At 39.5% G+C, this 240,367-nt stretch overlaps 4 protein-coding genes across 9 annotated transcripts in view; 3 read left to right on the plus strand and 1 right to left on the minus strand.

Annotated features, from left to right (window-relative positions):
* Positions 1–59,103: 59,103 nt before the first annotated feature.
* On the plus strand, positions 59,104–208,708 carry LOC124874967 (zinc finger MIZ domain-containing protein 1-like). 6 transcript variants are annotated; one of them, XM_047376685.1, is made up of 24 exons: positions 59,107–59,298; positions 98,056–98,156; positions 149,836–149,960; positions 156,437–156,556; positions 163,346–163,459; positions 168,665–168,770; positions 193,070–193,205; positions 193,399–193,513; positions 193,591–193,808; positions 195,525–195,726; positions 196,420–196,695; positions 196,780–196,962; positions 197,041–197,118; positions 197,209–197,377; positions 197,475–197,616; positions 198,038–198,248; positions 198,370–198,475; positions 198,570–198,730; positions 198,823–198,890; positions 200,926–200,994; positions 201,081–201,325; positions 201,407–201,570; positions 203,058–203,324; positions 204,725–208,708. In XM_047376685.1, the coding sequence occupies exons 4-24, from the start codon at positions 156,488–156,490 to the stop codon at positions 204,830–204,832; spliced, it is 3,207 nt and encodes a 1,068-aa protein (XP_047232641.1). In that variant the 5' UTR covers positions 59,107–59,298; positions 98,056–98,156; positions 149,836–149,960; positions 156,437–156,487; the 3' UTR covers positions 204,833–208,708. The 6 variants fall into 6 exon arrangements, with proteins under 6 accessions (XP_047232638.1, XP_047232639.1, XP_047232640.1 ...); XM_047376682.1 differs by having other exon boundaries at positions 59,104–59,298; positions 201,081–201,570; XM_047376683.1 differs by lacking the exon at positions 149,836–149,960 and having other exon boundaries at positions 59,104–59,298; positions 201,081–201,570.
* Positions 208,709–209,993: 1,285 nt separating this feature from the next.
* Positions 209,994–211,890, plus strand: LOC124875696. The gene is made up of 2 exons (XM_047378008.1): positions 209,994–210,243; positions 210,706–211,890. The coding sequence occupies exons 1-2, from the start codon at positions 210,159–210,161 to the stop codon at positions 211,719–211,721; spliced, it is 1,101 nt and encodes a 366-aa protein (XP_047233964.1). The 5' UTR covers positions 209,994–210,158; the 3' UTR covers positions 211,722–211,890.
* Positions 211,891–212,472: 582 nt separating this feature from the next.
* On the plus strand, positions 212,473–216,833 carry ppifb (peptidylprolyl isomerase Fb). The gene is made up of 6 exons (XM_047378009.1): positions 212,473–212,758; positions 212,872–212,902; positions 213,170–213,258; positions 213,335–213,431; positions 215,523–215,598; positions 216,351–216,833. The coding sequence occupies exons 1-6, from the start codon at positions 212,606–212,608 to the stop codon at positions 216,490–216,492; spliced, it is 588 nt and encodes a 195-aa protein (XP_047233965.1). The 5' UTR covers positions 212,473–212,605; the 3' UTR covers positions 216,493–216,833.
* Positions 216,834–220,888: 4,055 nt separating this feature from the next.
* LOC124874915 (zinc finger CCHC domain-containing protein 24-like) overlaps positions 220,889–240,367 on the minus strand; it is a 24,218-nt gene continuing 4,739 nt past the window's right edge. Inside the window, exons 3-4 of the mRNA XM_047376548.1 lie at positions 225,339–225,503; positions 220,889–221,804 (exon numbers count right to left, since the gene is read on the minus strand). Coding sequence (XP_047232504.1) covers positions 221,691–221,804; positions 225,339–225,503 — 279 coding nt within the window. The 3' untranslated portion in view covers positions 220,889–221,690. The remainder of the gene's footprint in view (positions 221,805–225,338; positions 225,504–240,367) is intronic.

Consider the following 240,367-nt stretch of genomic DNA (forward strand, 5'->3'; position numbering starts at 1 on the left):
GATGTTACATTCAACTGTTATCATAAACACTATTAATTTGATTTAAAAAAAAAACACCTTTCACATGAAAACTAATAAAAGCAAATCCCAATCAGGCCAACAAAGAAGAAGGTATCTCTTTTGTGCAACAAGGATAAGGGACTGATGCAGATTATCACGCTTAAATACACTCCATGCATATATACACTTTCACTCAACTGTGGTCCTGCTCTCTTTCCTTCTCTCTGATGGTGCAGCATGCAAATGTTTTGCCGTCAACTCAACCTGGTGGAGAATGACAGAAACATTTGATGCAGCGCCGCTTTTTAGTGAAGTCCCCGCAGAAAGCTATTTTCAAAGGATGTTATGCATGCATTTCTCAGACAGATTGCTGCAGGAGACAGGAGCTCAGGAGGTGGGGTGGTGGGGAGGGGAGGAGAGGGGAAGAGGAAACACGACTGGAATGAAACACAAACCTTACTCTGCTGAGTGAAGCCAACCAACCGCAGGGAAAGCCACAAAAAAAGATGCATTCATCTCACATGTCTGTAGAGGGAAAATAACGTGCCATAAATGCTTTTTAAAATCAGTATGCATGCTTCAAAATGTCATTTTAAAACCAAAAGAGTTTCATTCTAATTACCGTATTTAATGTAGGTGTTTGGTACCTACATGGAAACAAAAAAATCATGCTACACCTCATTTATTACAAACATTATACACAATAAACTGAAAGCCACTGGAAATTTATATTTTTGACAATATGCATAATAAATATGTTACTTTTTACCTTAAGTGTCTGGCGGTGCCAGATTGAGATCTTCATAAGACATTGTTAAGATCAGAAGCTTAAAGCTAAGCTTTAAGCATGTGAAATATTGGAATAAAAACACATACTAAATAGAAACCTGAATAGTGTGTTTACTTTGCGCCTGGTGGTCGAGCATTGGCTCATGGGGCTTGGCTCCCCGAAAAATCTACAGAAAGCCGCTCTATCTGGGACCACCACCTGGAGAGAGGAACATCAAGATCGGGTGCCACACAAGTTAGGTGGCAGGCGAAGGCAAGAGCCTTTTTTGCAAGGCACAGAATGTCTATGATGAACACCATGTTCGAGCACAAGGTGGTTCATAAGTGTACCTGTTACCAGGCCACCTTGGGCCAAAGGTCGATTATCGATTAGACCTGCGACATTACGTCTTGGACACTCGGGTGAAGAGAGCGACAGACCTGTCAACCAATCACCATCCGGTGGATCCGCTGTCAGCCCAGGCAAACTGCCCCAGCAAATCCAAACGAGTGGTGAGGGTGAGCTGGTAGAATTTCTCTAAACCAAAATATTAGATCATCACCAAGACCAACCCTCGAAGACAAAAATTTAAGACCCCTGGTCTAGATTGTCTAAAGGGAGCTGAAAGGCTATTGAAGATGGATCTTTGGCTTTCAACATCATTGTTTAAGCTAAATTCGTCTTTCATCTTTTAATTTCTCATAAAGATCTGTGTCTTGGTTTCAGTCATATTTAAAAGATTGTGAACCATATGTCATCATCAACAATACTAAATCCTCTTTTCACAAAATTTAAAAATGGAATTCCTCATTGAACCATATTGGGTCCCAATCTTTATTGCTTGTATATTTATAGCCTGCCTGAAGTCAGATTAGAAATGTATGCTGGCAACACCAGTCTGTTTGAGTCTATTCATGGTAGATTATAGTTCTGTTTAGATATTTATGTTACTTCACTGGGTCTGGGTTTTTTAGCCTCCCACCTACAGTTGTTCCCCATTCTCCCTGTCACCAGCTACTCCACAATTCACCTGATTAGTTCTTCTAGTTCATTGGTTGTTTCCCACACCACCTCTGTATATATACTCTCTGGATTTCTTGCTCGCCAGTGGATCGTCAAGTTGACTACCTACTCTATGCCTGTAACCTTGATGACACTGTTCCCCTGCCTGCTCAATGCCAGTCACTTCACCTATGTTACATGTTGTGCCTTTATCTTTAAACGTGTCATCAAATTTGAATATTAGGTGAAGATAACCTGTGTAAATATAAAATTTAGTTTTCAAATAGTGATTTGCTTTAATAAGGGAAAACAGCTATCCAAACCATCCTGGCCTTACCAACTGCCATCAAGTGCGTGAATACTGGCAATCAGTCTTGACATGTCTGTGGAGGAATTATGGCCCACTCTTCCTTGCATAATTGTTTAAATTCAGGCACATTGGAGGTTTAAGAACATGAATGTACTGTATCACTATTTGCAAACACTTAATTCTCTCTCGGTGCTTCTATGTTTAGCTGTGTCTCTCTCCCGCAAAGAGACAATTTGTTCGTCTCCTTCTTGTCCTCTTATCACCCAGCTGTTTGTGACAAATGACTGCTCTCCCCTGCCACCACATCTTTGCTCAGAGCCATGATGAGGATTGCTGTAGAGTCAACAAGTATGTGGAACTGGCTGAGTTTCCATCCATAGATAACTGAATTTGACTGCATTTTATAATTATTTGAATTAAATTAGATTATATCTACATGAATCTGAATCTAATTAAATAATTATACTGCAATGGAATGAACTGGAGTGATCTGAAATGGATATGGACTGAACTAGATTTCTGGTTTTGAAAATGAGTTGAGATTACATTTGCTGGGAATTGGTGCTATATTGATAAACTGAATTGAACTGAGCTGAATGACTAGGGTGACCATAGATTGTTGGCACCCAGTGTCTTATCGATACTTTAGCTGTCTTGCTACTCTCCAGACTGGGTTGTTTTTGCCTCTTGTCTTTGAAATAATCTGCTCAACTACAGGATACCACCTCTCCAGCTAGGCCGCATTCAGTACCTCCAACGTTATTGACCTGACATATTGATGTGAAGAGGCCTGAGTGTTAAGGAGCATCTGTCCTCTGCATATTGACAGAGGTAGTCGTGCAAAAGATGTCCAAAAAAAGACAAGCAGGATACGTTTACCCTCAGTGTGAGTAATTACAACATGTGGCGCTGGTTCACCAGTCATCATGTTCAAATCAACTGCTAAAGCCGTCATACTGAGCCTCATCAGTGTGTTATGATGACCTGAACTGAATGAAAACATTGACTGTTACCCTGGTTGTAGTCACAAATGACATATTTTCCACGTTGCTGACATTCAAAGGCTGATGCTGAGAATGAACCACCCCCACCCCATCTGACAAACATTACTACACACAAGCAGACTAACACCAATCCCCTCCCTCCTTCCCTGCCCCCATCCTCTTGAGGATTTGGAAGGGATTATATCAAAGCAATTCTATTGTTTGAGTGGAAGTAATGAAGTAGTACACACTTCATTCTAGTAGTTCATTTGTGTATTTAACCTTAATTACCTGTTAACTGTTACCTGAAATGTGAAAAACTGCAAAAAATGTTTAATCAAAATGCAACTTGTAACAAAATAGTATTGATAATTGTACATACTTTCCTTGAACATTGGCCCATCCCTCCTGACAGAGCTGGTGTAACTCAGTAAGGTTTGTAGAACATCTTGTTTAGACACAGCCCTGTCCACAAATTTCCTACAGGACTGAGATCATGGCTTTGTGATATGCCCTTCAAAACATTGACTTTGTTGTCCTTCAGCCAGGTTGTAACTAATTTGGGGGTATGCTTAGGATCATTGCCCATGTGAATGAATTGTGTATAACCTGCAACTTCCTGTGTGATGTCTTAAAATGCTTTAATATTTCCACATAATGTTCTTACCTCATGATGCAATCTATTTTGTGAATTGCACCAGTCCCTCCTTGAGCAAAACACCCCTACAACCTGGTGCTGGCACTTCTATACTTATCAGTTGGGATTTTGTTGTCAGTCTTGCAAACTTCTCCAATTTTAATAAATGTAACTATGGTCATTATTTCCAAAACTTCAGTTTTAAATTCATTAGAACAAAAATTAGGGTCTTGGTCATTTAGTGCAAATCCAAACTGTAATCTGACTTGATCTGGATGTTACTTTTGGAGTAACTTTCTCCTTTGCTGAGGGGCCTATCACCCCATGTCGGTATAGGACTTGCTTTTCACTGTGAAAAATGAGACTCTTACCAGTGTTAGTCAGCACCTTTACTATGACTTTTGCTTTTGGTCTTCAGTTGATACACATATGTCACATAAAAACATTTTCATATCTGAGATATAAAACCTGTTTCCTCCCATCACCATTTGTGCCTGCACATAATTAGTTATACATGGCACCTTCAGACATCTGGAAATTGTACCTACGGATGAACCAGACTTGTGAATGTCTAGAATTTTCCTTCTGAAATGTTGGCTAAATTATCTTCACATTCCCATGGTATCAGATGTTGTGACTATGAATCTGAAAATATTATTTAATATTTAATATTAATAATTTAATATTTTATCAAATAATACAGGTCCTTCTCAAAATATTAGCATATTGTGATAAAGTTCATTATTTTCCATAATGTCATGATGAAAATTTAACATTCATAAATTTTAGATTCATTGCACACTAACTGAAATATTTCAGGTCTTTTATTGTCTTAATACGGATGATTTTGGCATACAGCTCATGAAAACCCAAAATTCCTATCTCACAAAATTAGCATATTTCATCCGACCAATAAAAGAAAAGTGTTTTTAATACAAAAAACGTCAACCTTCAAATAATCATGTACAGTTATGCACTCAATACTTGGTCGGGAATCCTTTGGCAGAAATGACTGCTTCAATGCGGCGTGGCATGGAGGCAATCAGCCTGTGGCACTGCTGAGGTCTTATGGAGGCCCAGGATGCTTCAATAGCGGCCTTTAGCTCATCCAGAGTGTTGGGTCTTGAGTCTCTCAACGTTCTCTTCACAATATCCCACAGATTCTCTATGGGGTTCAGGTCAGGAGAGTTGGCAGGCCAATTGAGCACAGTGATACCATGGTCAGTAAACCATTTACCAGTGGTTTTGGCACTGTGAGCAGGTGCCAGGTCGTGCTGAAAAATGAAATCTTCATCTCCATAAAGCTTTTCAGCAGATGGAAGCATGAAGTGCTCCAAAATCTCCTGATAGCTAGCTGCATTGACCCTGCCCTTGATAAAACACAGTGGACCAACACCAGCAGCTGACACGGCACCCCAGACCATCACTGACTGTGGGTACTTGACAGTGGACTTCTGGCATTTTGGCATTTCCTTCTCCCCAGTCTTCCTCCAGACTCTGGCACCTTGATTTCAGAATGACATGCAGAATTTGCTTTTATCCGAAAAAAGTACTTTGGACCACTGAGCAACAGTCCAGTGCTGCTTCTCTGTAGCCCAGGTCAGGCGCTTCTGCCGCTGTTTCTGGTTCAAAAGTGGCTTGACCTGGGGAATGCGGCACCTGTAGCCCATTTCCTGCACACGCCTGTGCACGGTGGCTCTGGATGTTTCTACTCCAGACTCAGTCCACTGCTTCCGCAGGTCCCCCAAGGTCTGGAATCGGCCCTTCTCCACAATCTTCCTCAGGGTCCGGTCACCTCTTCTCGTTGTGCAGTGTTTTCTGCCACATTTTTTCCTTCCCACAGACTTCCCACTGAGGTGCCTTGATACAGCACTCTGGGAACAGCCTATTCGTTCAGAAATTTCTTTCTGTGTCTTACCCTCTTGCTTGAGGCTGTCAATAGTGTCCTTCTGGACAGCAGTCAGGTCGGCAGTCTTACCCATCATTGGGGTTTTGAGTGATGAACCAAGCTGGGAGTTTTAAAGGCCTCAGGAATCTTTTGCAGGTGTTTAGAGTTAACTCGTTGATTCAGATGATTAGGTTCATAGCTCGTTTAGAGACCCTTTTAATGATATGCTAATTTTGTGAGATAGGAATTTTGGGTTTTCATGAGCTGTATGCCAAAATCATCCGTATTAAGACAATAAAAGACCTGAAATATTTCAGTTAGTGTGCAATGAATCTAAAATATATGAATGTTAAATTTTCATCATGACATTATGGAAAATAATGAACTTTATCACAATATGCTAATATTTTGAGAAGGACCTGTATTTCGGTCTGTTAAGGGTTGTCTTGTGAATACCAGCCTAGTAAGACGGTGGTATTAGGACAAAATCAAAAGGGTGAGCCAAGCTCTGACATTATTGAACAGCAAAACTCTGCACACACATGGAATGGATTCACACAATTTCTTAAAATACAAGAATTTATTAACAAAAATAAGTCAACTCAAAGTCAAACCTATTTCAATCAACAAACTCTTTACTATGTTAAAACAATCCAACTAACTACCAAGCAGAATTAAAGAATAAGGAAGACTAATGGGCTATGTACAATATAAACAAGTTGATTAAAGATGATTGAAAATCATGACCGAAAGAGTGATGCAACATTACCATGCAATGTTTATGTTTGAGAACCAAGGATTATCTTGAAGAATCTGGAAATGAAGTTAAGTTAGTCTTGGAACCAACTTAGGCAATAATCGGCAAACATTTAGACAACCCTTCACAATGCAAGATCAGATAAAATTTAATTTTAATAAAATAATGTTTTAAAGAATGATCTGCTGAATAAAACCAACCTTCTGGATGACTAATTCTCAATGGTGTCTCATTAGCTGCCTTTATTTATTAAAATAATATTTAAATAAATATTATTATGGGAATATTTTGGAAAAGAGACAAATCTTTCTGGAGAAATGGGGCTTAATGGTGTTTACTTAGTTATTAAATTTAGTAAAATAATGTTAGGGAAATATTATTTACTTTATTGAAAAATAACAATCTTTCTGGGTAAATATTCTTTAGCAACAAGCACGTGTCCTTACCTGTTAGCAGTTGAAGCTAACAAAAGAAGCTGATAGCTTAGCATCAGAATCAAACACACAACTTTAAAAATACCGTCAATAAAAGAGTTCAAATGCATAAGCGCGGATGGCGCGTTTTGGCTGATCTTCTGTGTTTAAAATCATCCCTTCAAGCAAAGTTTGTCCTAACTTTAAAAAGACACAAACAGAGAACACAAAACTGAGCAGGTGTGCTGCAGATAGCCTGCTAGCACCAAGATAGCTGAGTTCAACACAAACAAAACCAAACTTCATAAAATGACAAACTCTCTATTTCTCTGCCCAAACCCTAACCTAGGTTAATGCAATTTATCTTGAAAGTTCCAGGAAAGTTTGTACTGGCCTTTCACGTTGTAACCATGGCTGTGGGTCCCAACACAGACAAGGAAGCATGTGTTTGAGATGTTGCCATAAAATATGTCCACAGGTAAGGCAAGGTAAGGCTTGTTTATTTGTATAGCACATTTCAGCAATAAGTCAATTCAAAGTGCCTTACATGAAAAAAAAAAAAATACATTGCATTGAAAAAAAAAACTTTTTGTAAGTACATTTCAGTGGCATTATAAAGGAAAGTAAAGAAAAGTTGGACTACTGACTGAAATTAATGAATGCACTGAATGCTTTTAGGCCCATATTTTCTTAACATAAAATCAAATGATTCTCCCCGGGGAGGAGGCAACTCTCTAGAACTGTTCTGACCCATTATGCGTCTTGGTGACGGGGGGATATTTCTTTTTAAAACTGATCCACACCTGGACCAAGTCAGAGACTTCCTGGTGCTCTGTACCTTTCTCCTAACTTCTTCTAGGAGGTGTGCCTCCATTTCACTCAAATTTTGTAAATTTAAGTTTCAAAAACTTACAAAGTCATAAGATCAACTGGACTTTCATGAATTATTTCAAGGTGTAACAATCTTACTGTATGTAAACCGCTGAATATTTTTGGAATTCAGCAAATGCAAATAATTTTGTTATTCTTAACTGACCTACAACAGGAAAAGTTCAGTCTGATTTACTGTTAACAAGGCACAAAACTAGTTATGTTCCTTTTTTATACAGTGTACATAGAAATCTGATTTCAATAGTATATAATAATAATTGTACAACGACACAAATGAGAACACACTCTGTACTGCTTTAGACAGAGCCCTTTTATATTTAGGTCAGCACCCTCTAGTTCATTTTATATCCTCCTTCTTCTACTGTGGCGAAGCTGCCCAGCAGGCAGGTGTCATTAGAGCAGTTTGTTTGCAAGGTAAGCAGCTATAAGAAGTGACAGCAGTAGAATTACTAATGCACTTGGGCTGTCATTTCTCCCTCGAAAACCCCCTACAGGGAGGGCCTGATTAAATTGATATTCAACCTTCTGCATGTTGTGGGCTCATGCTTCATTAGCATTGGGGTTTAGATTACACAGAGTGAGGGCTGGCATTAGTGTTGTAGGAAGCAGTTAGACACTGCACTGTAACTAATTTTCCAATTATAATGGTTGCCTACAATGTAGCATATTAATGATTCAAAGCACATTATTAACAGAGCATGTGCGTTTTAGAATCAAGAGGGAATGTGTGAGAAAAAGAGGTTGCATTTCACACAGCTGTGGTTCACAGAAGGTGTCATTACACATTAAACGGGATCCAAACAAAAGGAAGCCTTGAGCTGCGATACATGGACAAAAATAGCATCCTGTCAGACTCGACTCCATTATTATTCTACATAGGTGAAAGGAAGGTCAAAGTTAAGGTCTGTAATCAGATCAGAACAGTGGGTCAGCACAGGTACATTTTGTCTGTCTCTGTTTTTATAGACTGCACTGGAGGTTTGATTACTTACAGGTGTAGTTGGTAAGTGAAATAGCTGCTGAATTAGAGGTTAACATCCTAGAAAAAACAGCCACAAGCATTGATAATCACATTAATCTGCCCAAAGAGAAAAATCTAGCTTCAGCTAGCTCTTTTTCAAATTGTTTGTTTATTCGGTATGAGGACATAACGATTTAATGATTGCTGTTTAACAAGCAACAGAAGCCAGGTCTAATTGTTAATGGAACTAAAATACTTTTACAAAGCAGTGTTGGTAAAAGGTTAAAACAGCTGCGTTTATTCTGGTGTTGCTAACTACAGGTGCATTTCAATAAATTAGGATAACATTGAAAAGTGTGTTTATTTCAGTAATTCAATTCAAAGAGTAGAACTCACATGTTATGTGGATTCATTAGACACAGAGTGATGTGTTTTAAAAGTTTGTTTTTGTTAATTTTGATGATTATGATTTACGGCTTATGAAGATAGAAAATTTTGTTTCTCAGGAAAATTTAATTTAAGAACAATAAAAAAGATTTGTAATACAGAAATGTCAACCTGAGTACGTCCATGAATTATACAATATTAGCACTCAATACTTGGTTGGGGCTCCTTTTGCATGAATAACGGCATCATGGCTGCAGGGCATGCTGTGTGTGAGCTTTTTCTTGACAGTATCTCATTAAAGCAAGTATTTTTGGCACTGAGGGCATGTGCCAAATTCTGTAGAAAAATATTATCAACATCTCCATAAAGCTTTTCAGCAGTGGTGAGCAGGTCGTGCTACAGAATGTCATGATAGATGGCTGTGATGACTTTGGACTTGATAAAACAGAAACAGATGTCATGGCTCCCAACATTATCACTGACTGAAAACTTCACTCTGGATCTCAAGCAACTATATTCCTGCACTTCTCCACTCTTCCCTCTGAGCAACAATTCAGTTCTTTTTCTCAATAATCCAGGTAAGATGTTTCTAAATGCAGTCCTGAGGAGCTGCTAACAGCAAGAAATGTGGCTGTTTGTAGCCCATATCCTGAAATTCTCTGTATGTGGCCACTCTTGAAGCACTGATTTTTGCAATCCAGGTCTCTTGAATCTCCTCCAATCTCCTCTTGAATAGGCTTTGCTTCACAACAGTCTCATGGCTATGTTTATCTCTGTTGCTTGTGGAACCTTTTCTACCAAGTTTTTCCGAATACTCAATTTTCCATTGCCATGCTTAGGTACAGTACATCACTCTGTAAACCAACCCCCAATATATTATTGACATACAGAGAGTGAATGAATAGCCAATGAAGTATAATATTCTATTGAATCCAAGCAATCCTTTGCAATTGTGATTTTTTATACACTAGTATTGCAATTTAATATATTGCGCAGCTCAGGTAGTAGGTTTCAGGTCTCATGTCTTACTTCTTTCACTGGGCAAGCTATTAAATACTGTTACACTTCCCGCTGTCCTCCTTATTTATAATTAATTTGTATGAAAGCATGTTTAAAACTGATACAATTTGAATTGGCTTTGCTCAGATTATCTTTACTTTGTTTCTCTATGTTCTGTTGTTATTTCCCTAATAGACTCGTCCTTTCCACATTTACTTAAACTCTGAACCATTCTCAAAAATCCCTCCAGCATTAGCTGTGTGTGAGCACCTGAGAACTGTGCTGAAGACTGCAGTTAGCACTGGGCAAATATTTAAAGTCACTGCTAAAGACATCATCAGCACTGCAAATAAATGAATTGAATTCTGCCTTGGCCTCACCCTCCTCCTTACCTAAATGGATATTCGATCCCTGGGGAACACCTAGTGCTTTGCAATCTGTGCCGACTTCCTGGTGGCGCTTCCCCATCTCTCTAAGAAGCGAGCACTGACTTTGAAGTCTGTGAAGCTGATGATAAATATGCTAATGTGTCTGGGGGTGACTCGACGTAGCAGATATTGCTGCGAGGGGAAAGTACCACCCATCGTTTAATATATGGAGAGAAGGATTGAGAAGCAGGGAGGAGGAGCCGTTACCTCACTGTAAGCCTTATCAAACATTAACAATAGGAGAGAAAGAGTAATTTAAATGTTGTTTGTCTGAACTTCATCTCTGGATCTGAAACTGTCAAAAGTGAAAATGTCAAGCTTGTTTTAAGCAACAGTTTGGTCAACTATTTTAATACAGTGTTAAACTAAACAAGGCATCTAAAGTGGCATAATATAAAGCAAGAAATACTGGTAGTTTCACAAAAGCAAAACACAATAGCCTTAGAGGCTGTTTGAGGGAGCTTTACTAAAAAGCTCTAAAAGGTTAAGTAATACAACCACAAACGTCAGAGCATTTTAGTGGGATTGTATATGTATATACCAACAAAAGTAAAGCATATTTGTGAAGTGGAAGTGAAGTGACACATGGTTTCCAAAAGGTTTTTCCAAAAATGTGTTTTAAAGCTGTGGCATGCCGTTGTTTTAAGTCCCTTTTATTCTGATATCTCAAAATAAAAGGTGCAACATATTGCATTCAGAAATGGAACAGAGTGCACTTGTATGTAATTTTACAAAGCTAGAATCCTAGAAGTTTGTTACGCAACAGAGCTCAGACTCATGAAGGTCAAGGAACACATCAGACAGGTCAGTCTAAAGTTGTGGAGAAGTTTAAAGTAGGGTTAGAGTATAAATCAATATTCCAATCTTTGAATATCTCACAGAACCCCGTTAAAACCATCATTTGATGAGTAAGGCACAAATGCAACCCTACCTGAGCAAGCAGAACATGAATATTCAGAGAAGCAGCCAAGAGGCATATTGTAACTCTGGAGGTCAGCAGATATCCATAGCTCAGGTGGGGGAATCAACAGAATAACTATTGGTTCTGCACTCTGCAAATTTGGTCTTTATTAATGAGAGGCAAGAAAAAAGCCTTTGCTGATAAAACGCCTTAAGATGTCTCATTTGCAGTTTGTTACAAACCACATAGGAGACCCAGTAAACATATAGTAGAAGGTGCTCTGTTCAGATTCTTCAGTAAATTGAGCTTTTTTTGGTTGAACATGAATATCACCAAATATGATGGAAAACTAACACTGCAAATTATGCTAATCACACCATTCCCTTTAAGAAACATGATGGTGGCAGCATCATGCTGTAAGGATGTTTTTGTTTAGCAGGGACAGGGAATCTAATCAAGGCTGATGGGGCTAAATACAAGACAATCCTGGAAGAAAATCTGTTATCTGAAACACACTTGAGACTGGGGCTGAGGATCACCTTCCAGCAGAACTACAACCGTAAACATACAGCCAGAGTAGAGTGGAATGTTTTTAATCAAAGTATATATTTGTTACAATGGCCCAGGCAAAGTCCAACCCTAATTCTAATTATGAATCATGAAAAAGTTTAAAAATCGATGTTCACAGATTTTCTCAATCCAAGCTTGAGCTGTTTAGCAAAGAAAAATGGGGAAAAAAATGTCAGTCTCTAGATGTGCAAAGCTGTCAGAGACATACCCCAAAAGATTCACAGCTGTAATTACAGTGACAGGTAATTCACTGGCTCAAGGCACAAAATGTGTCACACTTTTAAAATTTGTATTTCTAAAAAAAATGCCCCACATGTATCATTTTCTGTACACATCGTAATTATAAACTATGGTATGTGGGTCTATCACACCGAATCACATTAAAATACATTACAGTTTCTGATTGTAGTGAGTAGGAAAAATGTAGGAAAATGTTGAAGGAGTGTGAATATTTCTGCAAGGACCTGTAAAATAAAGTAATAAAACACACAACTGTCTCTTTTATGCAGCATTTGGAGTTTTAAAACTATCTTTTGAACCACCGAATGCCAGGAAGAAGCATCGTCACCAAAGTTATGTAAGTGTGTGTCATCAGCTCTCAGACCGCCATAAATAATGCCAAAGTTTTCATGAACCAAACTGAAAAATATGCATATTTTAAAACAAAAACTTTCACTACAACCTAAAGCTCAAAAAAGAACAAGTCCCACTTAATGGAATTCTTCAGTTTCTACATGTTTTGCCTCTGGGCCTTTTTTGCTATTCTGCGTCCTCCTACCTCTGTTTACCACCCTGAATGAGACCTTCCGCTCAGCAAATAGATGCAAACTGTCTGCTCGCGTCTGTGACGCAGAGTGTGCCAAGCTGCTGTCTCTCAGTCAGAACGTAGATTTGATACCCTCAAGGTGACAGCAGCAGATCTGTTGCAGGTGTCAGCAGCAACATCAGGACTGTCAGAGAGCATTTCCACACATGGCTTAGACATCTGAGCGGCTCAGCCAAAAAAATGAATTAACACTCATCAAACAAGGCACTTTTTATCATCTCATATCTCTACTTGGCTTTTATTATTAATGCCACAATGGCAGCTTCCACTTCAACTGTCACTGTCGATGTGATTGTGAGCTCCAGCAGCCATGGCTGTCGTTGTCCAAAGCACCACCCAGCCCCCTTTTAAAAGAGGCATTGTAAGTCAGATGTTCAGAATGCATGGAGCATTGTCTGCCTGGATGTTCGATGGGCTGGCAGCAAAAGGTGACATCTGGTGACTAATGTGCTCAGATGTGAACGCTGCTCCCTCACTTCTCTGGGCAGCAGCTGCTCTGCAAAGGCACAAATGAGACAGGGGGAGCAAGAGAGAGACAGCCAGGGAGGGATTTGGGGTGGAGGGGTGTTGCTGCGCCGAGATGGGGGGTAGGGCTGCAGGTTTGAAGAGCATGTTCATAGATGTGAGACTGTGCGCGTGTCCACCACGCCAGCCGTCTGACTCTAAAAGGGGTGTGTTTCATGGGGGTTGGATATGTCATGGGAAAATCAATGACTTTCCGTCTGATTTTCGAGGACATGAAACACGACAGCCTCCCCCGTCGCTCCCCCACCACCCTCTTTTCCACATTTGCCTCCCCACAAAGAGACCACACAGATCAGAAAAAAGGTTGTTTTGATCTGCCGTGTGTCTCCAACAAACAAGTGCCTTTCAGTTGCCATACAAAAATTTTGTGCATCATAAACCTTACGGCAAACAGAATCAAACTGGTGGCAGAGCCTACATAGCCAGTGCACCCAGAAAGTCAATTGTTTTCTTTCAGGTGTGCTTTTCTTGGTGACAGGCCATGTGGAAAATTTTGGTTTCATGTGTACAGGGTTTTTAGTATCCATCTGTCTGCTTGCTGTTGCCAACCTAAATTAATTAATGTGAATGAAAAAAAAAAAAAAAAATTCTCAGCACTTTTGTAACAAATAATATACAGCCCCTACAAAAGTATTGCTACCCCTTGAACGTTTTGATTCTGTTATACCACAAACAATACTTTTGCACATCTAATGAAGGGCATTTTTTACCTTTTTTTCACAAAACAGGTCAAGCTTAGTTAGATTGGATGGAAAACGTCTTTGAACATCACTTTTAAGCCTTGATACTAATTCTGAATTGGAATTAGCTATTGACTTTAACTAGGCCGTTTTAACCCATGAATATGCTTTGATCTAAAATAATTCCATTGTAGTTCTGGCTGTATGTCCTGTTCTCAGCTCAGTTAATTTACCCGTCAACATTGACCAGCATTGCTGTCCTTGCTTTAGAAAAGCATCCCACAGCATAATACTGCAAATACTATGTATTAGAATAAACTACAAAACAATTTCTCAAACTTAGGTGAGCTTTTATTTACATAATGTCTTTTACAGTAGGCTCTCAAGGCCACATTTCATAAAACAACACAATGGTCTGTGTCAGAGATTTTAATTCAAAGGATCTTGAACTATCATCTGAGCTTGGACCTAAAAAGGTCACTTTGGACACATCACATGTGTGAACTGTTTCGGTCACAGAGAACAGAGATGCATCAGTAGGTTAATCATGTATATATTTACTATTCAAAGAAATCTAATGTGCTGTGAGCCATCCATCAATTCATTTTCTGTACCCATTTAGTCCTCGCCAAGTCATGGCCGGCTGGTGGCAGTCAATGCGCTGTAAGTGGGCTATACTCTGAAAAAGTCACCACACAACGATCCACACACACACACACACACACACACACATATATATAAACACATTTTTGTCATTCATTTAAAAATATATAAATAAAAGGTAGGATGCAGGAGGTTGCAGGTAAGGTTAATGGTTCTGGAGAAGATGATGCTGTCTGTTATTACACTAGTAGAGGGTAGAAAGATGTGATTTTTATCCTTCTTACCTGGTGCAATAATTCTGAACCTTTTTGTTACAATGCGGGAAATGTAGGAAAGCAGTTAGGGCAAATCTTTCCAGATGATTAGAGCAGCGTAAGATAGATTCACTTTATCTCAAACAAAAACAACATACGTACAACTTAAAATAATAGAATTTAATAGAATTTAACTTAAATATAAAAATTAAGGGAGGTAATTGGCGAAATAAATTAAAATATTTTATGGTGTTTTCATTTTTATGACTCCTTAAACTGTGGTGGAGGTGGTCCTTTGGCTGCCTTTAGTTGTAGAAGAATTTTTAGATAAATATTTACATGAATAAACTAACAGGTAGAAGTACTAAACACAACAAAAGATAGTTGATTTTTTTTATCAATTAGAAACTTCTCTGACTGGCTGTGGAGAGGAGATACTTTCAAGATCTCCTGGATAAATAGATGCAGATGACAATAAACCAGGAAAATAACTTTAACTTAATTGTCATAATAACTGAACTGGAGACTCTTGAGCAAGCAACAATTACTCAGGCAGGAGGCTCTCGGTGAAAAAGCACAATGAAGTGCTTTAACTCAGTGATGTGGTGCAGGAATCTGGTTTCTCCAGGTCAAGGCACCGAGTAAGAGAAGTTGGTGAGTACGGATGGTGGGAGCAGTTGTGATAATAGGACTGTTGCTTACTGTTGGGTGTAGGCTGTCCGGAGGTGGTGAGTAACGTCACGAAAACTGAGGTTGAGGAGAGGTGGTTGTGTGCAATGTTGGGGGGTGAACAGGCAGGAGGAAAAAGGAGCGGTGACTGGAACCAGGGCTGGAGCTGGTGGACAAATGCGGGGTCTCTCTGAAGGAGAAAAACAGAAGCTGGTAAACACTCAGGGTGGAAACCGAGAAACTGTGAATGCGTCTCGTCTCGTCTCGTCGTCTTCCGCTTATCCGGGACCAGGTCGCAGGGACAGCAGACTCAGCAGAGACACCCAGACGTCCCTCTCTCCAGACACCTCCTCCAGCTCCTCCAGGGGGAGCCCAAGGCGTTCCCAGGCCAGCCGAGAGACACAGTCCCTCCAGCGTGTCCTGGGCCGTCCCCTGGGCCTCCTCCCGGTGGGACGTGCCTGGAACACCTCCCGAGGAAGGCGTCCAGGAGGCATCCGGTATAGATGCCCGAGCCACCTCAACTGGCACCTCTCGATGTGGAGGAGCAGCGGCTCTACTCCGAGCCCCTCCCGGATGGCCGAGCTCCTCACCCTATCTCTAAGGGAGTGCCTGGCCACCCTACGGAGGAAGCTCATTTCAGCAGCTTGTATCCGGGATCTGGTTCTTTCGGTCTTGACCCAACGTTCATGGCCATAGGTGAGGGTAGGAACGTAGACCGACCGGTAAATTGAGAGCTTTGCTTTTCGGCTCAGCTCTCTCTTCACCACAACGGACCGGCACAGTGCCCCCATTAATGTGGCAGCCGCACCGATCCGTCTGTCGATCTCCCGCTCCATTCTTCCCTCACTCATGAACAAGACCCCGAGATACTTAAACTCGCCCACTTGAGGCAGGAACTCCCCTCCAACCTGAAGAGGACAAGCCACTCTTTTCCGGTCGAGTACCATGGCCTCGGACTTGGAGGAGCTGATCCTCATCCCAGCCGCTTCACACTCGGCTGCGAACCGCCACAGCGCATGCTGTAGTTCTTGGCTAGAGGGGGCCAGCAGGACCACGTCATCCGCAAAAAGAAGAGACGAAATCCACTGGTCCCCAAACCAGACCCCCTCCGGCCCCTGGCTGCGTCTAGAAATCCTGTCCATAAAAGTTATGAACAGGACCGGTGACAAAGGGCAGCCTTGCCGGAGTCCAACATGCACCGGGAACAGGTCCAACTTAGTGCCGGCAATGCGGACCAAACTCCTGCTCCGCTCGTACAGAGACCGGATGGCCCCTAATAAAGGGCCCCCGATTCCATATTCCTAGAGCACCCCCCACAGGGCATCATGAGGGACACAGTAGAATGCCTTCTCCAGGTCCACAAAACACATGTGAACCGGTTGGGCAAACTCCCATGAACCCTCGAGCACCCTGTAGAGGGTATAGAGCTGGTCCAGTGTTCCATGGCCGGGACGAAAACCACACTGCTCCTTCTGAAGCCGAGGTTCGACTATCGGCCGGATTCTCCTCTCCAATACCCTAGCGTAGGCCTTACCAAGGAGGCTGAGGAGTGTGATCCCCCTGTAGTTGGAACACAGTCTGCCAGTCCAGAGGCACTGTCCCCGACCGCCACGCAATGTTGAAGAGGCGTGTCAACCATGACAGCCCAACAACATCCAGAGACTTGAGGTACTCAGGGCGGATCTCATCCACCCCCGAAGCCTTGCCACCGCGGAGCTTTTTAACCACCTCGGTGACTTCAGCCTGGGTGATGAAAGAGTCCAACCCCGAGTCCCCAGCCTCTGTTTCCACCACGGAATGCGTGATGGCAGGATTGAGGAGATCCTCGAAGTACTCCTTCCACTGCTCGATAATGTCCTCAGTCGAGGTCAGCAGTCTCCCACCCCCACTATAAACAGTATTGGCGAAGCACTGCTTCCCCCTCCTGAGGTGCCGGACGGTTTGCCAGAATCGCTTCGAGGCCAACCTGTAGTCCTTCTCCATGGCCTCACTGAACTCCTCCCAGGCCCGAGTTTTTGCCTCTGCCACATCCCGGGCCGCAGCACGCTTGGCCTCACGGTACCCGTCAGCCGCCTCAGGAGTCCCACAAGCCAACCACAGCCGATAGGACTCCTTCTTCAGCTTAACAGCATCCCTTACTGCCGGTGTCCACCACCGGGTTCTTGGATTGCCGCCGCGACAGGCACCGCAGACCTTACGGCCGCAGCTACGGGCAGCAGCATCGACAATAGATGCGGAGAACATGGTCCACTCGGACTCTATGTCTCCAACATCCCCCGGGATCTGGTCGAAGCTCTCCCGGAGGTGGGAGTTGAATACATCCCTGGCCGAGGGCTCAGCCAGGCATTCCCAGCAGACCCTCACTATGCGCTTGGGCCTGCCAAGTGTGTCCGGCTTTCTCCTCCTCCAGCGGATCCAACTTACCACCAGGTGGTGATCAGTGGACAGCTCAGCCCCTCTCTTTACCCGAGTGTCCAAAACATGTGGCCGAAGATCTGATGATACGACAACAAAGTCGATCATCGAACCTCCTGCCTATGGTGTCCTGGTGCCAAGTGCACTGATGGACACCCTTATGTTTGAACATGGTGTTCGTTATGGACAATCCGTGAATAGCACAGAAGACCAATAACAAAACACCACTCGGATTCAGATCGGGGAGGCCATTCCTCCCGATCACGCCTCTCCAGGTGTCACTGTCGTTCCCCACGTGGGCGCTGAAGTCCCCCAGCAGAATAATGGAGTCCCCGGGAGGGGCACTATCCAACACCCCCCAACAGGGACACCAAGAAGGCCGGGTACTCTGCACTACCACTCAGCCCGTAGGCTGAAATGATAGTCAGAGACCTCTCCCCAACCTGAAGGCGCAGGGATACGACCCTCTCATCCACTGGGGTAAACCCCAACATGAGACGGCTGAACTGGGGGGCAACAAGCAAACCCACACCAGCCCGCCATCTCTCCCCGTGGGACACTCCAGAGTAGAATAGAGTCCAACCCCTCTCAAGGAGATGGGTTCCAGAGCCCACGCTGTGCGTGGAGGCGAGCCCGACTATTTCTAGTTGATATCTCTCGACCTCCCGCACAAGCTCAGGCTCCTTCCCCCTCAGCGAGGTGACATTCCACATCCCTAGAGCCAGCCTAAGCATCCGGGGATTGGGCCACTGAGGTCTCCACCTTTGTCTGCCACCCAATCCTCTTTGCACCGGTCCCTCACGGTTCCCCCTGCAGTTGGTGGGCCCACTGGGGGATGGCCTCGCGTCTCTCGTTCGGGCTTGGCCCGGCCGGGTCCCGCAAGGAGCAACCCGGCCACCAGGTGCTCTCCGACGAGTCCCGACCCCAGGCCTGGCTCCAGTGTGGGACCCCGGCTCCGCCGTACCGGGTGACGTCACGTGCCTCGATATTTTGGTCCTCATGAGGGATTCTTGAACCACTCTTTGTCTGACCCATCACCTAGAGCCTGTTTGCCATGGGAGACCCTACCAGGGGCATTTAGGCCCCAGACAACATAGCCTCTAAGATCATTTGAGCACTCAAACCCCTCCACCACGTTAAGGTGGTGGTTCAAGGAGGGGAAACTGTGAATGTGTTCTTTTAGATTCTGGGGTTAGGTTCTTGGCAAGACCAGAGGAAAATAAGTCCTTCTCCTCGGTGGCTTGAGGCCGACAGGCTGTGAACAGTTTTCGGAGGATGAAGTGCTTAGTTTCTTCTCTTCCAGGAAACGCCACTATGGTTGGAGAGTTTTAACGTTCAAGGGTGGACAGGCAGGTTGACGGGTGGTTCTCAGGTGACTCCTGAGAAGCTGGGCTTGGAGAGAGGAGGCTCAGGGCTGAGGTGTCGAGGCTGGAGTTCCCAAACTCCGCTGAACATGACACGAGTGAAAACGGAGACTAGAAAGATTCCACAACTTCCTTCAGCGAAGGGTGACCTGCAAGGCAGGGGGAGAAAAACAAGGAGATCAGAAAAACTGCTTGGAAGTAAGACTGCAGAGAAGCAGAGGTCTAGCTGTTACCACGCCAAGTGAGAAAACGAGCTGACGCCTCCCTTTGGGTTTCCACTCCATAAGTGGCCCAGCTGGTTGCTCTCAGATGAGCAACACCTGTGCAGAAGCACCTGTCAGTCACACCCTGCACGGAGAGAACACAACACACAAACACAGCGCGCATGCAGCCTGCACACAGCCTGTACACAAACCACCGTGGATATGACACAGGTGAGTTAACAATCTGACACCTTCTCCAGAGTCTCTGGCAGTATGTGAACGCTCTCTTGATCAGCCTTAAAACATTGACGTTCAATTTGACTACATTTATTTGGTGGAGAAAAACTCCCAAATTAAGAAGTAATCATTTTTACTAGAATCATTGGTAGTAATCCCTTTAAAGTCAACGTAACTGAAGTACGTTTTTAAAATTCATACTTAACATTTCACCACCCAACACTTCAGGTTGGTTTGGCATGAAAGGATATATGCATTCAAATGCATCTTATGGCCACTCTCAAGTAGAGTGCAGGAACTGTGATGGTGTGGGCCTGTTTCTGTCCCGAAGACCCTTGGAACCTTTTTATAGTGCATAGCATCATGAAATACCAGTAGATTTTTTATAAAAACCTAGTGGACTGCACCAGACAACCAAAAAAGGGTCTTTTGCAGGAGCTTGATCCATGGAGAAGACTACAGTACAGTCCTAGTAGAAAAAAGTATTTTTTAAACAATTATTTCTTAACATGGGGACAATTCCAATTGTCATTGAAAACAAAATACTGAAATTATATGAGTTTCTTTTTCTCCCAGAATTTCAGTGTTTTATTATGCTACTACATTTAAAGATGTGATAGTAAGAGTAACGTTTTTACTTGTCTTCATCCCTGGTACTGAAAAATTTGTCCGCGCCTTTGAGTATCTGTGGTTATTGAAGTGCATGTGACTAATGAAAACATTATACACAGCTGTTCAAGACCCTGTCTTTTATGTATCTGTGTGTATACCCTTACCCCAGAGGTCATGTCAGTGTAGAAGTCCTTACAACCCCTAAGGTCCTTCTAAAATAAGAGAGAGGCCCCTGGCTCTGCTTAAGCAATGAGCAGGGTTAAGACACGGAAGAGGGAATGAGACATGGCAGAGCGTGAAAACAAGAGAAAAAATTTATAAAAAAACAATAAAACTTTTTTTTATATCTTGACACAATCAGCTAATCACCACTTAGGGTAGTTATTGTGGTACATTTCAATAGTTTCTATCCAATTATCAGACCAAACGGATTTGTACCCTTTCTTTCCAGCAAGGAGATAACACAAAACTGGTGTGGCTCAAAACCCGCCAACATGTGGTCATTTGTGGCAGTCATATGGAGGCAACACTCCTTAAAAGACACTTGAGCCTCACTTAAAAGGCGCCATTGGCTGCTTTCAATTAAGGAGGCGATGGGCTTGCTTTAAGTTCAATGACCAAGAAGTGCATATGCATTCCACAAAGAATGTTAATGAAACACATTCCTCCCAGTCTCTCATGGAAACCAGTAAGGATTTAGGGATAAGAAGGTGGGGGGAAAGGGGAGAAATTAGACACAATTGTAATAAAATGAGCTCTGTATTGAGCCAAAGCAATTCAATAATTAACAGTCACTGTGTGTAATCAGTATATGAGTCGTACTAATGTAGGTGCCTGTAGGTGAGTGACATGGATGAATGCTATGGAATGTTAGGGAATGATGAGGATGCTGAAATCAATTAATAATTAGGTCGAAAGATAGTGCGCAGATTACTCAGTGACATCTGTTGAGAGTTTGGACATGTTCAGACACCTTAGTGTAACAAAAATAAAGTCATATTACAAGATGTTAGGTGTGCTGATTAAAACATGGCAGTGCTTTAAGTTTATATATGACAACAGATCCACTGAACTTACCTCGCAGGTGTGGGCCATGCGTCCAAACTCTCAACAGATGTCACTGAGTAAATGGATTATAAAAAGGAGCACATAGTTTATCAAACCCTGCAGATGGATTGCAGAAACTGAGAACACAGTTTAGTAAAACGTGAGCACGGATTTCCACCGGCTTTGTGCTTTTTTTTACCTACTGACACTTGCCGGCCTCCGTAGAATAGTTTAATTGGTGTTTGTTGAAAATTTTGCCCAGGTTGTTTTGCTGTGTCAATACTGCGATCCCGCTCATGTGGCTGGCATCCACATGGAGCTGGAAGGGATAGTCGAGGTGCTGGTATGCCAGGCCAGGAACACAGCAAAGGAGCTGTTAAACCTGCTGAATTGCCTGTTGGCAGAGAGGAGACCATTTATATTTAGTATGTTTGGACAACAAACTGGTTAACAGGCCTTCTAAGGAGGTAAGGTTTTTACAAAAACTGCTGTTGTAACCAACCAGACAAAGGAAGCGCATGAGGTCTTTTTTGGTAACTGGGAATGGAAACTGCTGAACCGCTTCTACTTTGGCTGCAACAGGACCCACCTGACCCTGCCCAACTACATGGCCCTTGTAGGTAATGGTTGTCTTCACAAACTCACACTTAGCGAGATTGACCGAGAGCCTCACCCTTGCAACTGAGTAAACAGTTCCCAGACGTCCTCCACATTTTGTTCCCAGGTGTCAGAATAAACCACAGTATCATCTAAACAAACAGTACAAACCTGCATGTCACCAAAAATGTGATTAATTAAACATTGAAACGTAGCGGGAGCATTTTGAAATCCAAATGGCATGACTGTGTACGAGAATAAACCTGGAGACGTTACAAAGGCGGCTATTTGTTGTGCACGTTTTGTCAATGGGACTTGCCAGTAGCCTTTAAGTAGGACAAACTTACTGACAAACTTAGCTGACCCAACCTGATCTACACAGTCATCCATTCTGGGAAAAGAAAAGTCTGGTCTAGTGACACAATTTACTTTTCTAAAATTACAACAAAAACTAAATGTATTGTCCGACTTGGGAACTAAATTACAGGGGGATGCCCAACTCGAAGAACAAGGCTCTGTAATGCCATTGTCCAACATGTATTTTAACTCTGCATCAAGGTATTTGCACTTTTCAATGTTTACTTTGTAAAAACGTTGTTTAATTGGTTTGGTCTGTCCAACATCAGTGTTACGTTCTAACAAATTTGTGCCTCCAGGAGTATACAATAATAAGCAGGGAAAACTGTGAATCCACCCTGCTATTTGTTAAGACAAGGTTCAGGCAGGTGTAATAACATCCAAAACATCCATTTCACACAACGGCTCGGAGTTTTTAAGAAGGCCATGCTTATTGGTGCTGTCCAGGGTGCTAGTTTCACCTCCAGTATTAGGTCCTAAATCAACAACATTAGTCCAACAGGCCGCACAAGTCTGGTCAGGACAAGACAAGACTGTATAATAGACTCACGAGTGTAGTAAGGCTTTAACAGATTTATGTGGCACAACTGCATTTTTGCCTACGCCCAGGTGTCAAAATGAGGCAGTTCTGATCAGAGGTTTATTTTAAAACCTGAGAACATGTGAACTTTGCCTGAAATTGAGACATTATAACAGGACCCAGGGCTAAGATCTGATCCCCTGGCAAAAACGAACTTTCCTCAGCACGATGCTCAAAGACTTCATTTTTTTGAACATTTTCTGTCTGCGTATACCTTGTTTTGCTGGGCTGTGCGATGGAGTGCTCAAATGGTTGATTGCCAGACCTGTTTACAACGGCGGATGTGATGATTTACAGAAGTGACTGCAATGTCCTTTTCATCAGCAGGAAACAGAGGGGGCTTGTAACCTAGAGAGATTTCAAAAGGTGAAAATCCAGTAGCAGAGGAGATGTGAGCATTGTGAGCGTATTCCACCCAAGGTAAATATTTGTTCCAATCTGAAGGGTTAACAGATGTAAGGCATCTGAGGGTTGATTCGAGTTCCTGGTTCATGCGTTCGGTCTGAACATTGGATTGTGGGTGGTAACCTGACGTGAGAGATACGTTGGCATCCAGTGCTGTACAAAACTGTTTCCATACTTGTGAAGTGAACTGTAGGCCACGATCTGAGAGGATTTCTTGAGGAATGCCGTGCAGACGTAAGACATGCTTGACCAGCAGCTGGGCCATCTGCAGTGCAAAGGGAAGTTTCCTGAGAGGAACAAGGTGACAAGATTTGGAGAAACGGTCTACAATGGTTAAGATGATTGCCATACCTTGAGAACTAGGGAGACCGTTGACAAAATCCAACACGATGTGGGACCAACGTCTTTTTGGGATGCTGAGGGGTTGGACCAACCCTGCTAGGGGTTGGTTAGTAGATTTGTTACGTGCACAAACAGAACAGGCTTTGACTCCTTCACATCTTTATGTACAGATGGCCACCAAAACCTCCGAGAGATGAGGGCTATGGTTCGACTGGTGCCTGGATGAGCTGAAAATTTTGATGTATGAATGAGTTTAGAACGGACTGCTGAAGGGACATAAGTGCGGTTAGGTGGACCAGTTCCGGGGTCAGGTTCCGATTGTTGGGCTTGGGTGACAATGCTCTCAATCTCCCCAGTTAGGGAACCCACAATGCAACTGGGGTTAAGTATGGTGGTTGGTTGTTTACCAGAGTCATCTGGTGAGCACTTGCAAGACAGGGCATCAGGCTTCACATTTTTATCTCCAGGTCTGTATAAAATAGAAAGGTTAAACCAGGAGAAGAACATAGACCAGCGAGCCTGACGGGAGTTTAAACGTTTGGCTGATTTGATATAAGCAAGATTTTTGTGGTCGATCCATACCAGCACCAGGTGAACTGCACCCTCCAGCCAGTGGCCCGGCTTAATGGCTAGGAGTTCACGGTCTCCCACATCGTAGTTTCGCTCATGGGTGAAGTTTGCCATCCGAATCAGAGCACTGTGACAATATGGCCCCTACGCCCATGTCTGAGGCGTCCACCCCTAAGATGAACTGTTTTGTGGTATCTGGGTGAACCAGAAAGGGTGCCTGGGAAAAACTTTCCTTAAGATGGGAAAAAGCTGTGTCGGCTTCTGGGCTCCACTTGAATTGTTGTTTGGTAGATGTAAGGGTAGTTAGGGGAGCTGCGACCAGGCTGAAGATTCGTATAAAACGTCAGTAGAAGTTTGCAAATCCAAGAAAACACTGAAGCTATTTGCAAGAATCTGGAGCGGGCCATTCGAGTACTGCCTTGATCTTTTCTGGATCGGAGTGAACCTGCCCACCCTCTAATATGAAGCCCAGGAAAGTGACTGATGGCTTGTGGAACTCACATTTCTCTGCTTTAATGAAAAGTCTGTTCTCAAAGAGGCGTTGGAGGACTTGACATTGATGTTCAGTGATGTCTTTGGAGTAAATTAGGATATCATCAAGATACACAAAACAAAGAGGTTTAAAAAATCTCTTAACACGTCGTTAACCAAGGCTTGGAAAACTCCTGGAGCATTGCTGAGACCAAAAGGCATTACCAGGTACTCGACATGGCCAAGTGGGGTCTTAAAAGCTGCCTTCCATTCATCTCCTTGGCGTCTCCGGATCAGATGGTAGGCGTTGCGGAGATCTAGTTTAGTGAATATTGTGGCGTCTTGGACTGGTTCAAATGCAGAAGATAACAAAGGAAGAGGATATTTATTTTTCACAGTGATCTGATTAAGTCCTTTGTAGTCTATACAGGGACGAAGTGAACTATCCTTCTTACCTACAAAGAAGAAATCAGCCCCTAACGGAGAGGAAGACTGGTGGATGATTCCAGCAGCTAGTGACTCTGAGATGTATTTTTCCATGGTTTGTCTTTCTGGGCGTGAAATATTGTATAGGCGACCAGACGGAGGTGCTGCCCCAGGAAGAAGGTCTATTGCGCAGTCATAAGGACGATGGGGTGGAAGCGATGTGGCTCTTGATTTACTGAATACCTGTCTTAAATCCAGGTATTCCTCGGGAACTTGTGACAGATCTGATGGCTCAGTCTCCACTGAATCGACCAGGGTGGAAACAAATCAGCAGACCATTTTTCTTTTAAAATTTAACTAGCTGAACCTTTTTAGCACAGTTAAGAATATACAGAAATGCTTTTTTCTGCAGTCTATTCTGGCTTGTCCTACAGTATGTATTTGGTGTAATGCGCGGATAATGATGAGGCCACTTGCATTAGGTTTCCCTGCACTCATTTTACTAATGACAGACGAAGTGTGTTTTCATTACAGACAATCAGAAAGCCTCCTAACCACTGCAAATGAGGCACTTTGCCAATCAATGAATAATGTCATTGGTTTAAACGGGCTTAACATCAACAGTGACAATTACATTGTTGTACACCAGGATTAATGAACTGTTTTGATTATGTTCTTTCTATTCCACTGACCTTTTCTGCTTACTACAGTTGGACCCTAATGGCCTGCACTTTAATGCATCAATCTTATGGTTGTTTGTTTAGGTACAAATCATATTTCTGTTTACCAGAAGCACATAATGTTGTATTGATTGGTACACTATTACAATTTATACAGGCATCAATAATGAGAAGTACTCTGCTCTCTTCTTCAGATTGCTCTAAAGCTGCTGTAAACGGCCATGATATTTAAATCCATCCATCCATCCACCCATCCATCCATCCATCCATCCATCTATCCATCCATCTATCCATCCATTGCAATTAGTCTTCTGACTGCTTCAGTCAGCCATAAACCACCTTTAAACAACCATTTTATTGAAAATTCCTTTCTTCCTCCTCACACAGAAGAGGAAATAGGCCGGCCAGATCTTTGTTTGCCAACTGGGATTTTTTTCCCATGTGTCATAGTAAATGTAATTGCAATGCCACACTTCAAGGGCTTCATGAGGGTGGAGGGGTGGTCTACCACAAGAGAGAGGGCTGTAGTCAAAATACCAATTAATGAAGGCCAAAGAAATATGACCTAAAGCACTTCATGGTTTGTACCTGCCTATGGCTGTGGCTTACCACCGAAATTGTATCCCATCAGAACATGGTTGTGGGTCAGTGCCCAGTGTCAGTGTTGGAAGATTACACTTCTCTCTTACTGGATTGTGGATCATGCCCTTGGGGACATATCTGTGATTTTATCATCTAGCTGGTTCATGATTATGAATTCTTAGAAAACATAAAACAGCTCCTGAAATCTAAACTGGTTGTACTATAGTGCACCTACATAAAGAAGATGCTTTCAGCTTCCCCATACTGCCCAGTTCTCTGGTTTCTCTGCCTCTTGTGGTGGTCAGATCATAATATTCCCACTGTTCCTTTGTGGACCTTAGGTTGATTCTCATAGCCTAGTGCTAAAATATCTGACCACAAATCTGAGCCCTGAGAAATGGCAAATTCAAACCTTGGGGATCATGCAGTGTAAAAATGTTGTCATTAATTACCAAAGTTAGTTACCAAAACTCACTCTGGCCCGTTTGGAGATAGGTTGCCATTTTATGAGTGACCTGCTGTACTGTGCTTAAATCTAAATGGACTGGACATGACCTGTTCATGCTATGTCCCCTATTGGCCTTCATTCCTCTGAATGGAAACTTCATCAAATCAATCAGAGATGAACTCTAATTTCAGAGCTGCCTTTTTGCAAGTCACTTCAAGTGGCCTTGCAGGACCAAAGATTTAGTCAAAACAACCCTCCACATACGTACAGGTTTGTTATTTCAAAACAAGAGGAGTCTATGTCATTGCTAGGCTTGAATTTGATTTGAAAGCCTGACAGCACATGTGTTTTCTTTGGTGAGACTGAGTGAAGATTTTTATTAAGTTTTAAATTATTGTATTTCGATTAATTTAGAAATCCTGAAGGTTCTGATATAGTCTATGTTTGACCAAAAATCTTAAATACTGATTGATGATTGTGTCAACCTTTAATGTGCTTGCTGGGTTTTATTTGACAAAGTGTTTGATATAACACAATGATGACTGAATGTGAAAGTTACATCAGTCATGATGTAATTATGGCTAAAATGATATTTTTAAAACATATGTCAAGCTTTGAAGAGTCTCTCTGATGCCTAAATGAAATATTTTAAACATAGGTAGATAGTGTAACCTCCACCTGTCCCTGCCCATGCATCGTTTCCCTTCCAATCCACAATTATGTACCTCTTTGAGTTTGTTTAACACATAAAAAAATAAAATCCATAAGAGTTTGTGGTTACAAAATGTGAAAGGTTCAAAAAGTAACACCTTCTACATAGATATTATGTAAAGAAAGACTTGTCCAACATTATGTCACCTTTTGGTTTGCAGACTTCAAGCCTGAGATGAGTCATTTGGCACCATCTGTGTTGGCAGATGGAGGACTAATAGAATGAAAGAACACTATGCACTTCTTATTGTGACAGTCCATATCCCATAAAGCAGAATTTAAATGTAGATATTATAGAAGGAAATTAATATTTTAAAATCCAACATTGTAACTGACTTTCTTTTCAAGCTAACCTTGACTGGCTATTCAGAGAAGTACAGTGTTTGGAGATTGACCTAAGAAGAATCTTGTTTATTTTTGACCTACAATCTGCAAAACATTTAAGATCAGCTCTTGTCATTAAATGTCATAAATATTTTTTTCAAATGCAAAACCATTCAAACCAACTATAGGGTCTGCACACCTCCAGACTAACTTAACACTAATTGGGAGTAATCTCCATGAAACAAAGGGGATAATAAAAAGGCAAAAGAGCTTTTTGTTTCTGACTGCTGGCTCTCATTTGACATAAAATCAGAGGGTTCTCAGGACCTTTTCTTCTAAAATCTTAAACTGGCTGGTAATCAAAACATAGTTACTTGTGTTAAATGTAGAGACTGAAAATAAAATAGAAGATCATGAAAGAATTTTCACACTATAAAAAAAAAAAAAAATTTTTTAATTTGTTTCCAAAATGTTTTAATGATGATTCCCTATACATAAATGTTATCTTGTTTCTCTAAATATGTGTAAATCTCTCAATTGTTGCATATAATCGTAGGTCAGTATGAGATTGTAACAGTTTGATAACTCTGAGTAAAAATACCAAGATTAAACAATATGATGGTATTAACACAAAGCTTTTAAACAAAAATGATTTCAACAGTTTATTTCAAAGGTGTTTTTAATTGAAATGAAATGCTTAAAGAGCAAATATGGATATGGGTAGGAAAAACATACAATATGGGAACATCAACTTTTATATTTAAATGACATAATGTTGTCATACCAATACTTTCATTTTTGAAGAATTGGTATTTGACCTAAAGAAATTGAATCTTATTATATTTTCCAGAATATTCAACTCCCTCATTAACTCTACTGCTAAGGACAAAGATAAAATTTAAATTGAATGTACTGATCTAGTGTTTTACCTGTCCAGGGTGTACCCCGCCTCTCGCCCATAGACAGCTGGAGATAGGCACCAGCAACCCACTATGGGAGAAGCGGGTAGAGAAAATGGATGGTTGGTTGGATGGATGGATGGATGGATGGATGGATCGATCTAGTGTTTTCCATGTTTTTAAATCACTGAAAGTACATTAATTGCATGACTATTTAAAGGTGTAATTTTTCATTGGAAGTTGAGACCTATATCAGGTAGGAGAAAAACAGGATGTTAAACACTAGCGAAGTGTGATAAATTATAAAAAGATGTAACTACTTTACTTGTTATTTCTGAAACCTAAAATCATACCTGAAATTTCTTCTCTCGTCTGTCCTCATCCAAGCACAAGTTCGGTAAGGATTTTCACCATCTCTAGGCTTTAGTTTCCAAGTTTAAACATGCTGTATCTGTCTGTGCACACTTAGTAGCAGAAAAATTGTTTAGATTTTATAGTTTAAAAATCTGCATTTTAACAACACAGTTTAACCTACTAAATCTTACTTTTAGGCATTTCTTTAAGTGCATGTGACATTCTACCAAGAATACGCCATCCATTTATGTGTTTAAGCATACAAAATGCTTTTAAAAATGAATGCACATTTAGACCGGCTGCTCTTTCTTTTTGTTGAGCATCAACACAAAAACGGGGAATATGCCAGACAGGCTAAAACGTCAGATAACACCCTACAGACAATGCGTGTACTGGCGTTTCTATAAAGAGATGTCAATTGTGAGGAAAAAACAGCAGGTCTTAAACCATTGTTACACTGGTTAATTTTTTCCAGCGTCTAACACATTAATGAATAAAACATTCACTTAGTGCCTAATATCTTCCAGCCACTAACTGAGATAATGACAAAGAGATGATCAGCTTAAATTCACATTATGCGTCAAAGTCCAGAATGTTATACATGATCGATGTAAGAATGATGCATTGACAGCAACATAAATGATTACACATCAACAAAGGCACATCTGAAATGGGAGTTACTATGAGGAATGTCTGTAAGAATGGGCCTTCTCATGGCAGGCCTTGATTAAATGATTCACATAGTTAGTGTGTGGGATGAGCCCTACTGCGGTCTTTACCCTTCTTTCCACCTCTTCCTCCTCATATCTCAGTCTTCTCTCTTCATGAAGCACTGCCGCTGATATAACAGGTCAGAGCTGGACTGCAGCCCAGAGGGGAAACCTCTCAATGTGAGGAACCTGCACCTTTTCTGCACAAAGGAAGCAGATATAATAATTTAAGCAGAACGGAATATGGCATTTTAACCCCCGTTTCCCTTTTTCTCTTTTAGGGGCAATCGGCTACAACCAATTTAACACATGTGTACGACACACTTTCAGACGTTAACAAAGAGCGAGGAGATGTGGCACGGCTCTACACAGCTTTTGGTTTCCTCCGCTTGCAGTCGGGAGACAAATTGCCGCGGCGCATTAGCACTACAGTGAAGGATGAAAGTGCACCGAGCAAGGCAAACAAGCATCCCATTACAACCGCCACTTAGCAACAAACACATCTATTACTGTGGGCTGAGCAAAGCTGGAGGTGAGCCTGTAAACACCTCCAACGAGCCGTTATCCGGGGCAATGAGATTCAGGAAGCCTTTAAACATGCTGGGAATTTCAACAAGAGGGAGAAACAAAAGAAAACTTATGGGAAATCTGCCCTTGCTTTGGATTCAAGGGCCCAAGAAAGTGTTTATACACCAGAAGAAAAGGTTTCTTGATCCTGGTGAGAGTAGAAGTAGTCATTTTTCCTGTAGACATGACATCAGGTCCACAGAGGAGGGCTGCTAAACTCATTGGTTCCACTTTATCATTTTGATTAATATAGATCTAAACACACAGACCTGTTACTACTGGTTCTTCTGCTTTTCTCTTTGTGTGACTCTGGAATCTTGGTTATTTCTAATTTCCTTCTTTCCACCCAGGGTTGCACCTTCCAGGCTTTTGAGTCACATATCAATTCTAAGACAAAAAAAAAATATCACATAATTTCCTCTTTTCTTACTAACACTAATTATTGTGGTGCAAAATTCTGGCTGCTGTTGTCATGGTAATTGCCTTTTGGGTTTTATGGTGGCACTTGAGCTAAAGTGAGAGAAATGAGAGGAAGTTAGACAGAGAGCTGGAGGTGGGGACAAGAGATTGCACTACGATTCATTGTGTGCCAGGAACATTTCGCGTTTTATCTTGTTCTGCGCTGGCAGTTTACCTTGACTCAAAATGATCTGACCAACTTTGCTGCTTTCCATGTCAGTGCCAGAGAATGAATTTGATGTGGTCAAGCGGGGATAAATGTTTTTTAGGGTTCGGGCCGAGTTGCCAAGAGGTTCACAGAGCTGAGAGCCAAGCCCCCCCGTGCCATTTATCTGCCGCACTTAAACGGACACTCCGAATTCAAGAAGGGGTCAGGGGAAATATAGGAGAAAGCATATGTCAAGCCATACCTGTTAGAGGAGAAAAGTAGTGGGATCATGGAAAGCCTTTTATTATTTCACAAACACAGGTCTGTGTAAAAATACAAAAATAAAAAACAGGAAAGACTCATAGATTGATCATCATTATGGAACAGCAAAAAGTTCATATGACAGTTGACACTGATATAACTCTGAAATTCTCCAGGATCTATGTGAGTATTCACTTGGATTGTCTCACGACCTTTACAAAGTATTCAGCCTGCTTGACCTCAAGCATGACTGGATTTCTGCTGCTCACTTTTGTTATTTACACATTTGCATGTATTATTATTTTTATTATGTCTGTTTTATGCTCTATGGTAGTTCAGACATGTTTTTCTAATGCATCACATAAACATAATAAATATGGAAATATCATGAGCTATTTCATTTATAGTAAATGAAATAATGTATTGTAAACACCAAAATTATTCAACCCCTGGCGGATTTAGGTTTAAGGCAATTACCAACATGTTTCTTCTGACCGGCGGTAATAATAACATTTAGGAGGGGCCCAACCAGAGTCCCAGTTTGAATCTGATCCACAATCTGTGGAGGAAGCAAAGTATTAGGGAGATGGCAAGTAGGCCTTCCAACCTCAAAGACTTGAAGAACCTCACCAAAGATTAACTGTCAAAGTACCAGTGGAAAGATGCATTAAGCTTGTCAGCAGTAATAAGAATGGTTTGATTGATCAAATGTTAATAAAGATTTCTAATATGCCTTTTTTAATAAAATGCAAAATAAATCTTTTTTTTTTTACACACAAGTAAAAATCTGAAAAAGGTAGCGTTTGGTTTTACCCTCTTTAATCTGATATCTCTAAATTAAAATAACTGCAACCTTTTACCTTCAGAAGTCACATGAGGAGAAAATAGTGTGTAATTTATTTACAGTATAATTACAAAATGAAACGTTCTTGCCTACAGACAAAAAACTTTGGAAACACAGCATGAAACACCATGAAACACAGTGGTGGCTGTATCATGGTGTGGGGATGCTTTTCTTCAGCTGGGTCCGGGAAGCTGCTTAAAGTTCATGGAAAGATGGATCGAACTAAATATAGAAGACATTAGGTTTACCTTTCAGGACAAGGACCATAAACATGCAGCCAGAGCTACCACCCTTATACATCACCCCAATAATGAAACATGGTGGTGGCAGAATCATGCTGTGGATATGTTTTTGGGGTTTCTTTTGCTTTAGGGATGGGGAACCTGGTTCGGGTTGTTCAGGACATTAGGACAATCTTAAAGAAAAACAATTGTTAGAGGCTGCGAAGGACTTGAAACTGGAGCAGAGGTTCAGCTTCCTGTACAATTATGGTAAACATACAGCCAGAGCTACAATTAATTGGTTTGATCAAAGCATATTCACTTGTTAGAATGGCCTAGTCAAAGTCCAGATCCAAATACAACTGAGACTCTGTGGCTAGACTTAAAAATAATCAATGGGTACAGATTCTCAGTTGTATTTGGGTTAGATTAGTTGATCAAGCCATGCAATGAGCTCTGGGTAATGTCCACCTGCAATGATCTAGTATTCAGACCCAAATACAACTGAGAATCTGTGGCAAGACATGGAGATTGATGTTCACAGATGCTCTCCATTCTGACTGCTGGTAGAATCATAGCTCCAAACGACTTGCAGCTATAAAAGGAAAAGGTCCTTCTAAATACAAATGCACACCAAACTCAACACCAAAGATTTTTACTTAAAAATATTTTTAAGGCCATGTCCACAATTTAAAGCCTGTCCACAATTATGCACTACTTTGATCTGATCTATCATATAAAATCCAAGTAAAATACTTTGAAGCTGTTGCAACTTGACAAAATGTGGAAAGGTTGAGGGCATGTAAACACTTTTGCCAAACAGTGCAGTAGAATTGACATCATTCAGATGCAATTTTTTTTTAAGAGTCTGTTGGTCAGCAACCTTTATGATCCAAAGAGGCATTTTGCTTTTGTTCTAAATGAAATGAGTGGTTCAAAGTCGCAAAATCTGCTTAACCTCTGGAAAAAAGGGTAACTCAACAGTTTAAATATAGAGAACCATATATTTTTTGTTGTACTGTAAACAAGAAATAACTATTCTTATTTTATTTTGTACCTGGTGCCTATCTCCAGCGCTCTATTGGCGGGGGTGGGGCATACCTTGGACTGGTCACCAGTCCATCACAGGGCAACATACTAGACAGACAACCTTGCACACCTTGGCAATTTAGTAAGACCAATTAGCTTGACAGACATATTTTTAGACTGTGGGAGTAAGCCGGAGTACCTGGAGACGCATGCACTGGGAGAACATGCAAACTTCACGCAGAAAGACAGAGGACCTTCTTCCTGCATGCATGTAATGGTATTAACAACTGCACCACCATGCAGCCTTAGAAATGTTCCTTAAAAAACATTTTTACTTCTGTGCATTTACTTACAGAAGTTAAAGTCTGAACATTCTAATTTCTGTATTAAATGTTGAGTTACTTTCATTAAGTGTAATAAGAATAGTCTAAACTTTGCTTTTCAATCTATTTTGTACACTAGAGAACTACTCTATAATAATGTGCAGACATTCAGCCCATTTATACGATCTTATGGCTTGCGCAATCTCTCCAGAATCCATGCAATCTTCTCATGGAAGATGCAGTGATGCAATTATTGTTTTTTTTATTTACTGTAGCCTAATAAGGATCTTCCTCCCTCATTTCTTTGACCTGGTGTGGTGGCTGAAAAAATAAATGACACTGCATTTAATTACTGTCCCCATTTATAGTGCATCAAATACATATATACCTTGTAACCTACATGGGAGTAAAATAATTTAAGTGACATGTTTAAAGTGCTACAACACATTTATTTCTGCAGACATGATGTTGCTGTAAAACGTTTTAGAGTTGCAGCCAAGTAAGTTATTTTGTCTTATCGTATAACCCACTCATAAAGAGAAAAGGTTTCTGCCTTTTTGTGTTTACTTTACTGATTATTCATGAAATGTGGTTCAGATTTTCCTCCAAGTGATAGCTGCAAATAAGCACAGAAAAATAAACATACAACAATCTATTGTAGTTTTCTGAGTTCTGACTAATCACTCAAACTGCTTCCGTTTATCAGGTAAACAGGATGTCTTGATTAATTGGGGTGATGCGAGTAATGCCACAACTCAACTCAGATCAGGTCGGAATTGTAATTTTTTTTCTTATCTTGCAGTTGTTGATTAGCTTGTGTTTTTTCATGGCTTTGTATTTTACATCACCCAACCTCTCATAAGTTTTGGATTAGAGGCAGAGTACATCCAGGGCAGGCTGAAATGCAAATGGGCCTTGCACGCACACACGCACACACACACACACACACACACAAACACACACACACACACACACACACACACACACACACACACACACACACACACACACACACACACACACACACACACACACACACACACACACACACACACACACAATTTCCTAGACTCATACACAGTATAAGAAGGAATTGAAGTAAATGGAAAAGTAGGGGATGTGCTTTTAGCATTTTCTTAAGTCTGTACAAGCACAGAAAAAATTGGAATTAGATTGGAAAATAGCTGTTTTTTCCAGAAGTTTCTTCAGTGTTTCATTTTTAAAAGTAAACACATTTGATTTGTAAATACAAGCAGCTAAAAAAGTGTAGTACTAATTTCATACTAATTATACATAATAGGTGTATGGAAACCAAAAGCAGATGATTTTTCTCAAGATCACGTGCTATTATTATTTATTTGCATGCTGCTTCCTACACTGTGTAGGACGCAGTTTTATATTCTGTGTTTTATTGCTGTTAACAAATTCATTGTACAGAATGCATCAGTTTACTTATACTCTAATTTATTGGCCCTCCTCTAGTCTAAGAAGTCTAAGAAGACTGCAGCTTGCAGATATATTCAGTTTTTGCTTTCTTATCACACTTGTATATTTCAAATTATCAAACAAATATTATACTGAGATGGAGGAGGAGTCTTTTCGGCTGCTCCATTGTTCAGAGGTTGCCACAGCAAGTCAGTGCAACTTAAACACAGACCTGCATAGTTTTTACACAGGATCCGTTTCCTGGTCCCCCATATTAAAGGCACGGGCAAGGCAAATTTATTTACATAGCACATTACCGTAGAGACAATTCAAAGTGCTTCACATGAAGGAATAAATAAATAAAATAAAATAAGAAATAAATATAAAAAAACATAATAGGCAAAGTACATTACAGTGACATAAAGGTAATTAAAAAATAAAGAGAACAAAATGATGGATAAGAAAATGAAAGGAAAGTTGGACTGACACTTTATGTTTAGATGGCAGAGTCAAAGGCCACTCTAAACAAATACGTTTTTAATCTTGATTAGAAGCAACTTAGGGTTTCAGCTCTTTTACAGTTTTCTGGTAGTAGTCATACCTGCTGGTGTTTTGAGTTCTTGAGTTTGTGTTTTTGTTAAATTGCCTGGTCTAGTCTTTTGTTTTGTCACTTTGCACCCCTAACCCACACCTGTTCTGTGTTTTCCCCTGATTGTCTTGTCACATTTGTCATTAGTTCCCCGTGTTGTTCAGTTATGTATTTAAGCCTGTTCGTTTCCTTTGTTCCCCGCTGCCCGGCTGGTTCCTTATGTTATGTGTATGTGCGATCTCGTGTGTTGGCTACCTTGTCTATGTCCTGCCATGAATAATAAAGTGTCGTCTTACCTTCAAACGTCGAGCTTCAGGAGTTCTTCCCCGTATATTGGTCCAAGAAAAACCTACATTATGACAGTAGTTTATTCCAGATTTGTGGAGCATAAGAAATAAAAGCTGCTACCTTGCTACACCATGAGGAGACCAAAATATGTTGCTAAGAAACCAAAGTACAAACAAAGTTTAGCTTTCATGTGGCGTTTACATTTTATATGGGAAACATTTTATCCAAACCATACCAGCCCCATGTGAAAATATAACTGGTGTCTAAATCTAATAAGTGGTTCTATCACTCTTGGCAGCAACAGATGTCATCAAGCATTTACAATAACTGACGAACATAAACAGCTTTAACTAGGCCACTCCAAATGCATGATTTTGTTGGTTTTTTTTTATATTCAGATGTGGACTTGCTGGTGTGCATTGGATCGCTGTCTAAGTCCGCTTCAGGTTGGTGTCATGACTGAAGGCCAATCATTCTCTTTCTGGGTATCTGGTAGAGAGCAGAATTCATTGTTTCATCAGTAATGCCAGGTTGTCTAGGTCCACACCATTACACTACCATCACCATGTTTAAATTACAGTACGATATTCTTTTCTGAAACACTGTGGTAATTTTACACCAGATGGACTTGAAGCTGAAGTCTTGCCAGTCCCTAGATTAATTGTCAAGATGTGTTTTGGTCAATTTGAGACAGGCCTTTGTGGTTTGATCAGCAGAGGTTTTGACCTTGGAAATCTCCTATTGATGCAATGGCCCAGTTTTTTTCTAAGTGTTAAGAATTGGTTTGCTGCCCCAAGCCTGAATTATAAACCATCCCTGTTTGCTGGGGTCCAAAAGCCTTACAAATTCATTTGCAGCCCTTTACAGAGAGATGGAGATCATTGACTTTGTTTCTCATGATTTTTTAGAATTTCCTTAGATCGGAGCATGTTGTGTTGCATTTCAAGATCTTTTAGCCTACTTTAAGTGGTCAGTTCTTGATTCTACAGGCCAGGCAGTAATTAGAACTGGGTGCAGCTTTCAAAATTCAACCAAACATTGTGACTAATAACAGTTGATTAATGATTTCTTAAGGGGGCTACTTAAAGTTTATTTTCATATAGGTCTAAGATGGTTTGGAAAGGCTTCAGCAATAATCCATATAATAATAGTTGTTATGATCTTGATCTAAGCAGAAGCTGATTGATGGATGGTAATTTTAAGACATCATTAGAAAATTGTTCATTTGTGGGCATTATCAGAATCACTACAATCACAGCTGTTGCTTTTTTGAGAATTTGAATCATTTAAAGGCATTTTTAACCTCGTGAATGCTTTGAAAGTATGTTAGAAATAGAGACCAAGAGAAGTATCAGCACTCAAAGCTGTCTGAGCTTTCTCTCTCTCTCTGTGCTTTTCCGATTAATTCAAAGCTTCCCATTGCCCGGGAAATGACAACACAGTGGAGGAGACAGCCTGAAGTCACACTTTGATGGACACAGTGGTCTATTTCTGCCATTGACTATAGTGGTTAAAATGCGACCTCGCGGTCGTTTTGGCGGGGCCTTATCAGTGCCGGCCAAATGCGGCGAGTCTGATGTAAGGACTAAGAAGATGATTTGTGGACAATCTATTACAGTAGTAGTGTTAAAGCTGTGTGACTGCTGAGCAGATTGAGGGAAATGGGTATAGTTGGGTGGCGGGAGGGACTCATTTAATTTGATTGGCATTAAACTAAAAACAAAGCGGATGAATCTTGTTCAATAGGCGATTATACTCCCTCTCCCGAGATGGAGCTCATTTTTAGTAGAGTGTTGTGCGATTGGAAAAAAAGATTCACGGGCAAAACCAAAGATAAATGTCAGCTTAAACTTTATATGGGGTAGTGTTATCTTTTATCCTACCTGACTCAGAAAATCCACTGGTTGCAACCTTTAGAAGCACAGGGATCCTCAGTAACCACCTAACTCCTTGAGTCAGTGGCAGAAAATCCATATCCTCTTAAAAAGGAGGAGCCACATCTGATTATAGATATATAAAATCCATCTTGTTTTTGAACCTTTGTTGGAAGCAGATCAATAGAAAAGCCTCTCATTGAACCAGTTTTGGTGACAGGAAAATCTGTGAAAAGAGAATGCAGGGCTAGTCACAAAACAAAAGATAAGGATAAAACAGAGCACAGAATACACATACACAATTATTTATATGTTACGGTAATAATATAGGTTATATGGCACAAATGTGAATGTAATGTCAAGTGGTTTTTGTGATTCCCTTTCTTATAAGCATTAGAAAAAATTTTGGTGAGTTCGATTTCTACTTGTAATTCTGAATTTTGCATCTGAGTTCTTAAGATCAAAATTGTACATTTAGTTACAATCAGAATTTTATATACAACTTCAACAATTAAAAGAAAGTTTAGGTGCACAAGTTATTGTGGATTGTTTCTATTCCATTGAAGAAACTCCACACAGAAAGCAGAGATTCAAAGTTGAAACTATTTAACTGTGAGGCTACGAGCATCACTTAGCAGCACTGTGAAGAACGTCTTTATACAAATTTGTGGTAGATATGAAGTAGTTATTTCTATTTTTTTTATTTCATCTTTATTTATACAAATAAATCTAATTGAAAGAAGAGGTCTCATTTGGAAGAGCAACCTGTTTTAAATTTACATGAAAAACTACACCATGTTAAAACATACCAAAGTCATTATAATTCATCTAACCATTTAACTGAAATTCCAATAAAATACATAGCAGAAAAACATTAAGAACCATGCAGTGATGCTTTTTCTATTGTCCTTCAAATATGTTTAAAAAACCATTTAGTTCAATTAACATGGACTGCATTATGGTCCTATTGTAGTTTGTTCCAAGTAGAAGAAGAAAATGCCTTTTCCCCAAGTTCGGTACCAACTAAATCCTGAAATAGCAACTCATCCACCAAACCAGGATACCACCTCCACTGTTCTTCACAAAAAGAATCAGGCTGTCTGATTTGTCCACTTTATTGTTTATTATCTAGGTGAAAGTGTTCAGATTGTGTTATATACTCAGTCATACTCAATAAAATAGAATATGGGTTCTGATGAGGCACGTTTGTCACATTAAATGGAACCTTTGAAAATAAAAACCTTTAAGCAGGAATTAAACATGGTTTTCTTAAACCCTACATTTCTGTATAGGTCTGATGTAATGCAACTTTAATAATATCCTGATGTGTTGAATATGACTGTATGAACACAGATCTTCTGTTGTGGTGGGCACGGCTAGGTGTGTGTGTGTGTGTGTGTGTGTGTGTGTGTGTGTGTGTGTGTTTGTGTTTTGCTGTTGGTAAGTGCTGGAGTTCTGGAGGAGGTGACCGGTGTTCCCCATCTTCGCTGATAAGCTTTGGTGTATTTAAACAAGAGGCAGTCAGCATCTCACCGCTGGACGTTGTACTGCTTCGTGAAGCTCATTTTGTCTTGGACTGTTAAAGTACCTGAGCTTCTCAAATGCCACGTTGTTATTGTTCTACTGGACTAACCTTGCTGGCTGCCGTCAAATGCTTCCTGCCTCACACCGATCCCACAGAACCTGTCCACCCTCCATCGCTCTCAAGCAATCCAGCTCCGGCACCGTACTACCACACACTGTTGCACACTCCTGGTTTGGTGCCTTCGTACTCACCACGCTGTGCACTCATTCCAGTCAGTCTGAATCCCTCTTCTCCTGGCAGAGAACTCACCCAGCCTAGTGAGGAATTACTTATTAATTATTTCGTTCCTAGTTACCACACCTACTCAATGTACGCTTCGTCTTTACAGCCTACCCCCGCCATGCACCAGTACACCCAGTATACCTGTATTCAATAAAACTCATTACAAACTTTCCTGTTTCTCCTGAGCATTTCCTGCATGTGGGTCAAGTCAGTTTACAAAACTATGACATCTTCAACCTTACAGATTTGTAATCATTTGGGGTATTTCTTGGTTGTTTTTCCAAATGTATCCTTCTGTTTCTTTGTATGTTGTTTTTTTTTTAACTTCATAAATGTCTTATTGGTAAATTGGATGCTCAAATGTGACATTTCACGCTACTGATGTGTTTTCTCCACAGGACTGAAATTAGTGTGGACTCTTTCAGATTTCCACAAGCTGAAAATTAAACAGTTTCAAACACATGCATACACCCCAACACATATTTGTTTAGGTGCCCCTTAGCTTTTTGTAGCCCTTAACAAATTCCTTGCATAATTATGGTAGAATGTTTGGCCACTTTGCTTGGCAGACTGAATAGAATTGCTTGGCTTCCCACCATAGACCTAGCTTTAATGAGACTTTCTCTAGAAGCATCATGTTGGCCTGCTGATCCATTTCTTAACCAGTATTGATGAGTTGTCGAAACACCCTATCATGGCAGGTTTCTGTTCAATGCCCCTGACATGGTGCTGCCACCACCATGCTGGACAGCTAGTGGTGTTTCTTGGCTTAAAAGCGTCACCTTGGCTCCTTGAAATTCTTCTTGTCATTGTGGCCAAACAGCTCATCCTTGTCCACGTTTTCTCCAAAGACATTTTGCTTCTTCATGTGGGCACCTGAAAATTTCATCCGAGCATGAAGACCTACTTCTTTCTTGATCAGCACCCTCTCAGCCCATGCTGATTTTAAACTCACTACATTGAAGACACAGACACTGGGGTTCCTGTAGCTTTTAGTTCATGATTATCTGAGCATCCTAACCAGTTTCCTTTCTTCTAAGGGTCACCATTTGGGTCATGTGGTTGAAACATTGAAACATGGTTTACTGCAGAAATAAATCAGATAAAAAGTGTTTTTCTTGTGTAGAACTCCATGTCAAATGTAAATGTACTAGCTTTATTTTGTAGACCTGACTAAAATCTAATTCTGTATCCTGTCCATTCCAAGAATAAAAATGTTTTCACATCTGTTCACTATTCCCTCTTGCTATTCCCTCTTACCTGTGTATCATATCAAAGTGTAAAATTATTATTACAAGACTGGGCAGACTGGACTGGCTAATGTGCTCTCTTCAGAAGACAGGAGGACATCTCTGACCAAAGTTTCAAACAGTTTCTTTAAACTCTATGTTTAGCAATGTTTTTATGGCTGTTTTGGTTGCTTAAAAAACTTGAGCTTGTTGAAGAAATATATTTTATTGATGCTTGGTTCTCAGCTGGAGGGCAGTGTGGTGCAGGTCTATGAGTTCCCTGCAGCTTAGTTTTAAAGACAGAAAGCAGCCTATGGCCCTTTTCACTCTGTGTAGGACTTCTAAATTCCATCTGAACATATAATTATCACCTCTTTCACCTCGTTAAAACTCTAACTTATGTTTGCTACTGTCACACAATGAAGTTTGTTTTACCAGTGTTTAATTTTGTAGAGCTTCTTTGTCTTCTCGGATATTAATTTGCTGCAGAACAGCAATGCATTTTCCATAATTACAACATGAAAAAGGTAACAATCAATCATGTTCTCTACTGTATTTCATTATTTTCCCAGCCCCTTAATCTGAGTGAATGTGTGAGTGGGGAAAAGTGTTGGGGTGTCTGGTTGTTTTTTTTTTTACATGTAAGGTGCCATGTTTATTAAGCCTGTTACCCAGCAACCCCTGTCAAACAGACCTGTGGATCAGGGTAGCTGTGAAGAAGCAGTAGCAGAAGTAGATGCTGCCATGTGGAGGTGTTTGTAAATGTGTGTCTGCATTTTTCTGCATTTGCAATCGAGCCCTGCACCTTTCTTTTGTTAACTGACTGATAATGAATTCACCTTTTTATCAAGGAAGATGTTTGGGCCAGGGCATAGTTCGCCAAGATGTGTTTTCTATTTCATTGTTTGTTGGTTATAATTTAACATTTTTATTTTTTGAAGAATAAATCAATCTGGGTTTTTAACTGAAAGCACAGAACAGATTTGTGATGTTTATCATTTTTGTTGATTGCAATTATTAGGATTTTATGTGACAGACCAACACATAGGAGTGCATAAAAGTTTTACTTAAAACCATAGTAGTTTGTGTATGTCTTTATCACCTTTGCACATCTAAAAACTGTAATTTTTGCACATTTAAAATAGCTTAATCCCTGTCAGATTGGAAGGAGGGCATCTCTGAACATCAATTTTGCCACAGATTCTCAATTGGATATTAGTCTGGAGTTTGACTCGGCCATTCCAACAGATTGATATTGTTTTATCTAAGTCATTCCATTGGAGCTCTGGCTGTATGTTTCGGGTTGTTGTCCTCTTGGAAGGTGAACCTGAAAGTCTTTTCTGACTCTAACAGGCTTTTGGTTTTTTACAAGATTGCCATGTATTTGGTTCTGCTCATCTTCTTATCAACACTGCTAGAGAAAGGCATCCCCACAGCGTAATACTGCCACCATTCTGTTTCTCTGTGGGAATTATATGTTCTGGGTGAAATCTGGTGTTTTGCAGGTAGGCCAAAAAGTTTAAATTGGGTCTCGTTTGACCAGAGCACCTTCTATCCCATGTTTGCTGTGTTTCCTACATGCCACTCTTCCATGAAGACTAGTTTCATGGAGTACATAACTAATAGTTGTCCTGTCAATAGATTCTCCTACCTTGACTGTGAATCACCAAACCTCCTCCAGATTTTCCATGAGCCTCTTTGATGCTTCCCTGATTAGAGCTCTCCCTACCCAACCAATTTACAGCTATGTCTTTGTAAGCCCCACATCGTTTCTGTTTTGAGGTGATGGGTTGAAAAATTATCTGTGAGATGTTAAAAGCTTACAATATAATTTTATGACCCAATCCTGCTTTAAACCTCTCCAGGTTAAATCGCTGACCTTTCTGGTGTGTTTGTGATGCTGTTTACTCACAAATTATCTGGTAAAGTGTTCTATAGTTGTGTATCTGGCTTTGTTTTCTTTATTACGTCCTGTTTAATTTCCTGTCTCAGTTCAGACAACTTCCTTAGATTCTCACCTGCAATCAACCTCTGCCACACCCACCTGTGTCTCATTTGTCTTCCTTTGTTTGTCAATTTATACCTCAGCCTGGACAGCTTCTCCTTGCCAGTTTCTCTTTGTCCCTTCTGTCATACCCTTCAGCCCTAATCCTAATTCTGTTTTCCAGTAATTTTGACCCAGCTTGTATTTTGTACCTTACCCTTCCTCTGTTTTGAAAACCTCTGCTTGGGTAGGATTTTTGTGTACTGACCCTGGAGTGTATTAAAGGGTTACAGATTGTATGTCACTGTGTTGGATCTTGTATTTGAGTCCTCTATGCCTGTGCCTTATGACACTAATGTTCCTAAGAAACCTCTGACACTTCCACAGAAAAGCTGTGTAAATTCTGAGACTAAACTACACACAGGGGAACTCTTTTACTAATAAGTTCACATCTGGAAGCACTTGGTTGTGGATAGATTTTAATTAATGGCATTATAGTGAAAAGAGCTCAATTAAAAAAAAATTTCCTTTTTAAGAGCTGCATCTAAGTATAAATACTGTTTGTTCTCGTACTTGTATTCGTACTTGTCGTCTTCCGCTTATCCAGGACCGGGTCGCGGGGGCAGCAGACTCAACAGAGACGCCCAGACGTCCCTCTCTCCAGACACCTCCTCCAGTTCCTCCAGGGGGAGCCCAAGGCGTTCCCAGGCCAGCCGAGAGACATAGTCCCTCCAGCGTGTCCTGGGCCGTCCCCTGGGCCTCCTCCCAGTGGGACGTGCCTGGAACACCTCCCGAGAAAGGCGTCCAGGAGGCATCCGGTATAGATGCCCGAGCCACCTCAACTGGCTCCTCTCGATGTGGAGGAGCAGCGGCTCTACTCCGAGCCCCTCCCGGATGGCCGAGCTCCTCATCCTATCTCTAAGGGAGTGCCCGGCCACCCTACGGAGGAAGCTCATTTCAGCCGCTTGTATCCGGGCGGGATCTCGTTCTTTCGGTCATGACCCAAAGTTCATGGCCATAGGTGAGGGTAGGAACGTAGACCGACCAGTAAATTGAGAGCTTTGCTTTTTGGCTCAGCTCTCTCTTCACCACAACGGACCGGCACAGCGCCCCCATTACTGTGGCAGCCGCACCGATCCGTCTGTCGATCTCCCGCTCCATTCTTCCCTCACTCGTGAACAAGACCCCGAGATACTTAAACTCCTCCACTTGAGGCAGGAACTCCCCTCCAACCTGAAGAGGACAAGCCACCCTATTCCGGTCGAGTACCATGGCCTCGGACTTGGAGGAGCTGATCCTCATCCCAGCCGCTTCACACTCGGCTGCGAACCGCCACAGTGCATGCTGTAGGTCTTGGCTAGAGGGGGCCAGCAGGACCACGTCATCTGCAAAAAGAAGAGACGAAATCCACTGGTCCCCAAACCCGACCCCCTCCGGCCCTTGGCTGCGTCTAGAAATCCTGTCCATAAAAGTTATGAACAGGACCGGTGACAAAGGGCAGCCCTGCCGGAGTCCAACATGAAGAATCCCTCATGAAGAACAAAATATCGAGGCACGTGACGTCGCCCGGTACGGCGGAGCCGGGGTCCCACCCTGAAGCCAGGCCTGGGGTCGGGACTCGTCGGAGAGCGCCTGGTGGCCGGGTTGCTCCTCGCGGGATCCGGCCGGGCCAAGCCCGAACGAGAGACGCGAGGCCATCCCCCAGTGGGCCCACCAACTGCAGGGGGAACCGTGAGGGACCGGTGCAAAGAGGATTGGGTGGCAGACAAAGGTGGAGACCTCAGTGGCCCAATCCCCGGATGCTTAGGCTGGCTCTAGGGATGTGGAATGTCACCTCGCTGAGGGGGAAGGAGCCTGAGCTTGTGCGGGAGGTCGAGAGATATCAACTAGAAATAGTCGGGCTCGCCTCCACGCACAGCGTGGGCTCTGGAACCCATCTCCTTGAGAGGGGTTGGACTCTCTTCTACTCTGGAGTGGCCCATGGGGAGAGGTGGCGGGCTGGTGTGGGTTTGATTGTTGCCCCCCAGCACAGCCGTCTCGTGTTGGGGTTTACCCCAGTGGATGAGAGGGTCGTATCCCTGCGCCTTCGGGTTGGGGAGAGGTCTCTGACTATCATTTCAGCCTACGGGCCGAGTGGCAGTGCAGAGTACCCGGCCTTCTTGGCATCCCTGTCGGGGGTGCTGGATAGTGCCCCTCCCGGGGACTCCATTATTCTGCTGGGGGACTTCAACGCCCACGTGGGGAACGACAGTGACACCTGGAGAGGCGTGATCGGGAGGAATGGCCTCCCCGATCTGAATCCGAGTGGTGTTTTGTTATTGGACTTCTGTGCTAGTCACGGATTGTCCATAACGAACACCATGTTCAAACATAAGGGTGTCCATCAGTGCACTTGGCACCAGGACACCATAGGCAGGAGGTCGATGATCGACTTTGTTGTCGTATCATCAGATCTTCGGCCACATGTTTTGGACACTCGGGTAAAGAGAGGGGCTGAGCTGTCCACTAATCACCACCTGGTGGTGAGTTGGATGCGCTGGAGGAGGAGAAAGCCGGACACACTTGGCAGGCCCAAGCGCATAGTGAGGGTCTGCTGGGAATGCCTGGCTGAGCCCTCGGCCAGGGATGTATTCAACTCCCACCTCCGGGAGAGCTTCGACCAGATCCCGGGGGATGTTGGAGACATAGAGTCTGAGTGGACCATGTTCTCCACATCTATTGTCGATGCTGCTGCCCGTAGCTGCGGCCGTAAGGTCTGCGGTGCCTGTCGCGGCGGCAATCCCAGAACCCGGTGGTGGACACCGGCAGTAAGGGATGCTGTTAAGCTGAAGAAGGAGTCCTATCGGTTGTGGTTGGCTTGTGGGTCTCCTGAGGCGTCTGACGGGTACCGTGAGGCCAAGCATGCTGCGGCCCGGGCTGTGGCAGAGGCAAAAACTCGGGCCTGGGAGGAGTTTGGTGAGGCCATGGAGAAGGACTACCGGTTGGCCTCGAAGCGATTCTGGCAAACCGTCCGTCGCCTCAGGAGGGGGAAGCAGTGCTTCGCCAACACTGTTTATAGTGGGGGCGGGAGACTGCTGACCTCGACTTAGGACATTATCGGGCGGTGGAAGGAGTACTTCGAGGATCTCCTCAATCCTGCCATCACGCATTCCATGGTGGAAACAGAGGCTGGGGACTCGGGGTTGGACTCTTTCATCACCCAGGCTGAAGTCACCGAGGCGGTTAAAAAGCTCCGTGGTGGCAAGGCTTCGGGGGTGGATGAGATCCGCCCTGAGTACCTCAAGTCTCTGGATGTTGTAAGGCTGTCATGGTTGACACGTCTCTTCAACATTGCGTGGCGGTCGGGGACAGTGCCTCTGGACTGGCAGACTGGGGTGGTGGTCCCCCTTCATAAGAAGGGGGACCGGAGGGTGTGTTCCAGCTACAGGGGGATCACACTCCTCAGCCTCCCTGGTAAGGCCTACGCCAGGGTATTGGAGAGGAGAGTCCGACCGATAGTCGAACCTCGGCTTCAGGAGGAGCAGTGTGGTTTTCGTCCCGGCCGTGGAACACTGGACCAGCTCTATACCCTCTACAGGGTGCTCGAGGGTTCATGGGAGTTTGTCCAACCGGTTCACATGTGTTTTGTGGACCTGGAGAAGGCATTCGACTGTGTCCCTCGTGATGCCCTGTGGGGGGTGCTCCAGGAGTATGGAATCGGGGGACCTTTACTAGGGGCCATCCGGTCCCTGTACGAGCGGAGCAGGAGTTTGGTCCGCATTGCCGGCACTAAGTCGGACCTGTTCCCAATACTGTTTGTTTATTTATTTATTTATTTTTTGTATTTCCATCCTTTATAAAATAAATACTTAAAAAGAGGTGAAAGACTTTGCATCTCAATTTTTCTGGTGTCTGTCTCCTACATTCCAATGGATGGAGCTCATTTTTAAACATTGACCAGCAGAATCAGGAAAAAAATGTTAAGCCTTTTAGTTTCCATCTCATATTAAAGCAAAAACATTATTATAAAAAAACAAGGTTCTATTAATGCTTATCAGAACAATAATAAAGAGGCTAGGCAAAAATGGTATCAATGTTAAAGTTCTAAGGACAGAACTAATGCTGCCCAATAAGGAATATGTGTATATTCTGAAAAGATCAGAGGAGACAACAGCAGCTCTTAGTGTCACCTCCTTGAGAGGAAAAAAGAACAAAACTGCAGGAGCACCTTTCTGCACTTAGCTATTTGCACTGCCAGTAACTCTGCACCATTTTAGAAGACACACATTTTCTCTGAACACTGTGATGTTGAATTGAAGCAACAAGAAATGTTTCAGTAAAAGGGGCGCAGCCTTTGCTTTTCTCTCTTAATGGAAAAGCTTTTCTCTGCTTTTAAATAAAGTTCTTCCAAACCTGACGAAGATCTGCAACAGGTTCATAAGTTCACACCCACTCTGTGGAGGGCTTTAAGAATCTGTAGAAAGTAACTGAGGGTAAACAACCCAAATGAATACTAGAAAATTATTAAACTAAAACATAGGCAGGAAGATGCTCCCTTTACAGATCATTGTGCATCTCAGTAAATTAGAATATCATCATAAAGTTGATTGTTTTAAAAAGTGAAACTGATGTCAAGCATTTATTTCTGTTTATTTTTCTGTTTGTGGCTTAGACCTATTGAAAACTCTAAAATCACTTTCTGAGAAGCTTAAACTATTACATGAAACCATTCAAATAGGGATTTTTTTATTTAGAAATGATATGTTATGGCATACATGATCATGGTGAAGACAGGTAACCCTGTAGCTGTCCAGCAAGCAGTCACAGACACCTTCCACATAAAGAGTCTAAAGAAGCAGTTCACAACAAGCTTTATTGAAATATAGCAATGGAAAACTTTATAGAAGGAAGATGAGATAAATTCCATTCAAGAGTTTGAGAGAAGATGTGGACTACAGTCGGCATCAGTGCTTCAAGATCCACCACACACAGACATATCCGGGAACTGCTCTACAGCTGTTGTAATTCTTGTGTTAGGCAACACCTGAACCACATACTATCTTTACATATTTCATATTTAATTTGAAAACCAAGGTCCCAGAGTCTGGAGGAAGAGTGTAGAGGCACAGAATCCAAGTTCCTTGATATCCAGGATCTAATTTTAACAGTCATTTATGAATTGGGGAACCTTGTCATCTGCTGGTGTTCCTCCACTATGTTTTATCAAGTCCAATATCAGTACAACATCTACCAGAATTGTAGAGCACTGTATGGCTCTCTCTGCTGACAAGCTTTATTGAGATGCTGATTTCATTGCCCAGCAGGAATCGGCACCTGCCTCCCCTGCTAAAAGTACCAACTTGTCTTGCTGGCAAACTAGCCGTACTTAAACCCCAAAGATATTCTATGTCGAATTGTCAAGAGGAAGATAAGATGCCAGAGCCAACAATGAAGATGAGCTAAAAGTCAGTATTAAAGCAACCTGGCCTTTTTTTTTTAACAGAAAACATCAGAGCCACAAGCTGATCACTTCCATGCCACGTGCTTTGATGCAGTAATTCTGGCTAAAGGAGCACCAACCAAGCAACGAGTTTATATACCCCACAGGACATGTCCAGACTTTTCTGTAGGTCAACACTTTTATATTAAAAAGTAATTTTTTATTGCTTTTATGCCATCTTATGGCATTTCTCCTGGGAAAAGAAATTGGGGGTTCTCTTGTTAGTAAGCCAAATCAACTTACTAACGATATTCTAATTTACTGAGATATAACTGTAAATATGGGTTATGCTTTTGCTTCGAAATGTCTGATCTATGCGACCTCAGATCAATTTCCAGGAAACTGACAAAGAAAGTTATCATAACTGGAAATAACTAAGCTCCCTTAATGGAAAAATATCAGTAGAGATCCAACCTGACCTTAAGAAATAGTTGACATATACTAGTGGAGTAGCTGAAACCCATTCTCAATGATAAGGAGAGCATCTTACTTAAATGTCAAACCACAGGACAGACTGGCTCTGATATTGTTGGGGAACTGTCAAACTGCTTTGTTTTCTTTTTTTCTTAAACAAAACAATATTACCATGCTTTATAAGGTATAACGTATAAATAATGGCTCACATTTAACTAGAAATGCATTTCACCTGTATACTTGATTTTGTGAAAACAGTCTGCTTTGATTATAATTGATTTTTTCACTTGGCATTGTGCTTATAGGAGAATAATGAGGCTTGAAACAGCAACAGTTAAGGCCCTGTCAGGTTATATATAAATGGACAAGTCTCCATAGCCCTGAAATACACCTAACCATTTTCCTCTTAGGGGAACATAGAGATGCCAAGGTGAAAATGGTTGTACTGAGTGATTTTACTAAGTGGAGCCCCCGCTGTGACCTCAGTCTGCCACACAGGGAAAATTAGACCATAATTCCCCATTTAGAGTATAAATATACCATAGAATCTGCTAAATCATGAAAAAACATGGGACTTTATCATAAAAAACAACATAAAGGCTCGTTAAGGCTATCACCTGGCAAACTGACAATCAGACAATGCATTGTGCAGAAAATCCATCCATTTATCATCTTTACTTGCTTGTTCCTGCTGGGGGTGGCAGAGGGGGCAGGTTCTTATCTACTTTGAACAACAAACATGCACGGTACAACCTAGACAGATTGTCAACCATTCACAGATGCAGAAAATTAGTTAATATTTATTTAACATTTATATAAGGAAAAGCATTATTGAGCTCATATGTGATTTTTTTTTTTACCTCTACCTTATAGCCCCAGACTCCAGCACCACACTGAGCTCCTAAAAACTAATAGCCTTGTGGTTCAGGCATGAAATTCCTTTGCAGATATGCAAAGGAAGTATTTTCCAAGTTGTCATCCTGTTTACAGCTACAAATAGGATAAAACAAAACTGCATAATTACACATGTAGTTTTTATTTTGGAGTTTTGGGTTTGGGAAAGGGGGTAGGGGTTTAAGCTAGATTAGGGGTTCTAGTTTTTTCCGGAAGCTTTCACACCCCTTCAACTACTATTAATTTTGTTTTTTACATTTCGCAGCATTACATGAACACACTTCAATAAATCTTATTGGGATTTTAATGAGACCAGGATGGAGTATAACATAACTGTGATGTGATAGAAATTAGATACATGGTTTATAAATTTTCCAAATCATAAATCTAAAAAATCTGACTTTTGTGGAAAAATAGCAAGAAGAAAATCAATGAAAGAAAGTTATAAGACATCTAGTATTGCCACAAGCCATATAGGAGACACAGCAAACATGTGGAAAAAGGTGATCTATTCAGATGAGAACAAAATAAAATTTTATGTCCTACATACGTTATATGTTGTGAAAAAGTAACACCACATATCACCTTGTCATCATCCTCACCATGAAACATGATGGTGGCAGCATCATACTGTGGGAATGCTGTTCTATAGCAAGAACAAGGAAGCTAATTTTTTGAAGATGGATTGAGGTAAATCAGTAATGAACCCTTATGGCCTTCAACATATGTGGAGAAGGCCCCAAGTGGTCCCAAAATTTATAAAATAATAAATACACAACAACAAAAAGAAAAGTTATGATTATGTTAAATGATAAGCTATGTCACTAACTTCTGTGTTCTTTTTGTCTCTCTGCTCTGTTCTTTCAGACCCCTAGTCGGTCGAGGCAGATGGCTGCTCACACTGAGCCTGGTTCTGCTGGAGGTTTCTTCCTGTTAAAGAGGAGTTTTCCTCTCCACTGTCGCTACATGCTCATCCAGGAGGAATGACTGCTGCAAGTCACTGACTCGATGCAGTCTGCTGGGTTTCCTTAGATAGAACACTTTTTAACAAATTTAAATAATAAACTGAATCTGACTGCACTGTTTGATAGTTAGGATTAATTGGAATGTATGTACACAACTTGAAATCTGCATGATTTGATTGATTTGACTTTGTAAAGTGCCTTGAGATGACGTGTTGTGAATTGGCGCTGTATAAATACAACTGAATTGAATTGAATTGAACTAATTATGTAAAACAAAACAGATCAGAGTTTATGGGAAGCTAAATACAGGGCAACTGATATGAACTGAAAAATATCTGAGACTAGGACAGAGATTTGCTGAACGGCAACCATAAAGGTACAACCAGAGATGCAATGGAATGATTTAGATCAGAGCATATCCATGTGTAAATAACCAAGTCAAAGTCCCAACCTAAATCCCATAGAGGATCTTGGGCAAAACTTAATTGTTAATTAAATTAATTGTCACAGTTGCAGTCCATACAATCTGACTGAACCTGAGCTAGTTTACAAAGAAGAGTAGGCAAAAAGGTTAGACTCTTAATGTCCAAAGTTTAGAGCACAAATTCTACAAAGTATTTACTTAGGGAGGTTAAATATAAAGCATGCCATAATTTATTTTTTTTATTTTTAAAACCATGCACCATTTTCTTTCTATGAACAATTCTGCACTGTTTCTTGTTGGTCTGCCACAAAGACTTGGAATGTTTGTGTTTTTCGTGGCTGAAGAATACAGCAGTTCTACTCAAACTGCAGCAAAGTTAGTTCCGACAGGAAGTTAGAAAACAGTCGCGTAAAACTCACAGGGTATATACTGGTGGTTATCATCTGTTTATAGATTTTCGCCCTGTGGCAAAAAAACGTTTTGGCTGTGAATAGAATAGAATAGAATAGAATAGAATAGAATAGAACAGAATAGAATGCACTTTATTGTCCCCGTAGGGGAAATTTGTCATGGTGTTGTGCTAATATTGTCAATTCATAGACATAGTCATAAAGGTTCCTCCAGCAATTATTAATGTATTACTATTGTTAATGGGGTGGACTTTCTGTGGCAAATGTCCTGTCTATGGTACCATTAAGTAAATTTCCTGCAACAGCCGCTAATATTTTGGTAGCATCGAATAAAAAAAATTACCTTCTTAAGCACCCCAAAATGTAGATATTGAAATGCACAGGCTACAGGAGCCACCCTCCAGGATTGATATTGTTTGCATTGCAGTGAAATAAACACTACTTATTCCTGTAATGTTTGATAAGCATGAGACTGTAGGGCAGGGCAGGCAACAATCACAGACACCAAGAAATAGTTTGAGAAGTTTATTTATAAATGTGTATAGCAGGATGATTCTTCCAGGAAAAGGGCAGCAATCCAGGTCAACACTAGTCGTATAGGTAAGTGGTTAATGGCTGAGATATGAGATGACTGAGAGAGATGACTGAGAGAGATGACTGAGATTGATTTTGTAAAGAAGAAGAAAAGCAAGTTACTTACTGGCAGGGTTGGAGATGGTTTTCCAGGAGAATATGAGCAGGGGATCGGCAGGTGGGTTTTGATGGTGATTGTTTTTTTCTCCTATTTCCACGTTGGAGTTAAGGAGTGATAAATGTTGGAGGGTGGACAGACTGGTAAATTAGGGATGGAAAATCTAGGGAACTTGTTCGAGGAGGGCGGCAGAGGAGTTGTGAGGAGATTCATAGAGGGAGTCCTGAGGAGAGTTCACTATACAGACACAGAGAACGAAGAAGCAGACCATTGGAATTCAGCAATAGAACAACAAGACAACGGAACTTTCTATGAAAGAGACAGCAAAGAAGCTCGAAAAGCATTAGGACACCTGACGTAGAGAGCCTGCTTACCAATCATGTGAACAAAACAATCTGATATCTGTCTCAGGGAACCTGCTCCTCTTTAAGCTCCTCCTGATTGGCCTTGATGAGCTCCAGCTGGGGGACACACCTGCCAGTCACTCCCTGTAATGAGAGAAGGTAGAAGAGACAGACACACACGCCAACCTACACACAGCTCAGTGGATGTGAAAGTTAAAATGTTTTGTAGACACTTTAGATTAAAGCTAAAGTTAGTGACAAAAAAGAATTTCATTGTTTTTAACAGGAAACTACATGTTTATAGGGATTTATGTAGCGACAATTTTTTAATTTTTCTTTGCATTCTTTGCAACAAATCTGCCCACAGCTCCTCTTGAAAAGTCATCTTCCTGCAGCTTACCATAAGTCAGCTATTTTAATTTCATAAAGAAGTCAATTTAGTCAATTGGAAGAAAAATGTAGATGGAGAGAAACATATATTTTATTTTAAATCATTGAACTAAAGTGCTGCGAAAAAGTAACCGCTGCTATCAAGCATTTGTAATAAATGTCAACAAGTGTTTTACATCACTGCAAAATATATTTTGGTCCACTTTCCTTTGCCGAGTTCCTTGAATTTCTGCCACATTGGAGGGTTTTCCAGCAAGGATGACCTGCTTGAGGTTGTGCCACAGAATCTAAATTGGATTTAAGTCCGTACTTTGATAAGGTCATACATTTATTTTTTGTGCCTTTCAATGTTGAACTTCCGGGTTTGTTTTGGATCATTTTCCTGCTGCATAACCCAAGTGTGCTTCAGCTTAAGGTCACAAAATGATGGAAGGAAGTAATCCTTCGAAATTTTCTGCCTGAGAAGAGATGTTGTGATTCCATCAATTAGTCATCCAGAAGTTGATGAAGTTAAGCTGCTCCAACCATCAGACCACCACCACTATGTTTGACTGTATGCACACCTTTCAAAAAACGACACATTTTAATTTTGTTTCGACAGTCCATTGAATATTTTCTCATAGGTCTTGGGCATTATCAGGACGTTTTGGGGGAGTTTGTGAGATGGTGTGAGACTAGCTTTTTCCTTCTTATTGGTTAGCAGTGGTTTTAGCCTTTAAAAATCAATGCTTTTTTTCTCAGTTTCTTTTTTATAGTTGAAACTTGAACACTGGCCTTCACCTGATCTGTAGGCACCTTAGATTTTGTTCTAATTTTTGTGACTTCCTGGATGTGTTGAGATGCACTGTTGGAGAAATTTTGGCAGCCCAGCCAGTCCTAGAAAAGTTTCCTGCCAATGTGAACTGTGATCAGTTTGTCGATAATGTGGTTTACTGGGGTCCCAAACAAATAGAATTGTGCAGATTAATAGATGTCAGTGATTTTCTTTTTTTATCTGTTATTAAACTTCTTTAGATCAAGGCATTATTCTTTAGATTAAGGCAGTTCATGCATTTTGAGATCTTAATGCCTACTTCAAGTTGTCAGACAGCGTCTATTTAAGTGAATTATTGATTCTAAATGTCAGGCAGTAATCAGTTCTGGATGTAACTTGTAAAACTGTATAAAAAATGTGGTTAGGCCCATATTGTTTATAGCTTTTTTCCACTTTATAAATGAACGCATCCTTTAAAAACTGCAATTTGAATTTACTAAAGTGCCTGATATTATTTATTTAAGTGTGGTTAAAAAAAAAGCAAAACAAATAGCAAAAATATCTTTAAGAGGGCAAATGCATTTCGAAGGACTAAGTTTATTGGTGTAATTCAGTTCCAAACTAAGAATTGTTGTCAGTCTCGTAATAACACTCAATATTAATGATTAAAAATTAAGGATTCATCAAATTAGAAATGTTTGTTGAATTTCTATGCGTTGGGAACTTTTCAGTTGAACTATATACTTTCAAGCCAGTGTTTTAAATATTTTCATGTCTTGCAAACTAAAAATCGAACGCTCCCACTTTTTGAAGAAGTGTAAAAACTGCTGCCAGTGCTCCACTTGCTGCATGTCAGTGTTGCAGAGCTCATGTTTTTCCTCCCAGCACAGAGCAGTAAAGGAAACATGTTGTCAACCCCCTTGCCTTTTTCTCTCCCTCCTTGTCTCTGCTGCTCCTTCATTGCCCATGGCCTGAGGGAACTGTTGGCTTTCTGAATGCCCCCCCTCCTCCCTTTGTAAGCTCACATTGATTGGCTCCTTGCTACTACCTCCCTACGATGCCCCACGTACACCCATACCCTCCCACCAAGGCAGAACAGCATGGGGTGTCACCAGCCAGCATTATGCTGGTGCTGCTAAAAAAAAAAAAAAGAGAAAGAAAAAGTCTGGAGCCAAATTCTAACACGAGCAAAGGAAATTGTCAGGTGCTTCACCACAGCTTGTCTAAGTATATCTCCTCTCTTCCTGTCTGTCTCTCCTGCAGTAATGAGAATCAATGGGATTCAACACATTTCCCTCATGTCTTTGTCAGATCTGTTTGCAGAGCCTTGTCCTCTGCCTCATAATTGCCCTGCTGTTTCCTTCCATCCTCTTATTTTACAGAGCAGTCTGCAGTGCAGTCACACAATCCCCCACAACCTTCAATAAAACGAGTTTAGGGATGTGCACAGTCTGAAAAGACTCAGTAAAATTAAATTACAGAATCATCTCTTCAGCCAGTTATTCTGAAGTTGAGCAGAAGAAAGAAATATGCTAACAGAGTTCTTGAGAACTGGCATAATCATACCCTTGGGAGTGTGTGACTGCAAAATAACAGATATCACTGAGCAGCGTGAGTGTCCACAGCAGGGCAAAAAGTGTGCACTAAGAACACTTTTGGACTGGAGGACAGCCAGAGGTTGGTTGGATTTGTGGAGGATGTGGGCTTGTCCCTGGAGTCCGGTGGTTATTCATTCATAAACCAGCTGAGAACTGTAAATAAAAGGTTTAGATATCTGCCTGAGATTTACCAGATTACATTGTAATGTTTTTATTTAAACAGCAGCAAGGTGACCAATTATTCATGCATTTTTTATCTATGTAGGTAAAACCAGGCAGGAGGTTTGGAGAGGAATATATCAGGCAACTAAAAATTTAGTAAGGTCATTTAGAGTTGAACATAGGTTTTTATTATATGGTACAATTTTTACTTTTCTTTTCTTGTCAGTGCAAAACATTTCCACAATTCTCAACATTTCAAAACCTTTATACTGATGTGGGATTGTTCCCACTTATGAAACTATTTTATTATTATTATTTTATCATAATATTTCCCTTTTTATTAAGTAGTAATTTCCATTGCATGGTTGTTTTTTGCCTTCTGACAACATGAAATAGATAGATAGATAGATAGATAGATAGATAGATAGATAGATAGATAGATAGATAGATAGATAGATAGATAGATAGATAGATAGATAGATAGATAGATAGATAGATAGATAGATAGATAGATAGATAGATAGATAGATAGATAGATAGATAGATAGATAGATAGATAGATAGATAGATAGATAGATAGATAGATAGATAGATAGATAGATAGATAGATAGATAGATAGATAGATAGATAGATAGATAGATAGATAGATAGATAGATAGATAGATAGATAGATAGATAGATAGATAGATAGATAGATAGATAGATAGATAGATAGATACTGATTTCTTTTATTTGAGTTTCCTCAAACCAGTTGTCAGGAGTGAAGTTCCTGTCTTTATTTCGATCTGTGGGAGAGCAATTCTTAATTGCAGAAAGATTATGTCTGTGATAGTCAGTTTTAATCTGCTATTGTTTAGAAGTTCAGGTTAAAATATAGTTCACTTTTCCAGGCTCTAAAAGAGTGTGGGTTTACTGTATTTACTGTGTTTCCTAAAGGTATTCACACCTCTTGAACGTTTTCACATTTTATCACATTGCAACTACAGACTTTATTCTATTTCATGGGAATTTATGTGAAATACCAACACAATTTAAAATATAATTGTGAAATAAAAAAATAATGTCATAGTTTTTTTTAATTGTTTACAAATAAAAATCTGAAAAGTGTGGCAAGCCTTTGTATTTGACCCCCCAGTCAACACTTTAAAAATCACCTCCGATTAGTAGCACAAGTGTAAAAACTGAAAAATGATGCCCCTTTTTTTGTTGCAAAACAGTTTAAGCTCGTTAGATTGGATTAAGAGCATAATATCTGAATCTCAGTCTTAAGTCTTTTGCAGCACTTAACTGGTTTTCTGGCTTCTCCTGTTTTTAAACTTTGTATAGATGTATCATTACCTTCCATTTCACATTTACGTGCTACTTTGTGTTGGTCTATCTATCTATAAGTTCAGAATATGAACACTGTAGTTCCTATTAGGGTATAAGTGACTTTAAAATGACTGAGATTTATTTGCATTTACATTTGCATTTTACACACTTTTCAGACTGATTTATTATTTTATAACAGGGGTGGGGAACTGAAAACAGAGGAAAGGTTTCTCTACTTTTGTTCAGCACTTTGATTCAGCTTTTGTGCACCAGGGTGATCTAAATATAATTAGTTTGCTAAATGCACTATAATTAAACAGCATCAATACTGATCAAGATGTAACTTGTTTTTGTCTTGGGTCCCAATAGCCAATTTGTTTTACATAGATAGAGCAGTTTTTTGTGCAGACTCTTTCTGTTTATGGCTCACCTTGTAACAATCACCTATTTAACCAGAGTGAGTTTTATTACAATTAACAGCTCAATAAAATTTTATGGGGGCTTTAGGCTCCCAGATAGCAAACCATGTGCAACAAATCAATTACCAAATTTTTTTCCAATCTCAGTGAGCAGGAAACGGACACCTTAGCTAATTCATGGATGTATGCTGGTAATCAATGCTTCCTGTCACCTTTTAGCAGGACAAATGGCACCTATTGTCCAGGCCCATTCCCTCCCTCTAACTTTAGACAGCTGGGGTGGAAACACAGGTCAGAAAGACAGAGCGGTGCGGGGTGGTTAGGGGATGTTCATCGAGGGCTTCTGATACAGGAGCTTTTGATCACATCCCAACTTTTCGGAGAGTCAGTCACAACAAGCAGGGTGGTGTGTTCCTGACTTTTGACATGGCTGCTCACAAGCAGGCCACCATGGACAGCAGCAGGTCACGGAGTGAGCTGCTAAGTTTGTGTGTGTGTGTGTGTGTGTGTGTGTGTAAGGGAGTCTGGATGGATGCTGCTTGGCCCCAGTCATTGCTCCTTGACGTCAGTGCTCAGCCCAGCCTGCTTCTGTTCCTGCTGCTGCCGCTGATGCCTCTGCTGCTGCTTCTCTCAAATATGTCTTTGTTATTCAGAGCTTTTCATCAGAGTGGGGTGACCTGCAAAACATGGAGGCTGGAGTACAGACGGATTGCACTCACAAATGTTTATTGCTGTTTCTTACATCCTAAAATCTTGCAATTTAATTTATACAAGAGTGATGCACACACATAACATAATTAGATGTTATTATATGCATAAAACATTGCTACTATAAGACAATTATTGCATTATTACAATGTGAAACTATCTATAGATTTACTGTCGTTCCAGTCCACAGTGCAATGAGATTATTTGTAACAATCAATAAATAAGATGAAGCAAACTGACAGAGGAATATTAGGCAGCTAACATAGCAGCACAAAGGCAGATGGGGCCTGAGTGTGCAATAGGGAGGAGGTCAAAATGTTAATTTATTAAACGAACTCAATAGTAACTTGTAGATATAGCTAATGAAAAAAGTAATTTTCACTTTCTTGTAATTAAAAAAATATATATAAAAAAAGGATTTTCATACAGAAATGTTACGGTCTAGACAATCAAGGGGAAGACTGCTGACTTGACAGTTGTCTGGCAGACAGTCACTGTCAAGTCAGCCACCTAAAGTTACCTAAAGTTACTGCACAGCTAATCTGGATAACTACAGTCTTGAAGGTATTGCAGTCAGTGCTTTAGGAACCACCACACACACACTATCAAGGAAATAATCTACAACTGTCACATACCTGTTAAGCCACTCCTGAACTCGAGGCAACATCAGAAGCAAAACATATAACTCTGATGGCTTTTCCTTCCACTAAACTTTCCATTAATATTCTTGCATGCAACACTCTGTCCTTGTTCTCCTCAGCCCCGGTAAGACGCTTCTGATCTTGTCAGTGCTTGACAAGTGACTTAACGCATGGAATGTGGTAGTTATAACTCATGTCCTAGATACATTTGCGTGTGGTGGCTCTTGAAACAGTGATTTCAGCTGCAGTCCCTAAAACTCTATAATGAGCTTTTTTGTCACAATCCTCTTCATGCTATGCTGAATTCTGGGTGTTTAATAGTTTCTTCTTTTAATGTGTAGTACTAAAATAAATGAACTTTTTAATGATATTCTAATTTATAAGATACACCCTTATAAAGCCAAAGGTTATGTGTTTATTTAGTCAAACATGTGCATAGTAAAACATTTACATCGGTTTAACATTCAGTAAATAAAACTATGCTTGCTCCAAAGATCCAGCAGATACAGGAACCAACTGGCTGCCGCTGGAGCTGCGCGACAGTCCGGCTCCGCTCTCCTCTGCTCCGCTCCGGGTCCCTCCCGTTTCCCCACACGGCCCTCCGCGGGTAAAAACAAGAAATCCGCCACACGTTTTGTCAGCAGCCACCGAGCTCCGGGTCCCTTCGGTAATAGAATAGCCGATGTAATTTGACACTTCAACTTACTGCGCTCTCTCCGAGTCTATTCAGTTACTCAGTCCCATTCTCAGCAGCCGTGTGTGTATGAGAGAGAGAGAGTGAGGAAGGGAAGATATCTAAAACAGATAATAAGAGACGAGAATTATTACCGAGGACTTTCTGCGCCCGATCACACCCCGGTGAGTGGCTGCAAACTTAACGCTTTGCGATGGGAGGGTTATTTTATTGCTTTTAACGTTTGTGTGTGTTTCCACTTTGGCTCAGATTGTTTCTGCAACAATAGTGTGACCGCTTGAACTGGCTCTGAGGAGAGCGTCGGAGTCTGTTAGAATGAACCGCTGCCTTCTTTTTATTAGCTGTTATTACTATTTACTACCAGGCTATCTTCGGCTGGGAGGCAGGTTGTGCATTTGGGTAAAGGAACAGATGCCCGCGTTGATCTCCGTAAACGCTCCGGAGGTTACATTGTTGCAGTATGGACACATTTTGCTCTGTGTGCGCTCTTGTGAGTCAGATCTTTTATGTTTCTGTGTTTTATTTGTATTTTGTTACGTTTAAGCTTCTGGCGTGCACAAAGCACATGGCTGCGGGTATGCAAGCCGCAGAGTAACGGTGGACACGGTCACTGCAGTGCAGATCGCTCAGTGGATGTCATGTTTGTATGAGCGCCTCTGAACTTTGATAACAGAAACACGTGTGATCTGGTAAATACAAAGCAGATTTCGGTTGTCTTTGCTGGTGGATCATGATGGGATTTTGCTTTTTTGCAAGTTAAAAAGAATCTGTAAAAAATATCCTAATGTTTGAATTTGGAGCCAGTTGGGATTGAGTAGGGGAGCCCTCTCTCAACACAGACATAAATAGTCTACACATCTCTTAAAATTCTAGTTTTTCTTATATAACTAAAAGCAGGACCAAGATAAATAATTTCAAAACTTTTAATGTGACATATATAATTAACTGTTCAACTGAAAAGCAAACAAATCTGTTAAGTTATAGAAGTAACAAATAATACTAACAGAAGCTGCTATAACCTGGTTACATATTTGTCCAAACAACTAATACTTTGTTAAAGCAACCTCTGATTTAATTTCAGAAGTTGTCTTGAATACATCCGTTATATCAACTATATTTAAAAAACCTGAAATAAAGTCCAGCTTTCCTAGAAGGATTTTGTTAACATTTAATGAAAGAGTCTGAAAAAAATTGTACAAAGAATCAGGAAATGTGACATTACTTAAACTAAACGTTTTCCATTATCGATAAATAGACAAGGTGGAAACTGTTCTGGGAGGTTGCCAAGAGCCTGAAAGTAATACCGAAGGAGCTGCAATAATATCCAACAAGTGGTGGTTGTGTTCTACAGGTGAGAGGCCTCATGTTTTTCTTCCAAACACAACATCCAGGCCTGGCTTAAATCTCTAAAGTCCTTATAAAAAATATTTTATGGTCTAATAAAACCAAGCTTGAACTTTGGCCATGATTCTAAGAGATGTGTTTGGCATAAGATATAACATAGCACACCACCAAATGCTGTATTTACCCACTGTGAAATATGGTGGTGGCAGCATCATGGTCTGGGGTTACTTTTCATCAGATGAAACTGCGTTTTCTTTTGTCAAGGTAGATGAAATTACAGCAGTTCTAAGTACCAGCAAGGTGTGACCCAAAACTGTCAAGTGTCTGCTAAAAAGGTGAAGATGAAGTGATATTTTACTTTTCATCACCACATTAAACCCCAGCATACTTTAGTATTAACAAAAGACGGGCCGTGAACACGAGCTGTTCTCACAATCTGATTAATTTGGAGAACCTTTGGAAAGTATGGTAGGCAAATTTTGCCAAATTAAGATGCAGGAGGCTGACATACTACCACTAAAGAAGACTAAATGGTGAACATCTTAATTAAAGGTGGTTCAACAAAGTATTGGTTTACATGTGTGCACGCTTATGACTCAAGGTTGTTGCAACTTTTTATTACATTATATTTATTTTACGCAGACTTTTTATATCCGTCCAGGAAGCTAAGGAAAATAGACAGTGCTCTCTGCTCCACTTCCTAACCATTGTCAGTGACAGAGAGGGAGTGATTGTGTGTTTTTGTCATGCCGCTTACACTTTAGTCTTGCAAAGTCCCACTTTTGGGAGTTGTTAGCAAGCAGTAACACAGCCCGTGTGTGGTGTTTCTCTTCTTTTATTAAGCTCTACTGGAGAGTTATTTCTACTGTTTGTCATTAAGCTTTTTAAAAAAAATCATTCTTCTGGAATGTAGAGGTGTATCTGGGTTGATAGTCTCAATTTATTTGCTGAATTGTTAGTTTCTCAAACATGCTTTAATAATCATTCAATCGCCGAGTGAAAGTGCTGGTTAAAATCAGTTAAAAAATTCAGTTTCCCAAAAAATGTGAATGTTACGTCAGACCAATAAAAACAAGTATGTTTAATACAGAAATGTGATGGTACACTTATGTTATGGACTGCACAATCATGGTGAAGACTGCTCACTTCACAGTTCTGCAGTGACACTCCAAAAGGAGACTAAGCCACAAAAATTCAATGCTAAAGACACTGGCTGTTCACAGAGATCTAAGCATATTAACAGATAGTTAAGTGAAAGGAAAAAAGGAAAAGAAAATAAGAATATAACAGAACATTATTAAAAAACTATTTTTACTACAGAAATGTCAGCCTACTGAAAAGTATCTATGTACTTAACAGTATATGCTCTCAAAAAATGGCTTGGGGTTGCTTTTGCATGAATTACTTCATCAGTGTAACATGGAGGTGATCCGCCTGTGGCTCTGCTGATGTCTGCATTGTTGGCTCTGATGTCTCATTTTTCTCTGGACCCCATTGTCTATGGGGTTTAGTTCAGGTGAGTTTACTGGCCAATCAAGCCCAGTGATACTATGTTCATTTACCCAGGTATTAATACTTTTGCCAGTGTAGCCAAGTCTTGCTGGAAAAAGAAATCATCAACTCCATAAATCTTGTCAGCTGAGAGAAGTATGAAGTGCTCTAATATTTCCTGGTAGACGACTGGTAGACAGACTTTAGATTTGGTAAAACATCAACAGCAGCAACAGCATCAGATGGCATGCCTCCACAAATTATCACTGACTGTGAAAACATTACCCTGGAATTCAAGCAACTTGAATTATGTGAAAGGCCACCTTCTTTAGCATAGACCTTTCATTGGTTACCCTCATTGTGGAGTCTCTCCTTGTCTCTGATTCAGGAGTGGGTTGAAGCTGTGCTTTTCCCTGTTGCTTGTGGGCCTTTCTCTCTTCACACTTTTTCCTTCCACTCAATTTTCTGTTAAAATGCTTAGGAACAGAGCTGTGTGAACAGCCAGCTTCTTTTGCAATGACCTTTTGGTGGCTTACCCCCCTTGTCAAACATGTCAATGGCTGTATGCTGTACAGCAGTCAGTCCCATGATTGTGTATGCCATAACATAACATGCATTCAAAATCCAAACTTTGGGCTTTTCATTGGCAACAATCCATAGTTGTCAAAATATACCTTAATAAATGGTTGAAGTATATCACTTTATGTGTAATGGAGATTGTTTTTAAATGCATCTCTCTTAGGAATTATTTTATGTATGAGCAGTGAAATTTCTTGAATTTGTAGCTCTTTATTAATGTAGCCTTATTTAAGCTATAAATACAACAGAGAACTGATTACACATTTTATGACTGTTTTTAACTGATATTTGACAACCAACTGAGTTCTTGACACACATTTTAAAATGGATACCACATGGTTCTAACTTGCTAGTGAAAAACCCATTAAAATCGAGGCTATTACCTAGCTTTTTATTAAGTGTCTGGTAATGTTGTGTAATGTCCATATCAGCTAAATTTCACAGTGAATTGTTTGGGAGTAACAAGTAATGTGACTACCAACCCTGGTCTCATACTTTCTGATCCTGTAGCATCCCTAGTTTGTTCTGCAAACCTTTAAAGAAGTCTTATAAAACATCTGTAGGAATACAAGATATGTCAGTTGCTTAGATTCCTTTCAGTCATTGATTGCTCTGTTTATTTGAGATGTGAAGTTGCTCATGCACCTGGTGGTTTGATCCCTTCTTCTCAGTCTGCACGCAACACTTAAGAGCAATGAAGAGATAAAATGCTGATCGAGGAAACTTAAACTACCAAGTGGTTTCATGAAATTTGAAGGAAGGGGAGTTTATCATATTTTTCCCAGTCCCAACCCCTCCTACCCAGTCACCCCCACCTCCATGGGGCCCCCAGGTTGCACTCTTGAATAACCACAGGGCAGACCCCACCAGGCTGACCTTCTTCTATTCAAGTCGAGGATGTTGAAACACCAGCCGTCAAACAAAAGACACATTGAAACGGAGATCTGCAACCCAGCACGTGTGTCTGGGCCTGCTGAAGTAGACCATTTATTAACTCCCTGTTTCCCACTGACCACTGAAAAGCATCAGCACATGAACGGAGTTGAACAAAACTGCAAAAAGAAGCACAAAATAGACAGATTAGAGAAGAAATTTCAAATTAAAGAAAAAAGATTCAAGTCTATAGTAAATTTGGTTTCAAATTTTATATGTTGTAGACACTAGGAAAAAAAAAAGTATTCTCCCTCCATCTGGATGGGATAGAGACTGTTGATTGACAATAGCAACACTTGGCTGAGCAGGATGGAGGTTTCTCCACTCTCCACCCCACCTGTCGGGTTGAGAGTAAAGACGGAAGCTGGAAATGGCTGCACCACATGGGAAATTATTCAGCTCTCAGATCAGAGGACACACAAGAGGCCTCATTACCTCCACAAGCACTGCTGGCCAGGCTGCAAGGAAACCCAGAGCTCTAGTGTGTGTGAACTAGCAACTCAAGATCTTACCTATCTGATGCTCTTTTTTTTGTGTGTGAAAATCTTCTAGAAACAGCTTACGAATCATTTCTGTTTGGTTAAATCCAAACAGAGCTGTTTGATCTGCAGTATAAGAACAAAGAATTAGGACCTGTCCCAATGGTTTTTAACAAAAGCAAAACTGTTTGCCTAAGTAGCTGGTAAACATGGCTGCAAGTTTGCTGCATCCTATCATAATGTTATTGATTGGGTTTGGGAATACCAGCTCCTGTATACAGATAGCTCTCCAAAAGCGCTATGTAGAAGGAAGAGAGGTGACCTGCCTGCTCATCTTTGGCGGTCAGAGGCTGTGGGAGGTTTGTGTAGGTTTCGCTCAAGGTCCTACTCAGTGTTGTCTTTGCTCAGTGGAATAAATTCTTGGAATGAATCACCCACAGAAAAGTGTTTTACTGTGTCGTTCTGGTGCTTAAATTGTGAGTGTTACCCTTGTGTCAACTTGCATTTAGTTCCTAATAATCATGTGTTTGTGCTGAATTTAGATGCATGCAAAACTATTCTCTATTAAATCAGCTTTCTAATCTTTGTGCTTTAAAACTTCTTATAAATCCATACATTTCTGCATAAATGTTTGCACTCTATCAGGTTTTTGTAAAGCGTTTTTTTTAGCCACAACTAAACTAAAGTGAGTACATGTGATTGAAATTCTCATGGACTCTTTTTGGCTGGTTCACTCTTTCACAGTAAGTCTTGTGAGACTCTCCGCAGTATAAGCTTTATGGTGAGTGCGACCAACTTGTGACCCCTTATAAATGGGTACCGCTTTCCCAAACGTTGACCGTGAGTTTCAGGTTTAACTGAGAAGTGTCTTGTGTGAGCGACCAATGTGTTACAGGAAGATAAATGTGAATAAATGCAGCTGCAATGAGCAGCCCTTTCTGTGTTTTGTATTTTTTATCTTCTTCTCGAACGTTTTTTTTTAAATTAAAATCTGAAAATAGGGGCATGCATTTGTACTCTACAATGTTTAATCTGCTACACCTGAATACAATCCAGTGCAACCAATTGCCTTAGGAAGTTTGTGAAAGTCTAATAGGTTCGTCAGTGAACTTCAATGACCAAATAGCATCGTAACGACCAAAAAGAACACTCCAGACAGGTCAGGGAGAAAGTTGTTTAGAAGGATGCAGCAGTCTGGTTATAAATAATAATATTTGTCATAAGCCATCTCGATGGTGAAACATGTTGGCGGCAGCATCATGTTTTGGGGAGTCTTTTCTTTGGCAGAAAGCTGGATGGAGCTAAATACAGGATTATCCTGGAAGAAAACCTGATAGAGGCGGCAAAAGACTTGAGACTGGGGCAGAGGTTCACCTTCCAGCAGGACGACCCTTAACATACAGCGAGAGCTACAATGGAAAGGTTTAGATCAAAGCATATTCATGTGTTAGAATGGCCCAGTCAAAGCCCACACCTAAATCTAATTAGAAATATGAGGTAAGATTTGAAAGTTGCTGTTCACAGATGCCCCATATCCATTTTGAGACTTGCAGCTGTAATTGCAGCAAAATGTGTTTCTGTCACGTAAAATCCCAATACAGTGTATTGACGTTTTTGGTAAAATATAAGTAATTTCCAGGCCTATGTAAGGCACAGCACCCTGGTTAAGAGATTCTGATTATAGCTAACATATAGGATTTAAAGTACTGAAGATTTTGCCAGCTTTAGCTTTAAAATTCTATCAAGAAAACTTTCTTGCAATGTGTTTTTCCAATAGAGCACTGTAGCACTATTTCAGTACTGGATCAAAATTTTCCTTCCAGCTTTCAAAATTGGCTGTTCATCATTACACCTCGTATTCCTCCTCTACATGCCAACTCTGAATTCCTCATGTGTGTGTTAGTGATGATTTGTGACACTCCACGTCCATGACACACGGCTGCAGGAACGTAGGATGAGCAGATATCCGCCGAGAAGAAATTATAACTTTTTGGGGCGGTGGAGGAGAATGGTCATACTGTACCTGTCAACGTCAATGTTGACTGTTAATATGAAACGTCTATTTTCAAAACACAGCTAAGGGAAAGAGAATCTGTATGGCTTGCTCGCTTGCGTGCAGGATGGAGATACAGAGCTGAATGAGGGGATGGGAGAGGTGCCGGGAGTGACGCCAGACCACACATCATTTAATCATGTTAGAGTGTGCAACCACTCGGTGCATATTTTTGGTTGCATTGGTGATCGGAGTTGTTATTGCACAAACTACTTGTACAGGGAGAGAGGAAAGGAGGGGATTGACAGCAAAAGCTGATTATTTTCATCATTATGGCCAAAATATGGCGATGCAAGTTATGGTAGATACTTGTTGCTAAAAACAGATCCTGCTAAACATTTAGGGCCACTCAGATACTCAGCCTGTGGATGAATGAACGTGTATCAGCACTGGATATTACTTTGCTCTTTTGGCCTAATCCCTCTGTTGACTTGCGTGCTAAGTACCGAATGTGTTTTTTCTTTGCTCTTTTTAGGAAGCCCCTCTCAGCATAATCTCACTTAATCTAATATACCCCCTTTATAATAGACTGGGAATTCATAGAAAAAGCTTTAGTGTAGATCCATACCAAACAAGACGATGTTGCCGCTCGACTCCCTATCCCCTCTGGCAAAGCCCTTGTGAAAATGCAAGTGACCTCTGCGGCCCTTGTTAGTCCGAACAATGGACCTGAGTCCTCTCACAGCTGCAGCCATGCTGGAGGGCAGGTTTTCTCAAACGTAAACACACACCTTCTGATTAATAGCTTTAGAAACACTATTTCTGGTGTCATGTGCTAGCATGTGGTGTAAATTAGGTTCAAGATTCTTTGGATTGACCATTATTTGTGATAGATACTGTGGAGATAAAAGTCTAAACAGCCCTAAAAAAATGAAAGGATTTGATGATGTTAAAAAAATGAGACCAAGATAAATTATTTCAGAACTTTCTCCAATTTCAATGTGAAGTATAACCTGTACAACCTGAAAAACAAAACGGAAATCTTTTAGGGACAAAGAAAATATAAAAAGCCTGATTAATTTGTTATAAATGTGTATATCCTAATATAAACACTGTATGTGGCTGCATTTAGAATTAGCCAACTCAATCAAACTCATGTTAAATAAAAGTGAAGTTCAGCTGCTCAGGCTTCACAACTAAGGCAATGGTCTGCAGAAGACGAAAGCTTCGAAAGCATCAGAGGGAACTCGGTGTCAAACGCTATCAGTCTGGGAAACACCATGCCTACAGAAAACCATAGTGGAGGAGGCATCATGCTTTGGGGCTGCTCTTCTTGGAACTGGGGTCTTAGGTGGAGGGAATAATGAAAAAGTCTAAATACCAGTCAGTGTTGGTATAAAAACCTCAGCCTTCTGCTACAAAAATGAAGATTAAGAGGAACTTAATTATGATTCTACCCAAAAAGTTCTGTGATCAAAGCATAGATTTAACTTTGTACTTACTAATGGAAAGACGTTATTTTTTTTAATCTTTGTTAATTGAGTTGTAGAGGTTATAGATAATAATAAAAGTAGAAAAAGTGCAAAATGATTTGTCTTGGTTTATTTTTTTTACCCCCCCCCCCAAAGAAAATTGGCACAAAACATTAAAACCCAAGATTTGCTCTGAGATTTTTCAGAAGATTATCAGTATATACATCAACCATTAAGTTATCTGTTTAAATGCCAAGATATTTATAAAGCGTTACCATCTCCAGATAGCTTCCATCTATTGTAGTAACAGCAAGATTAGTAATTAATGAGCAGAAACCGTATATTCAGTACCTGTTTTAACTTGACCAAAGAACTATGACAAAGGTCAAATGCAGACTGGAAAGAATGTATTGCTTCTTTTAAACATAATGCCACTTTGTAAATAATTATGTAAAACAATTAACTATAGCTGAATCTATCAAGATTACTTATTTAAATTTAAGAAGATTGGATCCCAAGATTAAACTTTAAGGAACACCCATCTTAACCTCTAAAACTGAAAAGTTTTAATTATCTATAGACACAAACTGGGTTTTCCCAGTTTAGTTCACAGCCAGTAAAGCCTATATGTTGCAGACTAATAGGAGGTTGTTACTTTTCTTGTTTTTATTTGCCAATTATTTGCCAACTTTTTCAGGTCTTAGACACATGATTGCTCAAAGCAAGCTGACGCTCTGATGTAGTGTTTTCTTTTCAAAGCGAATGAGAAAAAACTTTGTTTGAACGACTTCATATCTACATTGAAAAGCAATTAAATATAGCGAATATCTTGTTTACATGTTTGTTTCTTGTCAGCAGGATTTCAGAATTTAAAAGGGAGTTAGATTTAGAGTGCAACATTGTGGGGGAAAAAAGGACACAAATCCAATCTTTGAGCTGTAATCCACGACGGATATAATTGGAGCTTTCAAGGCCCCCCAGCAGTCGCTGGCTCATGCATGTTGAATGTGACATGCTGTGAAAAACATACACAGATGATGACACAGAGCATTGCTGCAGTGTTAAGTGCAAATGAAAGGTTCTGAATAATAAATAACATCCGGCATCTCCGTAGTCCCATCTTTTATAAATTAAACAAGGTCCAACCGTGAAGGGTTGTCAGATTTGGCAGCATGTGATAGTGTTGCATATTTGCCTCCTAAATTGCAGCACAGGCTGTGAAACCAGCTGCTAATCTCAGAATTTGAAATCTTTAGAGTTTTAATCCTGCTAACAGAAAATGGGTCCAACGAAAAGGCTCCTGAAAGCTTGAACCAATAATTTGTGGAGTCTTGTGGGTCTTCTGGAATGTTTCGTTAACTTTTCAGGGCAGAAGGATCCACACATCTGAGTAACGATGGGGATTCTGAACAAGTGTTAGAGTTACATTCAACAGAGCCTGTGGGGGTCCATATTTCATTGTTTTCTGACAGGGAAAATTAACTGGGATTTACTAACTCACAGGGAATCTCTTTCACCCATTCTTTGGTGCTTTCAAAGAAAAGGTCTGAGGGTAATCTCTTTCCCAAGAACCCTTCCCCCAACCACCCTCTCATCCCCATTCCCAAATATCCCCAAATATAAACTGCCAGATGCTTGGAAGTTGGCATTTGAGATGTTAAATGCAGGTTGATAAAATTCCTGGTGGCTTGCTCTGTTATGCAATCATCTGGTGATACATAAGAGGCCCTTTTGTGGCAGATGTCAGATCTCTAGCTTTTCTAAAGCTTTGACAGGCCAATACTGATTCCCGCTGAATCTAATTTCTCTTTAATAGCTGTAATTAACAACATTTAAGAATATTTTGTCAAGTCTTCCTGTTATATCAGCAGATGTAACGTCACACCTGGTATGTAAGACAGGAGTTGGTGTAAAACTGGGTTATACTATTATTTATGGAGTTCCCCTTTATGCTGTCTTTCTCATCTTATATTAGCGATTAGCACTATGTCAGCAGTTAGCATCAATAACTGGGAATTTTATTCACCATGTGCTTAATGTAGAGAAATTACATTGTTAGTTTCACTCTGAGGTTTCTAAAAGGCTGCTAACATTTTCAAATTTAGCACGTTCCATGGCAAAGGTCAAAATCTCAGAGATGATAACAGCAAACTTGTTTTAAGATGTTCAGCCTTCCTATTATCTGCTGAAATTCTGGCACTCCCTTTAAGTAGCAGTATTTATTAATAGCCAACATGTCTTCATGGTATGTATGATTTCCCATCTGAACACCTTACTAAATACAAAATAGCTGACTTAGTCTTCTAGCTGCTGTAACAACTTCTACACTGAAGAGTGTTACTGTCAGCCCTACCTGTTCGCATTTAAATATGCTTTCACGACCTGGAAAAAATCTGATTTTTGTATTGCCAACTTTCAGATATCTCATTGCATCTCTCTTTTTATCTGTTTACTTTTGGAATCAAATAGGTCCTGAGATCTTCCACGTAGGGTACTTTCACTAGGGTACTTTTTAAATAAATAACTATGACTGCACTGCTCAATGGTTAGGATTAATTGGAATGTCTGTACCTGACTGTGGTGAAGTGCCTTGAGACATGTGTTGTGAATTGGCGCTATATAAATAAAACTGAATTGAATTGAATTAAATTCACTAAAGGGGTTACCTTAGTACATGAGCACTTGGTTTTTTAGGAGAGCTACGTATGAGATTGTTCAGGAGAGGTACGTAATAACATTCAGAACCCACAATGCTAAAACATTTTGTAAACACTAAAGAAATTTTAGGTTTTAAATGAGGAAGGAACTACAGAGTAACAGACCGGCAGAGCAGTTCAAGCTCGCCTCAGTGGTGTCCAGTCCCAGTCCTCTATGGTCAGTGCCCTACCTGTTTTAGATGTTTGCCTGAGTCCACACACCTGGACTGAATAAACTGGTCATTACCAGAAATCCATATTATGCTCAGGGTGTACTTAAGCCCAAATTAGCTGTGTCGTAGGAGAGACATATCTAAAACACACCTGATATGCAGGTAAGGAATTATGGTTTTCCTTGGCCTGAGAGCCTGCCCATTCTGTGGTAGATTAAAGCTGAAAAGTATAACTGGGTGCTTTGTTCAAAAAGGGCAATGCTAACCATTATGCTCACATTGGCTGTCAATTGCAAAAGACTTTTTAAACCTTTTGGTTCTTGACTCCGAGCTGTCTGAACTAGACTGGCTGTTTAAAAAAGAGAAAATTTGTTTCAGTTCAAAAGAAATAGCAGGTTTAGACTGACCCAAGCTAAGACAATTAGTTGGAAGCTGAGAGCGTTGGTGTAATAATAGTGGTTGTAATGTGTCAAACATCAAGAATAAATTGGAAATCATGCTCATTTTTCAGCCAGACACTGGATATCTGTCAGATGTGCTACATTAATGCAAACACTCTTATTATAGCTGACCGGAGTGTAAACCGAATGAGCCTTCATCCTGACAAGCATGTCTGAGTTAGATTGTATCAGTGTTATTGATCGGCCACACGGGATCAAGGGAGATTTTAAGGCATAACAAGTAGAACAGTTTTCAGCTGCAGACATCAGTCTTCTTCCCCTATCATTTATGATGGCTGTTTTTAAAGCTACTATGAAATTACAGACTAGATCATTGAGCTTAATAGGTACACTCTGAGAATACAGACACAATACTCACATTTTATTGTATTTATTTTTCAGAATTTGCCCAGTTTTGACACAAAATTCACCCTTTATATTTATTGGCCCTTCATATTTTTATTTAGTAAAGAAGTGTTGAAAGCCTTCAAGTAAGTTGTTGTTATGGAGACTTGGTGACCCGAAGATTCCACTCATTGCTGCAGTTTGCTGACCTTTATGGAAGAGTGACAAGAAGGAAATCATTGTTGAAAGAAAGCCATAAGATGTCCTGTTTAAAGTTTGCCCTAAGCCATGTGGGGTGGACAGCAAATATGTGGAAGGTAAAGTTAATATTTTCTCATCACTCAGATAATGCTGTGTAGTCTAACCGACAGTCACAAATATTGTATTTCTTTTTAATTTTCTACCACAAAAAACAGTGAATGTCTCTCATCTTAGGAGCTTTGAACAGCTATTGATCATTTGTAAACTGTTTAGTGGAATATTTCTTTTTTTGTCACTTCTCAGTAGAGGACTACCTACATTAACAGTTTGACCAGATTTTGTCTCTTTCTTGACCATATTGTACTGCTTTCCCCACTACATGAAGAAAGGGAAAAATAATATTTACTGATGATACTGTGCAGACGGCTGTGACACCCCACCCACAATCCGCGTGTCAGCTTACATCGTACCTTCATGCTAACACAGTGTCTGTGTGCGGTCGGTTAGCCAGGTGCAGGGCATGCACCGCAGACTGAGGCCGGTATATGAACATGACAGCTGTGGGCATTGAAAGAAGGCCTTGCTGTCAGGACTGGAAAGCATGGAATACATTACCCCAGAATATCGGTGCAATTATACATCTTCTGTTCTACTTCTCTTTCCTCTTAATAAGTGCAATAAATCTTCTTTCACTAATCTGGCCTTATACGCTCACCTATTGAGTTTTTATTAGGAATACTTTTTTTACACATTGGACTTCTTTAGATTTCCTTGTGTCATATTTTAATGTAGATGAGTGATGTATGTTAGTGTAGAGAAAAGCTTAGCTAAAGTTGGGTAAGATTTCATTCTTTCTATAGTGGGGGTGTAATGAAATATTGTGATATTAAAACTCCATAAAAGGGGGGGTTCTTGTAGGGCTTATTAATTTCTCTGTAAATTCAGTGCAATATGACATTGGTCTACTACAGATAAGGAGCCTATCAAAAATCAGATCCTCACTTAAAAAAAATCCAAAATACCCCTTTAAGTTCACTTCTACTACATGGATTGAGTGTATTTAATAAGATTTCATTGTGTGCACATTTATGAATCTATACAACTCGCACTGTAGCTTCTAAAAAAAACGTGGCCTGTAGTTATGTATGCCATTGTCACAAGGTTGACTTTGAATAACTCTTCTATAAACATGTTGTATCTGTTTCCATGTATTGCCATGTCCTTTTTTTATATTGGCGCGCCGTCCCGTCCTCTTCAGCGACTTCAGGAAATAAACAGAATCCCCGCTGAGGAGACAAAAGATTCTATATTCCACAATAATGGTAATCACAGATATAATAACTGCAACGTCTTCTGATGATGAATGCTAATTAATTGGCCAGCGCTGTCTGGTGTAAACAGACAGTGAAGCACATATGCAGACGGGCTTCACACAACTATTTATAGTTGCAGATTGCATAAGCTTGTTTGTAACAACAGGGTGTTCTCGCTTTGTCGGTATCACACAGAGAAATGCTGCGACTGACCAGATTAGCGTTGCATGACACACATATATTGCAGGCCCCGCTCCCTCTTGGCAAGCAGTGTGTGTGTGTGTGTGTGGCCCAACGGGTCCCACAGCTTAGAAAATGTTGATGGTAGACGCTATTTTTGACCATCTGCTCTAAAAGGAGGGCATGTTTGAGTCACAGACGCTGTGGAGCTGGCATGGGAAAGGAGGGAGAGAGAGAGAGATGGCTCACCCGAGGGCACAGCATCCTTCGTGTCACCATGCATGTGCATAGTGTGTTCCTGGTTTAATACTAATGTGTTTTACATTAACATAAAGGAAGACAGAGGTGGTTACTGTTGGAGATTGAGTCTTTATGTCTTGATCTGCATAACTTAAGGGGCAAACAAAGTTAAAGATAAAGTTTCAGATGTAATCTTAAAATTGATTTGCTTCATACATCTCTTTCTTGGACATCTGTGTGTGAGGGTTATATGTGACGTCGGAATGCAAAACAAAATCTGGGTTGACCACTGGTTTGTGCGGAAGTTGTTTCCCTCTTTAAGGAGAAGTGCAACACCTCCTGTACATTATCAAACAATTGTTCATCTCATCTGGTTCAATTTTGTATTTTAACATTTTAACTGGAACATATTGCTTTAACAGCTGTTGTGCATGTAACTAATCTGAATGATTTCTTTTCTTAGTCCAATGTAAGGCAGGTTTTTTCTGTTCAGTGGTGATGTTTTTAATATGCACAACATAGGTCTTTACATAGGGTGGCACGGCTTTTGGAGTGGCTTTAGCACTCCATAAAAGTCATGATAAGTGGGTGTTTGTGTTTTTGGTTCTCATCTGTTTTTGCATTTGGATTATTATTTGTCAATGAATGACATACAATAGTGTGTAAAAACAGAGAAATTTGTTCTTTGTCTCAGAGCCTCAAAAACAAAATGACATTATTTTGTTTATGCAGCTGGTTCTTGATGCATAGTCTGGGCAGAGCATGTTTTTGTGTGATGTCCATGAAATATTAAATGGGTTTGTTTCAGTGTAAGGGATCTATGAAGACTTTGCAGGGTTTCTGCACTTTAGTTCTAATGAAATGTTCTGGCTCTTGCTACCTCTAGAAGAACAATTTTACCTGTTCTTGTGGATTATATGTACAGACCTCAAGGTCTCGCCCCATCAGTTACTGTCTTTGTGTTAGATGTCTTAGTTCTTTCTTCTGTTCTGGTATATGTGTATTTGGTTTAGACTCTTACTCTGGAGTTCTTTTTCATTAGTTAGTAGATCATATTGTATTCTGGTTCAGCTCCCTCTATGTTCATTATGTGTTTTTTAGCTTATCACCTTCCCCGAGTTTCCTAGATCTGCTTCTTCCCCAGCTGCCCCACATTCCCCTAATTAGCCACACCTAGTTCTCATGCCACTCATCAACATTTCCCAGTAGCTTAACCCTATATGTTTTCTTACCTCGCCGCCATATTGTCTGTTCATCATTGACCGGTGACTTTTTAAGTTTTCCATAGCATCTTATACCAACAGTGGTCCCCCTTCATTAGAAGGGTGACCAGAAGGTGTGTTCCAACTACAAGGGGATCACACTCCTCAGCCTCCCTGGTAAGGCGTACGCCAGGGTATTGGAGAGGAGAGTCCGGCCGATAGTCGAACTTCGGCTTCAGGAGGAACAGTGTGGTTTTTGTCCCGTCTGTGGAACACTGGACCAGCTCTATACCCTCTACAGGGTACTCGAGGGCTCATGGGAGTTTGCCCAACCGGTCCACGTGTGTTTTGTGGACCTGGTGAAGGCATTCTACTGTGTCCCTTGTGGTGCCCTGTGGGGAATGCTCCAGGAGTATGTAATTGGGGACCCTTTATTAGGGGCCATCCGGTCTCTGTACAAGCGGAGCAGGAGTTTGGTCCGCATTGCCGGCACTAAGTCGGGCCTGTTCCCGGTGCATGATGTAGACTCTGGCAAGGCTGCCCTTTGTCACCGGTCCTGTTCATAACTTTTATGGACAGGATTTCTAGGTGCAGCCAAGGGCCGGAGGGGGTCTGGTTTGGGGACCAGTGGATTTCGACTCTTCTTTTTACTGATGACGTGGTCTTGCTGGCCCCCTCTAGCCAAGACCTACAGCATACGCTGGGGGGGTTCGCAGCCGGGTGTGAAGCGGCTGGGATGAAGATCAGCTCCTCCAAGTCCGAGGCCATGGTTCTCGACCGGAAAAGGGTGGCTTGTCCTCTTCAGGTTGGAGGGGAGTTCCTGCCTCAAGTAGAGGAGTTTAAGTATTTTGGCGTCTTGTTCATGAGTGAGGGAAGAATGGAGCGGGAGATCGACAGACGGATCGGTGCGGCTGCCGCAGTAATGGAGGCACTGTGCCGGTTCGTTATGGTGAAGAGAGAGCTGAGCCGAAAAATGAAGCTCTCGATTTACCGGTTGGTCCACGTTCCTATGGCCATGAACTTTGGGTCATGACCGAAAGAACGAGATCCCGGATACAAGCGGCTGAAATGAGCTTCCTCCGTAGGGTGGCCGGGCACTCCCTTAGAGATAGGGTGAGGAGCTTGGCCATCCGGGAGGGGCTCGGGGTAGAGCCGCTGCTTCTCCACATCGAGAGGAGCCAGTTGAGGTGGCTCGGGCATCTATATCGGAAGTCTCCTGGACGCCTTCCTCGGGAGGTGTTCCAGGCACGTCCCACTGGGAGGAGGCCCAGGGGACAGCCCAGAACACGCTGGACATGCTGAACACGTCTCTGGGCTGGCCTGGGAACACCTTGGGCTCCCCTCTGAGGAGCTGGAGGAGGTGTCTGGGGAGAGGGACGTCTGGGCGTCTCTGCTGAGTCTGCTGCTCCCACGACCCGGTCCCGGATAAAACAGAAGATGACGACATCGACGAACTGGAAACAGTTCTGGCGAATGGTTCGCTGCAGATGTCTACACTACCCTGGTCATCTGCAAAACCAAAGTAACATCACCATCTCTTTTAGGATGAAACAAACGTTGGGTTTCTATAGTCAGAACATATGGACATATGAAGACGTTGCTTATACTATTTTTGCCTCAAAAGTTGCATATCCACTTAAAGGAGGCAATTAACTAATTTCCTTTTGCGGTAATGTGTTTACTCTGAGAGCTACTTTGTGCTGACAGAGCTAGAAAAACATCAAGTAACTACCACAATCTGGCAGACGACAAGCCTGAAAGCTACGAAGGGGATAACATTACACCGTGCAGGCTGAGTTGGACTACAATTTCTCTAAAGCACAACTTTTTGAAATATGGAGGATAATTTTGTTATTTTTGGCTACACTGCAAAAACCTATGGGATACAACAGGGACCTTACTGCTTAAGATAATTTGTCATTTTTCTCATTATCTTGTGACATGTCAATATATACTGTAGCAGTAACGAGTTATTTTTCTCAATAACAAAGTGTCTTTTCTCTGGCTAAGAATGTCATATATTTAGGTATTCTACTTTAAAGTTTGTATTTTTTATGACAACTAGACATAATTTTAAAATCACAATATCAAAGACACAGATACAGACAGTCATGTTGGTGTCTGATTCAAGCTTAAAATGTCACATCAAAGAGAATCCAGAACAGTCTTTCATGCATAACTTATCTAACTGGTACTGATCTTCTCCTGTTGAAGTTACGGTGATACTGAACAATGAAATCATTTGGTGTAACAAAAGCCACTCATTTTTACTTCCAAAGCATCTTTGTAAAAACAAAAACAAAAAAAGTTAGCTGGGCCCACTCTCGCAGGCTATCTAAAATGACTTTATGGACCCAGGGGTGTTGTGATCCCATCAACAAGGATCAGAGTTCAGACTTACTGATGTCAGTGACTATAAAATACAGTCTTTTAAAAAGTGTTATAAGATGTTTTATATCATTGAGAGGAAACACTGCAGGTAGGACACAGCAAGAGAAAAGATTCTGTCTGTATAATACTACACAAGAATCCATTTTTAGACAACTGTAAGACATATTACATTTCCTGTAATTGTTTTAGAACCTTTATAACTTCAGTGCAGTTACTGCAACAACACTGTGTACTTTTATTGTTTTTCTATTTTGGCACCAGATAATGTCAAGGACCAAGTTGAAAAAGTAAATTACTGGAGACTGCGTATTCTGCTTCATCTTTGTGTGCTCTTCCTCTAAGAAGAGGGAGGTGGAGAGGATCATGTGAGCTGTAATTATATTTATGTTGGGACCCATTCAATCTGTCACAGTAAATTTTGTCTGACTTGTCATATTGTACATCATTACAGTGAATTAAATGCTGGTTATGTTCTCAAAAGGGTCAAGCAGGTTAACACTCGGTGAAATATTTTTGACAAGCTGGTTGTACATGACGTCAGGTCTTGAAGTGTTTTTTTTGGGTGTTTTCAATAGGAAAAGTGAAAGAAAGCCTTTCACAAGCTGTCCTCCGCTTTTTGTTTTCTTAATTTTTAGGGGGGATCAATGATTGGAATGAGCAGTTTTGTCAAGTGGCTTCTTTCAAAGTGAGAAAAAGGAAAAAAGCAGCTTCGTTCAACTCAATCATCTTGTCAGTGCAAGAGCAGAAGACTGATGAAAGACTAATCACTCCTGTCTGCTTGTCGTGTCATCGACATCCAAATTCACATGGTAATGGCCTGCAGACTTGCTTGTGGCAGCATTTCCGAGACGATATTATTCATAAATATCTTTAATGATTAGTTCAGTCGCGTATTCATTAGTGAGTGGTATGAATCGTTACTCTCAAATCACTAAAAAGATTATTTCAGAATGAATGGACTTGCAACAACAGCATTGCTAAGGTTTCATTTTACTCTTCGCCCATGATGTTCAGCAGTTAAATGAACTCATGGCGACTTGTTGTCGTAAGTGCCTCCCTGAGTGCGTAGACTGCACCCAAGCCTCACATGTCTAGGCTTTATTTGTCTAGGAAATCGACTGTTTGGCGAAGCCCTGAATGTTGCATCCCTTGATTTGTTTGTGAATTACATTTACCCAAATACAGCCTGAGAGATTTGCCTAATGTCCTCTGCAAGTCACTGATGCTGCTGTCTGTACCTGCAGAGCATACAGGTGCATCTCAGTAACTCCGCATATCATAATATGTTGATAGCTTATTTTCACAACTTCCTCTAACAGGTGAAACTCATATAAGAGTGATATATTTCAAGCATTTATTTCTGTTTAATAACTGTGGCTCATACCAATGAAAGCCAAAATTTTGTTTCTTAGAAAATTTGAATATGACATTAGATCGATAAAAAATAGAGGTGATTGTGCCGTCTCTGTTGCTGCCCCCCAAAACTGTGGTATAATCTACAGATCCATGTAAGAGCTGATCATAGTCTAAAAACTTTAAGGGCACTGTTAAAGAACCACATCTAGGGGCGCGGCGCTGATGGTGTAGGGTTTAAGCGCACGACCATGTACGGAGGCTACAGTCCTCGAAGTGGCCGTCCCGGGTTCGAGTCCTGGACCCGGCGACATTTGCCAAAAGTCTCTACCCCTCTTTCCTGTCTGCCGACTGTCAAAAAATAAATAAAAATAAAGGCCACTAGTGCCAAAAAATATTTTTAAAAGACCCACATCTACTACTACTCTGGCTTTTTTAATTAAACAAAGCTTGACATTACAACTTTTTACAAATGCATTCTTTATTGTTACAAGTCGTTTGTATTTTCTTAACCACTCATATATCTTTGTTGCTACATGTTTTATAAAGTTGACATTGGCATGTCTGACCTACACAGTCATGTACAAGAGTTCTGACTTGTGATAAAGAGTTCCCTTATGCAAGCATGTCAATGGAAAGTTTAGTGGAAGGAAAACTTGTGGTGCACTGACAACAGGGATACCCACAGGCTTGGAGGATTATAACTGCATGGGTAAAACGTGGCCATTTCTTTATAAACAAATGCTTTTTTCATTGGGCTTATGTTACATTCTAATTTTATGTAAAATTGAATTTGAATTTTTGTTAGCTGAAATGCCCTTATCAACATTAACACAAACAACCCTTGAAATGTATCACTCTGTATGTACCTTTTCAATAACATTTAGATTTATAGAGCTGCATCTGTAATATTCAGCCTCAATTGTATTATATCGATGCTCTAATTTGCTACATTTTATGGATATATAGGCAGAAAGTATAAATTATTTGTGTCATCACTTTTGCTGCTGATGGGAGGTGTTATGCGTAATAAACAGCCAAGACGAGGGAAAAATGAATGAGCAATATACTTCAGAGATATAGTTCATGATGAATGCAGGGTGATGCTCACCGATTCTCTTTGGGATGATTGTCAACCATCCATTCCCATAACGTCACTGTCCAGTCGCTGAGAGTGGATTTTTATTCATCTCCACTGTTTGCATTGTCATGTTAATTTATCCTACAACTCTCATCACAGTGTGAAATTATAAAGCGAATGAGCCCTGAAAAGCCAAGAAGTCGAGGCCTACATCAGCCAAGGAGGAAATTGAAAAGGAGAAGCCTACACTTTGCTGAACTCCCAAAGCTTCTGTTTTAATATTTAGCTCCTGTCAGTTAAAATCAAAAAAGTTCCTCACTTTCCCCTAAAGCTCACAGAAAGAGAGTGGGGAAGCTGCTTCACGGGTGAAAGCCCTTGTGCATGAATATTTAATGGTTGCGTTTTAACCAGAGTTATAAAATCCAAGAGGATGTGGCTGAACAGAAAGAGCATGCAAAGGAGGCTGCCTATGTTTCTTCTGTCTGAGTAGGGTGCCTGAATGTCATGTTACTCTTTTCATGGCAACACGACGAATCAAAAATGTGGTTGTTGTCGGGCTAATTTATAGCCCTGGCCACACTTATTAACTCGTTGCAGCCTGTTTTTGCAGGGCAAGCATCTCCAGATTAAGAAATCTGGGAACTAAATTGAAAATGGTTCATTCTGACACTTCCTCAGTGCACTCATGGAAGTGGATTTGATACACTTAATCCATCTGTCCAAGTTGTCCATGTTCAGGGGTAACTTTTGTTCAATACCCATCTCATTTACGCTAACAGACCTGGAGCCTCACAAAAGAAAAAAAGTGGATCTCTGTGTCTATTAAAAATGCTGCCTCTTCTTCCAGTCTTGTCATACATTTTTAAAATTCTGTTTAGCCCTCCGCTGAGCCAGACCCGTAGCAGACAGACACCGAGCTGATTGTTAACTTTGATAAAGCTCCGAGTTTGTGTGCAGCAGCAGGGCTGTTTTGTATGTAAGCTTCAATTTCACAGAGGTAATCATTTGTCATCCCATATTGAATCAACTTAAATGGACTCATAAATCGCAATCACTTAACTCAGCTCCACCATTATGTTTAATCTTGCATTTTGGAGAAAGGTCAGCAGGCGTGTGGATCAGGTTCCGGCTCAACATATAATTCAACTACCCTTTTTATGGCTCTTTTTCTTTTAAAGCTCCGGAAAAGTCAGCGGCAACGCAAAATAGTTGTATGGGGCTTATTGGCAGCAGCACAGGATACACAGCAGCTACTGTTTGTTTTCTGTCCTTGGATATCCTTAATGCAGTGTTTTGAGGTGTGCGTGTGTGTGAGTATAGTTGGCAGCCTGCAGATAAGCTACAGCCCTTATGAGAAACACAATAAAAGGCTTTCCCCTCCTGAAAGGTCCAAAGTGCAGTCGTTCACTCTGTGCAGCAACAGTGGAGTGATTGTGCAAATGGAGCTGTGAGTGGCGCTGGCAAGACTGGCAAACCGGCTTATCGGTGAGGCGGTGGGACTGTGGTGTTGGGGGGGCAATAAGTGGTTATAGTGTGTGTTTCTGTTTATCTCTTTTTATTGAGTGCCACCAACCTTTGGGTTCATGCATTTGTGCATGGCGCTGTGTGTGTCTGCTGTAAGTGACCATGGTGTAATGAAATCGCGGTGCACAAAAAAACCCAACATAAATCATTTTTGTCTTTTATTAAAGGGTTTCTGCAAGTTTCAGTAAGTTACATTTTTAAAACCATTTTAAGACTCTTGTGATTGAAATATAAGACCGGCGTAAAAGTAACTTATGTAGTCAAAACCATATATATGCAATATCAGACGTTATGACAAAATCTTTTGATTTTAATTGCTTAACGCAACAAACAGCCAGTTAAGGAGCAGAATATTTCCAAGGCTTCAGAGGAAAGAAGGAATGCCCGGACCTTGCAGTTTTGTCAAAGCATTAAACACCTGAATACCTCAGCTTAAACCTCAATAAAAGTACCAAATGACTGCTACTCGTTTGTTTCTTAATAAAATATAATAAATGAAAAAAAATTATAAATGAATGTATTATTTACATTTAGTATGTAACTTATTCTAATTTGAGACCTGTTATGGAATATCTGGATACATTTTAGATTTTATAAAGCCTTTAATTGAGATTTATAAATGTAAGACTTTTATGATTTTTTAAGATCCTACAGATACCCTGCATACCTATAAGGTATCCTCAGAGTGATCTTAAAAACTATAAGCTATAAAATGTCAGAACCTTTTTCATGTTGCTTTTTTAAGACTTGAGTAACTTGCAGATGGTGAAAGGTCGGCAGAACAGTGGAATATTCCTTTTGCTTCCTTTACCTGGAATAGTACTGAGCAGATGTTAAATGGCTTTAACCAGGGAGGTTTTCTGGATAAGCCCGGTGATGACTATCAAACTGTCAATATTTACATGACTTTGCCTATCTTGGTAATACATTTACTAATGTCTCCGTTTTTCGGTGTTAACGCAGCCTGGGAAGCACCAAAACGATCCTTGCTCCTGTCTCATGCAAATACGACAGGGATTTTTTTTTTTTTATGAAGCAGTTTGTTTGTTGGTAGCAGATTTCCTCCCCCCTCGTCTCAGAGCTGTTTGAGGTGTTGGAAGAATGTGTTGTGTGCTCAGATGGTTTACTCACTTGCAAGATAATCTGTAGTGCTTTCACTGCATTTCCTTTGGGACACAACACTTGGAAAAAAAGGAAGTCTCAAGGTGCCTGTGTTAGAGCTTTAGATGTGACTCTGAGTTGGTAAATATTTAGAGAGCAAACATTTTGATACCAGCAGGGATTATAGTTGGGGGGAAACATGTTTTTCTTAGAATGGAAATGTCAGCATATTTCACGGCATAAGGCTATAGTTTTAATTTGAATTAAAAAAAAAAATATATATATATATATATATATATATATATACATACAGCATTTGAAAACGTACAAATCCCACTGAGGACATAAGATTGTGTTTCCAAGTACAGCACATCCAAATTCTGCCCAATGAAAATTATTCTTTTATTTCTTTGAAAGCATCCAATTTATCAGCAGGGATTGTAGCCGCCCACAAACAACTAATGTATTTGTTCTGCTTCTTCACCTTGTTGGCTTTGCACGGGAAAAGGTGCACAAGGTGGATGTTAAACATATCAAGTGCTATCTGCCTCATTTACTTGGCTGTTGAATATTCATGGGCCTTTCTGCCCGTGTCAGCTTTGCAGACAACCAACGGCAGCCTCCAAAGACATCAAACAGGCATAAACCTTTGACATGCAACTGCCTCCATCCATTCCAGAGCTCTCCACATGACATATTTATCTGTTTTCCAAACAAGGTGGTGATTTTTGCTGAAGCTGACAATCACTTCCTGTTCTAATTTGTGTGGCGTGCAGGAGGGCCTTCACTGGAAAGGAGAGTAGCCACAACTCCTGTGTGCTGCATTCATGCCCATTTACTCTCTGTAACACCTCCAGGGACACGCTCTGACTTCTGTGCGGATCTTGCTCTGCTCTTTACTCCCGTTCATGAGTTTCTCACCGCTCCAAGGAGACCGCACCGAATTCCTTGTGCATTACAAGAGCTTTTGGAGACCCCCACCACCACCATCACCACTACTACTCTTCCCCACACACACACACACCAAAACCCCAGTTGCAGCTTGGTCTTGTCTAGACGCCGTGACTGTTGTTTGGCAGCTCCGCCGAACTGCGGTGAGTGGGGTCAGGCTGTTTAAGCAAGGCAGCAGAGGCTGCGGTGGTTGTCTCATTAAATATATGTTTCCTGTTAACATGAAAAGCTCTTGCTCTTTGTTGTTCCTTGCCTTAGATGAAAGGCACCCTCTACAGGCTGCGCATTGCCAGAAGTCAGCTTGCTGACATGTTTAGTACTGTAAATTAGTCATTTGCATGATGTTGCAATGAATTTGGAGCACCGTTGGAGGTATCTTTAAGGTTCTTTACATGGATAAAAAACAATAACCTACACCCTGCATTAAATTCTTGCCTAAGCCTGCTCGGTTATACAACCAGGCATTATTCTATAGGATATAAATAACCTTTCTTGGAGCAGGTTTTATTAGAAAAGCAATTAATGTTTTGCTTGTTTCTGCTAATGTCAAATTTAATGTACAGAAAAACCATCATAGGTTTTTACCTGGCCAGCTCCTAGAGCAAAACACTTCTTAATTTAGCCAAATCCATTAAACTGCTCCAAAATACTGGGAAATATTCAGTGTTCTTTTTTAGAAAGCAACATAGACTCCGGTGGTGGATCAAACTCCAGCACTTGGATCTGGGGAGTGTGGAGGTTTTGTCGATGCTTTTTGGTTTTTGGTGCATTTCTTTCAATACTCCCGTGAGCTAAGCATGCACTAGTTTCAAGGTATGCCAAAGTTTTAAAGACCTGTGGTTTCAAAAGAATATTGAAACACCTCATTTTTTCCTTTTAAATTTTCAAGAACACCCCAGAAACAACAGTGTGGTGTAAAGTGTGGAGTACATGACATTTACAAACATATGTGATGTATCCTTTGTTCAATAGTAGAGATAACCTATGGCACACAATAAATGCATTCACTTATATTTTGAAATATATTGGTATTTATTGATGTTTTAATGGAACCAACAGTGGAAAGAAATCAGTCCCAGCCGTACTGTCAGTTTTGTGGGTTTAGAAATTATTATTTGTCAGTTAGATTATCACGATAAATCTTAATTTTTTTCATAATAAGTTGTTTTGAGACGACGATAAACGATACGATAACTGCCCATGCCTAACTTAAAAAAAACAAAAAAACATTTGTTTATTGTTATGATGATGTGGATTGTTTTTCTCTCGATCAAACCTATTTTATACCCATTCGTCTTAAACTATTGCTTATCAGTATATCTTGCTTTGTAGTTTGCTTTGAAGTATTTTCATTAATTGTGAAGAAAAATACTCTTAAAAATGTTCAAATCGAAGCCATAATTATTTTAGTCTTTTACTATTTTTGGACAATTTTATTCTCTATTTCCATTGACTAAGTTTCTGATCCCTACTTGGGCAACTCAACTCTTTTAAATATGACAAATAATGAGCCCTGATTAAACTAAATTAACTTCATGCAGCCTCTGCCAGTAGATCATTTTTATTGGACTCATTTGTCAACCTTTCCATGAGCTAAGTATTGTTAAAGGGTGTCAAAAACGTCCTCCCAACAGGTACAAAATGATACATGGTCAAAATAAAATGTCCTGTTGCAGATCGCTCCATTTCAAATAAAAACATATATATATATATATATATATATATATATATATATATATATATATATATATATATATATATATATATATATATATATATATTTATATATATATATATTTTGTGGAATGAGAGTTTAACATGGGTGCACAGAACCCCTTTAATAAAGTGTTCCTAAATTTTGCTCTAGTTCAGTTCAGTGAATGTACTTTGTGCTTTATGATTAGGCTGAGGAAACAACCTGAAGGCTCTAAATTTTGATACATAAGTATTTAGCTTCAGCACGACGAATTTCATCTCTTGTCATCTCCCCGTTGATTAGTATTGATTTGACAGGCTGAATTGGTCTCTTAAGGGGAAGTTGCATCAAATAATCCTTCTTTCTTCTGCTCAAATCCATTACGAGAGCTCGAGAAGGATTGCATCAGTGGCTTTTTGGCCACACAACACTGAGCTGAATGTTTCCTGCAGGCATCAGAATAATAATGTTTTTCTTGGCTCACAGTTTTACCTCTTAAAGAGAGAGAGGGTAAGTTGACCTAAAGAATTTTATTTGAGAAACATAGCCAAGGGGGTCTTGAATGTTCCCTGTCTCCTTTTTCACTGTGTCGGCTTTAAAGAAATATATAAAAAGAGCTGCACCTGTGCTTTGTATGACATGACGCTTTTCACAGATAAAAAAAAAAATGTGGGAAGCGGTGCTGCTCGGACAAATGCCCCCACTGTGCATGGATGACATGGTCTGTTGTGCTTCTGCTGACACCGCCGCCGCCACGTCGATTGGTTGTTTTTTGACAGGGCCAACTTGAGTGCATATGATGAAATGTAAAAGTTCCGGTGCAGGGAACACTTGCATGAAGACCGTAATTGGAGACTGCTACCGAAGAACATTTTTCTTTCATTAGGACTCCACACGGAAACAATGCCACCAAGTTTGATTATGTTTATTCCTGTTAACAAAATGTCTGTTGCAAGACAAGGAAGTGGGATCTTATTCGAACAGCAGGCAGTGGGAGAAGATGAAAGGCAATGATCTGAATAAGCCTATTTGTTTTCTCTTGAAAATAGAATATATTATCTAATTCTGCCTAAATCTAATTTTCTTTTGCTACCAAGTTGGATTAAAAACAAAAGCACACTCAGACATGTCAGTAAAAATACACCCTGACATGCTATTTATTTATTTATAAGAACAGAGCTTCTTGTATTGGATGATTGAGAGATTTCAGAGTACCTGGGATCACAACCTGTGTCTTGCAATGTTGTCCGATTTGCAAGCAGCAGGCCTTTGATGCTCACGATAGCTTCGTTTAATTAAAGTAATGGGTTTTTAAGCCATTTCAAGTCTGAGTTGACACCAAAGAGTCAGAGTGTCTTTGGAAAGCAGATAAATGATTGATAAGAGAAGCAAAGCTGCTTCAAATCCTGCTCTGAGAACATTAATAATGAAGGGCACTTTGAGCGCCTTCACTGGCATATGGGAGGCAAGAGATTTCATTTAGCCTTACAGTTTTTTTTCCCTTTGTTATTATTTTTGTCGGATTACTTGCTTGACTCATTAGCTTTATATCTGCAGGTGTATAGTTTTATGGATCGCATATTATAAGGTTTCAGCCGACGTAAATTTTGGCGTGACTGCTATTTAAATTAGAAGGTTGTTCAGAAAGTTCACAGAGAAAGTAATAAAAATTCTTCAAGAATTTCAGTCTTGTTCATATTTGCTGCTTCATTTCTCAACCACGTTTCATGAAATTCACATTGACACTGTCAATGTAATCAGTTTGAGAAAAAAATCTAAATGACTAATAGAGGAGTTTCACAATACAACAAGTATTTCTACTGCTTCTAAAATAATATAACATACGGAATGCTTAAGTTCTAATAATGGTATAACATTTATTTAGTCAGTGTTATTATTATTATTAGATTCTTGGTGCTTTTTGAGCATGTACTCAAAGAATTTAAAGGTTATTACACTGCATCTCAATCTTATTTAGGTCCAGACTTGGATTAGGCCACCAAATTTTTTTTTCTTGAGCCACTCAGAGGTGGCTGGTATGGTGTTGCACCAGAAGTAACTGGACCCACACCTTCCAAAAAGTTCCATTCTTTAATGTCATTCCACAGAATATTTTACTAAAAGTCTTTTGGAGACCTTTAAAGATGGACCTTTGGGTTCTTTTTGGTGTTAGCTTCAGAACTCTAAAATGGACGCATTTTTGCCCAGTCTCTTTCTTATTGTGGAATCAGGGATACCAATATTAACTGGGGCATATGAGACCTGCGGTGCTTTAGATGTTCTGGGTTCTTTGGTGAGCTGTTCTGGGTTCTTTTTAAATTTGCAGGTCTGGCTGTAATCACACCTGGCACTGGCGAACGAAATTAAAACAGAAAATAAAAATAACTTATCAGAATTAATTAATGTTTTAACAGTTAATAGCAAATTAAAAGAATCGCTTTTAAATTGCCTTATGTATTTTCTCAGGTTTTCCTTGTGTGGTGTGAAAGTTGTGTGATATTCTGAAATATTTAAATGTGACAAAAAAGCAAAAAACAGTCTTTAAAGGAGCAAATACCTTTTCACAACACTGTAGTGTCAAGGTATTTCCCCAGTAGAGCCTTTAAACTAGCTTAAACAATATGCTGTCATTTATAGTGGGGGGCTTGGAGCTTCTATGTTGCAAAGAATTAGCCTGAGATTTGCTACTCAAGCATCTCCCCTCCCACTCCAAATCTCCACCAGCACTCAGCAGTCAAGGAAAGCATGCTTCGAAGTGGATCAAAGTAATTCCTTCCTACCTCTTCTAAACAGAGCAGCATGTTGACATGGTCCCAGTCACAAGTTTGGTTGTTTTTGAAGGAGTAAAGTGGTGAATGGTTCCAGCTCGTGAGAAAGCAATCTGCCTCAAAAGATATCCTGACGTTTGTTTTCTAAACATGATTGTCTGGCTTTGTGTTAAAGGGCAGCGAGGATCCGTTCAGTGGTACTTCTGTTATGCACAGGTTTCGACACAGGCTGACGTCCATTATATTTTTTCCATCTGTCCCTCTCACGCCGTTTTTACTTTGTAAGCTCCACTTTCTTACTTGACACTTTCACTTTGCTCCTCGGTCCGGGTGTCCAATTTAATGGCAGCACAGCAAGGCTCCCTGATTTGCTGCAGAAAGTAACCTTTAGCTCAGAGAGAAGAAAAATATATTTTTCTCAGCAAGAGATAATGCCACAAATACATACCTTGGCCCCAGAAAGATGTCATCTTAAAAATGACTGAAATAGAGTTTTCTTTGCTGAAATTCTGAAGAGCCGAAGTTGATTCTCTGTTGAAGAAAAAGCGCAGAACATGATGTTTGTGTATAGCGGCTATGATAGATAACTAATTTAAGATACACAAGGCTGAGAAGTGAAAATGAAGCTTTTTTGCGTATAAAATGAAAAAACTATCTATGTGGGTGTTAAGAGGACCCCAAAACTAGCAATTGATTTTTGCAGAATGTTGTGCATCCCTTATATTAGATTGTTTTGAGCCTATACATCTTCTGAACCATCAATGAAAAGGTTGAATGAGATTATCCCTTGATTGAATTTCTAATTTGTTTTGGATTGATGCTGAGTGTAAAAGCATACGTCCCCAGTGTGTGAAATGGCCTATACTCCAACAACCTGGTAGCCATTTTATAGGCAGCATTACCTTCATTATGACACGTGAAGAGATCGCAGATGAGAATCACCTGCCCATGCTCGGACCTCGGAAGCAGAGCCTGTCTTCTCTCGAGGACAGGTTGTCGGCCGCGTCTATTAAGACTAATAGCAGCAGCCGGCGATAAGCACAGTTAGCTGGATTCATGACCCGAGTGACTGAAGCGAGGTGATCATTTCCACTTGTGTGTTTTTCTGCTGATGCGTTTAATTTTCATCCTGTCCAGTGCTGTGACAGGAGAAAACCCAAGGAGTGTCAGAGGGAGACAGGAAAATAGAAATGGAGTGATGGAGCCTTGGTTGAAGTATTGATCAGCGCAGCCCGAGGAAAGAATTGCAACTACTGGGTACAATTTGAGGCATGAGACTTTTTATTGCACTGATTGGTCTGATTCAGATCTATCTTCAGATCCCCTGCTTTAAGGGGAATGACATCAAAATTACATTTCGAGTATGTCATGAAACTAACTTTTAACTGTATGAAAAGATCAATTCTAGAGATGTACCGATAATCATTTTTCTGGCTGATGCCATTCAGTTTTTTGAGGTCTGACCTGCCAAGTCTGATTTTGACTAACCTATTTTATAAGAACTGTAAGTCATAACAAATAAGTAATGTTCCGTGGGTTCCAATAGGTCATTTCCAGTTTTTAAGTTATCTGGACAGCATTTAATCATCTGTGAGGACTTAATATGGAAAGTAACAATACAATGGTAGAATGTGGTGCTTAGTTAGTACTAATGGGCCCAAAGTGTGAAAATGATCTCAAACAGGGCAATATTCTCCATACAACTGCTTCTCTCAGGATATTTTTTTATTTTTGGGACCAATAGGTTGCTGCCTTGTGATTGGCTGAGCCACTTTCTGTGTTAAATGAACATATGTACCTAATAAAGTGGCCAATGGCTGTATGTGTCAGTGTTAGCTACACATCCATTAGACATCTACTGCTCTGCCACAACACAACATGGTTGGTGTTAGGCAATTTCTTGTAGATCACTGAAGGATGCCTTCCAAAACACTTCTCCTACTTTTTCTCATTCTTTGCTTTTAGAGTGGCCCATTTAATGCATTGTAATGGTTGACCATTATTTACGATGGGGATAAACAAAGAGAAGCGAGGAGTTGATGGTGTAATCCACTCTTGCAGTCATTAGGCACAGAGATTGAGGAGCCGGTGGATGCAGCCTCCTCCTTGTTGCCTCTCGAGCTGAGCGCCTAATGGAAATGGGACTCATTAAGACACCTTATACTCCGACGCACCCAGGATCATGAGGAATTGCTAATTGATTGTCGTTAGCATTCTCACAATGAGACGCTCTGCCTGTTTTCCCATTTGTTATGAGCAGCTTTGTTGTCTTCCCCTCTGTCTCCTTCTCTTCATTACTGACGTTTTGCTGTTTTTTTTCTTTCTTTCTCTTTGCTCGTTTGCGCCTCAAGAGTCTCTATTAAATGAGTCAACCGAACACTGATTAGCTGCAACAATCAGAAACCATGAGAAATCCCACATGCACAAATCTGTTTCTAATTCTGTGTTTAATCTGTCATTTTAATTATACTCAGAAGGTAGCTGTGCCGTTATTTGAATCAACAACCTGATCCAGCGAATGATTGTTTGGGCATGCCAAAGAACATACCAACTGGGCAAATGAGAATGGGCTCCAGCCAGCACAGCACAGTGATGGTTGAGCTGGATTGCGAGGCAGGTCTTGATGCTATGCTTATATACTCTCGAAAGTCCTTCCGCTTTTCTCTGGAACCAGCAGATTGTGTTCATCTCAGCCTTTAATCATTTCCCCCCTCCCAGTAGTAATGCGCTCTCTTTTTACTCCCTGGATTCCTCTGTGTATATGTCAGCTACACCCCCCCCTCCCACCTTTTTTTTTCTTCTCCCACATTGCTTTTTCTTTTTCTCCATTATGTGACAGAAGAGGCAATAATAGGGGAGAGGGATGAAGAACGGGGTTGAAAATGCAAATACAGGTTATTTCTTCTGACTTATCAGAGCTCATTACATCCTCCTCTCCTTTGCAGCTGGCTGAACGATCTGCCTTGCTTGTCTTCATTACTTTATGGTAAACTCTCCTGGGCACTCAGGCTGGTAACATTGTAAAGAAAAAAAAACCCAGGTGACCAAATAGGACTGTTTTGCTGCTGGGCAAAGAATTTGGTTTGCAGATGAAGAAGGGCCGTGAAAGGGAAGGGACGAGTCGGTCAGACGAAGAGGCTTTTCTTTGCTTGAGCGCTCTGCCAGCAGCCTACACCTCTATCTCTATCTCCCCCGTGGGACTTGCTACCACCTTCCTGCTCTGATAGGGAAGCACTGGAAACAAAAGAAGAAAAATACAAGCACCCTCTCGGGCTGCTCTCGCATTTGAAACAAGATATACTACAGAAGAAGAGTAGGAGGAGAGACAATATTGAAGCCATCAATTCAAGCAAGACTCATGAGCATAACCTCACTCTTTGGAAGATAGGAGAACATGGACATTTAAAGTGAAACTCTGGTTTTATACAGTTAAGGTCCTCTTTTCATGATGTTGAATACCTATCAGTGCAGGTTTCCTAAAGCATTCTGGAATTTGATTTCAGTATTCTCCAGGTCTGGAATTATAATGGAAAAAGAAAATAAGACTATGGTCAAATATTTGTATTTCCACACTTTATTCCCTATTCAATTGTTTAAATGTTCTGTCCTTACTTCTGTGATTTCATTCTTTCTTTGAAGTTTATGTACTTCTTTCTTTTTTCATGCTTCCTTTCCTTCCTTCTGTATGTCCTTCCTCCCTCCCTCATGCCATTACTTTCATCCTTGTGTCCTTACTTCTTTTCCTCCTTGCTGTTTCTTCCTTCTATCCTGCTGTCATTTCATCCTCGTGTCCTTTTTTTACCCTCATTTCGTCACATCTCCTTTCCTTTCTTGTCACCTTCTTCCTTCTTCACGGCTTCGTGATTGTTTATTCCTTCCTTCTTTCCTTCCTTCCTTTCTTTTTTCATTATTTGCATCCTTCCTTCATTTATTCATTTCTCTTTTCCTACCTTCCTTTCATCCTCTTTCCTTTGTTCTTTAATCCTAACCTCTTTCTTTTTTTGGGTTTCATATTCCATGCTTTCCTTCCTTCTTTTCTTCCTTCCTTCATCTCTTCCTCTTGCCATTCCATGTTTACTTACTTCCTTCACTGAACTTTTACACTTCATTGGAAGGAAAACCTATATTAGATCCTACTCCAACAGCTGATGCCAGATCATGGAAAGTCATGCACAGTGGGAAGTAAATTACCTACATTTGCATAAATAAAACATGCAATTAGTGGTTGCTGTGATGATCATCTGGTGGCACACAACATGTATACAAATGCACCTTTTGCACTTGAGTGCCTTAGTGTATATGGCGCTTATGTGTGTATGCTGCACCTCATTCAGTATTTACAGCAGCAGTGGTTAACTAGGCGCTTGCCTTTGTGTTAATCAGCTGAGAGGGAAGACTGGGGGGCTGAGCTGAATCTCAGGCCACTTGTGGTTGAAACTATTATCTGTAAGCATCTAATCATTACTTCAATGCTGCATTGACACACGTTATGTGGAAGTAATACCTAGATTGAGTTCAGATGGGCTTGCAATGAAACCAACAGTATACATGTTGTTAAATCCTGGATATAAAGGTGAGCGCTTAAAGCTTCAAATTTTGTTGTATATGTCTTTGAGACTCTTTTTTTGAGGCAAGAAAGGAAGTAATTCTTGAGTTTCCTTGTTGTATTGATGGTGTCGACTATTAAAGACGTCTCCTTGGGCTGATCGACAACATTTGGTTACAAAAGCACCGATGACACCTTCATCGCTTTTAAATTGTCTTATAGCATCATCTGTATGATAAAAGAAATGGTGAAGAGGGGACAGACAAGACATAAATGAATTGTAACCACTGTAAAAAATACCCCAACTGGTTTATTGTTTATGCAAACCAAAGTTACCTTAACTCTGTTCATAAGGCTGTCAAGATTTCCAACGCATGTTCCATGACGGACAGACGTTGAAAGCTCAAATGATGAAACAGAACAGTTTTGCTGTTGTATGTTCAGGCTTTGTGTTATCTGCTGAAAGTGTTGCTTTCTCTCACTCTTCTTCAGCCTGAATGAGCAGCGGGCATGTCTCAACATAATGTAAAAAATAATTCTTTTAAATAGCTTTTTACATCACAGTTCATCTTTTGGCTTAATCTTAAACGTTTCCCCAACATGAAAATGAAAACTAGGCCCTATCTGATATTAATATAGCTTTTATGGCCAAGGACTGATATTTACTGATTAAATATATTTGATCAGTAAATATATATATATATATTTGATCAGTAAATATATATATATATTTGATCAGTAAATATATATAATATACCTCTTTTGACACTGCGTCGTGCAAAAATGACCGCACCGCTGACATTGCTCCTTTGCTTCAGTTAAACACCCCACAATTTTGCGCCGCATCACTATCACTCTCACATGCCCACACAAATATGACATGGCCATCCCGTCTCCTCCTAAAACATATACCCAAACAGCAACAAGATATAAATAAACATCGGAACTGATACCAATATGTTAAAAAATGATCGGCCGCTGCCAATGTTAATGCAAATATATCAAGGATCCCTACTGAAAAATAAAGGTGTCCACATCAAAGAGTTTTGTTGTTAGCACACCATGGTAGCACATATAGTAGATATAGTGCGTCATTAAAATAAAATCTGCAGATTCCTCTTACCAGCTAATGCCTAGGTGCATTAAATTTATCCATAGGCTTGTGATTTGTTATCTCTGTAGGGTCAGGCTACTTAGGGTCCTTCTGCTTCTGAAAACAATTCAAGACTGCACATTTGTAATTGAAATCACCAGCTTAATTATCTAGTTTTACATGTAGTCCTCTCTTTTATTGGGGACAGTATAAATTCAAATCTTTTAGTCAAATAAGTATATTTTTCTTTTATCATTATTGACCTGATGTAAAGAACATAAAAAACTAACTATCATCCCTTTTTTTGTCATACCACCACCTCTCTTCAGAAGACCTGAACAACAGGAAACTGTTTTCAGAAGAGAAACAACTTCTAAAGGTGAAAGGGAGGTCATAAGTTTCATAACTGGAAATTTATTGGATGATGAATATGTTTTTGATTTTTACTTACTGGTCTCTCTGTCAGAGGCAATGTTCTTCTTTTTCTTCATGCTTTTTTTTTTATCTCTGTTACTTTTTGGTAATTGTTTTCGCTGAGTTGGAAAAATCTCTCACTCATCCTTCTACTACACACATGTGCACATTCTTTATGTCTAAATCCGACTGTATTTGCCTGTTAAAATGCAAATGCAGCTTACTGGGTATAATGGCTTCTGCGAGCTGGCTGGGTTGACGGACACCCTGTGGCTCTCAGGAGCATTCCCCACAGCGCAGAGAGCAGAGCTAGGTGAGAGTTCTCCACAGGTGTCCCTCTCATGCCATTATCTAGGCTTGGCAGGGTGACGTCCATTTCCCATCGCCCCCCTCTGGGCTCAGCGGCTGGATTCGGGGCCACTTTGCACCGAGCGACAGGCAGCCAGTAAAAACTGCTGTTGGCCAAAGAGGTAAGAGCTTGTCCAGCTCGGGTGGCTGCCACAACAGAAGGGATTTTGACTCCATGAGGACCCAATTAAACCTGGGAGGGCCTCTCTGAAGGCATAATAACAATGATAAATGCACCTATGTGGCCAGCATAAAAGAGGCAGGGAGGAATGTTTTATTGTGCTGGCCTGTCTTAACACAGTTTACTCCAGTCTTCTACCTTTTTCCCTTGTAAGAACCTTACCTCTTATAAACATTTTATTTACTTCATTTCTTTAAATTTAAACAATTCCTACATAGACTTTAGAGGTAATGACTGCAATAGTAAATGAACAGATAACTTGTTTCTTCTGGGTTTAATATCTGTTAGCAGTTCAGAGTCGTTAGTTTTGCATTTCAAGCAAAACTGTGATCCAAATTTCTTGGCACCTTTTCAATTACGATGCTAATTTTAAGTTGTGTTAAGTAGTTTCCAATACAGATAAAGGTGTTTTCGCAGAAACAGAAGCAGAATCACTTAGAATAGTTTCATCAGCTAAAAAACACACATACTTTTATCAACACGGTGACTGTTGGGAAAACAACTTTGGTACATTACTGCAAACGTCTGGCATTGTTAACTGCCTGTTGGTGTCAAGTTCTGGTAGTTACTTATTTAAACAATAGTTGCATAGAATGTTTGCTTTATTGACTTTTAGATATTCAAACAGCATAGTCCATTACAGCCAAACACTTAGCAGATCTTAACGTACAAGAAATACTTTTTGTCCTGATTGATAATAAAAACTAAAATGACTGGTTATTTTTAACCATTATTTGTTACGTAAACATAACCAAAGAAAAACTGGTTATATGAAAGTATGAAAACAGATGTACTGTTAAATGTTTGTGGCCAATTTCTGATCTTCAGTTTTTGTAACTTTAAACCTGCTTGGACAGATTTAACAAATTACAATTTCTATAATATAATATAAGAATATACAAGAACAGCATTCAAAATATTTTGTAGCCTTAAAATGAACTATAATTTATTTAGATTCAGTAATTTGTGTTTGCCGTCAGCTAATTTTCGAACATCCACTAATACTAAAAATGGCAAACACCCAAGCGTGTTGATGTCATTGCAACCTGGTAGTGCCAGGGTATAGTGTATTCAGTTATTGGACAAACAATTTTGAGTTTCCAACTGGCCAGTCACCTATCAGGGACAATCAAGCCAAAGATCATTTGATTCCAGTCACAACAGATTTCTAAATGTATCTATAGAAATGACCCCTAGATATGAATATGTGTGTTTATTTGTCTTGGTGCGATTGCCCGACAGATTTTTGTGTTCCTGACCAGCTGGTGAATCAATGCCGATAATGCTGGTTACCAGCCAATTTCTCAGTGCAGCTTTACAAATTACCATTCGGTGGTCAGAGCCGATCAAATTGAAAGTTTTATTTAACTGCAGCATTTAACAAGGACGTTTATTGTTTGAGTCCACTGTTTGTGATTTGTCTTGCTGTTTGTGCAAACACTAACACAACTAGCATTTTTAAGCTTAAACTTTCAAGCATAGATGACACAAAGTAGGTGAAACACCAGATCCCAATTGGATTGGCAGGTCAATTACACACTTGCAGCTCAGTGGGTTTTTCTGTCTGGTGACAATTTGCACAAAAACTCCTTTAATTAGATAACAAGGCTCTGTATTTCAGATTTGCTCTCTGCCAGCAGTTTGTCAATTATTGCTTGGGGTTTGATACTGCCAGTCAGTCTTTGTCTGGGTGCTCTAGCCTCCCTCTCACCACGCTGCAGATCTGTGGTATTGTACTTAAACAAATCAATTCTGTTGCAGTTGGGCTTTTTTTCCACCATCCCCATCATTATGAACTGTTTGCAGTGCAGAGCACATTGATTTTTCACAGCCCTGGAAAAGCTGTTGATGAATAGCACCGAGGTATCTGGGGAGAATCTGGCTTTAAAAAGGAGGCACCCAGCGTCAGCCCCCTCCTCCTCTTCCTCGCTGTCGACCCATTGAGCCCGCCAGCACTCCTCTACTTTTTCTATTCAGAGAACGCCACTTCCAGCAGGGGAGAAATGCAGCTTGAAAAATCTTGCAGTCATAAAGACAGAGGGTTAAAAAGAAAGCACAAAGTGAAAGGGTACCACCCTCTCTTGCCAAATGTGAAGCTACACCTTGTTGTTTAGACAGTTGTTATATTTGAAACCTTAGCCTTGTAATTTGGAGGAAATGTGGCTCTGGATACAAATGGCTAACATACTATTTGTCGCAGGAGAGACGACTGCTCAAACAGGACAAAGTAAGTGTTATTCCCATACACGGCTTTAGAAAGCCAGAGCAAGCACCACAAATATATTACTTTAAAAGAATGTTGCTGCTTACAGTTCAGCTACTTGAAAATTACAAGCGGAACTATTTCCCTGAGAGGAGCTTGATTTACTATTGATTTGTCCATGGCAGTATGCGAATAGTATCATGCTGTTTTATGGAGTTGTAAGAGCTTAATTGTATAACATGGTTTAATCTATTATTTATTTTTTGTGTTTTTATTTATGTAGTTGTCTCTATTTAGCAAGAAGTGAATAATTATATTAATTAACTTTATAGAAAGGTACACAAATATTGAAGTAGGTTTAGATATAAGATAGACTAATTAATCCTGCAAGGAGTGCAGTTGGCCAGTTTTCCCTTGATAGGCCCTGGTGTGTGATCAGGAATTAAAATGCTATAAAATATGTTTTATTTCTATATATTGAAAGCATTAAAATAATAACTTCCACCATTTCCAATCTATAAACTAATCAACTAACAAGATGTATTCAGATGCACTTTTTTGTTGTTTTCCTGTTAGATTTCTGTCGTGGTTTCTTTGTGTTTCTGCTCTGCTGTGGTTAATTAGTCTCCCTCCTTCAGCTGCTCTCTCTTCACTCTGCCTCAGCTGCTCCTCATTTCCACTGATTAGCTCTTCTGGTTCGTTTGTCATCTTCCTTTCCTGTTGCAATAAGCTCACTAGTTTTCTTAGTTCTTGCCTGGCTTCTTCCATTGACTTCATGTTCCCAGTCGCTGGTTGCCCTGCCTGTTCTTCATACATTGGTTTCATAGCTCACTGTACTCACATAGCCAAACCACTGTGTAATTTGTAGACATAAAATTTAAGATTCAAATGGTCTGTGGTGTGAATTACGGTAAGAGTAGTATAAGCTGTTTTAGGAGCTGGTATGGAGGCTTGTGAAAAGAAAAAAAGGGCTCACAGGGTTAACCGGAATGCTGCCCAGCATATATATATGCTCCACAATTTCCTAAAGCTGGAGTAATTATTTGACATTCAAAAGAGGCTTTCTGTCTTTACTTTCAGGGTTTGTACAACCACAAAACTCAACTCCACAACATGTCTTAGTTTGTTGTTAACTTATCCAAGTGCTGACATACTTCTTTTTTTTTTACTGAGCCTTATTATAGCGGTGTTAATACTTCTGGCTGATTAGTTTAAAATGCCTCTGGGTCAGTTTTTATCTTCACTTGGTACTCATGAGTTACCATTTTGGCCTTTTCTACTTCGTACCCATAAACAAAGCATTTATCACTCATGTACTTCACCAGTGTTTATTAGTTTATTTCCTTTTTAGTGAAGTATTTTCATGAATTATAAGTAAGTAAAAGGTAATTAAAAAAAATCTCAAATCTTACATATTATTTAATTAATTCTATTTGCATCAGACATTACAAACATTTATTCTGAATCGGATTTTCTTGGGGGTTCCAATTTACTCTTTTAAAATGATTGATTATGTAACACTGGCCGACCTTGTGATAGATATTATTAATTGAAGGCAAGACAATGATCAGGTTATAAAAAAGTTATTTAGCACCTTGGTTTTCAAATGAAATGTTCCCTAGGTAGGGTAAAAATTCATGGACGGTTGGTACCAAACCTCCAGGGGTAGACACTTCCATTTTGGACCCAAAAAAGTCAGGTATGAATCTGACCAACATATAAAGGTACGAAATAATAAGGTGAAATTACCACCCATTTGAAAAAGTGTTTTATCATGCCTCACGTTTCACCTTGCAATGTGATGATTTCTAAGGCTTTCAGCAGCAACAGCAAGCTACTAACCCATAGCATTGGCCTGTTTTATTAAGCATTTATGTCACCTGAAAGTGAATTATGACAGTGATATTGCATTAAACCTACTCATGTTGGAGGTTTATAATGGCATGCCGATCGTGTGAAATATCGGCTGCTGTTTTGATTCGTCCTTCATGGGCACAAGAGCGTGAAGGACCTTATCCAAGCAGGGTGGAAGAGTCTCAGATGGAGATGGTAGCCTCTCATGACCCAAAGGAATCTAGGGCTTGATTTTTCAGGAAGGAATATGCAAATGTGATAATCTTGCGTTTGGAGACGGGTGAATAATGTAGCAATGATTGATGTTTTGGTTTTTTCTGTCTTGATTTTTCTTAGGAACAAAAAAACTTGAAGTGCTGGAGTGTTTCACCTCCTGCAGTGTGGATGGGTGGGGGGGGTCCTTTGTGGTGACAAATCAAGGATTAAAAACAAGAAAGGTACGTTTTTTTCTTGTTTTTCCTTCGTATATGTTTTAGTTCTACTGTGGGTCACGCTGATGTCAGGTCTATTAAATTGTTCCCTTAAATTAAAAATCTGTGTTCTTAAACTTGATATAAGATGTGTTTGTTATTGCAGAAGAATGGCCTCAAGTGCATATGTTACGTTTTCGTAAATATTTTATGATTTATTTTCATGGGACACCATTGAAGATACAACTCTGATACAATATAAAGTACTCAGTGTACAGCTTGTGTAATGGTGTACATTTCTTGTTCTCTCAAAATAACTCAACACTCAACCATTAATGTCTAAACGGCTAGCGACCAATGTGAGAACACCCCTAAGGGAAAATGTCCAAATTATACCCAATTGGCCATTTTCCCTCCCCAATTTAATGTGACTCATTAGAATCACAAGGTCTCAGGTGTGAATGAGGAGCAGGTGTATTCAATTCTGTGTTATCTCTTGGTAATCAGGTAATTAAAAAAATTATTGTAACTGTCACGGTTTACTTGGAATTGGACCCCACAATGCAGACGAGCAGGCAGCGTGATTTTAAGTGAAAAAAAAAAAAGGTTTAATTACAAAAACTCACACTTAGCAGGAGGCAGGAACAAAACAAACGGGCAGGCAAGACAGGCATGGCATGATCAAAAAAACAAGACTTGGTTTTAGAACAAGACATGAGCTGAGAATGAAAGATGTTTCCGCGATGACTAACTGAACAGGTGTGTATAAATGGAGCATGGTACAGGTGGAGCAAGGAGACAGATTAACTTGGACAGGTGAACCGAATAAACTTAACTGACAGAGAACACAACGTGACAGGAGCAAAACATGGCTTGAACAGAACGCAAATCCAAGGAAACAAACTAACAGAAATATAGCTAGAAAAACATGAAACAAAAGCATTACCAGATCCGAAAACCAAACTTGACAAAACATGAACAAGACGACAAAACAAAAGCATGACCAGGAAAATAACAGAAACATGATTCAAAATCTAAGAAGAATAATAACAAAAGAACGAGTCAAAACCGTAACTGTGAAAAACATAAGAAGAAACCCGAAACCAAAAACCAAACAACCCTACATCATGACAGTAACAAGTATACTCAAATCTCACATACTCAATGTCACTGTAAGAGGTTATACTGTATACACCCTATATCCATAGACAGTGGTTCTGATCGTCATTTGTCTCGGTGAAATGTAAATAAATACAATAAATTATACACCTCTATTAGGCCAACATAATCTCTTTTTGCTGGTAGATGTTATTTATTGGCGTCACATAACTACATTTCATTACAGTAGTATATGAGTAAATTAGAGGAAATTGTTTCAAATCATTGATTGTCCACAAAACACCGATTTCTGATATACAGTAAGGTCAATGGATTGACTGTATAATTTACTGTTGAGCCTTTATAAATGGGTTTTGTTCTGTAACCTACATATGTATTAGGTGAATATCTTTGTGAATTCTTTCCCATGTTGTACACAAACCAACACACAAAATGAGGAAAATAGACCAGTTTATGATTTCATGGTCTGTTCGCGTTGTTTTATGTAGATCTTTTAACAGATAAGCATGGTTTAAATTGGACTTTGCTTTACACAGGTTTTTGGGTGCAGTACAAGCACCCATAGTCATTTAATTTTTCACCAGTAGCTCCTTTAATTCCACACATTATCAAGTGTATCTTTAAATACATATTGTCACGCTGAATATTTCAGTGTCTCTACAGTCACTCCTCTAAAGGCCAGGCTTTCTTTTAAAGAAATCTTGATCAATAGTTCTTCAGGTTTTCTGAAGATTCTTCAAAGTTTGTTTTTGGACTCTTGATGCTTTTTCACTCCTTTTTAGTGCTTAACCTGCAATGCCATTCTTAGTTTTGTCAAGAATATTTCTAAAATTAGGTCTTGTGAACCCAAAATCATGTATGGTTTGCTGGGAATAGTTCAAAAGTGAAGTTCACAGATGGAATCAAACATCAGCCTGTTACTGAAACCTGATTTTGCTGTCAACAAACCACAGCTTTGTTTGTGCTGCCACGTTTTTGGATGTCTTTGTTAAACATGTGATAGCTGCAGGTTGAATGTGGCCAGTGTGAGCTTTGCTATCGGAACATGTTGATTTCATCTGGATCTCCTGGGGTGTTACACAAAGTGCTTATGTGCTACATATAGTCCAAGCATGGACACATGCCCATGAGGCTATGAATATCCTTTAAATCAAGAAGATTTCTGTCAAAAAGAGATTTATTTTTTGAAGTAAGAATATAGTTGGTTTATGATTCAATAAGCATGGATTAGGAATTAGGGCATGCAGAACGAACACACAATCTATTACTGAATATATCAGGAGGGTTAATCTTGATTAGAGCTGCCTGTATGCGATGAAATATGGTGCCCCGACCAACATCTGCCTGCCACACAGCTGAGTGGGATAAACCAAAGTGCTTATTGTGAAAATGTCAGGCGAGGGTAGACAGTGATAGCCGAGATGTGACACAAACAGTGACATGATGTTGAGTGCTTTGCAGTCAGTTCTCTCGATGTTGGTGACAGACCCTTCCCCTCACACTGATACCTTTGCTGTGGAGAAAAATGTTTTGGAGTTTGATGGCATGGATGCAGCAAAGGAAATTAGATCTTATTTCCTTTATGTTACTCAGGGTTTCACAGTCTGGAAATGTATAGAATTTAAGTATGATTTCAGTATTTTCCACGTCTGGATAAGTATGGAATAATAAAAAAGGATTATGGAAAAAAATTATTTTCCCAGACTGTATTCCCATTGTCATTGGTGTCATTTGTTATGTTTTTTTTACATCCTCTGTGTCTTGATATCCTTACCTCATTTTTCATGGCCTACATTTCTTTCTTCTTTCTTTATTTGAATCATTTCTTCCCTCCTTCCCTTGTGTCCTGTTTCATTTCCTTCGGTCTCTTGTTTCGTGTGTCCTTCACTTCTTCCCTTCTTCACATTGTTTTTGTCCTTCCTTCCTTCATTATTCCTTCCTTCCTTCCCTTTTTTCCTCCCTTTTTCCATCCCTTGTTGTGTCTTTCTTTCCTTGTTTCTCGTATTCTTTTTTTCTTGTGTCCTTTGTTTTTTATTTACTTGTGTCCTTCTCTTTTCTCATTTCTTGTTTCCTTTCAGCCTCAAGGTTTTTCCAGGTTGCACATCTAAAGCCTAACCACTGTGGAAACATCTGCTATAAATTCATAGTGAATTTTAGTATTGTATGTTCTTTTATAAACATAAAGGACTGAGAATCTGAGAGTCTGGAAACCTCTGGAATTTTTACAATATTAAATGTTTTGGAATTCTAGGTTCAATTTAAGGTAAGGAATCACATTTTGATGTGGACATTGAATGTAAGTGTTAAACAGATAAGCAGCGTCCACATTTTTAGGTACAAAAAAACCTAAAGATAAATGCACAAATTTTCTCAAGATAAGTCAGCTTATGGGGTTCGTTTTTATCCAAAGGTTTTTATGGCTGGTCTCTTTTTCTCTCTAGACTCAGTGGAAGCCCTAATGAGTAACTGCATTTCTCTGTGAAATGTGAAGGTGCAGACATTCTGTTAACTTCTCTAAAGGAAACGGGGAGAAAAAAATTCCCTTCCTGTCAGTGGTCTCTCTTTCTCTCTGTTCTTGTGAGATCTGGAACTGATAAGTGAGAGGCCTCTGGTAACTGAACAGGAAGGATAGAGGGCCTGGCCCCTGAGTCCCAGCCTCTGCACACATGTCCACAACCCCTGCTAAGGCATACAAAGGGAGCAGATTCTGCTACTTAACTTTAGGTTTCACAGTCTTTGAGCCTATTAGGAGATAATCACTAGGGGTTCCTATGTTTAGGAAAATGTGTTAAATACAGATTAAATAAACACTTTGCAGTTGTTATGCAAAATTACATTGACCTTTTTCCACATTTTGTCATGTTACAACTGCAATCTTCGCAATATTTTATTGCAGTTTTGAGTGATAAACCAAGACAAAGTAATGCATAATCATGGTTTTACATTTCTAGAAAATAAATATCTGAACAGAGTGCTGTGCATATGCAGTTAGCTCTCTTTGTTCTGAAACTCATAAGTTAAATCCAACCAATTGCCTTCAGAAGTCACCTCATTAGCAAATAGAGTACATCTGTGTGTAATTTAATCTCAGTATAAATAAATGTATTCTATGAAGGTCTCAGAGGTTCATTAGAGAATGTTTGTGAACAAACAGCATCATGAAGGAACACAGCAGAAGGGTCAGGTCAGGCCAGCTCAAAGTGACAGAGAATTTAAAGCAACATAAGGTTCTAAAAGAAAGCTTTGAACGTTTTACAGAGCACTGTTCAATCCATCATCTGAAAAAGGAAAGAGTATAGCACAATTGCAAAACTTCCAAGACATGGGGACACGGAAAAGTCTTTTGGTAGGACAAATCTTAGTCATGCACTTCAAAAATCTTGTAGAAGAAGAAAGCCATTGTTAAAAGAAATCTCTCAGATGTTCAGTCTGTAACAATCCATGTAGGGTACACAGCACAGCTGTGTTCTGCTCAGATGAGTCAGAAGTAACTTGCAAAACACTATGAGTGGTGAAAAACTAACATTGCACACCACTGGTAACACATGTTGGTGGCAGCATCATGATGCGGGGGGGCTTTTCATTATTGGGGACAGCGAAGTGGGTCAGACTTAAATGGATGATGGATGGAGCTATACAGGTCCTTCTCAAAAAATTAGCATATTGTGATAAAGTTCATTATTTTCTATAATGTAATGGTGAAAATTTAACATTCATATATTTTAGATTCATTGCACACTAACTGAAATATTTCAGGTCTTTTATTGTCTTAATACGGATGATTTTGGCATACAGCTCATGAAAACCCAAAATTCCTATCTCACAAAATTAGCATATTTCATCCGACCAATAAAAAAAAAGTGTTTTTAATACAAAAAACGTCAACCTTCAAATAATCATGTACAGTTATGCACTCAATACTTGGTCGGGAATCCTTTTGCAGAAATGACTGCTTCAATGCGGCGTGGCATGGAGGCAATTAGCCTGTGGCACTGAGGTCTTATGGAGGCCCAGGATGCTTCGATAGCGGCCTTTAGCTCATCCAGAGTGTTGGGTCTTGAGTCTCTCAACGTTCTCTTCACAATATCGCACAGATTCTCTATGGGGTTCAGGTCAGGAGAGTTGGCAGGCCAATTGAGCACAGTGATACCATGGTCAGTAAACCATTTACCAGTGGTTTTGGCACTGTGAGCAGGTGCCAGGTCATGCTGAAAAATGAAATCTTCATCTCCATAAAGCTTTTCAGCAGATGGAAGCATGAAGTGCTCCAAAATCTCCTGATAGCTAGCTGCATTGACCCTGCCCTTGATAAAACACAGTGGACCAACACCAGCAGCTGGCACAGCACCCCAGACCATCACTGACTGTGGGTACTTGACACTGGACTTCTGGCATTTTGGCATTTCCTTCTCCCCAGTCTTCCTCCAGACTCTGGCACCTTGATTTCCGAATGACATGCAGAATTTGCTTTCATCCGAAAAAAGTACTTTGGACCACTGAGCAACAGTCCAGTGCTGCTTCTCTGTAGCCCAGGTCTGGGGAATGCGGCACCTGTAGCCCATTTCCTGCACAAGCCTGTGCACGGTGGCTCTGGATGTTTCTACTCCAGACTCAGTCCACTGGTTCCGCAGGTCCCCCAAGGTCTGGAATCGGCCCTTCTCCACAATCTTCCTCAGGGTCCGGTCACCTCTTCTCGTTGTGCAGCGTTTTCTGCCACACTTTTTCCTTACCACCGACTTCCCACTGAGGTGCCTTGATACAGCACTCTGGGAACAGCCTATTCGTTCAGAAATTTCTTTCTGTGTCTTACCCTCTTGCTTGAGGGTGTCAATAGTGGCCTTCTGGACAGCAGTCAGGTCGGCAGTCTTACCCATGATTGGGGTTTTGAGTGATGAACCAGGCTGGGAGTTTTAAAGGCCTCAGGAATCTTTTGCAGGTGTTTAGAGTTAACTCGTTGATTCAGATGATTAGGTTCATAGCTCGTTTAGAGACCCTTTTAATGATATGCTAATTTTGTGAGATAGGAATTTTGGGTTTTCATGAGCTGTATGCCAAAATCATCCGTATTAAGACAATAAAAGACCTGAAATATTTCAGTTAGTGTGCAATGAATCTAAAATATATGAATGTTAAATTTTCATCATGACATTATCACAATATGCTAATTTTTTGAGAAGGACTTGTATATTGGGCAGTACTGGTCTAAAACCTGTTAGAGGTTGCAAAAGACTTGAGACTGGGGCGGAGTTTCACCTTTAAACAGGACAACCACCCAACACGCAGAGCACAAGCTACAACTGAATGGTTTAAATTAAATTGTTGAACCATGTATAATTTACATTCTACTTTACAATTATGTGCTACTTTGTGTTGGTCTATCAATTAAAGGCTCAATAAAATACATGAAAGGTTGTGGTCTTTCATCATGAAAAATTGTAAAAACCCTTATAAGAGTAGAAAAGAACGTAGGTTTAGGGGAAATGTATCGTCAGTCAGGAATCTTTGCATAGTTTGATCTCAGGATCTCACATGTAAAGCTTTTGTGTCTGCATGACTCAAAGGTTCATTGTAGCCGTTTATCAAATCACTGACACGACAGGAGCTGTTTGAGTAACTTGACGTAAAGAGATAACACCAGGTTTCCTCCTCGCTGTGTCTGATATTGCAATTTCAAAGGGGGGATAAGGGTTCATTATGACTTTTCACCGACAGGGATTTTCCATGCTATTCCAGCTCATGCTCATCACAGTTCCTTGCAAGGCTGAGTATGTCAAAAGAAATATATTTCTGGACAGAGATGTTTCAGGGTGGTATTCCCACGAGAAAGCACAAGATAACATGCCAGAGTGACGCTTGAATTATTGGCCCATTAGTCACCTGTGAGAATAGAGGTATGAACAACAATCTCCTATTTGCAGATAGTCCTCCCTAAAATACTATCCTTTCACTCCAGTCTTGTAGGAGCTGTGGGGTGAGGGTCAGAGAGCAGAGCCGGAGGTATCCCGATGCACTTGGTTGTAGCAGATGACCTAAATGCCTGTTCTAGGAACAGAACGGCATGACACAGTGTACCATACTAAAAATAGATGTCATCTCCATTATCCCTGTAGACACATACAGACGTAGATTCACGCTCTTACATCCCTTCAAGAGCACCTCGAACTGGTGCCGGAGCATGTCTTCAGAGGTGGCTGCGACCGCACGTAATATGTCAGGGACATGCCAGAACATGTTTGACTGACAGGCAAAGTGCGGCAGACCAAAGTGCCTGTGTGCTCAGGACAGATGTTTTCCGCTGCCTTCTCTGACGGTCTGAGTTGACATAACCCAGGAGGAAGCCATTAAAACAACACAACGCTCGGCTGTGGCCCTGTTGAAATCAAGTCTCTTTTGGTAGAACCTGTGCTTTGTGTAAGCTATCTGCTCTGGCTCTCCTTGGACAAAGAGGCTAAAAAGAAAGAGGCGATTACCAAACAAATGAAGCAGTGCTCGCTTCCTTTGATGGCAAATTGAAGTTGGTATCCCCCTGACTAGTCGTCAACTTGTCAGTTTCCTGCTCAGGATGAATGGCTTGAACAAGCTTCGCTTCATAAGCCAACAAATTAATTAATGACAATCTGTAATGTATTTAGGACCACTTGGCATTGATATGTTGGCTGGGGAACAGGTTTGTCTTTCTGCTGCTTCTTCAAATATACCCACATTAGCCTTTCATCTGCTTAATGTCAATATATCATTTCATTTTCTGTTTAAGTAAAAGCAGATTCATTAAGTAAGTGGGCTTTTTTCTGGTGCGGTTTATGACCCGCACCCAACAAGTTTCCCCAGGTTCTGTTAGAGTGCCTTGGAAAACATTGTGCCTTAAACTAATACATCATTTTCAAATTTTCTTTTAAATTAATTTTTTGGCTTGCATGCTGAATACTATGTTTGGTAAAAAAAATAAAATAAAAGCCTAGACAGACTTTACCCTCTATGAAACATGGTGGAGGCACCATAATGATACAGGGCCCTGCTCAGATGAAAAATGTAAGTTTTTGTACCACATTCAAACTACTGTGGCAAAAACTGAACACTGCATATCACCATGAATGCACCATCGCAACAGTGAAACATGGTGGTGGCAGCATCGTGCTGCAGTGATGCTTTTCTTCAGCAGGGATAGGGAAGTTGGTCAGCGGTGATAGGAAGATGGATAGAGCTAATTACAGGGTAATAGTTCACCTCCCAGCAAGAGGAGCAGTCTTGTCTTGGTCCATGAAAAAAAAAAAAACTAAATCATACAAAGATTAGTTTATGTTGTGTGACTAAATGTGAACAAGGTCAGTATTAATCCTTTTGCGAGGAACTGTATATTCTCTGTTTGTAATGTCTGAATAAAGCTAATAAAAAGGCTCCATGGCCATGATTTAGCACATCGGCTGCTCTCACTGCCATCAAAGTGGCCCATTTTAAAGATGTTGTTAAAGCAGAGAGACAAATATAAATCTACATCCCATTTGTTGCAGTTAAGGGTTATCAGCTTCTGTCTTTTATGTCCCTTTTTTTTTTTTTTTTTTTTTTTTTTTTTAGAAAATGTAGTTAGTTGTGCTTTTTAGTGAACCTTTTGAAGAGCTGGAGCATTCCACAAATGCAGGGACGACAGTGCCCACTAAAAATCGTGCAAAGGAATCAGTCTTAGAGGATTGTTCAATATCTTTAGGAAATTATGTTTTTTTTATTTACATGATTGTATATATTTAGGAACTAATGTGTATATATGTATGCATTGAAGTGGTTTAAACTGAGTTTCAGTGCCCTGCCTTAGTACTCTCATAGATTAGGTTTTCCTGTGCATCATATACTTTCTTTCAAGCCAATAGTTTTAAAATCCCATTGTACAATAAGTACCCATTGTCTTCCACTGACAGTCAGATTAAAATGTTCAAAGTAGTGTACAAGACGGAGAAATAACCAGCTAAATTAGATGCAGTACTTGGACTAAAAGAGCAGAAATGTTGAATTTACATACACTAAATCTAGATTTATGTAATTTTTACAGATTTATTGATTAAAAAAACATAGACTCACGAAAGGTATGTATAACATTGCACTTGCTTACCTGAAGCATAATGAAAAAATTGTGACAGTGCATGGGCTGTGGTTTTAGGATGTTCACACCAGTTTAAGCCTTATTCCACACCTAAACTGCTATATAATTACTGAGCTTTCTGTGGTATCCCAAAAAAGTAGCTAGCGGGCATTTTGGAAATGGGGTTATTTATTTAGTTATTTACTTAAGCACATTTTGGCCACAGGAACCAGGGTAGTTTTCTGAGGTCACCTTTAATTGACAATAAATACCACAAGGTGAGAATGGGGGACATCGGATCTCTTGATTAAAGCTGCAGGAATGGCAATGTTTAAATATTGTCTTTGGCAACAATATCATGTATTTCCGCTATGCAGCTAAAAGTTAACAGGGTTAGGGTTAGAGCATACTTGCAGTGGTTATAGAGCACCTCTTTTCAGCTCCATTCTCCTCAAAGTGGCACTAGGCACTTGGATGGAGGCACTTGAAGTCAGTGCACATAATTCACATAAACAGCATAGTTCTGCCTGGAAAGTACAACAGAGAGCCAGCTAATGAAAACTTAGAACTTCATGACAGGCAGGCCTGCTTGACCAGAAGATTTGATTATGATGTTATTTCTGACAGTCCCAATGGTTAAACAGGATGATTAAGCCATCAGGGGAAAACAGCTGTTTTTCGCAGTGCCTCTTCACTTTATGAGTGCCTCATGATGATGGTAAAGGAGTGTAAGTGCTATTGACAGTGAAGTTTGAGCTTCCATGGGAAGGATTAGGAGAGACTAGATCTAAGCAGAGGGAAGCAGACAGTAGGGTGGCTATGAAACATTCATGCACCTGGGGACTCTTTGCAAACGGGGAACTAGCTGAGCCAGTAATGAAGTAAAGGGCAGAGGCTCTGCTTTTTTCTGCATTCTTATATACCTTAACGTTAAAGTCGAGGCTCACACAGTGATAAGTCTGAAAATATCATCTTTGGTTATTTTAGCACAAAAAATAGGACCACAGGTGACAGCAGATGAGTTGTTCCCATCCTTGTACTGATCTGCTTTGGACTATCGGCAGTGTGTCAAATTTGGACATCCCATGTTGTCTGTTCTAACACATGCCGGTCAGCGGCCTAGAGCTCATTCTGAGAGCGGAGTGGAAAGGAGAGAAGAGAGGACTGCAGAAATGGCAAGATGAAGAAGGGAATGAAGGAAAAGTAATATTTAGACAGCTGCTCGTGTGGAGTCGTCTATCGCTGTCAGTGGAAGGCAGGCGGGGAGAAGCAAGGAGTTATTTTGGCGTCCTCAGCTAGGCCTCAGACAAACTCCTGCTGCAGTATTGATGTCACTGCACCCTCCTGACAGCACACTGTAAATCACAAGACAGAGTTATGTATAGATTTACAAACACCTGGTATCTGGACCCTATATCACAGCAGTATATAAACCAACTGAACTGAACAAACCGAAACAACCTGATGAAATATTTCTGAAGTAATGCATTATAGAGACTTATCTGAGAGCTCTTTGTCCATGTCCCCTTCTCAATGCAGTAACTGTGGTTGTGTGAGACAGCTGGTCACATGTCTGCAGTCCTGTGCTAGACTGGCCCTTTGCCTTGAGGTGGTGGATGGCAGCTGACTGCTCTGATTCACTAGGAACTCGACTTGTGGACTGTGCGCCTCACAATGGATTGACTCATAAGGAGTTGACGCTTGTTTTCTGTCCATCTCGCTACCGTTTTATTAGGACTTTTTGTTTCAGTTCACTGTTGCCTTTGTGTTTAGATGGAGACAGACCTATTTCCTTGGATACTTTCATTCATACGACTGGTCGGTTTCACTATTTCCGATCATGCAAGGAAGAATATGGAACACCAATAACTGGATTTGAATGTTTATTGTGGCAAAAAGGAGAATAGTAATGCAGGTTTACAAGTCATAGCATGTTTTTACCAGTTGGAGGACTATATTAGCTGTTTGCTAGTTAGTCATATTGATGCTGCTGTTGCTCTGCTTTGAAAAAGATATAGGATATTGTGGAAAAAAAAAAAAATCTACTAGGTGGTGAAAGAATATCTAAGGGGTAAAAATTGATAATAATTTAAAAAAAAAATTTTTGTTTTGCCAGCTTTTATTGCTTCATGCCAATTTTGACCAATAGATCACCAAACCTACAGCTCTGCTCTCTAACTTTGCCATGCACAACATGTTATAATGTCACTCCCAAAACATTTTCTCCATTTGTCTTATGACAACCACAAAGTAATTTATTCTGATTGGTTGGTGATAGACCTACACAAAGCAGAGAATAATTGCAAAACTAAAGGAAAATATGCACTCATCTCATCAAAAATGGAGCCAGGAGGCCTAAGGTAATTTTGGAGGAGCTAAAAGATTCACAGGACAATCTAACTTGACCACTGTTAGTGAAGCAGAGTGCTTAATTAAGCAGAATTAAGCAGAAAGCCATAACAAAGCCCATATGCGGTTTGCCATTGGTCATATAGGGGACACAACAAACATGTGACAGAAGGTGCTAAGGTCTGATGGGGCCAAAATTGAAATCTTTAGCTTTCATGCATCATATGAATGGCAGAAAACTAACACCACGTACTTACAGTGCCTAGAGTTAAGCACAGTGGCGGCAGCATCGTGCTGTGGGGATCTGTTACTTCAGCAGGGACATGGAATTTGGTCAGAGTTAAAGGGAAGAGAGATGGAGCTAAACACAGGGTAATCTACAATGGAATGGGTTAGATCGAAGCAAATTAATTTGTGAGAATAATCCAGTCAAAGTCCAGGCTGGAAAGCAACTGAGAATTTTGCAAAATGAATTGCAAAATTTTGAACTGAGAAATTGCAAAATGATGTTTATAGAATCTGTCCATCTAAACTTACTTTGAACTATTTTGTACAAATTGGATGAAAAATTCCACCTGTAGAAATGCATCCAAAGACATACCCCAAAACACTTGCAGCTGTAACTGCAGTGAAAGGTGGTTCTGTAAATTACTGACTCAGGGGAGCTGCATTCAAATACATGCCATAATTTGTAGATTTGTTTTGTAAGAATATTTGAAAACAATGGATTATCGTTCTTCTACTTTGCAGTTACGCAATGTTATGTTTTGGTCTATTAAAGACATATTATCTCAATAATTCATGAAAATACTTAATTACGAGGAACAATTGTTACAAATTCATTTCACCAGGAAGTGGTTTGTTTATAGCTGCATAATGAAAAAAGGCATGTACAAAATAGCAGCACCTGGTTAAGAAATTGGGATACAAACTGGCGAATGAGCAAACTGACCCAGAGCCCTTGTGATCACCACTTTGTTTTCTCATTAAGTACTTTATTTTGCTTAGTGATGGCACGCATTAGCCTCAAATCACTACCTGCGGTCATTCCCCTAACAAATTGTAACATGGTGTGAATCCCACTGTGCAGCAACCACTAATTGCTGTTGGATATTAGAGTGAGGCCTCTTAAGACACTGACCTTGCTTTAGCCAATCGTATCAGAGCTTGCTACTGTGCTGAGATCAGAGGAGTCCCATCAGCATGAAAAGGAGGAATGAATTATTCAGTCTAGCTCTTTGCACTTTTTAAATTTTTTTATTTTTTGCTGGACACTGTACTTAATGACATCTATGGTGGTATTTATGTGACAAATTAATTGTAATGTGGGGCTATCAAAGCCAAAAAAGGCACATAACTCCCGCCAAATGGCTAGCTGCATGCCAGGTAAAAACACAAAGAGAGCAAGCGGTGCTGCTATCCAAATTCAATTTTATAATGAACACTAGATGGGATTTCAATTACCTTTCAAGAAGACATGATAGCTTTTTACAACTTTTGTCATTACAAATCACTTGGTGTTACAGCTTTTGCTATACTTTCTCTCTCTCCCTTATTACAACAAAACTATACATGTAGTGTATAAATAAATCCACACACATTGATTTATCAGAGGTTTGCAGCAGGAGTAGGAGTTAGTCAAGCTGCAGCTTTTCTGTGTAAATGGCTGTAAATAGTGCTTAGCAGCAGCAAGGTAACAAACTCAAGTTGAATCTGCATTATGATAAAGCAATAAGAGCTGGAGGCCACTGAAACACCAAATTGGGAGAACACACGAGTCATAAAGCAAAATATCACAATAATAATGAGGTGATAGCTCAAAAAAAGCATTTAACTACACGTCAGCAGCCAAACCTGATGTAACCTACAGTGGTAGGTCATATTCTGATGCTCTTCTACTTCTCTTTCAAACCAAATGTTCTTATCGCAACCCCCAAGCAAACATGCAAACAATCTGGCCTGTGTGTTTCCAGTCACATGGGCCCGAAGTGCTGGAGAGCTGGTGTGTACGTACTGGTATTTCCTGGAGCTTTGATAAACATGCTCTCCCTGTCTCTCTTTTTTTTCTGCCAGTCACCCTATTCAAACAAACAGTACCAATGATGTAATGATGATGTATATTTGTATAACAAGGAAAGATAGGTTAGAAAGCAGAACCTAACTAAAAGCTAGTTCAGAACAGCAAATTGAGGTTTATTAGTTCAAGCTTGTAATGATCCCAAGTAATTAGTTAGAAGCAAACATTCATAAATCATTAGTTGTCGCGTTCTGTGGTTTAGAGTGACCAATGAGCAGACAAGAGCTAGGCAGCGACATGTTTGAAGGAGTCTTCCGCTTTATTTCCAAGATTCCTCCAAAACGAAGCAAAGCATTGCAGGTACTTAAACAAAGACGAAAAGTCCACAACTTACAAAATTGGTCTTGACAGGAACATGGTACAAGCACATAGACATGGGTGGAGAACGGAAGGAACCAGCGAAGTACAATGATAACCAGAGAGCTAATAAACAGAGGGGAGTGAGGTATGGACCAATGAAACACTGAGGCAGGTAATCAGATGAGAATGGAAATCAGGTGTGGACCAGGCTATAGAAAACTGAGGGAATCTGGGTGGTTGCTAAGGTGACCAAACTAGAAGACAAAAGGGAACATGAGGGAAGCTAGACAATAACTTAACCAAAGGGACCTGACTACAAAAACAAAACTATACATAACAAAACTCTGGGAAAGAGATCTAAGCAAAACCATGGACGAAAATAATAAACCAAAAGAAACATAAGAACCTAAAATCATCATTAACTAAAGTAAACTGAGAAAGTAGAGGGAATAGAAGAAACACCAAAACCTAATAATTAACAAAGAACCCATTAAGAAACCCAGACCGTAAATAAACAAAAACTAAACCACAAAAAGGGAACCAGGACGAGACGGGGCATAGAAAATAAACTAGTAAAATAAAAGCGCAAGTGAACGAATCTCAAAACATAAATAAACACAAATATACTAAATGGGAAACTAAACTAGAAACTACAAGGAAGACAAGGGAACTAGAATAACAACAAATATAATAATAATAATAACAATAATACATAGTAATAAGAAAGTAACCATAAGGAAAACTTAAAAATGAAAAGGACAGAAAACGACAAAACACTAGGAGGCGGTAGAGGGAACAAAACTAACAGGGAGCAAAAGGAAATAAACAAACATGACTACCAAAACCTCAAACTAAATAAACGATTGAAAACACAAGACCACAACGAAGTCCAAAATGTTGCTTCACGACATTAGTTACGAGGGCTTGCTCATCTATCTGAAATAAACAAACTTTTTATTGGTAACTGAAAAGACAAAAATGGCCTACTTGTAGTACTAAAAATACAGAAGGATGTGCAACATTTTTGTGATTCTCTATTTTAGATATTTGATTTGGAGAGTTCAGTGGTTACTCTCAACAAAAAATTTTAAAAGTATGTGAGTTACAGATTTATTTGATTTGGGCTCTTCATTTTTATGTTGTTTGGTACTGAAAGGTACATAACATATTCATATATTTAAGGTAAGGTAAGCTTATTTATATAGCGCTTTTCAGCAACGAGACACTCAAAGCGCTGTACATACAATTACAATACAATCACAAAGCAAATAAACACAGATACAGATACAGACACAGAAAAGCAAATCAAATGATAAAATCAAACAACAGAGGTAATTTAAAAAAGTAAAATAAAATAAAGAGAATAGAATGATGGACAAGAAAATGAAAGGAAAATTGGACTGAAAACACAACTAATCATGCCTAAATGGCACAGTCAAAGGCCACTCTAAACAAATAAGTAAGTCAAATAATCTTGATTTAAAGCAACTTAGGGTTTCGGCGCTTTTACAGTTTTCTGGCAGTTTATTCCAGATTGGTGGAGCATAAGAATTAAAAGCTGCTTCTCCATGTTTGGTTCTGGTTCTGGGTATGCAGAGTAGATTTGAGCCAGAAGACCTGAGAGGTCTGGGTGGTTGATACACTGATAACAAGTCTGAAATGTATTTTGGTGCTAAGCCATTCAGTGATTTATAGACTAACAGAAGTATTTTAATGTCTATTCTCTGAGCTACTGGGAGCCAGTGTAGGAACTTTAGAACCGGGGTGATGTGCTCCACTTTCATAGTTCTAGTGAGGACGCGGGCAGCAGTGTTCTGGATCAACTGCAGCTGTCTGATCGACTTTTTAGGCAGACCTGTGAAGACACCGTTGCAGTAATCAATTCTACTAAAGATGAACGCATTAATTAATTTTTCAAAGTCCTGCTGAGACATTAGTCCTTTAATCCTGGAGATGTTCTTTAGGTGATAGAAGGCCGACCTAATTACTACCTTTATGTGCCTCTGAAGGTTCAGGTCTGAGTCCATCACTACACCCAGGTTTCCAGCCTGACTGGGGGTTTCTAGCTGTATTAACTGAAGCTGTGTGCTAACTTTTAAACGCTCTTCCTTTGGTCCCACGATTATTACTTCAGTTTTGTTTTGATTCAGCTGAAGAAAATGTAGGCCCATCCATGCATTGATTTCTTCTAAGCATTTACCCAGCGCTTGAATGGGTTCACGGTCACCTGGTGACATCGTAACATATAGCTGTTTGTCGTCTGCATAGTTATGATAACTTACGTTGTTGTTTATTAAACTCTGAGTTAGGGGGAGCATGTAGATATTGAATAAAAGGGGCCCTAAGATGACCCTTGGGGAACGCCACATGTGATTTTTGTGCTCTCTGATGTAAAGTTACCTACTGACACAAAAAAGTCCCTGTCCTTCAAGTGGGATTTAAACCAGTTGAGTGCTACACCAGAAAGGCCGACCCAGTTTTCCAGGCGCTCTAATAAAATGGAGTGATCAACAGTGTCGAATGCTGTACTAAGGTCCAATAATACCAGCACTGTGGTTCTTCCACAGTCTGCATTTATACGGATGTCATTGAACACCTTGACAAGAGCAGTCTCTGTACTGTGGTGAGCACGGAAGCCTGACTGGAAGACATCGGAGCGGTTGGTCGTTGTTAGGAAGTTGTTTAACTGCTGAAACACAACTTTTTCAATAATCATACTGATGAAGGGGAGGTTTGATATAGGCCTGTAGTTCTCTAGTAGCAGCTTGTCCAAGTTGCTCTTTTTCAATAGAGGTTTGATAATTGCTGTTTTTAGGGCCTGGGGGAAAACACCTGACAAAAGGGACGTGTTCATTTAGTGAGAATGTAAATGTTTGGGTTGTCACTTGGACTCCAGTCTCTCTTAGGTAGCAAAAACATCACTTCTAACTTGACTCAGACTTGCACTCTAAAGACTCAAGACTTGATAAAGACTCACACACTAAGGACTCGAGACTTGGCTTAGATTTTCAGTCTGAATGCTCAAGACTTGACTTTGACTCATGCTCTAAAGAGCTAAAACTTGACAGACTTGAATTCTTAAGACTTGAGTTAGACTCACACTCTGAAGAGAACAACCTTGAGCTCAACGCTCTAAAGACAGTGGAGATGGTTGTGGACTTCTGGCAGAACCCAGCCCCACCTGCTCCCATCACCCTCTGTGACTCCACAATTGACACTGTGGAATCTTTCCGCTTCCTGGGAACCATCATCTCCCAGGATCTCAAGTGGGAGCCGAACATCAGCTCCCTCATCAAGAAAGCCCAGCAGAGGATGTTCTTCCTGCGGCAGCTGAAGAAATTCAACCTGCCAAAGACTATGATGGTGCACTTCTACACAGCCATCATTGAGTCCATCTTCACCTCCTCCATCACCATCTGGTACGGCGCTGCTACAGCCAAGGATAAGGGCAGGCTGCAGCGTGTCATTCGGTCTGCTGAGAAGGTGATTGGCTGCAGTCGACTGTCGCTCCAGGAACTGTACACCTCCAGGACCCTGAAGCGGGCAGGGAAGATTCTGGCTGATCCCTCCCACCCCGGTCACAGACTCTTTGAGACTCTCCCCTCTGGCAGGAGGCTGCGGTCCATCCGGACCAAAACCTCACGCCACAAGAACAGTTTTTTCCCATCTGCCACCAGCCTTGTTAACAAAGCCCAGAAACCACCCTGACACTCTCCCTTTCCCCCACACCCCCCCTGTTTCTGTTTTTGCTGACAGGACACCTGTAACCTGTAACTCTATGCGTTACATTAACGCTCAGCTTGGACTCCTGCTTTACTTGCACTGCCATACTTGCACAATGATCACCTGCACTGTTGTATTGCTCTTGCATCTTATACTGCTCTATACTTACTCTCACTCACTTAAAACTGTGCACATATATTGATATTATATTGTAGATATGTTTATACTGTTTAATTTGTATTGTATTGCACTGACTACGCCAAAACAAATTCCTTGTATGTCCAAAAACGTACTTGGCAATAAAGCTTTTCTGATTCTGATTCTGATTCTGATTCTGAAGACTCTTGCTTCAAGACTTGACTTAGACAATGGCTCTAGACCTGAGACTTGACTTAGACACAAGTTCAACAGATTGGAGACTTGACTTAGACTTGAACTTTAAATACTCAAGATGTGGCTTAGATTCACACTCCAAAGACCCTAGACTCGACCCTAGACTGTGGACTTGACTTAGACTCATTCTCTGAAAGATTCAAGACTTGAGATCTCAAGACCAAAGATCTGACTTAAAATCTGCACATACTGTGCAAAAACATAGAAATGTGTTATTTTATTTAAAGTGGCAAGAACGAGGACAATGTTCTTGTTGATTGGGACATTTCGTACATCACAGGAGCTCAAGTGCAGAATATCTCCTCATGCCAGCATGAATATTCTGACCAATTACACAATATATTGTATGTCAGACACTAACATCTCAAATAATTGTATGGTTCTGATACAGAATCTAAAAAGTCAGTAGATGGGATTATCATACAGAGGTTCTTTTGGAGATGCATCTCAGTTAAAAATCAATTTCCTCAAGTATTCGTCATATGTTCTGGTTTCAGATCTTTGTCTGACCAGAATGCTCCAAGTGGAACAGTACCTCTTAATGGGCTTAAGCTGAATTGAAAAACTTGCTTTCTGTTTTTCTGACTATCTGGACCAAAACAGGCCTCCTTCTTTTACTATGGGCTTCAACCCTTACTCCTCAAATTGATCTTACTTGAATCTAAATTGCAGAGTTCTTCTCTGCAGTTGTTCAAGCTCTACATAAGGTCATGTTTATAGTTGAACTAGGGGAAAGGGTTGGCAGGATATACCCATTTAACCTTTCAGGACCAGGAAAAAGAAAGGAAGTAATTCATTTAGTCTCATGTGATACATTCTGGGTGAATAGTTAACTCTCTCTGTCTTCTTATTGATAAAAAAGTGATTTTGCCTTCACTTTCCACGGTCCATGATTCTCACTTTGTTTCTTAGCGGCCTGTGCTCAGCCAAACTAATTTCGTGCCTGCTTCTCTGAGCTTGAGGAATAGTTTTCTGAAACCATGCATGAATGGCAAAAATGTATTTGTTTATATATCATCTCGGCATAATGGGTTTTTGTCCTGATTCACTGACAAAACCTGATGTAGGAGGAAAAGGGAGGGATTACTCTAGTCGCTGGCATGTTCATGTTCTGCTTCTGTGTTGTCTGAACCTGATAACATGTACAGTATGCCACAATACAAAGCTGTCCATTGTGGAAAGAGCTTTTTTTTGTTGCTAAAGTCATTATGCCGATCAATGCAACCCAGACAAACAACAGGCTCAAACAACACACATCGACAGGGAGGATTGCCTAAAAATATGTAAGAACCCTAAGCTTATTCTTAATGTTGAAGCAAGCCAAAGTACATACAACATACCTGCAATTATGTGGATGCTTTAACTTAAAATTCATCCATCTGTCAGACGCTGCTGAACAGTGATTGAAAATGGATTTAAAGGGTTTTACTAATTTACTGAAAGGTGTTTTGAGACATCGAGTCAGAAAATAAAAAAAAATAAAAAACATTAGCAGATGTCTTAAAAAAATATTTATATCCTGATATTTTCCACATTTTGTCACATTACAACCACAAACTGGGGATTTTATGAGATAGGCCAATACCAAATAGTTCTAATTGTGAAACAGAACAATAAAAATGGCAATAATTTTTATAATTGTTTTACAAATAAAAGTCTCAAAGTTGTGGCATTACTTGGCATCTCTCTACCAGCTTGGCACATCTCGAGACAATTTTTCTTCATTCATTCTTGACAAAATAGTCATGCTCAGTCGAATCTTCACCCAAAAACCTTCACCCTTCACATGTCTTTTGCAGGCCTGTATTTGGCTCTATCCATCTAACAATCAACTTCCCTCTCCCTGCTGAAGAAAGGCATTCCCAATGCCGCCACTGGTATGTTTCATTGTGGGGCTGGGATCAAGAAAATCAAAGAAAATAGAAAAAATATATGTTGATATTGAGAATGGCTATGTTTAAGGTGCATTTCTGTCCATTTTATTTACAAGTGAATGATCAATAATAAAAATTACCCAGAACCAATGTTTGCATTTTTTTTTCAAGGTTTTTTTTTATATTAAAAAAGGCTGACAGTCACAAAAACTGGCATTTAAGGTGTTACAGCTTCAGAAAAATCTATCAATATTTGTGATATACAGTGAGAACTGACATTAATAATGGCAAATATAAAAAAATAACAAGCACTGCAAAATGTACTCTGATGCATGATATTAGACAATCATGCAATGTTGATATTATCAACGTATATTTAAATGGTAATATCCCTTGCAGTAAAAACCACATTTTTCTTAGTCCTCTGTTGCCTTTAGCAAATTTGATGCTATCATCTGTGGCAAGTATGAGAATCTACTTCAGGGAGACTCCAACAAATCAGCTAAATGTTAAAGTGGCATGCAAAGTGTGAATTCATATACTTAAAATGAATAGGCTACCAATTATTGCTTTCCAAACAGTTCTTTGCAATGTAAATACTGCTCACATTTGAATTCTAAGTCTTTGTGTTAACACTGCAATACTACAAAAAACATGGTATCACTGAAGGTTATTATTCTTTCAGTATGTAATAACAGCCCCTCTGGGGATAAAACACTCTTTCTGCTTGCGTGACTGAATGGCACATAGGTTCATGATGGTGGATCAGGGGGCAGCAGTGGTGGATGAGTGGGAGGGGAATGCTGGCTTGTAAATAGACCACCCTGGATTAAGAACTGCCATGCTGGCATCCTCACCAAGCACTAGTCACATTTCCTTACACTGCAGAGGTGCTTTAGAGGCCATTTCTGCACTTTATCCAGGTCCGATCCGGAGTTCCAGCACTGGCGATTCCGCTGACACACTCCACCCCACTTGTCATCAGCCCGTGTCTGCTAAGGGCCTATGCTGCTGTTATGAAATCACGCTGCCCTCGTTTGGTTCTTTAAATATCTAGTCTCGGACAGAATTTCAGATCAAAACAAAAATGCTGGCCAGATTTGATTTTCCTGTCTTTCTCTGCGTTAAGCTAGTAAAAGAGAGTTTGCCTTGCAGCGTATGTCTGTGTGTGTGTGTGTGTGTGTGTGTGTGTGTGTGCTTGGAAGTAGGTCATTGATTTGGAACTTGGACACTGATTGTGTGCTGGCCTAGAAATGGGCTATAAACAGTGTCTCTAATACCAAAACAGCTTTTCGTAAGTGGTAGCTCTGAAGGTCAGAAAACAGTAGCTTCACATTGCTAAACATGCAGACAAAATATGTTTAGCTCTCATTCTTGGTTTCAGCAGATCAGTGTTGGTGGAATTTGCTCAATCTTTTGAGATTGCTCATTTTGATTGCTCATCTATTACCTGAAAAGAAAGAGTGGGATTATCTTGTTCATCTCTCTTTAAAACAGGGAGAATGTGCCAAAGCTGTGGGCATGCCCTGTTCTGTCTTCAAAGAGGGTATGATGCATTCATTTGGATGCCGTTTGAGCCAATAATGTAAATATCTGCGGTCTGTGAACAGGCTAAGACATGATCTAATCTGTCTCTTACATAAAGTCTCCAGCCAGAGCTCTCTCCTGGAGTACAAGGGAGTTTTCCTCGTGGCCGCATTAGGATGAATCAAAGATGGGCATTAACTGTCAACCAGCATCATTTCATCTCCCGCTGTCTGTTTCCGCTCCTGGCTTAGAGCAAGTGCTGCAGTAGATTTTCCTCAAACCCCCCCAGGAAGAAGCCTGTATTTTGCTTTTTCAAAAATAATTCAGCATAGATTCAGCTCTGGTTACAGTACAAGCTGCTGCTTTCCTTTAAGAGCTAGCTGTACTTAATGGGGACTATCAGGGTGTCTGAAGGGCAAGCTCTTGTACGCTCTGTTCTCTTCCTTAACCTTTACTTGTTCAAGTAAAGACAAAATGCTGGGAATTTGCTGGTCTGGACCCGGCATGGGCCGGTATGAGATTCCTACAGTATAATAGTAATAATGAAGAATTAAAGATGCAGCAATCAATTGGCCAGAAGTTGGAAATGGCCAATTTTACTTTTTTCATTGCTGATTGGTGAATAGCAGGTCAAATACAGCTCAAACACATATTTTAGGAGTATGAGAATAAAGGGGGAATGAATACAAGTGCCTGCTATGGACTGGCGACCTGTCCATGGTGTACCACGCCTCCTGCCCATAGACTGCTGGATATAGGCACCAGCTTCTCCGCGACCCACTATGGAAGAAGCAGTAGAAAATGACTGAATACAAATGCATGCCACATGGTTCAGAACTTTCTTTGTGAAAAAATGTTGATATTTTTCTTCTGTTTCACAATAATGCACTGTTTTGTGTTGGTCAGTCAAATAAAATCCTAATAAAATGTCCTGAAATTTGTAGTTGGAAAGAGTCAACAACAATCAGCACTAATTTATCGGCCAGAGATCCTTTATCAGTATGAACCAGGAGAAACCTGATTGGTCCATCTCTTGGAAGTCATTGTGCCTCTTTGCTGTTTCATAAATATTGGAGTTTTGGTCATGTGGTGCCCACGTTTTTTAGTTTAGTAACAGTTTTCACGAACTGGTGGAGGGCAGCATAAGCCCAAAGTCAAAAACAGCACAGCCTCAGAGTATTTGCACAAAAACTAAAATACAGAACATGATTTAATAAATTTTTTTTTAAACACAGACAAAAACAATTCTACTGGTGCTAAAAAGTGGGTTTGCATGTGAGGGATGAGTATAGTAGCAGCCTTCTTTTTTCAGCCAGCAAACTTACAGTGGGCAGCAACAGATGGGGGAGGGGCTGCGATTTGTTACTCTATGCTGTATTCAGCCCGAGACAACTCAGGTCACTCAACACCTTCTCTTGCATCTTATCAAAAGGACTTTAACCCATAGGAACAGTATAACTGATTTATTTATTTTTTTGGTTTTGAAACAGTTTATAAAACCCTTGTTAATGTTGATACCGTTAAAATGTCCATGAACAGTCTGAAGGCACATTGCTTGTTTTCTAAGTGGCTGAATTCCCCAGTGTTTTCCACGTCTTTTTGTGATGACACCAGGAAGAACTCCCGGGAACAAATTAGATTTTGCATATAATCTCATGTTTGCGTAAGAGCAGCCCTGTGATGGGCTCCTCTCATCCGTGCATCCCACATGAAAGCTCCTGATGATTTTAATGGGGCCTCACCATGTTTGCATTTGTTTAGGCAGAGAGGGAACTGGTCAACAAGAAGGTTCAAATAAAATCCTATCAAAAGAAGAATCAGAACAGCTGCAGGCTGCGGTGGCACTGAGGAAGGGGGGGTGCAATTGACCAGAAGCGACATGGGAAAGAGAGGTGACCTGATTGCTCAGCTGGCCAAGATCACTGGAAGGAAGAGCAGCAGGAAAGGCTGGTCTCCCCACCTCCTCTCACCTCGTCTGGTCCTGGCGGGTCCCTCTGTGGCCTTCCTCTCCTCCCTTTCCCCTCCTTCCTGCCCTGCTGCCTGTCATGGCTCACTACATCGGAACAAAATGATCAGCTCTCGCCTCCTCATGAGCACGGGTCTTTACGGCAGATGCGCAAGGGCTGGGCCCTTTGTATTAGATAGGGATCACTGATATGTGGGAAGAGGAGACGCTGCTGCAGCAAGGCCAGAGAAGTCAATGTTGCTTCTTTTTTTTTTTTTTTGCACCACGCATATGCTGGGGTGTTTAATTTTCATTATTGTATTTATTACAGATGGCCTAAAGGTTAACAATTTTGTGACACTATTAATTTCATCCTGCTGCTCCACAGAAATTATTGGATATGTGTGTGCATGTGTGTGTGTGCATTTATGATTGCTCTTTCTACAAGGAAGACCTCATTCTCAGTTCCTGTTGCTCGTAATGTAATTAATTCTAATCGCAGTCATCATAATAGCTTTTCAGATCAAATACCCAGGAGCAGTCCTAACAAAATAATCCATTCCTCTGAAAAACAAACAGCCAAACTCTCCCTCTGTGTTTGGTTTTGGCTCAGAGAGAAGAGCAGTCAGTTGGATTGTGCTCGAGTTTGGGGGTTTGTGGGGGGTGGTACATTGGAAAGCAGAAAGACCTGCACATTTGCATACATTTTTAGCATGTGGCTAAGGGAGGCTTTATTAAATTCAACCCCTCCCCTGTGGGGTTCTCCCGACCACAGTGGGGGAGGGGGAATGAGATGCTTGCAGAAGGGGTGGTCTCATCTTGGACACAGGAGGCACCATCTGAGCCAGCAGACTAATAATGTTTCCAGACACGAGAACAAGGTGGCAGCAATGGCCAAGCGTTTTTCAGTTCAATAGTGCTTCACCCTCCTCCTTCTCCTACTTCTCCTCCACCTCTCCCTCCTGAACCTGAAGAGGAGGTGGGGGTGATCATTCAGAAAGAGATTTTAGCCAGAAGATGAAAACCTCTTTAGACTCCAATTAGTCAGTTTATCAGTTAGGCAGATAATTTATCTTAAAGACTTATGATGATCACTTACAGGTCTCAGCTTCTTAAATATGAGAATTGTGAACCGACGACTTGATTCAATTCAATTACTAAACAAGTTAGCTGATGGATCGGTAAAATCAGGGTTAAGGTAGGGATCACAAATGTGTACATGTTATATATCAAGGATGTTTTAAATAGAGGATAATTAAAGATTAACTTTAAATTCAAAAGTTCTAAAAATATTAAAAATTACAACATTCCAGGCATGTTAAGAGGAAATAATTCAGGTTAATTTACTGTACCTTGCAAAAGTATTAACACGACATAGACTTTTACACATTTTGTCATGTTAGAACTACAAACGTGTATGAAAGAAAGCCATAAGGAGCCCTGTTAGCAGTTTGCCCTGAGTTTCATTGGGGATACAGTAAATATGTGGAAGAAGGTGCTCTGGTCAAAGACCAAGTATACTGCTAAGTCAGTTGAACAGTGACAATGTAAATAGTATCAACAGCTAATATGTTGATTTGATCTATATGTAAGTACAGTTTTTTATCTCGTCTAACCTTTATATCATTAATACATTTCCCATTCTCCTTTTTGTTATTTTGTTTGGTTTCTGAAGATGATCTTAAGACCCCACACCTTTTTATTTGCGACCCCAAGTGGGGTCCTGACCCGAACTTTGGGAACCACTGATTTAAAAGACGTAAGTTATCTCAGTTTGAATAGTTACAGCATTGTTTCTAAGAACAAGTAGTATTTGCAACATTTCTCCTTGTTTGATGTTTTTCAAAAGATACTGTCAAATTAAAAGGGACACATTTTTTTCTAATATGACAAGCTTTTCCAAGTGAAGGGGTCAATACAACTATCAATGAAGAGCTACAAACAAGGTTTAGACATTTTGAGCATACCACAATGAAGGCTTGTATGCATCCCTGATAGAAAAATTTTACTTCTGTCTTTTCTTTAAAAAAAAAAACATAAAAATGGATCAGAGGAGCTTTGTATTTGTGTACAACTGTGTATGTAATGTGTCTTAGATGATGTAGGGGGAAGCCCAACAAGGTCTAAGCATGTGTCTATACAAGCTGAGGCATCTCAGGTTGTGTTTTTCCCAGGAAAAAGGGTGAGATAATCAGCCACTGCAGTAAAATAAGGCTTATTTGCATCTGAAGCTGGAACCAAGCATTTTGGTTACTTAGCACATACCAAAACTAGCAACACACAACAAAAATAACAAAACCAAACTATTGTTGTAATCTTTATTTTATTTCACTTTTCTTTATGTAGGTAAATCTCAATGAGACACAAGGCCTCAGTTTCAAGAGCGACCTGTTTTAAATCTAATTGTTAGTTGATAATAAATATTATATATTTCTTAGTTATTCATGCATTCAAACTCAGAAATAGCATGTTCACATTGTTGAACAGTACAGTGTAACATTGTGTTAATGAGGAAGAGAAAGAAAGAAAGAAAGAAAGAAACTTGCATATTTGATGTTTTGCAAAACAACCTCAGTCTGAATATATTTTTGCAGTCCATCCAACTTTTCATCCAACAGATTGACAATCTTCTGCCACAGAAAGAGGTAAGCTGCCTGCTATCAATGGAAAGAGCACGCGCCTGTAAAATCAAATGCAAACAATGGATAAAACTGACATGGCCAACAGAGTTGATGGAGCTAGTCGTACTTTTACCGGATTTGATTGCTCAACAACGCATGCGGATCACTCCAGGGTCTTACATTGTGTACAACCGAGTCTGATGGAGGTCTCATTAAAATTAAAACACCCATGCAAAAAAATCTGATCTCAGCGCACAATTTGAATTGAACATTAAGACCTGCAATTTAAGCGTAGCCTTTGAGGTTTCTTCCTTTGGTAACACTGAATGGTTCTTTCATCAGCCAAACCAGTAGTGCTTTGGTGTGGTGCGTTCAGTAATTGGATAAAAGAAAATCAGATTTTTGAGTATTTTATTGGAGCTGATCAAGTTGAAAATAAGATAATTGCTGTCACCAACATGATAATTTCTGTGGTTTTTAGCCAGTTTTAGATTTTTTTATTCGTTCCAGATAAAGCAAAACGGCACTGGTTACCATGCCAACCTATTTAAGCCATTTTATCATCTCATCTTTTGTGCCCTTTTTATCTAATCACCTATAATGCTGAATACCACTAGATAGAGTCACAAACTCCCAAGGTATAGTTTCAGTTCTTTTTTTTCTCCCTACAAACGTCTTGCAAGTGTTAAGACAACGCAGTTTCACATTGAAAAGAAGGAACTTTTTGACCATATAGTCATCTTCAGATTTCTATTTTGATTACACTTTAATTACAAGTTAAATGCTGTTTTTCTGTTCGAAAACTGTTGCTGAGTGATACATCAGACTAGCTTGTTTGAACAGATCCAGTAATCTAATTTTATGGCTTCAAAGAAAAGGTATAATTAATCTTACTATTTCATAGGTTGACAAGTTGGAGTCAGTTTGAGCTTCTACTGATTAACATCAAGCCATGCCAGATTTATCATTTGAATATTTGGTAAACTTGTAGCATTTGACTGTAGATGGAATGTTTAGAGGACCTAAAGGACAGTTTACAAATTTATGTTTGATTTATATTTCATTTCGTGAAAGCAGCATTCAAAATACTTTAGCTCCATTGAAAATACTCTTACTCCTTGCTGTTTTTGTAGGCCCCACCTTAGCATTTGGCACACCCAAGGCTAGGGGGATGGGAAAATGAGCATGAAGTGAAGAAATATCACAGATGTTAGTCTGCATGAACTCCTTCCCCTTTGCAGCCTTCCTGCTTGATATGACCTCTTTAGCCTCATTTTTTTCCACCCTCGACAAAAGACAAATGACTTCTCCTAACCTAATTTCACTTACAGCAGGCGTGGGGTCTGCCCTGACGGCTGCCGGTCAACAGAGCTGAAAGAGACACTGTGCAGATTCCAGTTGCTCAAGAACCCAGTTTTCCAGATTTCCACGAAATTAGCTCTCACTTTTGGAAGATTTTTCATTACATTTTTATCACTACCTTATAATTTGATTAACTTGATTTGTGTCACTGCCTGGTCTTGCTTAAGGACAGTTTAGTGTGTGCCACATGCTTAAGGGTAAGTTTTCTCTCACATGGTTAAAAAACACATTTGGAGTGTAACCCTGTTCAAGTTAGGCTTGGTTAAAGGAAGAAACCTCGTCACAGTCCGGAGCTGGCCCTGTTTAATGCTCTCCATCGATAGCAGGCAGGAAGTGGTGGAGTGTCTTTGATTATTTGGGTTCTCTCTTTTCCTCGGGGACATGTTGCTGCTTCAAGCCTGGCACAGTCTTTGTCATAACTAGGAAGGAACTTTGATTGGGTCCTGATGTGTGGACAGAAGCTGTATCTCACAGGTTGAAAGCAATTCATTCAGAGGATATTAAAGATCTAATGGCTATATTATTGGCAAAAAACTGACTTATGAGAATTCCCATGTGTTTGTCAGCTGCTGAGTTGCTCTGCAACATTTCTGGGTTCCAATGTGGAATATATGTGTGGTTGTGCTATTACGCTTAGCCTTTTTTTATAGATGAACTGATTGATCTGTGGAATGATTTCCAGTTTTTTGTATAGCTTTGATCCTCTGATTATGATTTTAGCATATTTGGATTTCTCTTTAAGAACATCTATTAACTGTATTCAAAATATACCTTTTTCTAGCCTTTCAGCTGAGAGGTCATAATTGGGGGCAAAGGAATGTCATACCGCGTGGTAGAGGCGGAAATTGCTGTAAAACAGCATTTGGCTCATTTAAAACAAAGGCAATTTGAAATTAACAATTTTAACTTGCTTGAGCATTTTATTGGTAAATTAGCACAATTAGCATTTCGATATCTTGCACGTTCCTTTACAGATGGAGTTTGAAAGTTAAAAAAAACAGAGCAACATTTCTTTAAAATGTTATCTGCTCAAATCAACTGTGGGCCAGTTCGTCCTTTTGCACATGTGGCAAAACGTCCCTAAGAGAGATGTGGATGTCTTGTGGTTAATGGCTCTTATTTGTATCCCATAAATATCGGGTAATAAATGACCAAACCAACAAAAATACAAAATACTGCGAAATGACCAGCAGATGCAAAAGTCTACCTCTTTGTCGGAGTAACCAGAATGAACATTTTTTTAAATATATATATATGTATGTATGTATGTATGTATGTGTACACATATATATATGTATATATATATATATAATATAAAATATTAAATAGATTCTTCCATCCATTGCTAACTTTGCGTCGTATTCCCTTATTAGTGACTTCGACTCTGAAGAGTTGTTTTTAGCTCAAATTGGTTGCTCTACTGCAGTTTTGGTTAACTGATTTGAAAAATATCAAACTTCTGAGTTCCTGGTCACAAACAAAGTGAGTTTTCAAGCTGTTCTGGTGAGCAGCCAATGTATTAGTCCATTTCTAATTTTATTTCTTTTGTGAAACCTACAGCAACAGAATATTAGAAACACATAAAATTAGGACATTATCGATTGCATTCAACCCACCTTTTCCTCACTTTTCTCATTCTTTTTTATTATCATGATGAACCCACCAATCTTCTTGAGCTTTATCTTCTTTGTCCCTAAATTCGATGTTTAGACATCAAGGAATCTAAACATCCCTGCAGCTCAGAAATTGAATACATGGCACTTTAAATATTGTAGCCTACAGAAAATTGCTTCTCAACAGTCTTTTTCAATTGTGATATTGCATACATTGAAATTATAATGATTAATGCATTTCAATATATTGTGCAGCTGTATTTAAACCTAAATTGTAAAAGAAACATGCTTATGTACTTTAATGAACTTGGTTAGTTTTTTCAGGTTTTAGAAATAGGTACGAGATGTTTTTCAGTGAAAAGCTGTGTTGCTTTGACTTTGGACTCACAGCTTTCTTTCTCTTCCGCAACAGGAACTGGCTAATTTCCTGAACTTGATATGGCATTTTGAGACAGCGACAAAACATCTGAGAAAGGGGATCTCGCAAAGTTCTCTCCTGTAGAAAGCTCAATGAGTGTTCATATTTGTGGGTCAATGCTTTTTAACGTTTTACAGGTGGTGGAGGGAGTTTGTTTTCTTCCAAATTTGGGTGAGATGGAATTGAAAGAGGAAGAAAGTGTTTCAGTGCCTCAGATTCTCCACAAGTTCAGTCATTGGCTCATTAGTTGAGTTGTTCAGTGTCTAAAAATACAAGATCACCTCCACAGCCTTCAACGTGTAGCTTTCAGTGACTACTTCAAAAGACGCCGATGCTTTTCTTTCCTCAACCCCCCAATCATGGAGAGAAACAGTGTCTGTTTCTGCAGCCTTAATAGTTCTTAGGGTCAGAGGTCAGGACCTCACCAGGAGGTCAGCTGCTGGTGGGCAACATGACCCTTTCTCCTGATGGCCTGACCTCCTCCCCCACCTCACCTTTCCTCTCCTTCTTCAATGTTGATCTAACAAAGTGGCTAACACTTTTGACTTTCCTCATTGATTTAGAGTGATCTGTGCAGTATGAATCTCAGGTCTCTGGTCATCCTCATACACTGAGCTGTTTCTTTAAACAAATCTGGTTGTTTTTGATTTGTTGTGCCGATGCAGTAAAAAACAGGAATAATTTTCAGACAAAGCAGTTGTCTCCCTGTGTACAGCCGAGCCATTAAACTTGTGCAGAGAATTACTCGAACCTATTGATTGGAGTCTTCTACTGTGTGGAAAATCAATGCTTTATTTTCTCTTAGGCTAGCCTTTCTTGTGTTTGTTTTTTTCTCAGTGAAAATGAGAAGAAACCAGGAGAGAAACCCCGCATACTACTGTATACCTTTCTGTTCCCAGCCGAAAAGATTTGGCTGTGACTCGCCAAATTTAACTTTCTTACCATCATCTTTATTAGGGGCTCACTGATTTGTTTTGCACATCAATCCTTCTCTTCGTAGTGGTGGGTGGATGATGTCAAGGTTGTTTGTGCTATGGTTATGCTGTGACGTTGATTATCACTTTGACTTCCTGATTAGTTTTTAGTCTGTGAAATATCAATAGATGCGAAATGAAAGGTCTTGTTGATGTCATCATGTTTTGTAATGTCTCTCCCCAATGGCTAAAACTCAGGTTTTGATTTCTAATATGTAAAATTAGGAAAATTCAAACGTTATAATCTTGAAAAACATTGCAGTCTTTTTCAACCTTAATATACTTAAAGCTGAACAGATTTGCTGTATTACCAGAGTCATTAAACATATTTTATGCTGCTACCGCACCCTCAACCAGTAAATATGTATAGATGGCTTCAAATAAATTCATACTTTATTGCAGTAGCAGAATCTCACACATATAATTTGAAAAATACGAGCTTTAATTTGAATGCATTTATTGAGTGGCAAAATAAAATATCTAAATAAAAAAAACAACTGTGCTTAAATTGTTGCTGATTCATTTCACATTTATTAAATCTTTCTAACCAAAGTATTTTTTGATGTTCACTGTTTAAAGTTAATCAGTCAAGAAACCTTTAGTTATTAATCGATTACTTCCTGTTTACCTGTACAGATATGATGTTACCTCAAGTCCCATTTCTCTATGGTGGTCTTCAAAATGGGAAAGATAAGTGAACATGGATAGAGAGAAGCCAGGACGCTTGATCTGCACAGCATTTATTGACATTTTAATCACACTTGGATCTTCGTCAGGTTGAACATATACATGAACAGCAATGAGACACGCCAACATATAAACCCTCAATGGAGAAAGTTTCAGTCATGCAGATGCGACAATTAACACCATGAACCAAAAAACGTACTCTTGTCCTCATCACACATCACAACAAAACAAAATAAAAGAACACATATGATTGCAAAGGTATTCCACTGGATAAAAAGTTTGGTTCCCCTGAATAAAAATTGGAGTTCACCCAAAGAACAAACGATCTAAATTTAAAATTAAAGATGAACCACAGGACAATCAGTCATCAAATTAGCTTGTCAAGTTTTGTTTTATTTTTATTTAGATTTTTTCATATATATATACATTTGTGATTTATGAAATATTAAAATACATAAAAATTGGATACAAAGGAAGACAAGGGAACATGGCTTAATGATGCACAACTTTTAAATAATTTTGTAATCCTTAAATTTTCTGTTGGATTTGAATCTACTACCTCTGTCAGAAGACCTGCTGCACTTTTTTTCTATTTTAATCTTTTATATTCCTTGCAAGAAACAAATTAGAAGAGGTAGACATCAGAATCTGTCGGGTTCTGTGATTTAGAGTGACCAAAGCACAGACAAGAGCTCAGCAGCTGCATGTTTAAAGGAGTCTTCTTCTTTTATTCAAAGATAAGTTCAAAAGCTTTTCTAAACGTAGCAAGAACATAGCAAAAATCACTGCAGGTACAATAAATCCAAAAACCTACAAGGTTGATACTGCAGAAACATAGTAGGCAAAGTACATAGATGAAGGTAGGTGAACGGAGATATGAACGGGGATTCAAACGGAAGGAACCAGCGAGGAACAAACAAGAACAGAGAGCTTATGAACAGAGGGAAGTGGAGTATGGACCAATGAGAATGAGAAATAGGAAATCAGGGGAGATGAAATTCAGGTATGGACCAGGCTGTAGAGAACTGAGGGAAAGTGAATAGTTGCTAAGGTGACAAGGCTAGAAACAAAACGAAATACGAAAGCTAAACCATAACATAAATCCAGAGGGTAAAACATGAGGGAAGCTAGACAGTAACATAACCAAAGAAACCTGACTACAAAAACAAAACTATAAATAACAAAACTCTGGGAAAACAGATCAAAGCAAAACTATGGACGAAGATAATAAACCATAAGAACCTAGAATAATCATTAACTAAAGCAAACTGAGAAACTAAAGGGAATAGAAGAAACACCAAAACCTAATAATTAACAAAGAACCCATAAAGGTACCCTGACTGTAAATAAACAAAACCTAAACCACAGAAAGGGAACCAGGATGAGGAGGAACAGAGAAAATAAACTAGTAAACAAAGAGCGCAGGTGAACAAATACCAAAACATAAATAAACACAGATATACTAAATGGGAAACTAAACTAGAAACTACAAGGAAGACAAGGGAACTAGAAAAACAACAAACATAATAGTCATAATCATAAGAAAACCATAACAAGTAATAGAAAAGAAACCACTAAAGGAACTAGGAGCGAAGGGAGAGAAAACAACAAACACTAGGAGGCAGGAAATAAACAATCAACCATGACTACAAAACCAAACTAAAGTCAAAACATAAAACCACAACAAAGTCCAAAGATGTTGCCTCACGACAGAATCGGACTCAAAGAAAACTGAAAGATCAGAAATTACTCAGACAAAAGTTGCAGTGCAAAATATTTCAAGAGCTCACAGAATATAGTGAAAGAGTACAACAGTCAATTTGTTCTGTTTCCTACAAAAATTGGAATCAGCAGGTCAGACACCAAGGAGAAATGGAAATTGGTACAAGCCAGGAAAAATGTGTGATCCATAATTTCAAGATTCTGTCTTTCAAAAAACTTAGAGAATTGGTTTACAGTAGAACTACATTGTGGATAAACCAATGCTCAAAATGCAGTTTTACCGCTAAGTACTAAATATGCTGATAAATTCAGTTAGTTGCTGCGGAAACAGTCTCAAGCCGCTATGAGGAGGTGGCCGCAGAGGTCTGGTAACCCCACATTGTTTTCTTCAGCTATGAAGCTCCTTAATTTTTTTTTATTTTCAAATTTCATTCCCAGCTCATGCCGCTTTAAGTGATATCACTGCGGACTTTGTATCAGATTTCTCTCATCCTCCCCTGGAGACCTACAAGATTTAGTGCAAATATGAGCAGAACTCCCTGAGACCTGTAAACACACTTTGATGTGGAAAATTACTGCATTCCTCTCTGCACGTATAACCAAAGATCGGAATCTTCCACATGTCCGCAAACACGGATGAAAGCCTAATTTTATTTATGAAGATATACAGAATCTACAGCTCCTATGTTGGCCACATATGATGTTCAGCTGCAACTAGACGTGAAGTTTAAGAAACACAAAAAGGAGGGGTCAGAGAACAGGGCTGGTGACAGGCTGCCGGCATGTGGGGTGCTGTCGCTAACAAGAAGCCACGGTGCCCTCGGTGAAGGTTAACTCTCTGTGATTCAAGGCAGGCAGGAAGCGTTAGCTGCCTCCCCTGCACTTTTCCCATCCGCTGCCTTTGCCAAGCCTCAGCAGAACAATCCAGCCCCTGTGACTAAAAGAGGAAGGAGGGGAAGAAAGGGGAGAGTCAAAGAGAGAAAAGACGAGAGGGGTTAAAAAAAAGTTAAGAGATCCAGTTCTTCTCCGATGTTATGAAAGTATTCCTGCATTTATCTAAAGTATCCCCCCCAACAAGTGGACCTGAAAAGTGGCCAGCTGTAGCCAGGTTCCAGCAAAGAAACGCAGATATTAGATCAATTTAAACACACACACACACTCACACAAGTCGCAGCACCTCATACAGAATCAACAATCGCTTCTTTGTTAAATTATCCAGGAAATTGTTTGCGCTGCCTGATAACGCAGGTGTTTATATGTTAATAGCTTCTTTAGGCTGGATAAGAATGAAACAATAAAGTCATTAAGGTGTTACAAGCAGAAATAAACGCAGGCTCCTTGACACACTGCAACAACCCACACACACCCTGTCACAACCAGACGACCATTAAGTTTATTCACAAATTTAATTATAACAAAGGCTTTTGTCAAACGCCTTTAATAACCCCTTGATGCATGTGAATCTGTGCCAAGCTGTCCATGGAAGGGCTATTTATCTCTGGTGGCTTTGTGCTTGTAGGGCAGATAAAAGGGAATAGAATAGAATGGAGTTTACACAAGATCCAATAGATCCTTGGTAAGATCTGAGACGTTAAAATTACTCCAATTAAAGGATTTATCCCCAGGTGTGGTACGGAAAAAAATATAATCTCTTATATCCGGTGATTCCTGAGCAGTTTTCTTATTGGAAAGCATTTCATTTCCTTATAGCCTGTTGCAGTTTACTAAGGTCCTAACAGTGTTTAAGGAAAGGTTTCAACATTTTTTCTGAGACCCATTAGGACACACTTGTTTCCCTTTTTGGTTTAGGTCATCTGTGCCATCTGTGTAGAGGACTGTACATTTTACACTCCAGTCCCATGAGGGGCGATATAGAGCTGGTTTGCCAACTCTTTGTCTGAAAATCTCAGAGATTCAATGCAAAACCAGAAAAAATCATGTTTGCATTGTGTGGAGGAAAAGTAAAAGTGAACATGCCATCCCTACAGTGAAACAAGGTGGCGGTAGCAACATGCTGTCTAATTGTTTTTGACGGTGACAAAGAACCTGGTATCCTGAAAGAAATCCCTTTTAGAGGCAGCAGCAAGGCTAAGCATACATATAGCCAGAACTACAGTGGGATGGTTTAGATCTATGGTTCTCAACTGGTAGGCACTTGGGTTGCCTTTAGTTGTATTTGGCCTAACCCTGATCCCTGAGCACACAACCCCATGGTGATACGTGGTGATGGCAATATCATGCTGTCTGGATAATTTTCTTCAACTGGTTTCTTGTGATAAATAATGAACAGACTAAACCTGGTGGTCTAATTGTAAACTAAGAGATGTCAGTGTTTTATCAATTTATCCCTGCATTGTTTGTCCTTGTTTCAAGTGATTCAACAACATTTGGGTGTGTGATAGGATGAATTAGCTGAGTGGAGATGAGTAGAGCCTCGTAAGAATGTGTTCAGTGCTGCTAAAATGTGCCAAATGACTGACCCACATCCCAATCAGCAGCAGAAACACAGCACTCAACACTGCGCCCCAATCTGGCATCCGCTGTGTGGACCGATAATTTTTGAAGTGACTTGTTAACTTCCACTGCAGCTCCGGGTGGCTAAAATCTGGTTTATAATTTGTGATTGCTTTAAAACATGGAATTTACCTACAAATATTGCTTAAATAACCCATTTGAGATGTAAAGCATCATCAGGCACTGTCAGCGTTGTCTCTTTATCAGAAAAGGTTGACTCATTACAGAGTTCAAGTGATGCAATCATGCAAGGTTTTTTCTTTAAAAAGACTTCTTGTCTTCACTTTATAATCAGCAGGTAATGAGCGGCTACAGATTGAAGTGGACTCTGTTTTTAGGCATTAGGAGTTCATGATAATTAAATCTAATACCTTGTTTTGCCTACTATTAAATACCACACTGGTTGTTTTCTTAAGATAAAAAAGCTATACAGGAAGATATATACATTTTGCATTTATTTATTTACAGTGCCTTTTATTATAGACTCAATTGGATATAGGTCCAGTCTTTGACTTGTTCATTCTAACACATGGATCTATTGCAGCTCTGGGAGTGGTTCTCTACCCTGGTCTGTAGGGCGTACTGTCTTTCATGTTTTAGATGTGTCTCCAGCACACTTGATTTAAATAATTGCATTACTTCAAGCCATGAAGTGCCGCTAAACCTATTAATCTCCGTTTTAATAAATCAGGTGTGTGACAACAGAAAAAACACCTTAAACATGCAATACCGTGGGCCCTGAGGACCAGGATTGAGAACCACTGATATAGGGACATTGTCCTGCTGGAAGGTGAACCTTTGCATCCCCACAACATGGTGGTGCCACCACTTTGTTTCACAACAAGGATTGTATGTGTATCTCACAAGTAATTGTGTGACATACCAATGAAATGCTAATTTTATTAAACGTACTGTTCCATTTGTTCTAATCTTTCAGACCATCTTCTTCCAGATCTGGGCTGTGTCCCACACATGGCTTCTGTCTAACCTTAAACAGGATTCTTATAGCTTTTTTAAACAATGGCTTCATGCTTGCCACTCTCCCATAAAAGGCAGATTTGTGGAGAGCAAGACTAATAATTGTCCTGTCGACAGACTCTCCCACCTAAGCTGTGGATCTCTGCAGCTCCTCCAGAGATACAATTGGTCTCTTGGTTGCTTCTCAGAGTAATGCTCTCGTTGCCTGGCCTGTCGGTTTAGGTAGCCGGCCTGTCTTCATTGGTTTGCAACTGTATTTTTTTAGATGATAAACGGTGCTACTTGAGATGTTAAAGGCTTGCAATATTGTTTTATTAAACTAATCCTGCTTTGAGCTTCTCCAGAACTTTCTTAAATTAACAAATTCACTGATTCATCCTTTCAGGATGTGTAGAGCAGTGAAAAGATTCAGTTTGATGCTTTTTGCTACCTGAGCTCAACAAAGCTTCTCAGTAGTATAAACATAGATTGTAAATAAGTTTTCATTCATTCGTTAAAACAGAAACTCTTTCACAAATGCCAGATAGGACTAGTTCAACCCTTCTTATCAGCAGCATGGGCCGCGTGTGGCCGAGATAGTATGCTATGAGTGCGTCACTGAGCGTGTGGGATTGGAGGCGGATTCAGAAGCCAAACTGTGTTTTATCTCTCGTATATCAATCACTGTGCATCATGGCCTTCTTGCACACAACCACCCGCAGCTCAATACTTTGTGTCTCAGCAAACTTGCAATGCAGTAATGTTTTTTGTCTATTCAGTTTTTCTTTTTTCAAATGTTATACATTTTGTTTTTTAGAGAAATGTCCCCCCGCAATTTAAAAAACTTCATCAGGAGAAGAGAAGATAAAATTCTCATTGACAGCTGCTTTTTCCAGTCAGTAGTTGTTCAAGGTCTTGTGTTAACACAAACAACAAGCGGTTCCATGAAATGCTTTCTGCTCTTCTAGATAAACTCATATTATGAAGGAATTAAAGCCTCTATCTTCTTTGTGTGTTTTCCTTGTGAGAGGAAAACAGAGCAAATGAAGAGTGTTTACCGGTCTGCGGAAGAGAGCAAGTGGAAGTGGAGAACAACGGCATGCTTCCTGTTGAGAGATTTGTAAAAACTCTTGAATTAATTTGAGCCTGGCTTCTCTAGCAGGGAGTTTTCCCTACAAACAGTGAGTGGAAATCTTTCCATTCCTTCCTCTGCGTATGTGGAATGTTTACACATGCTCACGCCCAAGCACTAGATTTCGACTTTATCTGAACTTGACCGCCTTTTGTTGCGATTTGCTGTGTTCACAATTTATTTTTACAGTAAATTTAATAGATTTAATAGTCTTAGTAATTGTTTGGTTTGATAAATGGATGGATCTGGTTTAAGTTGGGTTGATGGTAAAGCCTGCAAGCGAGACAAACTGGGAGAGTCTAACAGAAAGATCCAAGATGGCTACACATTGGTATGGCCTTTTGAGCAGCCTACTCATTTATTGCGACCACTGATAAAATTTGTTTAAAAAAACTCTTTTCATTCCAGTAACATATTCATACACTACAAATTCTAGAAAACATCCAACCTTTGACTTCATTTTTAATAATTTCTTTCCTGTAACATAAATTGAACTGAAACATTTTTTATTAATTTAATTTAGTGATTTTAAAATATTGCATTGTCTAGGAATTTCCTATTATTGACATAATACAGAGTACCATTACTCTATCCCACTCTTCAAAATGGGAAAAACAAGAGAACATGTCATTCAAGTAAGGCAGATATGGGTTTATCTTCGTGGTTCAGCAAGCTTGGTTCAGCAAGCTACAAGAAAATAGTTCCCAGACCTAAATGTTTTAGAAAAATCTGTGGATTCAGCTGAATGACAATAGCATAAGATCTAGAGTGGTCAAAGAGGAATGGTAGAAGGCTGCAATGTAGATTATGGTACTGCAGTAAGAGATTAAGTTAATTTAAGGCTTTCAAATAATCTTTGACACAGTTGTTAAGAAAATGTGGATGGCACTATAAACACCTACTGAAATATATTCCTCCTCTTTTCATTTATCTTCTTTTCATTTGCTTTATGTGATCAAAATACTAAACATTTGCCTGAGGTGCTTCTCCATTTTTTGACATTTATCCCTACAACACCCAAATCCAATGAGGCTTAAAACCAAATCAAAGCAACTTCCCTAAGTTTGGTTGTTGAGCACAGAATCAAATCACAAGCATCATTATTGACTGCTGTCCCACCAGGCCAATTTAATCTGTGATACAGCTCTAACAATACATCCTGCACAAGGAGTGGTGTTATTATTTCCCCCTTAATGAAACATTCAGGATGGACTTTTCATATCTTCTTGTGCGAGGAAAAGCTCATCTAAATGGAAAACACATTGTCTTCATTATTTGCAAGTGTACAATGAAGGCAGTTGCCATGGCTGCAGCCATCAGAGGCTGAAGCCTGGTTTGAGGCCAGAGGGGCTACAAGAACAAAGTGGCTGCTAATGGAGAGATTGTACAAATGGCTCTAAGATGGTTATGTATTGCTCACATTTGCATGTTGGCCAGCACTGTCGCAGCGTCACAAATTATCACTTTCAAGTCGTATCCTGGTGTCAGCGGTGATTTGGGTTAATAAAATGACATAAATCCTATCAAGATATTTGCTGTTCTTCTCAATGATTTACTAAATATTCCTAGATTAGGGATGGTGTGTCCTGCGTTGTTTTTCATTGTAGCAGCTTTGAAGGAGCCATGCGGAAACTTCCAGTGTGCACCTATCAAAATGCAGATTGTCTTCACAGCATGTTGTCCACCCCGGAGAATTACAGCAGAATACTAAGCAGGAGAGGGCTCTCAGTTATGACGACTGTTTATGCTTTCAAGACAGAAAGGGGAAGATGATATGAGAGAGAGAGAGAGAAATGCCAGGGCTTTAATTCATTTCCTGCCTGAATGTAGGTTAAATTACCTTTAAATTCCACCCAGAATTACACATTTCAGGTAAATGACTCACTTGTCAGTCGATAAGTAGCAAGTAAAGAGATCATGGGAAACAACGGCAAAAAAGTGCCAGTTTGTAAAAGGAAAACAAAACGTTTTGCCCTAATAATAGTAGAAACAGTGGTGTGGGATTCCCCAGCTTCCCGATTCATGTGTGATAGGAACTGATAATTGTAATTGTAACGAGCAGTGTGGATATTACTGGGTAAAAAAGGTCACACATAGACATTTAGGTGAAGCACATTACTAACAGATCTAAATAAACAAAAAGCCAATTTGTCCTGTGACTTGGCCTTATTAACCCATATTTACCCATATTACTTAGTCGTATCAGCTTTCTAACCTAATAGATAGTAGCATCAGTATATCTCTATAAACAAATCAATAACATTATTGGTGGGACAGACTAAGGTAAAATTTGTACTGATTAGATTGACATGTTTTTTTTTTGTTTTGTTTTAGAGAAAGCTATACATACTGGTGAACAAGCTAAACCAAAACATAAAATACACGTCAGGTAATTTTAATATTGCCTCTTTATTAAAGAAAATTTGATTTCTTTTCTGGCCTCTGGGTTATTTCACCACTTTGTTGATTCATACCCTAAAAACGTCAGGAACAAAAGATTAAAACTGCAAAAGCATAATATGACAAAGAACTGTTTAAAAAGGTTCACAGACTTTCTGGCATAATGAAGTCCTCCTGAGGTGTTGCCAAGTGGCAGGTAGAGGCCACCAATTAAAGACGCTTGGCCTTTCTCTGTGGCTCTCTCTTGCAGAACATGTAAAGGGAGAAAAGCTTTTCATGCCCCTGTACCTGTTTTTAGTTTTCATTGTATTTTTAGGAATCTTATGTGACACGAGGTAGTCCATCATTGTCAAGTGGTAGGAAAAAAATACATAGTTATGAACTTTTTTACAAACAAAAATATGAAAGTATTGACATGCATTTATAATAAACCCTCTTTACTCTGATACCTCTGAAAAAGATCTTGACAATATGGTTTTGGCCTATCACAAATTGCACTTTACACATATGTTAACCCCATTTGATCTCATCTGCCCTTTCCATGTTCAGACTATCACACACCAGCGTGTCAGAACTGTAGATATTACCAGTAGTGTTTGCATCTCCACTGAAGTCTTTCATTGAGGAGAAATGTTAAAAAAGCATGAGTAGCTTAGCTTTTTTGTCAACTCAGCTTCTTGTTGTCTGAATTATACCATCAGGACAGAGAGTTCACTCAATAAATTAGTCTAGTGGAGCTATAAAAGTCAATGGCTGAAACAAAAGAATCTGCTCCCTGCTCTTGAATCCTGCTTGTGCTTATCGACTAGGAGTTACCATTCAGAGCAACTTTGAATAGAGCCAACAGCAGAATGTCAAGATAAATACAAGCCAGCAATTGAACACTGCTTTCAGGCTCTTTCCTCTGTAAGACTCAGGTTTTGTTGCATCAAGGTTTTTCAGAGTAGCGAGTGACTTTCTGCATCTTGTTTGTGCAAGGTTTATTTCACCCCTTGCGAACAGGTTGTTTCACAGGTTTAAAAGGGTCTCTGTTTGCGCTGTAGCCAGCCTTAAAGCCCGTTTCATGTCTTTGTTTATCTGAGGAAGAGAAGCACTCTCAACTCTGGAGACTTGTTTGTCCTTCTCGGGCGCAAACGCTCGCAGTCGCTGATGTAGCTAGACTTCCTTTTTCTCTGTTCTCTGTTAAGACTTTCATTAATCTGTGTCTTTTTAACATTTGAAATATCTTTTTTATAGATCATCTCTAGATATATGCTTGTATTTTGATTTTAAATCCCAGGGCAGACATGTTTGTGGCCACCATGGCACGTAGCCCTGTGAAAAGGAACCGTTCGATATTATAAAGCAATTTGTATGTTAAAAAGGTGAACCCAGGTTGTTTGTATGTTTCTGTGCATGTGTGCTTCTGTGAATATTGACCGGTGGTGGATGTCTCGCTGACAGGGCAGGTACTCTGGCCATTGTGTCAGGCAGAGGAGGCTGCTTGCTTTCAATCCATTATTGACTAATCTCATTTGTTGAGAATCCTAATGTGGAATGATCCACAGAAACTGACTTCTCACCCTCAATGAGACACAGATCACATGTTCACAGATACGTGCAGACTTGCTTACAATCCCCTAAAAATGCATTTAAACCCCTTGAACCTTTTCACATGTTGTCTGGCTACAACCATAGATTTCAATGTACTTTATTTGGATTTTATATGATAAAATAACCTATAATTGTGAAGTTGAGGGGAAATGAAGTGTGTTTTTAAAGATGTTTATTTTGTGCTATCCATCTTCTATCAACTCTGACCACAATGAACCATCATCACCACCATGCTTTACTGTGGAAGTGGTGAGTGTATGGATTTAAATTTTCCACCACACAAGTTCAGTTTTGGTCTTAACTGACAAGAGCACCTCCTTCCATATGATTCTTGAGTCCCCCTACATGACACGTTGAACACTTTAAACAGGATTTATTTTAACAATGGCTTTCTTCTTGCCACTTTTCATAAAGGCCAGATTGGTGAAGCACATGACTAATATCTGTCTTACCAGACAGATTTTCCCACCTAGGCTGTGGACCTCTGCAGCTCCTCCAGAGTTACCATGGGTTTCCTGGCTGCTCCTCTGATTAATGCTCTCCTTGTCCGGCCTGTCAGTTTTATGTGCATGGCTATGTCTTGGTAGGTTTGCAGTTGTGTTAGATTCTATTTTGATATTATGGATTGAACAGTGCTCTCTGAGACATTTGAAGCTTGAGAAATTATTTTATAACCTAACCCGGCTTTAAGCTTCTCTGTAACGTTATCACTGACCCGTCTGTTCTGTTGCTAGGTCTTTAGGGTAATGTTTGTACTCTGATGTTCTCTAACTTACTGCTGAGGATTTCAAAGAACAGCTGTTTCTATACTTTTGTTAAATCACACATAGATTGGCTCTATTTACTAATTAAGTACAAGCAATTTGAGTTTTATTTAGGGGGCATCCAAGTAAAGGTGGCCGAATAGTACATTTTATCTGTATAAAAAGTTAAAAATGTTTATGTATTTTACAAATGAAATGTGCTTTTTGTTGGTCCTTCAAATAAAATCCCAGTAAAATATATTAAAGCATTTGTTTGGGTATGAATACTTTGGTAAAGCAATGTACATGCACCCAGACTGCTATAGAGAAAAGGAGTCTCTTTTAATTATAGACAGCAGTTTAGAAAGAAGTTTTTTATTGGCTTCAATTAATCATTTTAATGAAGTGACTGCCTATCTGTGCTTTCTGCTTGATTAGCTAATTATGTGTTCAGCACTTTTTAACTGGTGTCCTGACTCGTGTGAGTTCACGCCTTTGCCTTTGTCTTACGGGTGCACATGTAGTTGTATCACCGTGGCTGACATTTTTGCTCTGCTGCTCCTGGATCACGCTCACCTACACATCTGTGAAAACATCTATTTGCATATCAGCCCGCCGCTGACAGCCTAAACTTTGCGGTCATGGAAAAGGAGATGCAAAGTTGTGATTTGCACACAGCCTTTAATGATAGCAGCTTGGGCTAGATTTCCAGTCCATGGCAGGTGACTGGGGGTGGGGGGGAGTGGGCCCACACAGCTCGGCTCGGCAGCGTAACCCGCTGGAGAAACTCGGCCAACTGCTGAGAGAGATTCATAACCTGGCTGGCCTGTAATTGCTGATGGTTCAGCGCTTTTCAAGGGAAGAAACAGGAGGATACAGAATTTTTCAATTTTTTCACCTCTTGCAGCACTCATTTCCTGGACCCTTTTGATCCAGCAGGTTACATTTCTTTTCTATTTCCTTGTGCTGCTGCCCCCTAACACCTTCCCTCTCTGTCTGCTTGTGTGTTTATCTTTTAACTAGGCACAAATTTTAAGGAATCATAACCCTGAGGGAAAAATCATGGCTTCACTGTAGGTATGGACTGGTTATCAGAAACAAGGTATACAAAAAGTTATGGATATAAAAGCACTAACATATTCCCTGATGGCACTCCGAGGGAGTAGCAACCTTGTGAACAAAGGTCGGATTGATCTGAGTTTTCTCCAACTGTGTGGACCATAGTGTATCACAACACTGCACCTGCCTGTTGCTGCATACTGCCGGTCAGCCAGCTGAAAGAGGCATACATTTTCTGATTGAAAACTAATTTGCATCACTCTTCGCTCTATACACCCAGGTAAAACGCCAGTCACTCCGATGGTTTCTCTGCTCTCTCATTAAAAGGCTTTCAACCGTTGAAATTGTATGGTATATATAATTTTTAAAACATTGGTGTGCATTGATACTGTTAACCAGCCTGTGCCTAGTTAAGAGGCGTTAATAGAATCCAGAAACACTGGGAGCTTAGTACAGGTCAAAAACATAAAAAATATAATTTGTGCAAAAATATAGTAGTTTTTATTGTGGTTTTTTTTTTGTGATTTTCTGCTCTTTTGATGGTAGAAGTATGACAAGCTGATATTGGCTACTCCATCAGCTGGGATCTGCATGAGTAGCTAGCCTGCAGTCAGTTACTGTAGTTTTAAAACAGCATTACTTAACTCACTTACCAGTTATCTTGATAAGATTGATGAGTAGGACTCCCAGTTTCCAAACCTTGACTGTTTGTGTTAATTTGTTTTTTTTTTTTTGCAAGCAAGAGCAACATTTAGTAGGTTTCTTTTTTGCCAGCTGACCAGCGGCAGGAGAAAAGTTTGTTCACTTCATCTCTTTCTGTGGTGTGTTATTAGCAGTAAGTTAAACCCGGTGGTATGTCATGATAAAATTTTTTCATTATTTTTAAAATGTTTTAAAACCTCAGGATACCTTTTTACCGTAGTAACTGGACCTTCTTTTAGCCATCTCTTTTCCCCATAAGCTGTACAACAGATCTAAACTCATGCAGTTTTGTTTTTCAAGTCAAGTACTGATTAAAGATGTGCATCTAAACCGTTTTTCAACAACAGCAGGTTCTAGCTAAATTACACCTGTATACCACAGAGCCTGTATGAGGGTTGTTAAAAAACACCTTAAAATCCCATATGTTTTTAGTAAACTGAAAAAACCTGTACTCCCTCTTTCTTTTGTATCAACAGGAACAAAACGTTTGCTCGCCATTGATTAGGTTAATGAGATTCTGGATTGTAGAAACAGCTTCAGGTGCCCTTTAACAATGTGAAGTGATAAAAAGGTTTGGACCTATAATGGCCTACTTTAACAGACTGCAACATAAGAAATAATCTAACTGAGGTGCGGGAGCACTACAGATATAGAAAACACAGACACTGGCCAAAAAAAGAGTTTAAAATGTTATTTCTCCACACAGTCAGGTGAGTGTATGTGGTCATTTCATGTATTTCATGGATCCCTAACAGTCCAGAAAAGTTGGGTAAAAGTCTGACATTGAATTTACTTATTTTTCAAATATGGACAAATATGAAAAAAGAACGCAGACCTCTGCACTTGTTTTAATCTTAGTGGCCTGCTTTCAGAGGCAAGATAATTGTGCTTTAAATGAATAAAAACCATCTCAGTTCAGGCTGCACAACTAAAATTCTACACATCTAAAATCTTGTTTTTCTTGCTTCAGTCTCCTAGTGCAGAAATTGTGTGTGATTATTTTGCGTTTGCTTCGGATGACAGCTTAAGTCTTGAATGGGATAATTCATGTAAACTGCTTCCAATCCAAGCATTCAGTATTCATTTGATTCTATTTTTAGCCAGCTGTAAGATTATATAAAAATAAACTTACTGTTTCAGAAACATGTGATCTGCACCACTGAGACTGTACACAAGCTCCCTGATTTGCCTCTAGATTTCATTAATGCAGTGGCTTCACAAATAGAGCTGCAACATAAGCTTAGTAATGTACACTCAATAAAATAACTCTGGATTGAAGCAGATAGAAAGAAAGGCACCAAAATATTGATGCACAATGAGTACATTTTAGTGCTGATTGAGGACTGTGTTGAGTATTCCTCTCTCTCACACATTGGCATTCTTCACAAGTCAATGTGAGATTAGAAGCTTCCCAATTTATTTTCACAAAGGCAATGACAACACGGGTGTACATGATATCTGCCATAATAGAGCATGTCGAGCTGCACGGATTCAAGACTAGTCAGAGGAGAGGAGGTGGACGTCTGCATGTTGCATGGGATCCATCACATGCTTGTGTGTGTGTGTGTGTGTGTGTGTCCGCAGCTCCAAAAGGAAGATTTGTGACACAGATTTATAGCAGGCTCTGCTGCCTAACCTCTAAATCAGCCGTCCTCCCACACACATGACCCCACCCCCCAGTCCCACACTCATCTTTTTACATTCAGACACAGCCTGTCTGGTCACAGAGGGGGCGTGGTGGGACAACGCTGGTGAAAAGGAGGGTGAAAAAGGTCAGATCACTGCTGTCAAAAGCCTCCTCACTGGGGCTCAAGCGCCTGTCTGTCTGGTAATGTGTCGTCATCGACCAGTTAGGTAAATCCAGATCAAACAGACACAGGGTACAGCCCCTCGCTGCCCCTCTCCAAACTCTCTCCTCTTTTTAATTGAACACATTTGTGGAGCGAGAGACACCTCTCTGCAGGGACTGATGACTGTTAATATCAAATCACTTCTCTCCAAGCGTCGTCAAAGGAGCTGTGGATTTGGAAAATTGGATTTTTTATGAGATGTGTCAGAAAATACAAATTATACCTTTTCAGATCACGTTGTTCCTCTAAAGAAACCAGCTAGTAGAAAAATAACAAAGTTATGACAAAATACAAAACTTTTGCATAACATTCTCGTACATGAAATATGTATTACTCTGACAGGAAGAAGCTTAGCTTTACTTTACTTTGCAAAGAAAAGATCATATATCCCAAAGACATTTCTTAACTAATTCTAGCACAATTGAATGGCCAAACAATTCACTTCAGTTATATCTGTTTTGTGAATTCATTGGTTTAATTCAGAGCCTCCTTTTCAAACTTCTGATGCTTAATTTCCAACAGTGTAAGAAAGATTTTTTGGTTTTCTACAGAAAGTTGGATTTATCTAATCGCATCTTATTTAATAATCTTCTTGGAGGCATTTTCTGCTGTGGTCTACAGGTGCACTGAAGTTCTACATTTAGTTCACACATATTCAAACTTAATTAGTGTTCATATTTTATCGCCTGAACAATTCACAGTCCTAACATAAACTAGTTTTTGTTCATGTATCATATTTTTATGTAATTAATTAGAAAAAATAATTAAGTAATGAAGCTGTGACCAACAGCTGAGCCCAAAATTATTTATACCCCTGGCAGAATTCGGGGCTGTCATCTCTCAAAAGTTAATAAAACAATGTTAAATGAGTACTTTTGAAATATATATTTCATCTGTTTTTATATATTGATTTTAAAAAATGGCATTTAAAAAAATATTCATGCCTTTCTCAATTATGAACCTAATTTTTTTTACTTGCATTGCAGCAATCAAAACCTTATAATTGCAGATCAGCATTTGCATGTACTAATGGTTTTGAGTTTTTTAGGTTGAAAAGCCTCCTTGCCATCACCCAAATGTTCAGCTTTCTCCACAGATTCTCTATCAAATTCTAGTCAGGACTCTGGCTGGACTACTCCAAAACGTTAATATTACTTCCAGTCATAAGAAACATGTTGGCAACAATGTTAGATTATGTTGAACCTGCCAGGGGGTATGAATAACTGTAGCATATCGCTTTTGTCAATGTCAATGTCTAGCATTTACAACCTGGCCTTATTGAACTAATTTACATCCATTTAATTATCTCCTGTTCAATTTGCTGACATAATCTATATTTTAATTTAGCTAAATTTCCAATAAAGCAGCTCTAATTTATAGATTTTTCTGTTTTTGTTGTCAGAAAGCAACAGAGTTGGGACTTCTCATAGAAAGGCAGTTCAGTTAAAACTATGTTTATAATTGTGGTCACTTTCAACCCTAAACCTAACCCTTACCTGTATATACCTAAACCTGAACCTATGGTAAACTCAATTCATACCTTAGTCCTAAACCTAACCATTAACCCACATAGCCCATTTTTCCCTGTGTGGATCGGGCAAAGAGTACACCGATGTTGGTACTCCGTCAGGGGTTGATACACACAATGTTGTACTCTCACCGGCCACTTTATTAGGTACACCTTGCTAGTACCGGGTTGGACTCCCTTTTGCCTTCAGAACTGCCTTAATCCTTCATGGCATAGATTCAACAAGGTACTGGGAACATTTCTCAGAGAGTTTGGTCCATATTGACATGATAGCATCACGCAGATGCTGCAAATTTGTCAGTTGCACATCCATGATGCGAATCTCCCATTCCACCACATCCCAAAGGTGCTCTATTGGATTGAGATCTGGTGACTGTGGAGGCCATTTGAGTTCAGTGAACTCATTGTCATGTTCAAGAAACCAGTCTGAGTTGATTCGTGCTTTATGACATGGCGCGTTATCCTGCTGGAAGTAACCATCAGAAGATGGGTACACTGTGGTCATAAAGGGATGGACATGGTCAGCAACAATACTCTGGTAGGCCGTGGCGTTGACATGATGCTCAATTGGTACTAAGGGGCCCAAAGTGTGCCAAGAAAATATCCCCCACACCATTACACCACCAACCTCAACCGTTGATACAAGGCAGGATGGATCCATGCTTTCATGTTGTTGATGCCAAATTCTGACCCTACCATCCAAATGTTGCAGCAGAAATCGAGACTCATCAGACCAGGCAACGTTTTTCCAATCTTCTATTGTCCAATTTTGGTGAGCCTGTGTGAATTGTAGCCTCAGTTTCCTGTTCTTAGCTGACAGGAGTGGCATCCGGTGTGGTCTTCTGCTGCTGTAGCCCATCCACCTCAAGGTTCGACGTGTTGTGCATTCAGAGATGCTCTTCTGCATGACTTGGTTGTAACGAGTGGTTATTTGAGTTACTGTTGCCTTTCTATCGGCTCGAACCAGTCTGGCCATTCTCCTCTGACCTATCGCATCAACAAGGCATTTGCGCCCACAGAACTGCCGCTCACTGGATATTTTCTCTTTTTCGGACCATTCTCTGTGAACCCTAGAGATGGTAGTGCGTTAAAATCCCAGTAGATCAGCAGTTTTTGAAATACTCAGACCAGTCCGTCTGGCACCAACAACCATGCCATGTTTAAAGTCACTTAAATCACCTTTCTTCCCCATTCTGATGCTCGGTTTCAACTGCAGCAGATCGTCTTGACCATGTTTACATGCCTAAATGCATTGAGTTGCTGCCATGTGATTGGCTGATTAGAAATTTGCATTAACGAGCAGTTGGACAGGTGTACCTAATAAAGTGACCGGTGAGTGCATATACACGCACATACACAAAATACACACACAGACACAGAAGTCAACAAGCTCTTGAATTTCAGGTTAAATGTTGCTGCTTTTTTCTGCATAAAGATGCTAAACTTTGCCCCCCTCCCCCAAAACATAGCTTTTTATCTGCTATCCCTTAATCTCAATGTATAGTGAAGAATCAGTAGTCTGAAAATCCTGCCTGCCTCCTTGTAGCTGTCTCCTACTCTAAAAGTATGACTCCTTTAAAGTATAGAGTAAAATGTCTACGACTGCCGTGACAGACTTTTAGGAAAAGAACAATTTATGACACTTCTATTACATGGTTTTATTGCTCTGCAGCCACTTATTCTGGTACCTGTAAATGTTACTGACAAGTGGTAATATAACAAATAACATATCTAATAGGTGTAGTCAATCGCCTGTGCTTGCACTTCCCAACAGAGAAAAAGGGATGTTTCTGCAGGAGATGTTGGTAAGGTCACAATAAGGTCTGGCAGATTAATGGCGTGTCTTTACAGGCTTCCTGGGTGAAACAGAAAGCTCATGTTGCTGCTGTCCATCAGTGTCCGAGCAGATTGAGCTCATGCACTATTTAAAAACGTCTCACTCTCCCTGTTTCATTCCTCCTTTTCACTCAAAGTCACAAAAAGGCAGAGGGTCACAAATGAGACAAGGAGGTCCTCTGTCCCCTCTGGCAACACAGACAACCCATCATAGGCACACACACAGGAGAAAAACATAAACTTATCAACGCTACTCTTCAGCTCTAAACACTTGTAAGCAATTGAGCTTTCAAACATGCTCATGCCCTGTTCTCAGCCTTCTTTGAATTCCTTTCTATGTATCCTACAAGCTTGCCTGTCACCCCTTCCCCCATCGATATCAGTGTCTCTGTTTCTCTCCCAGACCTCATAATATCTCCTCTTGGGTAGCGTCTGCGAGTACCCGCGATTTCAAAGTTTTAGCTGGCCGGATTAAGGGTGGTATGTGGAAAATGAACAGCCACTCACAGGAGGGAGACATGAGTTAAATGCATAATAAACCTGGAGACAGGGAGGAATAGATGGAGGAGTTAGGAATGAAGGGGGTCTTATGCACTTGGCACCTATATCGCTCACTAAAAATGAAACTAAATTGATTCTCTGACATCTCTGCACTAACATTTAGAGTTTTACAACAGTGTTGCATAGGCATGATGCAAGCAGTGATGAGATATAGCTGCAGGTTTAGGCTTTAGCTCACCGGAATCATCATTATCTTGTTCTTCCTTGACGATTGCAGAGGAGAACCGTGGAGTCTTGAGTGGGTGAATGGCACAGCTGACTAAGAGAAACTGTTTTGCATTTGATGGTGCTCACGCAGAAATGTGGCTCATCTGTGCTGCTGCCTCCAATGCCCCAAGGGCAATACCCCTCCTTTCTGATGCTCTAAGCATGATGGGGGCAGGAAATTAAAGGGAGGAATTTCAAGACAAACAAGAGATGCAGATACTGCCATGCTGACTGGGAACTCTTCAAAGCAGGAAGAAGATCAAAGTTTTTGTTATTCCACTTATTTATATAAATTTCTCATTGAGACCAAAATCTCTTTTTTAAGAGATACCTGACCACAAAGTTAAAAAAACAGAAATTAAATGCATATCTTAAGATACACAAAAGCAATACAACTAATATTCAGGATAATCAAGTGCACTCCTTGTAAAAGTATACCTCTACTGATGTCCTACTGGGTGTGTTTTTTACACATAAACGCACAGATAAGCACCAAAGTAGAGATTTAAAAACCATCTAATGGAAATAAAGATAGGATGACATTTGATACATAATCACAAAACGTATTTATATAGAGAGTAGGATTGTAGCTATACTAAAACTTCAAACTCGATACAGATCCTAAAATAAATACTCAATACCTTTTTCAAAACCGTGGCAACATTGAAGCCATACAGTGAACTCTTTGAAGTGAGCCCCTTTTTTTAAAAGGGGGACTAGGGATGGTCATTCATCGTATTATTTATTATCGTGAAAGGTTCCTTATTATAAGCATTTCGTTTTTATTGTGACAACAGTAAATTCTAATTAAAGATGTTTGAAAATGCTCAAAACTGGCTACATTGTTGGAATTGTTATTTTTACTATATTCTCCACTGTTAGTTCTGTGAGAGCATCAATAAATATCAATAAATTCAAAGATTATTAAATGCACTTATTATTGGCAGTTCAGTGATAAAAATCACAATTCTTAATGCCACTCTCCTGAAGAAGCATATTTCAAAAAAGGTAGGCTTCTTAAGAGCGGTATTTGTGTTTATGCAGCTTTGACAGCAGTGACATGCAATCACAGCCATGCCGATGCCTCAAAAAGCCTGCAAAGATGTTGTAAATACTCGTCTATCATCACTGTTATCATTATCGCAATAAATATTTATAAAAAATATTGTGATAAAGTTTTAAGTTCATATCACCCACCCCTAACTGGGACAAAAGAGGACAAGGACGATCCAGCATTGTGGACACACATTGTTTGAGCTGACAGGCTTACAGGATTCAATAAATCATCACAAAGATTAATTATGTAAAAAGTAAAGAGCAGTGGTGCTGACATAGAGACTTGAGGAACTTATTTTAGATGCTGGGAGAAAGAGGAAAAGGACGGCCCAGTATTACACTGTATTTGAGATTACATATATTTTAAATAATAGTAAATTATAATATTATAATATAAAATATTATGACAAATATTATTAATATAGAGAGTAAACAGCAGCACTCATAGTGTGGAATCTTGAGGGGCTTCTGTAAACACCTGGAAAACGGTGGACATCTTGTCTTTAAGGTTCCAAGCAATAAAAGCATTTGCAAATTAGCCAATATAAAATAGTGGTCAACTATATCTGACTTTTTTGACAAATAAAGGATAAGAGCAGCATTGTATTTTGGGTAAAACAAACATAGCATTCATTTTATTATTCACCACTTAAACAAGAGCAGTTATTGTGCTGGGATGTTTTCTAAATTCTGAGTGATGCTTGGAAAGAATAAAATTTTTATCCAAAAGTTTATTTGGTTGTTCACTATTGAGCTTTTTGAAAGTTTTCTCTTGATGTGCTTTGATTTGCAGATATTACACATGAAAATCGGCCTCTGAGACTTGGTGAAACGTTACACTTGGTTAGAGAAGAGATACTGCTTGGGCCCCTCTATGATCCTGGCACTCCTGTTTTCTCCTTCTACAAAAAAAAGAAGGTAAGGGAGGGAGTGGGCTCTACCACCCCTCCCTCCTGCTTTTAACCACCGTGCTCCCTTTGCTTTTCTAATCATGCTGCAGATGTGCCTGATGGCTGAACAATCTGTGTACTGAATGTGGGGCTCTCGCAGGAATCTGGGAGGCTTGCTTATGTGAGCTGTCGTGAAAAAAAACTAAGAGGGCAAAGAAGGAAGGAAGGGAGGGAGGGAATTTGGGAGATTGAGAAAGACAGGGAAAACGGGAGAGATCAGTGAGCAGCGACCGTCGCAGCAGGGCTCCTTTAGATTATGTGCGGGTGAAGTGGCACGATTGCAAGCCCGCCCTCGTTCACGGTCGCCTCGGGATCTGCAGACCAAACCACATTAAATAAAAGAAATCCATCCCCAAGCCTGTTAGGGAGTCATGTGGGGAGGTGTGAGAGCGTGCACGTGCACTCGAGTGGCTGCATGTCCATATGTGTGTGAGGAAAAGGAAGGGGGAGGTGTGACGTGCAGGAGGCAGCTCATTTTATCCTCCATGCCAGCTCTGGATGGAGCCTGCCGGGGGATTATGGCACATTCTGCAAAGCAACAATGAAAGCGGCAGCGTTTCGTACATTTCCACCCTCTTTCTCCACCGCCCAACAAACACAGCTTTGTCCTTGCCTGGCCACTGACCAGGCGGACACCTGGAGTCCTAGAGGTGCCCTCTCCAAGCTAAGCACTGGGAGAAAAAAATGCATCTTCACAATGCTGACATAATTAAGGGGGGGGGGGTCTTAGCTGACAGTCGGAGGAAAACAGTAACATCTCAGAATCAAAACTCATTAAAAACATGAGTGATGAGATGCTTCCTTCTGCTTCTCCTCCTCCCTCATCTTTATCACCCCAGAGCAAGTGCTGCAAACAGCAGAACCCAAGTCAATGATGGCACAGATTACTCCTTTATTGCTAAATTCACCTGCAATACATGACTCACAGGGACACGATCACCTTGAGCAGCATGTCCGCTTAAGGTGTAGGAGAGTGATGCTGATTTCTTTGCTCAGGCCACCTTGCTCTGTTTTAATAGTGTCAGCAGGGCTTGGCTTAGTAGCTTTCAATCACTGTGGTGTGTGTGTGTGTGTGTGTGTGTGTGTGTGTGTGTGTGTGTGTGTGTGTGTGTGTGTGTGTCTGTGGTTGTAGGGGAGGTTTCGCACTGCTCTGCGGAGGTGTAACACCCTGCCTGTAGTGTTGTTGTAAAGCACATTAGGGGTGACTGAGGGTGTTGTTATGGTATCATGATGCAGGTCCAGCACTCAGGGGAAGGTGAGAAGATGTGTGAGTGTGTGTGAGAGTGTTGGTGGTCGGTATAATAGCCGACATGGCTTCCGGTCTCCATATTCACATCTTTATTTAGGCAATGGATACTCAATGTGGGGGGAAAAACCTGTAAACATGGAAGATTGTCTGCAAATGTGAAGTAAGCAAAATGTATCTAGAACAAAAATATGCCCAAAAGATCTGATTGGTACATCAAATGTTTCCTAGATTGACTCTGACAGTTGACCATCAGGTCAGATAATTTGAAACTGGAATTTTTACATTTCTGTTCCTGAAATGCATCAGAAAAAGGCATGTTTAGCTTTGAGTCGATTAAGATTCCAATAAAAGTAAAGGGTATGCTAACTGATGAGTAAATAGGGATCATCTTATAATTCCTCCTTTTTCTGCTTGAGTCAAAACTGCTACCTCTGTCGAGGATTAGTCAGAATATTTTTATATTTTTTTACAGTCAGTTTAATAGGTAAATTTAAACAAAGGGTGCACAAGTGAGTTTGTATATGTTACAGGGAGGGTTGTAATGAGAACTCTCGAAGGCGCCACAATATCTCCCAGGAAATAAAGTCTCAATCCAGTTGCTGTTAGTATTTGACTTCTTCTGTTGAAGTAAGTGTAATCTGCAGTTATGATCCCTAGATATAAAGGTGTGTGCTTCAACGTGACATCCTGTAAATGTGAGACTCTTAATCTGAAACAAGAAAGGCAATAGTTTTTGAGGTATTGTGTTTACAAAGTCTTATTAAAAACTGCTCAACAAGGGGGATTGTAAGGCAAATACGAAAACAACCCACCAACAGTGACCGGCCAGTGGTTAATTTTTTCAAGAATAAAACAGCTCTCACAATAAAATCATCAATAATAGCTTGACACTATTTGTGAAAAGAAAAATTGAGGATTCACAATTTTCCCCAAAATATTGTTCGGATCTTGTCTTGTGTCGTTTTTGTGAACCGGATACCATGTATTGTCTCGTCTAGTGAGTTTGGATGTTACAAATGTAGCTGTAGTCCTTAGGACGAAAAATGCGTTCAGCAGGTTAAACCTCAAAGAAAACCCTAAATCGGTGTCGTCCAGCAAAATCTGATCAGTGCATCTCTTTTTGTCAGGAAGAACAGTGGTCAAAATATGGATAAACATAAAAAGACATGAAAAACTTCAAAAAACTGTCCTTTTCCCAGAGTGTGGCTGGCCTCCAACAAGCCTGACTGTTTCAGTTCACAAGCCGTTTATGTGAATAAATTAAATCTGTTTACCACTTCCCTGCGCCTCAACAGCTCAGCGGAGAGGGTTTGTGATCCATTTGTTCTGCTGTGATGGCGGGATAAAGCTAATCATTGTCTACTCTGCTTTGCCTCTCAGTTTATCCCACAGAGCAGCGGCGCATAACTCCTCACATTAACAGGACGGTGACTCGCTTTGAAGATTCTGGAGGTTTGGGAGTCTTAAACAATGTTTTTATTCCAAACTGACATGTCAGCCCAGTTTTACTGTGCTGCAATGGGCTGTTTTGGCGTCACCGTCTCCCAGTCCCTGCCGTGCCTTAATATTGCCATTAAATTTAATTTGCGGCCACTTTCAAACCTTATGTAAGGGTCTCCTCGGGGTGCCGAGTGAAAACAAAGCTTTAAAGTAGTTGTATGGGGGAAGAAAAAACATTGTTTTACCCCAGAGGTGGCTTGAAAGCACGCCGAAAGAAGCCCATTTGAAGGGGGCAGGCCTCATCTGTCACCGGGCAATGGAGGAGTCAGCCATGCAGAAGCCCCCTGATTATAAAGAGATAATTTCATCCAATCCTCCAGTGGTGCTCCATCGTCTTGCCGCCTTACTCCACTGCCTTTCATATTTGTTCCCGGCCTGCATCTCCTCACCCGTTTCGTTTTATTGCAGCTCCCACTCAATACATATATTTTTGTTCCCGCTTGAATAGGGGAAGGAAAGTGGGTCTCCCTCCTTTTCCTCCCTCCCACTCCACTCTCCTACAAACACACACACCCACGCCATGTGTCTTTTGTTGTGCAGGAATCCAGAGCTCTCTACTTGTTGTGCAGTGCCTGCCGTGCAATTTGCAGTAAATTAAGCTCAAGTAAGGCACATAACAGCACCGACTTCCTCCTTGCGTGCTTACCAGCGGCAGACGGGATTCACAGGTAGTGGCACAGAGAAAATAAGGAATGATAACATCTGAAAAGAGCATGTAAATAGGCTGAGGTTTATAATTGCTTCTTGTTGTTATTATCTGCACTGCATCAGACGGTTAATCTTTAAATTGGCTCTCGTTAGTCACAAAAGATATGACAAAGGACTAGTGTTAATTAGAACAAGAAAATGTCTGGAAATTCAATTACTTCCCGACCCTCACATCATATTTTTCATATAATTATGAAGTTAAGAAGTAAACAAATCTAAATGTGTGGACACAGGCTTTACAGGGTGGCACAAATCAGAACTGTTGTTAAAATGTGCGATTAACTGAGAAAAAAACATGGAGGTGAATGGCACTCAAACCTTTGTTTCCTCTCATTTTAACTCCCTGCTGGAGGTAAGAGAGATGACACAGGGTGGGGGAGAGGAGAAGGAGGAGGAGGAGTAGGCAAAGAGTGGAGAGGAGAGTGCCGGAGAGAGCAGGTCGACTTGCTCATCAATAACCACAAGGTCAGACAGACAGTGCCGGGCTGAGTGGGCCCTGTTAGGAAGCAGCAGCTGAGGATTTGTAGAGCTTGTAAAGGCTTAAAGCAACACCGCTCCACCTTCTTTGTGCCACAGGCTGGGCCTTTGAAGGGCCAGGGAGACACCTGCTGGTTGTGGGGGGTGACAGCGGTTGCCATGCATCAGGCCCTCTGTCTTATGGTACTGAGTGGAAACAGAGAACTACAAACCTGAGGGATTGATGTAGAGAGTCAATAAATGTCTGATCTATAAGGCATTTCTCCAGGAGAACAACTACTAGATATATAATCAATTTTATTGAAAATTGTTTTATTACTTGATAAACTATGTTTGCAGCAACTCTAAATGGAAAAGCAGAAAAACACAAAAATATAATTTCCCACAGCATTCACAAAGTACATTTTATGATGTGATACTCCAAAAACATATACCGAAACAATATCACAGAACCTTCGTAATAACTCAACTCCTTAAGACATAGCTACTTTTGATACAAGACTGTTTTTAATTCATAAGAAAATACTTCCATAAACATGGCAACAAAATAATGCAACTTATAAAAAAAACTTACAAAATTTGTGTTTTTTTTTCCTTTTGATACTTGAATATGTTGTAATGTTGTAACCTTATTGGTGCATCACGTTTGTATTGTGCAGAATACATTTTTTATATGAAAGCACTAGTGAGACAGCAAATGGTATATTGAATCTGAAAAGTGTATCGTATCACACCATATTGTAATTCATCAGATTAACTGATATTGCATCGTATCTATTTGTACTGAAACATTTTAATATGTTGTCTCATATATTTCAGTTTAATCAATAGTATCATAAACTGCATCACATCGTGTAATATATTATCGCATGTTGTATCGTCTTGAATCATTGTGCCATGTCTTTTCATGTCCTATCAAACACTATAATTCATTGTATGTCCCATTTTGTATTGATTTCTTTCATGGAAGACAAAAATTAAATCAGGTTGGTAGGCTTGTAGTCTATCTGTTACAGTCATTTCAATAATTAAATTCCAAACAGTGTGCTAGACGTTATATCAACATCCCCCACTGCTCCACCCATCAGAAAGTCATTTAGTGTGTTAGTAGAGTGTGAGACTTCAGAAATGTGAGCAAACAGATACTTTTCATCTGCAAACACAGAGTTGGAGAACCGAAAAAAATTCTCAGATGTCTCTTTTTCTTTATGAGCTTTCTAATTTATGGAGAGGAAGGCACTCGTGTGCCCTTCTCTCCTCTCAAGTACAGGCATGAGCAGCTCCAATAGGTAGCATAAAAGCTCTTTAGCTGTCTAGTGGAGTAGATTACCGGCCCTGCCGTTAAATCCAGCTAGAGACCCCTAAGTGAGCATTATCAGTATGGTGCAGCATGCTGCCTCCTCTCTTTTTATTTTTCCCTCTCTCTCGCTCTCTCCGGTCATCTCACAGGTACTTTGTGCAGGGAAATTTCTCACTATGAGATTGGTAATGGAGAACGATGGTGAGGGGAGGGAGGAGTGTGGCAGATGAGATGGCCCTGCAGCAGCAGGAAGGAAAGACAGAGACACCAATAGATGGAACGGGGAAGGCGATGGAAGGAGACGCTCTTCACTTCTCATAAATGTGCCCATTAATTCACTAACCCTTCCGCTTTGAGATGCAGGTCACTCTGAGTTATAGCCGACAACCGTTTTGTAATATTTATTTGACACTGAACGCAGCATTAAATCAGTCTCCCAGAGGCAAAACTGATAACCTTCAGTGCAGCTTGTAATATTTTTTTTACTTTTGATAATCCTGTGTAGTATGTCAGATAACAACCCCATTGTTTGGCCTGCGTGAAAAATTATTCTCCTGGATGAAAATAAAGAGAATGGTTTCCATGAGCTCCAGCTTCAGAATCAATAGTTCGCTTTAAGGGTTGTTGGTTTTTTTTTTAAGGAACTCTGGGAGAGCGAGTACTAGAGGAGGAGAGGAGAAGATATGTAGAGCATGTCTGGGCCCAGCGAAAAGATAATTGTTAACCAAAGGTTACATAATGTCTAAGTAATGTAAACAGAGAGCCACATGCCAAGTTAATGTTCTCACAGGGCAGAAAGGAGGAGCTTTTCTGAGATAATGCTGACAGACTGTGAGGTTTGACGCATTATGTGTGTGTGTGTGTGTGTGTGTGTGTGTGCCTCCCTATCTCAGTTCATTTTCACCCAGAGGCGCTTTAAACGTGGCCAGACATCCTGCCTTAAGTCCAGTGTGTCGTTTCTAAAGGTGTGCGGGGCAACTGCCGGGGCTTGTTAAGGGTGTCACAGGAGCTGAGAGGGAATGTCATCCTTTGGGCTCTGTGAGGTGCTTGTCACCTGCCAAATCAATATTTCCCTGCTCAGCTCACAGCACACACACATACATATACGGAAAGAGAGAGAGGGAGGGAGAGCTGCAGTATCCTGGTGGTGATGTGATCAGCAGCTTCCCTTGGAGCTGAGCCTTAACACTTGTCTGTGTTTCTGTTACAGAGCTCTCCAGTTTAATGGCTGGCAGATAGAGGCCAGACGGGGACAATCAACATGAACTCGATTCCGTCGATGGACAGACACATTCAGCAGACCAATGATCGTCTGCAGTGTATCAAGCAGGTGAGGCAGGGGGGACGACACCAGTTCTCATTCTGCAGTCGGATTTAAACTGGCTTTTAGCAATAATGTTATATTAAAATCAAGACCAAAGACATACATACCCCTGGCAAATTACAGTGTTGAATTATTTTCATTCAGCCAAATAAGTTTGTAAAGGAGAAAGGCATTTCACAAAATGTTACAAAATGTAAAAGGTGTATCAGTTTTGAAATATATGTATATGTTTCTCACATCTTTTAAAAAAATAGCATGTCAAAAATTCAAGTCTCTGGCCAAGCCACTCCAAAACCTTAATATTACTTCCAGTCAGAAGGGATTAGAGAGTTTATTGTTTATTTTGAATATATATATATATATATATATATATATATATATATATATATATATATATATATATATATATATATACATATATATATATATATATATATATATATATATATATATATATATATATATATATATATATATATATATATATATATATATATATATATATATATATATATATATATATATACATATATATATATATACATAATAACATATAAATAATATATAATTTGTGATATATATATATATATATATATATATATATATTGTTTTGTTTTCCAAGCTACTACCTTAAAACAGGTTTTTAGCGGACAGGTTTCTGTTAAGCAACTGCTAAAGTGCTCAGTTTTACCCCTTTAGCATCTTAATTTATAGATTTACTCATCATATTTTAGTATTTTGCTAGATGAATGGGCCTACTGCCATTTAATACAGAGGTGGTTTTCACTGTAAGTGAAATGTAAATAATGTTCCAGATTTTGTTTCTAAAACGTCTGTATTAATCTCACACGTCTCAGGTTTCCCTTGAGATTAAGATTACACATAACGCCGTTAAAGTTGTGAAAATTCTGTATTCTCAATTTATTTTAGATGTGTTATTTCAACCTAAAAGTGACTTTTTTATTTTACAGAAGAAAGTGTGACTCAGGTTACTGAATAGGGTCAAAGAGCAAGAACTCCCACCCTTCTCCACCATTCCCTCCACCACAGCTGACTCTCAGCAAATCCTTTTGTTCCCACTTCTCCACAGTTTACTGCGGCATGAATCACCAGCAGAATTAAACAGACATAGTCGTGTAACCCCAGGCTGCGGGGGTTCTCCGTTTGATCCCTTCTTCTAAACTTACGGTACATTTTGTTTCCCTCCTCAGCGATGAGGTCCCTCAGAATGACACAACGTACTTAAACATGTCAGTGGCAAATCCTTTTATCCAACGGGGAGTTTGAGACAATGTGTTGCTTTGATGTTCTGAAGTAATAAGATGAAGAGAGGTAAACACTCCTGGTCCTCAGTTTGGTTACCTTCATCGCAGTAGGGAGTTAAATAATTCAATATCCACTCCTTTAGCTGTAATGAATGTGGAGAGGGTCTATTAAAGTGGGTTCACACAAGTACAAAAAGGGGTTTACTGGTGTCTAACAACAGTTTACACAGTTCAAATGTTTGGGGGTTAAATGTATTAACCCAACAGGACAAAAATTTAAACAAATACATCCCGATGTTAGCGCCTGAGGAGGCAGCACATGGGTAAACACACCAATTAGAGAGATCCATGGCACACGAGTAGGCCACCAGTCTATCTAATAAATGGTTAAAGCGTGGGGTCATTTCAAATCGACCAGTAAGAGCCAGCACCCTGCTAATAGAGGCGAGCTTTGTGCTGCAGACATTCAGGGTTTGGAAGGCTCGCATAATAAATACCATTTATGTCCTGCCAATTAGAGTAGCGGCGAGCCCATTCAGCTGGCCGTCTATTCTCCTCCCCGCGAACAAAGATGATCATCAGGGGAGATCAGAACAATTAACTTGGTATCTTCTCCCCCTCCGTCACTCCCCATTGTCCAATATCCAAGCTATTAAAATAATTAAGGAAATATTGTAAACCAATCCAGCTGTTTGCTTTAATTGAAACTGTAGTGCAGGCTAAACATGTTTGGGCATCTAAAAGAAATGCCCAGGAATACAAATGAAGCCTGGTCTATTGTTAAGTGTTGTTTCCTGGAAGATGCGACACGTGCATGTGACTGCTTCCAGCCAGAGTGGCGGACAGGGTAACAAATTGATTTTGTTGCTCAAATGATGAATTGCTGCTGAATGTGATGATAAATTGGAGGAAATTGGAATCCGGCAACGTGATTGAATCAGGGGGTTGGAAGTCAGATCAGAAAATCATTGCTGTGGTAATTCTTAAATTACTGTCCCATTGTAAAATCGCAATAATGGAATTTTAAACAATAACTCAGCCAAATACTATCTGATAAATCAATGGATCTTTTACTTAACAACCTGGAGCAGAATATTAGTTGTATTCCTTTTCTAGACATAAATGTGCTGCTTTTCTCTGGTAAGACAATGAAACACAAATGGGATGTTAGATTTGGCTTTGAGAGATATACAGTACCTTCGAAAGTATTCATACAAACACAAAATTCTTTGTATTTTATTGGGATTTTCTCTGATAGAACAACAGTGATTATGCACATAATTATGAAGTGGAAGGAAAATGACACAGGGTTTTCTAATTTTTTAACAAATACACATCTGAAAACTTGGGATGTACATTGTATTCATCATCCTAAAATCTGATACCGCTAAATAATATTCAGTAAACCAATTGCCTTAAGAAATCAGTACATAGTAAATAGTCCACCCCTGTGTCATATAGGTTCAGTTTACATCAGAGGTGTTCACAAGTCTTTTTTTATTATAGATTAGGTATTTGAAAACATGTTCAATTCAATTCTCAACTTTTTGCAGGGTAGGTCTAAATCAACTCTTAAATTTATTTGCCCCAAGTCAAGACTCTGGTCATTCCCCCAAGTCAAGTCTAAATCTTTAAGGGGCAAGTCTAAGTCAAACATCAAGTGTTTACTACGAAGTCCAAGTTGAGCCTCACATTTATATCTCAAGTCTCAGTTAAATCTCAAGTCCTTTATCCCAAGGCCTTGGCAAAACATTTGCCCCAAGTCCAGATCACGTTTTAAGTCTTTGAATGCCAAGACCAAGTCATATGTCAAGACTTTCATCCTAAGTTCAACCTGGCCACAGATATTCCCCTCTTTAAGGCCACAGCTAAAATGAACAGAATATGTCGACAAGAAAACAATTTGTCATGTGCTTTACCAATTTGTTCGAATGGACTAGTTAAAGTCTTGACCTAAATTTAAATGGGAATCAGTGGTGAGACTAGAAAATGGACATCTTCTGACACCCTCCATTCAGTCTGACTGAGCCTGAGCTATTTTTAAAAGAAAAAGAGGAATGATTTCAAGCTCTAGATTAGCAAAGCTGGTAAAGACATAGCCTAAAACATTTATAGATGTAATTACAGTAAAAAGTGGCTCTAAAAAACAGGCTACACTTATCAGATTTTTATTTGTTAAAAGTTTGAAAACCAGGTCATTAATTTTCTTTCCACTTGACAATTGCATGTTGTTTTACCATTTGTAAAAAAAAAAAAAAAACCTTAAGAGAACGCATCTTTTAACTTTTAACAGCTTACACAAAGAAGAGCAACCACATTTGCTCGACTTAACCTCCAAACGGACAAGAGATGCTAAAAACAGCAATCTGATTTCACCCCAGCTCATATTTTCTCTGACAGTTTGTTTTTCCCTCGCATCTCGAAATCGCACCATTGTGAATACTTTGGGGGAAAGATGGCTTGCCTGATACTGCTGGTATCTATTTTGGAGATACTATTTTCCTCTCACAGTGGGGAAGTCAGTTTGCTGTCAGACTCTGCTCTACAGTGATGTATACATGGGGGGAGGCTCTGCTGAAACCTGTGAACTGTCCTCTCTCCACTTCCTCCAACTCCTTAGCACCAATATTTCAAGATAAACTGGAGCTGCCACCACCACTGCTGCTGCTTACACCACACAACTGTTTTGTCTAGCTGCTGCTGAGCTTCCGTTCCTGGGTTAATTATCTCCATTAATATGTTTTTCTGCTGCACCGATGAATGTAGAACAACAGCAGCATTTTTATTTATTTTTTTATAGAAAGAGTGTTTGCCAGATCGCATGTCACTTCCAGTTAGGCTGCAGATGTGCTTGTTGTTTTCCAGACGTGACTACAGAGGAGGGCTGTGTGGGAGTCTCAGGATGCTGCATGTCCTGTCCATCTTTGTTTCCCCCCTCGAACTGAGCAGAGCTTTGACTGGTGTGTAAATGTTGAGTCAGAGAGCGATAGGGTAACAGAGAGGGGGGAGGGTGTTTCTTGGCCACTGGTTTGTGTTTGATTGGTGTTTTTTTGGCCATAAAGAGGGGAACATCTGTGGTGTGGCAGTGCCAGGCTCTCTGTGTGACAGCCACACTGGTGGGACCAATTGTTCTGAGTGCAAAGAACAGTAATCACTTCAAGCCCAAGTGGTGGTGTGTGTTTTCTTTCTCCCCTCCTTTCTAACATATTCCTCCTCCCTCCTTTTCCATCCTTGGTGCACTGATTGTGTGCGTTGTCTAGCTTCCAGACTCTCCTAAATTTAGCATCTGTAGATGTGTGTCACTTTCTCCAGAAACATATATGCTCTGCATCCCTGCCACGTCTCACTTAAAGCTGAGCTCCCTTAGTGTATCAGGAAAGCAGCGGACACGGTCACAGACAAAAGCAGAAAATAAACTAGCCTGGTTTCATCCACCCCCATGTCATATGCCAGCTTCATAAACTGATATGAAAGCCACCTTATCAAATCCTGACCTCTACTGCCCCCTAAAGAGTGAGCAGGAAAAAAAGCAACTCTTCTACTCTGACAGCGAAATCAAAGCACACAAACGCATTAAGAAGACAGCCGTTCGCTTTAAGATGACAACCCACTCTATTTACCTTTGATGCTGTGAAGTGGGAGTACATTTGTTCCTGTTTTCAGCAAGTGCACTAAAAAGGTTTGTGTGCATGATCCCTCCAAAGGCTCCAGATTACTGCCGAGTTGTGTTGTTTGTATTGAGGTGTGCATGCTTTTATCGGTGAGTTTACCAGTTGTGATACGTAGTTTAGTTTTACCAATTCTTTTACAGCGTTACAGTGAAACAAGACAGGGGTCCAGAGGGGAAATTAACACCATAAAAGTGGGGTCCCAAGCAAAATTGTGATTAAGTTCATGAAGTGAAACTCACACATTAAATAGATTTATAACATGCACAGTGTTCTATATCAAGCATTTGTTTCTGTTAGTTTTGATGATTTTGGGTTAAAGCTAATGAAACCCAACATTAATCTTGTCAAGCTTATAGGATTTTAAATACACAAAAGTATACTGAGTTTTCATACTTTTCAGCATACTGAAAAGTATGTTAATGTACCTATAGGCATTCAATACTTGTTTGGGGCTGTTTTTCCATGAATGACTGCATGGCATGGAGGCACTAAGCCTGTAGCAAACTATAATATCAGCCTTCAGTTCTTCAGCATTGTTGGCTCAGGTTTCTCTTATGTTTTTCTTGACAATACTCTGCAATTTTCTTCTGTGGGGTTTAAGTCAGACCAGTTTACTGGTGAGTTAAACCCAGTGACAACATGGCAATTGAAGCAGGTAATAATAATTTTGGCAGTATGGGCAGGTAACAAATCCTGCTGGGAAATTAAATTAGCATTTCCATAAAGCTTGTCAGCGAAGTGCTCTAAAATGTCCTGGTACTGGTGTTGATTTGGACTTGATAAAATGCAATGGGCCAACACCAGCAGAAGACTCCCAAAAATCTTGAGTGACTGTTAAAATGTCAGATTGGACCCAGGCTGCTTAGATTAAGTTTCTCTCAACTCAGACTCGTTGACCTTGATTTTCTGCTGTAATGCAAAATTACTTTTCATGACAAAAAATCCACTTTTTTTTCTTCTCAGCCAAGGTAAGAGACTTCTGATGTTGTCTCTGGTTCAGGAGTGACTTAGCACAAGAAATGCAACAGTTGTCCTGGATGTATCTGTGTAAGGTGGCTGTTGAAGCTCTGATTCCAGTTCCCATGCACATCTTGTGGATCTCCAACAAACCCTCGTGTGTCTTTTTGTACCACACTCTTTCCTACCACTAAACTTTCCAATAATTTGTTGGGATGCAGCAGTCTGTGAACAATCAGTTTCTTTGGCAATGGCCTCTTGTGGCATACCCTTCTTGTGAAAGGTGTCTTTTAGGTGGACAACTGTCAAGTCAGCAGTCTGTCTTATGATGGTATAGAGCATGACGCAACAATAATATAACATTTCTGTTACATATCCTTTTTTTTATAGGCCTTATAGAATTTTATGAGAAACAGAAGTTTGGGTTTTCATCAGCTTTAAGCTATAATTAGGAGACAAATTCATAGTTAATCTATATAAGATATGAGTTTTACTTATTGAATTAAACTACTGAAATAGATACAACAATACTCTAATTTATTCAGGGACATCTGTAAGACAGTTTGTCTAATTGAAGAGCCAGTTTTGGGTGCCAGCAAATTTAAAAGGATGGATATTGCCCTCTCCTGGCCCCTCTTTGGTGGCACTGTTAATCTTTTGGTGGAAATTCTGACTGTTTTCAGAATAGTTGATATATTCATGGCAAAAACTATGAAATCATACACTAGCAACAAAACATTTTCAGCCCTTTCCTCCATTATCTATTTTTTCACCCTTCTTTTCTTACAGCTAAATAATGAATACAGTTCTGCATATCACCCTTTTTTTGTTCTGTTTCCATACAGTAGCTAATAGATTTTCAGCACATTTCACACATTTTCTCCCTCTTTCTTTCCTCACAGCACTTACAAAATCCAGCAAATTTCCAAACAGCAGCGACTGAGTTGCTGGACTGGTGCGGAGACCCCCGGGCCTTCCAGCGCCCCTTCGAGCAAAGCCTGATGGGATGCCTTACGGTGAGTCTCCAGTTCCATCCTCTAGCCTCGCTCTCGTTGTTTCAAGGGCGACGAAACAGCCGCTAAAAACAACTGCTGCGTTGGCTCTTTTCAGAACTCTCTCAGGGACATAAGACAGCTAATGTTTTCTTGCCTGATCTTCAATAAGGTCACTGGGGGAAAAAAAGCACTTCGGACATGAGGAAGCACTCAGATTTATCCTCCTTTCAGTGACCTCATTAACAGCTTGTGCTGAGGCTTGTGAATTTAATGAAAAAAAAAACAAGTAATGCAACAATGCCCTCGAGCTTTAAAGGAATCATCGGTGGCAAGAAAATTATTTTTATTGCCTTTAAATAACCCTTTATAGCTATAAATACAGAAAACACCAACAAATGGAACACTTGTGTGGACTGCAGTTGTTTCACTCACATGTCACCTTTGCTTTAACATGCTGCTTCTAGCAACAGATGAAAGAAAAATATGCTGCAGCTTTAAGTGCAGCCTGTATCCCCTACAGCAGTGCAGGAAAGTCAGTGAAGCCGCTGTGACACGTTGAGCAACTGCTTCTGTTGCTGCTTTAATGTGCAGCAGCAGGTGACTTCTCCTCCATCCTGCCAATTCAATTTGTGTCCTGCCGTGAAAATGTCATGGCTTCTTCCTTTTAGTTTATAAGCTCTGTAGACCCGAGTTAATCTAATGTAATTGCAAAATTACACAGCACTCCATCCTGTTGATTTCACGTTTTTTTCTGCAGTGTCTTGCAAAAGTATACAGCATTTTGTCACATTAAAACCACAACTTCCAATTCATGTTATTGGGACTTTATGTGACAGACCGACTAAAAAAGAGTGCGTAATTTTGAAGTGGAGGAAAAGCCAATCATGTTTTACACAATTTTTACAAATAAAATCTGAAAAGTGTAGCGTGCATTTTTATTCATTCCATGTTACTCTGAGACCCCTAATTGCAATTCACTGCAAACAAATTTTTAAATTGATTTCACCTGTGAGTAATTTAATGTCAGTATAAACTCAGCTGGTCTGTGAAGGCCTCAGAGGTTTGTTAGAGAACATTAGAGAACACGCAGTAAACTGAAGACCAGGGAACACAACAGACAGCTCAGGGATGAAGCTGTGGAGAGGTCTAATGCAGGGTTGGAATATAAAATAAAATCCTAAGCTTTCAAGCCATCTCAGAGCACTGTTCAATCCATCATTATCTAAAAATGGATAGAGTATGGCAAAAATGTGAGACTACCAAGACAACTGACGGGTCGGACAAGGAGATAATAAATCAGACAAGCAGCGTAGAGGTTTATAGTAACTGTGGAGGAGCTGCAGAGCTCCACAGGTCGGGAGACAGAACACTAACAATGCAAATCATTCCTAAAAACACCTTACAGTGAAACATGGTGGCAGTATCATGCTGTAACAGTGAAGATGGATGGTGCTAAATACAGGGCAACTTCAAAAGACTGGGGTGGAGTATAATGTTCCAGCAGGGCAATGACTGTAAACATACAGCAAGAGTTGGTAGCTGCTTTAATAATATCTCAAAGGACCTGCAGTTGTAATTGTAGCAATAGCTTTTTTTCTACAAAGTATGGACTTACTGACACTCAAACAAATGCATGTCACTCTTATTAGCATTTTATCTTTCAAAAAATGTGGAAAACTGTATCATATCCTTCCACTTCACAGTTATGCACTACTTTGTGTGGGTCTGTCTCATAAATCTCATCCCAGTAAAATACATTAAAGTTTCTGCTGGTAACATAAAAAAAGATATTTAAATTTTATGATTTAAAAAAAATATATGTTTCACAAAAGGCAACAACTTTATGATCCTTCTAGTTTCATGAAGAGTCTAAAAATTTGATTTGAATGTTTAAGAAAAAATAAAAGCGAAACATTTATAAAGATTTATAATAACCTTCGTGTCCAACTAAATAACCGGAAAAGAGAGCTGTAGCTTACAAAAATGCACACATGATTTGCTCCTGAGCTGTAAAGCTGTTCATGGCACATTCACATGGTTGGCTTAACATATAAGAGCACATGTTGGCCTTTTGGAGGACAAACCCACCTCGACTCCACCAACTGTGTACAATTTAAAGACCTGGGATTAGAACCACTTTTTACACTGAAATTACCATTTAGCAAAACCTCCCTCAGTAAGGTAAGGTAAGTTTATTTATATAGCGCTTTTCAGTAACGAGACACTCAAAGCGCTGTACATAAAATTACAATACAAAAATAAACACAGAAAAACGAATCAAATGATACAACAATCCTTCTAAGAAATCTAAAAATCTATGAATCCTTCTGAGAAATCTAAAAATCTCTGGCCAACATTACAATGATACAGATAACATTAATAATCCTTTGGGTTTTACTGGTAAGAGCTGGTTCTAAACCAATCTTTCTAAAGAGGAAATTTTATCATTAAGTCCTCTATGTAAGGGAAAGCATCTTGTGCTAAGAGAGAATGATCCTTGGGTTCGCTGGTATAATGCAGTTATAGTCATTTGCATCCATTGAAATTTAACTAAGTAATCATTGAGTTCTGACTAAGGAAGCTGAGTCACTGGTGTAAAAACAGCTTTTGTTCAAATTTTTAAGAAACTAGTATTATTTTCCTATCATTGGTAAATCTAAAAATCTATGAAAAGGAGAAGAAATGAAGAAATGAAATCCACATTTAGGTAAAAAAGTAGTTCAGATTCTAATTAGGCCGACTATCCTCATATTTCTTCTGCTTAATGGGACATACCTCTAAATAAAACCCAGATGTACATACTCTGAGCTGGTGTCGCGTCAGGACTATATTTAATCATGATAATGACATGGTGCAGGCAGCAAAGTTCAACTCTGCAACCTCAGGACTTGTCTTGAAGTGTGACAGTGGGGATTTGAAACGGCAGGATCGGTCTTGGAGTGGCTCCACACAGACCCCTGAATGTCCTGAAAGGTCATCATGATTTGAGGTGCTCTCTTTGAGCTGGTAATGGCGAAGGTAAATCAAAGCAGCGTTGCAGGACATTATGGTGATTTACATCAGCTCCAATGGCATGTTGATGTGTCTCCGATGTTTCCTCTCAGTGCGTCATCTCCGCACAGGGGGCCACATTTGCTTCTCATCCTGCTGTCATCTGACTCATATGGAAGTTGTAAACTCGTAATGTGTCCATCACTTAAGCTGAATTAGATCTTTGATGCTGCCAAAAGGTCACTTGTGAGCACAAGAACAAGACAAAGGAAAATCCACCGTCCTCAGGAGCAGTTAAACTTGCCATGTCTATTCCTTAGTTTTTAATATAATCATATAATGAGACTTTAAAACGTGACTGTTATAGAATTTCAGGTTTAAAAAAATGTTGTAGAATATGTTATTTTTATAAAAATATTTTCAGAATATGTTATCTACATTTTCCATCCATTCTTTTCCATACTTAAATATTCAGGATTTTTAACCTGTGTGTGTGGAGGTAGGATAAACTGGGTGCTCCCCAGGTGGGAAAACATGGTGGTGGCAGCATCATGCTGCGGGGGTGATATTCTTCAGCAGGGACAAGGAAGCAAATAAATACAGGGCAAATGTTAACTGCAGAAATGGGCAATCTGAGGCAGATGGCTATTTTCTTGAAACCATTTTCTTACTTGAATGGCATGTTTTCAGCTTTTTCCCATTTTGTAGAATGTCTGCAAGAAATTTGGCCTCTGTGTCATATCACTATTTCCAAGGAAAAAATGGAAATTGTGGTTACCAATTAAAACTTCCTTGACACACTTAAAAAAGTAAAGTACAAATAAATAAAATCTTTTATCTTATTTATTTTATAGCACGTTAGATGTGCCAATAATTATGAGCCTAGTGAATTTGAAAAAATAAAAAATGATTTCTTGACATGGGACCTTTTTTCTCATTGAATGAATGTACGCAAATTAAACTTTGGATTTTTCTAAATGATTCTGTTTCAGATTATGCTTCTGCAATAAAAGATTAATTGAAGGCATTTTAACTGATCTTTGCTAGGGGCGCCAACAAATGTTGGAGGGTTCTGTAAAATCAAAACATTTATATGAATGGGTATACTTACCATTTAACTCTTCTTTAAGACAACAACGTTTGGTTTGTTTAATAGCAATGCTTTGCAGAAGTCTTTTTACTTCTTGAACTTTTCTACATTTTGTCACATTATAGCCAAATCCACCAATATCTTTTAAAGGGATTTTATTTGACAGACTAACAAAAAGCTGTGAATAGTGAATGGAAGGAAAAAGATTTCCTAATTTACTAATCAAAATCTGAAAAGCGCAACATGCATTTGTATTAAGCCACCTTTACTCTGATACCTCAAAATGAAATCCTGTGCAACGGCAAACCTACTAACACATGAGTGTTTACCTAAACTGACTGGCCAGACAAGGAGAACATTAATCAGAGGAGCAGCCAAGTGGCGAATGTTAACTATGGAGAAGCTACAAAGACCCCAGCTCAGGTGGCAGGAAACTAATCCTGTTCACCACCCTGAACTCACCATCCCCATGATGAAATATGATGATGGCACCATCATGCTGTGGGGATGCTTTTCTGCAGCAGTGATGCAAGAGTTGGTCAGAAGATAAATGAAGCTAAATGCAGGGCTATTCTAAAATAAAACCGGTAAGAGGCTGCAAAAGTCTTGAGACGGGGGCCAGAGGTTCTCCCTACAACAGGCCAACATCCCTAAACATACGGCCAGAGATAGCATGTTTAAAGGTCTAGTCAAAGACTGAAATCCAATTTAGAATCTTTGGCAAGACTTGCTGTTCAAAGATGCTCTTACCAAAATAACTGAGCTTGAGCCTTTCTGCTAAAAATCAGTCTCTACATGTGGAAAGTTGTTAAAGACATATCCTGAAAGACATGTAGAACTGCAGCAAATGGTAATATAAATAAGTGAGTAATAAGAGTATTATAAATGCACCCCATACCTTTAAGGTTTTTTTGTTTAACTTATATGCAAATATGCTCTACTTTTTGTTGTTCTGTCATGCAAAAATCCAATAATAACCTTGAGACTTGTTGCTGTAAGGTGACAAAATAGGTTCCCTTGAATAGGTTCAAGAATGGTAAAAGCATTTGTAAGGTTCTGTACACCACATCACTGACAAAAAGAACCCTAATAACGTTTTTTGTCATTTTTTAAAATTCATATCTGCATGCTCTCACTGTGTTTAGGTGGTCAGCCGCGTAGCAGCGCAGCAAGGCTTTGACTTGGACCTGGGCTATCGGCTCCTGGCCGTGTGTGCCGCCAACAGGGACAAGTTCACTCCAAAATCAGCAGGTAAGACCATTTCTATCAACTGCCACCTCAGGCCATCTGGCCATGCTGGCCTGCTCTGGGATCAAAGTTTATATCTGCATCCCTCGTACCTTTTCCCATAAACACTGCTGAGACCATGGGTCCTCAGAAGAAAAAATATGCAGAGCAGTGTTTGACAGCAGCTCACATTAACTCAGATCTTTGTCATTTTTATTTTTATCTCTTAAAGGAAACAAAGAATCTTGAGTTGTGATTTCAGATAAAGAGTAATAATCCATCTGTGACATGAGGCAGAAACCATCAGTGCTGAGAACATTTTATTTTTATGGTCTTTGAACGTCTACAGACAGTGATGAATTATTAATAAAAATGCAGATATTTTAAAGGTAGTTACAAGCTGGGAGAAAAGCCAACTGAAGCATGGTGGGGATAAAGATGTATAGTCAGTAGCCAAGAAGATAAGAAATATTTTTGTGATCTTTTACAGTTGATTATTTGTTGTTTCTACCTTACATGGGTTATAGGAAAACCTATGCTTGACCATGCTGCTGAGCCTTCTTGATTTAAGAGAGTCATAGCCATATATTGGTTTAATTTTCTTTGAGTTCGCTTTTTTTCCTTTGGTTTATATGATAGTCATGTGGCTGTTATTTCAGTCGTGGGTTAGGAATCAGTCACTGCATGCAAATAACTAAGACAGCCAAATGTTCTAATTCTGCTTAATGCTTAATCAAATCTCAGGGCCTATTTTATGGGCTTAGATAAGATTGCCAATGGATCCACAGACTGAATAATTTCCTGCAACAGTAGTCATTTGGAAAGCTGAGCTTGGTCTTGTTTGGGCAGTATCCCAAAGTGCTTTTCATGGACAATTATGTACCAATAAATGCATGAATATTTTGGAATGGAGACAGATTCGATGGAAAGTTTAATAGAGATGTTTTTATCTGCATGGCGACAGGGAGAAGGGATATTTTTAAGTTGCAGAGAAAGCACTCTGTAGAAACTAAAAGAGATGACACACTCAAAGAGATCCCAGGGGTCAGGATCTGCTCGCTTGATGTCCGGCGGGGGCTGTTGCCGTGTGACAGAGGAAGGGAGCGAATCACATGATGTGGGCTAGTATGATGGGAGTAGGATGAGTCTGTGTTTGCAGAGGGGAAAATGTTTCAGCAAGCCCAAGTTTTCTTTTCCTAATGGATTTTAAGAGTTTAAAAGCAGATACTCTTCTCTAGACAGTGGCAACACCAAAGGGAGGCCAGAGCATAAGGTGCAATAGCCACCCCTATAAATCTGTAGTCTTGTATGCACAACATTTTTTGTGAAAAAAAAGTTAAAAGAGGAAAGCTCAAGGTCTGAAGAGCCACAACATTTATTTATTTAGAAAAATTGTTTTGTTGTAAAGAGCATGCCAGTTTTATATGTCTGTTAGTCCCTAACAGATCTGCTGCAACCTTCCCAAAGTACTGGTCATTGTAAAGTGCTTAAATTCAACTGAAAGGATGCAAGAATCATGTATCTGGGTCAAAAATAGGAGAATTACATTATTTTAAATATATTTTGACAACTTTTTCAACTGATATTTGAAATATAGTTCATTTAAATTTGTGAAAATTTAACCAATAAAATTAGTTTAAAGATTTGCATACAGTTTTTGGGGATTTTAAACATTATTTCAGAATAGGACTTTTGTATGTTAAAAATCTAAATTTCAACTAATTTTGCAAATGTACTTAGTTTACAAAATTTGTTAAAAGAAAACCAAACTTTACCTGAATTCTAACTAAATGTCAAAATGATTAAAATTATCGTTTTATATTAATTTAAACTTTTGACGCTGGCAGTGTTTGTCATATTACATTTTAATAATCAAATGAAAAAAAACAAAAAACTCTGAGCAACCAGCAGTTCATAAACACCAGAATAATCAGATGTAATTAAGGTTTCCCAAACCAGAACCAGTTTCCTTTAAAAGTAATTTAAAACTTTCAAGATCAGTTAAATAGTCTCATAGCTGGCCTCATCAGTGCTTCAGAAGCTGAGCTGACTAGCAAGTTTCATTTTAGCATTAGCATTTAGTATTTTCTAATCTAGTTAAAGCACAAAATGTACAAAATGTAAATGAAATAATAATAGTTTAAATTGTATTCTAACAGGGTGGCATGTAAACCAATTTCCCTATATAAATTCACTCTATTTACCATTTACACTGAAAATCACAACTAAGATGTAGAAGTTTGACTTTAGCATTAGCACTGTGGCCAAACCAGCTAACATCTTTAGTTAAATTCTAATCTGAGTGTTTATGCTGCCAAATGAAGCAGCTATTGTTTTAATTTATCATTTTTGAACGTTAGACTTACAGACTAATATGCATGATCAAAAATTTAATAAATTAAAAAAATGTATTAATCTAACGGCTAATATTTAATTTCCTCCATAATCCGTTTTAAAGTTTACATAATAAAACTCCTGAAATGTTGTCATGACTTTCTGAAGACATCTCAGTGTCGTGATTGCTTTCTGCTCAGTTTTTGCTTACATTTAGTTTAAAAAGGAAGAGAAAAATTGCCAGTTTCTGTGCTCAGAAGACATCAACTCAGTGCATGGAGCTAATAAGTTAACCAGATTTGGCTCACCAGCTCTGCTCTGACACAGTCTGGTCAGTGGCTGTTACATTTCCGTTGATTCCCTCTCAACGCCTCTCCTCAACATGCTGCAGAATTGATCTAAAGGGAAGGAGGGCTTAGGTGAAAATCAATGTTCACAGCCAGCTCAGTGCTGAAACGGCTTGTAGCTTTGACAAATTGATTAATCATGAAATGCCTCCAATAATTTACTGAATTAGCTTTTGCTTTATATTATTGCAAGAGGGTAAAACTTCATTAAAGCCTCATTATTGCAACCTATTGATGGTACCGGCTGGCATATGTAAAGGGTTTGTAGAAGTTGAGATAATGTTGGTTGCAAATTTAATCCCTTCTCATCAGAGTGGAATTGAAAAGCTCAACAACGTGTGATTCAGTGAATTGAACTGCTGATCTGTTTAATGGATACACTCAAAGGGTTGGCGGGGGGGGGGGTCAGGCAGCCCGTTTGCCCCCTTTTTTGCAGAGATGGGGGAAGGGTGTCTGTCTGCTCATAGTGACCTCTCTGTGAATGGGATTAGCCTGCTCTATTAATCTGTGATTACTTAGACCGTCCGACCGCCGGGTGAAGCTGTGCACGTGGGGCTGCAGCGACCTGAAAACAGGGAGATCACTCAGCTCAACTCATCAGTCTCTTCTCTCTGTTGTCTCTCCATCCCTTCAAACTCTGTTTGACCTATTCCATCAGCCTCACGCTAAACCACCTATATCTTATTCGAGAGTTTCGTCCAAAAAATAAACATAATCGCAATTTCTTCTGAGCAGTGCATTCCCAATCGATTGCGCCTCATTGGGCTGTTGGAATTCCTCGACAGAAAAGAGTGAAAAGAGGCGCCGACTTATAAGAGGGAGCAGCGGGCTGGAGTTTCTCAGCTCCTAAGGCAATTCATTCCTCCATGTAACAAACGGCTGGCAAAGCAGCCATTCAGCAAATAATTAGTTCTCGCGCTGGTCAGGCTCGGTTGGTGCTACAACCATTTTACACATTCAGTACATTCAATCTTTAGACACTGTGGGTTGTAGTTAACAGTGTCAGCCTGATTAAAAAAACATCTAAGTGTTCTTATTCTTTTGTTTTACATTGCTGTGAATGTAGGGGTGTTTAAGGTGGAACATCAAGAGGCTGTTTTCTAATTTGTAAAGGCATTAGTGAGGCGGTGTTGTGTTTGCTTGATAAAGACAATGCAGTGTGACAACCTATGTATTACTGCATCCAGTGAGATACAGTGGCTTGCAATGATAATCAAACACAGAAGGTTTTTTTTTTTATTATGTCATATTACAACCCCAAACTTCTGTGGAGTTTATTGAGATTTTGTGTGATAGAACAACACAAACATGAAAGGAAAATACATGGTTTTAAACATTTTTAACATCTAAAAAGTGTGCTGTGTATTTGAATTCAGCCTAGCTGAGTACTTTGTAGAGCCACCCTTTGCTGCAATTACAGCTGCAAGCCTTTTGGATTGAGTCTGTAGAAGCTTTGTACATCTCCTGCTGTATGTTTAGTGATGTAGTCTTGCTGGAAGGAAAATCTCCACCCAAGTCTCAAGTATTTGCACCTTCCAACAGAAGTCCTTCGACAATTGGCCTATATTTAACTTAATCCATGTTTCCATCAAATTCTGACCAGCTACGACATTCCTGCTAAAGAAAAGACCCCCCACAGCATGATGCTGCCACCACTATTTTCACAAGTGGGATGATGTTTTCAGGTTGATGCCACACGCATGTAGTTGAAAAAATTTGGAGCACCTTCTTCATTGTGTCTCCTGTATCCTCTACATGGCCTATTCTTCATCGTTGCCCTGTTGGCAGATTCTCCTACTCCCGCTCCTCTAGAGTGCCCCTGGGTGTCATGGCTTCCTCTCTAATTAATGCCTTCAATGTCTGCCAGTTTAGGTGTTGGGCCATGCCTTGGTCAATTGCTGTTGTGCGATAGTCTTTCAATTTTTGGATGATGGATTGAATTTGAATGAATTTATTTTGAGAATACATTGCACAGGCTGCATGGTGGTACAGTTGTTAGCAAAACGGTCCTGGGTTTGAATCCCAGCCAGGTATTTTCTGGATGGAGTTTGCATTTTCTTCCCATGCATGAGTGGGGTCTCTCCAGGCAACCACGCCCCACCCCCAAAACACACACACACACACACACAAACAAACACACAATCCAAAAATATGTTCCTCGGGTTAGCTGGTCAGTCTACATTGCACTGTCTGAGTGTTCTTGCTTCTTTGTCTCTGTGATGCCCTATGATGAACAGATAACCTGTCAATGTTCCATTCCACCTCTCCAACTGCTAGATATAGTCACCAGCAACCCCGTGACCCTGGCAGAATAAGGGGTTATAGACAATGAATGATTTAATTCCATCTTACAATTACACTGCCTGTCACATAAAGAATTGAGAAAATGTAAAAATGTTTAAGATGTATCAAAACCTTTACAATTTACTTTCATATTATAATATATTTTTCCACTCTTATTCCGGCCCTGGACAATACTTCCAGATTTTTCCAGAAAGTGTTGGAAGCCCAGCTTTTGAACCAAAAATGTCCAATTTGGACATCTACTCTATTGTTATCTTTTAAACACAAATCTCTGAAAGATTTTAAAAATGGTTTTTAATGGATTTGATTAAGAAGTAATACCTTTTAGAGTTGATGTGATTTTACTTTTCCAGAACACTTTGCTTACCAGGGTTTGAGGTTAAAGTTCCTCGTACTTGGAAGTAGGTGCACCTAATTCTCTGGAGCATTTTATGATCACTGAGGATTCTCAGCCAACCATGATTGATGGGTTAACTTTCAGTACGTCTGCAGCGCTGAAAGTCACCCACCGCACACTTAGCCGATACTAAATTCCAGGAGAGTAAATTCAGAGCAGAGAGATAAGGGCCTTGGACTTGCTCTGGCCATTCTCTCTTGAAGTGGTTTTACGTCCCGAGCAGCAGGCGGTTATTGGGACCATCTTCTGCTGCTTATATGTGGCTCTGCGCAGCAAAATTAGCCGGTTTTGCATTATAAATTTGTTTAACATAATGCAGTATAGCTAAAATCAAATAAATATTTTTACAGGTGCATCTCAATCAATTTGAATATTATTAAAAACGTCAGTAATTTATTCTAAAAAGGGAAACATGTAGAATTATTGCCCACAACATTTATTTAGTGTTTATTTCTTGACCATTTTAATCGAAACCCAAAATTCAGCTTCTCTGAAATATTCAGTAAATAACATTTTTTATTTTTTTAAAACATAAAAGTTATTTCATGGCCTACAAGATTATTGGAAAGACCGCTAAACTTGACTGGAATGTAAACTACAAAAGGTCATTGCTACAGAAACTGGCTGTTCACAGGATACTGTATCCAAGGGTATTAATGGAGAGTTAAGTGGAAGGAAAACTGTGCCATAACCTCAGCCTTAAGAGAAACATGAATCTTAGCGCATTCAAAAGTTTTAGGGAGTTTCACAAAGCATATCCCTGGGCTGCAGTCAGAGCTTCAAGAGCCACTACACACAGACATATCCAGGACCTGGGCTACAAGTGAACCAATCCTAAACAAAGCTGCCAGAAGCATCTTAGGCTAAGGAGAACAAAAAAGGCTGAACTGTTGCTCAGTGGTCCCAAGTCCTGTTGTGTACATATACAGTACAGTACATAGACACACTTGTTTGAGATGTTATTTTTTTAGTAAAACACTTTTTCCATCCACCAAATTTCCCATCAGTTTGCTTGGATACAGCATTATTCCAGCAGCCAGCTTCTTCTTGTGACTTACCCTCCTTGTGAAGGATGTCACTGACTGCCTTCTGGAAAACTGTAAATTTGGCAGTCTTTTCCATGATTGTGTAAACCATAATGTGGTCATAACATAACATTTCTGTATTTTAAATCCTTTTTTATTGGTCTCATTTAATATGCTTTTTTATTTTTAAATTATTATTATTATTATATTATTCAGACGGAGAAACAGAATGTTTGGTATTGTTTGCTGTGGGCCATAATAATCAAAATGAAAAGAAATCATCGCTTGAAATATATTATGTGTGTCATGAATCTATATAAACTATGTTTCACTTTTTGAATTGAATTACTGGAAGAAATGAACCTTTTGGTGTTTTTCTGATTTACTGAGACAGTCGTGTGCAGGTTGTTTTATTTGCACACAATTGTATGCCTCGGGTGGCATGTTTACCTGCAGTTTACATGTTTTATAGCTGTGTAATTATTTATCCAAAGGCTTAGTGGGGCTGGTGTTTGCTCAGAGACAAATGTTCTCTAATTGGCCCATCCTTCTCTGATACCAACCCTCTGTGCATTCAGAAGCCTCCTCCTCCTCTTCCTTTATACCCTTTAATTACAATGACAGTCGTTTTGATGGATTAAGTCAAGTGATTGCATGCAAAGCCAAGGTTAGCGGGTTGGAATCGCAGCTTCACCTGAGCCGACTCTGGTGGCATTTTTGCGACATCCGTCGCACCTCCCTGCAGCTCCAAACCAACTGATTGAGGCTTCTTTTACTCGTCGCTCTGGACCCGGGCCAAGACACAAGCTGTCTAGCACATTAGGCACCACCCCCCACCCCCCCTTTGCAAGTTTGAAATGTGAGCTGCCTGCATTTTTTTCCCTCCACTCCACTCCCCTCCCCTCCCGCGCTCTCCCTTCTGGCAAAGTGGCTGTGGCTGCCTCTGTGTGATGTGTGTATTGGGAGAGCAAGCAATGGATCACTAGACAGAAAAAGAAGATACATCAATAACAGCTGCATACATCCGAGGTGAGGAGATAAGCATTTGGTTCTCTCCCTCTCTCTGCCTGTCCTCCCCCCTCTACCACCCCACCCCGTATATATCTGTGTCTTTAACCCCTTTCCTGCTGCTGAAGCTGGCTCCTTGATTTATTTGGTGAATGATTTGCAGTGCTGCCTTCCTTCATCTCCGAACACAAACCTTTTCTCCTCCTTTGTTCCATGAAGTTTCCTCCTCTGTTAACAGCTTATCCATTTTTTTTTTCCGTTTTTAATTCTTCTCCGGTTGTCTCTGGGGGTATTTATTGCTCGAGTGCAAAAAAGAAGCCGGTGGCAAGTGGAGCAGGAACCCCATTAGCGTCGACTCCATCTGTGATTGGTTTTGCCTGCAAAATGGAGAGCGCGGCCATGAATAATTGATGCGTATTGTGCAGTCAGCCACTGGACACGCGGTGGAGATGGAGAGGAGGCTGCTGCCCTGAGACTCTGAGAGGGGAAGGTGGTGGGGGAAATGAGGGAGGCAAGGGGTGGGAGAGGAAGAATGTTTAATGGAAGAGAGTAAAGGTGGGAGGGATGAAAACTCTGAAAGAGAGCTTTAAAATAGCTTCTGGATTCAGTAGTGCAGAGATTAAGGCTGCCCTGTACCGCCTTTGTTCTGCTGTTGCATATTTGCACTCAAAAGTGTTTTCCAGGCACGTGAGCTCCCTTGGCTCTTTTGTAGTGATGAAATAAACAGGGACATCGCCAGAGTCGGTGGCATGTTCGAAATGTGGAAGGAGGACCAAGGAGGAGCGTCTGCCACTGTCTGAATGAGACGAGGTTGCAAAGCTGTGAGTTGTCAAAAGGAGGAGACAACAGATAACAAGTGTTAACGATGGAGTTGTGTACATGGTGAACAGTGACATAAGGGAAGGTGGGATCTGCTGCTGCAGCAGAGGGGTACTTTACTATATTCCCCCCCACCGGAGGGAGGGTTGATTCCTGCGTTGGTGGGCTGACAGGATGACGAGTGGCTTCCAGTGCCCGCCTGATGGAGGTGCAACAGCTGACTGCTGCATTTGACCCACTTACAGCTGACGCAGAAGGGGTCAAAATGGCCTTGATTATCTCTGAGAGTTGCCCTGACCTACTTGAGATGGCGTTTTCCATGAGACACTGCAGTTTTGTCATGCGGTGGCAGAAGCCAAGCACAAACAAATTTCTCCATATGAAGGAATCCAATGGTTCAGCACCATTTTGTTAACACTAACGGCAACAGGTTTGGATTTTAAACTTTTAAGGTGCCTGCCTTTAAACATCCTTATATTGCAGCTTTTTGAATCAGAAAACTGATCAACAGAAACACACCAATCAGCTTTTACTTGTCAATAACAATTTCCAGTTGTTTGTGCCGATTTTGGATGAGTCCAATTTTCTTTGTGCAGACTCCTAACACATACAAACCTTTTTATATAAACTGTATTTTGATGGCTTAGTTGTAGAGCAGGTGCACTATATAAAGAGGTTATAGTTCTGGATGCAGCTGTGCTGGGTTGGATTCCCAACCCCAGGCCATTTAATGCATGTCCTCTCCTATTCTCTTTACTTTTCTTCCCACCAAGCAATCATTAAAAAACTGGTCACTAGTGCCACAAAATCATAAAAAATACACTTTGTTGTAATTCAACAATTGAATGGCAATTCAGCAATTAAATCAAATGAATCATTCAAAATTAAATTCTGCAGGTCCCTAGGTAGTAGTGGAAGTTATGGATCCAACAGAAAATCAAGGAATGCATCAAAGGATATAGTGCCTTGTAAATGCTACGTTCTTAAGTCTTCTTACAGGTTTTCTTCCAGAATTGCCCTTTATTATGTTCCGTCCATCCTCGCATCAACTCTGATTAGCTTCCATGTCCTTGCTGAAGAAAAGCATTCCCGTAGCATAATGGGACCATTTCCATCAGGGTTACGTGAGGTGTTTATTGTCTTTCACATATAGTGTTTTGATTGTAAGCCAAAAAGGTTAATTTTGGTCTCACCTGACTAGAGCACTTCCTTCCCCATGTTTACTATGCTCTCTAAATAATTTGTGGCAAATTGGAAATGGGTCTTGTGGCTTTCTGTCAGCGATGGCTTTCTTCTTGCCACTCTTCCATAAAGGTTAGATTTGGGGGGTGCATGATGCATAGTTGTCTTGTCAACAGATTCTCCAACCTGAGGTGTGGATTCCTGCAGCAACTCTAGAGTTACCATGGACCCCTTGGCAGATTCTCTAATTAATGCACTCCTTGCCCAGTCTTTCAGTTCAGGTGGATGGCCATGTTTTTAAGGTTTGGAGTTGTCCCATACTCGTTCAATTTCCAGATTATGGATTGAACAGAGCTTTGTGAGATGTTCAAAACCTAGAATACTGTTTATAACCTAACCTTGCTTTAAACTTCTCCATAGCTTTATCCCTGACATGTCTGCTGTGCTCCTTGGTCTTCATTATGCTGTTTGTTCACTAATGTTCTCTAGCAAACCTCTGAGGCCTTCACAGAACAGATTGAGTTACACTAAGATTACATTATACACTACTGGTTCTATTTACTAATTCGGGATCTTCTAAAGGCAGTATTCATTGCACAGGATTTTATTCTGGGGTAGCAGGGTGAAGAGGCTGAATTAAACTGCCCGAGAAAATCATTACAGAATAATGGATCCTTCCACTTCACTATTTCGCTGTATTGTTGAGCTATTAAATAACATCCATAAACAATGTCATTTGTGATTATAACAGGATAAAATTTGAAAAGGTTCAAGGGCATAAAAAAAGTTTGCAATAAGAGTTGTTGGAGAAGGTTTGTCCAGCTTGTTTGCCACTGTTGCTTTGTCAGCTTCAGTGAACCACTTTTTCTCTGCCTTGGAAATTTCGTTTTTTCCAACAAAGATGTGAAATAGTTTTGACCTTTTGTATTTACAGTTTCTAACTAAAGTCCTGAGGGGAAATAACAGCACGCAGGAGCACACTGATCGCTGTTGTGATATGTACATTTGTGCAGGAAGCCTGTTAAGTTACCTAAATTAAAGAACAGTAGCTGCAAGTAACCATAGGCTACAGCTTGTTTATAGCTCTTATGCTCTGATCCTTCAGTTAAACACAAAATATAGAGATTCTGATTCCACTTATGTAGCTCAAAGATCAAATATTAAACCTTGACTGAATAAAAGGAATACAAATTAGCTTTCATACCAGAAACATTCAAATTAAAGGAGAAAAGATCCATAGTAATTATCTGTAAATAAACTAGATGTGTCATTTTTTTTTAATAAAGCAGGATGCTCCAACAGTGTTATTTACCTAATGTGGTTTTTCTAACAGGAGAAAAAAGTTTTCATCAAACCGATTTTACCATATTTCCCTGTTTGACAAAGCTTACTCTCTATACAGTTGTGCATATTCTGGATTTAAAGGTTATGCAAAAAAAGTAAGATGTTTTCATCACCACGGTGAGCTGTATCAAAGTCATGCAGAGATAAAGCTTAATACACCTCAAGAAAACTATTACATTGTAAATAAGCACAAAAGTGATAGCAAATGGAGCAAGTGATGTCATGTGGACCAGTTTAAGCCAGATACGTAGAGAATCTTGACTTACATGACATGATAAAAACATTTTGTCTGATCTTTTTTTCCATGGTAACACTGATCTTTCATTCCCATATCTTAGTTCAGAAATGTTTTTTTTATGTCACTAGACATATGTATATATACTTTTTTATACATTACACGTCTTTTTTATTTTATTTTTATACATTTACACATCTTTGCTAGAATATGTTTAAAAATCTCAGATTTCAGCAGTTTTGAAAATTGTTTTTACCTTTGGTCTCATATTGACAGTTCTGTGCAGTAATGTAATAATTATTTAAAAACCTGTTCAGGGTTTGTGTGACTATCATGTAGTTAGTTAAGATGTGCTCTTTGGTTTTATAATGGCTGTTGATTAAATATCTGTAAGAGGTTGCATTGTATGTTGTCGTCCACTTTCCCCTTTGTTGGTTGTGTTTTGGTGTTGAGATATTTGGTGACTATACTGTTGTACTGCAAGAGGTTATGTCAGGCTATAATGAGATGTAAAGAATGCATACTGTGTATACACTACCAACAACAATTTACAGCTTAATGGAGAATTAGGGGAAAACCTTACTGTTTAGTGCATTATATTCAGAATTAAATAAACATTTTTTTGCAGTAATCTTTCTAGAAATGGGGAAATTAATACAGTTCTCATTACTTATTTAAAAACTGACGTTTTCTGAAGTTCACCCTCTGCAAGGTTTAAAAACATTCAATATTCCAATAATCTTATCCCGGATCAAGTTTGAATGTTCGACTTGGCACACGTGTTGAGGGAGCTTTTTATTCAGATCCTTAGCTGCTGCACATATGGACCTCTCTAATGAGCCTAGAGGGGTGCCAGGACTGGACCCGGTTACCCAAGTGTTTTTTTTCTCCCTATTTCCAAACAGGCTCTGACCTCAAGCCTGTTGTGAAAAGGTCACAGGTGAATCAGCCTCCAGCATATGTAGCTGTGACACTACAAGGCACTGTCCAGCACCTGTAGGTGGGCACTTCTCTGGGTACATCTGCTCTGCCTAATTAGTATCATGGTGGTCAGGGGCTTAAGGCTGGGGCTTTTTTAATGGCAGCCTGTTGGTTTGGGAAATAATCTGGCTATTGTAAGCTGCCTCTTTGCTGGTCTGATAATCTGGTTAGAGACGTACGTGGTTAAAAATACTCTGCGTCAGTGCAGGTGGTTGTTTGGGCAGGCGAAAGGTTCATCAGTCGCACAGAATTTATTTCATTTAGATTTTTAATACAATTTATCTTATCTAATGGGTTACAATTTCTACTTGGTTTGCTTATGTTTCATTGGTTACCACATATTTATTTATAAATAGCACATTGAAAGTTTTTTATGCACTCATTTAATCATTCATTAAGCATTTATTAAAGTGTTTACTATGTAAACATAAAAAATTTCAAGGAGCTATCTGTATATATTAGAAAAATATAAATGGTTAAGAAACAACTTGTCTGAAAAAAAGTTAAGATAATTACAGCATCATTTGTCTTTATATTTAATAGAGGTTTTCATAATCCTCTGACCTGTTAGTGCCTTTTTTAGAACCATTCTGATTTCTTTCTAAGAAATGTAAGTAATATAAGTAATAGCATTCATTATATATATTCAAATCTTCCTTGAGCAGTCATTAGTTGTTTATTTTAGGAGCAGAGGTACTGTGACATATCAGAGGTGATGCAGTCGCTGTAAAACACGGTTCTATTTTGCCTTCCTGTTATTTCATGAAAGTCTCTCTCTCAGTTCCTCACAGCTTGTTAAAACCACACAGTCTCAACATTTCCTTGAGAATTTATTTTCCTTTAAAAAAGCTTTACTCTTGTTTCCTTTGACATTGTTTTTAAATTCCCAAAAGACAGAAAAACGCCAAGCTTTGAGTCTTAGTAACAACTTCCTTACTGCAGACTGTTGTTGCCAGTGTGACCTGATACTATTTCGATATGATGCACTGATTAGTTAGAAGAAAAAAAAGGAAAATTGAGTTTCAAACCAGCTAATCACCAGTCAGGGAAGATCTATCACGTTCTTGGTTTGTATCGGACCAAAGTGCAGATAAGAGCTTGGCAGCCGCATGATGAGAGGAAGACTATTCTTTCATTAAAGGTCTTCAAAACGTAACATAATCCAACAAGTACAAATATGAGTCGAGCCAAAAACTTACATGTGTACATAGTTCTGTAATGTGGCAAAACTGAGCATGAACAAGGGTAGTGAACGAGGAATAGTGACGGAGGAACCAGCGGGGAACAAAGAACACAGACCAACTAATATACAAGGAGAAAACAAAGGCAGGTAATCACAGGAACTAAGAACAGGTGTGACAAGCTGGCAGGGAAGCAGAGGGCACAGGTGGAACTGATTAACAACACAGGGAAACAGAACTAAACAAAAGTTAACACAAAACACAAACCAAGTCCAAGGATGTCATATCATGACAAGATCAAGCTAAACAATTTGCAGATTTTGGCACGCAGACCATTTCTTACTGCATCAGGATCATGATGTTAGTCTTACATGTTTGCCTCTTTGCCACTAGTCCCTACTCAGTGCGGTTTGGTACTGCTCTACTTACTTTTTAGGCATTTCTATTAACGATTCCGCCCACACTGAGATGGTTCTCAGTTGTAATGGAAAACTAACCAAACCAGTTAGAGCCAAGATGAACTGTGCTGAGTTGGTACTAATGCTAATGGGGCAATTATGTAGATGCACTTTTTGTAGCATACTCCAATTTCTTTAGGTGAATTTTACAAAAGAACGTCACATTTTAGAGAAAGCACTGATATGTTTTACAACTGATGTGGTAAAAGTACCACGAATGGTACTTGGGTCGGCTTTAGAGGTACATTTGATATCAACCATTTACAGAATAACTGTAATGTAAAACTGAAAGTCAGAAATAGCCATTTCTGACTGCTCTTTAGACTAGCAAACTGGTCTAAAGAGAAGTCCAACAGAGAATACTAGTACAGGTTCAAATATAAACTGAAGTGGACAACCTGTAAACAAGTGCTGGAAGCTACAGATTTGACACAAATGACACAAAATCCAACTTAAACATTTTAAAGTTCCAGTTTAGAAAATTAACCCAATGCTAATTGCTGTACTTAGTGATAAACTAAGGATTTCTACTACAGAAATATTTTGGAATGGCCGTGTTATCATGGCGAAGTCCTGACAGTTGCTAACAGCCTCCACAAGGAGGGCCTATCACAAAAAGTCAATGCTAAAGAAGCCGGCTGTTTACAGTCCGCTGTATGGAAACATTGTCTTGGAAAGTTGAGTGGAAGGAAAAGGTGTGGTAGAAACAGGTGCATCAGCAACACTTGAAAAGGTTGACTGGCTATAACTGAAATAATTCATTCACATCCTTCAACTTAAAAAAAATAGATAAGAACAGTATTTATTCCCTTCTTTTAACAAAAAGTCCTATTCCTGTGGTATTACTGTTCTGGACTATTTTCTTAGGAGGTATGTGTAATCAAAATTTTAGAATCAGTGTTTTATAGTACAATGTTAAGCAAATAAATAGTTTTGGCATATATCCATTTTTGAACTAGGCCACTGTGTTACAGAAAGTAAACATAGTCTAATACAATATTGTGAAACCCCTTAAAAAAAACTTTACATTGCAAATAAAAGCTGTCAAACCCGACTTCTTACACATGAACCATTTTTGCCAGATTTTTGCTTTTTTACTGGGATGTAGGTTTTAATCCAGACATCCTAACATTGCCAGAAAAGACACAAGATTACAACATTAATTCTCAGAAGGGTGTGTAAAATACTATAGATCTCAAAAACCCCTGAACAGTACGGAGAATATGTTAGGAAATAATGCATTTCTTAGACGAGCGTTGGCTTCTGATTAACCATAACCAAGACATTGCTGCGATGAGTTCTACATAAATCAATGTGGGATTGTCAAATGTAGCACACCATCTTCCAGCTGGCAAATAATTAGTGCTAAATAGATGTATTTAAAGGTTTACTGTAATAATCCTTATCTCAATTTAGATTCGAGATTCTCTTTGAAGATAAACATCTTATCTTCTCTCTTTTGACTTTTTTTAATTCACGATTTCATCCTTTTTACATTCACAGATTTGTATTTGCGTCTTAAGCAATTTGACTGTTTCTTTTATGAACTGAACGATAGTACAGTAGCATGAGTGAGAAGTTAAGGAACACCAGATTTCAATAACATTAAATCTGTGTTGTTTTCCTTTTTTGCATGTGCTTTTCCCTTCCACTTGGCTCCATATGCTTATGGCTTCAGTAAAACCTATCTGGCTTGCCTCCAGCAGCTTCCCCCTCCCCCCCCCAGGCTTCTCTTCCTCAGATAGACATGGCACGACATTGTGGCCATGTGGCCAGCAGGAGGCTGTATTTAAGCTGGGGCAGCCCTGAAATGGACCATAAAACCTAGCTGCTAATTCATAGCATGAGATCAAGTAACATTCTCATTGGGTTTTGCGAGGAAGATCTCTATAGCCATTGTGTAAATTTTGTGAGGACAAAGAGAGGCTCGATAGCTAGCTGGTGAGATGTACGTCAACCAATTTTTTATTTAAAATTCATGCAGGACAGCTTGGTGCTGACTGGACCTGCATTAAACTAAGTTCACAGTAATTTCTCATTTATTGTGAGGAAACATCCATGGGTTCTCATAAGATCTGGAGAGCCCCCATTGACTTTAAGTAAAAAAATTATTTGACTAAAAACTTAGTTGTTTTGCATGGTTTCTGTTACCAGGGATTCAGGGGGCTCCCCACACTCTCTTATTTTAATTGACTTTGGCCTGCAGGAGCTTTGTGTCCATTCTTCACTTTCTGGGCAGAGACAAAGAAGGGAGGAGCAATAGAATGTGAATAGAGGCGCCATCAAAAACTGAAGAGCGCATCCCACTAGAGCTGCCCTTGTTAGTTTGCTCTTTGTTCTCCTTTCAGGCCTTCTGGTTGGATGCCTTCAAACAAGCTGTTTCAGGGTCTTGATTTTTGACGAGCAGTTTACAGCAAAAATGAGTTGCAATGATCTTCTTTATTACAGTTAGAATGGGGACACGTGTATATGTAATGCTGATAATGTAATGAGCGGGTGTGCACTGTTTTTAGCGTGGACATTTGGTGGCCAAGTTGCCATGTGGGATGATGCCAGGTGGATTGTCCAGTGTTCACAAGGGAGCAGGTGTCTGTTAGATACAGAGCAGCAAGGAGAGGGTGGAGGTTGGGGTTGGATGAGGATCATAAGAGCTGGCATGTGCCTTACCATGCAGTGCAGAGCCAGAAACCGGCAAGGAAAAGAGGAGAGGAGAGGAGAGGAGAGGAGAGTTTTAACATGTGTTAGGGCTTTTGTAAAGGAAACCATTCATACCATTTTCTGAGCTGCCCCATCAACTTGCTGTTGTATTACCTATTCAGTGTGATTGAGTGAGTTTGAGTTTATTGTAATCTTGTGTTTTTGTCATACTAAAGTATTAACGATGTTCTTACTTTAAAATAAATGTGTGTTCTTATTAGTTGAAGCAGATAAAACTTTAAAAGAGTCTGATGTGGTCATGAGGAGCACAATTTTCCTGGGGTCTTTTTCTTAGAGGATCGTTGTTGCTTTAGCATCCACCTGAATCTCATCACCTATAACAGTGTAGGCATTATGCTAAAGCTCCCATTCAAATGGTAGATTCAAGAATGCTGTCTTGCCAGGAGCAGATGCTGTACCAGGAGAGTCAGTGTTTTTTGTACTATTGTCATCTCTTTGGAACTTCAAGGTGACTAAACTTTTAAGTATCTAGTAAAAAATCACTCAACACATATTTTTAAAAGACCATTGAAAATCTCTAGAAACATCAAAAATGTGCTTTTTTGGGATATGATATGATAGACCAACACAAATAATGTATAATTTTTGAGTGAGAGGGACATGATACATGGTTTTCAGATTTCTTTACTAATAAGAACCTGAAAAGTGTGTTGTGCAAATGTCAATGCAAAGAAAAGCATTCCCACATTATGGTACTCCTACCACCATGTTTTACTATTTAGATATAGTGTTCAGGAAAGTTTTATGAGGAATGGCTCTACCAGGTTTGCATATCTAGAGACTGAAATTATTGCTCCTTCTTTGCAAAATAGCTTAAGCTCAGATTGGAAGAATGTCGGTGAACATACATTTTTGAGTCTTGCCAAAACTTGGATTTATGTCCAGGCCAGATGGTACAACTCCAGTCCTAAAGAGCAAATTTCCTGCATGTTTAGTTGCCCTGGTTTAACACACCTAAATCAAATGACTGGTTTATTAAGAGGCCTCTTCATGCAAAATAAAATAGAAATAGAAACCAAGCTTAAACTGCTGAAAGTCATTAGTAAAACATCAAAGTAATCACATGACAATACAAATTTATGGTCCACATTTTTTTCTAGGAACCCAAAGTGTTCTGGTTTCCCCAGTCCCCCATAGACTGATGGCCAGTCACAAATGAGTAAGCTTTAGATGCATACAAACAGTCGTGCGGAAAGCAAAAGTGAACGACTTGACAATGGTAATGTGTTTGGGGTGGTGGGTGTACATTATCATTGGACAGAACACTGAACAACTGTCAGAGATGCAGTAGATGTCATTTGTCATCTATCCCAGGGGCTTTATGACAGGTCTGGAAGCTGCAGGCCAAGCTGCTAAGCCACCCATCTAGTCCCACCAGATGCGTTTACCACCATTCGCCATGGTTGACCATCAGGCAGAGACAGCTGAGCACCAGAATATCAATATGGTTCAGACTAGGCCATTCCCCCTGGGACTATCTACCAAGGAAATATGGATGTTTCTTTCTCTTCACAGAAAGAGGGGTATAAAGTATTTGCCACCAAGAAGACCAACGAAAACGTGGCAGAACACTAGTTCAAATCTGTTCAGATTGGTATTTGGAAACCCAACACCTGAGGCGATTATTTCCAGTTTTGGCTGTTGGAGGAGACAGACAAGTCCATTGAAGTGCCATCTGTGGGGGGGCACTAATCCTTTTGTGTCCGTCATCCAAAGAGTTGTTTTCATGAAAGAGATGAGGAGGGTTGGGAGTGTAAGGAATAAATGATTCTCTGTTTCTCTTGTTATATGATACCTGAAGTTAATTCGTCAGGTGAATGACAGAGGTGCACATTCAAACAAGCTGGTGCTAAGTGGAGGTGGTAACTAAGCTGTGATAAGATTTTTATTCAGCAGTAGTGCAGAATAATTCTTCTTTAAGTGGTTAACTGTTCGGTCCATTTGTAGACATTTCTCTGTTCTGCTAATTCTTGCCCTGCAGCTGTCTATGTTGGTTGTGAAATTGGCCAGAAAGCCTCATGTCAGTGGCTATGGTGCAATTTCGTCCCTTTCACCTACCATTTTGTACCTGTAAAGAAACCATTTAAGCAAGCCATGGTGTATGAGTTTATTTCTACAGTATTTTCATAAATAATGGTGATAAGTGATAAAAAAAATTTAATCTCATGTACAATTTAATTTTGTTATCTAAAAACTTTGCATTACACTCTATTCCCCTTATTATGATTCCCATTTGGGCCAGTTGATTCTTACCAAATCTGACAGATTATGGCCACTGATCAATAAATGACCTCCTGCAGGTAGATATTTTTCATTCGAGTCATATAACTACATTCCCATACAGTATACCAGTAGCACATTATAGAAATTAACAAAATGTTCCCTTGATAGTTATGAACTGACACATTTAGGATACAAAACAACTGAGAGTAGACAACAACCTCCTCCAAGGAAATATCAGGTACAAAATGACCAGAACTGCAAAGTTACAAAATGGCGAAATGGTCAACTCCACATGTTGGTATGTTGACAGGATAAATTGGATTGCTAGTCATTTACACCCTGCACCTTTTCATCTTTCTGCAGTTTTGGTATATGGCACCATTTTGTACCGAATTAAAGTCAGTGGGACGTGTGGTATCGACCTTGCGTTAATCGTTTCCTGCAAGGGGTGCATTTTGTTACCTCTTTTAAAACTGTAGGCCGGTTGGAGGGTTCTGGAAAAACATGGCCCATTTCATACCAATGCATTCCCATTTAATCGCATCCTATTAAAGTTTATATCTTAAACCTGTAAGCAAACCATTTCATTCCTGGGGGCTTAAACCATAGTAAATCTGTCAATTTTTTGCTGTAATTGGGAATTTTCAAGAAGTATGAAGATAAATAGTTATAAAAATTTGACTTCAAATTTCATTTAATTGTAGATTATTTTCTGAAAGCTTTGTATTAGGCCCTATTCCTATTGATTGTAGTTCTGATCCCCGTATTGACCAGTTGACTCTTTTGAAATATGACAGATTATGACCCCAGATCAAACTAACGTAACAGAGCGAGTCACAGATGTTTTGTTTGCTTAAATTGGCTTTGAGTGGAATATAGACAATTACTTCGGTTGTTAATCAATGGTTGTTAAAGTGGATATGAAACCTAACCCTGGCTGGAAAGATTCGACGCATGACTGCAACAAAATGATGCAGCCTACTGCAGGCCGTTTTGTACTGACCGTGTGTCAATCAATAGAAATGTGCCATACCACAATGCTTTTTAGCAAACAATCTTACATTATAATTATACATGAGATTTTAGATTTTTTTTATGACCATTTAACTCCATTATTCATAAAAAAATACTTTACCACAAAAGAAAGAAAAGCTCATACACTAAGACTTAGGTACATGGGTAATGTGTAGATATGAAATGAGGGTTTGAGTTGGCTATGGGGTAAATTGACCCAAAGCCGATAAATTTAGAAGACATGTTTATCAACATGAAGAAGTGCAAGTTACCCTTGTTGGAAGTGAATAATGGGACCTAATTGAGCTGTAACATACTGGCAGGTTGCCAGGCTCTTGAACTGAAAAACTCTCCCCATCAGGATGTTTGAGGGGAGGGAGGGTGCTGTTAAAACACTGCAGGACATTATAGCACATAAACGTGCATTAATGTATTAGCCACACTTAGATCAGGTTGCATTTGATTGATTGGAAGGTGCAAGTTGCATTTACCTGCAAGTGTGATGTTTTTAATTTAAGTGCACCTGTGCGGCCTTTTCTGTCAGCCAGAGCACAGCCGCGTTTAAGTCAGATCAATTCTCCTGAGAAGCTGAACAGCCTGTCTCCTGGCATCTGCCTCATGAAGAACAGGCAAGAGGAAAAGAGGGGACCATGAGGAAGAAGAAAAACCCAGCTGCCTCTGTGCCTGAGCCCCTTGCTGCTTTTAAAACGGGAGGGAGAGGAGGAAGACTGCTGGCACCATCTGTACATGTCTTTTGTATTCCAGCCCTCGTCTTTACACAGAGCGAGGCTGGTGTGCTCAGTGTTTAAATGAAAGGATAGGAGGTGCCTTTTGGGGGCGGGGGTGGGTGCAGCGCACTTGTGTGTCAATGCAGAAACTCGGCGTCAGAGGACATCTTGTGTCCCATTTATTTGTGCACTGCATACTCTCAGTAAAGCTCATACTGTGTTTGCAAGCAGCCATGTGTGGCCTCATAGCTGGGTTGCCATGTTTGTAAAGGCTGTCAGTGGCTTTTGTTTGTTCAGCCCTCATATCAACCCCATTAGCCTGGTGTTTCCTCTGTCAGTGACGCACTGAGTCCTTTCTTATTGTAAAGGTAGAATGTGCAAGGCAGCCCATGTGTGCATGTTGCAGTGTGGATACAAGGACAGCCTGAACTGTCTGCTGTCACACTGATCTAACTTTTTTATTATTGTTATTGCATAAGGCCTCGAAGCTTTATGAATCGTAAAGAGAGGTGGCTATCCTCCTCTTAGATTGAATCTGCTTTCCTTTCCCCTTTCTAATGCTGCAGACAGTAGTTACATAAAACCAGAGGGAGTGAGGTGGAAAAGTGAGCGTTGTGTACATAAACATTCACTGCACAAGAGAAGCATATGATGATCCAACAGACTGTGTTGGCTGTCAGTGTGGTAGGTGGGTAGGTTTGGGTAGGAGAAACAGAGTCAGACTGAACTCTAGTGGCAATGAGGAGTAGTTACAGCCATTTCTATTTTACTTTTAATTTTAGTTACTATTTCCTGCTAGAAATGAAGTCTGTCGTAATTGTTCCTACTGTTGGAGAGATTTAGTTTAAATGTTGTTTAAGATGTATTCAAGAGCCTGTGAAATAATTCTTTGTTGTTAATCAAGTTAACAGATTTTTATATCCCTGTAATTAAACAATTTATTACATAGCCCTACCTACAGTACATTGAAAGAGTGTTACACCCCTTGAGTTGTTTCACATGTAACATTGCAGCCACAAACTTGGTTTTTCTAAATTTTTCTACAAATAAAAGTCTCAAAAGGGTGGCGTGGATTTGGCATTCTACCCCCTTTACTCTTACACCCCTTAATAAAATCAATTGCAATCACTTACTATCAAATTTCACATAATAGCCTAAAGCAAGGCTAGAATAAAAAACAATATCCCAAACTTTAAGCATTTTGCAGAGCAATGTGCACTGTGTATGGAACAACTGCAAATCTATCAAGACCTAAATAAACTGACAGGCTGGGTAATTAGCATTAATCAGAGGAGCAGCCAGGAGGATCATTGCAACTCTGAAGGAGCTTCCAAGAGCCACAATTCGGTGGGAGAATTCATTGACACAACCACTATTAGTTGTGTAGTCTACAAATCTGGACTTGAGACATTGGTGCAGGTTCAACTTTCAATCCAGAACTAAAGTACAGACCAATAGTTTGGACACACCTTCTCATTCAAAGAGTTTTCTTTATTTTCATGACTATGAATATTGTAGCTTCACACTGAAGGCATCAAAACTATGAATTAACACATGTGGAATTATATACTGAACAAAAAAATGTGAAACAACTGAAAATATGTCTTATATTCTAGGTTCTTCAAAGTAGCCACCTTTTGCTTTGATTACTGCTCCACACACTCTTGGTATTCTGTTGATGAGCTTCAAGAGGTAGTCACCTGAAATGGTTTTCCAACAGTCTTGAAGGAGTTCCCAGAGATGCTTAGTAATTGTTGGCCCTTTTGCCTTCACTCTGCGGTCCAGCTCACCCCAAACCATCTCAATTGGGTTCAATTCCGGTGACTGTGAAGGCCAGGTCATCTGGCGCAGCACCCCATCACTCTCCTTCTTGGTCAAATAGCCCTTACACAGCCTGGAGGTGTGTTTGGGGTCATTGTCCTGTTGAAAAATAAATGATGGTCCAACTAAACGCAAACCGTATGGAATAGCATGCCGCTGCAAGATGCTGTGGTAGCCATGCTGGTTCAGGATGCCTTCAATTTTGAATAAATCCCCAACAGTGTCACCAGCAAAGCACCCCCACACCATCACACCTCCTCCTCCATGCTTCACGGTGGGAACCAGGCATGTAGAGTCCATCCGTTCACCTCTTCTGCGCTGCACAAAGACACGGTGGTTGGAACCAAAGATCTCAAACATGGACTCATCAGACCAAAGCACAGATTTCCACTGGTCTAATGTCCATTCCTTGTGTTCTTTAGCCCAAACAAGTCTCTTCTGCTTGTTGCCTGTCCTCAGCAGTGGTTTCCTAGCAGCTATTTTACCATGAAGGCCTGATTCACACAGTCTCCTCTTAACAGTTGTTCTAGAGATGTGTCTGCTGCTAGAACTCTGTGTGGCATTGACCTGTTCTCTAATCTGAACTGCTGTTAATCTGCGATTTCTGAGGTTGGTGACTTGGATGAACTTATCGTCCGCAGCAGAGGTGACTCTTGGTCTTCCTTTCCTGGGGCGGTCCTCATGTGAGCCAGTTTCTTTGTAGCGCTTGATGGTTTTTGCGACTGCACTTGGGGACACTTTCAAAGTTTTCCCAATTGTTCGGACTAACTGACCTTCATTTCTTAAAGTAATGATGGCCACTCGTTTTTCTTTACTTAGCTGCTTTTTTCTTGCCATAATACAATTTCTAACAGTCTATTCAGTAGGACTATCAGCTGTGTACTGTATCCATCTCCTGCACAACACAACTGATGGTCCCAACCCCATTTATAAGGCTTGAAATCCCACTTATTAAACCTGACAGGGCACACCTGTGAAGTGAAAACCATTTCAGGTGACTACCTCTTGAAGCTCATCAACAGAATGCCAAGAGTGTGCGGAGCAGTCATCAAAGCAAAAGGTGGCTACTTTGAAGAACCTAGAATATAAGACGTATTTTCAGTTGTTTCACACTTTTTTGTTCAGTATATAATTCCACATGTGTTAATTCATAGTTTTGATGCCTTCAGTGTGAAGCTACAATATTCATAGTCATAAAAATAAAGAAAACTCTGAATGAGGTGTGTCCAAACATTTGGTCTGTACTGTATATCCAGTTGAGATTCTAGGGCAATACCTAAAAACTGAGGTTTACAGATCCTATATAAACAATTTAACTGAGTTGGGCTATATAAAGACGAATGGGCAAAGGATAAAAATAGGTTTTGGTAAATATACAAAATATCTATATGTGTATATCTTTACAACTTTACATTTAAATAAAAACCCAAAAATGCTTAACATCTTTCAAATTGTCTTCAATTTATCAAACTAAATGTCTGTAATAACACTTAGTTCTTTACTTTACTTTAAGTTATTTACTGTATGACTCTATTTTCCATATTTGTAAAATCTATGATAAAATCTATCCAAATATACAGGAGTATCAGAATCATAATCAGCTTTATTGACCAAGATGGTGTGCACAAACAAGGAACTTGACTTTGGTTTCACACGCTTACAGTGTTACATTAAGTGTAAATACATAAGCTTTAGATTAATAAAATAAATTATAAAAGGAACAGTATGTACATGAATGTGTATGTACAGCCAAATGTTTTAATATGTTAAAAAAAAGTTTCAACACTGACACTTTTTCAATTTTTTTAATCTTAATTAAAATATCTTAGTTTAGCATATTGTTTGTTTAGTTGTTTAGGCAGTGGGTGGTCAGCCATGTTTGCTCAGTGTTGCAGTCGCCTCTAATAAGGCGGTGATCTTTGAATTTTCTGCATGTAATTAGTGTTCAACTGATCACTGTGCTAAAAGAAATGTTAAAGTTCAAGTGCTGAGAAACTGATTATTTGAATTATACTTGAATTTATGCACCAGTTGCTGAGACTGATGATTTAGAGTTTTGAAGTTTGTTTTTGTGTTTTTTTCACCTTCTCCCGCATATTCAGTCTTTGTGTAAAGAACCTAAGTGGAAGCGGATTTTACCACAGAGGGAAATCCTAAGGTGTGGAACAGTGCGCTCATATTCTCTTCCTCTGTTCTGTTTCCAGCCCTGTTGTCTTCTTGGTGTGAGGAACTGGGACGCCTCCTCCTCCTCCGTCACCAGAAGAACAGGCAGAACGAGCCTCCAGGAAAAGTTCCCATGCAGCCCCCAATGAGCTCCATGAAACCGGGTCTCTCGCACGGGTCAGTGTTAACACTGCTTTGGTTTTTGCCAATTGTGGGATGTTGGTTTATATGTGGTTCTGTAGTGTCAGTTGACGGACCAGGCTAGTGGGGGAATTCTTAATAGCAGCTTGCATTCAACATGATAAGTGTTTACTGTGTAACAGGATGCTTTACTTTGGCTACATGATGTGTTTGTGTCGTTCATCTGCAGAGATGGCTCTTTTCCCTACGACTCAGTTCCCTGGCAGCAAAACACCAATCAGCCTCCAGGTTCGGTGTCCGTGGTGACCACCGTCTGGGGCGTGACCAACACGTCACAGAGCCAGGTAATATTCTGTTGGACTGTTTGAATTGGATTTCATCTCATAGTATCTAAACCTCAGTCTATCTCTTTTTCCAAAAGGTGTTAGGGAATCCCATGGCCAACAGCAACAATCCTATGAACCCTGGGGGTAACCCTTTGAGCTCGGGGATGTCTGGAAACAATCCGGGTATGAACTCACCTCAGTTCCCTGGTCCACAGCAGCAGTTTCCAAACAAAGGCAACTCTAATCAAGGCTACATGCAGCAGGGTATGTACGGACGACCCAACTATCCTGGAGGAGGAGGTTATGGTGGCAAGTAAGTGGACACTGGACTTTTTACATTGTATTATTTATAAAATGTACAGTGCCTTGCGAAAGTACTCGGCCCCCTTGAACTGGTCAACCTCTTGCTACATTTAAGGCTTCAAACATAAAGATATAAAATTCTAATTTTTTTGTGAAGAATCAACAACAAGTGGGACACAATCGTGAAGTGGAATGAAATTTATTGGATGTGTCAAACTTTTTTAACAAATAAAAAACTGAAAAGTGGGGCGTGCAATATTATTCGGCCCCCTTGCATTAATACTTAATAGCGCCACCCTTTGCTGCAATTACAGCTGCAAGTCGCTTGGGGTATTTCTCTATCAGTTTTGCACATCGAGAGACTGAAATTCTTGCCCATTCTTCCTTGCAAAACAGCTGGAGCTCAGTGAGGTTGGATGGAGAGCGTTCATGAACAGCAGTCTTCAGCTCTTTCCACAGATTCTCGATTGGATTCAGGACAGGACTTTGACTTGGCCATTCCAACACCTGGATACGTTTCTTTGTGAACCATTCCATTGTAGATTTGGCTTTATGTTTTGGATCATTGTCTTGTTGGAAGATAAATCTCTGTCCCAGTCTCAGGTCTCTTGCAGACTCCAACAGATTTTCTTCCAGAATGGTCCTGTATTTGGCCCCATCCATCTTCCCATCAATTTTGACCATCTTCCCTGTCCCTGCTGATGCAAAGCAGGCCCAAACCATGATGCTGCCACCACCATGTTTGATAGTGGGGATGGTGTGTTCAGGGTGATGAGCTGTGTTGATTTTACAAAAAACATATCGTTTTGCATTGCGGCCAAACAGTTCAATTTTGGTTTCATCTGACCAGAGCACCTTCTTCCACATGTTTGGTGTGTCTCCCAGGTGGCTTGTGGCAAACTTTAAACAAGTCTTTTTATGGATATCTTTGAGAAATGGCTTTCTTCTTGCCACTCTTCCATAAAGGCCAGATTTGTGCAGTGTATGACTAATTGTTGTCCTATGGACAGAGTCTCCCACCTCAGCTGTAGATCTCTGCAGTTCATCCAGAGTGATCATGGGCCTCTTGGCTGCATCTTTGATCAGTCTTCTCCTTGTTCGAGATGAAGGTTTAGAGGGACGGCCGGGTCTTGGTAGATTTGCAATGGTCTGAAACTCCTTCCATTTCAATATGATTGCTTGCACAGTGCTCCGTGGGATGTTTAAAGCTTGGGAAATCTTTTTGTATCCAAATCCGGTTTTAAACATCTCCACAACAGTATCTCGGACATGCCTGGTGTGTTCCTTGGTCTTTATGATGCTCTCTGCGCTTTGAACAGAACCCTGAGACTATCACAGAGGAGGTGCATTTATACGGAGACTTGATGACACACAGGTGGATTGTATTTATCATCATCAGTCATTTGGGACAACATTGGATCATTCAGAGATCCTCACTGAACGTCTGGAGGGAGTTTGCTGCACTGAAAGTAAAGGGGCCAAATAATATTGCATGCCCCACTTTTCAGTTTTTTATTTGTTAAAAACGTTTAACAAATCCAATAAATTTCATTCCATTTCATGATTGTGTCCCACTTGTTGTTAATTCTTCACAAAAAATTAGAATTTTATATCTTTATGTTTGAAGCCTGAAATGTGGCAAGAGGTTGATAATTCAAGGGGGCCGAGAACTTTCGCAAGGCACTGTATCTTGTTGTAACTTCTTTTTTTGTTGCTGTTTATAAAGTTACCCTGGAGGGCCAAATGCTGGACCTGGTGGGATTGGCATCCCTCCAAACTCTCGTCCTCCATCGGATTTCACCCAGCCCGCTGCTGCCGCCGCAGCCGCCGCAGTCGCCGCAGCTGCTGCCACCGCAACTGCCACAGCTACAGCAACTGTAGCAGCCCTGCAGGAGACCCAGAACAAGGACATGAACCAGTACGGACCGGTAAGACAAAGTGTGCTACTGGGAGCAAGAATGAAACTTTTCACTTCATATTTGGATTATTTGTCTCATTAGTCCTAATTAGCTTTCCATTTAGGTACATTTCTTTCATCACTGATAGTCCTACAAGAGCAGCTGAGGGAAGTTGATTTAAGATAACTGTTGAACAATTATTGTTAAGGGATAATTCTACAACAAAGAAAAAGACCCAAACAACTACAAAATCAGACATGGCGTTTTTGCTAAAATTCATACTTTCATAGAAAGTTCCAGAAAATGCTCTGTATGATTCAGAAGGTAAGATGACAGTTCATGAAAGTTCAGCACAGTAGTCTGTACATTCAGGAAGGTTACATAGAAGTGTTAGAAGGTAACTTGTGTGTACCAGTAAGTACGTCCCAGGAGGTACCCTGTAAATTCAGTCAAAGTAACTTCTATGTTTTATTAAAAGTTATAGAAAGTAGCCTTTTATATTCCAGAATGTAACATGTAAGCTTTAGGAGGTAATTTGTACGTTTTAAGCTAGTAGCCTATATGTTCTGGGAAAGTACAGGTAGTATTATGTTTTACTACTGTGTCTTTTCTCTTGCTTGTCAGATCTTTTTGTCTGTGGTGTTTAATTAAAAAAAAAAAAAAACATTTACCATGTCATCTGTCCCGTCTGAGTTGGTTGATTGAACCCATTTTGTTTTCCAGATGAGTTCCTCTTTCCAGATGGGACCAAACCAAGCATACAACAGCCAGTTCATGAATCAGCCAGGACCCCGTGGCCCTCCATCTTTGCCTGGAAACATGGGCGCAGGCATGAATGCATCCAACATGAGTGGGCCTCCAATGGGAATGAACCAACCCAGAGGCCAAGGCATGGTGCCTTTTGGGTCCCATGGTCAAAGGATGCCCCAGCACGGCTACGCTGCACCCCGACCTCAGGGTGTGGGTATGCAGGGCATGAAAAGACCGTATCCAGGAGAGGTGAGTGGTTGATTCAACACCCTCTGCGATATTATCCTGGATTCTGTGTGCAGATAAATCTCACAGTAATTGTTTCATCCTCAGCCAAATTATGGTGGGCAGCAGTATGGACCAAACAACCAGTTTCCCAACCAGCAGGGGCAATACTCCACCCCCAATGGCTCGAGACCACTGCCATCCCCCAGCTACCCCGGGCAGAGAATGCCAGGACAGCAGCTGCAAGGCCAATACCCCCCACATGGCGGTCCCATGGGCCAGTACTATAAGGTACTTTTTGCTGAAAATTGGTTGATTAATGGACCAAAACACAAAAGGCGGTATTATCTAATCTTCATCTAATTACAGCAAGAGCCACCGTTCAATGGCCAGACAAACAACTTCTCTGGGAGTGGATACCAGTACAACCATGGTAACATGAATGGGGTAAGCCAGCTTTTATTCTACTGTCTAAATGTATTATTATGCTGTTCTCCCTATGAAAATTTGACTTAAATTCAACTGTTTTCTGTTCAGCCTCCTAGACCGGTGGCCAACTACCCCCACTCCCCAGTGCCGGGCAACCCCACCCCTCCAATGACTCCGGGTAGCAACATCCCACCATACCTGTCGCCAAACCAAGATGTAAAGCCGCCCTTCCCTCCAGACATCAAACCAAATATTACATCTCTCCCTCCCCCACCAGGTCAGTTACTGAAAAATCTGAAAACAAGACGCCCTCAGGTCTTTTTCTGATGGTCATTTCTGATGGTCCTGTCTTGTCTCTTTCTCCTCGAATTCAGCCAGCCACAATGAGGAACTACGGCTGACGTTTCCTGTGCGGGACGGGGTCGTCTTAGAGCCCTTCAGGCTGGAACATAACTTGGCTGTGAGCAACCATGTCTTCCACTTACGGCCCTCTGTGCACCAAACACTCATGTGGAGGTAATATTTGATGGTACTTTAAGACTTGAAGATTTCTCTCTTTGCTGTTACTCCAAACTAAACTTCCTGCAGTCTTGAGTAGTAAAAAAATTTCAAAATTGAAAAAGAATTTAAAAAACTGATTTTAAAATAGAGATGATCTTAGATCCAGATGCCATAAAAGCTTTGAAATGGCCCTAGACCACACTCAAAATTAAAAGTTCGGCCAATTTTAGCATTGTGTCGTTTCATTATTGTGGGACCTACAGATAACAAGGACATATTGCTATTCCAATAGGTTCAAGGTTAATATGTTGTACTCAAATACCTAAAAATGTTGGAAAAAGTCTAGAAATTTGAGTCTGGGAAAGAAAAATTGTAATTAAAAGGTGTAGGAACCCAGTTAATAAAACCAAGAATTCTTATTGGTTATTTTCTGCAGGTCGGACCTAGAGCTGCAGTTTAAATGTTACCACCACGAAGACCGTCAGATGAACACTAACTGGCCAGCGTCGGTCCAAGTCAGCGTAAACGCCACCCCGCTCACAATCGAGCGAGGTGACAACAAGACATCGCACAAACCATTGCACTTGAAACACGTGTGCCAGCCAGGAAGGAACACGATCCAGATCACGGTGACTGCGTGCTGCTGTGTGAGTAAACCGACATGCTGAATAAGTAATGGAAAGAGGTTATGCATAAATATTGACACAAAAATGTCCTCTAGATAAATAAAAATCACATGCAAATATGTCACAATGTTTCCTCCTATAGTCGCACCTGTTTGTGCTGCAGCTGGTACACAGGCCGTCGGTCCGCTCTGTCCTGCAGGGCCTCCTAAAGAAGAGGCTGCTGCCTGCAGAGCACTGCATTACCAAAGGTATATCCACACTGCCACAAATTGCACCTTAATGTCAAAATTGTGCTTAGAGTTTTTGCTTCACACATTTTTCCCTCTTCTTCCCTCCTTAAAGTCAAGAGGAACTTTAGCAGCGTAGCAGTGTCCACAGGGAACGCCACGCTGAATGGGGAGGATGGAGTTGAGCAAACGGCCATCAAGGTTTCCCTGAAATGTCCGATCACTTTCCGACGAATACAACTTCCAGCAAGGGGGCATGACTGCAAACATGTTCAGGTGAGATGGACGTGGTGAAACACCATGTTAGCCAATCAGAGAATTTTAAAGTATCTGCTAAAAAGAAGTGAGAATTGTTTTCTTTTATCCAGTGCTTCGATTTGGAATCATATCTACAACTGAACTGTGAACGGGGCACATGGCGATGTCCTGTATGCAAGTAAGTTTTTTTATACTTTAGGTCAATAGCTGCAACTGTTTTTCACTTGATTGTCCCCTCCATCCTACTTCCCTATGTCTAAGGGGATTGCTCAATCCAGCTCTCCATCCAACGGGTCTGGACTTCCCTAAACCTGAAAGGTCTTACTAAGCAGGTTTACTGAACGTTCTGTTTACTCTGGTGTTGGGAAATGACTCGCCTAGCCTCTGACAGCCTTCATACAAAAGTTTTGCCCTTCTTCAACTGGTGGTCTGGACGACTGAGTAGCCTCTCGCAGTCATCCACACTTTCAACAGTCACTTTTGTTCACGCTGCTCATTCCCTAATATTACAACTGGCTCTTGGTATATGGGCTAGGTTAAGTTTAGTAGCTCGGCACGAGCCCCAAGGACGATGTTTTAACAGACTTGGCTAAGGCAACCTATAAAAACCTCCTAAAATCTCTTAGAACCAGGCAACAAGACTTTTTACCACCAATGAAAAACCAAAAATACGGTGATTCAAATAATTGAATGTCCACGATTTAACTAGAATTTGATATGCTTTCTTTAATTAGTAACGCTTTTGCAGGGGTCAGTAGCAGCTTAAATTCGGCAACACATAATAATTTCAATAATAGAAATGAATCAATCAACTCAACCTGTCTTTCCCTGATGCTGAATCATGTAAGTTTGGAGAGGCTTTGCTCATTCGTGCACCAGATGGAGATGTTTCTTCTGGTAATAACGAGTGATATCTTGAAGGAAATACGACTTAATCTTCAGTTTTCTTCCTTTAAGTGGCAGGCACTGATGCTCCAGGCTTTGATGGTTAAACAGGATCTTTGTTGTCATATGTCTCAGAAGACAGTAGTTTCCAGAGGCTGAAGAGTTGAAGGAAACCTCGGTAACATAAATTAAGTTGATTCAGGATTTCCAGAAGCCTGAAACTTAGAGCAATCAGCTGTTCACCGATCAAGTTCACTTCTGTTGTCTGGATAAAAAGGTTGTAGATGAAATCAGATTCTTAATCTTGAGGCACAGTCCTTCCAGGGCACAGGGGTTGATCCTCTTTTTAATGCAGTCGATCAGCTGGGCTGTGTCTCTGGTCCTTTTCCATCTGAGCGTCTTTCCTCCGTCCGATCTAGTTCGCTGGTCTTCTGCGAGGAAACAACCGCAGTTCCCTTTTTTAGCATTGCTTCTATAGTGCCGTTGCTCTCACTGGTCAGCCCTTTGTTAGTCTTCTCAGTTATTGCGCAACATACTTTTGCCCAGTACGTTATTGCTCAATACTTAGTCATCGTGACTTTCTGGTGCTGTTTTTCGGCCTTGAAGATGCCAGTAATAGCCACGCAGCTGGCTGTAGATTCATCCTCCCTTCCTTGCGCTGGTCTTCAAAAGATTATCTGTCAGCATGCAGCTGGCTCTCGTCACTCTTAGTCATCCTACAGTTCTCTCCCTAATCTGTTCAGTCTTAAATTTTTACACAGTATTACACATTCCATTCTCAGCTTCCTGCATTTACTTTTAAAACACAGTTTTAAAACCATTACTTTATTCTTTTTATTCATACATCACAACTGATCAACATTATATCTCTTTCATATATAGCTGATTAAGAACTTTAAACCTTAATGTTTTTTACTTTATCAGTTCTTAACCATATTTCAATCATATATCTTTTAACTTGATAATCAAAGATTACTAATTTAATTTAATACTTGTGAAAGAATGGAAAATCATCATACATAATTTCTTTAGATACACTTGTTTATATTTCTGCAAAGGATAAGACAGTTAATATGTGGCTCCACACAGGCCTCTCCAATCTTTCAGTCCCAGAATATGAGAATATGCTTGTTTCACTCTCTACTGCTTCAACTGTGTATTTTAATAATTATTGCATGGATTACACATAAGGATATTTATTGTAATTCTTATGGATTTAACTGTGAGCAGTAAATAAATGTTGCATGGATTACATGGAAAGATCTCACCTTATTTTGACACCCTGCATGCAGATGGAAGATCTCTTAATGTTTCTTATCTCTCCTTAGTAAAACAGCTTTGTTGGAAGGACTGGAAGTAGACCAGTACATGTGGGGAATCTTAAATGCCATTCAAAAGTATGCAGATTTCATTCAATTTTACACTACAGATTAGATTTTCTTTTTTATATCCTAAACATTTGACCCAAACTGTTCCCCACCAGCTCTGATTTTGAGGAAGTCACAATTGATCCAACATGTAGTTGGCGACCTGTGGCAATCAAATCTGAAATCCACATTAAGGAGGATCCAGACGGGCCGCTGGCGAAGAGGTTTAAGACAATGAGTCCCAGTCAAATGATCATGCCCAACGTAATTGATATGATTGCTCAACTCGGGCCCGGACCTTCGCCGTACCTGTCGATACCATCTGGTCAAGGTGGCAACAGCAGCGAATATGGCAGCCAAGGTAGTAGAGCCTTTGCAGTTCTAGTATGCAAAAATCTTTGCAAACATACATGTGTGTTGAGATTTTTTACTCCTTGTTCAGGCAACAATTACCAAGGACATGGGAACTTTGACTTCCCCCACAGCGCCCCAGGCAGTACGTCAATGAATGACTTCATGCATGGTCCTCAGCTGTCTCACCCACCCGACATGCCGAATAGCCTGATGGCACACGACAAACCCCTGTCCCACAACATGCCTGACTCGGTGAGTCCTCCAACCTTTCTTCTTCTTGTTTGATGGTTTTTTACATGTTCTCAATTGAAGTGTCAAGAAATATACCTTAATGTTATTTAGTGCCCCCCTGGATTATCTGCCAGATGCACATCTATTTATTTGACAGGTTTCTGCTGACTGGAAGCATTGTTAACATTTTAGAGCGGCCCGTTCAGAGTCCTTACTTGAATCTGCAGAGGAAGCTAAAGATTAGGGTAATGGCAATGAGGCCTTGTAATTTCATAGCCTTAGTGCTAATCACTTAAGATAAATCATCAAAATACCGGTGAAAACATGCACAAAGCTAGTCAGCAATTAAGTGTAGGGCTTGATTGCTGTAATGCCTTTAACGAGTTTTCTATTTGTTATTAAGAATGATATAAATAATATTCAACATAACGTTGTTTTATTAAAATGTAAACATAAATACTTTTTTTTTTTTTTTTTATTGATACTCATTTTACAGTTTAGAGAAGGAAACGTCTTGGTTAAATTAAACTATTTTTTTTTATGCAGATCTGCAATGTTTAAGATTAATTTTGGACTTTACCGTTATTAAAATAATTGGTAGGTAATGTTTTATTAAAACTAGTGACAGTTTTTGATGTGACTTTCTGTACAAGATGGCATTGAACACAAGGCAAGGACAAAAAACATAATGAACTCACTGATTGTGTTTTCTATTTGTTGTTTGTATGTCCAATCATCCATCTATCTGTCAATTAAAACACATTATTATTTGGCATGTGGGTTTAATTAATTGCTGCCCAGTTTCAGTTTTATGTGTACTATTCTGATTTGCCACTGGGTGTACTCCCAATATTTCACATTTTTAGTTTTGTTTTTAATTCTCAATTCATCTAAGGTATTTTACGTTCATAGACTTTACCAGTGGGAGAGGTTTTTGCAGCCTGTGAATATCATTAATTTTACAATTTCAAAATAAACAGCTACAAAGGATCCCCCTTTGTAAAGTTAACACATTTTTATTCTTCATAATTTAGAAAATGTATTTTTCTCAGTGCTGAGTTACTAAGAGGCTGATAAGACAATGATCAGTTGAATGGCAGATTTTTCATATTACACTGAGGATCATTATTCTGGAATTATACTACAATCTACTTTGCTTTATCTTTTTTGTTGGTTTGCATTGGATTGTATTCTGTTAAATCAAAACATTGACTAAGAGTGTATCATGGTTGAATGTTGAATCAAAATGTAGTTTTCGTTGTTCAGATATCATACATATTTGCCACAGAAGAAAGATATCCAACTCCCCACTATTCCCTTACCCCCTAATTAGTCCCCTTTGTAGAAGACACGATATGGGGAGTGTGTGAACAAGTTAACATGCATACAGCTCTGATGTCTGCTGACCATAGTTAATTTAAACCAAGCTAATAGTACTGCAAAATAACTAACAAGCAGCTTGAATATTATACCTCTTATGTCCCTCTCTGAATATCTTTACTGTACAGATACCTCATTCTGCCGGGCCTGACCAGACGCACGGCCCACTGCAGCAGAGCTTACATCCATCTCCGCACCCCGGGAGCCAATCGGGGCAGCAGCTACACCACAGTGGGCCCCCTCTGCCCTCACGGCAAGCCCCCCCACCTCAGCAGCAGCAAGCACAGCAGCAACAGCCCACCCCCAACAACCATCCCCATTCTGACCTTGCCTTCAATCCCTCCAGCAGTTTGGACAGCCAAGCGGGGTCGGATATGCCCGAGCCTTCATTAGATGTGAGTCCCCGGAATAGCTGGAGATACAGCGCACACCCTCTGAACCTTTATACATGTTGCTGAATTATAACCACAAATTTTAATTAATTTTATTGGAATGTTATGTGACTGTCCAACAACTGTAATCTCAGTATAGACCCAGCTGATGTATCAAGGTCTCTGAGGTTTGTTTGAGAACATTAGTAAGCTAACAGCAACATAAACACCAAGGAACACAGCAGACAGGTCCTGGATAAAGTTGTAAGGATCTTTAAAGCAGGGTTAGGTTATGAAACAATATCCAAAGCTTTGAACGTCTCACAGAGCTCTGTTCAATCCATCATTTGAAAATATGAAGAGAATAGAACTACTGCAGACCTACCAAGACACACAAGGAAAGCTTTAATCAGAGAAGCAGTCAAGAGACCCATAATAACTCTGAGGAGTAGAGATTTACAGCTCAGATAGAAGAATCTGTTAACAGGACAACCATTAGTTGTGCATCAGTAGTGGTGAGAAGACCTCCATAATATGTCGTTTGCATGTTTTGGACAAAGCAAACATGTGGAAGATCGTGCTCTGCTCAGATTAAGTCAAAATCGAACTTTTTGGCCTAAAACTAACACAGCCGATCCTTTTGAACACACCATCTCCACTGTGAAAGAAGGTGGAGAGAAATGTACAAGGTAACACTTGTTACAGGCTTGAGACTGGACCAGAGGTTCGCCTTCCAGCAGGACAATGACCCTAAACATCCAACCAGAGCTGCATCGGAACCGTTTAGATCAGAGCATAGTCATGTGTTAAAATGGTCCAGTGAAAGTCAGGGGGGCAAAATGCCAATGCATGGCACACTTTTAAGATTTTAATAAAAGAAAGGTTGCAAATTATCATTTTTATGTGTAATGGAAATTCTTTTATTAAGTGTTCCAAAGTGTATGACCTTTAGGTTACCTCACTCCTCAGAACATCTGTGTTAGAGGAGGAAGCTGTAAAGCCATTATCAGTAGTTTAATGGTTAAAACCCATGCTTTAGGGTGATGCCTCAGGAAGAGCAGGAGGGTCTAGGGTCATAAAACACAGACTCTTTGAAGTTGAGATAACACTGTCATGTTCTGGTATAAATACTGTGTGTAAATGTTGATCGAGGCTCTGCTTCACTGACTAACCTCAGTGACAGGGTCTTCAAACGCTGAAATGCCTTTGAATAAAACTTTAAAGACAAAGTCCGGATTTTCTCTTGTTGTGAGTCAACTTCTCTCACACTTTGATAAGAAAATTCCACTACACATGGCACTTTACAATTATGCAGTATTTTGTGTTTGTCTATCACATAACTACTTAAAATTTTGCAAGGCTCTGTACTTGAATATGAGGAGTTTCGTAAGCTAATTCTTGCAATGCCTCTTTCTGTTTTCCAGCTTCTCCCTGAACTTGCTAACCCAGACGAACTGTTGTCGTACCTGGATCCTCCAGACCTCCCCAGCAGTAGCAACGATGACCTTCTGTCGCTCTTTGAAAACAACTAAGAGGCTTTCAGACACCCACACACATAAACTTTTACCGATCGCCTGAAGCTTCCCTGAGAACTGCCACAGTTACTCAGTACTTGATCAACACAATGATGCACTCCCTTTCTCTTCTTCCTCTTGTACAATTTCCATTCGCCAGCGCAGATTGACTGCAAATAATCTCAAAGATACTCAAAAGACACGGCAGGATGTGGCGGAGTTGCCACGCCCTCCCACCTCCTGTGATGATAACCTTGACTGTGCAGCTATAGTCAATTTTATTTTTACACCACACACATGTACGTGTGCTCACTATTAACATGTTGTAGCATTTTTAAAATACTTTTTGTTTTCTTTTGAAGCTACAAAAATGAACTCATTGTATAAAGCAGAAAAATAACTGAAGAAAAACTGTGCTCTCTGGCCAATGTGTGTTATGTTTTGTAGTCTGAGAGGCCACAACTTCCTCGTGTCACTGCTCCATTCCCTGACTGGTCCGGTTAGTCGCACTGTTTTGTCCGTCACCTAAAAGCACAAGAAATTTTAGCACTGCAAAACAAACAACAACAAAAAATCTTCTTTACAAAAAGGAAATGGATTGGTTTTCTAGAAATTTGCTGCCAACGTTTTAAAAAGAGTTTTTGGAACAGATTGGCTTCCATTTTGTCTACAATTGTGCTGTGTATTTATTTCAGTCTCTGAAGTCTGACTTTTGAAGCAGGGAGCATTTGTAGCCTACAATAACAGAAAGTATGTACATGATACCTGGTCTTCTACACATTGTAAAGTCCTCCTTTACAAATGAGTGATTTTTTTTTTTTACAACAATAGATAAAAAATATGATTGAAGTTCCTGCCATGTTATTTGCTTCCATCTGCTCTGCATGAGCCTTATTTTCTGCATTTTTGCAGATTTCATCTCTCCTTAAAAGATGTGCTATTGAGGAGGAAGTCTTTAAAGCGCATGTATGCCAAGCCCTTTGTCAAATAGTGGTTTTCTCTTTCTCAGAATTATTTTGATTTTATTTAACACTTACATTGAAGGTATCAGCTGGTTATTCTTTTATTTCTTTTATCGTCCTTCTATGTTGCTGCATAATTAAGCTGTCCATTGTTCTTTTGAGAAAATGCTCACCAAAGCTATAGGGATGGAAATGGAAATGTTTGTATTTGCTCGGTCCTGTGTAAGACTGTGAGTACACGGGTGCGTTTCGGTAAACTAAAATATCATCAGAAAGTTAATATATTTCAGTAATTCAATTCAAAAAGTAAAACTTGTATTTTATCTAGATTCATTATATACGAGGTACCTCAAGCATTTATTTTTTGGTGCTTTTGATTATTTCTTACAGCTAACGAAAATCCCAAATTACATTTCTCAGACAACTGGAACACTACGTAAAACTAATTTAAAAAGGTGGCATACTCACAGTTGAGAGCAGACAGTCATTGACACTTTTCACAAGAAGGGTAAGTCACAAAAGGTTTTAGCTAAAGAAGATGCCTGTCCATAAAGTTCTGTTCTCAAGGATAGTAATGGAAACCTTAGTGGAAGGAAAAACTGCAATAACTACAGCCTTGAAAGGACTGTGAAGCAAACCCCATTTGAGTTTGTGAGAGATTTGCAAGGCACGAGCCACAACACAGACAAATCCAGGACATGGGCTACAAATGTCACTTTCCCGTCAGAAGTAATGATGGGACATCCAACTCTTTTCAAATATCATTTTAGCTTGGCTGTCTTATAAGAACCAGCTTTCACATCTACGAAATGGCTTTTCTGATAGTATCACTCGGAGCTTTTTATTTTAGACTAATTTATTAATTATGACTGGTTTGTGTGTGGCTAAACAATTTTTAGTCTGTGTTTTATTAGAAGTTTTTCATTTGAATTATATTAATGGAAGGTTTTGTGGGTGGAAAAATGTGGTGGAAAAATGCTGTTTAATATATGAGTTTTACTTTTTCAGTAGAATTGCTGAAATACTAAATTTTTTGATGATACTCTATTCTGTACTGAGATGCATCTGTGTGTTTGTGAGACTGCGATTGTATGCGTGCGTGTTTGTACACAGGAGGTGATGGTGAAGGAGACAAGCAATGGTTTCTTCCATCACTGCTGTGATTTTCAAAGCAGTATTGGTGTAAACCTTTTTTTGTTGTTTTTTGATTTCATGTCCTTTGATAAGACTTGGTGTTCAGTATGCAAATGTATTATTTTTAAGAAATACTATTGTACTGTAAATATCATTGTGAATATTTTTGTATCATCGCGATAATGTTTGTCGTTGTCCGACCTAACCGCACGCGCTCCCCTTCAGATCACCGACTTTTCAGCAGTTTTAAACGCCTCATAAGCTATGCCCTGATGCATGTCGTACTCGTTTTCCACCTTTGTGCTCGCCTTATCTCCATTAGCTCAAAGTTATTCTGTTCCATTTTTTTCCAAAGTTCTCAGATATCAAACTCACTTTAAAGCAATGCTTTCTTTGTAAGCATTGATCCAAATCGATCTCTGCTTCCTGATCATGAATTTAGGTTAACATTTGTTCAGCGATATTGATTTTTTTTTAAAAAGAGATGTGGTGTCAGCTGGCATTCAGTGTAATTATTGATCTATGTGAATATCATGTTGCTAAATGTCAATACACGGTGGTATTTTAAAGATATATCACAACCATATTTTAAAGAAATTCCTGACATGTTTATATTTTGTTATAGAAAATGTGGCTTTTTAAAAGAAAAGCATGATACCATATACATTTGTATCCCCCTTTTGTTTGTGGTTTGATTTCTATTTGGTAAATTATTTTGTGCTGGTTTTATTATGAATCTGTAAGGCTAGAAATCCAATTTCTTTCAGATTGATTTGAACTAAACTGTTTCGGCTCAGAGAGCACTGACATGTTTGAGGTCTAACAAACAAGGAGACAAGGACAGTTGTTAAATTTTTTAAACATATCGACCAAACCTATAAAAATTCGTCATCATCTCATAGTTTCTTCTTTATTTCAAGTGAGTTAGTTCGGTATTGAAGGCAGCACCCCAAGTGTTTAGTTGCACAATCACATAAATTGCCATTTCTTTTGGGGAGATGTTGTTAAGAAAAAGAAAAAAAAAAAAAAAAAAAGAATATATAAAAATATTAAAAAATAAATACCTAAGCCAGAGAGGAAAGGGGCACATTCATCAGTCTGGCCTGGAAAGGATGTAGACGGCAAGGCTTGTTAAATGTCCCAAGGGCGTCTGTATATATGTAAATTAATATAGAGAAGAGTGAACAGAAATGTATTAATTTTCCTTTGGGAATGTGCATTGTTTCTTCTGAATAATAATAATAAAAAAGCTTGCAACACCTCTACTGGAAGTGGCTGACTATGAAAATAAAACATGTTAGTTTATGTCGGTGGGTAATCTCAGCATTTTGCCCCCACTGCTTTGTAATATACTTTCAACCTCTTTTGTTTGGGGGAACCGAGACAGTCATGTTCTAAATGTACTATTTAGTTTAAGTGTTCTAGTCTCACGGGCATACTCTGAGGTGCTAAAGCTAAAAACAAAATAAGGTTACACAAAACACAAACGGAAAAGCCAGTCGGTAGTGTAGAAGGATGGTGGTAGAAGGAATGGGTCCTGAAGATAGTGACTAAAATCCATAATTTGTAAAAAAACAAATTTATATCATGAAGATCTGGAAAATCAGTCTAAGGTGATTCATGCAATGTGGCCATCGTCTCTATGTTTGTACATTGTATGTACAATCATTTCATACTCCAAACTGGTCAGAAAATAAAGAAACTAATTGTGATTTTTAGTCTTGCAGAACTGTATGTAGTTAGATGATGTGACAGCCTAATATTTATCTAATAAATATGTATTCAGATGATTCCTGCACGCCAGTGTGTATTGTCTTTGCTTCCATCCCAAAGGGCAGTTCATTCAAGCACAAATGGAAATTATGAAATTATTAGAATTTTATGTCAGGTTTGGATAAAGTAGTGCTTTAAAGTAAAATTTAAAAAATGCATTTTTATACACATTTGCAACAAGGAATTTAAAAAATAATGATCAGTTACATCACCCTTCATATTTGTTTGGTAACCCTGTTAAAAATGTGTAAATTATACTATTGCCATAAAAGGTGATTGTTTTAAATCATATCTTATGGTGTTAGCATAATTTATCACTGAGACATTTAGAAAAATCCAACCAGAATGCAAGAATAGGAATAGTAATCTAAGGGCATATAGGACAATTTCTCTTAGCCACTCAAGAAAACATGCTGTAGGACACATAGCTTTTGCAGAAAGTTCAAAATGTTTAAGTTTGTTCTCAGCTGACCGGGGCATCTTTGACCATGTTTATTTCCCCTAGCTTGTTGCAAACTCATTTTTTTTTTTTTTATGGGTTTCTTTATACCAGTCTTCCATTAGGGTCAGATTTCATAACGTGAGTTTAAAATAAAATAAAAATGGCAAAAATCAGCAGGGCACAAGAGAAAAGGGCAAATTTGGTAAAACATGATAAAGCAGCATGCTTAAAACGATGAAAATGCATTACACAAATTCTTTCAAATCCTGCCCTTTGGCCTTTCTGCTTGGAGTTACTGCATATTTTTACTTTACATGCGTGGGTTCTACCAGGTACTCTGACTTCCTCCCGCAGTCCAAAAACATGACTTGTTTACTCTAAACTGCCCTTAGGTATAAAGTTGTGCTGTGTGGCTCTGTGTTGCCCTGTGATAGACTGTCAATTTGTGTTACATTTCAAAATAATTTAGGGTTCAAAAACTATTCAGATCCACACTCCAATCTAGAAAGGAGTGGTAATGCCCCGAAAAGCTGTTTGTCAACAGCCCTTGAAATAACATAAAAACAGAAGAAAGTTAACTCAAATTCAAGGGGCGTAAGTTGCAGCAGCTTCTTCATCAAACGGGACCATGTTCTTATTGCAAACAACCAGAAACAGTTAAACATGTAATACTGGTGTATATCAGGTACAGATTAGAAAGAACAGAAATACTAAAACAGGTTAAGAAAGAAGATTATGTATGAGTATTTTTAGTTAAATATGGCCTGTGGAATCAGTCTAGCCCTTTAGTTTTTTCATTTACTGTCCGACTCTTCAGTCCAGTAGATGGCGGTAATGAACCTTACGCTCTTTGCTATCCAATAAATACATATCAACAGAAGAAGAAGCTACTTTCTGTAGTCTTCTGATCGCAGTTATGTTTTGTACGTGTTTCTGCGCGGATATAAGTGAGACTGCAGACTGCCGTCTCTTCTGGGTTTGTTGGGACTAACTGCGGAGAAGCCGAGTCTAGTTGGACAATAAGAGTGCGTCAATGGAAGGAGTAGCCGATGTGGACAGCGGCTGTGTTGCTATCATTTTAAGGGAGCACAACTATTACTGCCGCAGTCCTCCGACTGGTCAGTCTTCCATGTAGAAATAAATTACACATCATATGACAAGTGTTGTGCCAGTTCACCAATAACAAGAACTAACTCTAAATTCAGTTTAGCCACGTTAACACGAATTCATTGTTCACCACTTAAACAATTCGTATAAAGTGGACGTATATTAGCAGCACCGACCTAAAATCCAACATGGCTGCCAGACCTTTAAAACGTGAACGTTGCAGAAATAAACCATTTACTTGAACCGATGGTTTGTATCTCATTAAACCCGTCACACACAATGCTGTACAATATATATTCGTGAAAATAGTCTGCAAAAACTATTTACCCTGTTCCCTGAGAACTTTTAGCAAATAACAGTTTTTTTTTTTTTTACTTTGATGTCATTCTTCCAAGGCAAATTGAACTCAGCATATGTTCAGTTACCTTTTGTTTAAACACTGAATATGACCATATGTGTTTTTGTGTGTTTAGATGAATTGGACGGCACATTGGAGAAAATACAACAAATGAAACAGAAAGTATCAAGCCTCCCTCTTACTGGACCTCTTTTTGAGAGATGGTGTGTGTCTGATGAAGACTTTAGATATTTCACTAGGTTTCCATCCAAAGAGATCTTCTATGTTTTTTGGGCTTCTGTGGAACCGTCTGCATCAATGACTGTGTTCTGGTCCAAAGCAAACAGAACTGGAGTTCTTTCAGAAGCGGTAGACCTTGATTTAACGCCCCAACATGAGCTTCCACTCATCGATGAGTTTTTTATGTTCTGCCTGCATCTTTCCGTTGGCCTAAAAGAGCAAGTTCTGGCTGGAATGTTTGGAGTCAGTAACTTGAGAGTGAGGCAGATCATCATCACGTGGTCCAACTACTTGTATTTTGTGCTGGGGTCAATACGAATCTGGATGACACAAGCGCAGGTCCAACAGATGATGCCTCGAGTAATCCGGCAGCACTGCCTCTGCACAAGGGTTATTATTGCCTGCACTGAGCTCAGATGTGAATTCGGAGAATTGAAAATGTCTTCTGAAACTTTGTCACGTGAGCGAAGCTGCACCACATTTAAGGCTTTGGTTGGAATAGCTCCCTGTGGTTTGATCACCTTTGTGTCACAATTATTTCCTGATTCTATGTCCAATGATGAGCTGACGAGGCTATCTGGAATTCTGGACTTACTCGAGCCAGGTGATGAGGTTATAGCTGACAAAAACTTTTACATTGGGAATCTATTGGAAAATGTTGGGGCGAAACTCGTCACGTACCCTTTGAACTCTGGGGAGGGAAGCAGCTGGACCCGACAGAAAGCCCGGGGTGTTGCCAGACTCCATGCTCTTGTTCAGTGTGTAATTAGAAGGATTAAGGAGTACCAGCTTCTGGACTCAACGATTCCTCACACCCTAGCAGGAACCGTAAATCAGATCTGGTTCTGCGGTTGTTTGATGGCTAATTATCAGGGTCCTCTGAATCCTGATAGGGAGGAAACGGATCAGTAAAATTAAAATGTTTGCTTCTCTAATCTGTTACAAAGGCCGCCTTTAAATTTAAAACATGTTTTTGTGAGAAGGTGCCCTTATTTTATCTGATTTCACTCTGTAAATGTCTGTATTCTGTAAATGTGTATTATTTTACTAAATGTGAATAAATGTTTTCTTTGAAAAAACAGTTCCTCATAAAACAGTTCACAGTAGAAAACTGTGTATTATACCTGCTTTATCCCTGCTGGGCTATTTTCTAAATGTTGTTCACTGATGGATGGATCCATCCATCGTTTATCTATAAGGCATTTAACTTGATTATCCATCAACCCATCTATCCAACCATCCACTTATTTATCTAACCATTCTTTTATTTATCTATCCATCCATGGAAGCTACTCCACCATTCTCCATATAAGCAAAACGTGGTCAATTCATAATTATGCTTTTATTTAAAAATAGAATCTACACATAAAGCTATCTTTACTGATACTTGGCTCAAGCAATTATTAAAATGTTATAGATGTATAATATATTTCTATCTATGTACAAGGTTCCCTGGGAAAATTTACACTGCAGTTTAACCTTGGTCGATATCTGGCAGATAATTGGATCATTGGCATTTTTTTAAATATAATAGAAATTTTCTTTGCTATTTTTTCTCGGCACCCCAATCAGGTGGAATAAATGCACCTGTCAATTACCACGAAGACGAATGTCTGCTGTATTTTTATTTTTATCTCGCGGAGTCTCGCGAGACCCCTACAACTAACTAGGTCGTTTTACGTCATGTTGCGTGAGGACCGTTCCACGCTTCCTCTTCGCGGCAGTGTGACTTTAGCTTGTTTGTTGAGTTGATTTGAGTGGAATAGGGTGTGCAAAGTGACAATAATTGTTTTGCAATGTTGATTTTGTCCAACAGGATAAGGTTTTGCTCTCTGGCGTTCACCGCCTCCCGCCTGTACAGCAGCGGCCCCGCTGCTGCTAATAAAAACCCCAGGGTTTACTTTGACATTGCTGCAGACAACGAGCTGCTGGGCAGAGTGACATTTGAGGTGAGACGAAAGCAGCTGTACAGTTTTTTTTCTTCTTCTTCTTTCATTGTGAAAGTGTGTTTATTCTGTTGAATGATATTTCTCCAACTTAAAATTTGCTTTTAATTTTGAAGCTCAACGCAGATGTTGTGCCAAAAACTGCAGGTATGTGTTGCTTAACCTTTATATCACAATAAATTGAACGTCAGAAGTCAGTATAGGGGGATTAAGGCATGTAAATCTGAGATTGGACACATGTTCGTTACTAAATTCATGCAGAGTTCAGTGATAACATCGACAGGCAGGTTTGAACTGTTTTGAGTTCAGCAGGAATCCTAAGGATTTAATGCAGACTCAGCACAGATCATCATTGGTTGATGGTTTTATGAATGTTAGAAAAAACGAGTAACTGGCATGTATCGTTTCCTGCAGAAAACTTCAGAGCCCTGTGTACAGGAGAACATGGCTTTGGTTACAAGGGCTCCACCTTCCACAGAGTGATTCCTCAGTTTATGTGCCAGGTAGGGCTTATCCCCTCTTTATCTCCCTGCTGTATGCCGTTTTTAGTTTAGATTTTTTATTTTTGCGTGTTTTCAGGGTGGGGACTTCACAAACCACAATGGAACAGGTGGGAAGTCCATTTATGGTTTGAGATTTCCTGATGAGAACTTCAAGCTGCAGCACACTGGACCCGGTAATAATTCCTTTTCTTTGTAAACATTTTTCCAATTACTAGATATCAACCAGTCTTATGTTTTTTTACTAATATTTTAGGATTTACAACCATGCATGAATTGATTTCAATGGAGATTTCTGGTTGTGTAGTATTCGCAAGGAAAACATGCATTTCTCAGGGTTCTTAAACACTTGAAAAATATTGTAATGTTTTCGGGTCTGGATAAGTATGGAAAAATAGAATAATATTTCCCGACTTTATTCTCTTCTAATTAAATCCTAAAATTTCCCCCTGGCACGATAGTCTTGAGTTTGCCATATTTATACACAAATTTAAAATAAAAAAGCACTATATGATCTACCTGCTTTTATTTGAAACAGAGCGGCTAAAAGTTTTCTTACTGTTGGTAAAATCATCTGACAAGACCGCTAATATTATAATAAGGTTATTTGTAAAAATGTATTTTATTTGATTCTGAAATATAGACTTTTTGCTGCTAGAATCTTTTTACAATCATCTAATACACATTTTGTGTTTTTGCTGTCAAGCTAATTTTAAACTAAGATTGTTAATAAAATTGTAGCCCTTACAATACAAATTAAATTAGGTATGATGCGAAGTTGTGGCATAAGGCATAATTGGGCGCGATAGTAAATATACAGCATTTCCATTCTGAAGTATGTGAATTATATGGATAGTGCTATTGGTCAAACAGGAAGGAAAAACACAAATTTCTGAACAGTCATTGCTGTTTCATTATCACACTATTTCAGATGTAGGTTCGTCAGAAGTGTACTGAAACCAGTTTTTCTAGTAGGTCATGTCTCGAGTTGAATAGTTTGGCTGTATATTTCTTGAAAACCACAGGTGTGTACATACACCAGTGGGTGTTTCATGTCCAGACTTTACCTGGGTGGTGAAACGGATAATCACAAAGGTGTGCCCTGGTGTTGTTTGACTTCAAACTCAAAAGAAGACTCTAGAGAAGTGGTCAACATTTTTAGTTTACTTGCAATGTTTGCAATGTTTTGGACAACTGGTAGGAACTGTTTAGAATTACACAAAATGGACCAGAATATTAGGAAATTTGAGTCTGGAAAAGTGTGGAATTACAGAAAAATGTACTCTAATGTCCCTGAAGGATTGTTGAATATATCCCAGGAAAATTATTGTTTTGGTTCCACAAACAGACCATAGTTTAAAGAGATCAAAGATGATGCACAGTTGACTAAAATCTGCTGAATAATGCATACACTCTCAATATTAAACTCAAGAAACTTTAATATGGGATAATTTTCACAAGAAACTTTAATATGGGATAATTTTCAGACTGAGCTCTGTAATTTATACAGGTATAAATTACAATGATGGAGAATGTGGGCTATTCACCCTTTCTTTAATTAAAATCTGATTGTAAACAAATGGATTATTTGCTTTTGTCCTGGGCTAAATATTGACAAATACAAATTTAATGGGTAGCAATTAATATAATTTGCATTGTAATTTTCCTCAAAAGGTCAATTTATTTCAGCAATTCAATAAAAAAAAACTCATTCCCATATAAACCTTTCTTTCTACAGAACCTTTTCCTTCCACTTAACTTTCCGATAAAATGCTTGAATATAGCATTCTGTGAACATACAACTTCTTCTCACTGACATTTTGCAGCTTAAATTATTTGTGGAGGGTGTCAGTAACTATCTGCTGGACGCCTGTCAATTCAGTCCTTTAAGTCCTTTAAAAAAATAACAAAAATAATCACATGAAATATTTCACCATGTGTGTAATGTATCTGTATATTTTTTAAGTTGAACTTTTTGAATTGAGTTACTAAAATAAAATAACTTTCTGGGGATATTTTAATTAATCGAGATGCACCTTTAAGTTTTGGTCATGTTTATTTTTCTCCACCAGGTGGCAGTTCTCTGCTGTTGTTCATAAAGCTTTTGATCATTGGCAAGTTAGAACGAGATTCTTCTAGTAGCACTTAGATTATAGTCTTTTGTATGGATATGAGAGTCAAAACTCCCTGCACCGAAAGGAAAATACTTCTTATCTGTTTTCCAATTAATGATGACATAATTTCTGTTATATTTTCTGTGTTTTTAGGTATCTTGTCTATGGCCAATGCTGGACCCAACTCCAATGGATCCCAGTTCTTCATTTGCACCACAAAAACAGAGTGGTAGGTACAGGAAAACTTCACTGAAAAAGCTGAAACTTAATGATTTTATTGTGGTCAATTTGAGCAGTTTTAATTTTGGGTAATGTCTGATACTGATGGGCCTGTGATGATATAAGATTTAAAGAATAATGAAATACATTGCCACTTTTAGAAAGGAGCAAGGTTTAAAATGCAAATGTGCAGGTATCATTAACGTTCCATAAAATATATTATTTGATAGGGCTTCACCCTGCTTTTATCTGTTGAATACAGATTTCTTTATTTTGCTGGCTGTACAAGAATAAAACCCAATCTGTGGTGACAGATGCATAAGAAGTCCTGCTAACACTTTCGACTCACCACTTCGGATTCAAACCTAATCAAGCAGTGTTTATACTTCACTGAACCAAATTCTTCCCTAAAATTTACCTCCAACATGTTTATTTAAAAAAGAAATAATTTTCTAAAACTCTGAATGAAAAGCAGATGATAGAAACTACATTCCTGGTTGTTTACTTTTAAAGCAGTGGAAGGTTAATCTTTTAACCTGTTAACATGCTAACATCTTTTTAAAGCCTGGTATAAAGTTTGCAAAGTTTTGTTGTCATTCAAGAGGAAAAAGAAATTTGAACATAGAAGCAGGCTTGTGTGAATCAGGGCTTGAAAAAGTGAAATTGCTGCAGAAACCGATTCATTACTCGTGAAGAGACAAGTCATCGTCAATCATCTCACTGTCTGAGGCAGCGGTGCTAAAACAGCTCTTCTTCACTCAGGCTCGATGGCAAGCATGTTGTTTTTGGCAGTGTGACGGAGGGGATGGATGTGATCAAGAAAGTGGAGTCCTATGGTTCCCGGTCTGGACACACCTCCAAGAAGATCAAAATCTCAGACTGCGGAGAGGTCGAGCCCATGTGAACAACGGGTTCTCTCAGAGTTGCATCTCCTCAGTCTCAACAGAAGAGTCCTTTTCTTCATTGATGGTGCAAACAGCGACCTCTCTTTGGTCGAAATGGATCACTGGATCTCGCATTTTAATATGGTGGCACTTGACTGCTGTTAGCTTTTACTCTGGTACCTGTGATGCCCTCAAAATGTGAACTTATTGAGAGTTGTAAATCAGAGGTTCTATGCATTTCTAAAAAAAAAAAAAGTTATTAGATTTTTTTATTTTTTGTGAAAGTGGGAATATTTGTTGAAATTTTTGTAGCAATGCATTATTGGATTCCTTCCAAAACAATAAAGGCAATTAATTCAAAGTTTTGAAATTATTTTGCAAGCTGTTTTCTGGAAAACGTTTCGTTAAATTATCACACATTGTAGATTCACAGTGATTGATGCACTGCAGCCATTGTATGCATAGGCACCAATGGTAAAGATTTCTGGAATGCATTAAAGTCTTTCATTAAAGCAGCATAATCTCATACCTAAAAACTTAGAATAGCATGTTGTTTTGTCTCTCCCATTTTGAACACCGGGTAAGAGAAATGGGCATCAGTGTCGTGTATTTGTTTAGCCACATGCTGTCATTCAACCAATGGCTGTCTAGGTGGTGTACAGAAAACGATGGGGGTTATGTTGATAACTGGCGAACATTTTGGGGAAAACCTGGTCTGATCCGGAGAGACGGCATCCATCCCACTTTGGATGGAGCAGCTCTTCTTTCTAGGAATCTGGCCGAATTTATTAGTTCTTCAAAACCCTGACAACCCAAGGTTTAGACCAGGAAGCAGGGTCGTAGTTTAACACTCCTCTTTGCAGCTTCTGTACTGCTACCCACCCATTACCCTATTAAGACAGTGAATAGATTAAAAAATAATCTAAAAGAAACAATTCAGGAAAATCTCATTAAAATAAACACAACTCAGACCTAAAAGAAAAATAAAACATTTAAATGTGGCTTACTGAACATTAGATCTCTCTCTTCAAAGACTTTGCTAGTTAGTGACCTGATTTGTGACAATCAGATTGATGTATTTTGCCTCAGAAACCTGGCTGCAGCAAGAGGATTATGTTACTATAAATGAGTCAACTCCTACTAATTATTTAAATTTTCACATCCCTCGAAATACTGGGCGAGGAGGAGGAGTAGCAACCATCTTTCAGTCGGATTTATTGATTAGTCCCAGACCAATCAATAACAACAACTCTTTTGAATATTTAATCCTTAGTTTTCCTCATCCAAATTGCAAAGCACTAAAACCACTTCTGTTTGTTGTTTTGTACCGTCCACCAAGCCCTTACTCTCCATTTTTAGATCAGTTTTCAGACCTTTTATCTGATTTAGTGTTAAATACAGATAAAGTTATTATAGTGGGGGATTTTAACATTCATGTAGACGCTGAAAGTGATAGCCTAAATATAGTGTTTAATGCTATCTTAGACTCAAGTGACTTTGCTCAAAACATTAACAAACCCACCCACCTTTGTCTTCATTCTCTGGACCTTGTGCTGACATATGGCATTGAGTGTAAAGACATAACAATATTCTCTTATAACCCTGTCCTGTCTGACCATTTTTTAATAACCTTTGAGTTTAATTTAACCGAGTACTCCACACCTGAAAGAAAATTTCATTATAGTAGATCATTATCAGGCGATGCTGTAACAACCTTCAAAGAATCTGTTCCACTTTTAATTTTCTCATTATCACAGAAAAACACAGTGGAGGGCAATAATTCTGTTTCTGCCCCTTCAAAATTGATTCTTTTGTTCATAGTGTTTCTTCATCATTGCGTGATGCATTAGACAATGCAGCCCCCTTGAAAAAGAAGGTAATCATTAATAGGAGGCTAGCTCCTTGGTTTAATTCAGAGCTGCGTACTTTAAAGCACAATGTTAGAAAATTGGAGAGAAAATGGCGCTCTACACACCTAGAGGATTCCCACTTAATCTGGAAAAATAGCCTACTGTTGTACAAAAAGACACTTCGCCAAGCTAGAACAGCTTATTTCTCATCATTAATAGAAGAGAACAAGAATAATCCGAGGTTTCTCTTTAGTACAGTTGCTAAACTTACACAGAGTCATAGCTCTGTTGAGCCATCCATTCCCTTAGCTCTCAGCAGCCATGACTTTATGGGATTCTTCTTAAATAAAATTGATTCTATTAAAAATAAAATCTTTGACCTACTCCCGAAGATGATTCCTTCATCCTCAGCAAGTGAGACAACATTGGAAATAACTGCAGAACCTGATTTGTGTTTGGACTGTTTTGATCATGTGGAGCTTCCTGAGTTATCAGAAATATTAGCTTCATCTAAAAATTCAACTTGTATGTTAGACCCAATCCCAACCAAATTATTTAAGGAAGTGTTCCCTCTGATTACCAGCCCCATTTTAGATATGATTAATCTATCTTTAGTAAATGGATATGTACCACAGGCTTTTAAGTTGGCTGTAATTAAACCTTTACTTAAGAAACCTTCGCTTGATCGAGATGATTTAATAAATTACAGACCTATATCCAATCTTCCATTCTTACCTAAAATTCTTGAGAAAATAGTTGCTAATCAAATGTGTGAGCATTTACACAGCAATGACCTGTTTGAAGAGTTTCAGTCAGGCTTCCTAGCTCATCATAGCACTGAAACAGCTCTGAAATATTTCCCCTACTTTAGCTTCCCTTCATTGGCTCCCTGTTAAATCCAGAATAGAATTTAAAATTCTCCTCCTCACATATAAAGCCCTTAATGATTTAGCTCCATCATACATCAGAGATCTGATTGGTCCATACGTTCCTAACAGAGCACTTTGTTCTCAGACTGCAGGTTTACTGGTGGTTCCTAGAGTCTCTAGAAGTAGAATGGGAGGCAGATCCTTTAGCTATCAGACTCCTCTCCTGTGGAACCAGCTCTCAGTTTTAGTCTGTGAGGCAGACACCCTGTCTACTTTTAAGACTAGGCTTAAAACTTTCCTTTTTGATAAAGTTTATAGTTAGAGTGGCTTAGTTTATCCTGAGCTATCTCTGTAATAATGCTGCTATAGGCTTAGGCTGCTGCAGGACATAATGACCACTTTCACCCTCATCGCTACATTCTCACACTACTCTCCAATTTTGCATTACTTGCTGTTATTTCAGCTTTTAACTTTGTTCTCTCTCTTTTCTCTTCCTAGAAGCTACACCTGGCCTGACTCTGTGTCTACCTGTGACACCTTTCTGGAGAGGGGCATCGTCCGAGCTTCTGCTGGCAACAACTTAATGCTCACCCTTTACCGATGATCCACATAGCCCTGTCTTTTAGTGTTTAACCCTTTCTCTCTCCTAGACATGGCGATTGACTGAGCTTTTACTGTAACTAATTATATGTGCTCTCTTTCAGACTCTAACCTTGAAAACTGGCTCAGAGTTTCTGTTCTTTCTTTCTAGGTGAAACAACTAAAGGAGCTACATCCATTAACATTTACTTTTCCTTCCCATAGAAAGTACTCCTGGATCAGTGCTTCTTTGTTCTTTTTGTGTCTCTGCTCTGCTCTCAAACCCCCAGTCGGTCATGACAGATGGCCGCTCACACTGAGCCTGGTTCTGCTGGAGGTTTTTTCCTGTTAAAAGGGAGTTTTTCCTCTCCACTGTTGCTACATGCATGCTCAGTATGAGGGATTGCTGCAAAGTCAACGCCAGTGACTGTCCACTGTCTCTACATACTCATCCGGGAGGAGTGAATGCTACAAGTCACTGACTGGATGCAATCTGCTGGGTTTCCTTAGACAGAAAAACTTGTTATCCAATTTGAATAAATAACTGAATCTGACTGCACTGTTCAATGGTTAGGACTAATTGGAATTTATGTACCTGACTGTTGTGAAGTACCTTGAGACAACATGTGTTGTGAATTGGCGCTACATAAATAAACTTAATTGAATTATTTGTACTCAAGGGAAACAAAGTTGTGAGTTACTAATTATAACTATAATAACCAATGGGAGATTATGCTACTGCAACAAAAGGAAATTAGGCATTTTGCACATTTTTCAAGTAAATTGTAATAAACACGGGGTTGCGTACAGCAGTGGTTAAAAAAAAAATGCATGGCTTTTGTCTTCTAAAGATTATCCACAAAATGTATACTCCCAGAATGTGTAACATCTGGTTAGATCAGCTCAATTTTACTCGTAAAGCACTTTGTAAACTCAGTTTTAAAAGGAAATAAAAATAAAAAACAATGAAAATAATTAAAAACATTAAATCAAGTGTATTTAAAACAAGTATATAGAGATTTAAAACATGTAAGTTCACATAAAATTAAGAAACTAATTCTAGCATTAACATCAATGCAGAAGAATCCAAAACGAGACAAAATCACAGCCACAAAACATCTTTATAAGAGCCTTTTAATGTAAGAAAACTCAATGGATCAGCTAAATGTTATGCAAACAAGGCACATTATATAGAACTTCACATCATTTTAGGTTTTACGACTTCAGTAAAAAGTATCCTTTGATTATTGGTTCACAACTTCTGCCACTTTTCAGCTGTCTATCCCTTCTCTGGTCCTATGCTACAAATACAGTCTTACAACTCTAAAAGGCACTTAGGTGAGTATTCCTAGCGCTGTATGCCCTTTTAAATATTTGCTTTAGCTTACTGTTAATAAAGAATATCATGCTGAACCACCAGACCGATGTGGTCATAAGAATCACAGAAAGACATTTACAGTTGAATATATTCCTCAACAAAACATAAAAAAAATTATGTACCCACAAGTACTGATAATATAACAGAAACATATAAATGCATATATTTCTTGGTTAAGACTTTCATATTTTATACAGAAAACATGATTACATTTACAGTGAATTATTTTGGAAATATACAAACATGTATAAGACTTTTAATCTGACTGTTCCATCATGTAGAAACAGATGGAGCTAATCTTGTTTAAAATTCACAGTAATTCACAGTTCTTTGGTAAAGATGAGATTTCACATGAAGATAACCCAAAGAACACAAAGGAACTCATTTCCACTGAGATGTCTAGCAGAAAATCTATTTTATGAGTCTTAGATGTTAGATTCATCCCAGTACTAAAACGGTTCATTATTGCATGTTTTTAAAAGGTAAAATATGAAATGGTGAGTCTTTGAATAAGCCTACACTCAGCAAAAGGAGGCAGTGTCCTACTGCACGCGGCGGCAGTAGTAGCCAAGGACTTTGCATTTTTCACACAGGTGCTGTGGATGTTCTTTGCTCTGGTCTGACACGTCCAAACCGTCCGGTTTCTCCAGAGGTCTCTGAAAGCAAGAAATCAATGCACTAAAGAGGGTCACAGATATAACTGTTTGGTTCGTTGCTTTTGGTCATGTTACGACCAGAAACGTCAATGTAATTTGTGGGGATTTTATGTGATGGACCAAAACAAAGCAAAGAAAATTATGAAGCAAAAGGAAACCTTTACAAGTAAGAATCAGAAAAGTGTGACTTTTATTTACCACCTCCGTGTACTGTTATTCAATTCAATTAAAAAATACTTTATTAATCCCAAAGGGAAATTAAATGTTGTTATAGCTCATATTATGAAGGTTTCCTTAAAGAACCGTTGTAGATGCTGATGGCTGTGGCCAGGAAGGATCTCCTGTAGCGCTCCGTCTTACAGAAGATCTGAAGAAGCCTCTGACTGAAGACACTCTGTTGTTGTAGGACAGTCTCATGAAGAGGATGCTCAGGGTTCTCCATAATGTTCTTCATTTTATGAAGAATCCGTCTTTCCACAATGATCTCCAGAGGTTCCAGAGGAGTCCCCAGAACAGAGCCAGCCTTTTTTATCAGCTTGTTGAGCTTTTTTAAGTCCCTGGTTCTGATGCTGCTTATACCCATTTAAAAAAAAGAAAATCCAGGGCAACAAATTCCAAGTCCAACTGTGTAATATAAACCCAGTATAAACCAGCTGTTTCTGTGAAGCCCTCAGAGGTTTGTTAGAAACCATTAGTGGAAAAACAAAAGCATCATGAAGACCAGGGACACTACAGGCTGGTCAGGGAGAAAAGTGGAAGTTAAAGTTGTGGAGAAGTTTAAAGCAGTCAGGTTATAAAGCTTTGAATATCTCACAGAGCACTGTTCAACCCATCATCTGTGAATGGAACGAGCATTGCATAACTGGAAACTTACCAAAACATGGCCTTACAATTAAACATGCAGGTTGGAAGATGAGAGCACTGAGAGAATGAGCAAAACTAACCATGGCAACTCTGGAGGAGCTGCAGAGTTCCTCAGCTCAAGTGGGAAAATCTGTCAACAGGAAAACGGTCTTTTATTTCCCAAATTTGGCCTTTAGGAAGTGTGGCATATAGAAAATAATGAAAAGTTTCCTTTGTAGTATGCAACAAGTCATTTGGGGGTTACAGCAGATGATGAATAGCTTGGTTTAGGTGAGAACAAAATCAACTTTTTAACCAACATGTGGTATCTGTAGTGGAAACAACCCTGCTTATCATCTGAACACACCACCCCACTGTGAAACATGGTAGTGGCAGCATAATGGTTTGAAAGCAATGCTTCAGCATAGACGGCCGGTCAGAGTTGATGGGAAGTAGGATGGAGCTTGTAGTCTAATACTGTTACAGGCTGCAGCAGTTGGATACTGGAACAGAGGTTCACCTTTCAGCAGGACAACACCCCTAAGCATAAAGGCAGAGCTAGAATGGAATGGATTGGATCAAGTGTGGCCAAGTCAAAGTCCAAACCTAAATCCAATTAAGAATCTGTGGAAATATTTAAAAACTAATGTTCACAGATGTTCTTAAGCTATTTAGCAAAGAAGAGTGGGCAAAGATTCCAGTCAGACATATCCTGAAAGACAGCTGTAATTGCAGCAAAAGGTGGTGCAACAAAGTATGATCTTGGGATTTGAATACAAATCTATGCTAGACATATCAGATTATTACTTCTGAACTCTTAGGAATCCAGGTATCCTTTTCGTACTACTTCACAATTATGTGATATGTTATGTTGGTCTATCACATAAAATACTGAAATGTGTGGTTATGTCATGACAATGTAAAAACACTTTAAATAATATTAATATATTCTTTAAAGTGTTTTAAAGAATATATTATATAAATATATAATGTGTAGGTTGAAGCCGTGCTTATCATGTTTCAGGCTTTAGTTATCAGTTGGCATATTTCTATATTATGGGTTAACGTTCCATTTTAATCAATTGCTGATTTGCTGATTATGCATTTTTATTCTGTTGTCCAAGTAAATGTTTTGGATCCAGAGATTAAATGAGGAGAAAACAAATGCAGTTAAGAAGAAGTTCATTATAATAATATGGTAATATGGATGATTGTGCTTGAAAACTTCCAAATGTTTCACATAAATGTTTTATCAGGGAAATAGTTAAAGGAAAATGTTTAGAAATACTCTAAATATTGTTCCTCAAATTATTTTTAAGTCATCAAGTGCATGGAACTTCTCTTGTTTCAAAAGCCAAGGATAAAAGCATTTTCCAGCTACTGTATGGTTGTTCTGTAGTTATGCAAAATTTGAAGAACTAATGGAATGTACAGCTCCCTCCTAGAAGTGGGAAGAGTAGCCAAAAAATTGTTCTCAAGTCTTAGTTAAGTAGAAGTAAAGAGTAATTATCCCAAAAATGAGTAAAAACGTATTAGGTAACAAGGTACTGAGTACTTCTAATACTGTTTAAAACTGTTTAGTACCGTTTAATTTCATTTATGAATATGATGTAATCATATGGATAAAAAAAATATGCAGGTTTTGGTACTCAGAATAGCAAAATAAATAAAAAAAGAGTAAAAATTAGTCACATCAAATTTGGGCAGAAGAAACACACATTTCCAAACCTCTATTTTCCACAACAGAAAACATTTGAAACCAATACTTACAGTAGTAGTGATTTATAACAGGATGAGCAGATAGAAAAAGTAAATGTAACTGAGTTGAGTTACTACCCACCTCTACCCCTCCAGATTTATTGGCACCCATTGTAGAGGTGTAGAAAAAGTAAAAGAAATTCAACTTTTATTAAAGTAGGATAACTTTAGCTGAAAATATGATGTTCCCTCTGCAAATTTCTTTTTACATCCCTTACCATTTTCATCACTTTGAGTGGGGTCAAGACAAAGTTGGGTGCTCATCTAGCCTTGTATATCACAGTGCAACTTCAACTTTTACTTATTATTTATCTGACTGTAGTTGTAGCTAAGGTTAGGCAAAAAGCTATACTTCTGAAGATCAACACAAATCTGTCTTATTTGGAAAAAGATATGGGTCTGTGTGATATTTATTCCTGAGGTAGATGGGAAGTCAAACTAATTAAATGTTTTGAGAGACTCAGATCAGTTTAAAAAAGGATGGTATAAATTGAATTTAAATAAACTTCAGTTACATTTGTTTCATGTGAATTATTAGGGCTGGCTGTAATTATGGTACTGGTGATTTTTGTTAAAAAGTTCTTTATTTTTTATTTAGCCATTATTTATACAGGTTGTCTCATTCTATTGTAATATTATGCTACTGTAGGATGCAAGGTAGCACAGTTCCTCCAACAGTCCAAAAAAATGATTGTTTAATTTACTGGTCGCTCCCTAAATTTTCCTAAGGTCTGAGTGCATGGGTGCATGGTTTTTTGTCCCATGTGTCTCTGCGTTGCCCTGTTGACTGTCGACCTGTCCAGGGTGTACCCCGCTTCTCACCCAGTGGTCGCTGGAAACAGGCAATTCTAACTCCACAAAACGAATTTGAAAGAAGTTTAAACTCAACTGACTGAGATTACTGATACTCTCAGTTCAGATGTACTATTTTACCTGCTTGTGTGGGTAAACGTTGATGTGGCACTTGATACACTCCTGTCCCATGTTGGCCCAGGAGTTGCCGCTCATCCACTTCCTCTTGCATTTAGGGCATTTATATTCCCCGAAGCACCTCTTCTTTCCTTGATACGGGGTCAGGCCTTCACCTTTGGGTCGCGCCTGAAAACCATTAGATTTGTTAAGTACCTCATTGTTAAATAAAGATGTAAAAATGTAGCTTGAACAGAAATTTGATACCAAACATCTTAAGAGGAGGAGTAAACTTTGTCCAGGTACATAAGTAAACAAAATAAGGTTTCATCTTGTGACTTTCCTTTTGAAAGAATAGTATTAAAACATATTCAATAAATATAGGATTTAAATATCTTACAAAATAAATACAGATAAGCAGAACGAGGTACATATAGCACTTAATGTGTTTATTATCCTACTATATGTCAAAACAAGTTACAGTGATTTGATCTGGGACTTTTTTTGAACTGAACTTGAATATGACAAAAGTTTTCACCAAACCTTAAGAAAACCATATTTCCTTCCCATAACAACCACAAACCTGAATATTATGAGATTTTATACGATAGACCAAATGGAAAACATCTGTGATTATTTGTATTATTTAGTTCTAAAGTCTTGCCATGTATTCTATTTGTATTTATATCTGGACTTTGACTATGCCATTCTTAAAACATGAATGTTTGATCTTTAAGGCTTGGTAGCTCTGGCTGTCTGTTTAGTTTCGTCCTGCTAGAAAATAAACCACCCTAACTTCAGGTCATCTCAAATCATTTGCATTGTCTAACAAGTTTGCTTCCAGCATTGCTTCCCTGTCCCTGAGGAAGAAAACCATCCCCACAGCATGATGCTGCCACCACGTTTCATGTGTGTTCATTAATGTTCTCTAACAAACCGCTGAGTCCCTCACAGAAAAGCTGTTTACTGGAATATGCACAGGCAGACTCTAGTTACAAATTAGGTGATTTCTGAAGGTATTTGGTTGGATTTATTTATGTGTATCAGAGTAAAGAGGGATGGATAACAGATGCGTGCCACATGTTTTAGATTTTTATTTGTAAAAAACTTTCAAGATCAGATTTCTCTTCAACTTCACATTTGTGCGCTACTTTTTGTTGGTTTATCACAATAAGTCCTAATAAAAAACAACATGGAACTTTTGCAACGCACTGAATCTCACCAACACTTTCTTTACTGAGCTTTAGTGAGGTCACGCTGAGAGACGTAACCTTTAACAGCTTTGCAAACATTTTAGCTTTTGCCTTTTTTCCACCTTCCACTGAAGACTGAAGGACCTGTTTGGTTTCTTTGGATCAGAGCCAATTCAAAGCTCTGTGTGACTGCAACGAGAAGCCAAAGCTGCCCTGTTGGTGGTCAAGAGAGTCAAGTTTTGTCTTTTGAATAAGATGATTATTTGAGGTTTCTCAATACAAGTAAAAGAGAAACACTCTGTTTTGATGTCTGATTAAACCTCATAGTGCTGAGCGATCCACAGATTACACAATGGGATCTTATAGTACAGACGGATGTAAAGGTATAGAAGCCTTTTCCCAGAAATGTTAGTTCACATTGTTGTAATTTATTTGTTAGAAGAAAATCAAGAGTTTAAGCTTCCCCTTTATAAATAACCCTTCTGCCTCCAGCTGTGGTCCCAGGGGACTGTAAATGGGACCACAGCCTACAGGGGGGAGGCAAAAGGAGGGGCCCCTATGCCATATGACAAATACCATAGGGTCTAGGTCATCCTTCCCAGCTGGACTTAGTCCTCCAATCAGAATGCAAATGTCTGAAGAGGGAGGAAATATAACCCAGATGAACTCTACACGTTTTGAACATGACAAAATCCTAAACTGAGCCACAAAAAGACCTCTTCAAGAATGCTTTGAATTAAGAACATAAGACTGAATCTGCATTGCATCAAAACAGTATTTTCACAGCACAAAGCAACCCCCCCCACCAACACATCACATTTATTTCATTTTATTTCATATTATTTCAGTCATTTCCAGGACAACATCTGCTTAACTAAACACATCAGGCAAGTCCATGACAGCCAGGGCCTCGGCGAAGCCTTTTCAGGCTTGCATTTGCATCATTCAGCCACCGTGAGGCACTTTGGGAGAGGGTCACATTTGACGGCGGATCACTCTTGCTAAGGCGTCTGCGAGGACCATCTTCCTGAGGGAGGAAACAGCTTTCAAACAGTCCAGAGTTTCCACTGGTCCCATCAAAGATGTCACTCACACTTTTGACCTGGCACTGAGTGGAGACACTTCAGGAATACAGGAAAAGTTGAGTGAAGGCAGGGTTTTTGTGTTTTTTTTTATTTTTATGTATTTGTTACAAAAAATAAATGCAGGCTCAGGCATCAAACGTATCGACTCAATCGTACAATGTCTTTCAAAGTATTCATACATCCAAAACGTTTTCACAGTTTGTCTCACCACAACCACAAACTTTAATGTATTTGTTTGGGATTTTATGTGCCAGATTAATACAAAGTAGCACATGGTGGTAAAAAAAACCAAAACAATTGCTTCAGAAGTCACCTAAAAAGTAATATTTGGAAAGTTAATCTATAGTTATTTTTACATTAAGAATGCACTTTGGCCATAGATTCTTGTTCTACTATACCTGTTGAATACAGCCAGGGACATCCACTGTTTAAAAGAAGAATTGCAGTGAATACCATGCACCTGAATTTCTGAGCTTCCATACTGAGGGACAATAAAGGATATTTGTATTCTATTCACCTCATGCAAAAAAGTCTAACATCCACAGAGACATTCTTCGTGTCTGAATGATCTCAGGACTGCTGTTGCACAAAGGTATACGCAAGGCTTTGGAGTAGGGCTGCAGCTAACGATTATTTTGATAATCGATTAATATGAGGATTATTTTTTCAATTAATTGATTAAGAATTGGATAGCAAAATATGTTTAATAGGAGATTTTACACTACATTTTAACTAGGTGAATCTAAAACTATGTCATTTAAGGAGTTCTGGATGGGGCATATTTACTGACAAAGTTTTTCATCTTAAATGCAAAATGCATATATTTTTTGTGCAGGTTTGGCCTGATTTCTTTCTCTAAGTGGGTTGTTGGGTTGAGCAAATGGCATGTTTTAGAGTCTGTATACTCCCAGAACGATTATTCGATTACTAAATTAACTGACAATTATTTCAATATTCAATTAATTTGATTAATCGATTATTAACTGTGCAAACTAAACACAGAGGCCCTACTTTGGAGGTTTCAAAACACTTGAGACTGGGTTAGAAGTTCACCTTCCAGCAGCACAACACACTACACATTCAGAGAGGTACAATGGAAGGGTTTACATCATCATGTGTTTTAATGGCAGTGGCACTGTCAAAGTCCAGACTTTGGGTGTTTGAGCAGGACCACTGTGCAAACAGGAATATAGAAGCTGCATGATGACTAAAAACAGAGAAACTTAAAGGGTTGCCACAAGGAGAATATGACATAGAAACAGGTGAGCATAACAGAAGAAATCAGCATTGAGACAGAGATATCAGGGAGCCTAAATACTGAGGATGTGTCATTAGTGACATTGAAACCAGAGCATAATCAAGGGAATGCTAAAAATCTAAGAAAGAATGCTGAGCAGGGAAATGTAGGAAGATAACGAATACATTAGGATCTAAACTAATACACAAAAGATCTACAAATCAAAAGGGGAAAAGCCTAAAACAAACATTAAAGTATTAAAAATTTCAAAGAGAACAGTGCAGAAGAAATAACAAGAAAACTTAACAGAGGAATGAACTGAATGGTGGCGAAATCTAAAATAACAATAATAAACAAGCCAAAAATGATCCGAATACAAACCAGAACAAACAACTGTGGATCATGACATAAATATAATTAAGCATCTGATGAAATAATTGAAGATTGGAGTTCACAGATGCCCCTCCAGCTAATCTGACTGAACCTTAGCTGTTTGGCAAAGAAGAAGGGGAAACAATTTCAGTCTATAAATGTGCAAAGCTGATAGACATACCCTAAATGTCTTGCATTTATAATTAAAGCAAAATGTCCTTATGCAAATAACTGACTTAATTTCTATATATACAAAAATAAGAGCAGTTGTTTTCATTCCACTTCACAGTCAAGCACTACTTGTGTTGATCTATCAAATAAAATAACCAATTCAATACATAGAATTTGTGGTTATAATGTGACAAATTGTTGAAATGTTTAAGTGGTGTGAATACTTTTGCAATGCACTGAAACATGTGCAGCTTAATCATTTGCAGGACTTGAATCATAAACAAAATGCATATATGTTTAGCTAATGAATAAGAGTAAATATTAAGTACTTCATCCTTCTGGAGGAGACATGATTTTCTGATCTGGTTTGCAAATTTGATAGTTGGTCCAAATATTAACCACAAATATGTTAACATGGTAGGAGAATCAGCTGAAGGTAATGGCTTGATAAGAAATCCCAAGAGCTCTGCAAAGCTGCCAAAACTCCAAGTACAACTACTCCCAAAGCAAATTCCACCTGTTTGAAGATTTATGTAGCGAGAAACTAAAACAGTTTTGTTCAAGACAAATTTATATCATATTTATTTTGTGGATTACAGCATTTCCCATCTGTCATTGATCATATTTGGAGCCTTAAAGTAATAGCACACATCAGTGATATGAAGGGATTTTAAAGCTGGAGCAGGTAAGACTGGATGAGATCTGTCTATACTGGTGAGAGAGGCCCAGGAGGTGGCTGCCATCATCTGGAAACCATCAGGACAAACAATGGACCAGTCCAATGGACCAGTTCCCCCACCTTCTTCTCTAGGTCATTCACTCTCATGCTCCCATGAGGTGTTCAACCTGGTTAGCACAAACCCATTGGATGCTATGCAGTCAATTACTCAACACTAACAAAACCTTGAATGCTCACTCTCTCACTCTTACTGAGTTTAATTGGTATCAGACCCCCACAGTATCATGCCAAAACCCAGCTGTTACCAAAGCAAAGCTCCACATTAATGCCTGGACTGAAATCCGCAGCAGCAAGTCTCTGTTTTGGACTCCTAATCCAAGTTAAATAACTAAGTTTCAACAGCTTTAAGCAAAAAGTAGATGAAGCTATTCTTCAGTTTTTGAAACATTTTCAAACTGTACATAAATAACTTTGCACACCTTTTCTATAAAGAGTCTATAACAGTCTTAACACAGTACATTAAGGTAATACTGCTGACCAAACTGGTTACTACTGCCTGTTCCTCTGATTATGGATTTGACTTTAATTTCATAGTTCACTATTTTATTGTTTATTTTATTGTTTCTTATTTTAATTTTTCTGTTTTGCTTTTCAATTCATGTTTCTATCATGTATATAGTCTAAATATTTCCTTGTTCGTTTGCTTAATTGTTTTGTTAAATTCTACTGTAACAAAACAATTTCCCTCCTGGGAATAATGAAGCCACTGGCTACTAGGATGGACATTGACCTTTCTACCGCACAAGGTGAGCAGGATGGTAAAGGTGATTGAAAACATCTCCATAGCTCACTGTCAATAAGAGCTACTTTAGGGTCCCCAAGTCTCCATAAATACCATTTCTGTCCCACCATCACAAATATAAATGCGTTCAAGTCGGCTACACTATACTGACTTGACCTGGAACCATGTGCTTTGGTCAGATGAAACTAAAATTTAGCAATTTTGCAGCAAACATTGTGGATGGGTCTGCCACAACATAGAGGATGAACATTTATTTTATATATGATGGAGAGTCAGTGATGTAGTGGGTCTTTTTCTCCTCCAAAGGCTCAATGGATGAGGATAATGATACAAAACATATTATCACTGAGTAAATGCACTCAAACCCAAGGCTGAATTTAAAGGGACACGGCATGGCACGGCGCGTGGCATGGCGGTAGAGTGTGTGACCCATGTATTGAGGCCTCGGTTCTTGACATAGCCATCCCGGGTACGAGGCCTGACCCCGAAGACCTGTGATGTAAGTCTTTCCCCTCTCTCCACCCCTATCTGCCTATTTTGGAAAAATAACAAAAATAAAGGCTACTAGTGCTGCACAAAATAGTAAAAATGTTGAATTAAAAAAATACTGAGAATATATTACTTGCAACTAAAAGTTAAAAGTAAGGTATTTTCACACTTTTACCAATAAGATCAATAAATATGAAGGCAGCTGTAACTGTATAACCTCTAACACTCTATTGAGGCAATTAACATTGGCTAATTAAATTGGCTAATAATTAGAACTTCAAATGGAAATAATTTTCTGGTGAAAATCAATGAAATAAAACAAATTGTTTTTGCAGTTTTTGGTCACATGAAATATATATTTGGTTTTTAAGTTCTCTGAAGTATTTAGCAGTCACTGTGCTGTTAAGAAACAGCAAAACTACTCCCTCATGAAGGAATTAGCTGGGTTCTGAATGCCTTTAATATGGATTTAAATGTAGACACAGCTTGTCTTTTACAAGAAAATTATGTCAAATTAACTCTTTCTCTGCAAACTTACACATTTCAATTCCTGACTGGATTAGTGCACAAAATGTCTTTCACCCAGCTGATTCCCACACACACACAGTCTCACACATTATATTTCTCAGCATCTATTTCTCCCACATCTGGGCTTTTACTGAGATTTTGCTGCCAATATGTACTGTGCTCAGTCTGAAGTCAGACTAAGCTTCAAGTTGATGACATATACAGCTGTAAACCAGCATTATGTTTCACAAAGAGTGAATGGCAGGGGCAGGTGGGCTGGAAGACAAAGAAGACTTGAGATAGAAACATGAGCATTTAAAGGTCAAAAGGTTTAGTGACAAAAGTATTTCAGTTAAATTTCTGTTCCATTTTGTTGTTCACCCATACAATTTACACAAAATATAGTCTAAGACAACAACAACCAGGGAAGTGACATCACAAATGCTCCTTAAAGATAGAAACATTGTGTATCAATAATTTTTTTCCGATTTCTTATTCTCAGTGCCAAATTTTGACTTCATTATTTTGAATTTTAAACCCCTTAAATTCCAGTTTGAGCAATTAAAGTTTTTTCTAAATAAATAAACAAGAAGTTCATATTTTTCCCATCTCAACATTGCCATAGAAACATTATTTATCTGCATTTTGTATCAAATGTGTGTTTGTTTGATTATTTTGGATGTCCGTAACTTCAAATCAAATCAAATTTATCGATATGCCACATTTAAAGATTACTGCTGAAAGCCGAAGTGCTCCACACCAATCAACAAATCAAACAATAGTTTAAAGTTAAAAATAATTAAAAAACATGACAAGACAAAATAAAACCATAGGTCAACCCTCATACTGTATTAAAAGCCAATGAGTAAAAAAGGATGATTATGCTTTAACTGAAAATAGATCTGAGTGTCCTCTGCATATGAATGAAAAGAGATGTTAAATTTTCTAAAAATGGAACCTAAGGGGAGCATGTAAATGGAAAATCAAATGGCTCCAAGAATTGATCCTTGGGGGACTCCAGATGTGAGGGGAGCTGAGGGGAAAACAGATTCTCCGAGGCTTAAGGAGAAACTTCTGCTGGACAAACAAGACCTAAACTCGTCCAGTGCAGCGCTTTTGATACCACATAGGTCTAGCCAGGAGATCAAAATATTGTGGTCAACTGTGTCAAAGGCAGCTGTCCGATCTAAAAGCAGGAAAACATCTGAATCTGTAGCTAATAAAAGATAATTAAAACATTTTAAAAGTGCAGTTTCAGAATGGTTCAGTATGCTACAGCTGAATAAAACCAACCTTTTAAAATTTTAAATAATATGAATCAAGGTTTGGTTTCTTTAGCAACGGTTGCACAACTGTATGTTTAAAACAGAATGGAACAACACCTGAAATGAGACGGCAGTTAAAAATCTCAAAAATATCAGACCCAACAAATTTAAACATTTTCTTTAAAAAATGAACTAGGGAAAGATTATTTGGATGAGAACATGTCCACATGTTGGTAATTATTTTCTCCAGCTGGTTAAAACACACAGGCTGAAAGACAGAACTTGTGATGGAGGTGGTGGTTCATGTGAATGCTGAGGGATCAGTGATCTGAGGTTTTGAGTCTCATTAATAAAAAACTGCTGGAACCTTTCACAGGTTTCAAAGGAGTTCTCAAGGCATGCACATAGAGGGGTATTCGGAACAGAGTTGATGGTGGAAAAAAGAACCTGAGGATTGTGGGAATTATTCACAATAACGGCAAAAAACAAAATTGGTGCGATTTATGAAAGGGAGTCTATATCTATCCGACATTCCAGGGCTTTTGCTATCTCACTTGTAATCCTCAGCAGATGTTGGAGCCAAAAAACAACAACAGACAGCATACAGTGAACAAATAAGGCAGCTATCATTAGGAAAAAGCAATTAAGAAACAAAACAAAAGAAATCAGTGAGTGTTGCATTAGATTCTAAGGATGCAAGCTCGCTTGACAGTTAATTGCATTTGAACAACATACAGTTTCAGGTCCAACATGCTGTAAAATATCTAAAAATCAGCCAAAACAAACTAAAAAACTCCCAAACTGTACAAATACTCATTCATTTAAAAACACCAACAGATCCTGTGTTGAAGTGTACGGTGGTGCAGTTGGGATCACTGTTGCCTTGCAGCAAGAAGCTTTTGAGTTCAAATCCCTGTGCCTTCCCAGGGTCATTCTCCATCTGCATGTTCTCCCTGTGTATGCCTGGAATCTTTCTGCATACTCCAGCTTCCTCCCACAGTCCAAAAACATAGCTGTTAGGTTATTTGGTCCCTCTAAATTGCCCTTAAGTATGAATGTGTGTGTGTCATGGTTGTTTGTCAGTGTCTCTGTGTTGCCCTATAATAGACATGTGACATGTCTAGGGTGTACCCTGCCTCTTGCCAGTTCCCACTGGAGATAGGCACCAGTCCCCCTATGACCCCGCAAGGATAAGCAGGCATAGATCATGGACTGTAAAATTACATTTAATAAAACTCCTGTGAAGTAACTCTTAGCAGACAGTATTTTTGATGTTTTGTGAACTCTGATGTCAAAAAGGAAGAATTCTGATTGGCTAATCCAAGTCTGCTTTTAATTCACTGGCTGGAAAACATGGTGCAGTTACAAAAGTTATCAAAATTGCAAGACCAAAGCAGACTTTAACAGTCAATCTGGCAAGTCACTTTAAAGTATGAGTGGTAATTTTATGTTTAAAATTCAGACTCTGAACGCAGATATTTACGGTCCATGCAAATATTTAACTTTTTAATATCTCCACAAACAAATGCCTTGGTAAGTTGAAACCAAAATGCATCAGAATAACCAGAGTCTGACAACAAAAAAGAAATCATCACTGTGAAACCTGAGTCAGCACTCACACTGCTTGCTATAGAGACTAAATATGTTGGTAAACTGATGTGTTTCATGTTTTTAAGCCTCATGCACATTGTTTAGGTTGGAAAATAATCCCTTATTTTTATCCTTGACATTGCTTTGTGGGTAATAAATAATAAATGATTAGTGATTGTAAAATGGTTGATGATGGAGCCAGTGAGGATTTCCCCTCTGTTTCCAATTTCCAAAGCTAAACATTTATGTCCTGAGAGAGGTAGAGACATGGAGAAACTGAGTTAGTTATTTTAAACAGAACTAAGCACATTTATTGTATTTTTGAGGGATCTAGTTGAAGAACAGAAAATAGCAACTTTAATCAGGACTATTCTTCTCCCTCTTTGCTATTTTATCAGGATTTTATCTGATACAGCGACACATTGTAGTGTAATATTGTGAAGTAGAAGGATAATAAAACAGATGTTACATTTCTTATTACTAAAATATGAAAAATGTGAGATGCATTTGTATTCCCTTTACCCCAAAATAATCCAGTGTAACCAAGTATTTATTTGTTGGGTGGCAAGGAGTAAGCCAGAGTTGAAATAAAGCCATAGGAGGTCTCATTTGCCAGCAGCCATGTAGGGGACAGAGCAAACCAGTTGAAGAATGTGCTCTGGTCATACAACTCCAAGTTTAAACATTTTAGCTAATATGCCAAATGCTATAGATAAAGGAATACCAACACTGAAAATCATCCTGAACACACCAACAGCACTGTAAAACAAGGTGGTGGCAGCATCATGCTGTAGAGATGCTTTTCATCAGCAGAAATGATGGGAAATGGATGGATGATGTAGTAGAATAGTCAAGATTAAAATCCAAATTTAGAATCTAGAGCAAGACTTGAAAATCAATGTTCGCAGAAACTCTCCATCCAATCTGATTTCAGCTTGAGCTATTCTGCAAAGAACAATGGGCAAAAATTACGTCTTTAGATCTTCAAAGCTGGTAGACACATACCCCTAAAGACTTGCAGTTGAACTGAAAGGTGTTCTACAAAAAGCACACTAGGCTTTTTATTTGCAAAATGATTTTTAAAACTATGTATTGCTTTTATTCACTGTAGTTTTCGTTACCCACAAGCCTTAAATCCATACTGTTTCGTATACTAAACACTATTGCCTTGCAGCAAGAAGATCCTGGGTTCAAATCCTGGCCTCGGGTCTTTATGCATGTTCTTCCCATGCATGCATGGAATCTCTCCAGGTACTCCGGCTTCCTACCAGGGTCCAAAACATGCATGTTAATTGGTCTCTCTAAATTGCCCTTAGGTATGAGTGTATGTGCATGGTTGTCTGTCCTGGGTGTCTGTGTTGTGCTATATGGACTGGTGACTTGTCCATGGTGTACCCTTCCTCTCCCCCAACGACCGCTGGAGATAGGCACCAGCCACAATGGATGGACTGAAAGACTTTTTCCCATGTCTTCATTGTGGCTATACTCAGGCACAATTGTATGTTTGCATTAAAGGGCAAGGAAAAACCAAATGAACCCAATTTGTTAAATGTGCAGTTTCAGCAAACATGTATATTTCAGTTTAAATTATAATGATTTTCAGTCAGTCAGTCAGTTTTCAGGGCTGCACGGTGGCGCAGTTGGTAGCACTGTTGCTTTGCAGTAAGAAGGTCATGGGTTCAATTCCTGGCCTGGGGTCTTTCTATATGGAGTTTGCATGTTCTCACTGGGTACTCTGGCTTCCTCCCACAGTCCAAAGACATGCCTGTTAGGTTAATCTAAATTGCCCTTAGGTGTGTGTGTGGTTGTTTGTGTGTTGCCCTGTGATGAACTGGTGACCTGTCCAGGGTGTACCCTGCCTCTTGCCCATAGACTGCTGGAGATAGGCACCAGCTCCCCCACAACCCACTATGGAATAAGTGGTAGAAACTGACTGATTCTCAATTAAAGATTAGAAATAAGAGGAAAACATAGCTCACTCATGGGAGAAGTCATGACAAATCCCTGGAAATAATTTTTTATCATTTAATAATAAATCAGAAGTAACAAAGTTTGAATATTTACGGCATCTTTTGGCAAATATGTCCCTAATATTATGTTACTGCTTTTGTAAAACTGCTAGAGAGTCAGAATTAGTAAAATTTTTTTGCAGTGAGTTGCACACTATTACATCGTGGGCAACAACCAAAACTGGCTGTAGACCAAGCACTTTGAGTTTTCTGTATAATTTTACCTGTAGATACCACGCTGAGCCTGAAAGCAAGTTATAACCCAAAATATCTCTGTTTGCTTTCAAAGACCAAAAATAAATCCAGGAATTCCTTTTACAATTAACAAAAGTTTCCCTGTCCAGAGCGATTATCCAGGCAGGCTCTTCCCTCCATTCAAACATGATTAAACTATAACTGTAGAGACATACACCCTCTTCCTGCACTACCCGCTGTTTCCAAAAACATGCGGTGGATGTAGCAGTCTCTAGGCAGCTCCTCTCTGCGGTTTGCGAATGTCATGTTTAATGGTTGCTTCTCGGCGCAGGCAGAGAGACGGAGATGACCAGCCAAAAGAGCTGTGCGAACAATACGGCCTGACTTCCTGACCTTTGGTTCCACAGAAACAATGCTCTACTTATTTATTCCAAGCCCTTCCCACCCTACACCCATTTACTGTCAGCACTCTGACTTTTCTCTATTATCTTACTGAACTAGAACTACTTTATTGGGAAATGATAATTAAAACATAATGACTTTAGATAATAGTTGATCGTATTTGGAAGATAAATATTAACTCAACAAACTTTTTTTAAATTGCAAATTAAACTTTAAAAATGTTTTTGCATCCTGCCACATCAAGAGTCCTCAAAATGAATGATTTCAGCTGTCTCTAGCTTAAAATATCTCAGATTCCAGCCAACAAGAACAAAAAGCATATTGTTCATTAGTTATAGACCCAGTTTATTGAGACTTTAACTGAAGAGCCCTTCTGTCGTGACTATAACGCCACAATCATCTCCTTTGATGTGAATTATTTAACAACACATAACAAAAAATCTGACATCATCTTTCTAAAGGAGAACTCAACCAAAGAGCACAGGAATGGTTTCCAGATTTTGCACAGTTCAAAATATGTATGTAAGGAAGACATATTTTGGCATATTTACCTCTTCCTGAAGCAAATAACACAACTCTTCAGTTAGGTCCTAATTACCTCTGATTTCTCTCATGGTTTTAAGTACAGGAGAATCCAACCCAAATGCATTTACTGGTACTTTTACTTTTTCTGCTTAACCTGAGGTACCATATATGACTTCACTAAGAAGCAGACAGTTCCACCCAGAGAAAGGCTTTTAGAGGTCATGTACTCATATCTTTCTTTTCTCATCTGAGTAACAGTTTTTGATTCTTGATCACTGTAACTCCAGTACAAACCAGTTCCAGCTGCTAAATGTCTGAGCCTGATTGATGCAAACAGGACGTTATTTTATGCAAATAAAAACCGGCCTTTGAACATTTACATTGCCATGAAAAAGTATTTCCTCCCTTTCAGGATTCTTTTGTTTTTGCTCTTTTGTGTCAGATTTAAATGTTTCAAATTATCAAAGATATTTTAATATCAGACAAAGATAGCCTGAATAAATAGAAACTGGGGTTTTTAAATGATGATTTCATTTATTAAGGTAAAAAAGTTATCCAAATCTTACCTGGGCATATATTAAAACGTAAATACCCATAAACCTATCAACTTGTTGGGCGGCAATGACGGCATAATTGCGTTAACAGATAATCAATCTTTTACATCGCTGTGGAAGGATTTTGTCTTTCTCTTCTTTCCAGAATTGCTTTAATTCTGCCACATTGAAGAGTTTTCGAGGATAAATGGTATATTTAAGGTCATGCAACAGCATTCCAGTTAGATTTAGGTCTAAAGTTTGACTAGGCCCCTCACAAGCCTTCATTTTGTTTATCAACCAGAGGGGGTCTTACAGGTGTGATTTGGTTAATTCTCCTGCTGTATACCTAGGGTCGCTTGAGCTAAGCGGGCATTCTCCTTCAGGATTTTTTAGTACAGAGCACGGTCATGGTTTAATCAATTACCCAAAGTTGACCAGGTCAAAATACAACATTCATCTGAAACATTGTGATCTCTCATTGATGATACTGATATCTTTGGTTAGTCTTCCATAACAAGGAGCATTATTTAAGACTCTTATTCAGAGCCCTCCCAAAACTGAGTATTTAAGAAACTGAAGCGATTGCAGAGGGTCAAGGCAGCAGTGGCGAAGTAAAAAAACAGCCCTAAATGTTCATCATAGAGTGCTGGATTATCTGTGGCTTAAATCAGACCTCTTTAAAGCTTAAAATACTTAAAAGAAAGGGCTACAAAATGACACAGTGCCAGATACTAAAGAACTGAACCAAAGCCATTAGGGTCAGCATTTAGATTGATCAACATTGCCTTGCAACGGTATTCATACCTCTTGAACTTTTTCACATTTTGGCACGTTACAATCATGAGCAAAGATTAATTTCCAAATCTCACTACAGATTCTCAGTTATGTCTGGACTTTGACTGGACCATTCAAACTAGTGAATATGCTTTGCTCTAACTTCAGGGTTCTCAAACTGTGGTACAAGTACCCCTGGTGGTACTCAAGCTCACCCCAGCTATGCAGCAGGACAATGATGTGAAACACACCACCAAGTCCACCTCCAGTCCAATAGGTCTAGACCAGGGGTCAGCAACCTTTACAATCTGAAGAGCCATTTTTGTCCTTAGTCCAGCTAAATAAAACTTGTTCCACAAATGTTACATGACCTTTTGCAGAAAGACAACTTCTGATTTTTGATAAATATCCATTATAGGAAATTTGTTTTAATATGTAAAGAACCACAATTTTATTTCTATGTTTTGCTTTTAAAATAAAGAAAAACATAAAATGTTTTCAAAGAGGATGGATATATTTTCTTCTATGGGATGTTGATATTTGTGGAAAATGATGTAAAAAAAGAAGCACATAGTTTCCAACCTAATGACACGAGAAGCAGATCTAAAAAAATATTATTAATTATTTAATGTCACTCTGTCATGAAAATTCAATGCAATTATCTCATGAAAAAAAAATAAAAGCAGCTAAAACCTGCATTTATTAAGTTATTAAGAGTCATTGTAGAAAGTTCAAAAAGCCATTTGCACCCCGAAGCTGCAGGTTGCAGACCCCTGGTCTAGACTCAGAACCAAATGAGATCCTGTGGCATGATTAAACAAATAAAACAGTTCTGCCGCTCTTAGAAGATCTGCATCAGACAATGATTCTTTCATAATATTAACTAACCATGCCGGCGTGTAGAAATGTTTTCTTGATGTAACAGACAAGGAAAAATATTTCCTGCTCTTTTGAAAATATTATCTCCACCTTCCATCTAATTGTTTCCATTACATCTTACAAATGTCAGGGACTTCCCTCAGAACATGATCAATGAGGAACCACAGCTGCACATAAAGCTAGGGTAACATTTCTTTCATGTTTAGAATGGAGACCGAGCTTAGTTCCACAGACCAACCTATCATCTTTCATTAAGGCTGCCTCGCAGATCCAATCTGGCATCTGCTGCTCATTACCCGCCTGCCTTGGACCATCTAACTCAAGAATGTGCTGAAGAAACAAT

Source organism: Girardinichthys multiradiatus, chromosome 10, assembly GCF_021462225.1.
Source record: "Girardinichthys multiradiatus isolate DD_20200921_A chromosome 10, DD_fGirMul_XY1, whole genome shotgun sequence".
In the NCBI taxonomy this organism is placed as follows: Eukaryota; Metazoa; Chordata; class Actinopteri; order Cyprinodontiformes; family Goodeidae; genus Girardinichthys; species Girardinichthys multiradiatus.

Bases quoted from the DNA above. Each gene is read 5' to 3' on its own strand.
- LOC124875696 (XM_047378008.1), top strand. From the start codon at position 210,159: ATGGAAGGAGTAGCCGATGTGGACAGCGGCTGTGTTGCTATCATTTTA. The intron at 210,244-210,705 runs GTCAGTCTTCCA...TTGTGTGTTTAG, and splicing joins CTGCCGCAGTCCTCCGACTG to ATGAATTGGACGGCACATTG.
- ppifb (XM_047378009.1), top strand. From the start codon at position 212,606: ATGTTGATTTTGTCCAACAGGATAAGGTTTTGCTCTCTGGCGTTCACC. The intron at 212,759-212,871 runs GTGAGACGAAAG...TTAATTTTGAAG, and splicing joins TGGGCAGAGTGACATTTGAG to CTCAACGCAGATGTTGTGCC. The intron at 213,432-215,522 runs GTAATAATTCCT...CTGTGTTTTTAG, and splicing joins GCTGCAGCACACTGGACCCG to GTATCTTGTCTATGGCCAAT.
- LOC124874967 (XM_047376682.1), top strand. From the start codon at position 156,488: ATGAACTCGATTCCGTCGATGGACAGACACATTCAGCAGACCAATGAT. The intron at 156,557-163,345 runs GTGAGGCAGGGG...CTTTCCTCACAG, and splicing joins GTCTGCAGTGTATCAAGCAG to CACTTACAAAATCCAGCAAA. The intron at 198,249-198,369 runs GTGAGTAAACCG...TTCCTCCTATAG, and splicing joins CGGTGACTGCGTGCTGCTGT to TCGCACCTGTTTGTGCTGCA.